Genomic DNA, 234,981 nt, shown 5'->3' on the forward strand with positions numbered 1-234,981 from the left:
AGAAAGTTGTTAATTGCCTGGTTCCATTTGCTAGCCATTCTTTGGAGTGATCTAAAACGGGAGGTGTGCTTGTGCACAGTCACAGGGGTTTTCTGCTAACACATTGGGAAGGTTCCCAGGTAAACTGGGCCAAGGATAAATGAGCAGGAGCAAGTGAATTTTGCACTTCTAAGCTCAACTTTTTCCAAGGTCACAGAATCATAAACTTCACTAGGGGAATGAAGTTTAACCGTAGCTTTCACAAAATGGTTTGGGTATATATAGACTTGGCCACAGGACTTGAGCTGATTCCTTATTTTTGAACAGAACCAGCTAGGTGTTGAAGTATTCCCATTTTAGGGATCAATTTTAGCCTCAGCTTTTCTTTTGGCAAAGGAAATTCACATCTCTTTACTGCTGTGTGTGCACAAGGTGCTGTTATGTCAACTTTAGACATAACTTGTAGCCCATTCTCTGAAAGCATTTGATTCCAAACAACCATTTAAGAATATGAAGCCAGTTCTAATACAGTTGGGGAGCCTGGGTGACTCAGTCAGTTGAGCCTCTGACTTCAGCTCAGGTCATGATTTCACAGTTCATGAGCTGGAGCCCTGCATCAGGCTCTGTGCTGACAGCTTAGAGCCTGGAGCCTGCTTTGAGTTCTGTGTCTCCCTCCCTCTCTGTCCCCTCCCCTGCTCAGTCTGTCTCTCTCAAAAATAAACATTAACAAAAATAATAAAGAATATGAAGACAGTTTTCAAAAATGCCAATACTTGTCTTCGTGTTTCTAGATAAACAAACCAAGCAACTGACAACGGAAAAGATGGTTCCTAATCTAATACAAACCATCACCAAGCTTATCTTGCTGAGTGGTAGAGAGCCCACTGGATGCCAGGATTCAGGAGATCTGGGTTAGGAGACACACCTCTCTTATTAACTCCAGCAGGTGAAGTGCTCCAACCCAGTTTCTACTTCTGTAAAATGAGAGTGCTAGGCCACCTCAAGGGTTTCCTTCCAGCTTCAGTATTCTGTGGAGACTGAACTGAATTTATAGGTCAGAAAAGTCTTGCAGCATAAAATATTTTTCCCTTTTCTGACTCTCTCATTTACCAACATCTGTGGCAAGGATTCCCGAAAGGATCTCTCCAAAGAGGGAGCAGGGAACTTTTTAAAGGGTTGGGGCTTTTTTCAGTTAATCTATTAATTAAATGCTTGGGACTCAGTGGGCATGGGTTAAAGTAAATCATGAGGAAAAAGTCTGAGGATGGTTACTTCCCTATCCATGCCTATACTTCAAGCTGGCTTTGTCTTCATCAAGTAGACAGTTGGGAGACTACATAGAGTACGTTGAAGGCAAGTATTTTCTATTTTCTTCCCTCATGTTATTTCTCTCCAATTACCTAAAGTTTTGTTTTGGTTTTTCCCCCCCTACATCGCAGAGGATTGCTACTGGTAGCAATCTTGTTCTTGAATCTCTGAATATGTTGTAAGCAAAGCTGAAAAGGTGTTAATTATGTTTAATCTTGGTTCCCAGAATGGGTGAGTTGAATTACCAAGTTCCTTCCACTTAAATGGCTCTTCTCAAACTCTACCATAGGCCCAGGTACAGGGACCAAAGAGCTGAGTCCTGGGCGGCACTGTAGTCATGAGGGTTCTAACCCTACATGCTAACTGCCTCATAAAAATTACCCCCGATGAATCTCAAGTGGGTTTTACAAAATCGCTCCAAAACAGAAGTCATAGGAACCAATATGGAAGGTAGTAGCAACTGAGGATAAAATGGAAATCAAAAATCTACTGAACTAGGATTTGAATATTCTCAAGTTTTTTAAAAAGTTATTTTTCTGCCTCACTCATTACATTACGTATTAACTGCACATACATCAAACAGCCAGTGTGTGCTAGAGTCAGGATGTGAACCTAGTTCCAAATGATCACCAAACCTTTCATTTCTTCCAAGAACACCGACTCCAGAGTTGAAGGATTTGGGTAAAAGTCTGCCACTTCCAGCTATATGACCTTGGGCAACTTATAACTTCTCCTGCCCTTGATTGTAAAATGAGAATAAAATCTTCACTGGCTTATTATATGTGCAAGTGTAAGTATAAATCAAAAACACTAGACGGGTGGTTCTAACCTTATTCAGATAGTGAAATAACTGAAAACTATGGTGCTTCTCAGAATCCTATGAAGTATTTGATATATTAAACCTGAGATATATTTTAACCGACATCCAATATGGTACACTATATTCTACTCTAAAGAAGTAGAATACAAAGTTTAAAAGAATAGGAAATTTCTGCCAAAGCAGGGCTAGTCCCATACCCTTAGCTTACCAAGCCAGCTTACCAAGGTGTGGGCAGGTCTCCCCACTTCAGGACAGGGACGGGCCATGGAGGCCATGGGCCTTGCAGAGGTCAAGCCACTCCAGGGGACAGGAGATGAGGGAGCTCCGTCTCTCCTCTTGGACCCTCAGCAGGGGGAGCAGGCTGCTCCTATGTCATAAAGAAAATGTGATTCTTACACAAGGCTCACCTCTCAAATGAGTATGCCCTGCAGTGTTCACAGACCACCACCATGAGGGTGTCATCATGCTGTGGTGGTGGGAGGCTATGCCGGTGGGAGCCCTCAAACTGCTAATGCAGAAAAGGAAAGGAAAGGGGAGGAAATTAAAAGCTAGCACAGAACAGATACCTTGGCCTGGTAAGCTACAGCTCTGCTGGACTGAGTTTTCTCTCCCCTCCCATGGCCCCCCACAACACACAATGCACACACACTTTCTCATCCACTGGGGGCTGACCCTTTTCGGCCTCAGAAGCCTTCTCCGCCTTCCCCACCAGGCAAGCACAGGCTGTTGGCAGAGGAGGGCACCTGGGATCTGGTGACAGAGAGGAACCCAGTTGGCCGTGCTGGGCTCACTTAAAGGTACTGCAGACGTTTGGCCAGTGTGTCTTTCTCAGGGGTTTGATCACAAAGGATGGACTCTTCCCACTTGGAGGATGAAGGGACAGCACACTTTCTGGTCACTGGATCCTCTCCCTTTCCCCAGGCAGCTTATCCAGCCTTACCCACACAGTGAGCCCTCCCTACCCTCAAGGAAAACAGCAGGGTCTCCGCCTTTCTACCCAAGAGTAGGGGTGCCAACAGGTGCCCCCAGGAACTGGGCCAAGAGGGGCTTTCACTGAAGGTGCAGACCTGCAGGCTGTATGGCCAGTCAGCCAGGGCAGTTCTGTCCCCTTCCCACCTTACATGGATTCCAATCAGGAAAAATGTGCTAACACATGGGTAGCCTAGGCGGTGGTAACATACCTCACACGTCCTCTTGCAGCAAGTGTCTGTGTATGTTGTGGTTTTTTCCTATTTGATATGTTCTCAAATGTTTATATTTCAGTAAACTTCTACATTTTCATTCACACACAAAAAAATGAAAAAAAACTTTAAGCCTTATATAATTTCAGTGATAATGGTCTAACATTAGCACACTATTAGTCTGTGGAACAGAGCTCAAAAAACAATGTGCTATATATTATCGGGCTGTCTCTACCGCTATACAAATGTGCATCAGGCTTTATTGATATTTGTCATCAAGTGAGATTTTAAATACAACTTGGAATTAACTCAGTGGACTGGCCTTTTTTTTTTTCATTGTATTTTTCATTGTATCATATGTTTAATTTTTAATTGCATACCCAATGTGAGGCTCAAACTCACAACCCCAAGATCCAGAGTCAGATGCCTCACAGACTGAGCCAGGCAGGCGCCCCTTGGCAAAGCCTTTTATATACTCAGTCCCCATTACCCCAAGATCAATTATTACAATGGAAAGGCAGGACTAGTACAGCCTGCTGAGAACCAACTTCAGTGAAGCTAACTCTGAAATACCATTTGCATTAATTTGAACCAAAGGTAAGCTGCTAACAAAAAACCAATAATGTGGCTTAAACAGTGAACACGTTTATTCCTCTTTCACCCAACAGTTCAGTACTCCATGTGGTCATGTAGGGATCCAAGTTCCTTCCATCTTGTGGCTCTGCAGCAAATCAAGGCTGAGTTGCTATTGCTACTACTTTGGGAAGGAATAGAGAGAGACTACAAAGGAGCACATCCACTGTCCTAAGGGTCCCAGCCCAGAAGAAGAGGTACTTCCACTCAAATTCCATAGGAATGGACTCAGTCACTTGATTACACCTAACTGCAAGGGGGAACACAGCAAATAAAATCCTAATTAGCAGTCATGTGACTCAATTTCAACTCCATTACATGAAAAGGGGGAGAAAAGATTCTGCTAACTGCCTTAGTTACTATTACTAGTCTTCCTTCCTCCTCCCACTTCCCCACCTTTTTCACTGAATTGAACATCAGTGCTCTCAAGAGAAAATGCAGGAAGGAGACGGTAAACGTACTATGCATAACCACAAACCCTCATCTGGCAAGCAGAGTGTGCCAACCTGAGCATTATAGCTGTCAAGCCACCTGGGTGGCTGGATGCCCTCGACACTGAATACAGTCTCCAAAGTTGTCACCAAAGAATTGTCAGAGCCTTCTTTGGAGTTTAGGGTCCCTTGCAGGAAACTCTGAAATGAAGCTGAAACCACTATACAATGTCTGGGGTGCAAGCAGAATCCTTTCTGAAGGGGAGCTGGCCTGCCCTTTCTTCGAGGTGTTCTGGATCTATAAACTGGCTCAGAGTTGGTAAGCGGCTGAGAGGCTGTGGGAAATTAGTGTTTTGGGCAAGAATAAATACAAAGGTAATATCTTCAAAGAGAGTATTTTCAAATGTCATTCTTGAATGAGTAGAAGAAAAAGGATAAAGCTAAAAACATTCAAAATCATTCTGTTAACCAATCTTTTCCTAAATTTGTCCCCTAACATCTTTCCCAACCGGCTTCAGTCATACAGGCTTCCATCTTTCCCTGTACCATTCTCCTCTTCCTAGACTTCTATTACTTCCCCTTTTCTGCCTGAATAAGTCCTATTTCTCCAAGACCTATGGTCAAATGTCACTTCTTTTGTGAAGTGTCAAGGAATACAACTACAACATTCCAAACTGTGCTAGGAACCAGGTCCCAAAGACACGGTTCCTCCAGAGGTTCCATAAAAAGGTTAAGATTTTAATCCTACAATTCCCTGAAACGCAGATTCATAATTACACAATTACTGAGCACTTCTGTGTGTTCAATCTTATCTCATTTAACTGCTTGCTCAGATATCAACACTCCTTAAGTCACCAAAGTTAATAATTTCTCAATTCTTCCATCCTGCTGCTGAGTGGGTGAACTGAACATTGAGTAATCTTGCAGTAGGGAGTAATAAAAATCTACATTTCAGGAAAATAAGCCTGTTAAAGAGGAAAAAAAAAAGACAATCCAATTATTTAAACCTGGTTGCTTTATTTTGCACTTTTAAAATTCACAAAAAGCTTCACACTATCTGCTTTCTCCCTGTTGATCATCAAGGCTTTATGGTAAGACAATGAAAGTTTTATCATATCAGCGCGGCATACTCAAAAACAATGGATACTTTACAAACAAATTAATCAAGAACATTTTGTAAAATACACACTCTCGTACACATCTGAATTCAACTATCCTAAAACTGGACTTTAAAAAGCTGTCAAAAACAAACAATTAACACTGACAAGCCTACCAGAATAACGTTGATGGCAAGCTATAAAGAGCTTTAAATGTTGAATATAATTTGGGGAAAGGAGAGAAGAAGAAATTATCTGTTGAACCTACAATTAAATGCATCTGTAAGCAAAACCTCTAGCTTAATGAATTTCTAGTTTTATGAATTTCAACAGAATGAACAACTCATTTGCCTTGATGGTAGTTTCTTAACTTTTATTTTTAAACATGAAACATCTTGACTAAAGAAATTGAATCCTGGACTTAGAATATTTAAGGAAAAGAAAAACATGGGGGTAGGGGAGAACCAAGATCAGTACTTTCTTAGTCTTTTCTTTCTAAAGTGGGTAACAAAATCACTGTTCGTAATTAGGAAAGAATACCAGAGGTGATATGTAGGGTTTAGTTTTAGCTTATGTACATCTAAATGGCAAAAGTAAGAGTTCAAGGCAGTCTCATATAGGAAATTTAAGAAAAATAATTATGTTCAATTAGTTTTTACATTTGTGGAATGAGACAATACATATTTTGAGGCACCCATATAGGATCCACCAAAATTATTTGTACTGCTGATTCCACTTTTAATGTAATTTTTATCTACTCTGGGGTAGCTCTTTAGATAATATCAATATAAGCCACTAAAGATAATGCCAGAATTCAAGTGAGAAGAGAATGGAAATGGAAAGAGGGATGGGAGGATAATGAAACTGGGTAGTAATAACAAGCATGATTTTTAAGGTTTCCTAATGCCACAGAAATACATATTTTGGCTAAATGCCACTGGGCAGCTGGAAGTGATCAGGAAATGAGTGGAATATCCTAATGGTCCCAGTTAGATTTTTAAGTAACCCGTGATTTGGATGGCTCACTCATGGAGAAATGTTTACATAGACTGTTTGGTGAGGGGTAGTTGTGCTGGGCTTACTGCCTACTCTGCTTTGTTTCTTTAAAGAACACTTTTGAGGGCTAACGATCCCTAAAAAGGGCAACACAACAAAGATCTTGTTACAACTACAAACAGATATAAATAAAGGCATAATGTGATTAACAAAGGAATCTGTAAATGGTTTGATCGTGGATATGGTATCAATGACCTTTTCTTGAGATGGGAAATATGGGCCTGGGAAAAAAATGAAATTCCACTACTTCATCATATTCGAAATTTTTCTATTTCAATGATAAGTATTTATTTATTTATTTAGAGCAGCAGGCAAAAGTTTATTAGAGTATAAAATCAGAAAGTAAAAATAGTATGAAAGCTCTCTTTACAGAGGGGACATTGGAAAGTGAATGCCTCTCAATTAGAAGTTTTTAAAGAAATCTCAACTTGAAAATAGCTCTCATCTTTCATCTCAAATTGCCCCTTCTCTTAGTTTTACATATGATATTGTTTAAGACTCAGACATCTGTGAGACTGGTCAGGAGTTTCAGGATTATTTTAATAGAAGACATTGAGTTGATTTACTTGGAAAACAGGATTTTACTATGAAGTCTTTTTAAGATTTAAGTGCTCTATTTTATCATAATGGGAATTAATCTTAAAGCAAATATTCTGTAAAATACTGGAGTATTCAGTTTATTTGGACAGTATACTTGAACATATTAAAAGTTACAAAGCCTAAAACAAGCAAGCAACAAGTCAATAAAATCACAACTCAGAATTCTAACATTTTCACATGGTATCACTGACTATGAAATGCAAAAAGACTATTAATGTTTAAGTGGAATGATCTCTAACCTATAAATTACACTATGTGACCAAAACAAATGATCGCATACCGAAGACTACAGAACATGAGCTGTTCTCCAACACTGCTTTTTCAAAGCTTGAAAAATTAACTGACCCATCATTTTAGGGGGATAAAAGGTAAGTATGGATTAGGAGGCTCTACATGTGGATTTAAAAAATTCTAATTAAAATATCTTAAACTATTTTAGATGTTTATTTGATATCGGAAATGTGGTCGACTATCATAAAGTATTTCTCTTCATCACAAAAATTCTATATATTAAGGATTTACACAATCCAAAAAAAAAAAAAAAAATCTAGAAACATTTTTTTGCCTGAGCAATTTTCTAAAAAGGCTCTCCAAAATCTTGACTAGAGGTGTCATACTCTGCAATGAAATGTTTGAGTTCCTCAACACACCTCTCACCTATTTCATGTAAATTCTGTCTTAATGCAAACTGTATAGACTTTTCTAATGAAGGATCTTTTTCAATCAGCATTTTCACAACCATCCCGAAAGTTTCACAGTCTTGTCGGTAAACCTAGAAAGGTGAAAATACATTGTGGTTAGCTAAAAGTAAAAATAATTAGCCCAACATTGAGCTAATGCAGTTTGCAGAATTACGATGCTAAATTCATAAAGGGAGACACAATATAATTGAACCTTCCTCACCCTTGAGTAGTTACTACTGTCAGATGCTATGTAAACTTCTGAGATTTGCAGATAATGAGTAGAAAAACATTGATATACCATGTCACTGACTATAGAAGTTAGGCATGGCATTTGTCAGCATCAGGCAGTACACTAAAAGGACATCAAAGAACAAAGGCTTGCTAGGTAAGGCACATTCATGGCTTCACTCATTTGCTTGTTTGGAAGAAAAAAGTTTCTGAGCCCTAACTTTGGATTATTTGTTTGAATCATGACCAGATGACAAATTCAACAACAAACAACAAACAAACAAAAAGACGAAACAACAAACAAAAAACAAAAGACAAAAAGTATCTATTTGAAAAAACTTTTCAGGGTGCCAGGGTGGCTCAGTTGGTTAAACGTCCAACTTCAGCTCAGGTCATGATCTCACTGGTGGTAAGTTGGAGCTCCACACTGGCCTCTCTGGGGAAGCACAAAGCCCACTTTGGATCCTCTGTCCCCCGCCCACGCCCTCTCTGCCCCTCCCCCATTCTCTCTCTCTCTCTCTCTCTCTCTCTCTCTCTCAAAATAAACTTTAAAAAAAGTAAAAAAACAAAAACAAAAACAAAAAGACCTTTGCAAGTTCTATTTAACCACAAAGTCACCAAGGCAGAGTTAAGATCAAAACAATGTTAAACACACAAGTTCATGCATGTGTATACATGTGTATGTATATATAAACACACACATATATATATATATATATATATATATACACATGTGTATACATGCATATAAATTTTCTACCTCAATATGTATTTTTTACTTCAGTATGTACATATAATCCTTTTCAGTGACAATGAGATATTTTTCCTTGTCCAAAAATTGCTAAGTATTCTCCCCAGTAAATATCATTTCCTTAATTTGTAGTCACAAAATGCAATTTAGATTTCTTTGCTATTTTCCATACTATGTAATTCATGTATTTAAAGAAAAATTATAATTAAGTATCCATGAAAACTAAGTGAAATACAAATTATCTGATTTAAAAGAACTGTTACATGAATTTTAATTTTTCTAAATTTAACAAAAACAATCAATATATCATGTTTATTCTCTGCAAAAGAATTTTTTTTTCATTTTGAAAAACTTTAGAAAGAAGTGATTTGAGACATTTGGCTTATGAGTTTTTATTCCTCCAATGATCACTACTAGTTGTTGTGGTAGTTGCTGTTATTATATTTTAAATGTCTGAAATATTTTTCCCCTTAAAAATAGCTATTTAAAGAAGAATATTTAATTCTGACTTAGTGCTAGGTTGCTGAATTATACTAAATTCATTTCCTTGCTCTTAAAACCATTCCACAAGCCCCAAGGAAATTAAAAGAATAAGTTCTTCAATGAACACAGAACAGCCCCCCCAACACGCATGTTTTTCTAAATAGTGATGAAATATACTCATAGTAGCCATTAAATTTAATTCAGCTATCTAAACAACCATTTATTCCAGTTTATCCTAAGGTTTATGTGGCCCGGAATTGATATTACTACTCTAACAAACCAACTGAGAGAACAGTACACCATTCACATGATACTATATGTGATGGCAAGGCAATAGAGCACTCTGGCTGGTTTAACAAACACATAGTACCGAAGTCAAGCCAATGCAGTCCCCATGGGGGAAAGTCAGAACCATGATGTTTCAGTCTTAGTGGAGGTAAATTCCTTACCAAACCAGTCAGCCCACATAATAACAGCATTCTAACATCAACCACAGGCCTCAGCAGACCACTTTGTGGGTGGCCTAAATTTTACAGGCTTCTTTATAACAGATGTAGTAGATGAGGATAATGTTACACTGTGAATTAACCTGCAGATTCTTTAATGTAAATCCATTTTACCTAAACTGTAACTCTTCGTTTAGTATATTTACTGAACATAAATATGCTACACATTTGCATATCAAAGATAAAAACACATTAAAATGTGTTTATGCATTTATTTAAACTGTAAACTACTGTCACTCTGGAGACAAGATAATACAAGCATTTAAAGACTATTTTCTTTTTTAATTGTAAGTCCTTTTTGAATTATTCATTGAAACAGGCAAATTTTTGTATGTTAGCTGACGAGAACAACCAGAACTGCCCAAAGCAACATAATTCTCTATGAAAGGGGAAATTTTCTAAAAGACTGTTTAAAATGTACTGGTTGGACATTGGACAGGAAATAATTAGTTTTTTGTTAAAGGAAGAGCCTCACCCTCCAACATTTTATAAATAAAATTCACAACTGTCAGAAACCTATTTCCGAAATCTGTTCCACAGTAAACTCAATCCCGAACAGGAAGGGTGTAGTTATCTGTAGGAGAGTTTGTTTGCTTATGGTCCCTAGCTGGAAATGCATTAATAATCTTCAAATCTGATATCTACAGGCCACACAGGAAGATTTTTTTGTTGTTGCTTTTTCCCCTGATTGAACCTCATTGAAATGGGAAGCAGGTTAAAGTATGGGTGGGGTTTACATAAACTACATAGAAATGCAGTTAAATTTGCCAGGGTGATGAAAACACTACCCAAATGCGGTTTCTCACAGTAGTTTATTATAGTGGCCTGTGATAATAGTTAAATTCTTACAACATATTCCTAGGAGTAAAGGAATATGACAAAATAAAACTATCAAGGCTTTTTACTATTAACTACGCTGTCCAGTGACTGGAAGAATAGTATCTAGCAGGTTTGTTCTATCTGTAATTGCTCATAATGACATAAAACTCCCTAAAATGTATTATCATTTAGTCCTTACCTTTGTGTCCACAAAGAGAGAAACCAAAAATTAAGTCAATATAAATTGTTAGGAGAATTTTCATTTCAGACAACCCATCTTTATCATTTGCATTCAAGTTCTCTAAGAGCACTTTGGTGGAATGGTAAAAATTACAGAGTTGTGCTATCTAACACAGTAGCCACTAGCCAGCCACAGGAGGATATTTTTGCAGATAGGATTATGTTACAACTTTTGGATAGGGAGATTATCCTGGATTAATCAGGTGTGCAAAATGTAATCACTTGGAGTCCTTTAAAAAGGAATGAAGAAGAATCAGAGAAAGAGAGGAAATGTTACCACATAAACAAAGGTTGAGTGATGCATTTTAAAGATGGGAGAAGGAGCTATCAGTCCAGGAATGCAAGCAGCCTCTAGCAACTTACTGGTCTTTACCAGCAAAGAAATAGAGTCTCCCCTAGAGACTCCAGAGGAAGTGCAGCCCTGCAGATACCTTGATTGGCTCCTGGTGAAACCCATTTTATACATTACACATTCTTCTCAAGCTTACATGAAACATTCACCAGGACAGACCAGATTCTGGGCCATAAAACATACCTTAACAGATTTTAAAGAACAGAAATCATACCAAGTATGCTTTTAGATCACAATAAAATTAAATTAGAAATCAACAGAAAGTAGCTAGAAAATCCCCAAACATCTGGAGATTAAACAACATACTTCTAAAATCACATGGATCAAAGAAGTCTCAAGAGAAATTATAACATATTTTGAACTCAATGAAAATACAACATATCAAAATTTGTGAGATGCAGCAAAAACAGTACTTGGAAATTTATAGCATTAAATACATTTAGAAAAGATGAAAGATACAAAAGTAATAATCTAAGCTAGGAAACTAAAAAAAAGAAGAGGGAATTAAGCAAAGAGAATAAAAATTCCAAATTCTGTTCTAGCAGAAATCCATGAAGGTGAAAACAATAAAATAGAAAATTGAATGAAACCAAAAGCTGGTTCTTGGAAAAAATCAAATTGATAAATCTCCAGTCAGGCTAACCAAGAAAAAAAGAAAAGACAAAACTTATTAATATCAAAATTGAAACATGAGTCATCACTACAGATTGATCTCCTGGACGTTAAAAGGATAATCAAGGAATATTATGAATAACTCTATGCCCACTAATTTGTTAACTTAGATGAAATGGACCAATCTCTTGAAAGACACAGTCTACCAAAACTCAAACAAGGAGATACAGATAATTCAAACAAGCTTACATCTATAAAAAAATTTAATTAGCAATTAACCTTACAAAACAGAAAGCACTAGGATGAGATGGTTTCACTGGTGAATTCTACTAAACACTTACGGAAGAAATGATACCAATTCTCTACCAACCAAAACCAGACAAAGACATTACAACAAAGGAGAATTACAAACCAGTCTCTCAAGAACATAGATACAAAGGAAAAAAAAAAATCCTTAATACGATATTAGCAAATCCAAGAATATATAAAAATAATTATGCACCACAACCAAATGAAATTTATTACAGGCATGTAAGACTTGTTCAACATCTGAAAGTGAATTAATGCAATCCATCACATCAATAAACTAGAAAAGAAAAATCACAGGATCAGAATACATGCAGAAAAGGCATTTGACAAAATCCATTGCAAACTCATTTGTGACAAAAACTGTTTGCACATTAAAAAAAATAAATATCTATAAAACTTAATACAGAAAATCTTCAAAACCCTAAAGCTAACATTACAAAGTGAAAAAGTGAATGCTTTCTTTAATAAGGAACAAGACAAGGATGTCCCCTTTTATCATTCCTATTCAACATTGTACTGGAAATCCTAGTTAATGTAATAAGACAAGAAAAGGAAATGAAAAGTATACCAAGAGAAAGAGAAAACTGCATTCACAGATGATATGATTGTCTATAAGGTCCCCAAACTGACGAAAAACCTATTGGAACTACTAAGTGCTTATAGCAAGGTCACGAGATTCAAAGTTTACATACAAAAGTCTACTGCTTTCCTATATACCAGCAATGAACTATTAAAATTTGCAATTAAAAACAGCACATGCAAACACATGTACACAAAGTATAAATTTAACAAAATATGTACAAGATCTATATGAGGAAAACTACAAAACACTGATTAAATAAAAACAAAAAAGATATAAACAGATATATTCTAAGATCATGGATTGGAAGACTCAATATTGTTATGATATCAGCACTTCCCAGCTTGATCTGTAAATTGAACACAGTCGCTGTAGAAATCCCAGCAAGTAATTTTGAGGATAATGACAAACTGACTCTAAAGTTTATATGGAAAAGCAAAAGACCCAGAACAGTTAACACAGTGTGGATGAAAAATAACAAAGTCAGAGGACTGACACTTAGTATAAAGTCACAGTGATCAAGACGACTTTAAGTCTTACTATAAAATCATAGTAATCTCAACTGTAAGGCATTATCAAAAGAAGACAAATAGATCAATGGTAGAGAATAGAAAGCCTGAAATAGACTCATACACATATAACTAACTAATCTTTCACAAAGGAGCAAAGGCAATTCAATGGAGAAAGGACAGTCTTAAATAGTGTTGAAACAAATGGGTAATCTAGATATAAATCTTAGATATTCCAAAAAAATTAACTCAAAATGGATCATAGAGCTAAATGTAAAATGCAAAACTATTAATACTTCAGCTAGATAACAAGAAAAAAATCTAGATGACACCAAAAGCATGTTCCAAGAAAAAAAATCGTTACACTGGATTTCATTAAAATTAAAAACTTCTGCTCTGTGAAAGACACTATTAAGAGAATGAACAAACTACAGACTGGGAGAAAATCTTTGCAAAACAAATATCTAACAGAGTACTGGTATCCAAAATACACAAAGAACTCTTAAAACTCAAAAATAAGAAAACAAACAACTTGATTTAAAAATGGTCAAGGGGACATCAAGGGATGGTTCAATTGGCTGAGTGTCTAACTCTTGGTTTTGGCTCAGGTCATGATCCCAGCGTCATGGGATCAAGCCCCACGTAGGGCTCCATGCTCAGTGTGGAGCCTGCTTGAGATTCTCCCTCCCTCCCTCTGCCTCTCTCCCCCACTTGTGCGTGCTCTCTCTCTCTCTCTCTCTCTCTCAAATAAAAAATAAACAAATAGATTAATTAATTTAAAAAATAGAAACGGGCAAAAGATCTGAACAGACATGTCACCAAACAAGACATCTGGATGGAAAAGAGGCGTATGAAAGGATGTTCAATATCATATGTCATTAGTATACTGAAAATTAAAACAATGAGATGAGATACCATTACACATTTATCAGAATGGTTACAATCCATAACACTGATGACCCCAACTTCTGGTAAGAATGTTAAGGAACAGAAACTCTCATTAATTGCTGGTGGGAATGCAAAATGATACAGGCTACTCTGGTAGACAGTTTAGTGGTTTCCTACATAGCTAAACTTAAAATCCAAGCATATGATCCAGCAATGGTGCTCCTAGTTACACCCCAATGAACTGGAGACTGTGTCCATGCAGAAACCTGTATACAAATGTTTACACCAGCTTATGCATAACTGCCCCAAACTGGAAGCATCCAAGATGTCCTTCAGTAGATGAATGGATAAACTGCGAGTCGTTCATACACCAGAATAAATTTTGGTGATAAAAAGAAATGAGCTATAAAGCCACAAAAAAGAGGAACCTTAAATGGTTATTGTTAAGTGAAAGAAGTCAGTCTAAAAGGCTACCCAATGCTTGATTCCTACCACATGACATTTTGGAAACTGGCAAAACTATATGAACAGTATAAAGATCAATGGTTGGTAGAAGGGGAAGCAGTAGGAGGATAAATAGGTGTACATAGCATCTTTAGGGTGGTGAAACTATTCTGTGTAGTGTATATAAAATCATATATTTTTCATTTGTCAAAATTCAAAGAACTATATGACACAAGAGTGATCCCTAAAGCAAACTATGGACTGTAGTTAATAATTATGTATTGGTACAGTTGTGATTGGTGAACCAGTATCACAGAAATGCAAAATGCTAATGAGAAGGGAAGCTCAACGAGGGAGTAAATGGGAGCTTTCTTACAATTTTTATGTATACCTAAAACTGCTATAACAAATAAAGTCTATTAAAATAACAAATAAAGTCTATTAAATTTTTTTTTAATCACACAAATGAAAAAAAAGGGGGAAAGTCACCTCGTCCAGTCTCAGTTTCAGGACCTACAGACCTGAGTATACAGTTATAATGATTAAATGAAATAATAAAAAGCACTCAGAATAGTGTGCCTACTATATGGGAAGCATTTATGTTAGATATAGAGATGCTGGTGATGAAAGAGAAGAAACATCTGTTCTGTCTAGAGAAGGGAGTATTAGAAAATGGAACTGATTCTTTGAACATGAGATGTTCACTCGAGGAAAACCAGAAAGAGGAAAAGGAAACATCATTTTGGGGAAATTCAATGGGCTTGGCATAGCTAGAGTGGTGAGTGTATTCACTCTCAAAGTAGATCATGAAGAGCTTTTTTTCCCAAAAGTTTAGACCTCAACCTACAAATTGGCAAAGAGCAAATGGGGAAAGAGCTACAAGGAGGAATTGGATCCTTTGGATGTATCAGGGAGAGACAATGGCTATCAACATCAAGGGCTTGTGAGAGCCTAGACAATGAATGTCATGTGATATGCTAAAGAAAGGTGACATTACAGGCTTTACAGTAATTAAGAAGCAATACAGATATAATAATGTGAAGAAAGATAAGTGGAAGGTTTAAAACTTTTACTTATTTCAAGAGAGAGGGTATTGGGAAGGGGAGATAAGCTCAATATCTAGTATGTAATTGAGGCACTTGTCAAGAAGTGGAGTCTGGACTTCAGGAGAAAAAAACAGAGGAGGAAAAAAGGGAGGGATGGAGAAAGACAGGAAAGGAAAGACTAAGGGTGGGGGGAGGAGAGATCTTTAGCACTAATGCCAGCTAAGACCATGGGAGTTCCTTGAAATAAGGAGTAAGTTCTTTCTAGCTCCAATGTCTGATAGAAAGTAGATAATTCAGTGGGGTGCCTCAGTGACTCAGTAGTTGGTTGAAGTGTCTGATTGGCTCAGGTCATGATCTCACAGTTTGTGGTATTAAGCCCTGCGTCGGGCTCTGTGCTGACAGCTCAGAGCCTGGAGCCTGCTTCACATTCTGTGTCTCCTTCTCTCTCTGCCTCTTCCTCGCTTATGCTCTCTCAAAAATGAACAGATGTTAAAAAAAAATTTTTTTTAAAGTAGATATTCAGTACATGTTGAATAAATAGCTAAAGTCTGCTCTGAGAGCAAAAGACAGCTAGAGTAGACATCTAAAAGCACCGATATTAGGGTGCCTGGGTGACTCAGGTGATTAGGCGGCCAACTCTTGGTTTCAGCTTGCAGTTCATGACTTTGAGCCCCACATCAGGCTCTGTGCGGACAGTGAGGAGCCTGTTTGGGATTCTCTCTTTCTCCCTCTCTCTCTGCCCCTCGTATGCTCGTGCTCTCTCTCTCAAAATAAATCAACTTAGAAAAAATTAAAAGCACCAATATCAGCCAAAGGAGAGACAATACGGAAGACTAAACACGAGAAGAGAGTGAAAGCACAGGTGCCGAGAAAAACATTTGTAAAAGAAGGACGTAATCAATCAAATGTCAGAGAAAAATCAAAGCAGCTGACAACACAGACTGATTAGACTGGGAAACTAAGGGGCTGGCTGGTTAGCTGCAAGAGCAGTTTACTGGCATGGTGGAGATTAGAGAGCTGTGCTGTCCAATACAGCAGCCACTAGCCATATCTATTTATAGTTTAATAAGATAAAAAATTTCAGTTCCTCAGTTCCTAGTCCTATTTCAAATGCTGATGGCTACCATACTGGACAGTGTGAATATAAAAAATTTCCCTCAACACAGAAAACTGTACTAAGTGTTACTGTACCTCTGTGTTAATACAGAGGATTGAGAAATGGAAAAAAAAAAAAAAAGGTAAAGATGTAGTGGTAAGTGCTGACCTGGTAAATTAAACAATATATATTTGTAATATAAAAAATTTCCCTCAACACAGAAAACTGTACTAAGTGTTACTGTACCTCTGTGTTAATACAGAGGATTGAGAAATGGAAAAAAAAAAAAAAAAAGGTAAAGATGTAGTGGTAAGTGCTGACCTGGTAAATTAAACAATATATATTTGTAATTACTTCTACCATTATAGTGTACACAAAAGCTTACCACTTTTAAGGAGCACTGTGAAATATAATAATTAGGATGTGTAAAATGTTCTACAATCTTTTGATGAAATGTGTATAAAAATGTGAGTTAAAAAAAGAAACTCCAATTGAGGCTTAACATAAGAGGAAACATTCATAATGTCTAATGTGTTGATGAGGTCAGGAAAAAATAACAGCATACTGATGTTAAATACTGAAGACAAATTTAAACCCTTTAATTTGGGTCTATAGTAATGTAGAAGGTGTCAAAACTATTGTAATCTATGTTGCTGCTTGTGCTATATTAATAGAAAAAGTATCTTTGAGACTTCCTCCTCAAAGTTGCAGCCCCAGTGGCTCTTAAAAGCACAGCTCCTGAAAAGAACACTGGTGGTTGCTAAGAAATGCATTATGAACACATGGATTAGATCTCAACTGCCTGCATTCAATACGTAGGTACAATTGTTACAACCAAATAAAAGTAACTCCAAAATTAATGATAAACTGGAAGAATGCTACAAACTCTTAGCAACCATTGTTTGTAAAATTCTCATCCATAAATACAGATTTATAAATGTATAGGATTCAAAGATTAATACTTAATTTTTTTTTACCATTTCTAGCTTATTAATTCTTTCAATCATAATACACTAAATAGACAAAAATAAATGAAGTAATTCCACAGTCTACACAATCTTTAACAATGCCAAAATCAGATCTCAAAGAGATTAGATATAGGAACTAGAAAAATCTCAAATTAATAACAAACGGAAAAAGTTGCAAAGGAAGTATGTGAAGCATGATGCCATTTATACATGTTTTAAAAAGTTTTAATTTAGGTATATACACATATATACTAAAAACAGAAACACATACACAAGAATGACAACTCTAAGAAGGAAAGGAGTCAGCAGGGATCTGAGACAGGCTTTATATCTGTAATATCTTATTTCTTTAAAAAGAGAAAAAAGCCACAAACAATGAACTCTACTTAATGACATGTTGCTGAAGTATATAGGAAATAAAGTGCACTAAGATTTGCAACATACTTTGACATGTATCAAAAAATAAGATGAATCACTGGATGAATACAGGAATGGATAGTGACAAAGCAAATAAAAAATGTTAATTATAGAATGTAAGTGATGAATGTACATGTGTGCACTTTATAGTTGCTAATATTTAAAAATTGTTCATAATAAAATGTTAAAGGGGAAAGAAATCTAAAGCAAAGTAGGCCCAATAGTGGGCATAAGGTTCTGATCATCTCAGCTTATAAATGAAGATAAATCTGTTTTGCTTGGACCCTGGATAATGACAGATATTAATGAATCTGTAAATGCAGATATAAATTTGAACAACAGATAACTGTGCCTGCCAGCCAACTAGAAATCACCTACTATGTGCAAGGCACTAGATGTGGTCACTAATATAACACACCCTGCTCAAAGACATTAAATTCTAGTAAAAAAGAGTAATACATTTACAACAATCATAAGATAAGGCAAAATACAGTGAGTGTCACAAAGAAATACAAAGCATAATAATTCCAAAGGAAAGATCATAACAAGCAGAGAAAGAGGAAGGATTAAAAGCACTGAGACAGTGTTGGCTATTGCAGGCAACCTGGAAGCTTGGAAATAAAACTGCATAGTAAGGGCGCCTGGGTGGCTCAGTCGGTTGAGTGTCCAACTCTTCATTTTGGCTTGGGTCATGATCTCACCATTTCATGAGTTCAAGTCATGGTTTGAGAGATCTAAGAGGAGCAACCTCCATTCATCCAGTTACCCTCTGACAGGAGAGATCTGTCAGTAGGAGCAACGAAGCTAAGTTACTTCCAAAACCCCCTTGACTTCCTCCCAGTTGATCTTCGGCAAAGGAGGCTGGATAGAATCCAATATTAAGGTTGCTTTAACTTGTGAAGATGCAGAAAAATGACTCAGAACCTAAAAGTTTTAACAGTTACCAAGACCAATCTTTAAGTCCTCAGAGAGGGATTGCTATGTAGGAAAAATTCTAGGAGAATGGGAAGGAACCACTTCTATGACTAGAAGTGGTTATGGGTTACAATTTTAAAGGGTTTTCTGTTTAATAGCATTTAAAAATTCCTGGCATATGACTCTGGAAAACAGTATGGAAATTCCTCAAAAAATTAAAAATAGAACTACCCTATGACCCAGCAATTGCACTATTAGGTATTTATCCAAGGGATACAGGTATGCTGTTTCGAAGGGACACATGCACCCCAATGTTTATCAGCACTATCAACAATAGCCAAAGTATGGAAAGAGCCCAAATGTCCATCGATGGATAAAGAAGATGTGCGGTGGGTGTGTGTGCTGAAGAGAATCCAATATTAAGGGTGTGTGTGTACACACACACACACACACACACACACACACACACACACACACACAATGGAGTATTACTTGGCAATCAAAAAGTATGAAATTTTGCCATTTGCAACTACGTGGATGGAACTAGAGGGTATTATGCTAAGCGAAATTAGAGAAAGACAAATGTCATATGAATTCACTCATATGAGGTATTTATAGAAGATGGCGGCGTAGGAGGACGCTGGGCTCACCGCGCATCCTGCTGATCACTTAGATTCCACCTACACCGGCCTAAATAACCCAGAAAACCGCCAGAGGATTAGCAGAACGGAGTCTCTGGAGCCAAGTGCAGACGAGAGGCCCACGGAAGAGGGTAGGAAGGGCGGCGAGGCGGTGCGCGCTCCACGGACTGGCGGGAGGGAGGCGGGGTGGAGGGGCTGCTCGCCGCCAAGCAGAGCCCCCAAGTCTGGCTGGCAAAAGCGGAGGGGCCTGACGGACTGTGTTCCGACAGCAAGCGCAACTTAGCGTCTGGGAGGTCCTAAGTTAACAGCTCTGCTCAGAAAGCGGGAAGGCTGGAGGACAAAGGGAGGGAGAGCTGCTGAGCCCCCGGACGACAGAGCTCAGTTTGGTGGGGAACAAAGGCGCTCGCCGGAGCCATCTCCCCTGCCCATCCCCCAGCCAAAATCCCAAAGGGAACCAGTTCCTGCCAGGGAACTTGCTCCCTCCGCGCAAACACCCAACTCTGTGCTTCTGCGGAGCCAAACCTCCGGCAGCGGATCTGACTCCCTCCCGCTGCCACAGGGCCCCTCCTGAAGTGGATCACCTAAGGAGAAGCTAGCTAAGCCTGCCCCTCCTGCCGCCGTGCACCTTGCCTACTCACCCCAGCTAATACACCAGATCCCCAGCACCACAAGCCTGGCAGTGTGCAAGTAGCCCAGATGGGCCACGCCACCCCACAGTGAATCCCGCCCCTAGGAGAGGGGAAGAGAAGGCACACACCAGTCTGACTGTGGCCCCAGCAGTGTGCTGGGGGCAGACATCAGGACTGACTGCGGCCCCGCCCACCAACTCCAGTTATACACCACAGCACAGGGGAAGTGCCCTGCAGGTCCGCACCACGCCAGGGACTATCCAAAATGACCAAACGGAAGAATTCCCCTCAGAAGAATCTCCAAGAAATAACAACAGCTAATGAACTGATCAAAAAGGATTTAAATAATATAACAGAAAGTGAATTTAGAATAATAGTCATAAAATTAATCGCTGGGCTTGAAAACAGTATAGCTGACAGCAGAGAATCTCTTGCTACAGAGATCAAGGGACTAAGGAACAGTCACGAGGAGCTGAAAAGCGCTTTAAACGAAATGCAAAACAAAATGGAAACGACGACAGCTCGGATTGAAGAGGCAGAGGAGAGAATAGGTGAACTAGAGGATAAAGTTATGGAAAAAGAGGAAGCTAAGAGAAAGAGAGATAAAAAAATCCAGGAGTATGAGGGGAAAATTAGAGAACTAAGTGATACACTAAAAAGAAATAATATACGCATAATTGGTATCCCAGAGGAGGAAGAGAAAGGGAAAGGTACTGAAGGGGTACTTGAAGAAATTATAGCTGAGAACTTCCCTGAACTGCGGAAGGAAAAAGGCATTGAAATCCAAGAGGCACAGAGAACTCCCTTCAGACGTAACTTGAATCGATCTTCTGCACGACATATCATAGTGAAACTGGCAAAATACAAGGATAAAGAGAAAATTCTGAAAGCAGCAAGGGATAAATGTGCCCTCACATATAAAGGGACACCTATAAGACTCGTGACTGATCTCTCTTTTGAAACTTGGCAGGCCAGAAAGAATTGGCACGAGATTTTCAGTGTGCTAAACAGGAAAAATATGCAGCCGAGAATCCTTTATCCAGCAAGTCTGTCATTTAGAATCGAAGGAGAGATAAAGGTCTTCCCAAACAAACAAAAACTGAAGGAATTTGTCACCACTAAACCAGCCCTACGAGAGATCCTAAGGGGGATCCTGTGAGACAAAGTACCAGAGACATCACTACAAGCATAAAACATACAGACATCACAATGACTCTAAACCTGTATCTTTCTATAATAACACTGAATGTAAATGGATTAAATGCGCCAACCAAAAGACATAGGGTATCAGAATGGATAAAAAAACAAGACCCATCTATTTGCTGTCTACAAGAGACTCATTTTAGACCTGAGGACACCTTTAGATTGAGAGTGAGGGGATGGAGAACTATTTATCATGCTACTGGAAGCCAAAAGAAAGCTGGACTAGCCATACTTATATCAGACAAACTAGACTTTAAATTAAAGGCTGTAACAAGAGATGAAGAAGGACATTATATAATAATTACAGGGTCTATCCATCAGGAAGAGCTAACAATTATAAATGTCTATGTGCCGAATACCGGAGCCCCCAAATATATAAAACAATTACTCATAAACATAAGCAACCTTATTGATAAGAATGTGGTAATTGTAGGGGACTTTAACACCCCACTTACAGAAATGGATAGATCATCTAGACACAGGATCAATAGAGAAACAAGGGCCCTGAATGAGATGTTGGATCAGATGGACATGACAGATACATTTAGAACTCTGCATCCCAAAGCAACAGAATATACTTTCTTCTCGAGTGCACATGGAACATTCTCCAAGATAGATCATACACTGGGTCACAAAACAGCCCTTCATAAGTTTACAAGAATTGAAATTATACCATGCATACTTTCAGACCACAATGCTATGAAGTTTGAAATCAACCACAGGAAAAAGTCTGGAAAACCTCCAAAAGCATGGAGGTTAAAGAACACCCTACTAACGAATGAGTGGGTCAACCAGGCAATTAGAGAAGAAATTTAAAAATATATGGAAACAAACGAAAATGAAAATACAACAATCCAAACGCTTTGGGACGCAGCGAAGGCAGTCCTGAGAGGAAAATACATCGCAATCCAGGCCTATCTCAAGAAACAAGAAAAATCCCAAATACAAAATCTAACAGCACACCTAAAGGAAATAGAAGCAGAACAGCAAAGGCAGCCTAAACCCAGCAGAAGAAGAGAAATAATAAAGATCAGAGCAGAAATAAACAATATAGAATCTAAAAAAACTGTAGAGCAGATCAAAGAAACCAAGAGTTGGTTGTTTGAAAAAATAAACAAAATTGACAAACCTCTAGCCAGGCTTCTCAAAAAGAAAAGGGAGATGACCCATATAGATAAAATCATGAATGAAAATGGGATTATTACAACCAATCCCTCAGAGATACAAACAATTATCAGGGAATACTATGAAAAATTATATGCCAACAAATTGGACAACCTGGAAGAAACGGACAAATTCCTAAACACCCACACACTTCCAGAACTCAAACTGGAGGAAATAGAAAGCTTGAACAGACCCATAACCAGTGAAGAAATTGAACCGGTTATCAAAAATCTCCCAACAAATAAGAGTCCAGGACCAGATGGCTTCCCAGGGAAGTTCTACCAGACGTTTAAAGCAGAGATAATACCTATCCTTCTCAAGCTATTCCAAGAAATAGAAAGGGAAGGAAACTTCCAGACTCATTCTATGAAGCCAGTATTACTTTGATTCCCAAACCAGACAGAGACCCAGTAAAAAAAGAGAACTACAGGCCAATATCCCTGAAGAATATGGATGCAAAAATTCTCAATAAGATACTAGCAAATCGAATTCAACGGCATATAAAAAGAATTATTCACCATGATCAAGTGGGATTCATTCCTGGGATGCAGGGCTGGTTCAACATTCGCAAATCAATCAACGTGATACATCACATTAACAAAAAAAAAAGAGAAGAACCATATGATCCTGTCAATCGATGCAGAAAAGGCCTTTGACAAAATCCAGCACCCTTTCTTAATAAAAACCCTTGAGAAAGTCGGGATAGAAGGAACATACTTAAACATCATAAAAGCCATTTATGAAAAGCCCACAGCTAACATCATCCTCAACGGGGAAAAACTGAGAGCTTTTTCCCTGAGATCAGGAACACGACAGGGATGCCCACTCTCACCGCTGCTGTTTAACATAGTGCTGGAAGTTCTAGCATCAGCAATCAGACAACAAAAGGAAATCAAAGGCATCAAAATTGGCAAAGATGAAGTCAAGCTTTCGCTTTTTGCAGATGACATGATATTATACATGGAAAATCCGATAGACTCCACCAAAAGTCTGCTACAACTGATACATGAATTCAGCAAAGTTGCAGGATACAAAATCAATGTATAGAAATCAGCTGCATTCTTATACACTAACAATGAAGCAACGGAAAGACAAATAAAGAAACTGATCCCATTCATAATTGCACCAAGAAGCATAAAATACCTAGGAATAAATCCAACCAAAGATGTAAAAGATCTGTATGCTGAAAACTATAGAAAGCTTATGAAGGAAATTGAAGAAGATATAAAGAAATGGAAAGACATTCCCTGCTCATGGATTGGAAGAATAAATATTGTCAAAATGTCAATACTACCCAAAGCTATCTACACATTCAATGCAATCCCAATCAAAATTGCACCAGCATTCTTCTCGAAACTAGAACAAGCAATCCTAAAATTCATATGGAACCACAAAAGGCCCCGAATAGCCAAAGTAATTTTGAAGAAGAAGACCAAAGCAGGAGGCATCACAATCCCAGACTTTAGCCTCTACTACAAAGCTGTCATCATCAAGACAGCATGGTATTGGCACAAAAACAGACACATAGACCAATGGAATGGAATAGAAACCCCAGAACTAGACCCACAAACGTATGGCCAACTCATCTTTGACAAAGCAGGAAAGAACATCCAATGGAAAAAAAACAGTCTCTTTAACAAATGGTGCTGGGAGAACTGGACAGCAACATGCAGAAGGTTGAAACTAGACCACTTTCTCACACCATTCACAAAAATAAACTCAAAATGGATAAAGGACATGAATGTGAGACAGGAAACCATCAAAACCTTAGAGGAGAAAGCAGGAAAAGACCTCTCTGACCTCAGCCTTAGCAATCTCTTACTCGACACATCCCCAAAGGCAAGGGAATTAAAAGCAAAAGTGAATTACTGGGACCTTATGAAGATAAAAAGCTTCTGCACAGCAAAGGAAACAACCAACAAAACTAAAAGGCAACCAACGGAATGGGAAAAGATATTTGCAAATGACTTATCGGACAAAGGGCTAGTATCCAAAATCTATAAAGAGCTCACCAAACTCCACACCCGAAAAACAAATAACCCAGTGAAGAAATGGGCAGAAAACATGAAAAGACATTTCTCTAAAGAAGACATCCGGATGGCCAATAGGCACATGAAAAGATGTTCAATGTCGCTCCTCATCAGGGAAATACAAATCAAAACCACACTCAGATATCACCTCACGCCAGTCAGAGTGGCCAAAATGAACAAATCAGGAGACTACAGATGCTGGAGAGGATGTGGAGAAACGGGAACCCTCTTGCACTGTTGGTGGAAATGCAAATTGGTGCAGCCGCTCTGGAAAGCAGTGTGGAGGTTCCTCAGAAAATTAAAAATAGACCTACCCTATGACCCAGCAATAGCACTGCTAGGAATTTATCCAAGGGATACAGGAGTGCTGATGCATAGGGGCACTTGTACCCCAATGTTTATAGCAGCACTCTCAACAATAGCCAAATTATGGAAAGAGCCTAAATGTCCATCAACTGATGAATGGATAAAGAAATTGTGGTTTATATACACAATGGAATACTACGTGGCAATGAGAAAGAATGAAATATGACCTTTTGTAGCAACGTGGATGGAACTGGAGAGTGTGATGCTAAGTGAAATAAGCCATACAGAGAAAGACAGATACCATATGGTTTCACTCTTATGTGGATCCTAAGAAACTTAACAGAAACCCATGGGGGAAGGGAAGGAAAAAAAAAAAAAAAAAAAAGAGATTAGAGTGGGAGAGAGCCAAAACATAAGAGACTGTTAAAAACTGAGAACAAACTGAGGGTTGATGGGGGGTGGGAGCGAGGGGAGGGTGGGTGATGAGTATTGAGGAGGGCACCTGTTGGGATGAGCACTGGGTGTTGTATGGAAACCAATTTGACAATAAATTTCATATATTAAAAAAAAATGAATTCACTCATATGAGGGCTTTAAGAGACAAAACAGATGAACATAAGGAAAGGGAAACAAAAATAAAAACAGGGAGGGAGACAAAACAGAAGAGACTCATAAATATGGAGAACAAACTGAGGGTTACTGGAGGGCTTGTGGGAGGGGGGGATGGGCTAAATGGGTAAGGGGCACTAAGGAATCTACTTGTGAAATCATTGCTGCACTATATGCTAACTAACTTGGATGTAAATTTAAAAAATAAATAAATAAAATAAATAAAACAGAATCTATATTTAAGTAAATATTTCTATTAGCTTCAAATATAGTTAAAAGAAAAATTCCTGGCATATGAGAAACACTTAAGTCATTGGCAACATTTTCATAAGGCTTTTACATTATTTTATGTATCAGGAATCCTCACAAATAACTCTGGTATAACTACCCCATTTTATAAAAATACAGAAGCAGAGAGACTAAAGGGAGTTAGCTGTAAAAAGTATGATACTCACAGTCTGGGTTTCTAATTTACCCTTTACCATACTGCTGCTATAATCCAACAGAATTATTTAAATCCAAAATAAAATAAAGCCATGACTGAGACAAATCTTTGGCAAAGAGAAATTAATTTGTTAGGTTTTGAAGAATGGTGTAAAGAAAGTGGCCTGGAGGAGTTTGGAAGGTAGGTTACTATTATGAGACAATGTGACATCATTTGTATGTATGTGCTTCATGTCTATACTTTATCATTCCCTTAGTAAAATCTGAAACTTGGGACTATTTTCCCATACAGTTTAAGGGATGCAATTAAGATAAACTGACAAATGAACAGGTAAGAGGTGCCTGGATGGCTCAGTTGGTTGAGTGTGCAATTCTTGATTTTGGCTCATGATCCCAGGGTCACAGGATCAAGTCCCATGTCAGGCTCTGTGTGGAGCACTGGGCACAGAGCCTGTTGAGATTCTCTACCCCCACCCCCCTGGCCCTCTCCCCCACTCTTGTGTGCTCTGTAAAAAAAAGAAAAGAAAAGAAAAGAAAAGAAAAGAAAAGAAAAGAGAAAAGAAAAGGAAGCAGAAAAGAAAGAAAAGGAAAGGAAAGGAAACAGAAAAGAAAAGAAAAGAAAAGAAAAGAAAAGAAAAGAAAAGAAAAGAAAAGAAAAGAAAAGAAAAGAAAAGAAAAGAAAAGAAAAAGAAAGTCTTAAAAAAAAATAAACAGGTAAGATCAGCTATCTTCCTCAGGCTGAGGAAAGAACTACTGTTCTGTAAGGTACTTATGCTGTGGTTGAAAAAGTGGTTTATGGTTGAAAAGGGACATGCCTGAAGTATTCTGCAGGGGAAGCTAGATCTTTTTTTTTTTTTTCTCCCCAAGCCATTTAGTGAACCAGGTACACTGTTTCTATCATTCCATGTCTTTCATCATTAATATTCTATACTGAAAAGTTGATTTTAGGGGAAATCAGTTTTCCTACTATGAAATTTCTTCATGTCTCACACTGAAAAATTAAGTGATGGTTTCAGCACACGTGTTACTGTGCTTTTTTCCTTTTCTCTGTTTTCTGTAATATTAGGTTGGAAAATTTTTCACTTTTCTTCCAGTTATCACAGTGTTATGAATTTTCAGCTCAAGATAAAGAAGTCCTTGCTAATGCAATAGTTTTGGGAGAATTTTTAAATGTTTGCCATAGTATCTTTTTTAGTGAAGATGATGGGAGTGGGGGTTGTTAAGAGGTCACCGAACAAAAGGTGCCAGTCAAGGGGCAGGAAACACAACGGTGGGCAAGTCTACATGTACTCCATGGATAGGCAGCCTCTGTAGTTTCTGCTCAGCTGTCCCTTCCTACCTTCACTCGCATGCTAAGAGACTATAACTCTGACAGCTATAGTTAATTGAACAAGAGGTATTTATAAAAGATAGAATTTAAGGGGTGTTGATGATAAAGATGAATCCCAGGGTTTACTACATTATGAATCAGGTTTGTGGTGATGATATTGACAAGGAATATAGGAAGACGGATGTTGGTAAAGGTAGAGAGGAAGACACAGGGGGGAAAGAAAGGAAATTAAAAAGGAAGAGAAACTGCTCGATGGTCTTCCCTTTCCAGGCTCTAGCCCTCATTTCTGCCTTTGCCCCATGAGAAATTCTTGTAAACTTTCAATACTTTCCCTTTACTTGCTAAGGTAGTGAGTGGGTTTTGTTACTTGTAATCAAAGGGAACTTTCTCAAGATACTGAGCATAATAGCTTGCTACCTGGAACAGATATACCTGGCCTTCTGGACTGGCGGGGGGTGGGGGTGGGGCGCCAATCTGGGTGCTGCAAAGACCTGGGCAATTACACCTGCACTGCAGTATATGAGCTCATCAGCAGTGCTTAATACTGGCAGGAATGCCAAGGTGATGGTATAAATCTATTTTCTCTTCAATGCAATTGGAAATCTATCAAAGGTGCTTCATAAGCTTTAGCCGATGTAAAGATACGCTACACTTTTCCATGGTAAGAACTAAATAACTACTAACCCTTGGAGTTTCCACTAAAAATATAGCTCTTTTTACTTCTACTGAAAAAAAAAAAATGTATCTGCTTTCAGCTCATCATATGCAAGTGTAAGAAATAGAATATTATCGATCTACTTAATCATATGTCTACAAAAGAGAGGCTTTTCAATTACATAATATATAATGCCATTATGAATGCTCTTAAATTGTGTTTTTTCTTTGCAGAAGAAAGGAATTATTCATAACTAACACATATAGCACAGCCTCATTTTAAAGAGGAACTACAGTATCAGGTATATTATAAGTAGGTTGAAATTAATATTTAAAATAATTATTTTACTTTTATCTTTGAAGGCATTATATACAGTGGAAAAAGTCCATAAACCCCATAACATGTGAATGACAATACATATTTTCAAGGTCTATCTGCATCTTCTAGTCTATATTTTTAATACTAAAATTTAGAGTAATATTGGCATATTATTTAAAATTCATCTTGATCTATCCACCTGACATTACAAATAAAGCTACTGATGACTTCTCAGAGAATACTGAAGTTCCTCTCAAGAATCAGAGACATACTTATGACAAAACTGTACACATGGGGCACCTTAGTGACTCAGTCGGTTGAGCGTCTGACTTCGGCTCAGGTCATGATCTCATGGATTGTGAGTTCGATCCTCATGTCGGGTTCTGTGCTGACCGCTCAGAGCCTGGAGCCTGCTTCGGATTCTGTGTCTTCCTCTCTCTCTGCCCCTCCCCTGCTCATGCTCTCTTTCTCTCTCTCTCTCTCTCAAGAATAAACATCAAAAAAAAAAAAAAAAAAAACTGTACACAGAAATGAACAGCCCGTGCTAGATCATGATGTTGTCATTGTTACATCACCTAGTTACACTGCTACTTCCATTTTATGCTCAAGATGGTGTTATTAAATTTTGGTAAATAAAGATGTAAATAAATCTGGTTCCCAATAAGGCTTTCTGAAGATAGATGAGAGAGAGAGAGAGAGAGAGAGAGAGAGAGAGAGAGAGTTTTAGGTAAGCTGGTATTACCGAATACAACTAAATATTTCTATTTATTTGAAATTCTGAGGGTAAAAATTATAATACTATAACTATAAAATTCTACTGGAATCCTAATAAACTTCACCATACATATTTTAATATGTAGTATATTTATTAAAATTTTTTTAAATGTGAGTTATTATTTTAAAAGTCTATGCTTTTAAGTTACAATTTTTTTTGGCTGGCAAAATGGCTAAGACTAGAATATATTTTAGGTAAGAATAACAGGGAAAACCAGAAATGAAATCTTTGTTTGGATTAGCAGCACTGAACATTGGATTGGTTCAGATAAAATAAGGGTCAAAAGGCTGACCACCTTACTACAAGAGTCAAAAGAAACAATAGACTGTGGTATCCCCTTTAACCTTACTTCGTGCAAGATTACCATGTGCACATGTAGATACAACATAGACAGAAATTTTTCATATAAACACATCCTGGAAAAATGCACTGAACCATTATGTATCTCCTCATGCATATTTTTAGTGTTCTGTATCAATAAAAGTATAAATATAAAAATGTGTCTTCACTCTGTCAGAGTTCAGTGTGCTTCATGTTATAGCATTTAAAATCCAGAAATTAATATTTATAGTTAAGACTTATTTCCTGAGAACACACTAAATCATTTGTAAAAATTAATTGCTAAATTATTCTACTTTTAATATTTTTTTCTTGTTTAAATTTTAGAGAGATAAAGAGAGCGTGTGAGCCAGGGAGAAGTGCAGAGGAGAGCGAGAGGGAATCTTAACCATGCTCCACATTCACTGCGGAGCCCAATGCAGGGCTAGATCCCACAACCCTGGGATCATGACCTGAGCCAAAATCAAGAGCTGGACGCTCAACTGACAGAGCCATCCAGGGGACCCTAAATTATTCTACTTTTAAAAGCGACTGTTTAAGGGCCTCTGGGTGGCTCAGTCAGTTAAATGTCTGACTTTGGCTCAGGTTATGATCTCCCAGTTCATGAGTTTAAGCCCCGCATCAGGCTGTGCTGACAGTATGGAGCCTGCTTGGGATCCTGTCTCCCTCTCTCTCTGCCCCTTCCCCGCTCACTCGCTCTCTCTCAAAAATAAACATTTAAAAAATAAAAGGGACCGTTTAACATGTTTTCAGAGATACCACAGTGCTGAAATCTGACTCTTTTGTGCACCTGCTTATTTCTCGGTTTTATTTTTATAGTCACAATATTAGCATGGACTGAACCAACACAATCCTGTTATAACGCCACAGAAATTCTAATTGTTTTGCTTTTAGTCTTCTTATTCTAAATGTTCCTACTCAGAGACACCATTATCCTAAAGATGGAACCCTTCTCAGAATACTGTTCCTCTGGCTCTGAAGATCTGGCCCAGTAACATTCTTCGGTAAAGTCTTAGCTACTAAATCTTCTCCTCACTCACCAAAATACCATCCACTGTACCTTTTTCAGTATTTTACCTGCCTTCCTACGCCATCTGCATTCCCTTGGTTGCTTTTCTAACTTAATTTCTTCAAAATTTTAAGACCTCTTTCACAAATTTTTTCCAGAAAAATATTTCCAGATTTCTCTAAATATTTAAGAAATGTAGGTTTCTTTCTGTACTTACTACCTCCCCCATTACAGTGAGGGAAAACAGAATTTATTTTGCTTCCTTTGTAACTGTCTTCCATTAAATATAAGATTGGAAACAAAACAGATCATTATTATCTCTGATTTTTAAAAGCTTAAAATCTTATACTCTGCCCTTGGCTCAAACTTTATTTTGGCCATCCTTTCCAAGTGATCCTATTATGCACATTTTTTGAGATTAGTAAATGAATCTGTTCACAAGGGCTGTCAATAAAGATTGCTCCTTGATCAAGTAAAGATCATAATTAAATTTTTAATTGATATAGCATTAAAACAAAGGTAAAAACATAATCAAGTTCAGGGAGTGTCTGGGTGGCTCAGGCAGTTAGTGTCCAACTTCAGCTCAGGTCATGATCTCACAGTTGGTGAGTTTCCAGCTCCATGTCAGCCTCTGTGCTGACAGTGCAGAGCCTGATGGGGATTCTCTCTCTCTCTCTGTGCCCTTCCCCTACTTGTGCATGCTCGCTGTCTCTCAAAATAAAATGTTCTGAAATCAAGTAGGGAAGAAAGTTTACATTATAAAGTCATTTTAAAATAATGAAAAGCCTAAAAGAAGATCTTGAAAGATAACATAATGACTTCTAAATATACACAGAGTCACCTCAACTTTTAAAGTATTTAAAATGAAAAGGTCTTGGCTCAGGATTGTTTTTTGACCAGTAAGACTTCCTTGTATAAGGATGTTTTTGCTGTAGGTTGTATACAGTGATTGCCAATCCAATACACAGACCATATTTTGGTTTAAATACCTAATTCCTATCACACGAATTGACAGCATTCTATTACTTTGGGAGTCCCAATTCTAGCCAAATCATCTAAAATTTGGTCTAAAGCTATTTTTCTCCGACTTGACAATCATACTGTTAAGAAGAGAACAAAATTTAATTAGAAATACCCTGCTTCACTGTACATTTACACAGTTTTCACTACTAAAACTAAACACCAAAGGAGAAAAGACGTTTTTTAAAAAGACTTATACAGGGGCACCTGGGTGGCTCAGTTAAGTGTCTGACTTCAGCTCTGGTCATGACCTCAGGGTTCCTGAGTTTGAGCCCCACATCATGCTCTCTGCTGTCAGTGCAGAGCAGGCTTCAGATCCTCTGTCCCTCTCTCGGCTCCTCCCCTGCTCATTCGTTCTCTCTCTCAAAAATAAACATTTAAAAAGACTATCATAGACAAGTTTCAAAATGCCTAAGAACATATATGTTTTGTTTTATGCAGAAAACAAAACCAAACACTTACATACACACATAAAACAAATCCAAAACCTAAAACAAAACTTGTCCAGAAATGGTATCATTCAGGGTGACGCACTTATTTAAGAAGTCAAAGAGATTGCATATTACGAAAATAAAGCAATAATTAAAATGTGAACATATTACATGTAAAACAAAAGTTTCCAGTTCTGCCTGTCTCCATTGTGTAGGTGTGACAGGAAAGCTCTAAAATTTTTCCTTAAACACTGAATCATCTCCAGTGGGTCAAGCCAATGTTTATCCCATATAGCTCAATAGTGTAGCAGTTGCATTCTCTCTTTTCCTTTTAATGGCACTTAAGTTATTTCAGGTTTAGAGACAAAATCAGCCACATTAAATTAGAACGAAAACATAACTTTAAAAGTCAAATTTTGACTGTAACATATTTCCCATATTTCTGTTAATACACACACACACACACACACACACACCCTTCTCCTCACATACTGAATACTCTCAACTATCCATATGGAAATCAGATTAAACTATGTTTTCTTAGCCTTTCTGTCATCATATGTGGATAATTACACAGTGAAAACTTCAAACTCAAATCCTCAGCACAGTAAGAATCAACTTATGACCATGAGGAATGAGCCATTCATATCCACAACTATGCCTAAACGGAAAGAAGAAAATGTAAAAAATTACTGTAGGTATAATTTCTTATCATTTTCTTTCTACAAAAGAAGTAATTTCTCATTCATACTGAACAACATAGATGTAATTTAAATACAATCAATCCTCAAAACGAAACACAAAAAATCAGCATTCAGCCCTTTAAAAAAATCCCCATAGATGCAACTCCAAAGAAAGGTAGGCTCAAAAGCATTTTAAATGTCCAATTTTATTTTGTCTTATTTTTTAAAATATAATGTATGGAAGGATTAAAATCAGTAATGAGGTGGGAAAAGTATATGGTAGAGTGATGGAGATCACAGATTTTATGTTCATGGAGCGCCTAGGTTTGCCTTGTTGAGTGACCCTAGGCACTTAATTCTGTAAGCTCCAGTTGCCTTATTTGTAATGTGGGGATTGTAATAGTAACTTAGTTCACAGGGCTTTTGTGAGAATCAAGTGACAGATCAAACAAAGTACTTAATACTGAGAAACCATTCACTCAACAATCATTTGAGAACCTAGTATGTGTAGGCTTTGCACAAGTGGCGAACAAAAACATATACAGTTCCTATCTTTAAGAAGCTTTCTTCTTGGCAGGAAAGACATATAATAAAATGAAAACACATAAACATGTATAATTGTGGTGTTATAAAGAAAACAAAGTAGGTTCAGTGATGGAGGAACTACTTTGGTCACGTGGATATAGAAATGTTTTCATGAAGGGACATTTAAGCAGAGCCCTGAAAAATGAGAAGAGGCCAGTGAGATCATTCCAGGAAGAAGTAACACCATCAACAAAGGCCACCAAGAAGAGAAGAAAGTGTGTTCTATCGAGAGGTCAATGTGACTGCAGCCCTTATGAAATAAATTTGGAGGGAGAGGTAGTAGACAGAACTAGCAGATCTCTAGAACCAAGGTAAAGACTTTGGATTTTTATTCTAAATATAATAGAAGCTGCTGGAGTATTTCAAGCGGAGAATCAATTATATTTAACAGGTTTGGAAGTTAGGAAATAACCACAGAAACATTCAATTTGGCTTGGAAGATGGAGAGTGAAAGTATTCTGGAGCACAGCAACTCAACTTTGTTTAAAAATACTATTGTTTGTTCTTTTTGGTTGGAAAATTCTAAAATTTATTAGCCATTTCCTGCCTTAGTTAAAAAAAAATCTCAAAAACATTAAAACCCAGAGTGTTTTATCTCCCCTTTTAAAAATGCATCATGATCGAGGCGGCTGGGTGGCGCAGTCGGTTAAGCGTCCGACTTCAGCCAGGTCACGATCTCGCGGTCCGTGAGTTCGAGCCCCGCGTCAGGCTCTAGGCTGATGGCTCGGAGCCTGGAGCCTGTTTCCGATTCTGTGTCTCCCTCTCTCTCTGCCCCTCCCCCGTTCATGCTCTGTCTCTCTCTGTCCCAAAAATAAATAAAACCGTTGAAAAAAAAAAATTAAAAAAAAAAAAATGCATCATGATCAACAGTTATGCTGAGTTACAGATGTAATTTTAATTTTTATTACTTGCCTCCTTAATTGTGAAGTGCACAATATGTAGCTGCTCAAAAACCTGGGTAACAGAACTGGTCAAATTTCTTGGTATATAAACAGTTGAATTACAGACAAAGAGACCAAGTCTGTGTCATTTTTGTTTGTTTTCAATAATATCACTTTTACCATCTTACTGGTGAGTGTGTGGTTTTTTTTTTTTTGTTTTTTTTTTTTTTTTTAATTTAGCAACATTAAAGGTGTTCTTTCTTGGTCAACTGTGGATGAACAATCTGGTGTGCCTTTTCTACTCTTACTCAAAGGATGCTGTGAATTGTTGGAGAAAGTCCAAAACTGCAATTATTTGATCTACTCCTGAATCTCTCTTGTTGACTTCCATATCAACATACACCATATGAGGTATCTAAGTCCTTTCCAAGCCTAATTCAGGAACTCCAACTGCTGATAGGACCCTCCCCTCCCTATCCCATTTCCCCTCACTCTTAGCAAAACTGCCTCTCCTCAACTTATCTCCTTTGCACCTTAAAAATGGCTGCCACTTATTCTCCTTTGCCCTAGTCACAGAAAAAGGTTTCTCTAAAATTTCAAAGTCAGTCCCTCTGTCTATGCTATTGATGGTCACACCTGCTTCATCCATTATTCCATCCATGTGTTCTATCTTCAGTCTCTCTCATATTACCCTTACCCTTTCACAAGTGTTCAAAAGTTAAAAAAAAAAAAAAAGTGAGTTTTATTCATTCACCCGCCACACAAGTCTCATGCACTTGTTCTCCATTTCTGACTCTACCAATCTAATCCAGGCTCTCATATCTCACCTGAAGAACAGCCAAAAATTTCTGTACAACCAGTACAACCAGTATTTTTATAATATCCTGATCCTGATTCTCACATATTTGAAATTCATCCATAAACTGTACTTCCAATCAACAGAATTCAAACTATTTTCTTTTGGCATTTAAATTTGTCAACAACCTGGCTCCAATTCAGCTATCCTCAGAAAACTATCCTGGGTTTGCCATCTACCACCTTTCTTCTACCAAAACCTTTCTGTAAAATACAGTCTATAATCAGACCCTTTCCCACACTACCTTAATTGCTCATCTCCTACTGTGTGCTTTTAACTTGTGGGGTCTGCAGTAACTCTGAGTGTTTACTATCAGAACTGAACTACCGTTGAGGAGCCTGGGTGACTCAGTTGGCTAAGCACCAGACTATTGATTTCAGCTCAGGTCATGATCTCCTGGTTCATGAGTTCAAGCCCCACATCGGGCTCTGCCCTGACAAGATTCTGCTTGGGATTCTCTGTCTCCCTTTCTCTCTGCCCCTCCCCTGCTCATGCTCCTCTCTCTCTCTCTCAAAATAAACATTTAAAAAAGGGGGGAGGGCGCCTGGGTGGCTCAGTCCGTTAAGCGTCCAACTTTAGCTCAGGTCATGATCTCACGGTTCGTGGGTTTGAGCCCCATGTCAGGCTCTGTGCTGACAGCTCAGAGCCTGGAGCCTGCTTTGGATTCTGTGTCTCCCTCTCTCTCTGCCCCTCCCCAACCAGCAGTCTGTCTCTGTCTCTCAAAAAATAAAATAAAACGATAAAAAAATTAAAATAAAAAAAAGAACTGAACTACAGTACACCAGTGGTGTTGAAACAGTCTTTCCTTCCTGATTTGCATCCCTTATAATAAAACTGTAATTGTAAGTATAGCACTTTTCTGAGTTCTATCAGTTGTTCTAGCATATTATCAGAACTAAAGGGGTCATGAGAAACCCAAAACTTGTAGCCAGTCAGTCAGAAATGCAGGTGGCCTGGGGAACCCCAAAGTGCAGCTGGCTTCTGAAGCAAGGGCAGTCAGTACTGTTGGGAACCATACCCTTTTAACTTGTGGGGTCTGCACTAATTCTGGGTGGTTAGTGACAGAACTGAATTGCAGTACACCAGAATGCTTCTTTCCAAAGCTTTTCTATCAAATCAAAGTTTCTGAGCCTATTATTCAAGACTATTCAAGATCCTTCTAATGTACCACAGTAAATACAATTCTGTCGATATCAACTCTACAAAGTCATACCAATAAATGCTGTGGCTTAAGAGTAGGATGGAGAAAAGAAGGGTATGGCAGAAGAGATTAAAAACACCTGTATAAGATACAGTTTTACTACAACTAAACTACTCGTAATTGTTGATTATTCCTTATAGTTCCCTATTTTCCATCTTATGTCATTCACCTCTGTCTAGAATCTTTTACCTCCTATCTCTACCTATGAGACTCCTACCTGAATTTTAAGAAGTCAAGCAAGTGTCACTTCCAAAATTAAGCCTCTTTGGTTCTCCTAACTGAAACTTATTATTATTTTTTAAAATCTCAGTTTCAAGGCAAATAAGCATAACAGAAAGCAGCAAGTAAGGAAGAGTCACATTTCTACCATTTCTGGTATAAGCTTGAACAAGTCACTTAAGCTTTTTAAACAGGTAAAATGAAGATAGGAAGAACAACATACTATTTCCCTAAAAAACTTTCCTGCCTCAAAAAACTTAGAAACACATTCTTTTAAAAGCACAGCTAAGCTCTTAAAGTAACTAAGAGTAATTGTCAGCAATTGTAAAAGAAGAAGAAACAAGAAACCAGAGTGATAAGCTAATATCATGGGCTAAGACTACCCCAAAGAGCTAGGAACTCAGAGCCTGGTCAGAAATGAGACACATGATCTCTGGCCCAATCGAAACAAAGTTGGATCTCAGTCCTCTGCATAAAGCTAGGATCTTTGTGACAGGATGAACTAGAAAAACAAACAAACAAACAAAAACCACCAATCAGTAAAAGAAAAAGACAGGAAAACTTCTCTTCCTTGATCTAGCATCTTGTGGCAAGGAGATGCAGAATATTCATAAACTTAGGTCTACCTTCATGTGCATCTGAAGTTCTAAATATGAACTCACAACTCTAAAATACAAACTATATGAGGAAACATGTTACCATGAGCAAGAGTCCGCAGAAACAGCAGATGGATTAAAGTTCTGAGACTTCAGGTATTAAAATTACAGAAAATAAGATGTGAAAGAAATAAGAATGAATGAAAACATGAACAATAAACAGTCTAATTCTAGGCAGATTTCCAAAGGAAACTAAATTTAACTTCTGGGAATGGAAAATATAACTAAAATTAAGAACTCAACGAATGGGTTAAACAGCAAATTATAGAAAACTGATGACTTAGAGAGTCCTGAACAAAAGACCTACAATTTCAGATGAAAAATAAAAAATAAAAAAAATAAAAGTAGAAAGTTTAAGAGAGATGAAAGATCGGATGAAAAAATCTACCTACATCCAACTGGAGTATAAAAACAGAATAGAGGATACCCAAAATCCAAAGAGATAACTTTAAAATTTTTTAGCTCTAATGAAAAACGAAAATTCTCAGATACAGGAAACATAAATTATATTAACCAGAATAAATTTTAAAACAATCCATACCATAACATATTATAGTAAAACTACACATCAAAAAGTAAATTTTAAAATAAAAATAATCTCTTCTCCTTACCCCTTCACGTACTGTTTTAAAGATCCAATTTTTTACATCAATAATATTTTGTATAATCTTCTCAATATATATTTTAACCATATGCAGTAAACTTATGACAAATCATCTCAATCCGGTGGATTCTGAAAAGTATTAACATCTGACTGTGTTTCTGCAACTAAATGAATAAAGATGATTTTCCTTCTTCCTTTACTTCCTCCCAATTCCCTGAAGGGAAAGATTCTTAAAACATATATTCTAGGGGCGCCTGGGTGGCGCAGTCGGTTAAGCATCCGACTTCAGCCAGGTCACGATCTCGCGGTCCGTGAGTTCGAGCCCCGCGTCGGGCTCTGGGCTGATGGCTCAGAGCCTGGAGCCTGTTTCCAATTCTGTGTCTCCCTCTCTCTCTGCCCCTCCCCCGTTCATGCTCTGTCTCTCTCTGTCCCAAAAAATAAATAAATGTTGAAAAAAAAATTAAAAAAAAAAAAAAAACACCATATATTCTATTATTTACCTTCAAGCTAAAATAGCAGAGCTAAACTACATGGGACTCAGGGTGCTTTAAGGACTCCTTCTAATTCTGTTCATTCAACATTTACTGTGAGCCTACTGTAGGCAAAGAACTCCAGATGATACACAGATGATTAGGCAAATTTCTTTTCAGCCTATAAAAGGTAACTAGTATTGTAGTTGAACATATGCTAGCTATGAGTAGGAGGAAAAGATGTTAACTTTTGGCTGTGCAACTTTCCTGGGCAAACAACTTGGCTGTGCAATTGATGAAGTCAGTGAATAAAAATAATTTCTTTGTATATATAAAACAAAGTCGTGAAAAGTAAACATGCTGCAAACAAACTACCCTCCCTTAACACCAGGCTTCCACTAAAAAGTCCATTTATTTTTTTATTCCTTTGCTTTACATGAGGCCATGATCTATTTTCACAATCAAGATCAAGAATGTACTATGTTAGAAACATGGAATGGAAAAATATTTTTAGATAAGAGAAAGCCTATACTGCTTTTCTTACTCCATTTTACTGCATTTACTTTTCCTATACTGCATTTCTTTAAGCTTGGTCCCAAGGGTACCACGAATTTTTACTAAAATAGCTTATGATTAAATATTTAAATAGAATAAATGAGTATTACTTAAAATCTTTAATTACAAAATCTTTATTAAGACCTGATTTGATCTGTAACTTTTAGATAACAGATATAAAAAAGGATAGAGAAATGCATGTAGTACAACAGTTGCTGAAATAAGCATATGAGATTTTTCTTCTTGGTTCTCCTCAGTGTCAATAAAGGATGCTAATAATAGAATAAAATTTCAGGGCAGAACAATGCAAACCATAATTAGAAATCAATGCAATATAAACCATCAAAGCTTCTGGGAAAGAATTATAATTGAATACTTCTCAAAAGAATTATGATACTTCTCAAAAGAATCATGTATATGTATGTGTGTGTGTGTGTGTGTGCGCGCGCGCGCGCGCGCACCAATGTATGTATGTATATATGTAAGTATTCCTAAATAAGCCGATGAGGCTGGTAAAAATAATCTTCGGGCGCCTGGGTGGCGCAGTCGGTTAAGCGTCCGACTTCAGCCAGGTCACGATCTCGCGGTCCGGGAGTTCGAGTCCCGCGTCGGGCTCTGGGCTGATGGCTCAGAGCCTGGAGCCTGTTTCCGATTCTGTGTCTCCCTCTCTCTCTGCCCCTCCCCCGTTCATGCTCTGTCTCTCTCTGTGCCAAAAATAAATAAACGTTGAAAAAAAAATTAAAAAAAAACTAATCTTCAAAGTCAAAAATATCCTAAAGATAGAAATAAGTACCATAATTTGACATAGTCTATGTATAGCAGAAGACAATGGAGTGCATATGTTTAGGAAAAGGTTCTGGAAATTTTTGATACAAAGAAGTGGCTTAATGGGGGAAAGGTATACTAGTATATTTGCTGAGAAGGAATTTTTATAACTTTGTAAACTGATTCACATACCATAAATGAGCATTTCAAAGTTACCCTAAAATACTTACCATCAATCTAACATGGGGATTATATGGATAAAATAATAAATAAGAGGCAAAAGCCTTACCCCAAATATAAGATCTGTATTTATATGTTTTAAAGGCTTTTTCCCAAGCAAAATAATCTTCAAAAGATATATGGACAAAAATCAAGTCCTACTAGCCTAGCACTAACATAAATACTACCACCCTAGGTAAATGGAGATGACAAGATAACATCATAGTATTACCATCCTACTCATCTCAGTTATTCAGTATCTACTTTTATTTACCTTTCACTTCTAGTAAGAGAGAATCACTAGATGCAACTCACATGAAGAGTCATTTTTTTCCTTCTTGGTTTTAATGACATTAATTATACATTAATTATAATTCTATAAATATAAATTATAGAATTATAATTTTAATCCATTCACAAATGGATTGAATTTGGAATCCATTCACAAATGCACATATTATAATTTAAAATACAAGAATTACCAAAGAAACAGATTATTTTCAGTGTAAACTATAAATTACGTGGTTCAAGTTTGGGCCCAATTTTCCTTTTTTTTTTTTTTTTTAAGTTTATTTTGTGAGAGAGAGCGAACGCATGAGAGGGAGTAAGCATGGGAGGGGCAGAGAGAGATGGGGAGAGAGAGGGAGAGAGAATCCCAAGCAGGCTCTGTACTGTCAGTATGGAGCCCGATGCAGGGCTCACCAACTGTAAGATCATGACCTGAGACGAAACCAAGAGTCAGATGCTTAACGGAGTAAGCCACCCAGGTACCCTGGGGTCTTAGTTTTCTAAGTTGGGGTTCCAGGCTAACCTACAAAAACCTTGTAAGCACGTAAGCACACATGAAGACTTAATACTTTTCATCAACCATGAAAAACAGTACAAAACAGTAACAGCAGCAATTTTGATTATGGACAATGTCCTAGCCAACTTAAATACATATTCCCATTTAATTCTTTAAAAAAAAAAAAACATTTTTTAAAATTTTCTTTTTTTTTGAACGTTTATTTATTTTTGGGAAAGAGAGAGACAGAGCATGAACGGGGGTGGGGCAGAGAGAGAGGGAGACACAGAATCGGAAACAGGCTCCAGGGTCTGAGCCATCAGCCCAGAGCCTGACGCGGGGCTCAAACTCACGGACCGCGAGATCATGACCTGGCTGAAGTCGGACGCTTAACCGACTGCACCACCCAGGCGCCCCCCCAAAAAAAAAACATTTTTTAAATGTTTATTTATTTTTGAGAGATAGAGCAAGCAGGATAGGGGCAGAGAGACAGGGAGACAGAGGATCTGAAGTGGGTTCTGTGCTGACAGCAAGGAGCCCAATGTGGGGCTTGAACTCACTAACTGTGATATCATGACCTGAGCTGAAGTCAGATGCTCAACCGAGCCACCCAGGCGCCCCGTAACTCTAACAGTATTATGAAGTGGATAATAGCACCATTCCCCTTACAGCAGTGAGCAAAGCAAGGCCCAGCAAAGTGAAATGACTTTCCCAAAGATACATAGTTAAGTGGCTGAACTGGAATTCAAGCCAAATCCCCTAATTCCAAAATTCCTACCATATTTATTCTAATTACTAAAATAATGCAGCAGTATTGTAGCAATTCTACATAAATCCTTCTATAAAATTCCATAGTGATGACACACTAGAATCTATTCAGTCATCGTTCTTGGGTAGAAGAAAATGATCCTTGATGGAAGGTGGAGACATAAGCAGCAATGAAAATTTTAAAAAGGGGAAATATTAAATAAACCTAAATTAATATTAACTGCCAAGAATACTGTTATTATCTTGTGGAGTTTTAAATATATATGGAAGTAAAACACACCAGTCATATATCAATCAAGAGGAAAGTTCAATAGAGTTAAAATGCTCTAAAGTGCCTACATTGATCATCAAGCAGTTCATAAAAGTACTAGTGGATTAGACTTCCCTAAGTCAGGAATGCATGGTGTAAAGCAATATATAACTAACAAGAAAGTGTTGTATATGGAAATGAATGATAATTTTCTAAATCCCAAAGAAGGAAACAAGGAGAGAAAAAGGACTATGGAATAGGAAGAATAAATATAGATATATCAGTAACTACATTAAATATAAATGGACCGGATGATCGAAGTAAAGCCTTATTTTATCAAAATGTATGAAACAACAAACTCAACTATATGCTGCTTACAACAAAATACCTTACTTAAATACAAGAATATAGAACAGCTAAAAGAAAGGTGACAAAAAAAGTATCATGGAAAAACTAACTTAGATAAATATGAGGCAGTATTAGAGATTAAAAGAACTACTTACTTCAGAAAGATATAAAATAATTGTAAATTCATATGCACTTTACATCACAGCCTCAATATATAAAAGGAATAAAAACATTTAAAAGAGATTCACGAAACCACGAACATTTGAAAGTTTTAATAGAACTTTTTCAGAAATATAAGACAAGCAAACAAATCAATAAGGATATGGAGAATTTAATACAATAAATTTTACTTAATTGTTATACTAATAAAATAATGACCTCAACAAATACAAAATACATCTTCAAGTATATAGAATACTTTGAAAAACTGACTATGTGTTGGCCTACAATGTAAGTCTCAACAAATTTCACAGGACTCAAATCCTAAAGAGTATGTTTTCTACTACAGGGGTTTTGAATTAGAAAAAAAAAAAAAAAATTTTTTTTAACTATGAAATCCCCTATGTTTGAAAACTTCAAAATATTCTATGTAGCTCTAAGATGAAATCCCCCCCCACCAAATATTCTAAACTGAATGACAATAAAAATAACATCAACATTTGGAAGATTCAACTAAAGCCCTATAGAGTAGGAACTTATGGGTTAAAAGCTACAAATCAATCAGTACCTAGCTCGAGTTTTTTTCAAAAAAGTAGAAGGAAAGAAAATAATAAAGGCAGAATTCAATGAAATATAAAATACAAAATAAGAAAGAAATTAATAAAGCCAAAAGTTGGTTCTTTGGAAAAGACCACCAGTAAGACTGCTAACTTTAGGTAATACTGATCATGGGAGATATGGTAGCCAACTCCCAAGAAAGCCCACAGTGATTCCCATCTCCTGGTATTTTCATCTTCGTGTAATACCTTCCCCTATTGAGTGTTGGCTGGGCTTAGTAACAACTTCTAATGAATAGATCAAGGTAGAAGTACCAGGCAGTATGTGATTTGAAGAATAGACCAAAAAAGGCAGCAAAGCATCATTCCTTTTCTCTGACTCTTGGGTCTCTAGTGCTAGGAAGGTAACATCTTGTAGAGGTCCACATGGTAAGGAACTGAAACTCGTACCAACAGCCACATGAGTGAGCTTGGAAATAAATCTTCCAACTCCAGTCACGTCTTCATTGACTACTACAGTCTTCTGATAGCCCTCATTATCAGCTGGACAGCAACTTGAGAGATCCTGAGCCAGGATCCCAACAGGCTTTGTTTATTTATTGTATCTGAGAACTTGAGAAAGTGATTCTAAGATTCCTACAGAAGTTCACAGCTCCAAGTACAGGTACTCTTGAAAAAGAACAGGGTAGGATGACTTGTTTTACTGGATAAAAAGACTTATTATAGGGGCGCCTGGGTGGCGCAGTCGGTTAAGCGTCTGACTTCAGCCAGGTCACGATCTCGCGGTCCGTGAGTTCGAGCCCCGCGTCGGGCTCTGGGCTGATGGCTCAGAGCCTGGAGCCTGTTTCCGATTCTGTGTCTCCCTCTCTCTCTGCCCCTCCCCCGTTCATGCTCTGTCTCTGTCCCAAAAATAAATAAACGTTGAAAAAAAAAAAGACTTATTATAAAGCTATGATAACAAAGACAGTGTGATATTACTGTAAAGATCAAGAGACCAATGACATAGAGTCCAGAAAGATTCACATATATATGGACACTTGATTACACAGGTGACAATGAAGAACAGTAAGGATTGGTCTTGTAAAAATGAACTGAGAGTATCAACTGACTTTAACTTGTGCTGGTATCAGTAAATAAATGTATAAAAATGACAAGCTTATTTTAGTATACAATACCTGAGTTAAACAACAGTTAAGAGAAGACAGATGTTATAGGAGGGATCATCTTTTAAAAATGAAAAATGACAGGTGAAGGAAAACTATGAGAGCAATTTGTTTCAGAAATGGGGAGGGAGAGCAGGGAATTCTAAAGAGAGGGAAATATTAACCTTTTTATGGCAATTCCTATATCTAGAAAAACAGATTAGAACCAGTGAAATAAAAAAAAAAAAAACAAGCCAAATAGTGGAGCCCCTGGGTGGCTCAGTCGCGTAAGTGTCCAACTCTTGATTTTGGCTCAGGTCATGATCACACTGTCCCTGGGTTTGAGCCCTGCATCTGTCAGCACAGAGCCTGCTTGGGATTCTCTCTCTGTCCCCATATCCCCTGCTCAGAATAAACTTAAAAAAATAAATAAATAAAATAAATAAATAAATAAATAAATAAATAAATAAATAGGAAAAAGAAAAAAAGAAAAAGACATAAGGTCTAAGAGCCCAAATCCCAGCAATGATGAAAAAACAGTCTCTAATCTTAGAGTTAAACTTATATAGATTTGCTATAAATTATTCCTAAGAAATAATTTGAAAGTAGTCAATATTCCAAAGCTACAGAGAAACAGGCAATGTACTTCTTAACACTACCATAACCATTGTACAGTGATTTTCAATATACAAGGGGCTTCAACATACAGTGCTGTTGGTTCTGTGGGAGAACATGTAATTAATCCCATTTAACAAATAAGGAAGAGGGCTCTGAGAAGTTAAAACACAAAGTGGAAACATCCAGTACTTACTATGCTATAATACTTACAAACGTCCTTAATAAGTACTCAGAGACTAAATAAAATTGTCAACTTACAAAAGAGGAAGTGAAAGCAAGACTAAAAAGTCTAGACTACATTAAAAATAAGAAAATTTGGAACCACTAGAGAAAAATCCTTACCTAATACTTGTTGATAGTGGAGGAGGAGGAGAGGTGAGAGAATGAAGCTTGTGCTCACACTTATGTCATGGGGAACACCTATATTGGAACTACTTTATAACTGGGTACTTTTTTTTTTTTTTTTTAATTTTTTTTTCAACGTTTTTTATTTATTTTTGGGACAGAGAGAGGCAGAGCATGAACGGGGAGGGGCAGAGAGAGAGGGAGACACAGAATCGGAAACAGGCTCCAGGCTCCGAGCCATCAGCCCAGAGCCTGATGCGGGGCTCGAACTCACGGACAGCGAGATCGTGACCTGGCTGAAGTCGGACGCTTAACCGACTGCGCCACCCAGGCGCCCCATAACTGGGTACTTTTTAAGTGATGACATTCCCAGGGACAAGGACCAAGATGGCCTCATCTCTTTTGATACTTGTAACACACTAAATATGGTTCTTACAAAGCTTGGTATCTGTACTGCCCAAATTTTATATTTTTTTATGAAAATAATATCTTAACAGAGTTAACAATCTTCATATTTACAGGTTTATATCAGGTATAAAATAACGAAATTACTTTTTTTTTTTAATGTTTATTCATTTTTGAGAGACAGTGAAAGCCAGAACATGAAGGGGGGAGGGGTGGAGAGAGAAAGAGACACAGAATCCGAAGCAGGCTCCAGGCTCTGAGCTGTCAGCGCAGAGCCCAACACAGGGCTTGAACTCACGACCGCAAGATCATGACCTGAGCCAAAGTCAGACGCTCAACCAACTGAGCCACCCAGTTGCCCCACTAACTTACTTTTAAATGTAAAAGCTGATATGCTTGGTTTTAACATTTCAACTATGATACAAATCACCTTAACAGATAACTTTTAGATGAAACTCTTAAAATACTTATAAAAATAAACACTTATACTTTAGCAAAAAGTTTCTGTAGTAAGAGTATGACCATATTTTGACAAGTAATTTTCAAAAACCTTGAAATTTGGCCAAAATAAAGGATTTATCTTTAATGTATTTGAGACTAAGAAATTTTTCAAGGGTAAATCTTATGTGAGTGTATTTTACTAAATCTATATATGTAAAGTCTGAACAAGTGGTTGGTAATAATGGATTGTTAAATACAGTAGGGTAGACTTGATGTCTAGACAAGATAGTGGTGAGAGCTGCACTTTTAAGAAGTTCGTTACTTGCTCTGATAAAAAGGGAAAACAAAGAATGTTTCTATTATGTAAGGTTAGCATGAAATGCTTAGATCATGCATATACAACAATAGAGCTGCCACTGCTTTGAAAACAATTTCATTTTAATCCACTATGTGTTAAAAGCGGATTTTTACCATGTCCCTAACTCTAGTTAACATTTCAGGAAGATGGCACATTTGATTAATCTTCTACCCATTTTACTTTAAAACTAAAACCAAAATATCCTTTATATACTGAGAGAGAAGGAACAAGAGCTAGTGATAGTGCTGAGAATCACCAGGCTGTATAGACAGTGACTGAAACTAGACACTGTGTAAAAAAAAAAAAAAAAAAAAAAAAAAAAAAAAAAAAAAAGAGCCACAGATTGAACACTGATTAAATGTGACATCTTATTTACTGAAGAAAACATTTTCTGCACAATTCATTAGCTCAATAAACAGTAATTACTAACTGATGCATAGCAATGGTGTATCTGGGTTAAAAAAAAAAAAACATTTTAATATAAGAGGCTAAAAAAAACCAAAATACCTAAAAATTTTATATTTAATCTGAAATTAGCTACACATAACAGTGAATACAGAAGCAGTAATACTTAACTTTGAGTTTTTAATGATTTAGATTAAGAAGGGACCTAAGGTTATCTAGTATAACTTCTTTATTTTGAGGAAAAAGTGAAGAAAAGCTAGTAGTAAGCAGTCCATATGGTCACAAAAAAAGGTTAACACATAGAATTCAAATTAAAGTAAAAATTATGTATTAAGTAGATTGATCTAGATTTACAGTAAAACCTTATTAACCTATAAGCCTAATGACCTAGAGGGGAAACAAAATGATTTCTGAATTAGTTTGATGTTTTTTAACCAAATGGAGTAAGGAAATGACATCTACAATTAAACTATAAATTATCAGATATATAATCTACCCATCTTTCAACAGAGATACTTATTTCAAGGTAGAAATATCAGCATTTTCATAAAACAACATCAGGATAGTGTTAGGATAGATAGCTTTCCGAAACAAAGAGGTTTGAAAAATGAATTTGCCTTCATGGCACTTAAAAATTTTTTTTAGTTATTATTCACCAAATAAGACAAAAGAAGAAACAGACTTTTCCCCCTACAAATTATAATTTTCTGTGATTTAAGAAATACCATAAATGATGCATTTAAAGAATACTTTTAAGCACATCACTACAACTATATTGGTTTAGATTCTATAAATTGCATCTACAAATAATTTTTTAAGTTTACTTATTTATTTTGAGAGAGAAAGCACATGAGTGGGAGGAGCAGAGAGGGAAAGAGAATCCCAAGCAAGCTCTACTAATACATTTTTTTTCTAATTTGTTTAATCTTTATTTTTGAGACAGAGAGAGAGAAAGAGAGAGAGAGAGAGAGAGCGCGAGCGAGCAGGGGACGAACAAAGAGAGAGGGAGACACAGAATCCAAAGCAGGCTCCAGGCTCTGAGCTGTCAGCACAGAGCCCAATGTGGGGCTCGAACTCACAAACTGTGAGATCATGACCTGAGTTGAAGCTGGACACTTAATCGACTGAACCACCCAGGCGTCCCTCTACTAATAAGATTTTTAAGACAGGTTAACAATGATTGGTATAAGCAAGAAATGAAGCTCTCTGTAATCTCATGTATTCCAGTCATTCTTGGCCTGCTGTGAGAATCATGAGAAGGGTTTTGAAACATACAGATTTCATAACACAGGGACTCAGGAATTTATTAACAGACACTGTGGTGATCTCTTATGCAGACATTAAAACCTACACAGCACTTCACAAGACACAAACCCAAGCATTTGATACCCATCACTAAACTAACTCCTCTCCAAAACTGCTCATTTTAAATGTAATACTCGTATATTTTAAAAATACATACACACTTTATTTTTTTTTTTAAACATTTATTTATTTTTGAGACAGAGAGAGACAGAGCATGAACAGGGGAGGGTCACAGAGAGAAGGAGACACAGAATCTGAAACAGGCTCCAGGCTCTGAGCTGTCAGCACAGAGCCCAACGTGGGGCTCGAACTCACAGACCGTAAGATCATGACCTGAGCCGAAGTCGGACGCTTAACCGACCAAGCCACCTAGGCCCCTACATACACACTTTAAAAAAGGTAGAGAAATCAGAGGAACTGTACTTTAAAACATGGTTCACAAGTGATTATAAATATCTACTAATAGGGGACTAGTTATAAACACTGATACAGAATGGATATACTAAACAGGGTGCATGGTAAACTACCACTTGTACTTAAAGGAATAATATGGACACAAGTACAAATTTTTATTTCTACTCATCAGGATCAACTATGATCCAGATACATGTGTGTATATACATACACAGTATGTGTGCATACGTGGTATGCACACACAAATACTACATATAAACTGCGTATACACATACGTATGTATGTTACATAGTGTCATCTATATGCTGGGGAAAGAAACTGGGTAGCTAAGAATTATGAAGAAGGAAACTTCTTTCTCACTGCATAATCTCTTGTATTCTTTGAAATTTATGCTTGTATATGTTACTACTTGAAGTATAGCCTTGATGGGCTGAAGGGTATTTACCATAAATCAAATCAAATTACATGATTTTGAGCTTTTAGTTCCTAACTAAATCCTTATTACTATCAGTGTATCAACTGTTCTGAAAAAAAAAACTTTCATAAATATTTGTCACAGGTGATATTTACACTGTTTTAACTGTCAAAATTCATCCAACCGAATATTTAGGATCTATGCATTTTATTGCATGTTAATTATACCTCAATTAAAAAATACATAAAACTTTAGTTTATATAAAATTAAGGTGGTTATAGTTCTCAACCTTTTAGCACATTAGAAAACTATAGAAGAACTTAAGAAAAAATAATCACCTCCTTCTAATTCCTTGTTACTCCAAATATGGTCCACAGACTAGAACAATCAGCATCACCAAGCAGCACGTTAGAAATTCCAATCTCAAGCCCGATCCCAGATTCACAGTCAGAAAATGTGCTTTAACAAGATCCCCAAATGATTTCTGTGCATGTTAAAGCTTGAGAAACTCTGATAACCTAATTACCAAAATATTTATGGTAGAAATCCAAGAAGCTCTACTTTTAAGGAGCCCCCCAGATGTACAACAAAGGTAGAGAGTCACAATATAAGTACTGTGTTTGAGGGTTAAGAGATGGAAAGTTCTTTCTTCAAGACTGTTAGTTTGCATAGCAAAAAGTCCTAATAAACAGCAGTTACTCACTACCTTTAGTAGTTGTTTAATTAGCAAACTGCTTTTCTGTTACTTATGTCTGTCTGTAGGAGGATTTTAGCCACTGTGACATTCATAGTTGTATGATCTACTAGGCAGAACATGCATATGCATATTATATATACACACATTATGTTATATATACTACATACATGTATATGTTATACACACATATTTATATAGATCCACTCAGATTATCTGATTCCATCTGAAGAAAGAAGATAGAAGACTCTAATCCAGATCTTGCCACTAGAGAATTACAAAGAGATTTTTAAATATAATTATTTATTTTGCCAGACCTCCAAAAAACAGAGGATCTGATCTCACGGATAGGCTATGTCTAAGCACAATTTTAACAAATCATGAGGGACAAATCTTCAACATGAAAAGGTTCCAAACAGTTAAAGTAAATATTACCTTATCCCCGGGGGTACAATAGAGGGAAGAAGGGCTATGTAATAATACAGATTTCAATTTGTGAGGTTTGTTCAAAGTGCCAATTTTTTAAAAGATTCCTCACTGATAAAATAGCAAGTAGTGGGATGCACTTAATTTCAAATCAAATAAGTCAGTAATAGGTATGTGAGGACTTGTGAGATATGACAGTTAAGGGGTTAATGACAAATACCTGAGTCAGATTATGAATCACCCATACTTTTGTAGGTTGTCTATCTAGGAATTACTTATAATGGCAGGGGAAATTTTGAAATCTCTCTAAGCTAAGAAGCTAGGAACCTCAAAAAAATACTCTGGTAAGTCAATGTAAAAGTGGCCCAAATTGGGTAAGAATGGGTAAATCTAGGGAAATGAGGGTAAAAAGAAAAAAAAAATACCATAGGATCCAAAACATAAGGAGGCTAAATGTGCTGTGGCAACAAAATGAATCATCTCCATTAAAGGATACTGAAGTACAAGGGGGAAGATTCAAATGATCTCTATCTAGCAACACAATATTCAGAGATGCAACCTGATGTCTTCTGGCTCAAGGATTTTAGACTGTGGTTCTCTGTGCATATTTGACTATTAATGTGGGGAGCTTTATCAAAAAGCACCAACATTTCCAACCCTATTAAAATTCTTTAATGTCCAGGATGAGATGGCAATAATGTGGCAAAGAACATGAATATGCTCCCTCACTGAAATGATTCACATACATCTACCTCCATATATATATATGCCCTTAAACATCAAATAGCCACTTTGTAGGCACTTCGAATTAAACCAAATTTTGGCCTAGAGATTAAGTTTATTTTATATTGCAATATAGCCACAAGTTAATGATTTCCTTGGGGTTGAAGCACTGAAGAATCTAATACAGAAACGCTAAAAAAAGTGTTTGTGGTAATTTATCTTTACAAGATATCTAAACATACTGCACTTGATATAACAGACAGAAAAAGCAGCTTGGGCATTATACCAATATTTACATTTCTATATTATTCCAAGCCTGAATTGTTGTCCTCATCTATGTGGGCTTTTTTGGATTATTATTTATTTTGTAAAATCATGAAATATTTCAAGCATGTGGAAAAATATAAAGAATAACTACTGGACAGCTGTGTAACTACTAGCTGGCTTTCTCAAGGCTTTGCATTATTCCTATTCATTTGGCGTTTAATCCCTAAAACTAAAATGTGCAGAAGTTGAAAATGAAGAAAACAAGGGGGAAAAAATCCCCTTAAAACTACTTTTTCTTTAAAAAAAAATTTTTTTTTAACATTTATTTATTATTGAGAGACAGAGAGAGACAGAGCATGAGCATGGGAGGGGCAGAGAGAGGAGGAGACACAGAATACAAAGTAGGCTCTAGGCTCTGAGCTGTCAGCACACAGCCCGAAGCGGGGCTCGAACTCACAAACTGCGAGATCACGACCAGAGTCGAAGTTGGACGCTTAAACGACTGAGCCACCCAGGTGCCCCTTAAAACTACTTTTTCATTTTTAAAAATCACTATAACTTTTAGACACAAATTTATAAAATAGTTATATATGATTATTTACTAGCTTTCTGACATTTTTGGAGTTTTTAAGGTTTGATTTTCTTGCCAATATATGTAAACCAAAGTGCTCTATTAAGAACAGAGTTTAGTAACATTATTAAGTACAATAATTTATTTTTAACATATAAAATTATTTATATTTAACATTATTAATTTTTCTGTTTTATAATACTTCTAATAACTATCTTTACTTCTCTAGTCATATCAGAATACAGTAATGTTCTTTTAGATTTTTTAGGTCATCTGTTTTGCTATTAAAATCTCAATATTCTTTAAGTGTGTACTGTTAAACTAGGCTGTTTATCTGACTGGTAGCTCATCTTTTCAAGATCAAATAAATCAACTATGAATAATAAGAGACAGGAGAAATATTAATAAATGACAACCCCAAATCCTCCTACCCTGCTACTTCAAATTCTTCTACCAATTATATTTTTAAGAGAAACTCTCCTTTAAATAACTGCTGTTTAACTACTAGGAATTTATCCAAAGGATACAGGAGTGCTGATTCATAAGGGCACTCGTACCCCAATGTTTATAGCAGCACTATCAACAACAGCCAAATTATGGAAAGAGCCTAAAATGTCCATCAGCTGATGAATGGATAAAGAAGATGTGGTTTATGTACACAATGGGATACTACTTGGTATATAAGAATGAAATCGTGCCATTTGCAGCAACGTGGATGGAACTGGAAGGTATTATGCTGAGTGAAATAAGTCAGAGAAAGACATATCATATGTGTCCACTCATATGTGGAACTTGAGAAACTTAACAGAAGGCCATGGGAAAAGGGAAGGGGTAAAAATAGTTACCAACAGACAGAGAGGGAGGCAAACCATAAGAGACTCTTAAATACAGAGAACAAACTGGGGGTGGATGGGAGTGGGGAAAATGGGTGATGGGCATTGAGGAGGGCACTTGTTGGGATGAGCACTGGGTGTTGTATGTAAGCGATAAACTATGGGAATCTACCCCAAAAACCAAGAGCATGCTCTATACACTGTATGTTAGCCAATTTGACAATAAATTATATTAAAATAAATAAATAAACAAACATTAAAAGAATAACTGCTGTTTAGGTGGAAAAGAAAAATAGTATAAATCATTCATTCAATAAACATTTATCAAGCACTTATTACAAAGTGCTGGGCCTAGGCATCGTATTAGGTGATCAGGTTAAGATGCAGTCTCTGACTTAAAGTGACTCAGGGGCTATTCAAGGAAGGGTCACTTCTAGGTTTATGACTCTTATCCACCATCCAGAGAACAAATATTTCTTTTGAGCCCACTACATGCCAATCATTGTATTAGGTAATGGAGATAAGGGATAGTCACTGCTCTCATGAAGCTTCCATTTAGGAGGGAGACAAACAAATAAAAACATATGTCAAGTAGTAAAAAAATAACCCAAAAACTACAAAGAAAACTAAGAGTAAAAGGACAAAAGGACAGTAATTCTACATAGGATAATGATATTTATATCCATGTTGAAGATACATCTGATGAGCAAACCTTTTATGCTCTCAATTAACTGGTATCTTGTAAGGCACCACTTTCATATCACCAAATTAAACACAATTTTTCTCAGTCTCCATTTTCCTTCTATTCTTCCAAGCATCTGACACTGACACCAAGCATGCTGACCACCTCCAGTTTAAAACTCTACTGGCTTACATGAAACATCCTGTATTTATTAGATTTTTATCCTTTGCCATTGGGGTAGCATCAATATGAGCTGTACAATCACAACCAGGATTTACTTAAGATGTTCTCCTATCCAACCAAGGCAAATAGATTTTAACTGATGTGAAAGTGGAAAGTACCCTGAGAAAAGATTTAACTTTATTCTTAATTCCCAATAGGTTTCAGAAGACTATATAACAATATGACATTTACTCAAAGCACTGGAGAGTAACATCAAAAACACTTGTACACACTGAGTAATGTAGAGAATTGTGAAATCACTATATTATATACCTGAAACTAATATAGCACTATATGTTAATTACACTGGGGAAAAAAATACTTATACAACATGTTACATGTTATAAAACCCTTTCAAATTTTATTTACTTCATTTAATCCTCTAAAGTTATAATACACCATGAGGCAGGTAATATTTCCATGTGAAAACATTTTAAATTTTGCTATGTATAATGAGCACATGTGAAGAGGACTGAAGAGAAAATAGTTTTAAATCTTAATAGGTAAGACAAAGCCTCTAAACTTATTCCAATCCATAATTATATTTCACACTATATTAAGATATAGCTAGAAGGTTCTGACCTATAATTCCCTAAGCAATCTATTTAATCTATTAAAAACAAGATTCTAACTTTTCAGAATGATATCATTAAAATTAAATCTATATACTTATCCTTTACTTTTTCTTTACTATTTGAAAAATGCTTAGAGTGTAATGAAAAACATAAACATCTGTAATGCCAATATTCTTAAAACAACATCTGCTAACATTTTGGTATATTTAACATTTCTTTCAGCCCATTCCTGTTAATTTTAATAGTTTAATTGCTTCATACTACCACGAATACTGATATTCCTTAAAAAAGAAGTTTGCTTTTTACTTAAAAAATAAAAAAGTAAACAAGAATAGGGGACCAAACTGATCAGTATTACTGTGAAATCAAATTAAGCAATTTTGATATTTTTTTAATTTCAGAATCACAAGTGAAAAAAATCTAAATGACATATTTATTCAATAAATATTTACTATAATTACCATGTGCAAAATGACAGGAACAAAGGATTATATACTTAAAGAAGACTGAATTCTCACCTGTTCAATCTCTTTGGTTTTTGATGCTATTGCTTTAGAGCGACTGGTTAGCTGACTGTCTTCAAATAATTCCATGCCATCTGTTGCATTTGACTCAGGTTCTTCTGGCTGGTCAATAAACAGTGGTGCTGTGGATCCTGCCTTTGAAAAAAATTAGAAAACCTTAATTACATACAGCATTTCACATGACTGTTTATAGGCCTTAACTGGCACATTATACCAAGAGAAAGTGCTACATTCAATCAGTTTTAAGAAGACACTTTCAATTTCACTCTGCATAATATGTGAGGAGGACCAAAGAGGAAATGATTGCTACTTTTTAAATTTTAGAGAAGACAAAGATTCCAGGCTTATTCCATTCCAAAATTATATTTCACATTAGATTAAAATACAGCTAGAAAGTTTTGTCCTGTAGCTTACTCCTTAAGCAATCTATTTAAGAAACAGTGAAGAGAAAAAGTCTAATTGGAAGTGAGAGGTATGTGCACACATAAACATATTAAAAAAGAACATGGAAAAGGGTTCTACTTTCAGAAGTTAAAAATACCTTGCTCCTGTAGCAAAAAAAAAAAAAAAAAAAAAAATTATCGAAATCACTGAAAAGAAAATCCCCCAAATAATAATCACTATTTTATAGCAACAATTCATTAAGTACACAATCCCACAAAAAGTCCATAGCTGACTACTGTACTTTCCAAAAACACTTTTGTGACAAAGAAAAAACTGAAAAAAAAAGGGGAAAACAATTATTTAACTACATTCGTTTATTCAAAAATTTACTGTGTGACACGTAAAGCAGCATTATCTACAATAGCCAATTACAAGTAGCCCAAATGTCCATCAAGAGATGAATGGGTAAAGAAGAGGTGGGGTATGTATACAATGGAATATTACTCAGCCATAAAAAAGAGTGCAATCTTGCCATTTGCAACTACATGGATGGAGCTAGAGAGTATTATGCTAAGTGAAATAAGTCAGAAAAAGACAGACAAATACCATGTGATTTCACTCATGTGGAATTTGAAAAACAAAAATGTGCAAAGGGGAAGAAAAAAAAGAGACACCAAGAAACAGACTCTTAACTATACAGAACAAACTGATAGTTACCAGAGAGAAGGTAGGTAGGGGACTAGGTTAAACAGGTGATGGGGATTAAGGAGAGCACTTGTGATGAGTACTGGCCATTATATGGAAGTCTTGAGTCACTATATTGTACACCTGAAACTAATATTACACTGTATGTTAACCAACTGGAATTTTAACAAGAACTTAAAAAAAAAATGTTACTGTGTGACAGAGAAAGGAATATGGCAGCACAGTAGGAAGACCCTATGCTAGCCACAAATTCAGCTAGATAATTATAATCCTAAATACTCCAGAAATCAACCTTAAGATTGGCAGAACAAACTCCACAACTAAAGGTAGAGGAGAGGCCATAATGAAGGAAGTAGGAAGTGCAGAGAGATGGCTTGGGAGAGAAAAGAAGGATGGTGGCTGCTGTGGTAGTGAGGAAGCTATGGTTGCAGAGAAGGGTGACAGACTAACACACAGGGGAGTGCCTGGGAGAAATGAATCCCATAGCAATTGGCTTAGAAAATGAGAGGGGATGAATTTTTTGAGTTCTTGTAACCAGGCTAAAGCCTGGAGTTCTAAAGGTCAGCGAGCTTGACCTTGGGGAAAGCCGTGAGGCATTGGGACTGCTTTTAGAGAGAAGGCAGGGGAAACAGTCCTCAAACATACAGAGGGTAAACAGTGATCTGAAGAGCACCTGGGGCACACAGTGGGTAGGTTATTCCCTCATCTTGGAGTGTGTCCCAGAGAGGCAGCATTCATGAAGAGAACACTCCAGGAAAAAAGGGACAGGCAACCACCTTTTCTCTCCCCAGTCCCTCAGTATAAGCATAGAACCACCTATGAGATCCAGCGCAATGACAATACTGCCTACTTAATTTGCTTACACCAAGGCCTGTTCCTGCACCCCACTGTACTCTGGTAGAACTGCCTTTCCTAGTCACACTTACCTCAGTTCCAGCATGGCAGGCGCCCTTGCCAGAAGACCAGCCCAAACCCCTGCCCACATCCTGTCTCCTGATCCGGGAGTTTTGCAGAGCCTCAGTTCCAGTGCTGGTGGCAACAGGTCTCACATCTAGTTAAAACATGCTACATTCACACCAGGGACTAAACACTACCCACAACAGGCAAAGAGAGTCTCTGCAGATGACTGTCCTAAAGGATAAAAAGGCCAGGAAAAAACAGCAGAGCACATATGAAGCAAACGCTGGAGATAATACTGGAAGAGCCAGACCAGGAGCACAGTGGACACTACACACCAGGGCACTCACTACAAGACCTCTTCTTCACAAGACCATTACCTTCAAGAACAGGAAACATAATAGCAAATTTCCTAACACAGAGAAACAGGCACAGAAACTTAGACAAAATGAGAAGACAGAGGAATCTGTCCCAAATAAAACAAGAGGACAAGGCCATAGTTGGAGAGCTAAGCAAAAGAGAAGCAACATGTCTGATGGACTATTTAAAGCAATGATCATAAGGTTACTCACTGGACTTGAGAAAAGAGTGGAAGACATGGGGTGAGACCTTTAACAGAGAAATAAAAAAGAAACAATCAGAGATGAAAGGTGCAATAAGCAAGATAGGATATACGCTTGATGCAATGAATAGCAGACCGGAAGAATCAGAGGAATGAATTAATGAGCTAGAAGACAGAGTAATGGAAAGTTAGCAAGATGAACAAAAGACAGAAAGAAGAATTAGGCAATACGAGAACAGACTTAGGGAACTCAGTGACTCCATCAAAGTAAAAACATTCACATTAGAAGAATTCCAAAGAAGAGAGAGAAAGAGAGGTAGAAATTTTATTTGAAGAGATAATAGCTAGATACTTTCTTAATCTGGAAAAGGAATAGATATTTAGATCCAGGAGGCACAAACAACCCCCAACAAAATCAACAAAAGCAGATCCACACCAAGACATATTACAATAAAAATCACAAAATGTACCAAAAAGAAAAAATTTTAAAAGCAGCAATACAAAAGAAGATGGTTACACACAATGGAAACCCCATAAGCCTACCAGCGGATTTTTCAGCAGAAACTTTCCAAGCCAGAAGGGAGGGGTACAATACATACAAAATGTTGAGTGGGAAAAATCTAGAGCCAAGAATACTCTATCCAGCAAGACTATCATTCAAAATAGGAGGAGATAAAGAGTTTCCTGGACAAAAAGTGAAAAAGTTCATGACCACTAAATCAGTCCTGCATGAAATATTAAAGGGCCTCTGAGTGGAAAGGAAGACCAAAAGTGACACTATGAAGGAAGGAAACACAAAAGCAGTAAAAATGACTATTTTTGTAAATATCAGTCAAGGAACTCACAATATAAAAGGATGTAAAATAGGACAACATATCCAAATGTGAGGAAGAGTGAAGAATGAGTTCAAACTTAACCGCTGAGTTAACACAGACTGCTATATGCAGAATGTTATAAACAAACCTAATGATAACCACAAATCAAAAAGTACTAATATATATGCAAAGAATAAAGAAAAATGCAAAAATATCACTAAAGAAAACAAGCAAACCATGAGAAAGACAAGACAGGATCAGAGAAAATCTTCAGAAACAACCACAAAAGAGGTAATAAAATAGCAACACGTATAAATCAATAATTACTTTGAATATAAATGGAATGTAAATCAAAAGACACAGAGTAACAGAATGGCTAAGAAAACAAGACCCACCTATATGCTGCTTACAAGATACTCATTTTAGACCTAAATACACCTGCAGGTTGAAAGTGATGGGATGGAGAAACACTTATCATGCAAACAGAGGTCAAAAGAAAGCCAGAATAGCAATATTTATATCTGACCAAATAGACTATATTTTTATTTTAATTTCATTTGTTTTAAGTTTACTTATTTATTTTGAGGGAGACAGAGACATCACGAGTAGGGGAGGGGCAGAGAGAGAGAGAGAGGAAGAGAGAGAAAATCCCAAGCAGGCTCCGAGCTGGAGCACAAAGCCTGATGCAGGACTTGAATATATGAAGCCGTGAGATCATGACCTGAGCCAAAACCAAGAGTCAGACACTTAACCGAATGGGCCACCCAGGCACCCCTATTTATTTTTATTTGAGAGAGAGAGAGAGAGAGAGAGAATGAATGAACGAATGTGAGTGGGAGAGAGGGGCAGAGGAAGGGAAAGACTTTTAGCAGTCTCCACACTTAGCATGGAGTGCAATGTAGGGTTCAATCCCACAACCCTGGGATCATGAACTAAGCCAAAATTAAGGTCAGATGTTCAACTGACTGAGCCACCCAGGAGCCCCAGACAAAGAGACTTTAAAACAAAGACTTTAAGAAGAGACAAAGAAGGATGCTATATAACTATAAAGGGGACAATCCAACAAGATGTAACAACTGCAAATATTTATGCCTCCAACATGGAAGCACCCAAATATACGAAACAGTTAACAGCAAACATAAAGGAACTAATAGATAATAACACCATAAATGTAAGGGACTTTAAAACCCGCTTACATCAAAAGACAGGTCATCTGAACAGAAAATCAACAAGGAAACAATGGTTTTGGGCAACACACTGGATCAGATGGATTTATTCAGAACATTACATCCTAAAAATACAGAATACACATTCTTTTCAAGTACACTTGGAACATTCTGTAGAACAGATTATATAATAGGCCATAAAAGAAGCCTCAACAAACTCAGAAAGATAAAATTATACCACACATCTATTTTGACCACAGTGCTATAAAATTAGAATCAACCACAAGAAAAACTCTGGAAAGAACACAAACTACATGGAGGTTAAAGAACATGCTACGGAACAATGAATGGGCCAACCTGGAAATAAATAAAAAAGTACACGGAAATACACAATGGTTCAAAAGCTTTGAGATGCAGCAAGAGTGATTGTAAGAGGGAAGTTTACAGCAATACAGGCCTACCTAAGGAAGCCAAAATAATCTCAAATAAACAACTTAAACCTAAAGAAACTACTAAAAGAACAACAACAACAAAAACTAAAACCAGCAGAATGAAAGAAATAATAGATTTGAGCAGAAATAAATGACACAGAAACTAAAAAAAACAACAGAACCTAGATCAATGAATCCAGGAACTATTCCTTTGGGAGAAAAAAAAAATAATCAATGAAACTGATAAACTTCTAGCCAAACTTATCACAGAATAGTATGAAAAAAAGTATATGCCAACAACCAAGATGAAATGGATAAATTCATAGAAACATATAACCTACCAAAACTGAAAGAAAATTTGAAAGACCAATTACCAGCAAAAAAAGTGATTCCATAAACAAAAACTCCCAACAAACAGAAGTCCAGGACCAAATGACTTCACAAGTGAATTTTACCAAATATTTAAAGAAGAGTTAATACCTGTTTTTCTCAAACTATTCCAAAAAATATAAGAGGAAGGAAAACTTCAAAATTCATTCCATGAAGCAAGCATTACCCAGAAATCAAAACCAGATAAAGATACCACAAAAAAAGAAAACTACTGGCCAATATCTCTGATGAATGTAGATGCAAAAATCCTCAACAAAATAGTAGCAAACCAAATCCAAGAATACATTTAAAAGATCATTCACCATAATCAAGTGCGATTTATTCCCCTTGTACATCACAGGAGTGGTTCGATATTTGCAAATCAATCAACGTGATACATAACATCAATAGGCACAGAAAAGGCATTTGACAAAGTACAACATCCATTCATGATAAAAAGCCTCCACCAAGTAGGTTTAGAGGGAAAATACCACAATGAGATAAAGGCCAGATATGAAAAACTCACAGCTGACATTATCCTCAATGGGGAAAAACAGAGCTTTTCTCCTAAGGTCAGGAACAAGGCAAGGATGTCAATTCTCACAACTTTTATTCATCATAGCACTGGAAGTTCTAGCCACAGCAATCAGACAACAAAAAGAAATAAAAGGCATCCAAATTGGTAGGGGAGAAGTAAAACTTTTCATAATTTGTAGGTGATATGATACTATACATAGAAAACCTCAAAGACTCTACCAAAAAACTACTAAAACTGATAAATGAATTCAGTAAGGTTGCAGGATACAAAATCAATGTACAGAAATCCACTGCATTTCCATTTACGTAATAATGAAGCAGCACAACGAAACCAGAACAATTCCATTTGCAATTATACCAAAAATAATAAAATACCTGAGAATAAATTTAACCAAAAAATGAAAGACCTGTACTAAAATATAAGACACTGATGAACAAAATTAAAGACACAAAAATATGGAAAGACATTTTATGCTAATGGATTGGAGGAACAAGTATTGTTAAAATATCTATACTACTGAAAGCAATCTACAGATTTAATGCAATCCCTAGCAAAATAACAACAGCATTTTCCACAGAACTAGAACAAACAATCCTAAAATTTTTATGGAACCACAAAAAAGAAAAGAAAAGAAAAGAAAAGAAAAGAAAAGAAAAGAAAAGAAAAGAAAAGAAAAGAAAAGAAAAGATCCAAATAGCCAAAGCACTCTTAAAATTTTAAGAAAAACAAAGCTGGAGGTATCTCAATTCCAGATTTCAAGTTGTATTACTGTAATCAAAATAGTATGGTACTGTTACAAAAACAGACGTATAGATCAATGGAACAGAAAACCTAGAAAAATAAATATGATCAATTAATCTTCAACAAAGCAGGAAAGAATATCCAATGGGAAAAAGACAGTCTCTTCAACAAATGGTGGTAGGGAAAGTAGACAGTGACATGCAAGAGAATGAAACTGAACTCTTTCTTAAACCATACACAAAAATAACTTCAAAATGCAAAAATAAACTACTGGGAATATATCAAAATAAAAAGCTTCTACACAGCAAAGGAAACAATCAACAAAACAAAAAGGCAGGGGCACCTGGATGGCTCAGTCAGTGAAGTGTCCATCCTTGGCTTGAGTTAAGATTTCACGGTTCGTGGGTTCCAGCCCTGTGTCGGGCTCTGTGCTGACAGCTCAGAGCCTGGAACCTGCTTCAGATTCTGTGTCTCTCCCTTTCTCTGTCCCTCCCCCGCTCGCTCGCTCTCTCTCTCTCAAAACTAAACATTAAAAAAAAAATTAAAAAAAAAACTAAAAGGCAAACTACTGAATGGGAGAATATATTTGCAAATAACATATCTGATAAAGGGTTACTATCCAAAATACATAAAGAATTGATATAACTCAACACATTATAAAAACAAATAATCCAATTAAAAATGGGCAGAAGGCAGGAACAGATGTTTCTCCAAGGAAGACATCCAGATGGCCAACAGACACATGGAAAGATCTTCAACATCATTAATTATAAAGAAAATGCAAATCAAAACTACAATGCAGTATCATCTTACCCCTGTCAGAATGGCTAAAATCAACGACACAAGAAACAACAGGTGTTGGCAGGGATGTGGAGCAAAAGGAACACTCATCTACTATTGGAATACAAACTGGTACAGCCACTGTGGAAAACAGTATGGAGGTATGCACTACTCGGTATTTACAAAAGTGCTAATTCAAAGGGATACATGTACCCCTATGTTTATAGTAGCATTATTTACAATAGCTAAGATATGGAAGCAGCCCAAGCGTCCATGTACTGATGAATGGATATAGAAGATGGGGTACATATGTGCAATGGAGTATTATTCAGCCATAAAGAAGAATGAAATCTTGCCATATGCAACAACATGGATGGAGCTAGACAGTATAATGCTAAATTAAGGAAGTCAGAGAAAAACAAATACCGTATTATTTCACTCATATGTAGAATTTAAGAAACAAAACAAATGGGCAAAGGGGGAAAAAAGGGAAAAAGAGACAGAAAGAAAGAAAAAGAAAGAAAGAAAGAAAGAAAGAAAGAAAGAAAGAAAGAAAGAAAGAAAGAAACAGACTGTTAACTATAGAGAACAAACAAACTGATGGTTACCGGAGGGAAGGTGGGTGGGGGGGATGGGTTAAATAGGTGATGGGGATTAAGGAGCGCACTTGTCATGATAAACACCAAGTGATGTATGAAAATGTTGAATCACTATATTGTACACCTGCAAGTAAAATAACACTGTAAGTTAACTAACTGGAATTAAAATAAAAATTTTTTTAGAAAATTAAAAAAAAAAATTTACTGTATGACAAATACCAAACACTGTTCCAGGAACAGTGGATACATCAATGAACACAACAGAGCAAAGTTCTTGCCTCCATGTAACTTGCAGTAAGCAATGACTTAGAGTAAACTGTAAAGTTTGAGCTCATATACTCTACTGCCGCATATGTTAAGTAGGTGGGAAATGAGAGGGAAAAAAAGAAATAGAACTTATTTCAAAAACTGAATTTTAAAAAATTAAGTAGTGGCAAAAAGCAGTAGGTTTAGTGAAGTCACAAGATATATACTAATGAGTGGTAATTTTCACTAGGAAAAGCACATCAACTCCTAGTGTATTGGGAGTGTATACTGCCACAACTTCTTTACATAGTAATCTGGCAGCATGTATTGCAATTTAGTACATGCGCCTTTCACCCAGCAACTTCACCTCTAGAAACTTATCTACAGATACAGACATGAGCAACAGATACTAACATATGGCTGCCACTGATAGCAAATGACTGAAAACAACCTGCATGTCCATCATTAGGACAAATAAATTATCCAGTATGTAGAACTATGGGATATTAAGAAATCATCTAAAAGAATAACAGCCTATAATTGTTGTATCATGTACTCTAATTTTTCTCCTGGAACATTCTGGAGGTCGTTCATTTCCTATCAATATACTGCCAACTGTGTAAAAAAAGAGAGAGAGGAAGTATGTGTATATGTACGTTTATGCATATATATATGTACATATATACACACACATACACACACAAATGATCTCTGGAAGGATGCTATCTATGGGGGAAAAATGTAAAAAAAAAAAAGGGGGGGGCGGGTGGTGGTTGGCTCAATAGGAATAACTTAGAAGTAAGGAGTAGGATGGAAGGGAGATGCTACACATTTTTGTGACATTTGAATTTCTGACATGGACATGTATAATCTACTTTTTTTAAAACCTGGTTTTCACAAGTCTAAGTTATATATTTTAAGAGATTTCAACTGAAAATATACCAATCACTTAAGGAAGAAAGCAGTGAAAATCAGGGAGATGCCACAATAGAAAGCATCAGAAATCTGTCTCCTAACATAAACAACAAATGCACTGGAAAACGTTGTCTGATGTAACTATTCTGGAACTCTGGATTCTCCTGAAGGTTTGCAACTTCCAGAGGAATACATGGAAAACTGAGGTTAATTTCAGTTCTTGCCACAATAGCAGCTATCTATCACAACCCTCAGCCACTTGGCGGGTAGGTACCTGAGGTTGGGCAAAAAGGACCCCATTTTCCAAACATCAGGAATCTGTGCTCTGATCACTGATTGGGGCTTGTGATCACAAAGGAGTAAACAGCCATTGCGCATATCTCCTACTATTGTTTCAAACCCCTCCTATTATGGCTGAAGTGACTCCCGTGAATTAAGCTGCCGGTACCCTTTTTCCTTTATTTTTCACTTCTTCACCTTTTGAAAGTTAGATGTTAATATTAGGACATTAAAAAAAAACCCTGCTTATATGGGGCAAGTTAAAAAGTGACTGTACATTCTAAGACTCAGAAAGGACCTTAAACTGACACCTAGACTCATCCTCAGCACACAGACACCACACAACAATAGAAAGGGGTGTGGGGAGAATATCTGATTTCTGGAATTATCGGTTATTAGATTCAAATGCCTACTGTTCAAAAAATCACAAGGCATACAAAGAAAGAAGAAAGTAAGTCCCATTTGAAGGAAAAAATAAATCAATAGAAACTGTCTCTGAAACAGACCTAACAATAGGTCTACCAGAAAATAAATTTTAAACTATGGTCTCAGGAAGCCTGGCTGGCTTAGTTGATAAAACATGCAACTCTTTTTTTTTTTTTTTTAAGTTTATTTATTTATTTTTAGAGACAGAGACAGAGGGAGAAGGGGAGGGGCAGAGAGGGGGAGGGAGAGAATCTCAAACAGGCTCCACACTGTCAGCACATAGCCTGATTCCGGGCTTGAATCCACAAACCATGAAACCATGACCTGAGCCAAAACCAGCTTAACTGACTGAGCCACCCAGGCACCCCAAGCATGCAACTCTTGATCTCAGGGCTGTAGGTTCAATCCCCATGTTGGGTGTAGAGATTACTTAAAAATAAAATCTAAAAAAACACAACACAACAAAACTACTGTCTCCAATTGCTCAAAGAACTAAAGAATGTTGTGAAGAAAGCCAAGAAAATGTGTGAACAAAACAGAAATACCAAAGAAGAGACAGAAAACCTAAAAAGACACCTAAAAGAAATCACAAAGCTATAAAGTACAATAGCTGAAATGAAAATTTTTTTACAGGGATTCAAAGGCAGATTTGAGTAGGCAGAAGAATCAGTGAACTTGCAATGGAAATTATGGAGTCTGAGAAACAAAATGAAAGAAGATTAAAGAAAGGCGAACAGAGCCTAAGGAATCTGTTGGGACACCACCAAGTGGACCAAAATATGCACTATGGGAGTCCTAGAAGAGGAAAGTAGCAGAAAATATTTGAATAAATAATGGTTAAAAACTTCAAATCTGATGGACGACTTAAATATAAACATCCAAAGAAGCTTAACAAAACCTAAGTTAGGTGAACTCAAGACTCACACCAAAATACATCATAATCAGATTTTCAAAAGACAAAGAAAAGAGAGACTCTTGAAAGCAGTGAAAAGCAAACTCATCATATACAAGAAAAAAATCATTTTCTCATACATGGAAGGTAAAAAAAAAAATAGATTTCTCATCAGAAACTTTGAAGGCAATATTACAGTAGGCCCATATTCAAAGTACAGTTGATCCTGAACAACATGGTGATTGGAGGGCTAACCCAGTCAAAAATCCTTTTATCCTTTTATAACTTTTGACTCTCCAAAATCAACTAATAGCCTCTTGTTAATCAGATGCCTTAATAACACAAACTGTCAATTAGCACATATTTTGTAAGTTATATGTATTATATACTGTATTCTTATAATACCTAATTCTTATAACAACTTTTTTTTTTGTATTTCTATGCTATACGGTTTGTCTGTGAGCCTTTTCAAATTGATGCAAATCTCCTGGGGCACCTGAGTTGCTCAGTCAATTGAGCATCTGACTCTTCATTTCAACTCTGGTCATGCTCTCATGGTTTATGAGTTTGAGCCCTGCAATGGGCTCTGTGCCAACAGCACAGGGCCTGCTTGGGATTCTCTGTCTCCCTCTCTCTCTGCCTCTCCCCCTCTCTCTCTTGCTCTCTCTCAAAAATAAGTAAAAATAGACATTTAAATTGTTACAAATCTCCAAAGTGTCTTCCAACACACTTATTGAAAAATATCCACATATAAGTGGACCTGTGCAGTTCAAAGCCATGTTGTTCAAGAATCAACTGTAATAAAAGAAAAACTGTCAACTGAGATTCCTATATCCAATAAAACTATCCTTGAAAAAAGGGTAAGAAATCAAGCCATTTTCAGATTAACAAAAGTTCAGGGAGTTTATGACTAAATCTGCCCTGCAAGAAATGCTCGAGGGGATCCTCCAAGGTGAAATGAATGTACACTAGGCAGTAATTTGAAGTCTTTCAGAGAAATAAAGATCTCAATAAAGATAAATACCTGGACAATTATAAAAACTAATATTACTGTACCAATGTGCAATTGTTTTTTTTTTATTTGTTTTCTACACATGATTTAAGAGACTAATACATTTAAAGGACACTATTGGTGTAAAAGCTAGTACTACTATAACCTTGGTTTATAACTCCAAATCTTGTTTTCCAGATAACTTAAGAGACTACTGCATTTAAAACAATTATTAGTATTAGTTCACGTTTTGGGGATGCAATGAATCAAGATGTAATTTTGTGATATCAACAGCCAAAAGGCATGGAGATGGAGCTGGAAAGGAACAGAATTTTTGTATGTTACTGAACCTAAGCTGATATAAATACAAATTAGTATTATAACTTTAGGATGCAAATGTAATCTTCATGGTAATCATAAAGAAAATAGGTACAGGATATACACAATGGGCACCTGGGTGGCTCAGCCAGTTAAGCATCTGACTCTTGATTTCGGCTCAGGTCATCTCACAATCATGAGAACAAGTCCTGCATCAGGATCTGTGCTGAGTATGGAGCCTGCTTTAGATTCTCTCTCTCCCTCTCAACCTAACTTTACAACTTAAGGAACTAGAAAAACAGAAAAATCATAACTAAACCCAAAGATACCAGAAGGAAAGAAATATTGAAGGAAATAAATATTACATATTTTTAAAAGAATATATACAAAAGGAAATTAAGAAGGAACTTAAAAATTTCACTGCCTACCAAAGAACAAAACAAAACTCAATTAAAAACAAAAGAAACCAGAATGCAGGAAATGAGGGACAAAAAAGCTACAGGGCATACAGAAAACAAATAGCTCAATGACAGAAGTTGAGTCCCTTCTTCTCAGTAATTATTTAATGGATTAAACCTTCCAATCAAAGGGCAGAGGTTGGCAGAGTAGATAAAAACACATGATCCAACTACATAATGTCTATTTACTTTAGACTCAAAGACAGAAACATGTTGAAAGCAAAAGGATACAAAAAGATAGCCCATACAAATAATAACTGTAAGAAAGTAGGTGTGGCTATACTAATATCAGACAAAACAGACTTTATGTCAAAAAAAGGTTACAAGAGACAAGAGTATATTAATAAAAGGTCCAATACAGCAAGAAGATATAACAACTATAAACATCTATGGACCTAAGAATAGACCATCAAAATATATGAAGCAAAAAACTGAAAGAAATGGAGAAATAAAAGTTATACAGTAATAATTGGAGACTTCAATACCCTTGTCACAGTAATGGACAGAAAAACCAGATATAAGGTAGTGAAACAGAGGACTTAAATAAAACAATATACAAAGTAGATCTAACAGACATACAAGAAACACTCTACCCAACAACAGAATACATTCTTCTCAGGCGCAGGAGACATTTGCCAGGATAGACTATGTGTTAGGCTACATACTAAATATCAATAGATTTAAAAAGTAAACTGGAAAATGCACAAAATTTTGGAAATTTAAGAACACACCTTTAAACAATAGACCAAAGAAGAAATTATATTGAAAGCAGGAAATGCTTAAGAAACAAATGAAAATACCATGTACAAAAACTTATGAGAAGTAGCAAAGCAGTGCTAAGGGAGAAATTAATGTCTATAAACACTTATATTAAACAAGAATGAATTCAAATCAACAACCTAACTTTACAACTTAAGGAACTAGAAAAACAGAAAAATCAGAACTAAACCAAAAGATACCAGAAGGAAAGAAATATTAAAGATTAGAGCAGAGATAAATGAAGTAGATAGAAAACAAAAGAAAAAAAAAAAAAGAAACCAAAAGTTGGTTCTTCAAAAAGATCAACAAAATTGAAAAACCTTTAGTTAGATGGACTAAGAGAAGACTCCAATTACTAAAATCAGAAATAAAAGTGGGAACATTACTACCAATCTTACAGAAATAAAAAGAATTATTAAGAGAGTACTATGAACAAGTGCATGCTGACAAAAAGGATAACCTAGGTAAAATGGAAAAATTCCTAGAAACACAAAACCTACCAAAACTAAATCAAGAAGAAATATAAAACCTAAACAGACTTGTAACTTGTAGGGAAACTGAATCAGTAATCAAAATCCTCCCAACAAAGAAAAGCCATGGACCCTTATGGCTTCACCGGTAAGTTCTACTAAACATATAAAGAACGAATACCAAGCTGGGCGCCTGGGTAGCTCAGTCAGTTAAGCTTCTGACTTTGGCTCAGGTCATGATCTCGAGGTTTGTGGGTTTGAGCCCTGGGTCAGGCCCTGTGCTGACAGCTTAGAGCCTGAAGCCTGCTTCAGATTCTGTCTCCCGTACTCTCTCTACCCCTCTCCCACTCACAATATGTCTCTCGCTGTCTCTCAAAATTAAATGTTAAAAAAATAGTAATAATAAATTAATAAAGAACTAATACCAAGCCTTTAAAAACTCTTCCAAAACTGAAGAGGAAGGAATTCTTCCTAACTCATTCTATGAGGACATTACCCTGATACAAAGCCAGACAAAGACACTACAACAACAAACAGTCCAATATCCCTTAGGAACACTGATGCAAAAATATCTCAACAAGACACTAGCACAAGGAATTCAGTAGCATAAATTCAGCAGCATATTAAAAGGATTATATACATCATTACCAAGTGGCATTTATGCCTGAAATGCAAGGGATGATTTAACATAGGAAAACTAATGAGTGTAATACTCCACATCATCAGAATAAAGGGAAAAAGCTACGTGATCATCTCAATTGATACAGAAAAAGTATCTGACAAAATTTAACACCTTTTCATGATGAAACACTCAACAAACTAGGAATAGAAGTAAACCATCTCAAAATAATAAAAGTCATATATGAAAAAACTACAGCGAACATCACACTTGATACTGAAAGGCTAAAAGATTTTTCTTTAAAATCATGAACAAAGCAAGGATGCTTGCTTTCATCACTTCTATGCAAAACAGTACTGGGAGTTTTAGCCAGAACAGTTAGGGGAGGGGGAGGTGGTAGGAAAGGAGAAGAAAGGAAAGGTACGCAAATTAGAAAGGAATAAGTAAAATTATCTGTTTGCAGATATGACCTTATATGTAGAAAACCCTAAAGATTATGCACACACACCCTGATAAATGAATTCAGCAAAGTAGCAAGGTACAAACTCAGCACACAAAAATTGTGTTTCTATAGATGAACAATGGAATTATCTGAAAAGGAAATTACAAAACAATTCCATTTACAATAGTATCAAACAGAATAAAATACTTAGGAACTGGGGTGCCTGGGTGGCTCAGTCAGTTAAGCATCCAACTTTTGATTTTGGCTCAGGTCATGATCTCATGGTTTGTGAGTTCAAGCCCTGCATTCTCCTTCTCCCTCCCTCTCTCTGCCCCTCCCCTGCTCTCTCTCTCAAAAAACTAAAATAAAATAAAATAAAACAAACAAACAAACAAAAACAACTTAAGAATTAACCAAGGAGATGAAAAACTTGTATAATGAAAACAACAAAAACACTGCTGAAAGAAGACATAAATAAATGGAAACACATCCCACATTCACACAATGAAAGACAGTATTGTTAAAATGTCAATACCATCCAAAGCAATGTACAGATTCAAGGCAATCCCTACCAAAATCCCAATGGGATTTTCTGCAGAAATTAAAACAAAACAAAACAAAAAAACCCAACTCTACAAAAATTTGTAAGGAATCTCATGGGACTCTAGATAAGCAAAATAAACCTTGAAAAAAAAAAAAGAGCAAAAGCAGAAGACCTATACTTCCTATTTCAAAACTTACTACCAAGGTCCATTAATCAAATCAGTGTAATACTGGCATACAGACAGATATATATAGAACAGAGAGTCCAGAAATAAGTCTTCTTACATACGTCAAATGATTTTTAACAAAGATACCAAGACCATTCAATGGGAAAAATACAGTCTTTTCAACAAGTGAAACTGGGAATACTGGATATCCACATGCAAAAGAATGAAGCTGGATCCTTACCTAACACCATCTACAAAAATTAACTCACAATGGATCAAGGACCTAAATGTAGGACCGAAAACAATAAAACTCTTAGAAGAAAACATAGGACAAAAGCTTCATGACTTTAGCTTTGCCAATGATTTCTTCTACATGACACCAAAGGCACAGGTAACCAAACAGAGAGAGAGAGAGAGAGAGAGAAAGAAAGAGAAAAAACTTGGACTTATTGAAAAATGTAAAATTTTGCTTATTAAATAACACTATCAACAGAGTAAAAAAGTTACCCACAGAATGGGAGAAATATCTGTAAATCATGTATCTGATAAGGGGGATTAATATCTAGAATTTATAGAGAACTTCTAAAACTCAACAACAATGAAACAAATAACTAAAAAATGAACAATGAACTTGAATTTACATTTATTCTAAGGAGATATATGAATGGCCACTAAGTACAAGAAAAATGCTCAACATCACTAATCATTAGGGAAATGTAAATCAAAACTACAATGAGATACCACCTCATATCCATTAGGGTGACTACTAGCAAAAAACAAACAAACAGACAAAAAAACCCCAGAAAACTACAACTGATAGTGAGGATGTAGATAAATTGGAACCCTTGTGCACTGTTGGTGGGAATGTAAAATGGTATAGTCACTGTGGAAAACAATATGGCATTCCTCAAAAATTAAAAATACAATTACCGTATGATACAGCAATTCCACTTCTGAATACCTATCCAAAATAACTAAAAGCAGGGTCTTGAAGATAGGTGTACACCCATGCTCATAGCAGCATTATTCACAAAGCTAAAATGTAGAAACAACCCACGTTATCTATTGACAGATAAATGGATAAGCAAAATGTGGTACATATACACAATGGAATATTGTTCAGCCTTAATAAGGAAAGAAATTCTGTAATATGCTATAACACGAATGACCCTTGAAGACATTATGCTAAATGAAATAGCCAATCACAAAAGACAAATACTGTATGAACCACTTCTATGAGATACTTAGAGTAGTCAAAATCTTAATGACAGAAAACATAATGGTGGTTGCCAGGGGTTGGGAGAATAAACCGATAAATTGCTTTAGGGAGTTATCATTTAATGGGTATAGTTTTACTTTTACAAGGTGAAAAGAGTTAGGAGGATGAACGGTGGATGGCTATACAATAATACTAATGTATTTAATACCACTGAGCTATACCCTTGTTAAGAATGGTTAAGATGATAAATTTTTATGTATTTAAGATAGAAATCCCAGTATCAGTATCAGGTTTCTAACACCAAGTTAACAATAAGATTTGAATGATGTTAAGGAAATTGGATTACTTATACAACCAGTGTTCTGACTAAAACCCAAGATCAAAATCTGCCACTAGATTCCATTTTAGTTAAGTTAATGCAAAAAAAACAAAACAAAACAAAAAAACCTGTTGAAGTTTAAAACACACTGAAGATAGAAATTTCAGGCTTTATCATAATTCTAGGCCTACACACAAAAAAATAAATTGATGAGCATAGAAAGCACATCAGAGCAGACAGACGTTTTTAGAAAACAAGAAGAAAAAATAAATTGACACTAAAAGGGCTTATTAACAAATTATATATAATTATATATGTATTTTTCAAGGTACTGTAGAGGGAAAACAAGACAAGTGCTTGAGATACATTCAGTGTATATTTAACAAGTACAAACAATATTTTTAATTAGGGCAATAGTGACCTTTAATAAGGGCATCCATGACCACAAAAGCAGCATAAATTTTAAAACAGGAAGGGAAAGAAAGACCTTGATTCTTATCTCAAACACTACTGATTCCACTGAATTAATATGAATTTGAAAGAGGGCTATTAAAGATAGGTATTCTACAATGGAGAAAGTAAGCAGATACTGAAGTAGAAAATGACACTTTACATGTGGAAAAACATAAATCATATTTTCACATTTAAGTAAGAAAAATGTCAAAATTTTCTTCTATAGGAAGAAGCAACTGTTCTACTGGGACATTCTAAGAGCCCCAAGTAATTTGCTTTTCATTCTGATAGCCAAAAGCTAAACTCCGATGGCCATTTGTTTGAGGATCGTAAATTATGTCTCTACAAAACTTGACTGTAAGCTCCTAGACAGCTAGGATGGTGTCTCTAATGCAGTGTTTGACATAAGTAGATGCAGAATGAATACTTAGCAAATTTAAATAAGCTATGAGAAAGCCAGTATGGTATTATTTTCTGAAAATATGTAACTTAAAATACTAATCCTAAAATATGTACTGTGAAAAATTTCATAGTCAAGTCTGCTAAATTATGGGAATTTTATTATCCATCTTCCTTTCACAGACCACCGATGAGCATATTAACATATTAAAATCCCTGAAAAGTGTTGCAATATCAAAGTCACCTTTTTTTTTTTTTTAAAGTTTATTTATTTTGAGAGAGAGTGAAAGAGTGCAAGAGAGGGAGGGGGAGAGTGAGAGAGGGAGGGGGAGAGTGAGAGAGGGACAGAGAGAATCCCAAGCAGGCTCTGCACCTACAGTGCTGAGTCTGACTTAGGGCTCAAACCCAAGGGCCTCAAAGCCAAGAACCGTGAGATCATGACCTAGGCCAAAATCAAGAGTCAGATGTTTAACTGACTGAACCACCCAGACACCCCTAACATACCTCTTTCAAATCTAGCATTTCCCAAACATACTGGCTAATAGAATATTTTCTTCCCCTCAGATCATTAAGACTCTTTAGAATTACTATTCTATCAAATACTTCAGGAAATCTCTATTAGAGCCCAAAAGGTAAAAGTATAAAGCTGAACAGCAGATTGAATTACAACATTCCTGAGTGGTTAAGCATATCACTGAATGTATCTTCAATTTCACTGAACTTTTGGTAAATTACATGGTCTCCCAAATTGTTTAAAACTATATTCACAGCAGCAAGAGAAGATAAACTGGAAAGCTAAATATTTAATCTGTCCTTAGTCATAAAAATAAATCTACACAATGTTTCTGAAGTACATGGACCATTACTTAATAAGTAACATGAAGGAGCACCTGGGTGGCTTAGTCAGTAGAGTGAGGGGCTCTTGATCTCAGCTTTTGAGTTAGAGCCCCATATTGGGTGTAGAAATTACTTAAAAAAAAATAAAATCTTAAAAAAAAACCAAATTTTATAAAAATACTGCCACAACTACATTTAAACACACACACACACACACACACACACACACACACACACACACACACACACAGTACTATGCCAATGTCTTTCTTCGCATCAAAGCCTTTTTTCCTTATAGTTTATTCTACCTAATCAGATATGAGTTTACAAAATTAAAGTCAAAATTCTATTTCTTAGGGCACCTGGGTGTCTCAGTCGGTTAAGTATCTGACTTAAGCTCAGATCATAATCTCATGGTTCACAGATTTGAGCCCCATGTCTGCAATGACAGTGCAAAGCCTGCTTGGAATTCTCTCTCTCTCTCTCTCTCTCTCTCTCTCTCTCTCTCTGCACTTCCCCACTCATGCTTTCTCTCTCTCTCTCAAAATAAATGAACTTAAAAACTTTTTTTTAATTACTTAAAAAAAAATTCTATTTCTCAAAAAGCACAGATCACTGAAATGAGTAACTATTTAACAACTGCCTGAGAACAGAGGTTACTTACTATCTGAGCAAAACTTTAATAAGATATGGTGGGATCAAGTTCTTTTGTTTAATGACTTTTTTCAAGTAGGCTTCACACCCAGTGTGGAGCCAATGTGGGGCTTGAACTCAGGATCCTGTGATCAAGACCTGAGATCAAGAGTCCAACATTCAACAAACTGAGTCACCCAGGTGTCCTATGGGATTAAGTTTTTAAATAAAAGAACAACAGTACCATAAAAATTTCCCAGCTGCTTTATTTCCAGTATAAGAAAGTATCACTATAACTTGAAAAACATTTTAGACAGAGCTATAAATTGATGCTGCTGCTCAAGTCAACATTAATGATGGGAGCACCTGGGTGGCTCAGTCAGTTAAGCGTCTGACTTTGGCTCACGTCATGATCTCATGGTCAGTGAGTTCGAGCCCTGCACTGGGCTCTATGCTGACAGCTCAGAGCCTAGAGCCTACTTTAGATTCTATGTCTCCTTCTCTCTCTGCCCCTTCCTTACTCACGCTCTGTCTCTCAAAAATGAATAAACGCTAAAAGAAAAAAATTTTTTAAAAGACATTAATGATGTACACCATGTAACAAACATAATAAAGAGATCTCAACCCTACTCTCACTCACCTTGCCTTTGGTCCAACAAAAGACTGTGACTGACCTATGACTCCACTTACAGGGAGCTCTTGATTACTTATTAGCTACTTATTAATTAGCTCTTTATTACTTGTTAGCTTCTTATTAATGCAAAATCTAGCAAATTCGGTTCATATTTTAAGAGAAAAAATAAGGAGGTTAAAAAGACCCAATGTGACTGACTATTCAGTCAAGATACATTCAAACAATGATGAAAGAACAGAGTATTTAAAACCTAGGGCAGGTTGACAGTGAGGACTATTTATTATTTTTTTTTAATTAAGAGACATAAAAAATGATGAGGGGGAAAGGGTGCCTGGGTGGCTCAGTCAGTTGAGCTTCCAACTCTTTTTTTTTTTTTTTTAAATTTTTTTTTTCAACATTTATTTATTTTTGGGACAGAGAGAGACAGAGCATGAACGGGGGAGGGGCAGAGAGAGAGGGAGACACAGAATCGGAAACAGGCTCCAGGCTCTGAGCCATCAGCCCAGAGCCCGACACGGGGCTCGAACTCACAGACCGCGAGATCGTGACCTGGCTGAAGTCGGACGCTTAACCGACTGCGCCACCCAGGCGCCCCGAGCTTCCAACTCTTAATTTCAGTTCAGGCCATGGTCCCAGGGTCAGGGGACCCAGCCCTGCATCAGGCTCCGTGCTGAGCACAGACCCTGCTTGGGATTCTCTCTCTCTCCCAAACAAGCCCAACCCTCTCCTCCTCTCCTCTGCTGGTGCTCTTTCTCTCTCTCTCTCTTAAAAAAAAAAAAAAAAAAAAAAGTGATGGGGGTGATGAATATATCTTAATAAAGCTTTGCTAATTGAAGGGTATTAAACAAACAAGAAAACAGAATTTTTGGAAGTTTTAAAATCCTGAGAAAAATTACCAGTTCTCTAAAATAGCAATTTTGAGTATATAGATTAATATAAAACCCACTATTGCACTATTGTAATTATTAAAGAATATAAACAAAATGGCCCTGTTAAATTACTTTATTGTTCATGCTTTAAAATTGTGCTGAAAAGGTGCCAAAAAGGAACAGCTAGATCATGTTGATACATATTTACTCAAGAATACGTATAGGAGTGCCTGGATGGCTCAGTTGGGTACGTGTCTGACTCTTGATTTTGGCTCAAGTTGTGATCTCACGGTCCTGAGATAGAGCCAGATGTCAGGCTCTGAGCTGGGCATGGAACCTGCTTATGATTCTCTCTCTCCCTCTGCCTCTGCCTCTCCCCTGCACACTCTCATGCATGCATTCTCTCACTCAAAAAAAAAAAAAAAAAAAAAAAGACACATAAATATCTACTTTAATAGGTACAATAACAAGGAAACCTTGACCTACTTAAGAACAATTGATATCTAAATGACAAATCAGCATTTTAAAAATGAAAGGCTTTATTTGTGTAAGCACTGATAGAGTCTATACTGGTTTGTACTTTCTATGAGCAGTGTACATTATTACTCTGGAAACAATGTTTGTAGGTATACAAAGATTTATGTAGGTATATGAGTTTTATATCAAATTCCATTGCTTGATCCATTTTATCAAAGAACTTTCTAATAAGGGTATCTTAAAATTTATTGAAAAGCCAGAAATTTTCAAATCTATGTAATTGGTCATGGTACAGAGATTTTTATATTTTCTGCATATCATGCCAAAATAATCTTAGACCAACATTTGAATTGAAAAGCTTAATTTTGCCAATGAAACATCTACATTTCCCTATTAGAGAGGTTACAAGTTATACAGAGAAGTTTGAGTTCATTTTCAAATATTTTAATGCAAAGATTCATGAATAGTATTCTTTGGACCCAAAAATGCTCTCATCTTTTGGTACTCAAAACTCACCAAAGGTCATAGGTAACCCAACAATGAATAATTCCATTTCTTGAGATATTTATGAGATAATTTGCAGAGAAATAGCATGTAATATAAATACAGTCCAAGATCTAAGGTCTAAACAGATTTTTGCTCTGAATTCACTGGTTATGACTAGTGGCTTAGCATGATTTCGAGAGATACTTTTAACAAAATAAATAAATAAATAAATAAAAATAAAAGAAGCTTATATATAATGCATTCTCCTTATATTCCATATTTATACTATTTTCTCACTTCTAAACTACCAGAGAAATTCAGGTATAGTACAATTACTGAACACAGAGTCATTCATAATCATACTATTACTGTGTGGTACACGTTAATAATTCATGAGTATGTTTTCCCCATATGTGTTTTGCAGAACTAGAACAAACCAAATATTTCCCACCCATAATTTAAAATCCAGACAAAACTCTTTATGTGAAACCTAAAGGGGACATTATGCCTTACCTCATACTCAGAAATTTCAGGTAAGTTACTCTCATCTGCCTTTTCCAGCTTTTCAGCAGCCCACTTGCTTGCAGCCTCAGCAAGTTCCTTTTCGGTTAGCCGACTGGGTTTGTCTAACACCTAATAAAAACAGAAGCACAGTTCTATTACAATCCTCAAAAGCATTTAAACTTCAAATAAAATACATCAAGAAGTACATCCCACTTAACTTATAATTATGTAAGCCTCCAAATGTATATAGAGAACAAGTACATCTTTTATTTGCTTTTTCAAAAATATTCAACATAGAATTTCTCTAAGTAGCAATTCCTTTTGGACATACGGAATAGACCTGACTTCTAATTTCATTTACATAGAGCTTTAAAAATTCATTTTAAAGAACAAAAAAAATTAATATACTAATAGTATTTGAAATATACAGGACATCATACTGATTTAAATTTTGTATCTTTATTATATTCAATGAAATAAATAATGCCAAAATGTCATCAAGGTGAATTCCTAATTAATGCAGTAGAAAAGTCAGACATGCTATTTTCATAATTTATAATAATTTACATAAATCATACTCTTTACACAAAATTTATACACTTAAATTTCATTTTTTGATATTTCCACTGCTTCCCTTCTTCAACCATATACAATATTAAACAATGTATGGAATTTAGAGTTACAGGATTTGAATGCCAGCTTCATCACTTGCTAGATAAATGATTTTATATGCATAATTAATGACACTGCAAAGCCTTGGTTTCCACATTTACAAAACAGGTATAATTAATATTCAGTTTTACAAAGTAGTTGTGAGAATCAAGAGAAGTAACAGACCTGAGAGTACCTATCACTAGTGCTTCGTACTTCAGTTTTTTCTTTGTTTGTTTCCATATTCACTGTTACAAATCAGTTATAGTAAAACATTTGAAGAAGATCAATCAGTTCATGAGGTCAATATAAAAATGAAGAAAATAAATCGTTTTTTTCTGGATCACCTGATTCCCACAATACTGTTTACAGGCCTATGCTACAGACTAAGATATAAAAATTCTAAGCTAAAGGGGCACCTGGGTGGCTCAGTGGGTTAAGCATCCGACTCTTCAACTTTTTTCATCACTGTTTTACAGTTTTCAGTGTAAAGGTATTTCACCTCCTTGGCTAAATTTATTCCTAAGTACTTTATTATTTTTGATGCTACTGTAAATGGGACTATTTTCTTTCTTTTTTTTTTTTTAACATTTATTTATTTTTAATAGACAGAAAGAGACAGAGGATAAGCAGGGGAGGAGCAGAAAGAGAGGGAGACACAGAATCTGAGGTAGGCTCCAGGCTCTGAGCTGTCAGCACAGAGCCCTACGTGGGGCTCAAACTCACGAATCGCGAGATCATGACCTAGGCCAAACTCGGGCGCTTAACTGACTGAGCCACCCAGGTGCTCTGGGAATATTTTCTTATCTTCTCTTTTTTATAGTTTATAACTGGTGTATAGAAATGCAACTTTTGCATATTGATTTTGTATCCTGCAACTTTACCGAATTTATGTATTAGTTCTAACAGCTTTTTGGTGGAGTCTTTAAGAGTTTTCCATATATAATGTCACCTGCAAAACAAAAAAAGTCTTACTTCTCCCTTCCCAATTTGGATGTTTTTTAATATCTTTTTCTTACCTAACTGTTATGGGTAGGATTTCCAGTCATATGTTGATTAGAAGTGGCAATAGTGGGCCAATTGTCTTGTTCTTGATCTCAAGGAAAAGCTTTCAGCTTTTCACCACAGAGTATGATGTTCGCTCTGGCTTGCGATATCAGGCCTTTATTATGTTGAGGTTCTATTCCTCTATACCCAGTTTGTTCAGAGGTTTTATCATGAATGGATGTTGAATTTTGTCAAATGCTATTTTTTTGCATTTATTGAGATGATCATATATTTTATACTGCATTTTGCTGATGCAATATATCACACTGCTTGATTTGTGGGTAATTCATCATCCTTGTATCCCTGGAATAAATCCCATATGATCATGGTGTATGCTACTTTTAATGTGCTGTTGAATTTGGTTTGGCAGTATTTTGGTTGAAGATTTCCACATGTACATTCTCAGAGATACTGGCCTATAATTTTCTTTTCTCGTACTGTTCTTGTCTGGTTTTGGTAGAAAGGTAATGCTGGCCTCAAAATGAGCCTAGAAGTATTACCTCCTCTTCTATTTTTTAGAAGAGTTTGGGAAGGATTAGTATTCTTGAAATGTTTCAAAGAACCAGTGAAATAATTTGAGAAAATTATTTAACTTCTGAGCCTTTTCTATAAAATGGATCTAACTACTTATACCATGGGATTTCTGTATGCATACAAAAAATATATATTAAAATATAACTAGAATCAAGTAGTTATACAATAAATGTTAGGTCTCTGCCTTACTCATGTCTCCCAAAATAAAAGCACAGTCCCATCAAATATGCCCTATGTGAATATTCATCCCCATCTTGTTATGGTCAATATGCGCAATGGCTGAAGTACCAATTTTAGCATAATCTGTGGAAAAAAAGTCTTTGAGAAAACTGCTCATTTATTTTGATAGCTACCTTCAAGTTGTGGTTACTTAAGATTCAAATATTTAAATGCAGCAAATTATCCTCATTAGGTTTGACAGTAAAGAATAAAAGCACCTGTACCAGACAGTCCATCTCGTTTACTTTGTAATTCCTCTTTAAACTGATTTTTAAAATATAACAAACCTTTGATGAAGGAACTGCTGAAGAACTTGAGGGTGAAGTGTCTCTTGATGTTTTTAAAGACTGAACAGGTCTCTCTTTACCTGTTTAAGAAAACATAAAATGCAATTTTCTAGCTCATTTGTTTTCAATTAGAGTGACTTTGTAATTGAATAAATGAGAGGGGGTGTCATAAATTCATTTTAGTAGTGAAGTCTTCATTACATTATTAAGTTAAATCTGTTAATACCTAAGTCCACCTATCTCTTCCAGGGCTGTGCACCATAAGAAATTTCAAATAACCTAGAACCAATGGACATCATATTTGGCAATTCAGGCCATATCAAGGCCAGTTAGCCAACACAGAACCACTGAGAAGACCTCCAGAATGGCAAAAGACTAAAACTCATAAATGCTTCCTCCTCCAAGTTCCTAAAAGCTAACTTTTATCACAATAAAAATTCAAGAGTAGTTATTATATAAATACCACAAAGAGAACTAGCTAATTAAATGACAGCTCAAAGCAAGGGGTATGTAGGGAAATATAGCAGATATTTCCTGAAATGTTTAGTTTAAAAAATGAAAACTAGAAAAATTATAATATGGAGCACCAATCCAATGCCTGGTATGAATGAGTACCCAAATATTTGTTAAGTGGTTAAAAATAAATCTGTGTGAGATAATCATTACCCTTTATCTTCAGTCACTATAGACACTAATGTAGTGCTATATATATATATCATCATTTTTATAGAAACTGAAGCCAGAAACTAGATTTAAACAATATTACTTTAGTCAGTTCAACAACACAGAAAATTGTTTTAGTTAAATATAATCATAAAAATAATGATGAGCTGTTACTGATACAAAAACATTTCATTAAACTATTTGTATGTGTCAAATATAATATAAATTTTCTGCTCTACATTGCTAAGAAAACTGACAAAATTAAACTGCAGAGAAAAGGAGAAGGTGCCACTAAGTTTGGAGTGACATGGAAGCTGGTCAAGATTAGACAGTGGGTTAGGGCCAAGAAAGCAGTCAAGAGCAAAAGCAAAGACAAAACGACCTTGAAACTGAGGCAAAGCCAGCTTCAGTCACAAAGCCTCTTAAGCTCTTCCTGCCATGGTCAAGATTGCTAAGTAAGAGCCTAAAGGCTCAAGGGCAATAGTGAATAACATCTCTTTCCAATGTCCTACAGACCTGGAAAGCCTTTCACTGCAGGCACTTCTCTCACCTCCCCAGGGACATCTGGTAATTTTTTACTGTCACCAGTGGTAGAGTGCCATTGGCACACAGTAAGTAGAGGCTGGGGAGGTTGCCAGAACACCCTACAAATGCACAAAACAACATCTCCCAACAAAGAATTATCCAGCCTCAAATGTCAACAGTGCCAAGGATGAGAATGCCTGCTCTAGGCACAGTATTCTACCTCTGAGACTCCAACAGTCTTATAAAAGACATTAATCCTAGAATCTTTTAACTTGTGATGTTAAGAGGCTTTCACAATAAAATCATTTCAAAAATTCTTGTAGACCTTAAAAACCAAAAAATACCAACCATTCCTACATCCCAAAATGATTAAGAACACGGTTTATTTAGTCATTTTCTACTGTATTTCCATTGCATATGGCAAATTCCACATCATATTGTGACAGTGTCGGTCTATTCCACTGCACCAAAAGCTCCAAGTATCATAGCTTATTTCTGAATAGCCAGGGCCTACCTCGTTCAAGTCCTTTAAGAAAACAGTAAGTCAAAAATTAGGTGAAAAGATAAATTATTTTTCTACCCTTAGGATACAGTGACCTCCCCATTCTATTAAGATAAGCAATTCCTTGAAAGAAGTTGAGGGCTTGACCAATCAGCAAAGCAAACTATGCTAACTAAAGGCGTATTTACAGGCTCTCAATTCTGACACAAAGCTAGACATGGAACAAGCAGCTGTTAATCTCTTACTCAGCAAAATCTGACAAACACGAAATCAGCACTGCAGGTATGTCAATTACAGTACCAAATGTAGTCTTAGGATCCTCCCAGATTATAGCTGCATTAAGGGCTAATTTAAGCAGATTTCAACGAATTTCAGTGTGCAGAAGCAAAGAATATTGAAGGGTAGAGCAAGTGGTAGATCATATCTCCACATCTACTCATATATACCTGTTGCATGAAGGGCAGGGACAGGCAAGAAGCAAAGAATAAAGAAAAAGGATGCTACAACAGAAAGAACACAGAAAAGGTAAAAAGAAATTCTCTGATCCTCCTGTTATCAGGTCCTATGTGTCAATGGTTTGTTTATTCTACAGATCTCCATCTCCTTTGAGGTGGTACTCCTGACCAGGAATGGCTAGCCCAGACAACCAACTCACATATTCCCTCCATATCCTACCACCTATATCTATTACTATTAAATTCTGGGGGCACCTGGGTGGCTCAGTTAAGTGTCCGACTTTAGCTCAGGTCATGATCTCATAGTTTGTGAGAACCCCATGTCGGGCTCTGTGCTCACAGCTCAGCGCCTGGTGAGCTCAGAGCCTAGAACCTGCTTCAGATTCTGTTTCTCCCTCTCTCTCTGTCCCTCCCCTGCTCACGTCTATGTGGGGTGTGTGTGTGTGTGTGTGTGTGTGTGTGTGTGTGTCTCAAAAATAAATAAACATTAAAAAACATTTTAATTCTGGTTCCAACTAAAGACTAATGGAGCAGTTATACACTTTTCCCATTTCTGTAACCTCTTTCAATTCAAGTCCCCCACCCCTTCACAATCCCAAATCAAAATCTAGCTCAAAACTCACCTCTTTCTGGATTTCCTTCATTCTGCCGTTTGTAGGAGGCACCAGCACGGATGGACTCTAGGGAAAGGTGGGCAAGGAGGAATTAACACCAGCACCTCTGTGCCCAGGAGGGACAAGAGAAGAACCCAGAAGTAGGAGTGATGAGAACAGGAACTTCTGAGTATTTGCTGGTGACCCTAAACCCTTTCTTTTCTACCCTGCCTTCAAATTGGGCTGCCTGAGCAACAGCCACTGAAGAGTAAGAACAAACAGGAGAAAATTTCTGTTTTTAAGATCAGAAGCTAACTGGGTATAATAACAAAGTGTTAAGATTAGGCTAACCAAGGATAGCATGAGCAGAAAAGAATGAGAAAAGGGTTATATGATAAGACACCTAAAGCTGAAGACAAGGATCAGGTCTTACTCATCACTGTAAGCACCTATTCTAATCATCATAAAGTTGGCAAAGGATTGGTTAAAAATGACACACACACACACACACGCGCGCGCGCACACACACACACACACACACACACACACACACACTCAAGAGAGAAAGATGAATCACCACTAGGAATTAAAAAGAATACTGGCAAAGTTTTCATGGTGTATCATATCAGTTACCTGGGCTTACAGTAACTATCTGCAAAGGTCATTCTGACTTACTGTCAAAAGTAGCCCATTACTAAATCTTGCTACTTCTTTTCATACAAAATTTCTCATATATGGATTTTCTTTATAAACAAATCCACAACTACTGTCTTGCTAGAACCCCTAACTGCCCTATATTTACAATCTTGTAAATATTTTGTTAGCTTCCTTACCCACACATCGCTTAGTGATGCAGACATAATTAAGTTTAAATAGCATAAATATGCTAATAAGAGCTCCCAGGTATCTTTCCAATAAGATGCAAACTCCTTAACATTACAAAATTTTCTAGTACAGATCTCAAATCGCCACTTTAATTTTTTTCTGAGAATTGTTTTGGTACAGTTAGCACTTTGCATTAAAAAAATATTTTAAGGGGCTGCCTGGATGGCCCAGTCAGCTGAGTGTCAAGACTCTTGATTTCAGCTCAGGTCATGATCTCAGTTTGTGAGTACAAGCCACGCACTTGCGCTCTGCACTGACAGTGTCGAGCCTGCCTGGGATTCTCTCTCCCTCTTTTTGCCCTGCACACGTGTGGTCTCTCATTCTCTCTCAAAATAAATAAACTTCAAAAATATATTTTAAGAAATATGCCAACATTTGCCGTCCTACTTCTGCAAGAATGTTGTTAAAAGATGCAATATCCTCTCCCTGTGTTAACTGATCTGTCATCAGGACAATTTTTGTTCCTCCTCAGCAGGTGATCTGTTGGTTTTTTTTTTCTAAAGTACACTGTGAACACTATTACTGAACAGTTCTTTGTTTTAGCTAAATCCTTATTCAACTACAACTGTTCAGCACCTTCACAGTGGCATTTACTCTGACTTTTATTGTCACATGTTTCTCCTATAGAATATTCTTCACCAATTTACTGAATCCTTTTTTGTTATGTGTTTATTTTATTAACTTGCTTCAAATTCTTTGTAGATCAAGAGATGAGAACACTGACAATTTACAAGACGTGTGTGGAGTCTAGGGATGGCTCATATTAGCTGATAATCGTGGTTTGTCCACATCTCTTCCAAACTCCAAGTTCAGTGACTCCTCATCGGTAGCCTGAGATGGTAGTATTCACTCCATGGCAAGTACCACAAATCACGTGCTGTTCCCCTGGAGAGTCAGTCTATCAACACACTACAGCTGCTGTGTTTATTGATTTATTGATTTTGATACCAAATTTCAGAGACACTGTAGTAATCACATTTAACTACAGATTCCTATCCATAAAAAAAAGCTTGGGCTGTTTAATAATAGCCTAACAGACCAATAAAATCACCCAGCTGAACCCAGCTCAAACTGCAGATTCATAAATAAGTGCTTGTATTAACCCACTAAGTTTTACACAGTTTTGTTTTTTAACACAAGAGATAATGGAAAAAACCCTATTGTGCTCACACTCTTCATCTTAAGAGTTTTCAATGATCTGTTTATATTAAAACTAAAGTGTTCTCCTCTTGTATTCTATTATAGTATTTTAATGATTTAAAAACAAGTTTTTCTTGAGTCACCTGGTGGACTCAGTAGAGCATAGGACTCTTCATCTTGGGGTTGTGGGTTTGAGCCCCAAATTGGGCACAGATTACTTAAAAAAAAAAACAAAAAACAAAAAACAAATAAGGGCACCTGGTGGCTCAGTAGGTTAAGCAACCAACTTAGGCTCAGGTTATGTTATCGCAGTTCGTGAATTCCAGCCCTGCGTCAGGCCCTGTATTGATGGCTGGAGCCTGGAGCTTGCTTTGGATTCCGTGTCTCCCTGTCTGCCCCTCCCCTGCTCGCTCGCTCTCTCTCTCTCTCTCTCTCTCTCAAAAGTAAACATTAAAAATGAATAAATAAATTTCAAAAAACTAAAAAATAAAACAAGTTTTTCTTAATATATTGCCATTTGGTTTTCATGCCTTTGTACTTCATTGTTTGTCCTCCTACATATTACTAACTACATATTTCTCTTTCTTCTCTGTTGGTTATTATTTCCTAAATGTGAGTATTCCTCCTAACTTCATTTTTGCTTGCTACTCTTACATGGCTCCAACCAACACTATGAATACAAATGTCTCTTAAATCCACTTCTTTCACTCATACCTTTATACTTCTAACTAATAGGATGCTACTCCTCAGCTATTTAGCCTTTACTTCAAATTTACCTCACAGGTGATCTTACTAAGCAGACCCTAACTCCCTGCTTGAGAGCAGGGCAAAAAGATTCAACACTTTTGCTGTAACATGCTAAATAAAGTGAACTCCAAATTAGGATAGAAGAAAGAAACTAGAAAGGACAATTCTGAAGGTGACAATATGAAAGTCGAAATCCAAGTCAATGCACTGGTAAGTAAAAGAATAAATGAGGAGGAAGAAGATGAAGAGGAACATTGTTTCCACAGATGAGGTAAAAAGTTCTTCCCACTGAGAAGCAACTTAATGTTTCAACAAACATTTAAAAGCATTATAAGATTTAACAATATTTGGTGACTCTTTGAATAGAATAGCTGATATGAACATCAACAATATCTGATGACTCCTTGAACAAAATAAAACTTCAGACATGTACCTTCTTCTGGAAAGTGATGATGAAAAGAACTAGACTCCTCCAAGCCTACCAACTATTATTAATTATTGATAACCCATGTAAGAACAAAGGACACTGCTAGGAAAAAATATTAAAATCATCATTAGAGAGGATAAAGTTAGGGACCATGTCTTAAAACCTTTTAATTCTTGGTACGATGCCTAACATACAGGAGGAAAACAGGTACTTCTGCATGAAAGTCTTATCAGTAAACAAACTTCACAGAACAGGTAGGACATTCACATCTCCTTTGGCAGCTGAAGCTGTGAAAGAGAAATGAAGATATGAACAAATGAAGATGTGGTGGCTACACAGATACTAAGGAAAGGATTTATTTTCTGGATCATGGATAACGACATGAAAATTTGGGGCTCTTGGTTGGGAAGAACATGATTTCCCAGAGACCCTATTGGTCAAGAAGGTATGAAAGAGAAAATGGAAAGGACACAAGAGAAATGGTCTTGTGATACAGACACCAAATAAAAATGACAGAAAAAAAGAAACTAGATAAAGGGGTAGAGAAAGCTTATGCCACCTCTGCTTCCCCAAAACAATCATCTCTAAGAGGTTAGAGATGTAACAAGTAAAGGTAGATTAACTATGAATATTTGGAAGTGAACTTCTGAACAGAGCTCTCCTTTTAATACATCAGCTAAAACCACATGGGCTTGCTTTTAAAAATATAAATAAAACATTATACTAACTGTACATATTCTGAATATATGCTGACAAAATGTATTAAGTCCCTAAACAGAGATGTTATAAATGCCTACAGATATGGAAACATCATTAATTGATTACTGTTTTTAGAATCTCAATCATTGTGATGCCAGAAAAGTTATACCTGTATTCCTAGGATTCACCCAGGAAACTCATAGCCAAAGCTCTCGTGAGTAATCAACAGATTCTCAATCAAGAACAATATATTGTACAATCAAATTTAACACCACAATAATACATTGGATCAAAGTCCAAGATCTTCTAAGAAAATACTAAAGTATAGTTCAGGATCTCCTAATATGATACAACACTCATCCGAATAATCCTTCTCCACTTCCTTCCTTCTACCAACTTCTACTCACTCTTCAGACATTACCTAAAATGTCTATTCCTATGGAATGTCTGGTTTGTCCCCCTCACCAGATTGTAAACTCAGAGAGCAAAGACTGGATCCCTCTTGCTTGGCAAACCATTTATGTGAAATATATCGTTGATGAATACAAGACTGTATGAGTACTGAACACAAATACAGTCACCTTCAAACCAAAAAATGCTATGATACTCAGCTGCCAAGAGAATGGGTTTGTCCTCCCTATTACCTAAAATATACATGCTCTGATTTCTATTACCATCACCACTCTAAACCTGCACCAAAGAAGCCTTCTTTTTAAATGTAGAATTAAACCTTTAAATTTATTGGCATTTCGGTAATAATCCAAAGAGTCATGTCGACTTCCAAATATATTCACAGCCAAAGGTCTTAAGACATGTCTCTTTTCCCATTACACTGAAGTTTAATAATGGAGTCTACCTTCCAAATACACTCTTCTCAAAATAGTATTTTTAATTCTTGTACATTTTCAGTCATCTTAGAAGATGTAAATCTTGTACGTTTTCAGTCATGCTTAGAAGTAAGCACAGAAGTCTTAGAAGAAGACATCTAAGTCATCTTAGAAGCAAATGCCTGCAAAAAGGATTAAACACTGATGAATGACAGTCTTTAAAATGATATTCTAGGGGCACCTGGCTGGCTCAGTCGGTTAGGTGTCTGACTCTTGATTTCGGCTCAGGTCATGACCTCACGATTTGTGTGTTTGAGCCCTGCGTCGGGCTCTGTGCTGATAGTGCTGAGACTGCATGGGATTTTCTCTCTCACTCTCTGTCTGCCCCTCCCCTGCTTGTGTGCGCACATCTCTCTCTCTCAAAATAAATAAATTTTAATTAAAATAAAATAAAAAATACAATAAAATACAATACAATAAAATAAAATAAAATAAATCTATTCTTAATAACAGCTGCTGATCTCAAGAAAATAAAGGGATACTGGGCCCAAAGTCAGAGCTACAGAAAAAAGATATATCCCAACAAAAATAATAAGCTTGCAAATCTTCCACAGTAATGGAATTTTAAAAATTTTACCAAAATGTCAAACAGCCTAATTAATGTATAAGCATCAGTGGTAAATCTGAATAATCCATAGGCAAAGGTTTAGGACAAATTAACAAAGATGTAGTTTCTATGTATTTAAATAATCATCCCTAGGGGCGCCTGGGTGGCGCAGTCGGTTAAGCGTCCGACTTCAGCCAGGTCACGATCTCGCGGTCTGTGAGTTCGAGCCCCGCGTCGGGCTCTGGGCTGATGGCTCAGAGCCTGGAGCCTGTTTCCGATTCTGTGTCTCCCTCTCTCTCTGCCCCTCCCCCGTTCATGCTCTGTCTCTCTCTGTCCCAAAAATAATAAATAAACGTTAAAAATAAATAAATAAATAAATAAATAAATAAATAAATAATCATCCCTAGAGCCACAATGGATTTACAAAGCAAAACAAGGTAATTTTTATGTCCCTTTTTGGGATAGAGGAAATTCATTCTAACTTAAGAGTTTCAAGAAAGCACCTGATAAAGTCTTCCATGAAATCCTCAAGAGAAAAGGAAGATAAGAGGATCACAACTAGTTAAAAATAATGCAGAAAAATGGTTGAAGTCCACAGACAGAGGTCTCTAGAGGTTTCTAAATTTGGCTATCTGCCAGTCAACATAATTATTAATGACTAATAAAAAACCCAAAGCATATTTCCTTTGTCGATGAAACTGCTATTTTTATCTGCTGCAAATATACAGAATCACTGAGATTTTAAGATCCCTATAGAAGAAAATAATAAGCTAAAGTTAATGATATGAAATTTAGCATTCCTAGATTTCTTTTAATGTATAAACTACATGAAAAAAAAAGTACAGGCTGGAGGGCATTTTGTTAAATAGTAATATATGTGAAGATGGCTTAGGTTTCAATTGCCTACAGTCTCAATAAGGGCCAGTAATACAGTCCAGTTGACAAAGTAAAAGTTCACTTCTGGCATCACAACTTAAAAGGAACAGAAAGAAAATTAGGAAAGCAAAGTTCTGAAAACATGTCAAATAAAAGCTGAAGGAACTAAATATACTTGAACCTGTGGGGGAAAAAAAAAACCAAGAAGATTATGATCGTATTCTTCAGATACATGAAATGTTACAACATAAAAAAAGAAGAAACATTTTTATGGCTCTAAGACAAATAACTAGTATTGCATAGAGGTTACAAGACAAGCTTTAATTGTATCATAAAAAATGAACTATACAAAGATGGAAGTACTGGACTGTGATATAGTAAATTTATCACAGGAAGTATTTTAACAAAGAACGAGGACAGGAAACTGTCCTGAGTGATTTCTGGTATCACCTATTAATGTTAAATAATTATCCTCAACAAAAGAGTAAGATAGGAAAATAATGAGATTCAACTGAGAAAGAGGAGGAAAAAAGGAAATAAATATCTGAGAGTTGACAAATGGGGAAATATTTGGTTGGATTAAAAGGAATAAAAATAATAAACTTCAAATAAAAATATACAGGATACATATACAACAATTTTAACTGGAATAGCATCATAATGAACAAAGGGAAAGGCAATGAGGTTAACTAGGACAACCTACACTTAGCATATAAATATGGACAACAAAAACGAACAAAAAATAATATTATAGTAACAGGTATGAACAGGTAAACCCAATTAAGTTATAGGCAGAAAATTCTTATATATAAAGCACAGAATGAAAATAACATTTTGATTTAGGAGGATAATTACTCTACAAAGCAGTGCAAGGTTTACAGGTTTAACTCAAAAGGCTATAGAAGAAATTTAATCAAATACATATGTAGACATGTATATGTGAGTGTAAGCACAAAATGGGAAATAAGTAGTTAAGATAAAAAAGTAGTGAAAACCACTCTGTGACTTATAATTAATCATATAAGAGATACACTAAATGCACAGAAGAATCAGGAAGAATTAGTCTTTAAATGGTTACCATGGCCAAACTACTAGTGATTATTAAATTAAAATTACTCTGAAAAGTATGAACAAAAAGCAAAAAATTAAACTTAGCAAAATGACGGCATTAGGAAAGTAAGAAAATTGTTTTTACCTGTTATTTGTAGAAACATTTAAAATTTTTGCCCAAATTTTAACTTACATTAAAAAACTAAATTAACACATTGTTGTTAATTAACCCAATTTAAACGATAATTTAAGGACCCTGTTTCGCAGTCCTTTTTTGAAGAACAGCAAGGTGCCATCACTATCTGTGACATTTAGATTCAAAGCAAGAATTGGTATCAGAAGTGTGTAACATAACAGTTACTTTTTCTATTTAATGTTTAAAATAAGTTCTCCATTAACTTTTTGCAAGATGATTTTATGTAACTATTCTGAAAACTATTTACATGAAAGGAGTATAGAAAAACATTTCAATAGCTCAGCCCAAAGTGTTACAACCCAAGTAACTTGTAAAGAGAGTTTTCCCAGAACAAACATTTTTCTTGATTAAAGAACTTAACTTTTGAAGCTAAATGACTTAATAATATAAACATGAAGGCATACCAAAGTCATATGTTCTATTTCACTCAATTTGCACCATATTTTAGTTTCCCAGCTTTCTCTGTTATCTATTCATCACTCCAGATAGTAAAACAATTTGACCACAAAGGATGGGGAAAAGTATACGGAGACCCTAAGACAGGAGTATCACATGTGGCTTCCCTACAATTTCATCTCAAGATTTTAAAGTTTTGGCTACCAACTACCAGGCGGAAAGCTGACATAAAATTCCTCCCTAAAAATATGTTTTAGAGGAGAATTGGAAAAAGACAAATTCACTAATAATTAGGTTCACTACAAGCTGTCAAGAATCTTAAGCTTCCATTTTACTCATGTTTTGTTCAAAAGCCTTCATAATCAGTTTCCAAAGATACTTTCCTCCTCTTAATCATTATATTTGTATTTAAGTCAGACACATCAAAAAAAAATACATCTTCTCAGAAGGTGTCTGGCTAATATTTACATCTGTGCATATGAGTGTACTTTAGAACTCAGACGTTATTTATCCTCTTGAAAGGGGAGAGGGTGGGAAAGAGGGAAGTAAAACAAAGGAGAAAATACCAAACTCTAGAGCCTGAACTCCACAGAAAAGCTTTCAGTTACCTGGAACTATATGTTTATTTTAAGCAAGTGGGCATATGTAAGTTACAATGTTTGTTATAAATCCTTCAAATGACATTCTTACCTCCTGTATGACCATTCATATACATGTATCCAAAAATATTTTTTTTTTGGAAGCCCCACTCTACTTAGCTCTGAAATCAGTAAAAAATTGATAAATTTTCGTTAAATAAAGGAATCCAGCAACAGCTACAATGGAGACAATCTAATGATTTGAAGTAACCTTCTCTCAGTCCGAACATGTAGGAAGCAAATGCTGTTAAACTAAAACTCTTATACTTTGGAAGAACATTTAATAGGAAGGAAGTTAAAAAGTAAAGAAAAAGAGAGGTGCCTGGGTGGCTCAGTAGGTTGAGCATCCAACTCTTGATTTCAGCTCAGGTCATTATCTCACAGTTTGTGGGTTTGAGCCCCACATCAGGCTCCATGCTGATAGTAGGGAGCCTGCTTGGGATTATCTCTCTCTCTCCCTTCCCTGCTCATTCTCTCTCTCTCAAAAAATAAATAAGTGAAACTTAAAAAAAAAGGTAAAGAAAAAGAAATATCCTTGACTTTTCTGGTGTCTGTATCTTGGCTTGTAATTCTCCCCACCTAGAAGATACTTTTACTTGTAGAAATCTGAAATAAAAGATGAGCCCAAATGTCGTTTCCTCCATGATGTGTTCTTCTAACCCCCAGAGTGAGAATCTCTCTCACCTTGACCTGCTCATGCCAGGTTAACTCATTTATGACATATCAATTCTTATATCAAAGTTATATTTTAGGGGTGTCTGGGTGGCTCAGTTGGTTATGTTCAACTCTTGATTTTGGCTCAGGTCATGATCTCACAGTTTGTGGGTTTGAGCCCTGCGTTGGCCTCCACATTGACAGTACACAGCTTCTTGGGATTCTCTTTCTCCCTTTCTCTCTGCCCCACCCCCCACTCATGCACTCTCTGTCTCTCAAAGAAATAAAAAATTAAAAAAAAATTATCTTGTATCTGTTATATTTACATATTGATAAAATTGTTGTTAGTTAAGGGGAAAATACCTAAATATATTCCAGTCCCTGGTGACGGGGATATCCTTCTATCTAACACAGTGCCTTGCATTTAGCAGGCAGGAGGAAGTGTTTGTAAATGAGCTCAATTGCAGGCAGTGGAGTCCAGAAAGATAAAACAGATTATCTAAAAAAGTTGCTTCATTTATTTATTCCAATACATACTGAGCAACTCAGCCAGAATGCCATGCTATGATTGCACAGAATGCCATGCATGTCTAGGTACTCCAAATAAAACAAACAAACAAACAAACAAATTGGAGGTTGGAAAAAAAAAAAAATGAACCTAAGGTAGGATTTAGCTCTAGCATCTATAAATAAGGCTACACCTTGTATTTAGGGGAAACCACTGAGATTTTTCATGAAAAATATACTAATCAGATATATAGAGACAGATATCTTCTACTGACAGAAGACTGAAGAGAATGGACTAATACAGGAACTAGCAGAAAATATAAGAGTGTGTAACTTTCCAACATGATTACAAACACACATCTTCTGTGTTGAAGAATTAGAAGTAAAATGTCAATGTGGACCACAACTTGAAACGGTTCCAAAAAAATCTGTGTGGTATTTATTATACTATTCTTTCAACTTTTCTAGAAGTTTCAAAATTTTCAAAATAAAAGGCTAAAAAAATTTCTCTCTTAGCAATACCTATAAGGCAATCTGAATCAATACTTCCTCATTAGTGGAGATTGTAAAAGAAGTCTTAAAAATACATACTTCTATGTTGAGATTGATGCAAAGAGTACGTTTTGCTTCTTTCTGGAGAGTAGCTTCTACTACTGACGCTGGAGCCAGACCTGCTGTGTGGAGAATCCTTTCGACCTACAGGCGATTCTCTGAAAAAAGGAGGGTCTCTTTTATGAGGAGATCGGTCTCTTGCATAATGGGAAGGGTAGAAACTTTTTCTTCTAAAGCCGTCTCTCACGTCCCTTTGGGGAAAGAAAAAGTGAATTATATCCTGTAAGTTATATATACACAATACAAATGGCAAAAGCTCTGATTACAAGCTGCTCTTTACTGTAATCTTGGTTCCCCACGCCCCCCCCTTTTTTTAATCACCACTGAACTTCTAATGTCAGTCCACAAAATGAAATTTTATTGGTGAAATGTGATTTAGAATGCTACGTTTCTTCAGTTTGGGGTAGAACCAAGTAGTTAAGGGCAAAAGTTACTTTAATCTAAGCAAACACATTTTAAACTGTGAAAAACACAGTCCTATAGTCTCTACTTCCGTTTGCCATTAGCAATATTCCACAGAGCTACCACATTCTCAGTGACATCTAGAGAATGCCAAAGATTTCCCAAGTGAGACATTTAATGGACTATGATCCTCTGCTATAGTCTATACTACTGGTTTTTTAATTGCTATGATTTTGCTTCCCTCGTGCCAGTTGGCAATGTCTACAGACATTTTTGTTGTCACAGCTGGAGAGGAGGGGTTGCCACTTGTGAGTAGGGACCAGAGATGCTCTAAAATCCTACAATGCCCAGGACAGGTCTCGTATGTACACATACACACACACAACAACAACAACAAACTATCTGACCCATGACGTTAGTAATACCAAGGTTGAGAAACCCTGGTATATACCTATTAAGTCCTTGTTCTCTTGAGCTTGCATCCTTAGTGTACAGATTGTTGCTTACCTCTAAACACCAGCTTTTAATAACTCACCTCTACTTTTACAAATTGAATTTCCTTATTAAGCAATATAATCAATTCAAAGCAGAAATTAAGTCTGAGTTCTAAAACTTTAGAAAACAAAACCAACTTTAAAATATCAAAGCAAATCAAAATTACTAAAACTATCAAGACCTGGGCCTCTATTTAAACGAACACCCGGAGTCAAACAGGTTTTAATTGAAGATTTAGCAAGTATACTTCCATATGAAAATTAAGGAACACTGCATTTCAGACAGAAGAATGCTGAGAGATAAACCACTGGCCTGTAATTTCAAATGCTCAGAAAATAATTTCAGGGGGTGCCTGGGTGGCTCAGTCAGTTAAGTGTCCAACTTTTTATTTCAGCTCAGGTCATGATCTTACGGGTTTTGAGATCAAGCCCCACATCACTGTCATTGTGGAGCCTTCTTGGTATTATCTCTCTCTCCTCTCTCTGCTCTTCCCCCTGCTTGTACACACACTCTCTCTCTCACTCTCTCTCTCTCAAAATAAATAAACATACACTTAAAAAAACGAAAATAATTTCAGTATATTGGTCAGCAGTCCCTAATATTTAAGTTGTCATTGGCAGATTAATACCCAATACATATTGTCCTTACAGGTACAATTAAGTTTCCTGGACCAAAGTAGAAAATAACTAAAACTCATTCATGATAAATGAACTGACAAAATACTACTGCCAAAATAAAGAATTCAAGAAATTCTAATACGTTCAAGTTGAGTTACCAAAACAACAGGAGCCATAGCAACATCACTGAGAACCAAGTGACTACATATGCATTACACACATCTTAGGAACTGTACTAGGTGCTGGGGACCCAATGGTGAACCAAATGCATGGAGTCCCTCCCTCATCATGGAACTCTCAGGCTAGAAGGAGAGGCTGATATTAAACAAATAAACATAGGGGGCAGGGCACCTGTGTGGCTCAGTTGCTAAGCACTGATCTCAGTGTTGTGAGTTCAAGCCCCATGCTGGGCGTGAAGCCTACTTAAAAAAATAAACAAATAGGAGTGACTGGGTTGCTCAGTTGGTTAAGCATCTGACTTCAGCTCAGGCATAATCTCGTGGTTCCTGATTTTGAGCCTGGTGTCAGGCTCTGTGCTGACAGCTTAGAGCCTAGAGCCTAATTCGGATTCTGTGTCTCCCTCTCTCTCTGCCCGTCCCCTGCTCACGCTCTGTCTTCGCTCTCAAAAAAATAAATAAAAACATTTTTAAAAATTTAAAAATAAATAAATAAAACATGTGAATGCAGTCAAGAGTATAGGCAGGGAGACTAATTAGGAGCTTACTCAGGCAGACAAAAGACAGTGGTAGCTTAGATAAGGTCAGAACAGGGGACTACTTTAACACAAACAAGAATGTATCTTTGTAGACTCAATAGAACATGGTGAATGTCTGACTAATGAGAATAAGAGATGGGGGTTGCCAAGATGATTCCCAGAATCCTGGCATGATGGATTACTGAAATGAAAAAAACAGATTTGAGAAACTGGGGTGGGGTAGGAGATCCACATTTAGCCTTGAATATTTTAAGCTTGAGATGCTCATGTAACATCTTAGTAAGCAGTTGCCTACCAATGACATACCAATGTCGAGATTAGAAGAACCTTTTTGGCTATAACTATAAATTTTTCTATAAATAGATTATTATGTAATTTTTTCTATTTAAAGCCTTGGGTAGGACCTAGAATCTAGGACTAGATTAAGGGAACACTTAGGACTAGGAAATTACTACATTGGGAGAGAAATGGGCTATCTGAGAATGAAAGAGAATAGCCACAGAAACATGAGGGAAACTGGTAAGTTACTAAGGAAGCCAAGGAAAGCCTACTCCAAGGAGGAGAAAAAAGGTTTCCTACACTGAAATTAGAGTTCTTATTGATAACTTATCTAGGGTGTGAAGATACAGGCTCATATGCAGAGGAAAGAGTGCCTACTTTTCTCCAGCAGGAGGCAGGGTAAGGGAGTAGGCAAAAGGCTGAACTACAGTTTCCTAATCCTGACACCAGATGGCGGTAAAATCACAACAGCATAGTTCAGAACCACCAGCGTGGCCTGGGGTGACTGAATATCCTTGGGGTAAGTACATGTTAGATTTTTAATATCTCAGAGCAAAGTCTCACCTCCCCTTCACATCAAGCCCTCATATTTCCCATCATATTTAGCAAAAACCTCACAACAGGCATTATCTACTGTAAGTATCCTCTTTGACAAAGTGATAATGCTAGCCAAGTCCTTTATTCATGTTATTTTGTATGTATATACATTTTTTCATATTTCTATCTCTTTTATCTCTATATCCCAGTATATGTAAAGCACTATGGGGAATTACCCTGGTTCTAAAGAAGCTTAGTATGTTATGGGGGGTGGGGGATGGGGACTAAATGTTCCAGAACTGGTATTGTAATTCAGAAGAGAAATGTGTATTACATGGAAAACTCATCTGGAGGATCTTTAAGGAAAGATGAACACTGCTGAACAGATATATAATCAAGCCACAGGTGTAATAGCTATATTTAAAAAGAGAAACAGGTAAAACTAATTTTAGCAATATTTTTATTTAAGCCAGTATATCTAAAATATTATTAACATATATTCAAGATTTTAAAACTTAGTGAGACATTTTACATTCTCTTTTTCATCTAACATCTTGAAAATCCAGTACATATTATATACTAACAGATTAGATTATCTCAGTCAGAACTAGCCATATTGCAACTGGGACATTTGGCTACTGGCTGCCATACTAGATAGCACAGATTTAGATGGTAGGGAAAGTATTCCACACTTCAAGAAAAAGAGAAGGATTAAAGGGTATTATTGTGAATGAAAATAGAAGTAATCAGAAAAGCAAAAACGAAAAGTATTGACTACAAAGCAAAGGAACAGAAATTTTAAAGGGTAAAGGAGAATTAATATAAAGTACTGCATAGACTGGCAGAGATCTCTACATTTAAGACCTTGGAGTCACGTGACCAGTGAATGGGTTGTCCAATAAAACTTTGGAAACCAAAGCAGATTTTAAGAAATAAGTATTTTCATAAATGGCTTTTAGGATGTTTAAGTACGTTCTTTCTATCCCAACTGTCTCAAGGGTTTTTATTCACAAAGGATGCTGAATTTTGTCAAATGCTTTTTCTGCATCAATTGACAGGATCATATGGTTCTTATCTTTTATTAATGTAATGTATCACATTCATTGATTTGCAAATATTGAACCAGCCCTGCAGCCCAGGAATGAATCGCACATGATCATGGTGAATAATTCTTTTCATATGCTGTTGAATTTGATTTGCTAGTATCTTGTTGAGAATTTTTGCATCCATATTCATCAGGGATATTGGCCTGTAGTTCTTTTTTGCTGGGTCTCTGTCTGTTTTGGGAATCAAAGTGTAATGTTGGCTCACAGAATGAGTCTGGAAGTTCTCCTTCCCCCCCCCTTTTTTTTTTTTTGAAAAAACTATAGAAAGCTTATGAAGGAAATTGAAGAAGATACAAAGAAATGGAAAAACATTCCGTGCTTATGGATCGGAAGAATAAATATTGTTAAAATGTCAATACTACCCAAAGCAATCTATGCATTCAATGCAATCCCAATCAAAATTGCACCAGCATTCTTCTCAAAGCTAGGACAAGCAATCCTAAAATTTGTATGGAACCACAAAAGACCCCGAATAGCCAACGTAATTTTGAAGAAGAAAACCAAAGCGGGAGGCATCACAATCTCAGACTTTAGCCTCTACTACAAAGCTGTAATCATCAAGACAGCATGGTATTGGCACAAAAACAGACACATAGACCAATGGAATAGAATACAGACTCCAGAATTGGACCCACAAATGTATGGCCAACTAATCTTGACAAAGCAAGAAAGAATATCCAATGGAAAAAAGACAGTGTCTTTAACAAATGGTGCTGGGAGAACTGGACAGCAACATGCAGAAGAATGAAACTAGACCACTTTCTTACACCATTCACAAAAATAAAATCAAAATGGATAAAGGACCTGAATGTGAGGCAGGAAACCATCAAAGCCCTAGAGGAGAAAGCAGGAAAAAAAACTCTCTGACCCCAGCCGCAGCAATTTCTTACTTGACACATCTCTAAAGGCAAGGGAATTAAAAGCAAAAATGAAATATTGGGACCTCATCAAGATAAAAAGCTTCTGCACTGCAAAGGAAACAATCAACAAAACTAAAAAGCAACAGATGGAATGGGAAAAGATATTTGCAAATGACATATCGGATAAAGGGCTAGTATCCAAAATCTATAAAGAACTCACCAAACTCCACACCCGAAAAACAAATAATCCAGTGAAGAAATGGGCAGAAGACACGAATAGACACTTTTCTAAAGAAGACATCCAGATGGCCAACAGGCACATGAAAAGATGCTCAACATCATTCCTCATCAGGGAAATACAAATCAAAACCACACTCAGATACCACTTTATGCCAGTCAGAGTGGCAAAAATGAACAAATCAGGGGACTATAGATGCTGGCGAGGATGTGGAGAAATGGGAACCCTCCTGCACTGCTGGTGGGAATGCAAACTGGTGCAGCTGCTCTGGAAACAGTGTGGAGGTTCCTCAAAAAATTAAAAATAGATCTACCCTATGACCTAGCAATAGCACTACTGGGAATTTATCCGAAGGATACAGAAGTGCTGATGCATAGGGGCACTTATACCCCAATGTTTTTAGCAGCACTTTCAACAGTAGCCAAATTATGGAAAGAGCCTAAACGTCCATCGAACTGACGAATGGATAAAGAAGATGTGGTTTATATATACAATGGAATACTACTTGGCAATGAGAAAGAATGAAATCTGGCCATTTGTAGCAACGTGGATGGAACTGGAGAGTGTTATGCTAAGTGAAATAAGTCAGGCAGAGAAAGACAGATACCATATATTTTCATTCATATGTGGATTCTGAGAAACTCAAGAGAGGACCAGGGGGGAGGGGGAGGGGGAAAAATAGTTACAAACAGAGAGGGAGGGAGGCAAACCACAAGAGACTCTTAAATACAGAGAACAAACTGAGGATGGATGGGGAGCAGGGTGGGGAAGAGGAAAAAATGGATGACGGGCATTGAGGAGGGCACTTGTTGGGATGAGCACTGGATGTTGTATGGAAACCAATTTGACAATACATTTCGTAAGAAAAAAATCAATATAAAAAAAAGAAGAAAAGAAATCAAGATATATATACTAAAGGAGTTAAGCCATTAGTTTTCTTCCAAAAGTTTGGCAGAGGAAGGAAGAGAGAAATGGAACAATATTTTGAGGGAAAGGGATTATTTGATCATATCTGGAGGGTGAAGGAAAAGGTCAATTTACTGTAGGAGAAACTTTTAAACTAAGATGCAAAATATTAACTGATAAAGAGCCAAAAATCAACAGGAGAAAATGAGACAAAGGAACAAGGTAAAAGAGAATGGCACTGAAGGAAAAAAGAACATGAAAAAGGTAAAGAGAAAAATGTTCATTTCAAGAAGAGAAAACATGAGAAATCCCTCTTTAGAAGGCCTTTACCTGAGTAAAGTAATCATAGAAATCATCAATAGAAAGTAAAGAAATCAAGAATGTGAATGGAAACTTGAGGCAGAGTAGAAGAGGGCGGGGTAAGTATGATTTAGAGCAGTGTTCCTGAAAATGCAGGTTCAAAGACATGGCTCAGTATTACCTAGGAAAGTGACAGAAATGCAAATTCAGGGGCATCAAACCACACCTAACGAATCAGAATCTCTGAGGGCATGACCCAGTATACTTGGGCTTTACCAAGGCTCCGCAGCTGATCCTGATGCACATAAAACTGATAAAGACTGAATTACAGAACTTCACTAACATATATAAGCACGTTACTCCTAAGTCGAAAGCAGAAATTCAGAGCTCATGATAAAGGCAGAACAAGTCCCAGTGATGACTGTAGCATCTGACCATACCTGTGGATACCTAAAGAGTTGAAAAACAAAAGAAAGAACTGCTATTAAAATTATCATCAAATCAGGAAGGAGAGGGACAGAGAAGACTGTGAGCCAGAAATTATAATCATCAAGGAGGAAAAAATGGGGTCCTGGAAATTACCAAAGAGTACAAAGGTGGGAAGAATGTGGAATAAATGGGGACATTCCAAGATGACACTGGAACAGTGGCTTGTCGGAGGTAATAAGAAGTATGCAAGAACTCAACTCATGAATCAAGGAATTAGGAGGCAAGTGGGTTGTGAGAGAAGTTAGGTTCTGGTTATAGCAAAGGGATGGAAAGAATGATAGAAAATATATCCACTCTATTTTGAAATGAAAAGACAAAGTCTTTGCCCCAAGCTTATATTCTAATGGAGAAAACAGCCTATAAATATAAAACATTTCTGAGTGACTCATAATATAAAGTGGATGCGAGGCAGGCTCTTTTAGTTAATATGGTCAGGGAGGACCATTCTGAGAAGGTGGTATGTGAGCAGAGATATAATAAAAGAAATGGAACTTCACAAAGAACAAGTTGTGAAGAGATGTGATTTATGTTTATAGTGATTAGACTAACTGCTCTGTAAAAGCATCATATGTTGATGTGAAGGGCATAATGATGAGTCAGAGGGTTTTCTGAGAGTTTACAGAATTATAACCCTGCACCAAAGTTTCAAATACTAGCCTTATCTACAGGGATTTACAGAAGCATCACCTAGTAGAGAAAGGGGGTTAAGACCTATTAAAGCCTTCGTGAACTAGCCGTCCAAGTACTGAAAGACCCTTCTAAAGTCATTATTATCTTTATGACATTAAGCAAGTTACTTAACTCTTTATGCCTTAATTTCCTCATCTATAAAAGTAGGGATAATATTACCTACCTCACAGAGTTGTTACAAGGAGTAAATGAGATAACATATGTAAAGTGCTTAGAAAAGAGCCTGATACATAGCACGCAACAGATATTAGCCATTTCTTTTTTTTTTAATGTTTATCTTCAGAGAGAGAGAGAGAGAGAGAGAGAGACACAGCATGCAGTCGGGAGGGGCAATGGGGAGGGGGGCATAGACAGAGGATCCAAAGCAGGCTCCTACACTGACAGCAGTAAGCCTGATGAGGGGATGAGGGGATTGAACTCACGAGGTGTGTGATCATGACCTGAGCAGAACTCAGACGCTCAACCAACCGAGCTACCCATGCACCCCAGATGTTAGCTATTTCTGACAGTATTACCCTACTATGATTTCCATCAAATCAATAAAGGTTTGCAACAAAAAAATAGCTAAATGTCAACCAGTATAACTGCTTGATAGCTTTATCCTTCAGAAAAACAAAACTATGGAATCTTCCATATTAGGAGTTTAAAACCTACTCATAATAATAAAACCTCTGGAACAACACTTCAACTTGATTTCCCAAGGAATTTCCTTTACCGAGGATGAACTGTAGATAATTCAATGTCAAGAACTTCAGTTATGGAATTCAGAGAGTACACACAGATGAAGCACATACAAAATAAAAAGTAGGCAAAAAGACCACTCACTAAACTGGGGGGTGGGGGGGGGGGGTCAACAAAAATTTGCTGTAAAGAGCCAAAGACTTTGTGGGCAATATGGTCTCCATCCACAACTCTTCAACATTCTACTGTAGCACAGCAATAGCCATAAACAATATGTAAACAAACATGTCTGGCTGTGTTCCAATAAAATTTACCAGAAAAGACAGTTGGTCGGATTTGGCCCATGGGCTGTAGTTTGCTGATCCCTGACCTCAACAATTACATACCTCCTGACTGTTTTCAAACAAAGAATAAAGAGGTTATTTACAGCTTCATATTCCTCACAGAATACAAAGAAATGTATTGGGATATTTTTTTTGACCCCAGCCCTTGCCAGTATCTTAAAATTTTGCACTTTAGAAGTTATATTTTGGAAAGCAATTACACCATGATAGAAGAATATGTTTTAGCTGACTTACACCTTCTTTTTTACCAGAGACCTGACTTCATAATAAAAAGCCCTTCTCAAAATATGTTCCAAAAAATACTAACCCACGAGATGTTGGTGTTTTTGATCTCACCACAAAATCCAAAGAGGGGTTCTATGGGTAAATAACTTTGGGAAAAACTAAGTTTAATAAAATTAAACATATTTATTTACAGTGGTACTTCTCAGAACATACCATACAGGCAGATACAGATTCAAAAGTTAGTTCATCTGCTTATACATGGCCTTTTGCCTTTAATTTACTTAAACCTCTCTGAGCTTCATTTTCCTTACTTCTCTGAACACAGCAACTTTGCAATGAATGGTATCTATTATTATAGTTTTAGGTTTTCGTTGTTTTGTTGCAGTGATCTCATTTTTAACCTTCCCCAAACACATGGATCCTCAAGTTTTAAAACATTTTACCTTAACTCTGAGACAATTTAGGGAGAAGAACAATTGATTCCCTTCTTGTAACACATATCATGATAAATTCAGGCTGGTTAAAAAGCTAAATGTTTGCAAGGAAGGGACAGAAGAGAAAGACCTCTCATGAGAAAAAATACTAATTATAAGTCTATAGGAAACAAATCATTCTGTATCAAAATAGCAGGTTTTAAATTACATGCTAAAAAGGGCTCTAAAGCTGGGGCACCTGGGTGGCTCAGTTGGTTAAGCATCCGACTTCGGCTCAGGTCATGATTTCAAGGTTCATGGGTTCAAGCCCTGTGTCGGGCTCTGTGCTGACAGCTCAGAGCCTGGAACCTTCTTGATTCCATATCTCCCTCTCTCATCCCCTCCCCCACTTGTGCTCTGTCTCTCTCAAAAAAATAAACATTTATTTATTTATTTATAATTAATGTTTATTTTTTGAGACAGAGAGAGAGAGAGACAGAGCATGAATGGGGGAGGGTCAGAGAGAGGGAGACACAGAATCCGAAGCAGGCTCCAGGCTCCGAGCTGTCAGCACAGAGCCCGACATGGGGCTCAAACTCATGGACCGTGAGATCATGATCTGAGCAGAAGTTGGATACTTAACCCACTGAGCCACCCAGGCACCCCATCAAAAAAAAAAAACAAAAAAAAACATTAAAAAAAAATGTTTAAAAGGGGGCTCTAAAGTTAAAAATTATGATTAGGTTTAAAGCAAATTTCCAATGAAGAGGGAAAATCCCAACACCAATGGCAAAGTCTTAAATATTAATGTTTCAGAATTTAATGCATGCTGATAAAACCACTCAATAAGATGGACATACCAATAAAAATGGAAGACAATTCAATGGAAAACAAACAAAAACAGGTATCACATCACTAAGTAAGTATTTAAGATAACCTGTTAAATTTTCCTAATCAAACAGGCAGATGATCCCATTCAGCAGTGAAAATAAGGGTAAACAGACACATAAGCTTCCTCATGAATAATTAACAATTTGGGTTGGGCTGGAAATTGCTAGGATTCAATGGCCCTAAAAACAGAAAACATTACTCTAACAAAAAAAACTTCACATTAAAGGAACTCTCACAGATACCTCATGACAATGAAAATGCAAAGGATAAAATGTTGGAAACTGATCCAAACTAAGAATGAAGTATGATAATTCACCAAGGCATAGAAAAGACACTTGCTCCATATGTTAAGTTACACAAGAATTGTTCAATGTTAAGCTTTTACAAATAAATAAAACTCTTTAACTGTCAATGTTTCCAATGTTTTAAATTACAGTGTACTAAGTGAATATTAGCTTACCACTTTTTTCATTTCTCTAAGCCATCTCTCATTGACAGGAGAGGTTAATTTAACATTTTGTCAAATTTTAAGTCACAACAATGGTAATTTTTCCCATTTACTATTAAGATTGATTTAAGTCAGCAAGAAAGAATATCCAGTGGAATTAAGACAGTCTTTTCAGCAAGTGGTGCTGGAAAAAGTGGACAGCAACATGCAGAAAAATGAACCTGGACCACTTTCTTATACCATACACAAAAATTAACTCAAAATGGATCAAAGACCTAAACGTAAGACAAGAAGTCATTCAAAATCCTCAAGGAGAAAGCAGGCAAACACCTCTTTGACCTCAGCTGCAGCAACTTCTTACTCAACATGTCTCCAAAGGCAAGGGAAACAAAAGCAAAAATGAACTACTGGGACCTCATCAAAAGAAAACACTTCTAAACGGCAAAGGAAACAATCAGCAAAACTAAAAGACAACTGATGGAATGGGAGAAGATATTTGCAAATGACCTATCAGATAAAGGGTTATTATCCAAAATCTATAAAGAACTTATCAAACTCAACACCCAATAAACAAATAATCCAGTGGAAAAAAATGGGCAAAAGACATGAATAGACATTTTTCCAAAGAAGACATCCAGATGGCTAACAGACACATGAAAAACTGCTCAACATCACTCATCATCGGGGAAATACAAGTCAAAACCACAATGAGATACCACCTCACACTGGTTAGAGTGGCTAACATTAACAACTCAGGCAACAACAGATGTTGGGAAGGATATAGAGAAAGAGGATCTCTTTTGCACTGCCAGTGGGAATGCAAACTAGTGCAGCCACTCTGGAAAACAGTACACAGATTCCTCAAAAAGTTAATAGAACTGCCCTACAACCCAGCAATTGCAATACTAGGTATTTAAGCAAAGGATACAGGTGTGCTATTTAGACGGGGCACATGCACCCCTATGTTTATAGCAGTGCTATCGACAATAGCTAAAGAATAGAAAGAGCCCAAATGTCCATGGATGGATGAATAAATGGATAAAGAAGATGTGATGTGTATATATATATATATATGTGTGTGTGTATATATATATACACACACACACACACACACACCTGTATGTGTATATACACATATGTATACGTATATATATATATGTGTATACACACACACACACACACACACACACACACACAATGGAGTATTACTCAGCAATCAAAAAGAATGAAATCTTGCCATTTGCAACAACATAGATGGAACTAGAGTGTATTATGCTAAGCCAAATTAGCCATATGACTTCATTCATACATGGAATTTAAGATATAAACAGATGTACATAAGGGAAGGGAAGCAAAAATATAAAAACAGGGAGGGAAACAAAACATAAGAAACTCTTAAACACAGAGATCAAACTGAGGGTTGCTGGAGGGGCTTGGGGTGGGGCGATGGCCTAAATGGGCGAGGGGCATTAAGGAGGACTCTTGCTGGGATAAGCATAGGCTGTTATATGCAGGGGATAAATCACTGTATTCTACTCCTGAAATCATTATTGCATTATATGCTTTAACTAACTTAGATGTAAGTTAAAATAATAATAATAAATAAATGGAATCATACAGTAAAAAAAGAAAAAGAAAAAGAAAAAAGATTGCTTTAAGTTGGAATGATGACTCCCTTTGGAGAGGAAGAAGAAATTTGAGTAGGGGCATGAGAAAGCTTCTGAACGCAAGTAATATTCTATTTCTTAACCTGGATTGTGGTTACAGTTATAGTAACTCAGAGAGCTGTACACCCTAATCTGTGTATTTCGTATTTGTTATATGCTCTAATGAGTGTTTATGAAAATGTGATAAAAATATACCTTATCATTTAACATGATGTGAGAGGAATTTTTAAGAATATAAACAGAACTTTTACCTTTAAGAACAGAAATTTAAATTTTTTTTTTTTTTTTTTTTTTTTTAGAGAATGAGAGTATGCAAGTGGGACAAAAGGGAAGAGGGAGAGAGAATCTTAAGCAGGCTCCACTCTCAGCACAGAGCCCAACACAGGGACCATGACCTCAGCCAAAATGAAGAGTCAAACGCTCAACCAACTCAGAGCCATCCAGGTGCCCCAAGAAAAGAATTTTCATTTTTACTATTTAAGGAAAAACAAATTGTAAGACCACTTACTGTCTGAAAATCATTAATACATTTTAGGGGCGCCTGGGTGGCTCCGTCAGTTAAGCATCTGACTTCGGCTCAGGTCATGATCTCACAGTTTGTGGGTTTGGTCCCCAAATCAGGCTCTGTGCTGACAGCTTGGAGCCTGGAGCCTCCTTCAGATTCTGTGTCTCCCTCTCTCTCTGCCCCTCCCCTGCTCACACACACACACACACACACACACACTCTCTCTCTCTCTCTCTCAAAAATAAATAAACATTAAAAAAAAATTTAAATCAGGGGCGCCTAGGTGGCTCAGTCAGTTGGGCATCAGACTTCGGCTCAGGTCATGATCTCACGGTTCATGGGTTCGAGCCCCGCGTTGGGCTCTGTGCTGACAGCTAGGAGCCTGGAGCCTGCTTTGGATTCTGTGTCTCCCTCTCTCTCTGTCCCTCCCCCGCTCGCACTCTGCCTCTCTCTCTCAAAAATAAATAAACATTAAAAAAAAAAAAAGATTTAAATCATTAATACATTTTAATGGTTTGTTGTGATCACTGTGGCATTCATCCACCAACATGGTGTCAGGTCATCTGCCCAGTGGACCACTGAGAAATCAGTGCAACATAAATTGGATGCTCCACCTCAGGATATTCTCTCTGCAACTTATATTATGCTGTTATTTAGTTTTGTTCTTATTTACTTTTCCTTTATTCAGAAAAATGTTACCTTAACACTGCAATTCTTAACATTTTTTCTAAATATCATGATTCTCTTTACCCAACCTACAGAAGTCAGTGAACAGATTCAAAGACAATCTTTTACAAATAAAACATTAAAAAAATAACCCTTTATAACAAAAGGTTAAATTTAAAGATTTTTTTTAACTTTATTTATTTATGAGGGGGGGATGTAAGCAGGGGAAGATGGGGAGAGGGTGGGGGAGGGAGAGGGAGAGAGAATCCCAAACAGGCTTAATACTCAAATTCACAAAATGTGAGATCATGACTTGAGCTGAGATCAGATGCTTTAACCAACCGAGTCACCCAGGCGCCTCTAAATTTAAAGATTTTTTTTTTCTTCTCAGTGTTTCCCAAATCTTGGTGCCTGCTACTAAATGCTTTCAAATGACTAATGAATAAACTAACAAAAAAATAATTATAAATTTAAAAAATTTAAGCATTCTGTTGCCCTTGGTCTAACAGCTTATATTTCTGTGCACTCACTCAGGGTTTTAATTCTGTATCATATATTTAATAGACATTTTCTACTATAAAATTTTTGGCATACCATTGAAAAATATTTCCATTTCTCAGAGTTCAAAGCAAAGATATCATTACTTCAAGATGCACATTAATTTTTGCTACTTCAACAAAACACTACTGCCACATTCAAAAAAATACTTCTATATCCAAAAATTTGGAATTGGGTAATTCTAACTGGAATGCTAAAGAAAATCCAGGAACACTGGAGTTTTTTGTTTTTTTTTTCTTTAAGCAAACTGCTGAGAATCATAAGAGAGCTAACAATAAAGAACTTTGATATCAATATGCAAGACAAATAGGAAGCTAAGAGATCTGGACCTGTCTTTTTTGAACTACTTTTCTCTTTACAGATCTGCCAATTTCAGAGGCAGCAGCTCTGAAAAATAATTTTGATGGCTTCACAGGATTAGGATATAAAAACAGTCCAGATCTTACAAAGGAAAAAGGGTTGAAAGCTCAAAGGGCTACACAATAACAGCAGGGTGAGCTGGAAATAAACTAGCCTGGCTTCATATGACCTAAATTCTGTAAGGTGACCCTGGACAGCTAATGACTCAAACCCTCGACATACTTAGCGGTTTCTGTTTTCCTGGCCATTAGTTAAGATTTGTTAAAATTACTTCAAATGTAAAAATCCCATTTTTAACATGAAAATCTATGTATTTAAAGTTACAGAAGTAAAATGAATTTAAGCTAGAAATTCTTAAAATATAGTCCTGTTTCCTGAAGAACAATATATGTATACAATTGTCACAAAGTTCTCAGAATACAAAACATGAATCTCTAGGTTATTATACGTTAACCCAAAAAAATTAAAAGGGAAAGACTGGTTGATAGAAATACCACAACTTTATTCACACGTTTTTTCTTTAACCACATGTTAGTCCCAACACTCATGATTAGCTATAAAATTCAATCAACATCAGCCAGTAAAATTTTTTTTGTGCAAGTGTCATCCTGATTTTAAGAAAGAATTTTGGTTTTTGTTTTCACAATGGCCCTAAAGCCTACTGAACAGAGTAATGGGATACTGGAAACTTGGGCACATTTTTAATGCCAATTCCATTACACAATCACAGGGTAAAAACTTTGCACTGCAAATATGATGAAGTTCCATTTACCATACAAAGAAAACTTTACCGGGGCACGTGGGTGGCTCAGTCAGTTAAACTTCTGACTTCGGCCCGGGTCACAATCTTGCGGTTCATGGGTTCAAGCCCCGCATCGTACTCTGTGCCCACAGCTCAGAGACTGGAGCCTGCTTTGGATTCTGTGTCTCCCCCTCTCTCTCTGTCTGCCCCTCCCCTGGTTGCGTTCTGTCTCTCCCTCTTAAAAATAAATAAACGTTAAAAACTGTTTAAGAAAAAAAAAAGAAAACTTTACCTCAAAACTTCAAAATCATATATGGAGTTTCTAGCCATGTTGAAAATGAGGACATCAAACACATAATGGATTCAATACAGTAAATTGCAAGGGAAATCAAAAGAATCTTTACAAATATAACAGTACAACTGAAATGCTTACTATGAAGCCTCAAAGGGGGGGGAAAAAGCCCACATATTTAACAGATTTTTTTTTTTTTTTTTTTTTTTGAGAGAGAACATGTATGCGTGCAAGCAGGGGAGGAATAGAGGGACAGGGAGAGGTAATCTTAAGCCCAATGCAGGGATCAGTCTCATAAACCATGAGATCATGACCTGAGCTGAAATCGAGAGTCAGCTGCTAAACAGACTAAGCCACCCAGGCACCCCCGATTTTTAAAAAATTTTGTTTAATGTTCACTTATTTATTTTTGAGAGAGAGAAAGAGAGAGAGAGAGAGAGAGAGAGAGAGAGAGAGAGAGAGAGAGACAGAGACAGAATATGAAGCAGGATCCAGGCTCCATGCTGTCAGTACATAGCCTGACATGGGGATCAAACCCACAATCTCACGAATCCCATGAGATCATGACCTGAGCCAAAGTGAGAAACTTAACCCACTGAGCCACCAGGCGCCCCGTGATTTTTTTATTATCAAAAAAGTACATAACTTGAGAGTTAAGATAGTGTCTTCGACTGTATCACTAACATTTCAGTCATAATTCTAGGCATGTACAGAAGGAAAAGTCACCAAGAGAGTGGAAGATGGGAAGAACTAATGGCCTACAAAGAACTGTTTCTCAAAATGTGTTCCTGGGACCACCTACATTATAAATACTTTGGATTCTGGCTTCAAATGTAGATTTATGAAGCTCATGATTCTCCCCTTACAAATATACACCCCCGAGGTAATTCTAGCCCCTCACACCAGTCAAACCAGACAAGTTGTGATGGACCCCTCAGTTTCCATGGGTATATTTACTGGTTAAGAGTAAAATTCAGTAAAGTAGGGGGGAGAGAAAAAAGGGGGGGAATGAAGGCAGTTTACTTCTTATTCAGGACCTACCAAATACAACATGTACAATTATTCCACACAAAATATTGGCTACTTCATTTCTAGTCAACAGGAACTTTAAAAAGAATTAAGATTTTAAGAATCATTTTGAGAAAGAGGCTTGGTAACTTATACTGCAAACAAAAATAAGTGCAGACCTCAGATGTCTTCTCTTAAATGTGGAAACAAGAGTACCAGGGGCCTTGTGACTTCCCACACTACCCTTTATTGTATGTACCCCCAAATCAAACAATCTTGCAGCAGAGTTGAGAAGTTTGGTGGCCCAAGTCCAGAGCTCTTTCCACAAAACCACATCTTTATGTCAAAAGCATTCTAGGTATGAGATATGGACTGAGAGATCTCCCAGTTAGAATCTAGGCCTTAGGTATCTGTGTTATTCACAGCTGATCACATTTGATCTCTAACACCTACAATGGTGCTGACTATTATAGAGGTTAAGATATGCCTACACTGCTATAACATAAATACTGAAAAATGTAATCTCGAGTCATTACACAAAAGGAGTTCATCTGTCACAAAACAGTCTAGGGCCAGCATTCCAGAGTGAGAGATTCTGCTCCAGACAATCATCTAAGACCCCAGGCTTGACCCCTCTATTTCAACCTATGGCTTCCAAGATCACACGACTGCTGTCATTCCATTCTAGGGCCCACCCCACAAAATGTGGAAAGGTAAATGTGTGTGGAAGAGTTCTACTTATACCCATTAGAACTGGAGATAAATTAGCCACATGGCCACAACTATCAGGAAGGAAGATTGGGTAATGTAGTCCACCTATGTGCCTAAGATCTGTGGAGAAGTAGTCGAAGTCTTTCCAAGAATGATGTCTCATTTCAATGAAAGTGTGGGATTCCCAAATGAAGATGTGTCTAATAGATGGACGTAGAAATGTAGATCTCAGAAAAGAAGCCAAGGCTACAGATACAGATTTATCTATCAGCAGCAGCAGACAGTATAGGTTAGTGTTTCTCAAACTTCAGTCTCCAGACCTACTGTATCACAATCATCCAGGGGGCTAGAGACTCAGATTCCAAGTCTCCACTTACTGAATCAGAATCTCTTAAGACAAAGCCTGGATATTTTTGTTTAAAAAAAATTTTTTTTTGAACGTTTATTTATTTTTGACAGAGAGAGAGAGAGAGACAGAGACAGAGACAGAGCATGAGTGGGGAGAGGCAGAGAGGGAGACACAGAATCCAAAGCAGGCTCCAGGCTCTGAGCTGTCAGCACAGAGCCCGACACGGGGCTCGAACTCACAGACTGCGAGATCATGACCAGAACCGAAGTCGGACGCCCAACCGACTTAGCCACCCAGGCGCCCTGCACATTTTCATTTTTAATGAGCTTCTCTGTGATTCTTATGAATCTTATGAACACAAGTTTTAAAAACATAAGCAAAGGAAATAACTGCTGCTGAGGACAAAGATAGATGAAGTTACCATAAATGAGAGAAGGTGCCGGGAAGTCATTGTTAACATTATCCTACAGTTTGGGGACTGCTGTCACTCCACCATAAACCACCGTATTAGACAAACTGCTATTACATGCTCTTCAAATCATAGTCTCAGATTGTTGCCTTACTTAAGAGATTGCAAACTCTGGTTTTACTTAGTTGTAAACACCGAAAACTCAAGAGACTTAACGTTTAAAAATCTGATTTCTGACTTCTTTTGAAGCAGGTCACGGTGTGCTTATATTCCCAAACAGCAAAGATCAGCTTTGCTCCAATCTGACCCCCCGCATTTGTTTACATTCCCTGAATGGCCTCTGTAGATACACGAGTTATTTCCACTAACAGACAGGGGCATTACTACCACAGATAAACAAATATGTTAACTGCTTTCCTCTAAGTATTACAAGTATTTTATGCTCAATAACTGTATTTGTATATACATAAATAACAAAATACAGTAATCTGAGTTGATCTTGTAAATGCTTTTACATCCTCAGCCTCTTCATAAACCAATCCCTCCAACTTCTTTAAGTGAAACCCGGTATTTGAACACAAATACCTCCTGTAAAACTCTTGAGTACTAAGTACACACTGATGACTGACTCAAGGTCCTGAGGTATATGAGACAGGATTATATTCTAAATCCTGCATCTTCCAAGAAAAGGGGGAAAGAGCCCAACAAACTACCTAAGTTTGTGCTATCCCATGACTGCCCACATTACCAACCTGCTGATAACTTTCCCACATTTCCTAAACCCAATGACACAGTCTACACTGTAACATATCCTACGCACATCATGGGTGACTTTCAAAATTCATGTGGATCATCTGTGCAATGTTGTAGTAACTCTCTGACTACCTCCTACCTCCTCACAATATCTTAGCCACATGCTTGAATTCTAACCCTTGCCACTTACTACCCACAAGTGCTCTTCATCAGAATCCAATACTGCATTCTTATCCTTCAGTTTTGCCACTGCTACAACAATTCCACCTCATGGATACCAGTAAGTGTCCTATATTTTCTAGCAATTCACGAACCCCATCCTAGCCTCACTTACTGCCTTTTCAGCCTCAAATGTAGTATTTGATCCATGATGAATACCAACAACTTTCCGTCCTGGCAATTCTGATACATCGTCTTAGCCAACCCCAAACCTGAATTAATTCCAAAATATGTGATTTCTTCACTAGTATAGTTGATTGTCACAAGGTCTAAAGATTGGACCCTCTATGGATACATGATCTCTAACTTCCACTGTGCCTTCAATTCCACTAGTAATATTTTTAGGTATCATTACTGAGCTCAATCTTCCATTCACATCAGCAACTATTCTATACCCTGATAATTCTCCCAAAGTACTCTAATCTAGCACCAAAACTTCCCCTCTTAGTTACCTAACTTTCCTAAAAAATACAGGGGTCTTCACATATGAACCACCTCAGCTGCCAGTCCAAATCCCTTCTTCCCCAATTTGCCTTCATCTGCCCCATCCCTAATTTCATCCTTTCTTTCCCAGGATATGATTTTGCCCCCTGCTGAAAGTTAGTCCTTCAATAAATGCAGTTCATCCTGGCCCTCATACATCTTGCTTCGCCAGTTTTCCCTTTTCTGCCTTGTACCTTCAACCTTTCTCTTTTCCCTTCAACCTATAAATATGCTCAAGTCACTGATCACCTTTTAAAAAAGTTTTAGGTGATCTTCCTTTAGCCAGTGTCCTTTTCCACCTTCACCTCACGGATACCTGTAAGTCCCCTGCATTTTGAACATATGTCATTCCCTACTTTCCATCTAAGTATTTTTTGAAAACTTATCCACCCAGTTTCAATCTACCCCCTCACATCTCATTCATCCTGACACAGATAAAACCAAGAGATATTTTAATCTTTATGTTACTAGAGTACTCAGTTGCATCAGACATTGATGACCCCAAACGTGGTTTAAAAATTTTTATTTTCCATCACTTACATAAAAGCCGAGGGTTCTGACCTCGGTTCACTGCTCTTGTCTAACTACATCCTCTCCTTGGACAATCTCAATTTTGAATGTAGCTCCTCCCTTGAAACCATTCCTTCTATATGCCAATCTCAGGTAATGGTATTATTTTACACAAAGTAAACAAAAACCCGGATACTTCCCTTGTCTTTATTCCCACATCCAACAACCACATCTTGCTGATTTTTCACTTCCTGAGCATTTATCAAATTTAACCCTTTTTCTCCAATCCCCTCTCTACTTCACGTATTCATTCCTTGTTCCATCTCCAGTGCCACCTTTAAAAAGTCATCCTCTAGAGTAAAAAACAAAACATTCCAATTGGGTTACCTTAGCCTGTATACCAAGTTAAAATTTTCCAAGAGCTCCCCACTGTGAATAGAATAAAGCTCTATTTTTAAAACTGCTTATTCAGACTTTTTAGCTATAATTTAAAATTCACAATTTCCTAGGTCACATATAAGCATCCATTAATACCTCTACACATCCTGCTTTATACTGCTTGCTTATGCCTCTCCTTCTGCAGGAACATGTTTCCCATTACTCTTCTTCTGGTTAACTCTAATTTTCCTTCAAGTTTTGTTCATATTATCTGCTCCTACAGGAAATCTTTAATAAAACCCCAGAACAAGGTAAATGCTTCTTTATTTGTCTTCCGACAGCATTTTATGCAACTTCAGAATATATCATACTAGGCTATCTTCTTGCGCATCTATCTCACTCACTAGACTGGAAGCTAGTGATATAAGCAGTGGCCTATACAAAGTAAACATGTAAGCATTTATACCACTAAACTAATAAATCAAAATGTTTGATAGTATTTTTCTCTGTTAAAATTGTGTATTACCTAAGAAGACAGACTATAATAAAATTACAAATTAAGTATGTTTCAAAAAAATTAATAGGTATAAAAATATTGAACTATTTAATCAAAATGTTCCTATGTGAGGGCTCCTGGGTGGCTGAGTCGGTTAAGCATCAGACTTCAGCTCAGGTCATGACCTCGTGGTTTATGAGTTCAAACCCCACATCAGGCTCTGTACTGACAGCTCAGAGACTGGAGCCTGCTTCGGATTCTGTGTTTCCCTCTCTCTCTGCCCCTCCCCAGCTTGCATTCTCTCTCTCTCTCAAAAAATAAACATTAAAATTTTTTTCATATGTGAATACAGAAAAAAAAAAAACCTTCAGCATTTAAAAATAAAGTATGCTGGACACTTGGTGACACTCTTGTTGTAGCTGGGGTTTTTTTTGTTGTTGTTGTTGTTATTTTAGAGAGAGAGAGAGAGAATGCACAAGCAGGGGCAAGGGGCAGAGGAACAGAATCCTAAGCAGGTTCCACGCTCAGCGTGAAGCCCGACACAAGGCTCAATTCCATGACCACAGGGTCATGACCTAAGCAGAAATCAAGAATCAGACTCAATAAACTGAGCCACCCAGCTGCCCCTCTTGTTCCATATTTCCAAATACTATTTAATACTTTACATCAGTTCCATCCTCAAGTTTATTCTAAGACCTCATAACTACAGGGGGAAAATTACTGTTAAAACCTACCTCATTCAGTCTAAATTAATAACCCTTGGTAAAGTAGGACATGTTCCTTGAATATAAAATGAAATGGATTCTAATCTATTCTGAATTTTGCCTACAAGTGTGTTTTGAACAAAGAGATAATAAAAACACTGTCTATATAGAACCATGATGAATAGGTGATAACACACTTAAAATGTGGACAAATTATCAGGTAAGTGGCTCTATTAAATAAGAAAGTGGTAACTTCCAGAGTGAGGGTGGGGGTGTGGGAGAATGATAGAAAACAATACATTCCCTTTTCCTTTATTAGCTGTTATTTAATCCAGTTGCTTCCAATGATCCCACACTTATTTGACATGAAACCCTAATATATATACGTTGGATTTATAAAGTACATAATGTCCTACAACATGAAACACATAAAACAGAAAGTGAAAAAGATTCATTATAAACCGAAAGTTCCACAACCAGCGATAGACCTATGGAAGATGGTGCAAGCAACGTGGCCCAGCAGCAGCCAGTGATGGCAACCTGCAAAAGTAAAGTGGTGGAGAGAGCAAGAAGGAAGACCCAAGGGACCAGAAGACTAACTACATACAAAAATGTGAGCAAAAATATTGAGGACACTGGTTTTAAGTCTGGGATCAGATTTTACCCTACTTACAAGCTAGTACGTTAGACTGTTAGTATTTTATGGATATTGGTAGAAGACACAAGACTCCTGGGACAAACAACTTTTTTCTCAGCACAGCAAGCAACACAGCACTGGCTTGTTTGCACCAGCTCCCCGTGGTACCAAGTCCCACAGGAGTGATGTTATATAAGCCAAGATCAATACTACACACAGGGTGGGTTTGGTTCAGAACTAGGGAACACTGAACTTGGGGAAGCCACTATTTTTACACCAGGCAAAAAGCAAGCCTGCTCTTTGACAAGAGGAAGGCATTACCTTATCTTTCAAGACTGCTCACTACAAATTCATGGGTAAAAGGTGGTCAGGGCCTTGCATTCTTGGCTTATCTTCATTAAAATTAAAACGTTGAACATTGAAGAATATTACCAAAAGAATAGAATACTGCAAACCATATATCTGATAAAGATTTCAGTAGCAGAATATGTAAAGAACTCTTCTAAACCTCAAAAACAAAAAGACAACCTAATTGTAAAATGGACCCAAAAATGAGTAGATAATTCTTCAAAGAAAATATACAAATGACCAATAAGCACAGAAAATGGTGCTCATCATGAACCAATAGGGAAATGCAAATCAAAACCATAAGATACCACTTCACACTTACCAAGATGGCAACAATAATAACAACAAAATGATAAGGATAATATGTCAATTATACCTCAAAAAAAAAATTCATGTAAAGCCTCTGGAAACAAAAACAATTAAAAGGATGTGAACAACATGCTGATTATACCTCAAAAAAAAAAAAAAAAAAAAGCCTCCAGAAAAGCCTATGTTATAAAACACACCCATATTAACATGATTTATCTAACTACAGTAAATGACTTGCCATAAATGAAAAACTGCCTGAGAGTCAGGTAGACGGCATAATGTAATTTACACCTATCTCATGAAATAAGTAAATTAATGGTGGAAAAGAGCAAAGGAAATGTTGAAATTGTTAATATGTACAGGGCTCCACTGAAAATCTTCATAAAATCTTTTAAAAGAAAATACAGGAAATATTTATTTAAATGAAAAGAGACATTGCATGCACTGAATTTCAAAAGCAGCATTCATTTTCATATACACACATACTAGATTTACCTAAAACTAGATCATGTTCCTTTTTTTTTTAAAGGTCTTAACGAATATAAGTTTCAACAAGATTTCATTGAGCTGTAGTTCAGCACTGAGTTTCCAAGGGAAACCTTCTAGGGAAGACCCCCACCGCAATTATTCACCCAAGCATAATCCCAAACTCTCTATCTCCCTTCCTTTCATCTCAGGTGTTGTTTTTTTTTAATGTTTATTTATTTTTGAGAGACAGAGAGAGACAGAACACAAGCAGGAGCGGGGCAGAGAGAGAGGGAGACACAGATTTCAAAGCAAGCCTCAAACCCATGAACTATGAGATCATGACCTGAGTTGGAGCCAGACGCTTAACCAACTGAGCCACCCAGGCACCCCTCACCTCAGGTTTTAAAGAAGAAACATACAAAAGCTGTGCCACACCAACCCTCCAACTCCTCTCTGCTGCCTCTTACCTTTTCTCTATGTATTCAATGCCAGCTGATGTCACACCTGAAATAGAATCATCCCCCCTGCCTATAAAACTTTCTTCAAGGAACAAGAAACCAAAGCCCGATTCAAAGATCACTTTTATGCCACCAATTCCTCCAAATTTCTCTCTAGACCTGACCTCTATGCAATTTTATTCCCACTCGCTGTCTGCCAGACTCCAGCAACTCAGATGTCCACTAGTACCTGTGCTTCAGCCAGAATGGCCTCATCAGTTGCATACCATGCACTTGCTTATCATGTGCCAGCCACTTAAATAGTCTGCCTTCAGCTCTATCCATCTCTTCCCACAGAAATGCTAACCCGCCTTCAGGATTCAACACAAATGATCTCTCCTCCTCAGTCTGTCCTCATCATCCTACTTAGCATCATTCTTCTGAATTCCTTCAGTGTCATTACTTACCACAGAAAGTACAACCCACCCCACTCTCCTCTACATTAGTTATTTCAGAGTATTTCTTCCTTCCCTTTTCTAACCACAAAGAACATAACCTCCTTCTACTAGCTTTTACTCACTTTAATTCTCACAACACCATGTAATAGTTTAAAAAATACACAATGAATAAATGAATCAATCATTTCATTACATAGATAGTACCTGTGAATATTTTAGGCGATAACTTGCTATGGCTATATCATATTTACAAAATAACTAGAACCTGAAAGAACTGTAATCCAGGTTTCAATTTTTAAAAAAAACTTAACAGAGGGGTGCCTGGGTGGCTCAGTCAGTTGACTGACTTCGGCTCAGGTCATGATCTCACAGTTTGTGAGTTCGAGCCCTGCATCGGGCTCTGTGCAGACAGCTTGGAGCCTGGAGCTTGTTTCAGATTCTGTGTCTCCCTTGCTCTCTGCTCCTCCCCGCCTCACGCTCTGTCTCTCTCTCAAAAATAAATAAATATTAAAAAAAATTTTTAAACACTTAACAGAATGCCCTTGCATACACACACACACACACACACAATAAAAGGAATATAAAAAGTGGCGGTGAGTACGTGAAGAAACTGGGACCCTCATACACTGGTAGGAATGTAAAATGTTACAGCCACTACAGAAATCAGTTTGGTCGTTCCTCAAAAAGCTAAACAGACAAGTACCATATGACCCAGCAATTCCACTCTTAGGTACGAGCCCAAAAGAATCTAAGACAGAGACTCAAAACAGATACTTATGTGTCGATGTTCACTGCAGCATTATTTACAAGAGCCAAGTGGTAGAAACAACCCAAGTATCCTACAGAAGATGAATCAATAAAATATGGTAAATACATAACATGGAATATTATTCATCAATAAAAAGGAACAAAGTTTTGACATGTTACACCACGGATGAACCTTGAAAACATCATGCTAGGGGTGCCTGGGTGACTCAGTTGGTTGGACATTCAACTCGTGATTTCGGCTCAGGTCACGATCTCATGGTTTGTGGATTTGAGCCCCATGTCAGACTCTGTGCTGACAGTACAGAGCCTGCTTGGGATTCTCTCCCTCCCTCTCTCTCACCCCTATCCCACTCAGGCACTCTCTCTTGCTCTCAAAATAAATAAACACTTAAAAATCACTTTAAAAAAATCATGCTAAGTGATAGAAGCCAAACATAAAAGGACAAATACTGTATGATTCCACTTACATGAAATACCTAGGATAGAAAAATTCTTAAAGACAAAAAGTTGAATGTGGTTGACATGGTCTATGGTTAAGGAGGCACAAGGAATTATTGTTTGACAGTTAAATAATTTTTGTTTGGGATGATAAAAAAAAGTTTTGAAAATAGTGGTGCTGGTTATCCAACATTGTGAATGTAATTAATGCCAGTGAGTTGTATACTTAAAAACTGTGAAAAAGGCATATTTTATATCATACATATGCCACTACAACAAAGTATTTTTTGAAAAAAACACAGAAGCTACCTTGAAGGGATTCTCACTGACCAACTCTAGGCATCAAAATAATGATAGGAACAGATTGTAACACACTGAGTAAAAAAGGAATCCATGAGTCCATACTGATATAAACAAAGTTTTATTTGTTTTTTCTTAAAGGTGATGGAGAGAAAGCTCTTTCTCACAATTGATACCAGGTAACAGCATGCATAATAAATATAGAAAGAACAATCTATTACAAAATCACCATTAAAAACCATTATATTAATAATTCAGCCAGGACACCTGGGTGGCTTAGTCAGTTAAGCGTCCGGCTCTTGGTTTTGGCTCAGGTCATGATCTCATAGTTCATGAGTTTGAGCCCCACATGGGACTCTGCACTGATGGCTCCAAGCCTGCTTGGGATTCTCTGTCTCCCTCTCTCTCTCTGCCCCTCCTGCATTCATTCTGTCTCTCTCTCTCCCCTTCCCCCTCTCAAAATAAATAAATAACCTTAAAAATAATAATAATTCAGGCTACTACTAGCGGGTGAAAATGGGATGAAGAATGGTATACTCATATAGTTTCAAACTATTTCTGTTCCCACAGAACACTAATTTCAGGGGAGGAGGCTAACTTCACAGTGAAGAAATTTTGCAGACCCCATCTTAAGTGATGAAAGTCAACAATACCAAAAAGGGGATGAAATGACAACCTATGCAACCAAACAGGATGCAATAAAAAGAATACAGCATCACTTCAGGGACTGCCCTGACAAAAATGCATAATTTAAATCTAATCGTGTACATTAGACAAACCTAAATTTGAAAACATTCTAAAAAATGTCCACCCTATATTCATCTTGCCCATAACAATGAGCCATAAAAATCAAGGAAAAGACTGAGGAACTGTTCCAGATTAAAGAAGTCTACAAAAATATGACCTTTAAATTCAGAATAGATCTTTTTGCTAAAAAACACATTATTGGGGCATTGTGGGAGACATTACTGGGGGTCTCTGGTGGAAGATTATAGCAGTTTTTTAAATTATTCTTGCAACTTTTCTATAAATTTAAAAACGGTTTCAAATAAAATGTTCTAAATATCCTAATATTTTCTTTCCACAATACAAAGAATTATCACGTACACCCAACAAAACACTAAATTAAAATATTTTCCTAAATACTCAGAACCATATCCTCTTACAACCACCCTCTGCATGGTTTACAATGCAGCTATTTTCCCCCTAGAACAAAGTTATTTCCTATTCACAAAGTCTTTAAGCTTGGAACTCTTCAATGAGGCCACCTAATTAAGGGAACAATGTACAGACAGAATGATGCTAGCCTGTAAAAGCAGTAGCTTCTGTGATAACGTAATACCTGAAATGTTACTGAAGACACCCAGACAGCAAGTGAAGGTGAAAGAAAATGTGGAAGAAGCCATCTATACAACACTAACCTGTTTTATTTTTCTTCATAAGAATTAGGTTTTGTTTTTTTATCTGTTTACTATCTACAATTCATATTAAAATGTAGGCCAATAAGAGAACCTTTTTATCCACGGAGCTAAAAGGATACCTGACATATACCAGTCTCCCAATAAATATTTATCAAATGAATGAATATACCATATACAATGAACTCTATACCAAAAAATTTCAAACAACAGAGTATAAGTGCAGGCAACACTCTCTGATCACAGAATGAATAGAATATACTGTGTCAGAATCAGTAAAAAAAAAAAAAAAAAAAAAAAAAAAAAAAATTGCCATCTATCAGACTCTATGGGACACAGTTACAGCAATTCTTAAAAGAAACTCCAAAATTCTGATGAATCACTAAATTCTATTCTTGAAATCATTATTATACTGTATGTTAACTAACTTGGATTTAAATTAAAGAAAGAAAAGAGCAATTAGGAATCACAACAAGAAAAGAAATTCCAAAATGCTACTTATATTATACTTATAAGTAAGAAAAACAAACTGAGTAACCAAATTAAAATGTTAGATTTTTTCAAAAATAGATACATAAGTGTCTATGAAAATGTAAAATATATCTGCCCTATGACCCAGAAATTCCACTGTTGACAGTCTATCACATAGAAAGCAAAGTACTATTTCACAATGACATTATATACTCAGATTTATTACGACAAAACTTTGTACTGGAAACAAAGTGAATATTCATCAACAGATGAACAACTAATTATTTGGTATGTCCACAAGATGGAATAGAACTCAGCCATTAAAAAGATTCAAATAAAAGTTAAACCAAATAACCTGGAGGGATTTCCACAAGCCACTGAATGAGAAACACAACTTAGAGAAGAGTATGTATAATATGATCTCATTAACAACAAATACCCCAAATGTTTGTGAATATAGAGAAAAATACAGAACATACACCAAACTGTTAACATGACTGTGGGAAACGAGGAGTCCCATATATGATATCCTATTTCATTTATGTAAAATTATATACACATGCAGGAAAATAATAAAGTGCTAAAAAAGACAAGAAGGGAAAATAAAGATAGAAACATACCATTATTTTAAAAACTGAACACAATGTAACTAAAAATCAACCTGAGAACTGTTTCTTTAGAGTGAATATAAGCCATGAGCTAATCTAATCAAAAGAGTTTTTCTTACACTTTTGCTTTTCATATTTAGGACTTCATTACACCAGATATTTTGACACACCAGGTTTTCAATTTCACTTTTTCTCCCCCAAATGATGGCAGCTTGACCCAGCACTGCATTCCTTCCCCATTTGATTTGAAGTGCCACTGTTGCTATATCCCAAATTCCTAGATATACTCTAGGTTTGTTTCTAGACTCCCTATTCTATTTCACAGCTTACAATACTACAGGTTGAGAAGTTATTTTAGTATATTGAGTCTTCACATCTTTTTCAAGGCTATTTTTGCCATTTGGCCCTTTACTCCATGGTAATTTTAGAAACAACTTGCCAACTTCCATGGGAAAAAAATCTAGAATTTGGAATGGAACCAAACTAAAGGAACACCTGAATTTGAGAACTGGTATGTTCGTGATACAGTCTCTTCCCAACCACGGATGTCACACACATGTTGTGCCCTTTTTTTTTAACGTTTATTTATTTTTTGAGACAGCATGAGCAGGGGAGGCGTGGGAAGGTGCGGGGGCAGGCAGAGAATCCCAAGTAGGATCCTTGGTGTGTGTCCTTCAGAAATGACGTGCCATTTCAACTACATAGGTCTCACACAATTTTGTTAGATTTACTCCTATCACTCCTTATAGTTTTTACGCCACAGCAAATATTTTTAAATTACATTTTCTAACTTATGCTAACAGCTATTAAACTAAACTTTGCTAATTTCCTAATAGTTCTAATAGTGATGGACTCTCTTGGATTTTCTACATAGATAATTTATCATCTGTAAAAAGTTTTCATTCTAACCCTTATAATTTTTATATATTTTTCTTGTCTAACTGTAGAGGCTGAGGCCTCCATTACCATGATAAATAGAAGCAGTGATAACAGGCATCTTTGCTTCATTCTCATTTTAAAGCAAATGCTTCTAACTTTATCATTCAGTACAAATCCCCATTTATTAGATAAAGGAAATTCTCTTCCACTCGTAGGTAAAAGTCTTTATTATTACTGTGTTAAGTTTAACACAGTAATTAAATTTTATTAAAGTATCAAGACACCTGGGTGGCTCAGTCGGTTAAGTCATCTGACTCTTGCTTTCCACTCAGGTCATGATCTCATGGTTCACGGGATCAAGCCCTGAGTGAGGTTCCACACTGACCTGACCTGACCTGAGCATGGAGCCTGCTTGGGATTGATTCATTCTCTCTCTCTCTCTCTCTCTCTCTCTCTCTCTCTCTCTCTCTCTCAAAATAAACTTAAAAAAAAAAAAAAAGTATTTTTCAGCATCTATTTTCTCTATTATTTCTTTTAAGAGAGGCAGTCCGCCATGGGTTCAGACCATCCCTGCACATCCCTACCGTGTACTCCAAATTGCAAGACCTAACCATCTGCTGACACTGAACAGTTTCTATAACTGGTCATACAATGAAATACGTCAAGGTGACCACAGCATAACCACCGCGAGACTACTCACTCTCAGTGAAAGAAGGCTGGCTTGCTTGCTTCCTGTTTACTACAAAAAAGTAGCAAGCTCTTGACACTGTGTTCCTCAGCTGCAGTGCATCCCATTTTATGCACAACCACCATCTCTGCCCACCACATCACTCTATGGGACTTGACGGCAGGGAACCAGCACTACCATGCCAATGCCCCTGATGACTGCTGGGCCGTGAGCAAGAAACCGCCTTGCTCTAATCCACTGAATCCTGTTGTCTACTTCTGGCACCTAGAGTCATAGCAGTTGATGCCTTTCCATTCTCCATAGGTTATTCTCTGACAGTTCACAAGAAATCTTTAAAAAGCTCCTTTTAGAACTTCTACTACTTCCTTTGTGAAGTTATTAAAAACAACAACAAAAAAACTTGACTGAATCTGTCCATCTTTTTTTTTCTAACTATTCTATCAGATGTCTCTATAATTAACCAAGGCTAACAACAACTGAGGTCCTTCCAAAATGTGTCTTTCCAATAGAAATTTACTTATCAAAATAAAGCAACTAAGAAAATGCCTTATAGTAAAAGAAATTCTGGGGGCACCTGGGTGGCTGAGTCAATTAAGTGTCTGACTTGTGAATTTGGCTCAGGTCATGATCTCATAGTTCATGGAATCAAGCCCTGCATTGGGTTCTATGCTGACAGTACAGAGCCTGCCTGGGATTCTCTCTCCCTCTCTCTCTGCCCCTCCCCTGTTCATGCTCTCTCTCTCTCAAAAATAAATATTTAAAAATAAATAAATAAGAATAAAGGAAACTTTGTAATGACTCAAATATTCTAGACGGAAAAAAAAAAAGCCTTAACTTTCTAATTAAGTAAACAGATACCTTATAATCCACATCACACACTAGAGATAATTTAATAATTTTATAAGAATATACCAATAGTTCAGGGGCGCCTGGGTGGCGCAGTCGGTTAAGCGTCTGACTTCAGCCAGGTCACGATCTCGCGGTGCGTGAGTTCGAGCCCCGCGTCAGGCTCTGGGCTGATGGCTCAGAGCCTGGAGCCTGTTTCGATTCTGTGTCTCCCTCTCTCTCTGCCCCTCCCCCGTTCATGCTCTGTCTCTCTCTGTCCCAAAAATAAATAAACGTTGAAAAAAAAAAAAATTAAAAAAAAAATAAAAAAAAAAAAGAATATACCAATAGTTCAAACACTATTTTTTGTTATCAATTACAAAATGCAAATAGATACAGAATGTTAGCTATTAGTGCTATTATATTAATCACAAAAATATAATGTTTGTTGCTTTCAAAATTCTGAATCCTAATTAAAAATATTACATCTATAAGCAGTGAGGTTTGATTTCAACCTCAGACGTCTCAGTGAATCAAGTATTGGAGTGGTTACGGTACTATGTTTATCTTTTTACCTGTATTCAGGCTGTCGGCTTGCGGAATGATCATCTCTTGTCCACCTGTAGCCAGATTCATCCTGTAAAATAAAAGAGCTCCTTAGACATTTGTTTATATTATTTAGGTCAAGTAGGATACATCTAACAGTACTACTGGAAACGAGTCTCTAAGACCAAAATAAAATGAGGACAAAAACACCTCTCTAAATCTGAGCTTCAAAGGCATGAAGAAGAAAAAAAAGATACAGCAAGTCACCCATATCAACAAGTGACTTAGCGGACTGACAACCTGTGGAACCATTTATCTGCATGAAAACGCTTACGGTACTTCTTTGGTAGGTCTAACAGCCTTATTGCCAAAAACATACACCAACATCACAACAGCTAAGGACTGCTATAAGAACAAAGGCTCAATTTAAATTTAATCAAGCACACAGGTCTCTATTTTCGTTCTGTCAAGTTCACCAAGTTTCAAATTCAAAACCAGGAAACATTTGTTACTTTCCCACTTGTTCAAATTTTCTTTTCTCATCTTGACTCCCATTAAAATCCATAATTTGGAAACAATATAATAGGAAACCATCACCTACTGATAAGTTAAATTAGAGCAACATGTGGCACTAAGTTTAAGATTAATCAAAACAAGCATTTTGTCCTCTAAAACTGATACATTTGAAAGGTACGTTACACACACACACACACACACACAGTAATCCACGCCCAATTACTTTAAAATTATATGTAGTACAATATAATGTGAATTATTTATAATCAGAAATACTTATTCAGCTAAAATAAATACTATTTTCATCTTCCTCTTTAGTATCATATACTGTACTCTTACATAAGAGTTATGTATTCATCATTTTTCTTCTCAATAGTAAATACAAAGAAACAAAAAACAATATACAAAAAGATAAAGAAAATCCAACAGCTCTAATAAGATACTGGATAAAGTTAGTTTATATAACTGAACTCAAGATAACTTAGTATCACGAGAGTTCTAAGGATCTCAAGTGGGGTTATTTTTGTTTGAAGAGAATTTAAAGAGAAAATGTTGCACAAAGTATGAATGAACACAATTTGTAATAAAAAACTATTGTTGAGGCACTATTATGCTACAAGGTTTTAGGGGAAAAAATCATATTCATGAGGGTTCAAATACAAATTGGTCTAATGAATCCAAAATTCCCTATTTATATTAAATGGCCACATTTAGTTTTCACAAGAGGGATAACAATCTTATGCAAGGCCAAATTTTTTTCTTCCTCAGACTACCTGGAAGAATAACTCCAAAGGCAAAGTCCAGTATTTCTAGGATAGAGACAATGCATAATGTTTACTTTTCGACACCAAATTCGTCTTCCTAAAGGAACAGCACAACATTTAAAAATTGAAAAAAACACGAATCAATTCTATGAGAAAGAAGCTGTGCACTCCCAACTTTAAAACTACAGGAAAACACTGAATAATCTCATTACTACTTTAGAATTGTTAAGAGTCACCATGATGGAGTAATCAGAGAACTGGACTTCCATACATATATACACACAATCCTGGGTAAATGACTTTAAGGGTGAAGTATGGAAAGTAATTCCAACAGCCAATGTGAGGTCAAATTTTAATATAAACGTTTGAATATGTACTGTAAATTACAATGGCATACAGTAGGCAAAGGGAAAAAAGAGAAAATGTAGAAAAACAGTCTGGCAGAGGAGTGAGGTAAACACACAAGCCAAGTCAAAGGAACTACATCAAGGAATAGTTGCAGTCAAGTTCAATGACAGATTGTTTCAACATTTAATACACATACTTCTAGAGTATTAAAGATTATCAGAAGAAACAAAATACAATAATAACAATGGTAATAACAGCTAACATTTAAAAAGTGCTTATTATATATAGGACAGTGTTGTGAGAGCTTTCTAATTTGAGTAAGTAGACTTTAATAAGTACAACAAAAATGAGACTAAAGTTCAACAACCTTAATCCAACCTCACCCACAGCGTATCATGAATGAAAATAAAGTAATTATAAGTGAGTACCTCCAGTAAGAGATGGTAACCACCTGCTCATCACTTTTTTGAGTACCAAGGCAATACATAGATTACCTTTATCTGCTTCTGCAAATTCTTTCCAATTTAGGGGATAAAAACACAGGTTAGTTGGAATTAATGTCATTTAGATAGAGCTATCCAGAATGGCTTACCCACTTTATCCCAAGATTCTCCACTACCAGTTCCCATTTGACAGCTCTAGCAGGGAAGTCAACAGAGCATCAAGCAGGAAGTGTTTATTCACCTGCCTTCATGGCCAATCACATAAATTTCAAAAATTACATGATTTTTAAACTTATAAAATATAACAATTAGTACACGGGGGAAATTTACATACTCCTCTGTGAGGTGGACCACTTCTTCGATCATGAGAAAAACTGCGGCCCTCGTCATATTCTCGGTAATCAACATGACTGTAATATCTATTGTAGTTTCCTTCACCAGGTCTGTCTAGCAGTGGTGGTTTCTTTGGCACAATATTAACTACTCTATGGTAGCCATCCTAAAACAGACAAAAAGAAATATATAAAAATCACTAACTTCTCTATTTGGTTTTGGAAAGGTTTTTTAAAAGCACAGGAGTTCTTATCCTTAATCAAATAGAGTAAATGTATAAACAAACAAAAATGCATTAATGAAATAACATGAATATAACTAATAGTAATGTTTTCACATGGATTAAAGGAAATAAAATTGTTCAATGAAGCCAGGTGCTTAAAATAACAAGTAGCAATACTAAAAATCAATCATAAAAGAAAAAATACATATTATTATTTTAATAAAAAATAAACTATGGAAAGAATGTTACATAGCTCTAATCCTAATTCCCTAAGAATTTTAAAAACAAAACCATTTAAGATAGCACACACCTTTAGTCTAATTAATGTGTTTGAAGTATACTATTCAGAAAAAATACAAAATCTTTACACTTAAGCAACAGCAAACAGAGACAGAATATTGAGCTAGAATCATCAAGAGGAAACACTGCTATTTCTCCAGAAGCGCTGGAGAGAAAACAGCCTTTGACTTCACAGTCTAGAAGCAAAATAAAACCCAATATAAAATTTGAACTCATTTTCAAAATAGTAAGTTGTTAATGTTTTAAAGTTTCAGCAATTAGGGGCACCTGGGTGGCTCAGTCAAACACTGGACTCTTGGTTTTGGCTCAGGTCATGATCTCCCAGTTTGTGAGTTCAAGCCCTGAGTCAGGCTCACGCTCCGTGTTGGTGGTGCAGAGCCAGCTTGGGATTCTCTATCTCACTCTGTCGCTCCCATGTGCTCGCTTGCTCTCTCTCTCTCTCAAAATAAATAAACTTTAAAATAAAATAAAGTTTGAGCAACTAAGTGGATTGGGGGGGGGGGCTGGGAAATTGAACAGAGGGAGAAGAGCACCTATGTTAGGTTAGCAGTTGCTGTGAAACAACTGAACAAAATGGTTATCAACAAGTAAGGACTAGAGAGTTACACGACATGTATTTATAAATAATCTCGCCTTGAACATTCATGGTATGTCTTCTACCAATATCAGAGTAAATATATGTGAAAGAAATTAGAAAGCAATCAAAGTATAAGCCATGATCAATTTAAATTAACTGACTGGACAAAATAAAAACATGAAGCCCAAAATAAAGCCCAACATTCAGGGCATTACTATACCATCTTTATGTCCAGTTTCATCGTCAATACAATAGATTAATACTATTACCTACCTCAAGGAGCTGTTGTGAAGACTGAGCAAAAAACATTGTAAAAAATTTAGTACAATGTGTAGGACACACTATGTACTCAAAAATATTTGTTGTTTTGATTACCTTTTTAATGTCCATGTGAAACACAATTCCTCAAAGTGTCTATTCACTTACATAACTTCTTAGAATTAATAACTGCAACTATTCAATCATTAAATTACTGTGTCTTATTCAAATTTCCCAGTGGGTAGGAAATTTGTTAATGTGCTGAGAAAAAATAAAATTAATAGTTCATATCTATTTAAGAACTAAAATGATCTAATTTTTTCCCATGGGGCTATAAGTGGTTTCTTTCTTTAGTATGTTAAATATTACATTAAAACATATATTTTAGGGGCGCCTGGGTGGCTCAATCGGTTAAGCAGCTGACTTCAGCTCAGGTCATGATTTCGCGGTCCGTGACTTCGAGCCCCGCGTCGGGCTCTGTGCTGACAGCTCAGAGCCTGGAGCCTGTTTCAGATTCTGTGTCTCCCTCTCTCTGACCCTCCCCCATTCATGCTCGGTCTCTCTCTGTCTCAAAACTAAATAAACGTTAAAAAAATTTTTTTTAATTAAAAAAAAAAAATTTATAGTTTACATAATATATAATAGATAAATGAACCCACAGGCTCTTATAAAAATTACCTTTCAAAGAGGTTTCAATTAAATCTAAGCAAACATTGAGCTTCTAAACAAATTCAACATTAAGCCAAAATCAGCAACATAATTTATAGCATTCTCTAAATTAAAATTTGTTATTCATAAAATTAGAATCACTGATTTCTACAATTCCAAGAAACCATACAATTCCATTCTATAACGTCCTTGTATATATTTATTTGGAGGGATGGTGGCCTAAGTATGCATGTCTAAACACTTGCATGAATAGAGAGCTTATTACTTTACATGCAACCTTTTCCTCTATTCAAAGTTATTTTAGGATTGTAAAATGCATATGGTAAAACTTGAATCATATTTAGTCATAGATTTAATAAACTGTTTTTTCCAAATAAAAATAAAATCATTCCAAAGTTGTTAATCAGCAACAGAAAAACAAAAACAAAAAAACTCCTAATGACAGCTCTGTATCTAGCAATGAAGATTAAACTCTTTATGTTATGAGATTGTTCAAATATAAGTACATTATTACCATCTCACCTCTATAATAGGCATCTATTCCTAAGGAAAATTCTATATTTATATGAAAAGTTTTAAGGAAATAAAGATGACTGGAGCAATCTGATGAAGCCAAGACTGTATTTTCAGAAAGTCCCTATCTTATCTAGGAATACCATGCAAGGATTTTTCTAACAAAATTCATGATGAGAAGCAAAGATTTCAGAATTTTTCAAAAGCTTTTTTTAATACAAAAGTTCAAACAGTATTTTATATTACATGCAATGCTGGACATGATTGGAAATACCATCAGAGTTTGAAATTCTCCTACAAACTTACATGGAGCTATAAACATGTAATTTTCCTTTTTAATGTTTATTTATTGAAAGAGCAAAAGAGAGAGAGAGAGAGAGAGAGAGAGGAGGAGGGGAGGAGCAGACAGAAAGGGAGAGAGAATCCCAAGAAGCTCGAAACCACAAACCATAAGATCATGACCTGAGCTGAAACTAAGAGTCAGAAGCTTAACCAACTGAGCCACCCAGGCGCCCCGTAATTTCCCTTTCTAGATGCTAACAGAAATACACAAGGCTTCAGGTACTGATACAGTTGGAGTCTTCATTTTAGAAATATCTTGGAAAATAATGGCACCATTATATACAAACCAGAAATAAAAACTGTAACTTCTAAAGACTACCTTAAAAGATTAAGGATAATAGAATCATTTTCAATTAATTTAAAAACAAACCCAATGGAATCAAAATATTTCTATTATTTAAAATGCAGATATTTCGGGGGCACCTTGGGTGGCTAAGTCAGTTAAGCATCTGGCTCTGGATTTCAGCTCAGGTCACGATCTCACAGTTCATAAGATCGAGCCCTGGGTGGGGCTCTGGGCTGAAAATTCCGAGTCTGCTTGGGATTCTGTCTCTCCTCTCTCACTGCCCCTCTCCCCACTTGCGTGCACTTGCTCCTTCTCTCTCTCTCTCTCAAAATACATAAAACATTTCAAAAAATAAAATGCAGGTATTTCAAATCTTGAGTTTGGACATATAATCTGAATTTACCTCAATGAAATCAATTTTCGTTGCTTCAGTTCATTATAAAAATTTGTACAGTGCCCCATTAAAAAGATCAGACCATATCAATTCAATTGTTGCTTATTTATACCATGTACCAATTTTCTATGGCTGTTACTAAAATTTCCAAAAATATGTGTAAAATTCTTTCAGATTTGCCCCTCCAAAATTAGTGTTAATGTTATGATCAGTCAGACCAAAATTAAAAAGTATACGTAACTCATTAAAAAAAAATTTTAAGCCTATTTTACTCAATCATGATCTATTCTCACAGGACGTAGAAAGCAACAACTTGCATATACATACTTTTTTGAGAAGTTATAGGTCTATGAAATTTACACATTCACATAGGTCCCTATGTAGGGGGTAAAACGATTCCAACCATTAGGGCTTCTGAGTTTCTGAAACAAGGATTGTTCACAGTTTTGCTTTTGCTAATGAAAATTTGAGCAGGTTAAGATACTTATCAAATTAGTTTTGCAATTTTTAAGTCTGAAATGGTGATTGTGTTTTGTTATGAAATAAGCAATTATTTCTTAATTTGCTATAAATTCCAATTTAATAGAACTATCTCTTATGACTAACACTTTCATTTCAGTAAGTAAAAGCACCAAGTTTTGTTTCATTCAATATTTAATGTCAAATTTCCCACACTAATGTTTAGTCTCTTTACTAACTGGGGGCAAATCATGAGGATTAGCATGTTTCTTTAAAAAGTTTTCCAACGTCAGGGGTGCCTGAGTGGCTCAGATGGTTAAGCCTCGGACTTCAGCTCAGGTCATGATCTCAAGGTTCCTGAGTTCGAGCCCTGCCTCAGGAGCTATACTGACAGCTCAGAGCCTGGAACCTGCTTCTGATTCTGTGTCTCCCTCTCTCTCTGCCCCTCCCCCACTCACACACTGTCCCTCTATCTCTCTCTGAAAAATAAATAAACATTAAAAACGTTTCCAATGTGATTACAATACTTGGCACAAAGTCTAACAAAAAACATTTAAAGGAAAAAATTTAATAGACAAGCAACTCCTCTTAAGCATCTTTATCATTTGGAGACACACACTAAACTATTTATTTACATTTGAAATAGGGTATCTTGGATTTACTTCAAAATAATCTGGGAGAAAAGAAACTGGGGAAGGCACAGACAAAACAAGATGGACCAAAAGCTGGTAACTGCCACTTTGGATGATTTGTCCATGGGGAGTTCATTTTGTTATTTTGTCTACTTTTATATCTGTGATATATGTCCTTATAAGAAAGTAAAAAGCAACTAAAACACACAAAACTACCAGCAAACTAAGCATGACAGCATGTAAATAATTCATGCCATTACTGCCTAAAACAATCAACTTAGTATGAATGCAAGCTTCATGGGCACAGACACCTTGGTCTTAATTCACTGCTCTATTCCCAGCACCTGGAACAGCACTTGGCACATAGTAAGCACTACGTACCTGATACACGTTCTACTGTGTTGTATCAATTTTATGTTACTTCTGGCATCACATGTTTTTTTACTAGAAAAGTACCACACAAACCACACATACCTAAAAAATTCTACTACACAGGCTGGTGGACTTCTTTCAAAAGCTTGAGATTCCCTCACTCTGATCCCTCATATTTTTGTGACATGCATTTCAGTAACTATTCATTTAATTCGCTCACTGAATTTTCAAAGAAATATTGGTGTTTTTGCATTTCAATAGCTTTGGGGAATAATGGGTCAGATATCTGAAATTGGAACTGCCCCAGAAAATAAGGACACAGTGTTACAGAATGTAGCCAAGAACTGATCCTTCCTCTCTGGAAATAATAACAAAAAGAAAGTTCTTGCAATTCTGTCAGACAAAAAAGGAAAACACCTTAGGGCATACACAAAGGAACGTTACTAAATCGAAACTCAGCAAATGAACACTTAAGATTTTACGTTTCACATGTGTAATTTTCACATTTAGAAAAAGTTGAAAAAAATATTGCACTTTAATGATATGAATATCCATGTAGTTAATGAAAAGCATACATACTGTTGGCCAGTTTACTCTGAAATATTTCAAAAAAATTAGATGGATTAAATAGACGGATAAAGGACAGATAGATGGATAAATATACAATAAAGCATGTTTTCATCAAATGTTAATAGTTGAATATTAGTGAGTAAATGAGAGTAATGAGAAAAAAAGAAATACAGTAAACTTGCTTTTCTATTAGAGAAAAGAATCCAAATATACAAAATAAAAGACATTACTTTCCTTTTTCCCAGCCACTAATGATAGGGAGTTCCCACTTTTTAAAGGATTAACCAGTTTTATATTTAGAAAAAAATAATAATCTGCCTTTTCAAAACTTAAGTTTTTACGGAAGTATGACATACATACAAAATGTGTACAAATCATAAGTGTACTTCTGGATAAATTTTCACAAGGTAATCACACTGTGTAACTACCACCTGTTTCAAAAAACTAAACACACTTAGTACAGCAAAAGCCTTCCTGTGCTTTGTCCCAGTCACTACTTCCCTCTCCCAAAAGTAACCACTTTATTGGTGAATTCTGCCTATTCTAAAACTATGTAACAGGAAATACAGGATATATACTCTTATATTTAGCTTCTTTCTTTCAGTAGGATGTTTGTGAGGTTCCTACATGTTGCTGCTTTTGCAATGGTCCATTCAGGTCCATTCATTCTCACTGCTGTGTAACCTACACAATTAATTTATCTATTCCATTGTTAGACATCAGATTGTGGCCAATTTGAGCTTTTATGAACAATGCTGCTTGTGAACATTCTTGTACAAATCAGTGATATAGCAATATGATCTTTAAAATAACATAAGATGATCTCTGCTTTGTAAGCAAATATTTTTAAGCTTTAAATAAGTTATATTATTAGCTCCAAAGTCAGGAATTATAATTTTACTAACTTATATTTCTGTTCTAGTGTAATTTATCAAACGCTTTTCTAGCCTAAGGATTTAGCAGGTCCTTGAAATCATATATGAATATAAAATTACTTTTTCACCCAAATGCAGCAACAAAAAACCAAATAATAGCAATTACCTATAGCTTCATCACTTAACAGAAATCACAGATATTTTCATATCATGTCATAGCTGTTGCAGATACCTCAAAATCTATTTATTCTCATTATTTTGAAAATATAGTAATGAAACTTCACCTAGCTCTTAATATTTATTGACCTAAAGTACATCTTACTACATCATAAATTTGCTTTTTAATAGTTGAGAAATATTCAAATATACATGTAAATATTGAAATATTCAAATATATTCAAATAGAAGTCCTTTAATTCTGTGTATTTCATTTTACAGTTTTAAAAACGCTACTCTAGGGGCGCCTGGGTGGCGCAGTCGGTTAAGCGTCCGACTTCAGCCAGGTCACGATCTCGCGGTCCGTGAGTTCGAGCCCCGCGTCAGGCTCTGGGCTGATGGCTCGGAGCCTGGAGCCTGTTTCCGATTCTGTGTCTCCCTCTCTCTCTGCCCCTCCCCCGTTCATGCTCTGTCTCTCTCTGTCCCAAAACTAAATAAATGTTGAAAAAAAAAATTAAAAAAAAAACAAAAAAAAAAAACGCTACTCTAGGGGTGCCTGGGTGGCTCAGTCGGTTAAGCGTCCGACTTCGTCTCAGGTCATGATCTCACGGTCCGTGAGTTCGAGCCCCGCATCGGGCTCTGTGCTGACAGCTCAGAGCCTGGAGCCTGTTTCAGATTCTGTGTCTCCCTCTCTCTCTGCCCCTCCCCCGTTCATGCTCTGTCTCTCTCTGTCTCAAAAACAAATAAATGTTAAAAAACAAAAAACAAACAAAAAAAAAAATGCTACTCTAAAAAAGGGATCCATAGGCTTCCCCAGACTGTTAAACGGATCCATGGCACCAAAAAGTTTAAGAAACTGTGATTTAACTAAAATGTAGGTGTAACATAGAAGGCAAAGGGATAATTTCCAAGAGCCATCAAAGGCACATAAAATGAAGGGAAGGGAAGGCTTTAAATTTCTAACCAAAATAAGATCAAGTTCACCAATAAAAGTATATGAGTCTTGAGGAAGGAGATGTGGGAATACAGAAGAATTTATAAACTAGGAGAGATTGGGGGAATATAGGGACCAATCTAATGGAATTAAGATTTTTTTTTTCAAAAAAGGAAAGGAATGAGGCTATTAAAAGGTCTGGGCAGTTTCTGTGCCCTCAGGAGAAAGGCAATCTAGGTTTCTCCCCCTCTAGGAGGAACCAAGTAGCCAGAGAATTTAGGAAAGTCAGATTTACCTTTAGGCACTTAGAGACAGTTGAGTGAGTACCTCTAGTCTGATTTCAAATGCACTTGTGGTATAAAACATATCTGCTTCCTGCTGATGAAGATATTTTATAAAGAAGTCTGTTTCACATTTATACACATAAATTATATAAAAATGAAAATGTTTGAATTTGTTTACTTTTACTACGATATCCTCATCCATTGAGAACTTCCATAACCTATCATTTTTACCTCAACTCCTGTCATCATCAGCAACTTCAGTGTTCACCTACAATCTGCATTTCTTAACTCTGCATAAGAGTCACCTGATGAACCTTTACACAACACTGACGTTCAGATCCTACCTGCAAGATTAGGGCTTAATTATCTGGATGGGCCCAGTATTTATGTCACCCAGCTCTTTGGGTGACTTCAATGTATGGTGAATACTGAGAGCCTCTAATCGAAATCACTGATCCAAAATCTAGCCTCCAAGTTTTTCTGATCTCAACTCCAATAACCTTCACCCACCCTCTATTCCCACCACCATCCACTGAACTTTAATTATCCAGAACTGTCCTTTCTTGGCAACTCCACACTCCAAATACCAATTGTCTATCTTTCTGTCATTCTCTGGTGTTCAACCTCACTGAGCTTTTCCTGTCCCTCAACCCCTCACTTCTTTCAATCCACTATCCCTCTCACAGCCTTAGTTCCTTTCTGAAATAGCCCATTACACATATTACCTCAATAATTCTGAGTCAGAACCTTCATTATTTTCATCTTTCTGAGCCTACCACTCATTGTGCAATCTTAAATCAATACAACAACCTGCTTTCTCCACTCCTAAACTGGGCTACTTAGGTAATAAAGTGCACATTCCTGTAGACTGGCGCCCCCATAATTTACGGTGCACAAGCTCACTGCTCCATCATCAAGTCTTTTTAAACACCTCTGGTGAAGAGATACCAACAATGGCTATTCCAAATTCAATGTGGCCTCAAGTCTCCCTCTACCTTATCCTAGGAGAAAACAAAGGCTATTAGGCATGAACTTTCTCAAATCCATGATCACACAATGACCTAACTAGAGATCCAAAGCACCCTTCTTATTGATCTTAGGACACTGATAAATGGATTATTCCCATCTTAAAACTCACTGCTCTCCCACTTGGTTTAAACCAGGACTGGTTTAAAGGAATCCCCCTGCCTGGCAATAGCCTACAGCCTCCTGGCAGGTCCCTCTGCCTCCAGTCTTTAAGCCAACTTCCACTGCAGTGTGTTCTATAACACAGCAAGCATATATAATGCAGAATGGTGTAATAAACATTTTATATCACAACTTTTTCCATGTATGATCACAAATATTTCCCACTATTGTCTGAAATTACATTTTTCTCAGCTTAGTTAACATACAGTGTAATCTTGGCTTCAGGCATAGAACCCAGTGATTCATCATTTACATATAACACCCAGTGCTCATCCCAAAAAGTGCCCTCTCCTTAATGCGCATCATCCATTTTCCCCACCGCCATCAATCCTCAGTTTGTTCTCTGTATTTAAGAGTCTCTTATAGTTTGCCTCTCTCTCTGTTTTTATCTTACTTTTCCTTCCCTTCCCTTATTATCATCTGCTAATTTTCTCAAATTCCACATAGGAGTGAAATCATGTGATATCTTTATCTGACTTATTTTGCTTAGCATAATACCCTCCAGTTCCATCCACATTGGTGGCAAATGGGAAGATTTCATTCTTTTTCATCACCAGAGTAATATTCCATTGTATATATATACCACATCTTTATCCATTCATCAGTTGATGGACATTTGCACTCTTTCCAGAATTTGACTATTGTTGATAGCATGGCTATAAACGCTGGGGTGCATGCGACCCTTTGAATCAGCACTCCTACACCCTTTGGATAAATTCTTAGTAGTGCAATTGCTGGTCGTAGGGTAATTCTATTTTTAATTTTTTGAGGAACCTCCACTGTTTTCCAGAGCAGCTGCACCAGTTTGCATTCCCACCAACAGTGCAAGAGGGCTCCCCTTTATCCACAACCTCACCAACACCCGTTGTTGCCTGAGTTGTTAATTTTAGCCACTCTGACTGGTGTGAGGTGGTATCTCATTGTGGTTTTGACATGTATTTCCCTGATGATGAGCGAAAGGATGTTGAGCATCCTTTCATCCATCTGTTAGCCATCTAGATGTCTTCTTTGGAAAAGTGTCTATTCATGTCTTCTGCCCATTTCTTCACTGGATTATTTGTTTTTCGGGTGTTGAGTTTGGTAAGTTCTTTATAGATTTTTTATATTAGCCCTTTATCTGCTATGTCCTTTCCAAATATCTTCTCCCATTCCATCAGTTGCCTTTTAGTTTTGTTGATTTCCTTTGCTATGCAGAAGCTTTTTATCTTGATGAGATCCCAACATTTTTGCTTTTCTTTCCCTTTCCTTCAGAGATTCTGTATATAAACCTCTGCCTACACTTTACGTCTCCTAAAACATTCCATTGAGTTCTATAAATGTTGTATCGTTCAACACTCAGAATTGTTTTGAAGATTAAGAAGTTTATATATAAAACTAGCAAGAACTAGTTACATGTAATTATAGTAAGTTACCATTTAAAAGTCATCCCCTCTCTTGGGGCTCCTGGGTGGCATTTCAGCTCAGGTCATGATCATGAATTCAAGTCCCGCACGGTCAGTGCAGAGCCTGCTTGGGATTCTATCTCTCCCCTTCTCCCGCTGTCCCTCCCCCATTCGTGCACATGTTCTCTCTCATGCAAAATAAACTAAAAAAAAATAAAATAAAAAAAAAAATAATCCCCTCTCTAAATGAACCTGATTTTATCATTTGGAGTCATGTGTTACATGAAGGAAAAAAAAAAAGTAATTCCTCAAAATTGAAAACAAACTAAAACATATCCATCCATATATCCAGTTGGTGACGTAATCACACAGAAAATTCTTTTAAGTATCCTTGAAATACAAATTCCTAGTGGGATATATCCTTGAAAAGGTAGGGGTCCTAAGAATTTTTTTTTCTAAAGTCATCCCTTTTCCCATCCCTGCATTAGTCTCACATGTTTATCTCTATTACTTGTTTGTTTTTCTAGGTAAACTATAAGGTAATTTTATCAAGTTGAAAAGAATTTAACTATAAATAAACCTGGAGGGGTGTCTGGTTGGCTCAGTAGGTTGAGCATCTGACTTCAGCTTAGGTCATGATCTCACAATTCCTGAGTTTGAGCCCTGCATCAGGCTCAGCACAGAGTAGCCTGTTTTGGATCCTTTGTCTTCCTCTCTCAGTCCCTCCCCGGCTCACGTTAGCGTGCTTTCTCAAAAATAAACAAACATTAAAAAAAAAAAAAAAAAAAAAAAAAAACCTGCAAAGAAAGGACACACAGTAATAATTAAGTCAACCCATTCTGAAATATGGTAGGCCTCTTCACCTTGTCAATCTTTTATCTTTTTTTTTCTTCTTTTGGTTGTCAAATGATCCTTTGTTGAAATATTTTTCTTTGTAGTTCTTAACTAGCTGGCATTCCACTGTACCACTATTGATATCATCTATGATGTCATGAGTCTGCCAGCCATCAGCACTGCAGCCCACAGATTGGCCAGTTCCCAGGATCTCTTTAATGGTCCCAGAGAGTTCTCTGGCTAAAGATGGGTGCTGCATCTGTCAGGCAATGTCGACAATCTCATCAAAAGTGGTATTTCCACCGTGCTTAATGTTTTTCTGCTTCTGTCTCTTGGTGATTCCTTGACAGCTTTGATAATTAGGACAGAGGCAGAAGATACCAATTCAATTTGGGCCTTTCTGCTCTGAATGGTCAGTTTCACTGTAATCCTCAGACCCTTCTAATCACGGGTTACCGTGGTGATGTCATCACCAACCTTTACTGGAGACAGACGCAGGGGGCTGATCTTGGGGACCAGGGCAGACATGGTACCAACTTCCCCACTGGTGCACCTCAGGTATACACTTTGATCACTTTGGGACTGGAATCTCAAACTTTGGCAGCATGGTGGAGGCAACTGGGGTCAGGATGAACCCAGATTTAGGACAACTGCACCTTCACCTCCTCCAAGCCAAAAGCCAAAGAGCCCATCTTTCATCATTTTAGATCAACCCCCACCTACGTTATAATTGAGGCCAAATGACAATGCTGAATGTGACATTACCAATCTGAATAGGTTGTAAGATTTACTTCAAATATAGAAGTAAAAAAACAACATATAAACAAATATTTGTTCCCTATGATAGTGTATAATGGATCCATAATATATCTACATACCATCACCACAACCCAAATCCCCTGATGCTTAGAATGTGTCTGTGCAAAAGTTTAAGACTGACAGCTTCTTGACCTTCTACAAACATTCCTTTGGGTCTCTGCAGAGGATTTTGGGGAAAGAGTACATATATTCATTCAATAAACGCTGAGCTCCTACTATGTGCCAGGTACTAGATGGTGCTGGGAATACAATAATAAGCAAAATAGCAAGCTCCTTGAGAAAAGGTCTCATTAAAACTTCCCAATTCCCAGAGCAACAAAGAGACAAACAGTAGGACAGTACACCAGAAGCTGCCTGCCTGCCGCTGAGCTGCCCCTACTTTTTAATTTCACTTTTTAATGTTTCCAATTCGCAAACATTTTTAGGAATAAAGAAAAATAGGTGACAGCTAATAGTAGGAGCAGATGCTCAAATACTCCTTCATTAACTGATGGTCTACCTTTATAAAACCTCCATTTTCTTTACAAATTCAATTCAATATAAAAACTTACCATTTTAGAAATTTATTTCCATATTTAGAAATCTACATAAATGAAATATTGCCTTTTATTTTCAAACTTTTAACTTTTAAAAGATAAACTTAATGTGTCTATATTTCAACCTAAACTGGTAAATTTTTGGCACTTAAAGATTTTGTTAGGAGGCCAAGCTTTGGTGTACAAAATTCACTTCCATACTAGGTTGCGAATTATTCTACATCATTAGCAACTTACACTGGGGTGACTTCGAGGAGGTACTCGTTCTCTTGGAAGTCTTTCATAGTCATATCGTCCCTCAGACCACATTTCATCTCTTCTGTAAGCCACTAAACAAAAAGGAACCAAAGAATTACAGTTTTTATGTTTTTAGGAAGTAGTAGAGAAGATTTAAAGAAACAAGTAGTTATTTTCCAACCAGTATTTTCCAGAGATACTTAATGAAAACAATATAAGTGACCAAAGGAAAAAAAGAATGATTAAGGCAATTCTCCCTCCAAATAATTTTGAAATGTTCTTTTAAAAAAAAATATAATAGAAAGCTCCACCTTCCATTTTGAAGGCTATTTAAAGCTTCAAAGAGCTGTTCCCATCAACTATAGTAAAAAGATCCCTAAGACCCCAAATATTTCTTCATTCTCATAGTAAAAATTAGAAAAGATTCATTCTCCTGAATAACTTAAAACTCTGATCAGCAAGCAATGCTACTCCTATTTCTTGGTGGATGGTTTCTATAACACTAAGTTTTTTGTTTTTCTACAGTCTTGGAGCTTATCTCCTCTATATGTTCAATGAAATGGTTAACCAAAAAAAGTGTTAAAAACTTTAAGTGTTAAATCCTATAAAAACACACTCAACAAACCCCAAAATAGAGCACTCTCAATTTTGCTTTTAATACCGTAGATTTATTTTAATGCAAAGACACTCTCATAAAATTTGAAATTAAAAGTTCTATCAACATTTTTCACATTTAGGGTGCAGAGAGAGGCTTCCTACTTTGAGAGCTTATATGTTCTGGGTGGAGGGCTAATGCAGGAAGAAGATGAGAAAAGGGTGCAGGAAATAGCTTGAAGGTCATTTCTATGAAATCGCAATACAATAGATCAGTGGTTGGCAAACTTCTTTGTAAAGGATCAGACTAATATTTTCAGCCTTGCAGGTCACAGGTCTGTCATAACTACTCAATTCTACTGTTATAATATGAAAGCAGCCATAGACAATACATATAAATGTAGCAGTGTGGTCATGTTCCAAAAAATTTTTTATTTACAAAAACAGGCAGGCAGCCCACAGGCAGCAGCTCAATAACCACCAGAGTCGATGAGAAATGGTTAACAGGGCAGAACCAGGAGAAAATGAAGCAGGTTCTGACCCAAGAACTATGAACCACCTGATATGTAGAAGGATGATCACGAGCAAGAACTGAAAATGGGACTGGTACTAACTCAGGGCCTTTTAGTACATACAAAATAGAGCAACAAGTCCAGCTCTAGTCCGCAGAGTTGTGAAGAAGGAAAATTTCTCAGAGAAGATACATGTCAAAAGATTTTTGGTGGCTCTTTATGACGTAGTAACCCTAAAGGGGAAAAAAGAGATGACATCCCATCTTGGCAATACAGAATTCTATGGTCTAAGAAAAAAACAAAGCCTAAAAGATGAGGGCAGTATTTTTTGACACTATCCATAGTACAAACAATCTTAATTTTCTCTGTAAAAACAAACCTACAATATTTTCTAATACAAATAGGCCCAATAAAATGAACTAATGCCAATATGCCTAGAAAAATCTTAAGTCGCAAATTAGCTCTAACATTAATCAACCTGAATTCCAGGTCCATAATCAGATGTCATTAAGAATGTTATTTCAAAGTAACCAATATTTTAGGTACAAGACCTGATGGAAGCTTGGAAGTTGAAATAAAAAGAAAAGAAATTGTCAAAATTACTCCACCTATCCCACTTTTACTGAATCCATCATTTATCCTACTTGAGAGACAGTACAGAGAAAAGCAGCAACCAAATGAAACCAAATCACAGAAAAAAAAATGAACACAAAAGAAAAATGCACAAATGATATGAAGTCAGTTCACAAAAGAGTAAATACAATGACTCAATCTTTTGAAAAGATGCTCAACTTTCTTCAAAATAAGAAAAATGAAAACGAAAACTATAATGGAATACTAATTTTCACCCAAAGCTCTGCAAAAATCAAACTCCTTTGACTAGAGTAAGAAAAGCAACACTCTCCTATATTAACAAAACAAGTATACTTTGGTACAGACTGGGAAAAAAACTGGCAATTAATATTAAATATTAAATGCACATATGCTTTGACCTGGTAATTCAACTTTTATGTATACTTCCATAGGTGAACAGCAAAGACTGAAACCAACCTAAAATGATGGTCAGGAGGGTACAGAATAAATAAAATGTTGTACATTCATACAAAGGATCATTATGCAAGCCATTTCAAAGAAAAGTCACCCCACATATAATATAGAAAGAATGCCGAGATACACTGGTAAGTAAGAAACAACAAAGGGTAGATTAATATGTTGAATATGCTGCCACTCTGGGAAAATATAAAGACAGGGTATGAATATATATGCACGTGCACAGAATACTTCTGGGAGTATAAGCAAGAAAAGGAACAGTGCCTGCCACTGGGGAGAACTGGGTGGCTGAGTATAGGAAGGTGAATATTTTCAATGCATGTTTTATATACATCCTATGACCCATAACAAAAATAAAGAACTATATTTAAAGGTCTTGGAAATCGTTTAATAAGCATCTCAGTCGAAGGCACATGTGACTCTAGATCTCAGGATTTTGAGTTCAAGCCCTATGTGGGGCTTTTTTTATTTAAAAACATAAGCATAACGTGTAAAGTGATGGCAAAAACTATGAATATAAATTAATGAACTTAAGGAAAACAAGTAAAAGTAAGATTCTGTAATTAATGAAACAAAAATAAATTACAAGAGTTCTAAAGAAATGCTATACAGATTCTTAACTAGATATAACACTACGATATTAAAATTACTGGCTTCCCACAAAAAATGTAAGAATAACTACTATACTACTTACTTGAGTCCTTTCAGGAATCAAATATAAAGTTTTCAACAATCTCCTGTAGGAGGGGGGGAAAAATACAGACATAAGGATTTGTGTCTGTATAAATCAACCAATGGAGAAAAATAATTAACCCTTCATTATTTGTATAAATAAAACCCTAAGAACAAAAAGGTATGACCATTAGTAAGCCGAACTCCCTTCAAACACATTTTTAAAAATAGAAGAGATTATTTTGACCACAAGAGGCCACCCAAGTTTCATAAGAATAACCCAATTATATTAAAAGAATTCTCCTAATTTTGCCAGTTCAGAGCTGGGCAGGACAGTTTTCTTACCCTTATCTTTGAAAGAACTGCTTGAGATTTTTAAGGCAATTTTCATCTAGAATATTAAGAATGCTGGCTTTAAAATATCTCACCTATTTAAAAAAAATCTAGTATCCTTAATCTGGAAATCCCTACAGTTTTATATTGGCAATAAATAGTCCCATGTTCAAAAATCATCCCAAAATCAAGGCAAGAATCATCAACTCATCAAAAAATACTGTATCTACTAGATAAAAATTTGATAAAGAACTTTTTGTTTAGATTTGAGGACAGTTGACACCCAACATTACATTAGTTTCAGGTGTACAACATGGTAATTACACATTATGCTATGCTCACAAATGTAGCTACCATCTGTCACCATATATCACTATTACAATGTCATTGACTATATTCTCTATGCTGTGCTTTTTTACTCCTGTGACTTCATTCCAGAACTTGCACCCTGTAATCTCCCATGATGGAGAACTTTTAACACTTTCCCCCAAAAGAAATAAAGTGCACTGAGCAAGTTTAGGTAAAATGAAGACAGTAACAACAAATTAATAATGTGCATATCATGATGGAAATTGCAAATCTATGAACCAGTCTTATCTTCAAAAAAAAAAAAAAAAAAAAAAAAAGGGGGGGCGCCTGGGTGGCGCAGTCGGTTAGGCGTCCGACTTCAGCCAGGTCACGATCTCGCGGTCCGTGAGTTCGAGCCCCGCGTCAGGCTCTGGGCTGATGGCTCGGAGCCTGGAGCCTGTTTCCGATTCTGTGTCTCCCTCTCTCTCTGCCCTTCCCCCGTTCATGCTCTGTCTCTCTCTGTCCCAAAAATAAACAAACGTTGAAAAAAAAAAAAAATTAAAAAAAAAAAAAAGTGGGGAATCTAAGTCTACTCAAGCCTGTAGCTCTATCTACCACTTTACCAGAAACTCAAAGGATAGGAGTGGCTCTACTGGAAAGATTAGGCCCATTTAATTGCTACATAGAAATTCTGTGCTCACTAGCCACATGCAAAAATAAAGTTCTTTTTACAGTCTTAAATTTAGAGGTCACTCCTGATCTAGTTCCTTTTTCTGCCTGGAAGTCTACAAGACAAATAATAGAATTTTATTGTTATTACCTCAAAAGATTTCTACTTTAATTAATCAATCTACAATTTACAGAAGCTTAAAAAAAAGTAGCAAAGAAAGTCAAATTGGAAACAAAGCAGCAAGTACAAGGCAAAATTAAAAATATAATAAGAATTCAAAATAGAATGCCTAGAATATACACCATCAAGAGACAAGAGACCAATTAAATGTATTTGTGAAAGAGTTAAATATGAACAAAATGAATCAAAGCTAAAATCTGGAGATGACTCAACAAGTGGAAGCAGAAAAAAGCCAAAATAAATGTACATTTTCTGATAGAAACTTACCATTTAATGAGTATGTTGTTTTAGTTTGGGAAGATGAAAGTGTTGGATGGGAGTGATGGTTGCAACAATGTGAATGTACTTATTAATACCCATGAATTGTATATTTAATGGTTAGAATGGTAAATTCTATGTGTATTTTAACACAGTAAAAGACAAAAACAAAAACATGAATTTATCTGGCAAACTCCCAGATGAATTTGCTGAATATAACTACCACTTCTGTAGGGTTTCAATCTGTATATTAAACTTAATTTCTACTAGAAACAAACAGCAACAATGAAACAGCTACTCATTGCACTAACGTTACTACAATTTCAATTCCTACAGTTAATCCTAAAACAGTTTTGCATATTTAACTCCGTGTTTGATGATGCCCCAGTGGAGTATTCATCTTACAGGGAGCTATGGAAATCAGTTAAATGTAAAAACGTTTAGTAAATAAATAAATTCTCTTTACTTTAAAAAGTTGAGGGGCACCTGGGTGGCTCAGTCGGTTGAGTGTCTGACTCTTGATTTCGGCTCAGGTCATGATCTCATGGTTTGTGAGATAGAGCCCCGCCTTGGGCTCTGCGCTGACAGAGTGGAAGCCTGCTTGGGATTCTCACGCGCACGCACTCTCTCTCTCTCAAAATAAATAAATATAAACATTTAAAAAATAATAAATAAAAATAAAAGAAAGATCTTAATTTAAAATTTCAATTACTATACACAATTGAATAATTCTATAAAAGGAAATTAGTTTCCTTTACAAAAAATAATAAATTGCTTAAATGTCTATAATACAATGATTAAATATAAACATTAGACTATACTCTTCTGTAACAATTATTTCATTTTTTAAAGCTATCTCTTACTGGTGAGTATGCTAAATATTGACCTCTTTACAGAATATACAGGTATCTAGTTCTTAGATGTACTCTTAGTATACCTATTAATGTTTTTACAAAATAGCACTATCAGAATACAATGCTTTATTATCTAAATTACCATCTATTTTCAGAATAAAGAATATAAAAATAGTAGAACACTACAAAATGGTAAGACTAAATACAGCTTGGTGGAGTAAAATAATTATCATCCACCAGTATTTAACACTTCAAAAATTCAAACAGCACTGGTGAAGCCCATGTCAAATTATAAAACATCCCCTATTCTTAAGAAATCTATATAATTAGGCAAACAGGAGTATAAATAGAATATTCCATATGCAACCTTGTACTGTTAGTAAAACAAAACAGAAGACACAGTTTGAGGATTACATACAAAAGAAATAATATTAGGCAGTAAAGAAGATAGGTCATAAACTGAATCTTGAATTAGACAACAGAGAAGGGAAAAGGTAATCTTTTCAACAACCTTCTGATTAGCAGCATATGTTATTTATGACATTATCCAGATTTAGGAAATTGACCCATTCCACAACTAGAAGCCAATCATCTAAATTTAAACAAAGATGCTCTCATTGAAGTGATCATATTACTTACCGTGTAATCACTTCACTAATCTCCCATTAGTGGAGTCTCAGAAGTACTCCAGTAAAGTTCTCTGATCCAAAAGGATATGAAAACTGAAGAAGAGAACTGAAAAATGGAAGGACCCTCTATATCACAATAAGGCAGAGAACAGAATTAGAATTCAGTATGGAGAACATAAGCTTCATCTAGAAGTTTGCTAAGAACTAGTTCTAAATTATAAAAATTGCATTCTCTTATGCCATATTCATTAGAGAGTATGTTTAATATACCATCATGGTATATTTAATCCAGAAAAGAAATAAACCTTTCTCAGAACACTCCACTAAGCCAACCATTATTATTATGTTAACTTCAGTTGAGGGGTAAGAGGATAGGGAAGATGGGAATTTGGTCATAGTAGCCTAGAAACTGAGAAAACACAAAGTCACAGGCAATAATCCTTGTGTCAAACCATTCACACTTTGAATCCACAGTTAGATCTATTTTCCACCTTATCCAAACTGGTTATGGTAGCAGTAATTTTTCAACTTATCCAAACTGGTTCTAGTAGCAGCTTAAACTATAGAATAACTGTGCACACTGCTCTTTTTGGCCCTAAACACATTTACAATAAAAAAAAACAAAAAAAACAAAAAAACAAAAAAAAAACCTCAGAATAAAAAAAAATAGCTTTCCCTCCTCTCTAAACCCATTCCTTTCACTCTTTATTTTCATTAATAACTACTTTAATAGCAAACCATGGTTAGTGAATAGAAAAGCCCCATATGAACTCATACTCTAGATGAGCATTAGACCTTTGCACAGGCAATTGCAACCCCCACTCCCACCCCAACCTAGAATGCTTTTCTCCAGGTATCTGGTTAACTTCCTCATCCCTCAATATTCACCTTCTTAATGTCACCTGTCTACCAGATCGCCCTAAATCATTGCACTAGTTATCTAAGATATTATGTAAATTATTTTTGATGCATATTATTGGTCCCTTGCTACTAAGAATATGAACTGTATGAAAGCAGGGATCTCTATGTTATTCAATGATTAATATTAAGCACCTAGAACAATTTGCACAATGTGTTCAGTGTTCATGGAGTCAATTTATTAATGCTGGTAATACGGCCCCTCTAGATAAATGATTTCACTTCCATCCTGACTCCATTCAAGCAGATGTCTCACAGACATCTGCAATTCAACATGCCAATAGTTCACACTTCTCAGAAACCTGCTTCATCTCCTGTCTTCCCCATTTTAGTCAATGACACCACCAGGTACCCAACAGCCCAAATCAGAAACCCGAATCACACAAGACCCAGAACTTTTCATATTTAACTATTCATTAAATCCAATTATTTCTTTCACCTCAATATATAAATATCAGATGCTCCTAGTCTAGCCATTGGACTCCCCAGTAGGAAAACACTGGTCTCCCTGCTTCTTCCTCACTCTAGAAATTGTAGCCAGAATGCTCACCCTGGTAAGACATCTGATTTAAAAATCTCTCAGTGGGTCCCCACCAGGGTTGAATGAGGATTCAACCCTAACCTTAAAAAAAGGCTTATCTGTGACCTTGCTTCGGCCTTTCTAGCTTCACCCCCACCATTTCCCCAATAGTCTCCAGAACCTCCAGACTTATCAAACTTGTTTTTGTTCTGTAAGTGTGCCACTATTTCTCGCCACCACAGTTTGGCATGCTTTTCCTCTGCCTAGATCTTAGCTGCCTTCACCCTCTACTCTTCCTTCAGGATGCACTTAAATGTCAGGTTCTCTTATATTCTCCAGAAAGAACAATGTTGTTCTTTCTTTGGGCCTCTTGAAGTATCTTGCTATGACAGTACTATATAGCATCATATGCAATTTACTTTTCTTCCACTCCTTCCTCTCAAACTCAACACTACTGCAAAGGCAATGACCGTGTGCCTCTCTTACTCCTGTTGTTTAGCAGGGTAAAGGTGTTTATTAAATACTGGCTGAATAAACAGACATATTATTCATATGACCTCCACATGAGCCATTCTGGGGAACCTGAATACTGATTTATACCTTTTAATTACAGGCTCCCCCTGCTCTCTCAAGTTCAATTTATGCCACTTTGCTTTTGCCAAGACCTACATTAGTACCTGTTTACACTAACCAAAAGAAATCAAAAGAAGATTTTTGCTTTTACAAAACATTAATTACCTCTTTCTTTAATGCCATTCAGCTTACGAAATGCTTCGGGGAGTGGGGCAAACACGTATTCAGAAAACTTCCAACGAGCACTGTAAGATTATGGTTCCTGGGCACCTGGATGGCTCAGTCATTGGAATATGGGACTCTTAATCTCAGGGTTGTGAGTTTAGGCCCCATGTCGGGTATAGAGATTACTTTTAAAAAAGTAAAATCTTAAAAAAAGGTTATGATTATGGCTCCTACCACAATTCTCATGACACTAATGCCACTTCATTCTTGAGAAAAAGGTATCAATGAGAATCCTTTAGTTCTAGCACCTAAAGCAGTGCTTACCACTGGCTGCACATAACAATCATCTAAAGAGCTGTAAAAATACCAATCTTTAGGCCCCGTCCTCTGAAATCCCTATATAATTGGCCTGGGATGGAACACTTCCACTTTTCAAAAATTTTAAACTACTCTCATCTCAAGATGAGATACACTGACCTTAAAGCAAGGTAAACATTTTCCATACACCCTAAATTGAAACAAGAAGCTCTTAAGGACTGCCTTGAGTCTAAAAATTAGATAATACTATTTTTATTGAAAAATGTTTAAGGGGCACCTGGGTTGCTCAGTTGGTTAAGCATCCGACCTCACCTCAGGTCATGATCTTGCGGTCCGTGAGTTCGAGCCCCGCTTCGGGCTCTGGGCTGATGGCTCAGAGCCTGGAGCCTGCTTCCGATTCTGTGTCTCCCTCTCTCTCTGTCCCTCCCCCATTCATGCTCTGTCTCTCTCTGTCTCAAAAATAAATAAACGTTAAAAAATTAAAAAAAAAAAAAAAAGAAAAATGTTTAAAATTCCAGAACTAAATTAAAAATGTCTTTTTGAACATATTGAAGGTCTGTGGGAAAAAAAAAAAACTAACACGAATGCCAGTTAACATGGTCAAAATAGAGCAAAATATCTACTAAAATTAATCACTGTTCAATGGTCATGGAGAGAGAAGCATAGGAAAGTTAGTTAAAGTCAAGAGTGTCGCCTGGGTGGCTCAGTCGGTTAAGCGATGGACTCTTGATCTTGGCTCAGGTCATGACCTCACGTATAGTGAGTTCGAGCCCACACTGGGCTCTGCACTGACAGCATGGATCCTGCCTGGAATTCTCTTTTCTCTCTCTGCCCCTTTCTCCCCCACCCTTCTCCCTCTCAAAATAAATAAACAAATATGGAAAAAAAATTTTTAAAAAGCCAAGAAAAGTTAAAGTCTTGAGAGATTGCTCAAATGTGGATGTATGATGGTAGAATCTGAAAGAAGGTAAAGGAATTATTATGGAAGATGTGCCTGAGAAAGATGGAACTGACCAAAGCAGATCTGCATTGTAAAGGAATGGGAAAAAAGCCTGCACAGGAATAACAGGCTTTCATTTTCTTCCCTTTAGTAGATATTATCTCTCCTATCCCACATAAAGCACAGAGGCTCTGAAAAGCTCAAATCACAGAGCCAAAGCCTGGAATCAGTCAAGTATGCATAACTTTTTTTTTTTATGCTTATTTATTTTTTAAGAGCAAGAGAAACAGAACATGAGAAGGGGAAGGGCAGAGAGAGAGACAGAGAATCCAAAGAAGGCTCCAAGCTCTGAGCTGTCAGCACAGAGCCCGATGCGGGGCTCGAACTCCTGAAACGTAAGATCATGACCTGAGCCAAAGTCGGACGCCCAACCAACTGAGCCACCCAGGCACCCCATGTATGCATAACTTTAAATCCCAAGCCCCTTCCATCATATCGCATTGCTTCACAAAGGTAACAGGCAAAGACAGAACAAATTCAAGGGCATTAAATGCTCAGAGGAAAAAGCTAGAGAAGTTCACTGTAGGCTTTTAAGTCTAGAAATAAGTTGCAAGAAAAATGTCATTCCAGAAGACTGACCTGGCAGTATACAAAATAGATTAAAGAAGAAAGAGACTAAAGGTAAGGAGACCACTGATTGCTTCAGAATAACCATATAACTTAAAGTGCTGCATTACTAGTTTCACAATTTACTTTTCAGTGCTTTAAGGATACCTCTTATGTAAGCCCCACTGCAATGTATTAAATGCTTAGGAAATTCCTGATTGTTCAGTGTAAATGATCAAGTAACTGAAATTATACAAGTAGACAAAAATACCAGATGTTTGCCTATCTATGCTTACAAATCTAAATCTTACTGCACTTCAGTCTTAACTGATCAGCCTCCTTCCAGTCTTTCACCCTCTATTTCACCTTTAAAAAGGGATATTCAGTTAACTTTGCTGATACATCATCCACACTTGAAGTTTCCCTGATCGAGAATCCAGATTTTTCACATTAACTAACTGTAACAAATCCAAACTCCTATGCCCTTCATATGATCCTTCTATCCTCTCACCTAAACTCTAGTTCTCTCCAAAAAGATCATTCATGCCAGCTTCCTCACTGTGCCACAAAGTAACACACACCAGCCTGGAGCTGTTTGACATATTTTCCAAACTACAATACCTCTTTCCATTCTCTCATTCAACTTCAAACCAACCATGAAGACTCAGCTCAAAATCTAGTATTCTCCTCAAAGCCCATTTCTATACCATACCAACACTAAAGCAGATTCCAAACTGGTGACTGGAAGGCCACATGACACATGTCTGACCCAGGTTTGTTTGTTTTTTTCTATAAAACTTTATTCCATTGACAACACTTAACTGGCAGAGATCACTTTTAAAAACCATGTTTCCAACTGTTATTGAAACAACTACTTGCTCTGGCAACACTGGGATCATGTTCACACAGCCACTATCAGCTGAAGCTAAATAGCAGCCGACCCCTTTCCAAAGCTTCTTCCATTTTAAAGTCAAAGGACATGTCAACTGCTTGACTTCTGAGACTACCTGCAGCAACTGAAATCAAAGAAATACCTGGGGGCACCTGAGTGGCTCAGTCAATTAAGCATCTGACTTCGGCTCAGGTCCCCAAGTGTGGCTCTGTGCTGACAGCTCAGAGTCTGGAGCCTGCTTCAGATTCTGTGTCTCCCTCTCTCTGTGTCCCTCCCCTACTCATGCTGACTGTCTCTCTCTCTCAAAAATAAATAAACATTTAAAAAGAAAAGAAAAGAAAAGAAAAGAAAAGAAAAAGAGAAGGAAGGAAGGAAGGAAGGAAGGAAGGAAGGAAGGAAGGAAGGAAGGAAGGAAGGAAGGAAGGAAAGACCTGCCTATTAGGCACCAGTTACAAAAATTAACAAGACAAATAACAGTCCCTCCTCCACAGCCTAGCTTAGTAGAGAAGGCAAAGAGAGAAGCAATTAAATATGATACATGTGTCCAGTGCTATGAGGAGGAAAGTTGAGGGCACTTAGCACATGGCAAGGGTACCGAAGTCTCTCGGTGGTGGGGGGGCGCCATTTACAAAATACTCCTCAGAGAAAATCAAAGGAAAACTGAAAACTTTAGCAGGTGTAGGAATTATCCACAAAGAGGTAGAAGAAAGGTCAGAGAAATCAAATGCTGCAGAGAGAAAAGAACCTCTACAAAAACCCTGGGGGCAGGAAAAATATTCTGAGGAAGTGAAATTGGTTCTGTATGGCAAGAGCCATCACTTAACCTTAAATGCAGGTGTTAGAAAAAGGGCTCAACTGAAAGGGCTGAAGGCAAAAGCCAAGTGTTAGTAATGGTCAGGAGATAAAAGAATTTCCATAAAGAGGTTGACAACGTAAGAGTTTGTTAGGCAGGGAATTAGAAGTTTCAGTGGGCTCAGCTGTTGTGTTGAGGGGCAAAATGTGTAAGAAAAGGAGGGAGAAGCAGTGATAGCCTAAAACAAGGGAGAGGAAGTACAAAGCAGCATGGGAATGAGGGTGTAGCATAGAAGACCAAAGGGGCTTACATCTTGGGCGGTAACCAAGAATAACGGGGATGTGAAACATGGTAGTTTTGGCTGGCCACAAGTTTGCCAAGAGAATTAGTCCCAGCGGTCCCCTGGCGGACATGGAGGCATTCGGGCCTCTCAAAATTCAGCTGCGCCCTGGATGCACTCCCTTCTTTCTAGAAGACATAGACTTCAATCTGGATTGATTGTGCAGACTCCAGGAGAGGCTCTAGATTCCAGGCTGCTGGCACGCAGACTCCCAGGTAATGGTTACAGGCCTGGTCTGTGTGTGCTGGTGGGCAGAAGTATAAACTACCTCGCATTAGTTTCTGATTTTTCTGTAGGAATGATGGGCCTGTTTACCTCCTCTCAAGAGAAAAAGCAGTGCGAGCCCATTACAGATTTACAGGACGAAAAAAGGCGCCAAGAAGTCCAACATCTGTCCATATCAACACTCAAGATGAGTCATTCTGTGAATTCAAGTTGACCTTGTCTCCCAACTAGACTGAGATATCCGCCAGAAAAAGGCCTGTTTTACACTTTTTTTTGTAGCTCTCAAAGTGCCTAAGACTGAACTGGGTACATCGAACACATTCTATAAATTTATCGACTTCCTAACTCATCTTGAGTCACTTAAGTTACATAGTTCAGTCCTCTTTCTGCATAATAAGGAGCTAAAGAGAAGCAAACCTGTGCCTCAGACTCAACAGTTTCCTTTATTCCAAACTCCACTGCGTGTCCACAGCCTTAACCGAAAGGGCACGATTCAAATGCAACGGGAGTCTCCAAGTCCCGCCACAGAAAACACCCGCCCGCCTGCTCTCCTTGGGCGTAACGGCCCGCGCGCTCGGCCCCGTACACCTCAGAAAGGTAAAAGGCGCTCACCGACTCTGGGCTACCGGGAGACCCCTTAAATGTAGTCGTCCGCTCGTCGCCGCTCGCCTAAGCAGGCACTTCCGGCGCGCTCAAGGACGTAAGCAAGAGCGCCCGCCTCTAGGCCCGCCTCCGGTGCTTGGGTCTAGCTACCGCCAGGAAGAGGCGTTGCTGTCGCTGCTTTCCTACTTTTCGGCGCTTGACCCCTCCCAGGACCCGGGATGCCCAGGCCCCAGCGGGGGACGAGGAAGAGTCGGGGTTGAGCCCAGCTGAGTGGAGGGCTCGCGGTCTAGTCTTTCCGGCCCGCCCCACCTCAAGGTAAACGACTCTTCAGCTGCGGGCTTTCTCCCAGTGAGCCCCTACCCGGACCCGGCCGCCCAAACGATCTACCCCTCTCCCCCGCCATCCTTTATTATTCCGGGCCATTTATCATTGCCCGCCCTTCGCAGTTCTCACCAGAATGGCTAACGTATATTTTCAAACGGGAAACTTTGAAGATGTTGAGTTCCTGAAGTTGTCTAATAAATTCCCCAAAAACATCTCAAGCAGCATCTAGCAGTTCTCCCACTAATCCGCGAATTCGCATGCCTTACAGTCAATATTTTGCCGTTTGTGATGTCCCCTACCCCCCTCTCAAGTACACATCACACAGGCTTTTTAAATCGAAATTTTGAACCTGGTTGAGTACGATATAATTTTCACAGATAATCTGTTTTGTAAAATATGCAATGAAAATTAATGACAAATTATATTTGTAAACTAAGGTACATATACAGGTCAGTATCTTTCAAGGTACTGAAACTTATTCATGTAGTAAAATGTATCAATTATTTAGCAATAATATACAAAATTAATGATTTGAAAGAACTTTACACCATCAGAATATGAGGCTAACATTTTCTCTTAACACCACTTTAGAGAAAAATATTAAAACAACCAAAAAGGTACCGAAATCCAAAGCATTAGTGAAAATGAGTGGCTAAGGTTCCTTCAGAACTACCAAGTTCTTATGTGGTGGGCAAGGTATGAAACCTTATGGAAAAGCACTTTCTTGCTCTTAGCCTGAGAGAAGGTTAAGTTCAGCCTCGGTTTTTTATTCATCTGTTAAATTCATTCTTCCTTCACACCATAATCCAGCACTGGAATGGTTAGTGTAAAGCCTTTACTTAAAAGAAAGACCAGAAAACTCTTTTGAGTGGTGTCTGGGGAGAAGAAATTCCTTAATTCATCCAGCTAGAGTCATTGCTTCTAATCCTAAAAAGTGAGGAAGGTGTATTAAATCTAGCATAATTACATCATTGATTGTCCATATTGGTTTTGGTTGGAATGAAGAATACCTGGTTTAGATTGCTTCTGTGGTTTGTTTTCCTTTTTAGAAATGAGTGGTGGATTGGCCCCAAGTAAAAGCACGGTGTATGTATCCAACTTGCCCTTTTCCCTGACCAACAATGACTTATACCGGGTAAGTAACTTTTAGTACAACTATCTACTGAATTCTCTGTCTGAGGTACAAATGTAGCTTAAGCAAACAGTTCTCTTTGGCAAAATTCTTACTACATTACAATGTACTTAAGTCATGAATAGCAAAGACCTCTGTTGCAAACATGAGTAAGTAAAAAAAATTGACATTTATATAATTTCCAAGGAAAGTTTGTAGTGAGAATAACAAGTTCGTTATAAACACAGAAGACACAGATAGCATAATGAAGTGGGAGCAACTTATGATAGGCTGATTTTTCCTGATTGCTAATTGGAGTTTTTGAGATTGGTGGAATAGAGGTTTTGGATGAAAGGGCTGATAAAAGCAAACAGACCCCTTTACTAAACCTCAAATTCTGAAAGGGTATTTAAATTTATATATATGGTTGAAATTTAACAGTTTAATAAATGTTATTTTCAATTCAGGATAGGGGTGATTGAGGGAGGAAAATCCAACATCTTCTTTCTCCTCTCCACCTTACAGAGAACAAAATTTCCTGCTGTCCCTGTCCTGCAGATGAGTAGTTGAGAGGAAATGGAAGGAATAACATGAATCCTTTCTTCCAAGTGTGCCCTCTACTCTGCTTCTTTGGGTGGATGTTAAATACAGAGATGCTGCATAGGTGATACATAGTATTTGATTAGTTACTTAATTGAGATAGCTTTCGTCTCAAAGAACAGAGGAGAAAATGAACTCCAGCTTCTTTTGCGTCAAAATAGAGATGTGTCTGTATTTATTGAAAACTTAACCTATGCTGAGCGCTCTTAGTACCAAGAACACAGCAATGAACAAAAAGATGAAAATCTATCTTGGGACTCATAACATAGCAAGATAAAAAAAAAAAAAAAAAAAGATGTGAAATATAAAAAAGTCAAATGATATTATCATTTGGATACTAAATTAATGCTGTTAGGTGCTGAGGAGTAAAAGGAGGCCAGGGGTGACTGAGTGGCTCAGTTGATTAAGCGTCCGACCTTGGCTCAGGTCATGATCTCACAGTTTGTGAGTTCAAGCCCCGCATCAGGCTCTGTGCTGACAGCTCAGAGCCTGGAGCCTGCCTTGGATTCTGTCTGTCTGTCTCTCTCTCTCTCTCTCTAAATAAACATTTGAAAAAAATAAAAGGTTATTAAATGTTAGGTCGGGAATGGAGGTAAAATTTTACAGGGACAGTCTAAAGCCATTATTGAGAAGGTGACTTTTGAATAAAAACCTAAAGAAAGTAAAAAACAGCTGTGTGGATGTCTAGGGGAAAAGCATTTCTGGCACAAAGTAAATCAAGTGGAGAGAAGAGGAAGGGCAATCAGAGGGAGGTAAGACCGTGCAGGGGTGCCTTGTAGGGCCTACATACATCATGGTAAGGACTCTGAGTGAAATGAGAAGCCATTAGAAAGTGTTATACAGAAAACTGTATTGGTCTTCAAAATTCAGTGTTGCTAACACTGCAGTCCAGTTATACTACATTCCAGGATTACACAACTTAATGATAAAACTCAATTTATTGATTGTGTAGACATCAATGTATTCTGAAAGGCTTTTCTAAGACATAATAAATAGGAACTATTAGTATATAGGTAATGGCTGAAACAGAAATAGATAAGATTGCTTAGGGTGAAAATGCAGAAGTAAAAGGAAAGATAGGGCCCAGGTATAAAGAACTACCAACGAAAGGATGGGCGGAAAAACAGACTGATGGGAATGGATTTTTCATTACAGAAGCTTTCTGTTTTATGTTTTGTTTTCTAAGCAGTCTAAGGATCTGTCTTCTGAAATAGTGATTGCTTAATGGGGTAGGCTAGGAATAATGATATCCCACAGCGCTGATATTTACAGCACATGGTTTCTCTAGGGCTGTGGTGGGGTTGATAGTTGCCATGGATATGCCACAGAGACACAGCAGCTGTGCAGTGTGCGCCTTCAGTGTTCCACACATAAAGAGTGGGGTTGTTTCTCTATCTCCCTGGGCCTGCTTTATAGAATAAAGACTAAAAGTTTTCGCAAGCTTTAACAAAGAATGTGGTCAATTTATACAACCTGAAAATTTAATGTTTCTTATGATTTTAAATTAACTTGTAAATTATTTTGTGGTCTTTTGTTTCAGATATTTTCCAAATATGGCAAAGTTGTAAAGTAAGTATTCACATCAGATTTTGAAACTTCATTTAAAAGTTTATCTGGGGCGCCTGGGTGGCGCAGTCGGTTAAGCGTCCGACTTCAGCCAGGTCACGATCTCGCGGTCCGTGAGTTCGAGCCCCGCGTCGGGCTCTGGGCTGATGGCTCAGAGCCTGGAGCCTGTTTCCGATTCTGTGTCTCCCTCTCTCTCTGCCCCTCCCCCGTTCATGCTCTGTCTCTCTCTGTCCCAAAAATAAATAAAAACATTGAAGAAAAAAAAATTATTTAAAAAAAAGTTTATCTGAATTTACTTTTCCATTTTTTTAAGATTTATTATTTTTCATTAAAAAAGATATTTGATACAGTAAAGAAAAATACTGCTATTAACATTTTAATGTATAATTTGGTCATTTTTCTGAATATATAAACATGTATAGATAATTTTTTAAAGACTCAATTCTATATGTGCAATTTTGTTGTCTTTTTAAATTTTTTTTTATGTTTATTTTTGACTAGGAGAGAGAGTGCAAGTGGGGGACGGGAGGGGAGGCAGACAGGGAGACACAGAATCTGAAGCGGGCTCCAGGCTCTGAGCTGTCAGCACAGCACCTGATGCAGGGCTCGAACCCCTGAACCATGAGATCATGACCTGAGCCAAAGTCGGACACTTAACTGACTGAGCCACCCAGGTGCCCTGTTGTTTTTCTTTAAACATGACATTATACTATAAACATGAGGTGAAAGATACACCCTCATATTTAAGGATTTCTTGGTGTTGCTTTATATATCATAATTTATTTAAACAACATAATTTCTTACCATATTACTAAGAATTAAAACTGATTCTTTCATACAATAGAAGACATAAAGGCTCTGATTAAGTACATATTTTGGTTACTAAAAGGTATGTTATCAAGTATACCAAGTATTTCGATGCTTATGACATGCAAAGTGCTTATGAGACTGATAAATAGAAAATGTATTCTCTGCTTTCATAGAAAGATTAGAGATCCAGCTGGAAAGATTGCAAAAATGGTAGAGATGATAATATCAGTTGGGGCTGAAAGTTACAGAAGGACCATAGGAACTTCTCATATTTAATTCACTATTTTATTTTTTTAAGTTTATTTTGAGAGAGCATGAGCAGTGGGGGCAGAGAGAGAGTGGGTGCATACGCACGCACAAGTGAGGAAGGGGCAAAGAGAAAGGGGGAGAGAGAATCCTAAGCAGCCTCCAGGTTGTCAGTACAGAGCCCGACACAGGGCTGCAACTCTCAAACCGAGATCATGACCTGAATCGAAATCCAGAGTTGGATGCTTAACTGACTGAGCCACCCAGGCACCCCTAATTCACTATTTTAAATCAATCGTGCAACTATATTATGGGGCAAAGAAGTGAAAGCAAGATATTATCATTCTGACTATCTTAAAACCAGCATATATTTGGTATAAATTTAAAATTGTATTTAAAAATCCCAAGAATTTAGAGCATATTTATCTTGGCCAGTCATTTTTTTTCTAGCTTTGGATAAATGGATGCTAAACAGTTGGAAGTTCATTTGCATCCTGAAGTTAACTTCTTTTAAACTTGCTCTTTTACTAACAAAATCATCAAAAATGCTTCTGGGTAAATTTTGGGTCTTCAGAGTTTTGAAAAATCATTATCAGTCAAAGCACTAATAATGATATTTAACAATGAGCACATAAATATGCTAGGCATCGTTCTAATCTTCTTACATATATTAACTCATTAAATTCTCACAACTACCTTTTAAGGTAAATACTATTATTATCCTAATAATATAAATAACAAAACTGAAGAACACAGTAAACCTAAAATCATATTGCCAGTTAGTGGTGCAGACAGGATTTGAAATCTAACAGTTTTATTTCAGAGCCTACTCCTTTAACCATATTGTTACCTCTCCTTGGTTTTTCTCATCTGTCAGAATCTCTGAATGAATTTCCATACAAATATATAATTATGAACCATGAGAGTTGTATGAAGTCAAAGACAGAGTTATAAGCACCTATAACAGAGAAGACCTGATCTAATCTGGATAGTCAGGGTAGGTTTACCTGGGTCCATATCCTTTGAATTGAAACTACAGGCTGAGTAAAAGGTGGGCAAAAAGAATGGGAAGAACATTTTAGGTAGAGGGAATGGCTTGTGCAAAGGCCTTGGGGCAAGAGAAAAATGAGATCCAGAAACAAAAGGCCAGGGGCACCTGGGTGGCTCAGTCAGTTGAGCATCTGACTTCAACTCAGGTCATGATCTCTGGATTTGTAGGTTTGAGCCCCATGTCAGGCTGTCTGCTCTCAGCACAGAACCCGCTTTGGATCCTCTGTACCCCTCTTTCTCTGCCCCTCCCCCTCTGGTGTGCGCATGTGTGCGTGCGTGCGCTTGTGCTCTCTCTCTCAAAAATAAACATTTTAAAAAAAGGAAACAGAAGGCCAATATGACTAGAGATGAGTAAACAAGAGGGAGAGAGCACAAGATGAGTCTAGAATGGAAACAGGCTCCTAATCTTTCTCTTTGGCCATGTTGAATACCAGGAATTCACTGGTAAACAATTTTAAATGGGAGAGTGACATAATTTGAATTTTTAGAAGCTTATTCTGGCTTCAGTGTAGAAATTAGAATGGAGGGAAACAAGAGCATATGCTGGGAGATCAGTCAAAAAAGCTATAATCATAGCTCAGGAGAGAGAGATGGACTAAGGTGGTGTAGGTGGAAAAGTAGAGGCTGGTCAGATTTGAGAGATCATTAGGATGTAAAATGGGTAATACTTAGTGATGTATTTACTTTGTATGTAAGGGTTAGGTGAGTGAGAAGGAGGTGTTATGACAACCCTGAGGTTTCCCAGAATAATATCTGCTTCATATTATGACCTTAAATGAGTACATCTCATGCTAGAAACGTGGGAATCATCCTAGATTTGTGCTTTTGAATCTTTGGTGTAATACTTATTTTCTGTTACCGTAGAAGATATCTCTTTCAAAATAGTGTATTATAATTGGTTTATAGGTCTCTCTACCTCTAGACTCTAAGCTTTTTTTCTGAAAGTAAAAACCTTGTTCTATGGCCTTTAATTATCAATGCTTATAGTGCTTAGGCTTGAGGCTAATGGAGTGACTGGCTAACCACATGAATAAACAAATAGATGCACTTTTTGAAAAACCAGTTTCCTATTTTTTTCATGTGAATAAGAAGCTATGTTTATTTTAATTATTAAATTTTTATGTTACTGAATAATGTCTATACACTGAAAATTCAACTAATTGAAAACATAAAAACTAAAACATTCTGTTACATTAATCCAGATGCATTACATCCATCTATAGCAAGCACTGAAATATTTTCTTTAAAAAATATTTTAATTTTAATTTTTAATAGGCTTTATATTTTAGAGTAGTTTTAGGTTCACAGAAAAAAATGAGTGGAAAGTACTGAGATTTCCTATATTCTCCATACCTCCATATACAGACTCCCTCCTTCACTCTCAAAGTCTCACACTAGAGTGATGAATTTGTTACAATCGATGAACTACGTTTCCACATTTTTATCATTCAGTGTACAGTTTACGTTAGTGGCCACTCTTGGTGGCGTATGTTCTGTGGGTTTGGACAAATGTATAAGTACTAGCATCTACCATTATAGTATCATCCAGAGTAGTTTCACTGTCTTAAAAGCCATGTGTGCTCTGCCTATTCATTCATCTCTTCCCTACACCTGGCAACCACTGATCTTTTTAATGTCCACAGTTTTGCTTTTTCCAGAATATCAGAGTTGGAATCATATAGTATATAGCCTTCTCATATTGCCTTCTTTCACTTAGTAACATGCATTTAAGGTTTCTCCATTTGTTTTTATGGCTTGATAGCTCATTTTTTTTTGGGAACTGAATAATATTCCTATTTCATTGTCCAGATACACTACAGTTTATTTATCCATTCATTAACTGAGAGACATCTTGGTTGCTCTCAAGTTTTGGCAATTATGACTAAAGCTGCTATGAACATCTGTGTGCAGGTTTTTGTGTGGACCTAAGTGTTCAAATTGGGTAAAGACCAAGTAGCATAACTGCCGGATAATGTGATATGATTATGTTTCACCAAATTATCTTCCAAGGTGGCTATGCCATTTTGCCTTCCAACCAGCAAGGAATAAGAGTTCCTGTTGCTCCCCATCTTGGTAGCATGTTGTCAGTGTTCTGGATTTTGGCTAGTCTAATAAAGTTTAGTGGTGTGTCATTGTTTTAATTTATAATTCCCTAATGACATATGATGCTAAACTTCTTTTCATATACTTATTTGCCATCTGTATATATTCTCTGATGAAGTTCAACCCTTTAGGCTATTTTTTAATTGGGTGGTTTTTCTCGTTGAATTTTTTTTTAATTTAATTTTTTATTTTTTTTAAATTTACATCCAAAATAGTTAGCATATAGTGCAACAATGATTTCAGGAGTAGATTCCTTAATGCCCCTTACTCATTTAGCCCATCCCCCCTCCCACACCCCCTTCAGTAACCCTCAGTTTGTTCTCCATATTTATGAGTCTTCTGTTTTGTCCCCCTCCCTGTTTTTATATTATTCTTGTTTCCCTTCCCTTATGTTCATCTGTTTTGTCTCTCAAAGTCCTCATATGAGTGAAGTCATATGATTTTTGTCTTCCTGTGACTGACTCATTTCACTTAGCATAATACCCTCCAGTTCCATCCACATGGTTGCAAATGGCAAGATTTCATTCTTTTTGATTGCCAAGTAATACTCCATTGTATATATATACCACATCTTCTTTATCCATTCATCCATCGATGGACATTTGGGCTCTTTCCATACTTTGGCTATTGTTTAAATTTTTTTTTTAAACGTTTTTATTTATTTTTGGGACAGAGAGAGACAGAGCATGAACAGGGGAGGGGCAGAGAGAGAGGGAGACACAGAATCGGAAACAGGCTCCAGGCTCCGAGCCATCAGCCCAGAGCCTGACGCGGGGCTCGAACTCACGGACCACGAGATCGTGACCTGGCTGAAGTCGGACGCTTAACCGACTTCGCCACCCAGGAGCCCTGGCTATTGTTGATAGTGCTGCTATCAACATGGGGGTGCATGTGTCCCTTCAAAACAGCACATCTGTATCCCTTGGATAAATGCCTAGTAGTGCAATTGCTGGGTCATAGGGTAGTTCTATTTTTGGTTTTTTGAGGAACCTCCATACTGTTTTCCAGAGTGGCTACACCGGCTTGCATTCCCAACCAGTTTCCTATTTGTATCTATATTTTTGTTTTTACATACTGAGCTAGCTTAATAGAGGTTACAGAGACAATCTTCAAGGAGTTTATATTAAAATAGGTCTGATGAAGCATGATTTATACATAGATTTCAGTAGAGACTAGCAGAAAGGAGGAGAAATTATTTCCAGGTAAAGAGATTGGAGAACTGACAAGTTCTGAACTCTGAAGAATGAGTAAATGTTTAATGGACAAAGATTGAGAGTTGAAAGGAGATAGAAGCCATGTGAATAAAGGCACCAATTTGGAATAGTACAGGCCATGCTCCATAAACATCAAGTAGTTTTTTGTGGCTAGACCTCATAGTTTGTGAGTGAGAAATAGTGAAAGATGAGGGAAGTGGGAGCCAAATCATAATGGATATTGATTACAGGACCAAGACATACACAAATTGAAGAAACAAAGATTTTTGAGCAAAAGAATGACATGATTTTATTTAGTCCTTCAATAAAAACTCTCAGTAGCATATGAGAGCATTAACATCGAGGGAACTAGTAAGAATACACTATTGAAACAGCAGTGCCATTGTGGACAAAGCTGTGGGAATGAAAAAAGGGACAGATGAGAGACATCATTAACTGAGGATGACTTTGAAAACGAACACTTCTGAAACTGTACTTTAGGAAAAATGATTAACGACTTTAGTTGACCTTCACAAACATGCAGATTCCAAAAAGTTAAAGATTTTCATATTTCTTTCAAAATTAGTTAAAAAGGTTCCAGATATCCTCAGTTAACTGTGGTAACTCTAAACAAGCTTTGTCAAGTGTTTGGCTTTTCTTCTTTCCTTCTAAGCCTAATGAATAACAGATGCACTCTTCTTAGAAACTAAACCGTTTTGCCCATTTTTCCCTAAATTATTTCAACTTATGTTCCCTTTTGGAATGAATAAAAGTACCCCTTTTTCTTAATATAGTGGCATCTTTTTCCAATTTCATTCCAGTTGCTATATAAGTACCTAAACCCAAATTGAAATAGAATAAATTTAAATATGTGAAATGTAATATTAAATAAAATGTCTATTTATTTGGGTCCTCCTGTCTGTTCTGTTAATTGACGTTTTAGAAAATTATTAAGCTTTGTCTGGAACCCTTTTTTTTTTTAACTATTTGGAAATAATCACAAATGTATTAAAAAGTTACAAAAATAGTACAAAGAACATCCAAATATCCTTTACCCAGATTCACCTGTTAACATTTTGCCCCATTTACTTTATAATTGGTCCTCTCTCTCATGTAAGTGTGTATGTATGCATATTTATGTATATATATACATGTGTATATGTATCTGTATAGATATACAGTTTGTTTTTGTGAGTTATTTGAGGGTAAGTTACAAACATCATCACCCTTTACTCCTAAATACTTTAGTATGTATTTCCTAAAAAATAGGGTTATAATATCATGTAATCACAGTATGGTTACCAAATGCATAAATGTACACTGATAAAATACTTTTATTGAATCAATTATCCATGTTCCAGTTTTGTCAGTTGACCTAATAATGTCCCACATAGAATTTTTCTCCTATAGTACAGTCAAGAATTAGGGGTTAATTTTAACTGTCCTATCTTTCTGGCCCCCTTAATTTGGAACATTTATAAAGAATAGAGTTCTCTCTCATCTTGCTTTCCCTCTCATTTTGTGTTTTCCTGATGCTGCCTCATGATTACATTGGAGTTCTATGTACTCTTGGCTGGTAACTGTCTAGGTGTTGTTGTATTCTGGAGTTTCAGTCGGGATCCATACAGTGTGCGTGTCCCTCATTAGTGATAATTTTGATCACCTAGTCAAGGTGTAATTTCTCCACTGTATAATTACTTTTTTCCCCTTTGCAACTGATAAGCAGTTTGTGAAAAACATTGTTAACATAATGTAAATATCTTGTTCCACATAAAAATTTCATTTAAATTGAGTATTTGTTCATCAACAAATCATCTTCTTGCCTGATCCAGTCTTTACTATGATTGTGGTGATCTTCCAAATCTAGCACTTCTTTTGACATTCTGCTGTAAGCGAAAACCCTCCCTTCTCCCCCATTTATTTATTTAATATGGACTTATAAATTACTTTTTTCTGTGGCTTATTAATAAGTACTTAATATTATTTTGGTACTCAAATTGTCCTAGATTTGGCCAGTCTGAGCTCCTTTAAGCTGGTTTCTGTATTCCTGTGCCATGCCCATCATTTCTTTTAATTTTTTTTTTTAATGTTTATTTTTGAGAGAGACAGAGCATGAGCAGGGAATGGGCAGAGAGAGAGGGAGACACAGAATCTGAAGCAGGCTCCAGGTTCTGAACTGTCAGCACAGAGCCAGACTCAGGGCTTGAACTCATGAACTGTGAGATCATGACCTGAGCCAAACTCAGTGCTCAACCAACTGAGCCACCCAGGTGCCCCTCTTTTTTTTTTTTTTTTTTAAGTACTTCCTTTCCAGCATAACAAGATGTTCCATGTTCATCTTGTTCCTACCCTATCCCAGCCTTGGAATCAGCTGTTTCTCCAGAGAGCCCTATTGAACATTGATTTTTTTTTTTTTTTAATTTTTTTTTTCAACGTTTATTTATTTTTGGGACAGAGAGAGACAGAGCATGAACGGGGAAGGGGCAGAGAGAGAGGGAGACACAGAATCGGAAACAGGCTCCAGGCTCTGAGCCATCAGCCCAGAGCCCGACGCAGGGCTCGAACTCACGGACCACGAGATCATGACCTGGCTGAAGTCGGACGCCAACCGACTGCGCCACCCAGGCGCCCCTGAACATTGATTTTTAAACTATATTTAATGATATATAATGAGCAAGGGGGCAGCTGGGTGGCTCAATCAGTTAAGCATCCGACTTCAGGTCAGGCGATGAACTCTCAGTTCGTGGGTTCGAGCCTCACGTCAGGTTCTGTGCTGACGGCTCAGGGCCTGGAGCCTGCTTCAGATTCTGTGTCTCCCTCTTCTCTCTGCCCCTCCCTGACTTGTGCTCTGTCTCTCTCTCTCAAAAATAAACATTAAAAAATTTTTTTTTTAAAAACGAAGAAAAAAATGAGCAAGGGTCCCAAGGACTAGGGATGTGTAAAGGGTCAGGAGAAAGAACAGTCTCTGCTCTTATCATCATCCCTATCACTTAGGTACCTTGGATGGTACAGCTAGGAACTACAGAACTGGAGATTCTTAAAGGTGATGGGGATTAAGGAGTGCACTTGCTGTGATGAGCACTGGGTGTTACATGGAAGTGTTGAATCACTACATTGTACACCTGAAATCTAATATTACACTCTATGTTAAATAACTGGAATTTAAATAAAAAACTTTTTAAAAAAGAAAATATAGTTAGATTCTAAAACCTACGAAAAATAATTTAAGTAAATCAATTTACTTTTGCATAAAAGAGAACACCTCAATTTTTGTTTTTTCCTTTGGAGGGAATTAGTGGAAAAAAGGGATTATGCTTACTCTTCAAGATTCTGTTCTCTCTATAATCTCTTTACTTCATTCTCCAATCTCTGATTAATTTTTGACTTTTCAGGTACTTCTTAGATGTGTTCACTTTTGTTAAATCACTGTCACGTTTTCTCATTTCCATTCTTCTTGATATCCCGTAACTTGAAGAAATAGTTGATTTATCAACCATATATAATTTCTCTTTGTAAATGCTTTACTAACCCTTTTTTGAATACTTCGATGTTCCAAGTGTCCATTAATATTTTTATTTATTGCTGCCTCATTTAAAAAAAATTTTTTTTAATGCTTATTTATTTTTGAGAGAGACAGAGCACAAGCAGGACAGGGGTAGAGAAAGAGGGAGACAGAATCCAAAGCAGGCTCCAGGCTCTGATAGGCTCTCCAGGCTCTATCAACACAAAGCCCAACACGAGGCTCGAACCCACGAAACGTGAGATCGTGACCTGAGCTGAAGTCAGTTGCCCAACTGACTGAGCCACCCAGGTGCTCCAGCTGCCTCATTATTTTTAACTGGCTATTTGTTTATGCTTTAAGGGTTACTATAATGAAAGATAAAGATACCAGGAAGAGCAAAGGAGTTGCATTTATTTTATTTTTGGATAAAGACTCTGCACAAAACTGTACCAGGGCAATAAACAACAAACAGGTAAGCCATTCATTCCCAGCAAGATTTTTAATCCAAAAGTCTTTGTGTTTATCCAGACCAAAAATGTGGGGTTACAGTGGATGGTCAAGTCATGGATATCAATAGATTCTGAGGGTATTTATTTAACTTCTAGAAAAGAGGTCAGACTATATTCGGTTCCATAAATACTGGCAGAATCTAAGGAATAAGAATCTATTCTACAGGATGTTATTTGTCACACCGGAGTAGGCAATTGCTAAAGTAATCTAAAATGGAATTGAAGGTTTAAGGAAATGGAATCAAATAACTAGTTTTAGGTTTCAATGAAACACATCCTTCTGCATTTACGTTTTTCTCTGGTTTAGTTATTTGGTAGAGTGATAAAAGCAAGCATTGCTATCGACAATGGAAGAGCAGCTGAGTTCATCCGAAGACGAAACTACTTTGATAAATCTAAGTGTTATGAATGTGGGGTGAGTATACCTAAAACTTAATATAATTTCCCATGGTTTATTTTAAGGTATTTTTCACATCAGTGTTTTATTTGTGCTCTCTAAAACTTCTGGCTTACTAAAACCAGGTTATGAAAGTTGTCTTACTTTGGGACTATCAACTCGTGTAAGAAAACTCCATTAAAATGTAGTATGTAAAGATAACCTGAGTTGGGTAATATAGAGTGGTATTTTCTCCAGTTTCTAAATCTTTAAAAACTGTTAAATTAAGAAGTGCTAGACTAGTTACTTACTTTGTCTTGAAAAATTTTTGTGACCCATAAATTTGTATAATAATAGGATACTGTTTGTGTCTATAATAGTTTGCCAATGTTTAAGCATCACTGTTCAGTATAAACACTATCATATGACCAACCTATCCTGAATGAGATACTGTATTTTAAAACTTGGGAGTTTTTTTTTCTACTTAGTACTGCGGATGCTTGTAACTGAACTATCACCAAGTTTTCTTGCCTAGTTCTTATAGTTTGTCATTACCCCTTTAAACTTTTGGTGAGTAGGAAAAATATAATGACAAGGCCCATAATAATGATGGTACCACAAGAATATCAGTCTAGGGCTTGTTGTCAGTTTCCCAAATGCCTATATAAAATATTTTTAAAAGAGTCCGGAGGTATTAATGGGGAAATGGGGAGAGGTTTACTGAGAGCCATTTTCCTGGCTACAAAATCACATGGAAGATACAAAGAAATAGGTTGGGGTCCTTTCCTTCACTGCCACACTCAACACCTTGTTCCCTAAAGATATATATAAACAGACGGATGGGCGGTATATCCTGTCAATTCCTGTGATTCTAACACCTCTTAAGTTAATGTTTTAAAAAATTGTGTTCCAGATCCTGAGTTTTGTTAAGAAAGAAAGGAAGGGAAGGGTAGTTATGGTTAGATAGATTCGTCAGAAATCCTGGATGAATCTGTTAATCTTTTTGGTTTGTGGATGCATAAATTTGTTATATTATACTTTGTACATTTTTATACTTCTTAAATTTCCCCCTTCCCCAAATCTGTATACATTTATTTAGCCTGGTTTTCCCTTAAGTTACTTCTCTCTGAAACTGTTCTTATATATGGAGTATGTTGACATTATTCCAAAAACAGTTTGGAAAATGCTTGTCTAAGTGCATTCACTTAGCAGTTCATTAACCGTAACATCTCTTGCATTCAGCCATATCCCAAGATATATAAAGTACACAGTCTATTTAATGCTTTCTAAAATGTACTTGAAAAGCATGATTATTTTTCTCTTCTATTGTTCTAATCCTGGCTCAGTCTCTCCCCACACCCTTACTCTTACATATCACTTCTTCAGTGAATTTAGTGAGCTAATGTTCAGATTATAGTTCATTGTGTTATGTTTTACAGCTCAACCATGTTATACCTCATTATAATAGTATGGCTAGTCTAGCCACAAATGTAATTGTAATTTGTCTACTAGCCACGTTAAAAAAAGAAACAGGCAAAAATTAATATCTTTTTATATCATAACCCAGTATATATCCAAAATATTATCATTTCAATATGTATTTAATATTTTCAAAAATTAAGGTATTTTATATTCCTTTTTCTTCAAAATCCAATATGTATTTTACCCTTACAGTGTATATCAATTCAGACAAGTTCTAAGTAGCCACAGAGAATCACAGTTAATGACTAACAACAATTGGACAGTGCAGGTATAATCCAGATATGAAAGGAGCAAAGTGAAATTAATGGGAAAAAAGAAAATAAAAATAAACATTCAAATTAAAAAAAAATTTTTTAAATGGGAAAGTGAGGAAGACTTTAAATTTTCCATTTGTTTTTAAACCAGTGGATTTCAATTCAATGTCGTCTCCTCCATAAAGTCTGCCTTGGTAATTCCAAATCAGAAATCTCTTCCTCTCTTAAGTTTCCACAGCACTCCATCCACTAGAAAGTAAATCACCCTGTACTGCAGCTGAGATAACTGGGTAAATAGCAGAAATAAGATTCTGATGCTTTCATAGCAGTTGATTTTTTTTTTTTTTATTATTCCAAGTACAGAGGATGTCACATTATAAGTGCAGGTAAATATATGAACTATCAGTCTATGGTCTTCAAATTATGAGTAACAGGTAATTTTGAAGAGCATTTCATTGTAGGTACACGTGGGTATGGTTGATCATAAAAAATGGCCTCAGTACTCATTCCTCCAATTAAGAGTCAGGGTCTATGTCCATGTTCCTTGAATATGGATTTATGAATTGTTTTGAACAATAAAATGTAGCTAAAAAATAAAAAATAAATAAACCAGTGGTAAGCAACGTATTGGAAGTTAATAGGAAAGTTTTGTCCTATTTTATCAAATAATAAGTTAAAATTTTTACATTAAAATAGATGGTCCATTTAAACTTTGAATTGTTTTATACCCTGAATCTTGAGACTTAAAATGTTTGAAGAGGGGCACGTGGGTGGCTCAGTTGGTTGGGCGTCCGACTTCAGCTCAGGTCATGATCTCGCAGCTCATGAGTTCAAGCCCCATGTCCAGCTCTGTGCTAACAAGCTCAGAGCCTAGAGCCTGCTTCCAATTCTGTCTTTCTCTCTCTCTGCCCCTCCTCTGCTCAAACCGTCTCTCTCTGTCTCAAAAAATTAATAAATGTCAAAAAATTTTTTAAAAAATAAAATGAAATGTTTGAAGGAAGAATACTTCTTTTGTTCTTAGTAAAACTACTAAAATATTCTTTTATTGTTAAGGTAGTTTATTGGTGGTTATAACATCATAATCTCTTTCTTTTAAATATTAAAGTAGTGGGTTGTATTATTTCTTAATATATACTCCTAGTGTGACAGTATTCCTTTTTAAGTTCCAAAGCCTTCAGTCATAGGGTACCAGGCAAGTTTCCATTAATAACATACAAATACAGCTCTTTTCTTTTCCTTTTTAACGTGAAACAAAAGGAAAGTGGACATTTAAGTTATGCCTGTCCTAAAAATATGCTTGGAGAACGTGAACCTCCAAAGAAGAAAGAGAAAAAGAAAAAAAAGAAAATTCCTGAACCAGAAGAAGAAATGTATGTATATCTACTCTTACTAAATATGTTACTGTATTTTTTTCTGTCTTTTTACTATTGGTTGAGCACATTCTGATTTTTTTGTTTTTAATAATTTAGTGAAGAAGTAGAAGAGAGTGAAGATGAAGGGGAAGATCCTGCCCTTGACAGCCTTAGTCAGGCCATAGCTTTCCAGGTACTAAACCGTTCTTTTAAAAATGCTATTGCTGCCTTGGGTTCATGGTCTTATATTTCTTGCTTGCTTTATTGATCATTTCATGGCAACCTTCATCTCTCCCCTTTACCTCTTAACTTTAAGAGACAGGCTGTTTCTCTCAGGTCTTTAGGACGGTGTGATAGAAAAATTCCCATTGGGTCTTTCTAGATTTTAAGGGCCCCACAACATTTTTAAATTATTATTATTATTTTAAATGTTTATTTATTTATTTATTTTGAGAGAGAAAGCATGAGCAGGGGAGGAGCAGAGAGAGAGAGAATCCCAATCAGGTTCTACACTGTCAGCATGGAGCCTGACGCAGGGCTTAATCTCAAACCATGAGATCATGACTTGAGCCAAAATCAACAGTCAGTCGCTTAGCAGACTGAGCTACCCAGGCACCGCAGACCCTACAACATTTTCAGTATCTTATTATAATTTCATTATGGAATTGAGCAGAACTATTTGATTAAAGTGAGTTTAGCTGAATGGAGAAGATTTTATTAAATCAAAGATAGGTTTTAAATGAAGCTTCACTTAACAAACCAGAAACACAGTTTTGACCATTAAAGGTCCTAATACAAGTATATGAAACTTGATAAGGCCATATAATCTTCTAATATCTATAAAGTTATTTTGTTTTAATGTCTGTAGTTAATAAATTACAAACACATGCATTAATTTATTTTTCCTTTTAGTTAAATGATGTCATATTTTATATAACATTTCCACCTCAAGCAAGGATGGAAAGTAGGCTTCATTTAATGTCCCTGTTAGTAGAAATTGCTTAGAATAATTTTGAGTAACAAAGTGAATCTGGGACATAACTTGGGCAGGTGGGATATTCTGATGAAGTAGAATGTCTGCATGAGCTGGAAGGTGGGGAGTATTGGCATTTATGGTGTGTTTTTGCCATGTTTTGAAATAATGCACTGTAAATAAACATTCCTGGTTTGGTTTTTTTTGTTTTCTGAATCACATTCCAGCAAGCCAAAATTGAAGAAGAACAAAAAAAATGGAAACCGAGTTCAGGGGGTCCCTCAACATCAGATGATTCAAGACGCCCAAGGATAAAGAAAAGCACATATTTCAGTGATGAAGAAGAACTGAGTGATTAAAATTATATTTATTATGTAAATATCATTAAATTTTTTTAAAAAATCTTGAGTTCAGTTGGGGACTAAAGATTACTTTTAGAATTTGAACATAAAGAACACTTAGTACCAAATAATTTTTTACTATAAAATAGTTCATAGGAAACTGAAAATAATTTTAAAGTATCATGTTTCTATCTTGCCTTAGAGTAATAAAAATAAAGATTTGGTAGTAACTGTTAATCTTGAAAACAGTTCATTTGAATAAAAAAGAGATCATAATACTATCACAGTATTGCTATTGTCCTCTCAAGAAAAAAGAGAGGAGGTATTAAAAAGATGTGTTTGAGAAGCTCATTATAAAAGTTTATTCATGTCTGATTGCTTTACATGAAGACTTGAAATAAATTTCATCTTTAAGACAAAAACTTCGTAACTACTGGAAAATGCTGACTGATTTATGGTTATTAAATGTTAATAAAATTTTCAAGGGGCGCCTGGGTGGCGCAGTCGGTTAAGCGTCCGACTTCAGCCAGGTCACGATCTCGCGGTCCGGGAGTTCGAGCCCCGCGTCAGGCTCTGGGCTGATGGCTCGGAGCCTGGAGCCTGTTTCCGATTCTGTGTCTCCCTCTCTCTCTGCCCCTCCCCTGTTCATGCTCTGTCTCTCTCTGTCTCAAAAATAAATAAACGTTGAAAAAAAAATTAAAAAAAAAAAAAAATAAAATAAAATTTTCAAGAGAATTTTGTTTTTAAACGTAGGTGTTTTGCTATCCTATTTCTTTTAGCTTTATCCCAACCTGGATACATCGTAATTATCCATAAAGTATAAAGTAGCTTTAAAAGGCTTATAACCAAACACCAGTAATTTGTCTGACACACCTTTCGACCAAATTCCATTCATTCCCCAGAAGCAACTAACTTTTTTAGCTGTTTCTTCTCATATGTACATGCATATTGCTATATAAAATACATATATTTCTGCCACTTAATTCATAAAGGAGTAAAGGAGGATTTTTCAGTCTCCTATACTACATCTGCCCTCCTCCATCTTCCCAATATGGCTATGTTAAAATTTCTGGTTAAATCCACAGTTATTGTGTTTATTTTATGACCATGTAAATACTTCTGAGTCAATGAGTGTGCTGAGATTAATTTTTGTAGAATTAATAATTGCCTCATTTTTTCATTATATATCTTTTTATTTATGACTAAATCTTCCTATATCTTCTGCAGATTATTAAATGGAAATGGGATTATAGAGCCTTTGATTTACACTTTGTGTATTTCTGTATTGATGGAATGCTTTTTAAAAGAACATCCATTTAGGAGCACCTGAGTGGCTCAGTCAGTTAAGCATCCGACATCAGCTCAGGTCATGCTCTTGCAATTCATGGGTTCGAGCCCTGCGTTGAGCTCCTTGCTGACAGCTCAGAGCCTGGAGCCTGCTTTGGAGTCTGTGTCTCCCTCTCTCTGTGCCCCTTCCCTTCTCACGCTCTGTATCTCTCTCAAAACTAAATATACATTTAAAAAAAATTTTTTTAACACCCAGTTATTAGTTTTAACTACTAAAAACAATAAAAATATTTCCCCTTTGAAAACTATAAAGCCAATGAAAGTGTTAACCACTCACTAGCAAAGAATCTTCTAGATTTCAATGAGGAAACCAGACTAAATAATTGAGTGGTGGACTCTACTTTTTGTTCCACCCATTAATTCATTAAATTTAAAAGAAAAGAGGGGACAAAGTTTGCAACAAAATACAGGTAAGTTTTTATATGAATACCTTCCAACAGAATAGAAAATGAGCTAGTGAATATGTAGAAAATAAGAACTAAATGAAAAATACCCTTTATCGTTAGTTATTTTTACAACCAGTAGAACATTTTTTATCTAATTAAAAAAAAATCAGTGGTGATGAAGATGACTTCAGAGTACTTGTAGTACTGTAAACTGGCTAGTTGCTGAAGGGTAATTTAACAATAAGTGTTAAATATGCTCTATTGTTTAAACCAGAAATTATATTCTGTTTTATCCTCGGGTTCTAGTCAGAAGTACAGGTATATATGTGCAAAGCTATATGTTATTTACAACTCAGAACATAATTAAATGCCAACAAAAAATAATCAAAACATGATATATCATCCAAAATGATAGATTCTTAGGAAGCATTAAAGTGCTTCAGAGAATTCCTAATGGTATGGAAGAATTCTGGATATAATGTCAGTTGCAAAATATCTGTTATGTATAGAGATACGTATATGCATGTGGATGGAAAAAGTTTACTACTAAAGTAGAAATGCATAATATAGTTTCTTGCCATTTGCAACAACGTGGAAGGAACTAGAGTATATTATGCTACTCAAAATAAGTCAGAGAAAGACAAATACATGATTCCACTCATGTGGAATTTGAGAAATTTAACGGATGAACATCGGGGAAGGAAAGGAAAATACAAGATAAAAACAGGGAGGCAAACCATAAAAGACTCTTAAATACAGAGAATAAACCAAGGGTTGATGGGATGGTTAAATGGGTGATGGGCATTAAGGAGGGCACTTGGGTTGAGCGCTGGGTGTTAAGATGTAAGTGATGAATCACTTGGTTCTACTCCTGAAGCCAAGACTACACTGTATTTTAACTGGAGAATAAAGTTTATATATATATACATATATATATATATATATATAGTTTCTTTTGACAGAGATACGTAGGTTCTCATGGCCATGTTGGCTGATGGCCTTGGGCCATTTACTTAACCTGAGTTACTTGAAAAAAAGGTACAAACAACATGGAAGGACAAGTGTATGATTTTACTTACATGATGAATACCTGGAACAGTCAAATTCATATAGACAGAAAGTAGACTAGAGGTTACCAGGGACTGGGAGAGAAAGGGGGAAGGGAGTGTTAGCGTTGGGTAGAGTTTCTGTTAGAGATGATGAAAAAGTTTTGGGTATAGATCGTGGCAGTGTTATACAATGTGAATATGCTTTAGTGTCCTGATTGTATGCTTAAAAATTGTTAAAATGCTAAATTTTATCTTACGTATATTTTACCACACAAATGTATAAACATAACTGGTTGAAAATTTTGTGTAAAGAGCAGTTAGGCCCCCAAGACCCTCCCTGTGGATCACCCCTTATTCATGGCAAGCCATGGCATCTGCATTATCCTTTCCCTGCTTATGTCCAAAACACTATCAGATAGGCTCATTCACCTCAGAGGATTGAGGGGTCCTTCCCAGGAGAAAAGATATATAGACACTGGATATTTGGGGCCCGAAAGAAAAAGTTCTAAAGTCCCACAAGTTAATATGCCCAAGGCGGTGGTGGTGATAGATGCTTCTGATCAGCTTTTTAGTGTTTCACATTCAAATATGAATAGATAATCATCAACAAACGTTTGAGGAAATCCTCCAGCACAATACAGATCCAAATGAATAGGCCAAAAAAAGTGGGGAGCTTAGAGGAGCTGAAGCATTCTGATTTTAAAAATTTATCTGGCCCCATGGGTTTCAGAGAAAGGGGCTATGGACCTGTAATAAACTTGGTGATTTCCAATATGAGAGCATTTGCCAATCAGAAAATGCCCATCTTAATAGATATGTCTTTCCTTCAGCAATCATTTATAAACTCAATTGCTTTTTTTTTTTTAATTAATTTTATTTTTGAGAGAGTGCATGAGCATGGGAGGGGCACAGAAAGAGAGAGAGAGAGAGAGAGAGAGAGAGAAAATCCCAAGCAGACTCCATGCTGTGAGCTCAGAGCCTGATGCGGAGATCAAACCCATGATCCTAGGATCATGACTTGAGCTGAAATCAAGAGTTGGACACTCAACTAAGCCACCCAGGTGCCCCTCAGTTGCTTTTTTGACTAGATGTCAATTTTAAAACTGCCAATTAATAATTTTCAGATTATCACAAAAATAGGTTATGGCCAATAATAGAATCCATATAGGTCCCATATAATTAAATGTTAATTCATCTCCTTATTTTATTTTTAAATTTTTTTTTTAACGTTTATTTATTTTTGAGACAGAGAGAGACAGAGCATGAACGGGGGAGGGTCAGAGAGAAAGGGAGACACAGAATCAGAAGCAGGCTCCAGGTTCTGAGCCATCAGCTCAGAGCCCGATGCGGGGCTCAACCTCACGGACCGCGAGATCGTGACCTGAGCCTAAGTCGGACGCTCAACCGACGGAGCCACCCAGGCGCCCCTCATCTCCTTATTTTATAAGTGTGTGTATATGTAGTACACAATAGTATCATGAAATATATAGGCATTAAAATGTTTAAATAGTAAAACTTTGGCTACCATATCTAGAGAAGTACTTGAAAACTTTATATAGAAGAATATACCATAGGATGGTGCCTGGCTGGCTCAGTCAGTAGAGTGCAACTCTTGATCTCGGGGGCGTGAAGTCAAGCATTCAAGCCTTACATTGGGCATAGAGATTACTTAAAAAAAAATTTTTTTTTTTTAAGAGAGCACTTGTGAGCAGGAGAGAGGGGCAGGAGAGAATGAGAGAGAATTTTAAGCAGCTCCACAGTGTGGAGTCCAATTCAGGGCTTGATCCACGAACCTAGGATCATGACCTGAGCTGAAATCAAGAGTTGGAGGCTCAACAAACTGAGCCACCCAGGTGTCCCCCAAAATAATTTTTTTAAAAGAAGAATATGTCAGATCAGTAAAGCATAACTTTAAAATCAGAGGAAGGGTCATTGGGTCACATAACTGAAATATGCAGCTTAAGAAATGGATGAAAGGGTTAAAAATGTAATTAGAAAAAGGGGTGCCTGGGTGGCTCAGCCAGTTAAGCATGCGATTTCAGCTCAGGTCATGATCTCACAGTTCATGAATTCAAGTCCTGCATTGGGCTCTGTGCTGACAGCTCAGAGCCTGGAGCCTGTTTTGTATTCTGTGTCTCCCTCTCTCTCTCTGTTCCTCCCCCACTCATGTTCTGTGTCTCAAGAATAAATAAATGTTAAAAAAAATTTTAATGTAATTAGAAATCTATTTGTCTCTTACCACTGCTCTCCTCTGCACTACATTTTCCAACAAGCTTTCTTTATGTTACAGCAAAGATGACCACCAGTATCTCTAAAGCTAGGAATCCTGATAATGAGAACCTTCTTCCCCAACATTTCCAGCAAAAGTCCCAGAAAAAACCTGTAATTGGCCAGACCTGAATCACAGTCCTGATTCCTGAAGATGAGAAGTCAGGCCCACTCAACCCACACAGACTGAGGGTATTCCTATGCAATGTGGTATCTATTTTCAGTTTGGAACCAATGTGGAAACTACTTATTCTGTCAAAAGAACTTAAAAGAATATTGAATACTGAAGAAGCTAAGCAGAACACACAGAGGAAATAGAAGTGCAGCAAGAAACAAAAAGAAGCCATTTCCCAAAATAAGCAATTTTAACAGACCATGCAGAACATAATCGAAAGAGGGTAAAGCCTCTTTGGAAAGCAGATTGATAACCACTGTTACTCAGAGTAACAAAATAAGTAATTATAGTCAGAGATTGAACCCTAAGTCTACAGAACGCATTGAGCCACTGTCAATTATTTTTAAAAATTCCTTTTATAAGATTCAAATTTTAAGAATCCATACTTATTCTAGATAGAACAGATTATTAATTTCAGTTAAAATGTGGTACCTAGAATAAGTAGACCAGAAGGAAACAGTTTTTAAAGAAGGTAGTCTTAGATTTCTTTCCAGAAGCATTGCATTTTTCATTAGCACATCTTTCCAGATCCGTGGCTTTATGTGAAACACATAACCTTTTATAAGAAAACGGTATTGTTTGGTTAAAGGCTTTCTGAGTATATTCCAGACAAGTTAAAACAAGCTTTTAGCAAATTATCTGAAAGACAATTTTTATCATATACTTAGCACTATGTATTTAGGCATTGTCCTAAAAACTCTACAAATATAAACTAATTCCTAATTGCCTTTAGGTAGGCATTATTTTCATTATTATATAGATAATAGAATTTGGACACAGAGAGGTGAGGTAATATACCCAAAGTCATGCAGTCAATAAGCACAACAAGGATTTAAATCCAGGTAAACTGGCTCTGGAATCTATACACTAAACTACTATGCTATGATGCTTCCTTTAATAAGTACTAAAACTATATTACTCCCTTATCAATTAGGAGAAGGTGGATTAAATTTATACAATCATAAATATCTACATATCTGACACTGGAGCACCTATCTACATAAAGCAAAAATTACCTTTGCAATAGCTGCCCTGTGAGCTTGACCATTCTTTGTCCTGACTGCTTTAGGATATGCTCCCTTGTCTATTCCAAGATTTTACTTAAATGTCACCTTGTGATCCGTGTCATTTATCATCTTCTAATAACCTATATAATTTACTTATTTATCTTATCTCGCCTACTAGAATGTAAACTCCTGAGATCATGGATTTGTTTTGCTCGTTGCCGAATCCCCAAAGCCTAGGACAGGGCCAGATGTGTTTATCAAGTAGGAATGAAATAAACTCTCCTTAATTAAATGAATGAAAAATTACCAGTAGTGGAAGCATAAATAAGATAGCTTAAAAACACGAACTTTGGAACCAAATTGCTTTGGTTTACCATCTGGTTGTGTGACTTTAGTCAAATTACATACCAGAACTGAACCTCAGGTTTTTAATCTGTAAAAATGAGAGAACTGATAATTATCCAACTCCTAGGATTACTGCAAGGATTAATTATGTAATCCATGTAGCAAGCTACAATATACCTGGCACATACTAAATTCTCAGTAACTATTAGCTAATTTAGAAGTAGTATAATAAGTCAGGTAAAGTTGTAAATAGGACTTTGTGGGCACATGGAAATTTTTCAATAATAAATGAAATTTAGAAATGCATAGACATGCCTTTTGTTTTGGGATAGGATCTAAGAAGCTATTGATACTAACCCTCAGTGCATTATATAATGACACTTTATTATTATTTATTATTTATTATATATTATATATTGACACTTCTAGCCCTTCTGGCTTGCCCTTTGTAGCCAATCAAGTTGGTTTCTTGCCTACATTCACTTCCCCTTATGGTTTCAATACCTGAGCTATTGATAGTATTGAAGTATTTTTCCTTTGTGAAAAAATTTACTAAATTAATTTACTAAAAACTGTCCAAAAAAAATCTTTTTCAACATTTACACAAACTTTAGACAACTATGATCTCCAGGGAAAAGTAGCCCAATCCCTCGCTCTTGGAGGCAGATCGCAACTGGGCTGAGCCAACCATAAAAATCTCATTCTTCTTGCCAGTAATTGGTTGAAAATGGACATATGATACAATTCTACTTAAGTGAAGGAAGTGTGTTGGAAAGTTCATTGCACAGTGGTGATTTTTCTTATTTTTCTAAGTGCTGTTTCTCTGGATTGATGAAACTATATTATGAACTTGGATGGTACCATCCATTAGTTGAAGTTGATAGTCAATTTTACAGTCATTAAACATTCAGCTCACTAAATACATCTGCCTCCTAGGCATATAGTAGGATTGCAATCCCTGCCCCACTTGTGAATGGGTGGGGAAAATGACCAGTACTCATCAGTGACTTGTGAGCAGAAATGATGTGTGTTATTTCTGAATCAGAGCATTTAATTGTTGGAGCAAGATACTCTAAAGTTCCCTTTTTACTTCTGGCATAGTATTAGCAATGTTCAAGATGTTGCCCTGAGTCCTTAAGTAACTACAATGAAGAAAGCCTCACAGCTATCTTGGATATATCTATTTTCAACATAGCAAACAGAAAGATCTGAGTCCCATATGCACTGTTCTCTGAGCCTCAGTGTCCCTATTTAGAAAAGAGATAATAAATACATAACTTTTTAGTTTCATAGAGAGACAAAGAAATAAAGAACAAAGAGTCTAACACATAGTTGACACTCTATAAATTATAGCAATTATTAAAATGTTATAATTTTGCTACGTACCACAATATATACTTATTGCTATAAGAATAACATCACAGCTCTTTAAGTTTATCATGAATATTAAAATGAAATTTCTCTATTTGTGTGAGGAAATACATCTAAACCTGTCATTTAAATTTTTATCAGGATGATCATGAGCAAAATGAAATTAGTATTGGTAAGAATGTGGAGAAATAAGAAAAACCCTCATACACTGCTGATGAGAATGTAAAATGATTCAGTCACTTTGAAAAACCGTCTGACAGTTCATCAAACAATTAAACATAGAGTTACCATGTGACATAGCACTTCCACTCCTAAATATATATATACCCAAAAGAAATCAAAACATATGTGCACAAAAATGTGTACATTGGTGCATATCGCAGCATTATTTATAATAGCCAAATGTGCATCAGTGGATGAATACATAAACAAAATGTATACTCATAAAGTGGAATACTATTCATGCATAAAAAGAAAGGAAGTACTGACACATGCTACAATATGAATGAACCTGGAAGCATTATGCTAAGTTGAAAAAAAGCCAGCCACAAAAGACTGCTATGATATGATTACACTCACATTGAAGTCGAGTATAGGGAAATCTATAGAAGCAGAAAGTAGATAAGTGGTTGTTTACAGCTAGGGTGGGAAAGGAAAAGATATGAGAGATGATAGCTCTCATAATGGGTACAGGGTTTCTTTTTGAGGTGACAAAAAATGTTCTAAAATTGACTGTGATAATGATTGCACATATTTCTGAATATACAACAAACCAATGAATTGCATACAAGAATGGGTGAATTTTATGTCATGTGAATCATTCCTCAATAAATTTGTTAAAAAATATTAAAGGAGTTTCTTCGGGCTGAAAGGAAATACAAGATTGTATCCTGAATCCATATAAACTAATAAAGAACATGACTAAAGTTATTATGTAGGTAATAATTTTAAAAAACAGTATAAATCTTTCTGTTTTCATCTCAAATGATTTAAAAACAAATGCATGAAACAATTATTATAAAACTGTGTTGTTGAATTTATAACATATTAGTATGTAATATATATGACAATAATAGCACAAAGGAAGGTGGAGAAAATGGAACTATACTGGAAAAGGGAAATGACATAGATGGTAACTCAAATCTACAGGAAGAAATAAAGTACCAGAAATGGTAAATTTTCAATTAAAAAAAGATCCTGTAAATATATTTTTTTCCTTTCTTCTTTTAACTTTATTAAAAAACATACCATTGGATAACGCAATAATTATAACACTGTACGCTGGATTTACAATATAGAGATATACTATCTATGACAATAATAGCACAAATATCAGAGCAAAGATACTATACTGGAACTAAGTGAGCACTAATCTGAAATTGGTTGTGATAAATTAAGATGCATATTGTAATCTCTAAATCAACCACTAAAAATATGTTTTTTTATAAAAAGCAAAAAATCACCAAAGGGATTAAAATGATACACTAGCAAAGACCCACTTTACATAAACAAAGGCAATAAAGGAAGAACAGAGGAACCAAAAAATACATAAGTATTACAGAAAACAAATAGCAAATTGGCAGATATAAATCCAACCAAATTGATAATAATATGAAATGTGAATGGATTAAACACTCCAATCAAAATTCAGAGATTGTCAGATTGGATAAAAAACAAGATCCAACTCAATACTGTCTACAAGAGACAAACTTTAAATTCAAAGACACGAATAGATTGAAAGTAAAAAAATGAAAAAAAGATATACAACTGGTAACCAAAAGAGAGTGAAAGTGACTATACTAATACTAGATAAAATGGACTTTGAGATAAAAATTACTAGACACAAAGAGGGACATTTTATAATGATAAAAGGGTCAACTTGTCAGAATGATAAAACAATTGTAAACATACATATACCTAACAGCACAGCCCATAATACATAAAGCAAAATCGGACAGAATTGAAGGAAGCAATAGACAATTCAACAATAATATTGGATACTTCAGTAACTCTCAAAAATGATAGTACAACTAGACAAAATAATCAGCGAGGATATAGAAGAATCAATGCTATCATCCAAGTTGACCTCACTGATGTCAACAGAATACCCCATACAAAATTAGCAGAATATACAATTTTTACAAGTGCACATGCATCATTCTCCCAGATAAACAGAATGTTAGGCCATAAAACAAGTTTCCATGAATTTAAAAGGTTAGAAATCATGCAAAGTACATTCTTCAACCATAATGGTATTAATTTAGAAATCAACAACAGAAGGAAACGAGAAATCCACAAAAATTTGGAAATTAATACACATCTACATAACCCATGGATCAAAGAAGAAATCAAGGAAATTGAAAAAAAATTGACTTGAAGTATAATAAGAAAGCATTTCAAGATATAAGGGATGTAGGGGTGCTTAGGTGGCTCAGTCAGTTATGCATCTGACTTTTGATTTCAGCTCAGGTAACAATCTCAGGGTTTGTGAGTTGGAGCCCTGCATTGGGCTCCATGCTGACATTGCAGAGCCTGCTTGGGAGTCTCAGTCTCTCTCTCTCTGTCTCTCTCTGCCCCTCTTGTACACGTGCTTTCTCTCAAAATAAATAAACTTTTAAAAAATGATGGAATGTGGCTAAATCAGTGCTTAGAGGCAACTATTTACAAATTTAAATACAATATTAGAAAATATGAAAGGTGTCAAATCAACAACCTATGCTTCCATTCAAGAAACCAGAGAAATAAGAGAAAACTACACCCAAAGAAAGCAGAGAAAAATAAAGAATAAACAACAAAATGGAAACAAATGAAATCGAAAACAGAGTGGAAAAAAATCATGAAATCATACTTTGGTTCTTTGAAAAAATTAACAAAATGGAGAAACCTTTACACATACCAAACTATCAAAACCAGGAATGAAAGAGGGGACATCTCTACTGACCTTACAGAAGCTAAAAGGATTGTTGGGGAACACTGTGAACGACTTTATGCCAACGAATTAGACAAATTTGATGAAATAGACAAATTCCTTAAAAGAGTTACCAAAACTACTCAAGAAGAAATAAAAAATATGAATAGGTATTCATTTTCTATTGCTGCTATAACAATACCTCAAATTTAATAGCTTAAAAACACAAATTTATTATTTTACAGTTCTGTAGAAGTTCAACACTGCTATACGCTTCACTAGACTAAAACCAAGACAGTACTGCGTTCCTGTCTGAAGGCTCTAGGGGGCAATATGTTTGATTTTTCCAGCTTCTAGAGGACACCTGCATTCCTCAGCTCATGGGCACCATTCTTCATCTTCAAAGTAAGTAATGGCAGGTCAAGTGCTTTACACATCAAATTATTCTGACCTCTTTTTCTTCCTCTTTCACTTTTAAGAATACTTGTGATTGCACTGGGCTCAGCTGGATAATCCAGAATATTCTCTCCATCTCAAATTCCTCAACTTAATCACATTTGAAAAATCTCTTTTGCCATGTAAAGTAATATACTCATACGTGCAGGGGATTAGGACGTTGATATCTTTGGGGGGGGGGGCATCATTCTGCCTCCTACATCCTATAACAAGAAATTGAATTTGTATTTTAAAATCTTTCCATAAAGAAAATTCCAGGCCCATCTGGCTTCACTAGTGAATTCTTTCAAATATTTAAGGAAAAAATAATACCAATCCTATGTAAACTCTTCTAGAAAATGGAGGATACAATACTTCTACATTCATTATATAAGGCCAGTATTAATATCAAAGCCAAACAAAGACATCACAAGAAAGCTACAGACCAATATCCTTTATGAATATAGACACAAAAATCCTCAACAAAATACTAGCAAACAAAATCCAGTAATATAAAAAAGATTTTATACTGGACTTCCAGGGAAGATGGCAGAGTAGGAAGACCCTAAACTTACTTCATCCAATGGATATACCTAGATAACACTCACATCATTGTAAATAACCCCCCCAAAATGATCCAAAGACTGGCAGAACAGACTATCCACAGCTAAATGTAGAAAAAAATGGCCACACTAGAAAAGAAGGGAAGGGTGGAGAAATGGTTGGGAACCAAACTGATCCAGGAGACTCTATCTGGGAGAGAGGGACACAGCAGGAGCAGAGAAGGGAGAGGAGCACACTCACCAGGCGCTCCAGGCAAATCCCCATAACATTTGGCTTTGAAAACCAGAGGAACTTAACTTTGGGAGTTCTTAAAATCAGTGGGGCTTAACACCTGGAATTTTAAAATCAGTCCTTGGCTCTGGGAGAGTCGGAGGGCAAAAGGAAACTGAGTCCCTGCCCTTAAAGATACAGTATAACCAACAACCCCACTGAGATACTGCATAGAAGCAACAGCTTGAAAGACACCTGGGGTATATGGGAAGATTTATTTGCTGATCTCAGAACGTGTGCTGAGAGGGCAGGGCTCTTTAGAAGACTTCTTCAAAAACAAAAGAGCTGGTGGGCACCACTTCCCTCCCCCATCACCCAATTTAGAAACACAAACACCTGTGGGAAGCAATGTAAATGCTCTTTAACCAGCTTGCTAACAACGCCCACACCATTGCCAATCTGCTCTTCAGGAGTCCATCCAAAGCAGCTCCAGATCCTCCCCAGCAGCAGACTAAAGCACATCTTGCTAACATCACACACCTCACCCCCATACTCTGTGGACTTGCTCCATCCAACAGCAAGAGCGGCACCTGCAAGCAACCTGTACTAAGGTCACCACTCCAAAGTGGCTCCTGCCCTGGGGAGAGGGGAACATAACCACACACATCAGCCTGACTTCAGCCCCAGTAGCGGGCTGGAGGTAGGCAGCTGGTCTGACTGCAGGTCCCACTCACCAACAAAAGCATCTCAGGGGACAACACAGGGAGAGCACCCTGCAATTCAGTGTGATAACTCTGGACACAGGGACCAAACTGTGCCCCTAACAGGCAAAGAAAGCCATTCCAGACAACTGGACCGATGGCAAATGCTGCTCAGCCACAATAGTAGGGCATATGCAACACACATAGGAGACACCCCTGAAATGCCAGGTCCTGGTGAACAAGGGACAGTGCACTGCAGAGCACTACAGGACCCCTTCTTCATAACACCACTACTTTCAAAAGCAGGAGATATAGGGGTGCCTGGGTGGCTCAGTCTGTTGAGCGTCTGACTTCGGCTCAGGTCATGATCTTGCGGTGTGGGAGTTCGAGCCCCGCGTAGGGCTCTGTGCTGACAGCCCAGAGCCTGGAACCTGCTTCGGATTCTGTGTCTCCCTCTCTCTCTGCCCTTCCCCTGCTCGTGCTCTGTCTCCCTCTGTCTCAAAATAAATAAAAATATTTTTTAAAAAAAGCAGGAGATATAACTGACTTTTTAACACAGAGAAACAGACACTGAGAGTTAGACAAAATGAGGAGACTGGAGAATAAACCCCTAATGAAAGAACAGCAATAGAGTTAAATGAAATGGATATAAGTAATATGCCTGAAAGAGAATTTAAAGTAATGGTCATTAAAATAGTCACTGGACATGAGAAAAGAGTGGAGGATCCCAGTGAGATCCTCAACAAAGAGAGAGAAAACATTTTTTAAAAATCAGAGGTAAAGAACTCAATAGCTGAAATTAAAAATACACTAGAGGGGGGCACCTGGCTGGCTTAGTCAATAGAGCATGTGACTCTTGATCTTGAAGTTGTGAGTTTGAGCTCCATTGTTGGCTGTAAAGATTATTTAAAATTAAATCTTTAAGGGGTGCCTGAGTGGCTCAGTCAGTTGAGCGTCCAACCATTGATTTCAGCTTGGGTCATGATCCCAGGGTCATGGAATTGGTCCCCACATCGGGGTCCCTGCTGGGTGAGGAGCCTGCTTGAGATTCTTTCTTTCTGCTCTCTCCCCTGCTTCCTCTCTCTCTCTAAATAATAATAATAATAATAATAATAATAATAATAATAATTATAATTATAATAAATAACATCTTTAAAAAGTACACTAAAAGGAATAAATAAATAAAACTAGAAAAAACAGAAGAATGGATCAGTGACCTGGAGGACAGAGTAAGGGAAAGCAATCAAGCTGAATGGGAGAAAGAAAACAGAATAATAAAAAATGAGAACAGATTAAGGGAACTCAGCAACACCATTAAGTGTAATAACACTCTCATTATAGGGATCCCAGAAGGAGAAGAGAGAGAAAAAGGGGAAGAAAATTTTGAAGAAATAATAGCTGAAAAATTCTGAAATCTTGGGAAGGAAACAGAAATCCAGATATAAGAGGCACAAAATCAACAAAATCAGACCAGCAAAATCAGAGATCAACAAAATCAACCCAAGGAGATCCATACCAAGACATATAGTAATTAAAATGGCAATAAGTAGTGATAGAGAAAATTTTTATTTTTTAATTCATTTTATTTTTTATTTTTTGTTTTTTTTTTTATTGATTTCAGGAGAATTTAGTGTTTCATCACTTACATATAACACTCAGTGCTCATCACAAGTGCCCTTCTTAATGCCCATCACCCATTTAGCCCACCCCCCACCCACCTACCCTCCAGCAACCTTCAATTTGTACTCTATAGTTAAGAGTCTCTTATAGTTTGTCTTCCTCTCTGTTTTTTACTTATTTTTCCTTCCCTTTCCTATGTTCATCTGGTTTCTTTATTAAATTCCACATATGAGTGAAATCAAATGGTATTTGTCTTTCTGACTGACATGTCACTTAGCATACTATATATACTCTAGTTCCATCCACATAGTTGCAAATGGCAAGATTTTACTCTTTTTGATGACTAATATTCCATCGTGTGTGTGTGTGTGTGTGTGTGTGTGTGTGTGCGCGCGCGCATGCGCGCGCACCACATCTTCTTTATCCCTTCATCAGTCAATGAACACTTGGGCTCTTTCCATAGTTTGACTATTGTTGATAATGCTGCTATAAACAATGGGATGCATGTGCCCCTCTGAATTAGTATTTTTGTATCCTTTGGATACTTAGTAGCGCAATTGCTGGTTCTTAGGGTAGTTCTATTTTTAACTTTTTAGGTACCTCCATACTGTTTTCCAGAGTGGCTGCCCCAGTTTACATTCCCACCAGCAGTGTAAGAGGGTTCCCTTTTCTCCACATCCTTGCCTACATCTGTTGTTTCCTGCGTTGTTAAGTTTAGCCATTCTGACAGGAGTGAGGAGATACCTCATTGTGGTTTTGAATTGTATTTCCCTGATGATGAGTGATGTTGAGCATTTTTTCATGTGTCTGTTAGCCATTTGAAGACATGTCTATTCATGTCCTCTACTCATTTCTTAATTGGATTATTTATTTTTGGGAGTGTTTAGTTTGATAAGTTCTTTATAGATTTTAAAAGCAGAAAGAGAAAAGAAAAGATTTGCATACAGAGGAAGCCCCATAAGGCTATGAGCTGATTTTTCAGCAAAAACTTTGTGGGCTAGAAGTCAGTGGCATGATATATTCAAAGTGTGAAAGAAAAGAACCCTGCAACCAAGAATATGCTATCCAGTAAGTCTATCATTCAAAATAGAAGGACAAGATAAAGAATTACCCAGATTGGGGGGGGGGGGGGGGGGCTGGATGGCTCAGTCAGTTGATATCTGACTCTTGATTTTGGCTCAAGTCATGATCCCAGTGTTGTGGGATTAAGCCTTGCATTTGGCTCTATACTGAGCCTGAAGTCTGCTTAAGATTCTCTCTTTCTCTCCCTCTGCCCCTCTCCTCCACTTGCATGCTCTATCTCTTAAAAAAAAAGTTTCCCAGACAAATGAAAGTTGAGGGAATTCATCACCACTAAATCAGCCTCACAAGAAATGATAAAGAGAATTCTTTGAGTGCAAAGGAAAAACCCACAAATAGGGAGTAAGAAAAGTAAGAAGCACAAAAGCAGTAAAATCAGATATATCTAAAAATTCAAGGGATTCATAAAATAAGACTATAGAGTAGGACATCATACACCTAAATATGGGAGGAGAAGAGTAAAAATTTAGTTCTTTTACAATGGGTTCAAACTTAAGTGATCATCAACTTAATATAGACTGCTGTATGTGTAAGGCCATATGTATAAACTTAATCATAACCACAAATCAAACACTGGTAGGAGATACACAGAAAATAAAGAGCAAAGACTCCAAATATACCCTAAAGAAAGCTAGCAAACTGAGAGAAGGGAGCAAAGGAAGAAAGTAACAGAGAAGAACTTCAAAAACAACTGTAAATCAGGTAATAAAATGGCAATAAGCACATACCTGTCAATAATTATTCTGAATGTAAATGGACTAAATGTTCCATTGAAAAGACATAGGGTGACAGAATGGATAAAAAGCAAGACCTATCTATATGCTGCCTACAAGAAACTCATTTCACTTTTTAAATTAATTTTTAAATTTATTTATTGTTTAATTTATATCCAGGTAAGTTAGCATATGGTGCAACGATGATTTCAGGAATAGACTCCTAAATGCCCCTTAGACCATCCCCCTCCCACAACCCCTCCAGCAACCCTCTGTTTGTTCTCTATATTTAAGAGTCTTTTATGTTTTGTCCCCCTCCCTGTTTTTATATTATTTTTGCTTCCTTTCCCTTATGTTCATCTGGTTTGTATCTTAAATTCCTCGTAGGAGTGAAGTCATATGATATTTGTCTTTCTCTGACTAATTTTGCTTAGCATAATACCCGCCAGTTCCATCCATGCAGTTGCAAATCAAGAGACTCATTTCAGACCCAAAAACATATACAGATTGAAAGTGAGGGGATTTGGGGCGCCTGGGTGGCGCAGTCGGTTAAGCGTCCGACTTCAACCAGGTCACGATCTCGCGGTCCGTGAGTTCGAGCCCCGCGTCGGGCTCTGGGCTGATGGCTCAGAGCCTGGAGCCTGTTTCCGATTCTGTGTCTCCCTCTCTCTGCCCCTCGCCCGTTCATGCTCTGTCTCTCTCTGTCCCAAAAATAAATAAACGTTGAAAAAAAAAAAAAAAAAAAAAGAAAGTGAGGGGATTTTACCATGCAAATGTAAGTGAAAACAAAGCCAGGGTAGCAATACTTACACTGGAAAAAATAGAATATAAAACAAATACTGTAACAAGAGACAAAGAAGGATACTGCATAATCCTAAAAGTAACATTCCAACAAGAAGATATAACAATTGTAAATATTTATGCACCCAACACAAATGCACCAAAACATATAAAGTAGCTATTAACCAACATAAAGGAGGTAATAGAGAGTAATACAATAATAGTAGGGGACTTCAATAACCCACCTACATGACAGATGATCCAAACAGAAAATCAATAAGGAAACAGTGGATTTGAATGACACATTAGACCAGATGGACCTAACAGATGTATTCAGAACATTCTATCTTAAAACAGAGGAATATATATTCTTTTCAAGTGCCCATGGAACATTCTCCATAATGGATCACATATTAGGCCACAAAACAAGTCTCAAAAAATTCAAAAAGACCGAAGTCATACCATGCATCTTTTCCAACCACAACTCTATGAAACTAGAAATCAACCACAAGAGAAAATCTGGAAGAACACAAAAAGGTTAAATAACATGCTATGAAACAAAGAATGGCTCAACCAGGAAATCAATGAGGAAATAAAAAAATACATGGAAACAAATGAAAATAAAAACACAATGGTCCAAAATATCTGGGATGCAGCAAAAACTGTTTTAAGAGGGTAGTTTATAGCAATACAGATTTACCTCAAGAAGCAAGGAAAATCTCAAATAGCCAACTTAACCTTACACTTAAAGGAGCTAGAAAAAGAACAAACAAAAGTCCAAACCAGGAGAAGAAAGGAAATAACAGAGATCAGAGCAGAAAGCAACAAAATAGAAACTAAAAAATAATACAAGAGATCAATGAAACCAGGAGCTGGTTCTTTGAAAAGATCAACAAAACTGATAAACCTTTAGCCAGCCTGATAAGAGAGAGAAAGAAGAGAGAGAGAGAGAGAGAGAGAGAGAGAGGACTCAAATAAACAAAACCAAAAATGAAAGAGGAGAAATAATAACCAAAACCACAGAAATACAAAACATTATAAGACAATATTATGAAAAATTATATGATGACAAATTGGACAACGTAAAGGAAATGGATAAATTCCTAGAAACATAACCTTCTAAAACTGAATCAGGGAGAATTAGAAAATTTGAGCAGACTGATTACCAGTAATGAAATTAAATTTAAAAACTCTCAACAAACAAAAGTCCAGGACAAGATGGCTTCACAGGTGAACTCTACGAAACATTTAAAGAGCGGTTAATACCTATTCTTCTCAAACTATTACAAAAAGTAGAAAAGGAAGGAAAGCTTCCAAATTAATTCTGTGAGGGGGAGGGGCCAACATGGAGGAGAAGTAGGGGGATCCGAAGTTCCCTCCTCTCAAACAGTGTTGAAGCTTAAAAGACTTTGAAATCCAAGAGTCCAGAAGGCAAGGAGACAGTCACTTCCAGGGATCCACTGGGACGAAATGACAGGCTATAGGTGTGTGATTGCTAACTGGGAGAGATAAAACGAAAGGAGGGGAGGGATGCCCTTCTGCGAAGAGACAAAGGGAAGAGAGAGAGAGGCTGCAGAGGCATAGGACAAGAGGCTGGGGTGTCTGGACAAGAGAAAAACCATGGACTGGATGGAGAAAGATCCAAACTCTAACTGAGGGGCTTTCTCTGGACTGGGGCCTGCTGCCCAGATCATGCACCTGGGGAGGAGGGAAGCCAGCCCCCGGCTTGGTGGCTAGGTCAGTGGCATAGTCCACAGAAGGAGAAAGTGATCCCCTCGCTGGAGTGCTGTGGGACAGAACAAAGCCTGCCTGTGTCCACCAGCCAGAGACTATATATCAGGAGGTGTGGCGCTGCATTCCCCCAGTACTGGGGCACGTGGAGTGGGAGTTTGAATCCCAGCCAAGCGCCAGGGCACGGGAAACACCAGAACAGGACAAACCACTTCATTTGCACCCATGGCACAGTGAGGATGGCTTGACCAGAGTGGTCTGGGACACCTGGTCCATGGAGGAGAAACTTGGGTGTCACCATTTTCTCCCCACCACCAACAAGGTGGGGCTTCGGGGATGGACAGCTGGGCCCACAGTGGAGGTGGGACCAGCCTACACCAAACCATGCCCCTCCACACCTGGCAACTGCATATCTACAGGAGCTAGATTGATACTGAGGAACCAGACAGCCCCTCCCCCAGACCAAAGCTGTTGCATTGCCTGGTTTAATTCTTGGACAATTCTTATTATATAGATATATTCTTCCTTCCTTTTCTCCTTATCTCTTTCCCCCTCTAATCTGGTTACTCTGGTTGTTGGTTTGTTTAAGCAGACATATTTAATCCATTCTCTTGATATATGTTCCACACCACTTTCTTTATTGTCCTTTCTCTCTCTCTCTCTCTCTGGATTAAGCCAAATAGTTTCTCTGTATGGTCAATGTTATTTTCTTTTCTTTTCCCCCACCTCCTTCTTTATTTTCCTTTCTTTCTCTCTGGATAAAGCTGTATAGTTTCTCTGTCTGGTCAATTTTTATTTTTTCTTTTTCTCCACCTTATCATTTCTCTCTTTGTATAGTATAAGGCCTCTTCCATTAGCACCGCCTCCACCCTGTTGTTTACTTGTAGCTAGTGTTTCTGTTTTTTTGTTTTGGGGTATTTTTTGTTTCTGTGTTTCCATGTTTTTGTTTTCTGTTTATTTTTTGTTTGTTCATTTATTTTCCTTTACAGGGCTACTTCAATAAACAAATCAAAGCACACTGAGTGGAGGCTTCAAAACATCACTATGAGTAAGGAGATAAAGTAAGGAGAGAGCAAGTAACATTCTCCAAAAAACACCTCCTGAAGGGCCAGGTCCTGGACAGTTTATGACCCCTCTTTACTATAGTAGTGCTCACAGGTACAGGGCACATAACAAGATTTAAGAACACATAAGAGACAGAATACTAGCCAAAATGATGAAACAGAAGAATTCTCCTCAAAAGAAATTCCAGGAAGAAATGACAGCTAAAGAATTGATCAAACCAGATATAAACAATATAACTGAACAAGAATTTAGAATAACAGTCATAAGATTAATTGCTGGACTTGGAAAAAGCATAGAAGACACAGAGAATATATTGCTGCAGAGATCAAGGAACTAAAAAATAGTCATGATGAATTAAAAAATGTAAATGAGGTGCAAAATAAACTAGAAGCGGTGACAGTGAGAATTTAAGAGGCAGAGGGGAGAACAGGTGAAATAGAAGATAAAATTGTGGGAAAAGATGAAGCTGAGAAAAAGAGAGATAAAAAAAATTCTGGATCACGACAGGAGAATTAGAGAACTAAGTGATTCAATGAAGCGGAACAATATCCATGTCATAGGAGTTGAAGAAGAGAGAGAGAAAGGGGCTGAAGGTGTACTTGAACAAACCATAGCTGAGAAGTTCCCCAATCTGTGGAAGGAAACAGACATTTAAAAACAAGAGGCACAGAGAACTCTCTTCAGACATAACTTGAATTGATCTTCTGCACAACATATATATTGAAAGTGGCAAAATACAAAGATAACGAGAGAATTCTGAAAGCACCTAAGGATAAACAGGCCATAACCTACAAGAGCAGACTAGTAGCAGACCTATCTATTGACACTTGGTAGGCCAGAAAGGAGTGGCAGGAAGTTTTCAATGTGATGAATAGGAAAAAATATGCAACCAAGAATCCTTTATCCAGGAAACCTGTCATTCAGAATAGAAGGAGAGGTAAAGGTTTTCCCAAACAGTAAAAACTGAAGGAATTCATCACCACTAAACCAGCCCTACAAGAAATCCTAAGGGGGACTCTGTGAGTGTTGCAAAGATGACAAAGGACCAGAGACATCATTCAAGCATTAAACCTACAGATAACACAATGACTCTAAACCCATATCTTTCAATAATAACACTGAATGTAAAAGGACTAAATGCTCCAATAAAAAGATATAGGGTATCAGAATGGATAAAAAAACAAGACACATCTATTTGCTGTCTACAAACGACATATTTTAGACCTGAGAACACCTTCAGATTGAAAATGAGGGGATGGAGAAACTTCTATCATGCTAGTGGAAGTCAAAAGAAAGTTGGAGTAGCCATACTTTTATCAGACAAACTAGATTGTAAACTAAATACTGTAACGAGACTAAGAAGGGCATTATATCATAATTACGGGGTCTATCCATCAAAAAGAGCTAACAATTATAAATGTTTAAGCACTAAATTCAATAGCACCCAAATATATAAAACAATTAATCACAAACGTAAGCAATCTTATTGGTAAGAATGTGGTAATTGCAGGGGACTTTAATACTCCACTACAACAATGGACAGATCATCTAGACAGAAAATGAATAAAGAAGCAAAGGCCCAGAATGATACACTGGACCAGATGGACTTGACAGATATATTTAGAACTTTTCATCCTAAAGCAGCAGAATATACATTCCTCTCGAGTGCACATGGAACATTCTCCAGTATAGATCACATACTGGGTCACAAAACAGCCCTCAATAAATACAAAAGAACTGAGATCATACTGTGCACACTTTTAGATCACAATGCTATGAAACTTAATTAAAATCAACCACAGGAAAAAGTTTGGAAAACCTTCAAATGCATGGAGGTTAAAGAATATCCTACTAAAGAATGAATGGGTCAACCAGGCAATTAAAGAAGAAATTTAAAAATATATGGAAACAAATGAAAATGAAAACACAACAATCCAAACCCTTTGGGATGCAGCAAAGGCAGTCCTAAGAGGACAATACATTGCAATCTCGGCCTATCTCAAGAAATAAGAAAAATCCCAAATACAAAATCTAACAGCACACCTAAAGGAACTAGAAGCAGAACAGCAAAGAAACCCCAAAGCCAGCAGGAGAAGAGAAATAATAAAGACCAGAGCAGAAATAAACAATATAGAATCAAAAAGAAAAAAACAACAGTAGAACAGATCAATGAAACTAAAAGTTGGTTTTTGGAAAAAATATTTTGTTTTGAAAAAACAAAATGATAAACCTCTAGCCAGACTTCTCAAAAAGAAAAGAGGACCCAAATAGATAAAGTCACGAATGAAAATGGACTTATCACAACAAATCCCTCAGAAATACATCTTGGAAATTATCAGAGAATACTATGAAAAATTATAGGCCAACACACTGGACAACCTGGGGGAAATGGACAAATTCGTACACACCCACACACTACCAAAACTCAAATGGGAAGAAATAGAAAACTTGAACAGACCCATAACGAGTGAAGAAATTGAATCAGTTATCAAAAATATCCCAACAAATAAGAGTCCTGGACAAGATGGCTTCCCAGGGGAATTCTACCACACATTTAAAGCAGAGTTAATACCTGTCTTTCTCAAGCTGTTCCAAAAAATAAAAATGGAAGGAAAACTTCCAGACTCATTCTATGAAGCCAGCATTACCTTGATTTCTAAGCCACACAGAGACCCCACAAAAAAGGAGAATTACAGGCCAATATCCCTGATGAACATGGATGTAAAAATTCTCAACAAGATACCAGCAAATCAAATTCAACAACATATAAAAAGAATTACTCACCATGTTCAACTGGGACTCATTCCTGGGCTTCAGGGCTGGTTCAATATTCACAAATCAATCAGTGTGATACATCACATTAATAAAAGAAAGAATAAGAACCATATGATCCTGTCAATCGATGCAGAAAGAACATTTGACAAAATATAGCATTCTTTCTTAATAAAAACCTTCAAGAGTCAGGATAGAAGGAACATACTTAAACATCATAAAAGCCATTTACAAAAAGCCCACAGCTAATATCATCCTCAATGGGGAAAAACTGAGAGCTTTCCCCCTGAGATGAGAAACATGACAGGGATGTCCACTCTCACCACTGTTGTTTAACACAGTGTTGGAAGTCCTAGCATCAGCAATTCGACAACAAAATGAAATAAAAGGCATCAAAGTTGGCAAAGAAGTCAAACTTTCACTTTTTGCAGACGACATGATGTTCTACAAGAAAAACTCAAAAGACTCCACCAAAAGACTCCTAGAACTGATACATGTATTCAGCAAAGTTGCAGGGTACAGAATCAATGGACAGAAATATGTTGCATTTTTATACACCAATAATGAAGCAACAGGAAGAGAAATCAAGAAACTTATCCCATTTACAATTGTACCAAGAACCATAAAATACCTAGGAATAAACCTAACCAAAGATGTAAAAAAAGACCTGTATGCTGAAAACTACAGAAACCTTATGAAGGAAATTGAAGAAGATACAAAGAAATGGAAAAACTTCCATGCCCATGTACTGGAAGAATAAATATCGTTAAAATGTCAATATTACCCAAAGCAATCTACACATTCAATGCAATCCCAATCAAAATTGCACTGGCATTCTTCTCAAAGCTAGAACAAACAATCCAGAAAAGACCACAAAAGACCATGAATAGACAAAGTAATATTGAAAAAAGAAAACCAAAGCAGGAGGCATCACAATCCCAGACTTTAGCCTCTACTACAAAGCTGTAATCATCAACACAGTATAGGATTGGCACAAAAACAGACACATAAACCAATGGAATAGAATAGAGACTCTAGAACTGGACCCACATGGCCAACTAATCTTTGACAACACAGGAAAGAGCATCCAATGGAAAAAAGACAGTCTCTTTAGCAAATGGTTCAAGGAGAACTGGACAGCAACATGTAGAAGAAGGAAACTAGTCCACTTCCTTACACCATACAGAAAAATAAATTCAAAATGGATGAAAGACCTAAATGTGGGACAGGAAACCATCAAAACCCTAGAGAAGAAAGCAGGCAACAACCTCTTTGACCTCAGCCTCAGCAATTTCTTACCTGACACATCTCCAAAGGCAAGGGAGTTAAAAGCAGAAATGAACTATTGGGACCTCATTAAGATAAAAAGGTTCTACACTGCAAAGGAAACAATCAACAAAACTAAAAGGCAACAGATGGAATGGGAAAAGATATTTGCAAATGACATATTGGATGAAAGGCTAGTATCCAAAATCTATAAAGAACTTACCAAACTCAACACCTGAATAACAAATAAGCCAGTGAAGAAATGAGCAGAAGACATGAATAGACGCTTTTCATAAGACATCCAGATGGCCAACAGACACATGAAAAGATGCTCAATGTCACTCATTATCAGAGAAATACAAATCAAAACCACACTAAGATACTGCTTCACATCACTCAGAGTGACTAAAGTGAACAAATCAGGAGACTATAGATGCTGGAGAGGATGTGGAGAAATGGGAACCCTTTTGCACTGTTGGTGGGAATGCAAACTGGTGCAGCTGCTCTGGAAAACAGTGTGGAGGTTGCTCAAAAAATTACAAATAGGGGCACCTGGGTGGCTCAGTCAGTTGAGCATCCGACTTCAGCTCAGTTCATGATCTCACAGCTTGAGGTCAAGCCCCATGACAGTTCTGAGCTGTCAGCACAGAGCCTGGAGCCTGCTTTGGATTCTGTGCCTTCCCCTCTCTCTGCCCCAACCCACTCGCATTCTGTCTCTGTCTCTTTCAAATATAAATAAACATCAAAAAAATTAAAAAAAAATTAAAAATAGAACTACCCCATGACCCAGCAATAACACTACTAGGAATTTACCCAATGGATTCAGGAGTGCTGATGCATAGGGCATGTGTACCCCAATGTTTATATCAGAGCTTTCATCAATAGCCAAATTGTGGAAAGAGCCTAAATGTCCATCAACTGATGAGTGGATAAAGAAGATGTGGTTTATATATACAATGGAATACTACTTGGCAATGAAAAAGAATGAAATCATGCCATTTGCAACAATGTGGATGGACCTGGATGGTATTATACTGAGTGAAATAAGTCAGTCAGAGAAGGACAGATATAATATATTTTCACTCATATGTTGATCTTGAGAAACTTAACAGAAGACCGTGGGGGAAGGGAAGGGGGAAAAAATAGTTACAAACAGAGAGGGAGGAAGGCAAACCACAAGAGACTCTTAAATACAGAAAACAAACTGAGGGTGGATGGGGGGTTGGGAAGAGGGAAAAATGAGTGATGGGCATTGAGGAGGGCACTTGTTGGGTGAGCAATGGGTGTTGTTGTATGTAAGCCAATTTGACAATAAATTATATTCATAACAAAAAGAAACCAAATTAAATCTATCCGACCAGAATTACCTTGATACCAAAACCAGATAAAGACACTACAAAAAAAGAAATGTAGGCCAATATCTCTGATGAACATAGATGCAAAAATTTTCAACAAAATATTAGCAAACTGAATCCAACAATACATTAAAAAAAAACATTCACCATGATCAAGTGGGATTTATTTCTGGGTTGCTAGCATGGTTCAATATTCACAAATCAATCAATATGATACATCACATCAACAAGAGAAAGGATAAAAACCAATAGATCATTTCCATAGATGCAAAAAAAGCATTTGACAAAGCACAACATCCATTCGCAATAAAAATCCTCAACAAAGTAGGTTGAGAGGTAACATACTTCAACATAATAGAGGTAATATAGGAAAAAACCACAGCTAATATCACACTCAATGGTGAAAAACTGAAAGCTTTTCCCCTAGGATCAGGTTCAAGGCAAGGATGTCCACTCTCACCACTTTTATTCAAAATAGTACTAGAATTCCCAGCCATAGCAGTCAGACAAGAAAAAGAAATAAAAGACATCCAAATGGGTAAGGAAGAAGTAAAACGTTCACTATTTGCAGATGACATGATAGTATATGTAGAAAACTCTATAGACTCCACCAAAAAACTACTAGAACTGATAAATGAATTTAGTAAGGTCACAGATTACAAAACCAATATACAGAAATCTGTTACATTTCTATACACTAACAATGAATTAGCAGAAAGAGAAATTAATGAACTCTTATTTACAATTGCACCAAAAATTATAAAATACCTAGGAATAAACAAAACAAATAGGAGAAAGACCTGTACTCTTGAAAACTATAAAACACTAATGAAAGAAATTGAAGACAAGACAAAGAAATGGAACTATATCCCATGCTCCTACTTAGAAAAACAAGTATTAAAATGTCCATACTACCCAAAGAAATTCTACAGATTCAGTGCAATCCCTATCAAAATACAAACACCATTTCTCACAGAACTATAACAAATAATTCCAAAATTTGTATGGACCACAAAAGACCCCAAATAGCTAAAGAAATCTGAAAAAGAAGAACAAAACTGGAGGTATTACAATCCCATATTTCAAGGTATATACAAAGTGGTAGTAATCAAAACAGCATGGTAATGGCATAAAAGCAGATGCATAGATCAATAGAAGAGAATTGAGATCCCATAAATAATCCCACAATTATAATGCCAATTAATCTACAACAGAGGAGGCAAGAATATGCAATGGGAAAAAGTCTTTTGGAAAAATATTGTTAGGAAAACTGCACAGCTACATGCAAAAGAATAAAATTAGACCACTTTCTTACATCATACATAAAAATAAATTCAAAATTGATTAGAGACCTAAATGTGAGGCCTGAAACCATAAAAATACTAGAAGAGAGCATAGGTAGTAATTTCTGTGACATTGGCCATAGCATCACTTTTCTAGATATGACTCCTGTGGAAAGGGAAACAAAAGCAAAAATAAATTATTGGGACTACATCAAAATAAAATGCTTCTGCACAGCAATGGTAATAATCAACAAAACAAAAAGACAACCTAGTGAAAAGGAGAAGACATTTTCAAATGATATACCCAATAAGGAGTTAGTGTCCAAAATATATAAAGAACTTATATAACTCAACACCAAAAAAAATAAATAATGCAATTTAAAAATGAGCAGAAGACATGAACAGACATTTTTCCAAAGAAGACATCCAGATGGCCCACAGATACATGAAAAGATGCTCAACATCACTCATCATCAGGGAAATGCAAATGAAAACTACAATGAGAATGTTAGAATTGCTAAAATCAAGAAGACAAGAAAGAACAAATGGTGAGGATGTAGCGAAAAAGGAACCCTCTTCCAGGGTTGGTGGGAATGTAAACTGGTGCAGCCAGTGTAGAAAACAGTATGGAGGTTCCTTGAAAAATTAAAAAGAGAACTACTATATGGTCCCTTAAATCTACTACTGGGTATTTTCCCAAGGAATACAAAGATACTAATTCAGAAAGATATATGTACCTCTATGTTTATTGAAGCATTACTTACAATAGTTAAATTATGGAAGCAACTATGTGTCCATCCATAGATGAAAGAAGATAGAAAATGTGGCACATATACACAAAGGAATATTATTCAGCCATAAAAAAGAATATAATCTTGCCATTTGCAACAACATGCATGGGTGTTGGGGATATAATTTCTTTAATGTTTATTTATTTTTGAGAGTGTGAGCAGGGAGGTGCAAAGAGAGAGGGAGACAGAGAATCCCAAGCAGGCTCCATGCTGTCAGCACAGAGCCTGTGTTATCAGCACAGCACATAGCACCACAGAGCTGTCACATAGCTCGAACTCATGAACTGTGAGATAATGACCTGAGCCGAAATCAGGAATAGGACGCTTATCCAACTGAGCCACCTAGGTACTCCTAAGGGTATAATGTCAACTGAATTAAGTCAGTCAGAGTAAGATACTTATCATATGATTTCACCCATATATGGAATTTAAGAAACAAAAGAAATGAACAAAGGAAAAAAAACCAGACAACTCAAAAAACTGGACTCTTAGGGGCACCTGCGTGGCTCACTCCATTAAGCGTCTGACTTCAGCTCAGGTCATGATCTCGCAGTTTGTGGGTTCAAGCCCTACACTGGGCTGTATGCTGTCAGCACAGAGCCTGCTTTGGATCCTCTGTCCCCCTCTCTGCCCCTCTCCTGCTCACACACGCACTCTCTCTCAAAAATAAATAAACATTAAAAAATAATTTTAAAAACTGGACACTTAAATATACAGAACACACTGCTGGTTACCAGAGGGGTGGTAGGTGGGGATGAATGGAACAGGTGAAGGGGATTAAAAGTACACTTATCATGATGAGCACAATGTATAGAATTGTTGGATCACTATATTGTACACCTGAAACTAACACAACACTGTATTAATCATACTGGAATTAAAAAAAATTTTTTTACACCATTACCAAATGTGATTTATTCCAGTGTACAAGAATGGTTAACACACAAAAATTCATTAATATATCATTTTACTAGAATAAAGAGCAAAAGTTACATAATAATCTTAATGCATACATAAAAACATTTATTTTAACAATATTCAGTACTCATCCATGATAAAAACTCTCAGCAAACTTGGAATAAAAGGTAACTTCCTTAATCTGATTCACATACAGTAAACATTATACTTAATGGTGAAATACTGAAACTTTTACCTTTAATACTGGGAATAAGGCAAAGATCTTTGCTTTTACCTCTTCAACATCATACTAGATATTCTAGCCAGTGCAACCTGGCAAGAAAAAGAAATAAAACGCCTCGAAATTGGAAAGAAGAAGTAAAATTATTTTCAGTTGTAGAGAACATGATCATATATATAGAAATCCTAAGAAATTCACAAAAAGTTATTAAAACTAATAAACGAGTTCAGCAAAATCACAGGATTCACAGACAAAAATCAACTGCATTCCTTTAGCAAGAAACAATATGAAAATGAAAATAAGAAAACAATTCTATTCATAATATCACCAGAAAGAACAAAATGTTTAGGAATAAACTGAACAAAAGAAGTGCAAGATTTTGTACATTGAAAAATACAAACATTGCAGAGAGAAACTTGAAAAGATATAAATAAGTGGGAAGACAATTGCATATTCATACATTCATAGATTTGATATTATTAAGATGGCACGGCTTCCTAAATTGATGATAAATTCAATGTCATCCCTATCAATATTCTAGCAGGCTTATCTATGAAATAAATCCTAAATGTGTATGAAAATATAAAGAACCTAGAATAGCCAATACAACCTTGAAAAGAAGAATAAAGGACTTATGCCACCTGATTTCAAAAATTTATATAAATCTAGAATAATTAAGAAAGTATGGTTCTGGTGTAAGGATAGGCATAGAGAAAACTGAACAGAATTTTGACTGTAGAAGTAAATTATTCCAATTACGGTCAATTGATTTTTGACAAAGGTCCCATGGCACTCAAATAAGGGAAAGGACAGTCTTCTCTACAAATGATGCAGCGACAGTTGGATGTCCACAAACCAAATGATTGATTTAGATCCTTAACTGACTCCCTACAAGTTACAGGAGCTTAGTGAACACTTTTCAGTCTCTGTTGAACCCCCAGAAGGGCCAAGTAAAGACCAAGTAAAAACCAAGTTCCTGGAAAATAATGTCCTAGGACAAAACCTAAATAGATTCACACTAAACAAACCTATAATCAAGACTCAAGGACATAAGGCTGATTCTCCAGTAATATAACTGGCTGCTAGAACAAAGCTCAACATTCTTCAGAGGAGGAATCAGAGTTCAGAGTTTCCACAACTTAGCATCCATCAGCTCAGTATATAATTAAAAATTACTAGACACATGATGTAACAGATTAAATTGCCTATACCATCTTTTTTTCTACTGAATTGAACTCAAAGAGCAAAGGGTAAGCAAAACTGCTAATGCTAATCACTAGCCCTTTAGTTCTTTCTCACCAAAAAGAAACCAATATTGATTTTTGGATGTTGAAGGTAGAAAAGCAAAACACTCAAGAATAAACTCCTTAAACAAGCTGTTTGAATAAAAAGTATTATTCAGATTTCATAGAGTCTTTTGTTGTTTGGCTCTGGATGCACTTACCAAAATGGATCCTAACACGATTTTTACTTTTTTTTTTAACTGGAAAGAATAGGAAACTGTGTTTAATAACCTTGTATAAAATTATTATAAATAATAGTATTTTCAGGGGCACCTGGCTGGCTCAGTTGGTGGAGCATGTAACTCTTGATCACAGGGTTGTGAGATCAAGCCCCACGTTGGGCATGGAGCTTACATTAAAAAAAATAATAAAAATAAAAATAAAGGGGTATCTGGGTGGCTTAGCCAGTTAAGCATCTGACTTCAGCTCAGCTCATGATCTCAAGCTTCACGTCAGGCTCTGTGCTGACAGCTCATAGCCTGGAGCCTGCTTTGGATTCTGTGTCTCCCTCGCTCTCTGTTCATCCCCCCGCTCATGCCCTCCCTCTCTCTCTTTCTCTCTTTCTCAAAAATAAATAAACATTAAAAAAATAATAATTAAAAAATGGTATCTTCAAGAAGCTGTCAAAGCATAACTGTTACCTATTAATGATGCCTTGAATTCAGTAAACTCAAAAAAGTTCTAAATTAACATAAGACTATTAGGATGACCGTAGAGTTTTCTAAAAGTAAAATTTAAATAGTCTTTCCATGGTTAGGTCATGCTGATGTTCTGGGTGGGAGTGGAATACCATTATTATATCAGTGGGGCTGTGTATAACCCAGAAAATCTATTCTGTCTCATTTGAAGTCATTAATTTGACATAATATGAATAAAACTATATTATCACTTTTTTCTATATGATCATTGTACTAAGAACTAAATATAAACACCTCCCACCACCACTCTGGTCACCGTCTCTTTAGTTACATTACTCACATTTAACATGATATGATACCACCTCAAATAGTATCAATTAGTTAAACTAAAGCAGCCTAATCAGCTTGCTACATAACCCAACCTCTCTCTCATTACCCAAGAAAGAAATGGAAAATACCACGCTAAATGCTGTTCATAGTGCCAAATAATTCAGGGTGCATAGGCAGAAGTGTGATCAGGGAACATAGAGGAGTAACATCACAATTCTTTATTCAATTGGAGTTATAAGAAGAAGTCTGCATTCAAAGTTCCCACCAAAGAAAAGATACAGTCAGAAGCAGAGTATTAACTTCACAGGCAAAAGCTGGGGCCAAGTGCAAAGAAACAGTTCATACCCAGACAGGAAACTTCTCTGGATCTAAAGGAGAGATGAGGTCATAGACAGTAGTGTAAACCTGCACTAACACATCTGCCCACTGCTCTCTCAGTGACATAATAGATTAAACAGATGAGTCCCAACAAGTGTGAATTACTTCTTGCAACAGAGTAAGTTTCAGGAAGTTGAAGTTGCCGCTGATATGTATGTTATGTTAAAAGAAGAGAGCATTCTTCAGAATGAAATTTTTTCAATGTTTACTTATTTTTGAGAAAGACAGAGACAGAGCACATGCGGGGGAGGTGCAGAGAGAGAGGGAGACACAGAATCCAAAGCAGTCTCCAGGCTCTGAGCTGTTAGCACAGAGCCTAACACAGGGCTTGAACTCACAAACTGCAAGATCATGACCTGAGGGGGAGCCTAAGTTGGATACTTAACTGACTGAGCCACCCAGGCAACCCAAGACAGAATCCTTTTTTAAAAAAAATTTACCTCTAAATCTCTTTATCTCTAATAAATACTGAAAATAAGAATGCAAAGTTTTCTTTAATTTTTATTTATTTACTTTTTAAGTTTATTTATTTTGAGAGAGAGAGAGAGAGGGAGAGCCCATGTGCGCAAGCAGGGGAGGGGCAGAGAGAGAGAGAGAGAGAGAGAATCCCAAGCAGCTCTGCACTGTTAGTATGGAGCCTGTTGAGAGACTGAAACTCACAAACCATGAGATCATGACTTGAGCTGAAATCAAGAGTCATAGATGCTTAACTGACTGAGGCACCCAGGCCCCTCCAAAGGTTTCTTTTATTTTTTTTAAATTTTTTAATGTTTATTTATTTTTGAGAGAGAGAGAGAGACAGAGTGCAAGCAGGTGAGGGGCAGAGAGAGAGGGAGACAGATACTGAAGCAGGCTTCAGGCTCTGATCTGTCAGCACAGAGCCCAATGCGGGGCTTGAACCCACAAACCATGAGATCATGACCTGAGCCGAAGTCGAACGCTCAACTGACTGAGCCACCCAGGTGCCCTAAAGGTTTTTTTTAAATTATAGTTTTCTAGGGGTGCCTGGGTGGCTCAGTCGGTTAAGCGTCTGACTTCAGCTCAGGTCATGATCTCGCGGTTCGTGAGTTCGAGCCCTGTGTCGGGCTCTGTGCTGACCACTCAGAGCCTGGAGCCTGTTTCAGATTCTGTGTCTCCCTCTCTCTCTGACCCTCCCCTGTTCATGCTCTGTCTCTCTCTGTCTCAAAAATAAAATAAACGTTAAAAAAATTTAAAAAAATTATAGTTTTTTATATGTAAAAACTACCCAAGGTGACTACAAGGTGACACGGAAACACACACACACACACACACACACACACACACACACACACACACACACAGAATTGCCATATGACCCAGCATTTCTGAGTCCCATTAGGGCCTCCTATATGCAGAACCTACAGGGAGCCAGCTGCTAAAAGACATGAGGGTTTTCAGGGTCCCAGAACCAGCATAACAGAACAGATTTCAAACTCAAAGACAACAGCTTAACAACCAACATCCTTTCTAATTCTTATACCTTTTATTGTTTTTTTCTTGCCTTACTGCCCTAGCTAGAGCCTCCACTACAACTCTGATAGAGGTGGTGACAGCAGACATTATTGTCACATTCCTGACATCAAAAGGAAAGCTTTCACAACTTTGTTAAGTATGATACATTCTGTCACTTTGGGGAATAATCTGCCAAATTCCCTTTTAGTCCTAGTTTTCTACGATCTGTTAAATTTTTCCAACTAATGGTTATTAAATTATATCAGATGCTATTTTCTTGCTTTATTGAAAACGTCCTATATTTTTTCTTTATTTTGGTGATGGTGTGAATTACATTGCATTCCTTGAATAAATCCCACTTGGTCATGGTGTATGTTTGTGTACCCTCAAAATTCATATGTTAAAGTCCTTACGTCCAGCATGGCTTATCTGGAGATGGAGCTCTCAGGAAATAATTTAGGTTAACTGAGGTCATAAGGGAGGGGCCCTGATCACATAGAATTCGTGCCTGTATAAGAAAAGACACCAGAGAGCTCATGCTCTTTCTCTCTGGGCAATCAGAAGAAAGGCCATAGGAGGACAATATGGCTGTCTACAAGCCAGGAGAGCTTTGACAGAAACTGAATCCTGATGGAACCTTGATCTTGGACTTTCCAGCCTCCAAAATTGTGAGAAAATAAGTTTCTGTTGTGTAAACCACCCAGTCTGTGGAGTTTTGTGATGGCAGCCTGAGCAGACTAACATGAAGTATGTGATATTTATGTACTGATGTATTTGGTTTGAGAATATTTTGTTTAGAATTTTTTCATCTATATTCGGAGGGTTTTTTATTTCTCCTAACATCCTTTTTAGTTTCATTTCTCATCATCTCCTTGTAGAGTTTTGGATTTAAGGTTATGTTGGCCTCATATGCACAAATTTTTTTAATTGTCATTATTTCTTAGATGTTGCATGAAAGTACATAGTGAAGCCATGTGTGCTTGAAGGTGTTTTTGTGGTAATTTGTTTAATGGTTCTAAGACTATTTTGATTCTCTAGTTTTCCTGTATCATAAAAAACAAGTTGTATTTCTCTAGGAATTTCAGATTTTTTTCTAAAATTGGCATAAGGTTGTTCATAATAACCTCTATTAACTTTTTAAATAGCTTGCAACAAATGGTTATGTGTGCCTTCTCCCCTTTTTTATTTATCAATCCAATTTTAGCTTTGTTGATCTTTTCAACTGTATATTTGTTTATGTTATTAATTGCTACCCTTGCCTTTAGTATTTCCTACTTTGATCTTATGGAGTTTATTTTGTTGTATTTTTTCTAACTTCCTGAAATTAATGCTTAGATAATTGATATTCAATGTTTCTCATTTCTTTATAATACATTTTTAGCCTGGAAATTAACCTCTAAGCACTAATTAGCTGTACCACACAAATTTTAATAAGCTGTATTTTTATTATCATTCAGTTCAAAATCTTCTCTAATATCCACTCTGATTTCATCTTTGAGCCATGAGTTATTTGGTAATGTATTTATAAATTTCCAAATGTTTATTTTCTTTTACAAAAATATTTTAGCTTGATTTCATTTTGATCAGAAAACATATAATTTCAACCTTTGAAATGTGTTTAGACTCTACTGCACAACAAATAGTCAGCTTTTACAAATTTTTTTTAATCCTTGAAAAATCTGTATTCTGCAGTTGCTGTATGCCATAATAATCAAGTTTGTTAATTATTTTGTTCAAATCTATAACCTGATATTTTTTCTTCTTATTCAATCAATTACTGACACAGGAATGTTAAAATCTGTCACTATGATTATGGATTTATCTATTTATTCCTGTAGTTCTATCCATATTTTCTTTTTCTTCCCCTGAAGCTATTATTAATCACCACAGAAATTTAGAATTTTTTTAAACCTTCCTGTGAATTAAATCTTTTATGATTATGAAGTCCTCTTCTTTATCTCTGGTAATTATTTTTGTCTTAATACCTTTATCAGCTTTTCTTTGGCCATTTTGTAGTATATATTTTTCCATATTTTTACTTTCAATCTTTCTGTTCCCTTATATTTTAGCTATGCCTCTTGTATGAAAAATTTGTTCATTTTTTCATTGAATCTGAAACATATTTTTTAATTAGACCATTTAGTACCTGTATCAGTCTAGGTCCACTTAAGAGAGAGAAAACACATGGTAATTTGTAGGGAAAATGTAATACAAATTATGTTATTACCTATAGTAATGGGTAATGAGGGATCAGCTAGTAAAAAGCAAAGCAAATTATAATGAATATAGCATGTATAAGTAATAACCACTACTTTACAGATGGGATCGAGTGTTAAAGGAAAAGTACACCTCCCACCCTCACCACCTCAGGGCTGAGAGATCATAGCCATGGCTTGCTGGATGACAGAGAATTCTCTGTGATGCCACATGGTTGGAACTTTCTGGAGATCTGCCCTCTGGAACTTACCAGAAATCTTCACTTTGGGGTGCTGGGGAAAGCTGTTCATGGCTGGAACCTCACATGAGGCACTCTGCTACAAAGCCCCCCAGGGAGTGGAAAGTTGCTGGCTGCTGGCTGCTGCAGGCCACCGTGCACTGCAGGAAACTCGCTCTGGAGAAAGGGCAAATGCCTGAGGCTGAGAAGCCATATGTTCTGCAGGAGCTGGGTGCTGGGAAGCTGCCCATGCTGCAGGAGCCTGAAGAGTCAACACAGTGGAACCAGGAAGTAAGAAAGTTTTTCCTGGGACGTCTCCTAGCGCCCTCTATGACAAAGCTTCAGGTCCATCTGGCAAAGGAAAAAAAAATTTAAAGGCCCAGAACCATTTTCACAGAGCAAAAACAAGGGTGAATTTGAAGCTAAGGCAATAAATCAATGAACAGCAAACAGTCCATTTGTATTTTAATATCTGAGTTTAAATCTACCAGCTTATAATGTGCTTATATTTGTCCCATTTGTTTTAGGTTCCTCTTTGTTCTCTTTCTTGCTTTTTTTTTTTTTTTTTGGTTATTTTTATTCTTCTATTTCCCTCCTCTTTTAGTTTGGAAAATATGCATTATTTTGCTACTGTTTTAGAGCTTATTCTCTGATTAAAAATAATTATTTTACTTAAAAAATTTTTAACAGCTTTGAGATAATTTACATGCAATAAAATTCATTAACTTCAAGTGTACAATTAAATTACTTTTTAATAATTTTGTAGAGTTGTGAAACTATCAACACAGTTTAATTTTAGGACATTTCAATCATCAAAAAATAAGTGCTTTAAAAAAATTTTTTTGTTTATTTTTCAGAGAGACGGAGACAGAATGCGAGTGGCTTAGGGGCAGAGAGAGAGGAAGACACAGAATCCAAAGTAGGCTCCAGGCTCCGAGCTGTCAGCACAGAGCCCGGTGCGGGGCTCGAACCCACGAGCTGTGAGATCATGACCTGAGCTGAAGTCGGACCCTCAACCAACTGAGCCACCCAGGCGCCCCACCAAAAAATAAGTCTTATGGCCAATCTGCAGTTACTCCCTTTCCTGTACCTAGTTTCAAGCAACAACTGATCTGCTTTCTCTATGTATAATTTTGTCTTTTCTAGAAATTTCATATAAATGGATCATACAGAATGTGGCTTCTTGTATCTGGCTTCTTTCACTTATAATGTTTTTGAGGTTCATCCTTATTGTAACAAATATTAGTACCTCATTCTTTTTTATTCAAAATAGTAGTCAATTTTGTGTATGAACTACATTTAGTTTTATCTATTTACCAGATGATGGACATTTGAATTATTTCCACTTTTTCACTTACTATGAAAAATGCTTCTATGACCATTTGTGTACAAGTCTTTACATTGACATATATTTCAGTTTTGGTGGTAAATACCTAAGAAAAGAATTGCTCGGTTATAGGGTAAATCTATATTTAACATTTTAAGAAACTGTCAAACTGTTTTCCAAAGTGGCTGCACCATTTTACATTCCTGTTAGTAATGTATTAGGGTTCCGGTTTTTATACATCCTCACCAACAATGGTTATTCTCATTTTTATTATAGCCATTTTTGTGACTGTGAAGTGTTAATACATTATGATTTTAATTTGCATTTTCCTAATAAATGAGATCAAGCATCTTTTCTGTACTTATTAGCCATTCACGTGTCTTTTTTTGTTGAAATGTCTATTCAAATCTTTTCTCCATTATTTGCCTTTTAATTGAGTTGTTATGGGTACAAGTCCCTTATTGAATATGTGATTTGAAATTTTTTCCAGGGCACCTGGGTGGCTCATTTAGTTAAGCATCTGACTTTGGCTCAGGTCATGATCTCACAGTTTGTGGGTTTAAACCTCGCATCAGGCTCTGTGCTGACAGCTCAGAGCTTACAGCCTGCTTTGGATTCTGTGTCTCCCTCTCTCTCTGCCCTTTCCTCTCTCTCTCTCTCTCTCTCTCTCAAAAATAAATAAACATTAAACATTAAAAAATTTTTCCATTCTCTGGCTTGTCTTTTCACTTCCTTACTATGTCTTTTAAAGGGCAAAAATTTTTAATTTTGGTGAAGTCCAATTTATCATTTTTTTTATCACTTATGCTTTTGATGTCCTAAGAAATCTTTGCCTAACCTAAGACCCTGAGGATATACTTCAATGTTTTCTCTTTTTTTTAAGATTTTATTTTTTATTTTATTTTTTTAAGTTTATTTTTGAGGGAGAGAGAGAGAGCACCAGTGCAGGAGGAGCAGAGAGAGAGAGAGGGAGACACAGAATCTGAAGCAGGCTTCAGGCTCTGATCTGTCAGCAGAGAATGCTGGGGCTCAAACCCACAAACTGTGAGATCCTGACCTGAGCTGAAGTCAAACACTCAACCAACTGAGCCACTCAGATGCCCCTTTAAGATTTTAAGTAATCTCCACACCCAACGTGGGGCTCAAACTCACAATCCCAAGAACAAGAGTCACATACTCTACCGACTGAGCCAGCCAGGTGGCTGTACTCCATGTTTTCTTTTAGGATTTTCATAGTTCTAGCTCTTACATTTATGTTTATGACCCATTTTGAGTTTGTTTTTGTGTATGGTATGAGGCAAGAGTCTAAATTAGTCATTCTGTATGTGAATATCCAATTGTTCCAACACTATTTGTTTAAAAAAATCCTTTCCCTCATTGAATTGCCTTGTCACCTTTGTTGAAAATCAAATTACAATGAATATAAGGGTTTATATCTGTTTTATATCAGAACTCCAAATACATTCATGACTTGCCAAATTCTAATGATAATTAGTACTTTACTTTCTCTCCAGAGTACCTTAATTCTATTTAACTTCCTCTATTGATTTATATGCTAGCATTATCATGTGTTTCAATTTCTATAGATTTTGAACCCCTCAAAAATTATTTTTATTATTTTATATAATCCATGTTGATGTTTATCATTTTTGTGTTCTTCATTCCTTCTTGCATCTGGAAACTTCCATCTAGGACCATTTTCTTTTTTTTTGCCTAGAGAATACCCTTTAGTATTTCCTTTAATGTGAGTCTGCTGGTGATGGATTATGTTAATTTTTGTTTGAGTGAAATATTTCTGAAGAATATTTTCACTAGACATTGAATTTTAGGTTGATAGTTGTTTTCTTTGAGCTTGTTCAAAAAACGACCCTGTTATCTTCCGGTTTCTGTTGTCTTTTTAAAGTATCTTTTATTATCCTTAGCTTTTATATTCTGGATATTTGCTCTGCCAGCACTCTCTTCCAGATCACTGTTGTTGCTGCCTTTCTTTTAATGTTTATTTATTTATTGTGAGAGGGTGGAAGGGGCAGAGAGAGGGATGGGAGACGGAATCCCAAGCAGGGTCCACACTGTCAGTATGTGCCCGATGCAGGGCTCTATCTCATGAACCATGAGATCATGAGCCAAAATCAAGAGTCAGACATTTAACTGACTGAACCCCTCAGGCACCCCCAGATCACTGTTTTTTAAACTTTGTCAAAATTTCTGTGAAATCCATGTACTGATAAGGATTTCTATTTGTCTTAAGAATAGAAATGATTTCTATTTTTTTTAAAGTTGTAGTTTATTAAGGACAGCCACAAATTCTTTGTCATACTTCCCATTGAGAAATGGAGTCTAATTCCTCTCTCTGAATCTGAGATAACTTTGATGATTTTCTTGGCCAATAGAATGCATTGGAAATGATGTGGGATTTTCAAGGCTATATCATAAGAAGTTTTGTAGCTTCCACTTGGGCCTTTTGAAATGATTGTTCTGGGGATACTTAACACTCAAGATGCTCCCATTGGGATCCCAGCCATCATGCTGTAAAAAATCAAGCCACATGGAGAATGTGTAGGCACTTACCGAAAGTTCTAGCTAAACTCCCAGCAGACAACCAGCATCAACTTGTTTGCTGTTTTTTTTTTTTTTAATGGTTATTTTTGAAAGACATAGAGAGAGGGAGAGAGACAGAGTGTGAGTGGGGGACAGGCAGAGAGAGAGGGAAACATAGAATCAGAAGCAGGTTCCAGGCTCTGAGCTATCAGCACAGAGCCTGACATGGGGATCAAACTCACAAACCATGAGATCATGACCTGAGCTGAAGTCAGATGTTTAACCGACTGAGCCACATAGGCCCCCCAGTCTGCTGCTTTTCATACAAGTGAATTGTCTTGGATATCCAACCCACTTAAGTCTTCCAAGAATTGTAACCCCAAAGAAAATTCCACTGTTTACAGCAGACAAGGGAACAGATTAGGATCAGCACTAGATCAGACTCAGTGCTTCTCTTCCACCTCTCTTCTCCATGCCATCCCTCTCCCACCTTTTTCTTATTAATCCCCAGAATTTTTGGAAATTCCATTTTTCTACTTTTCCCACCACTCTTTGATTCTTCTCTCTTGGACATAAAAGCATCCATTTTAGAGGCCTCTGATTTGCTCAATTGGTGGAACATGTGACTCTTGATCTTGGGGTCATAGGTTCAAGCCCCATGTGGGTGTGGAGCCTACTTAAAAAAATAAAATAAAATAAATAAAAGTGATTGACCTATTTTTACAAAAGAATTTAGACTACAAAGAGGAGATGAAAAATGGAGCTGAATTATATTAAAATAGTTGGAATTTATTGTGAGAAAATAATGTGCATAAAATGTACAGAAGATTGAAAATCATTGTTTTATTTATTTATTTTTTTTTTTTTAATTTTTTTTTCAACGTTTTTATTTATTTTTGGGACAGAGAGAGACAGAGCATGAACGGGGGAGGGGCAGAGAGAGAGGGAGACACAGAATCGGAAACAGGCTCCAGGCTCTGAGCCATCAGCCCAGAGCCCGACGCGGGGCTCGAACTCCCGGACCGCGAGATCGTGACCTGGCTGAAGTCGGACTCTTAACCGACTGCGCCACCTAGGCGCCCCCATTGTTTTATTTTTTAAGACCAAATTTTATGACATTATCCTACAGGGTTAATGAGTAATCACTCAAAATTTATACAAATCTAGAAACACAATTATGCCAGTTATATTGCTATAGTGTGTTGGAAATAACTTGCCTTATTAAGCACAAATATATAAAAATCCTGGTGTTGGTGAAAAAAACTAATGCTGTTTTTAGTGTAACACTATATTTGTTGTTCAGAAAAACATTATTTGACCAATAGCGTAAACGATGTAATAAATAAGATGTTGTTTTAGGACAAGATATAATTTTCAGTGGAAATGATCTGACACAAGTATACAAATCTAGGTATTAACAAGCTGTGTTATAATGGGGTTTTATCATACTAATAATCTACAGTGGAAGGTTTTCTAGGGAGCCTCTGAATTTGGGGGAAAAGTTTTAAATTTTTTTTTTAATGTTTATTTATTTTTGGGAGAGAGACCGAGTGCGAGCAGGAGGGGGGCAGAGAGAGAGGGAGACACAGAATCCGAAACAGGCTCCAGGCTCTGAGCTGTCAGCACAGAGCCCGACGCGGGGCTCGAACCCACAAACTGTGAGATCATGACCCGAGCCGAAGTCGGACGCTTAACCGACTGAGCCACCCAGGTGCCCCTGGGGGAAAAGTTTTAAACAATAAAATGTATGATGGTAATAAACCCTACTTTATGTATTATGTGTAACATTTTAAGGTAGCTTTGTTTCCTATGCTTGATAGGCAGTGATTTTGGGGTATATTACTGAAGTTCACTAAATGTTAATTGTGCAGTGGGTATTTTTTAGAATTTTTTATTGATTAGGAAATTTACAATATTTTATCCAAATTATAGGCAGATAAATTCTAAAACAATACGCTCTTTATTTATTCTTATATAATTACATATTAAGCCATCATTTCCTCTGTGCAGCTACTGTTACTGATAACATATAACTTATACTGAATGCATATCATGTGCCAAGTACTAGTCTAAGCACTCTAAATGTATTTTCTAATTTAATCCTCCCAATAACTGAAGAAGGTATGCCCATTTTACAGATGAAGAGAAGTTAAGCAATCTACATGTTTTATGGCTATAATATTAGAAGATGCTTAAATTTATGCATAGTCTAAATGATACATCTTAAATTATATGAGTTAGAGTGGGCTTTATTTTTACTTTTTGAACTTATCTTTTTTATCTTTATCTTTTCTACTCTTTTTTTCTAATACCTTTTTTTAATGACTATTAAGGGCACTACAGTTACCTTTAGTAGAATTCCAGATGGTATTATCTAAAGGTTATGATAACATTAAAGATCAAAGATTAAATTGGATTATTGTAAAAGCTTAGCCAACCACAAATACCATGCAAATGAAAAAAATAACAAATTACCCTGATACAATCTTACCGGACTCGTTTTTTAAAACTTACATTTTTATCTCCATAGTACATGTCAGGAATTCTGAGGTTGGACCTGCATGTTTTATCTCTGCAGTATCAAGTGATGATCTCAACATGAGCTCTTCCGACATTCTGCAGTGGTTGTAACACTACCAAACACTACAACTGCTTTTTAAAATCTTTACTCACAAAGATATCTGTAATTCTATGTTCTATGTTTTCTAAATAATAGTTTGGCCTTCAAAATTTCAAGTCTCTTTTTATATAGAACTTCTCCTTTTAAACAGGAAAATAAACGAACACATTTTCTTGTATTCCTTCACTCAGTTCTCATCTGATAAACCCAAATATGTAGCTTTTGATAATGTATGCCCTCTCCACTATATTGCTTGAAATTAAAGAATCAGATTGCAGAAACACATATATATCAAATTATGAACTGCGCCTGTGTCTAAAATACCCTTTGGAAACAATCTTTACTAAAATAGGCTAGGGAGATGATGATTCATGCCATAATTTTATCTTCTGAATCTATAACAAATCTCTTTTGGCTAAATTCCCAGCCAAATTCTAAATATGATTTAAATCTAGATGGAACATAGCTGTCAGATTCTGTACTCATTTTAAGTTTCTTAGATCTATCCCAAAGTACTGTATTTGACCACTTGTAGCCACCAAATTACAGACAATACCAAAAACAAAAATGACTCTTAAAAAAAAAACAACAAACTTAAGATTTTAAGTTCTAAGTGGTCAGTCACTTTTGCTACAGTTCTGGGCGATGTAATTATTATATCAAGCACTATTTAATTTTTACTTTTTAATTCAGTTTTCTGTATCTCTATATCTAGCATAGAGGATGAAGAAATGAAGAAAATGTAGCTAAGGTTTGAGGGCCTGCTATGCGCCACGTACATGACAAACCTTATTGCCAATCATCTTCACAATCCTGGAAGATAGTTATTGCCCACAGGCAAAGATAGTACTCTCTTTTTTTCCTTCCTTCATCCTGTGACTCAGTCCACAAGGGGGAATTTCTATGGTTTGGTTTAGTTTGGTTTAAGGAACACTGTGGTGACCATGGCTAGTGGCTTGGTGTGCGGCCTCAATCAAATGCCCAGCTCTGCTCTGGTAGGTATCATTTTTATATCGCTGGAATGGCAAATTCCAAGGCTAAGTTGTGACTGAGGAGATGAGGTAAGAAGGGGAGAAAATACTGGCCATTTGGCTTGCCTTGGCCATTGGTTTTTATGGACTCTAGCCACAAAAATTTACTATTCTTTTGGTTATGTTAGGGTTTGAAGCCAAAAATCTAGCTAACGATGATGTATAACTTTGTCTTATTTTGCCCCTATTATACAGATATCTCCCTCAACACTATTACAGAAAGAAGAATAACAGGTCCAACACCAAATTCAGGTATCTCTGGCCAAATACCATCCAGCACAACCTTGATACTAATACTTTACTATAATTTTAACATGTTATACTAGTAAATGTCTATGCTATATGCTAGGCTCTGTTCCAAATGATTTAATCTTCACAACAAACACACTGCCTCTGAAATAAAATAATCAATTAGGGTTGAAAATTCTATATTCTGAATATTTGCAGTAATGAAAGAGTTAAAATATTTCAAATGGCAATTTGTACAGGTGCAAGACTCCTTGGTGATTGTATAAACAGTTTTGCCTCTTAGCTGAGACTCAGTCTGAAAATTATAAAATTATAAAAATCACTTAGATTGGGGTGCCTAGGTGGCTCAGTCAGTTCAGTGTCTGACTCTTGATTTTCACTCAGTTCATGATCTCAGGGGTTGTGAGATTGAGCCCCACATCAGGCTCCACAATGGGCATGGAACCTGCTTGGGATTCTCTCTCTGCTTCTCTCTCTCTTCCCCTCCCCCACTCACAGGCGTGCACACTCACTCTGCTAAAAAAAAAAAAAAAAAGTCACTTAGATTAACATGTGGTGTTAATGACTCAAGGTAAAAATAGTGACTTTTTCTTTCTTAGATTTCTATCAATTAATGAGGCTCTAATTCTGTGTCCATTTAGGGGAAAAATAATCCCAAATTATTTCTAAAAGGTAAATGAAGAACTTTCTCCCACAGATACTCGGCATTCATGTTATAAACGCAAAGGATGGGAATTGAGTGAAACAAATGTTACTTTCTATTCATCCCACCCACAAGATTCTTACTTATAGGTCATAATTCGAGGCTGTCAGCCAGCTTCAACTAAATGCATACAAATAAAATCATTTTATTTTTTTTTTTTAAATTTTTTTTTCAACGTTTATTTATTTTTGGGACAGAGAGAGACAGAGCATGAACGGGGGAGGGGCAGAGAGAGAGGGAGACACAGAATCGGAAACAGGCTCCAGGCTCTGAGCCATCAGCCCAGAGCCCGACGCGGGGCTCGAACTCACGGACCGCGAGATCGTGACCTGGCTGAAGTCGGACGCTTAACCGACTGCGCCACCCAGGCGCCCCGAAATAAAATCATTTTAGAAGATGGGAGCTCATAGGGTCTGATAAGCCAATATACGCTCTCCATATTTTGTGTTGCATGATGGATCAAAGTCTCTACACACTGTTAAGGAAGAGCTGAAACAAAAGCAGCCAAAACTTTAAACCAGATACAGAGGAGGACACAAGCAGTTCAAGGAGACCTAGTAAAATAAAGTAAAATCAGAATCAGATATTGTTCAAGGACAGAAACTGAGTTGCTCAAACGACAAAATAAATACTAGTAGAGATAAACAGAAATAGCAGAGACCTAAAAGATACTTAGGATTTAGATCTGCTTGGGCTAAAAGAACCAAATCAAAGAAGAGTGGGGGAAAAGTCTCTGTGGAATCCAGAAAAGATTTGCTGTGAGACCCTATTTTGGAACACAAAGCCTTATAGATGTTCCCCCATTGGCTTTGAAGAGACAGTGCTCTGAATCTGGCATTTGACAGATGCTAAGGTCATACTTCCATGGGTCACGTAGTTTGGTTTTGTTCCCTAAATATTAATGTCACCCTCTGTCTCTAAAGTGCCTGAAAAAGGCACTGAGCCTGAAAGCATGAGAATGGATGTAAATCTATCTCTGCTAATAAGAAACAAGTCAGGGCATATGACCCACCAGCATTAACTCAGCACAGCCTTATTTGTATCATGTTACTAAGAACAGGAATTGGCCTATTTTAAAGGTTCTGCCAATTGGCTCCTTCTAAATGTGGAAAAACATTTATCACCATTCTTGGGATCATTGGGATTATTGGCTCTGACTTCAGATAAGCAGGATAAACAAACAGTTCAAATGGAAGCTTCTTCTATTACATTCCTCCACACCAGGCTCTCACAGCTAATTCTAATTGAGAACTCCTAATGGATTATCCATATTTGCTTATTCACTTTTTCATGTGTCTGTATCTTCACATATACCTGTTCGAATGAACAACTCTTAAGAGTATTGTCATTTAAGATGTCTCCTAATGACTAAATATTTGCCCTATTTTGGCAATGTCCATCAGTTCATTTCTAGATAGCACTCTCCAGTGGATTTAATTTTTGCTTTTGTTGTGGGCAAGAGGTCAAATAGTTTATGACAGGCCCTTTCTAAAAGCATCGGTGATGTATTTATTTAAATAATATCCACCTCCCAAATAAAATAAATAAATAATATTCCCACTTAAATTACCTTATATGAGGATGTGAGAGATAAAGTTTGGGTAGTGGATAGGCTGATTTCACGTGATCTCTCCATTAAAAATTATGACATAGAAAATGAAAAACACTAAGATTTTTCTAGACTTCTCTTTTATGGTTATATACATCACACTACCTATCATTCTATGCTTGAGATTACAGTGAGTGAAAAAGTAGGATAAGAAAGGAGTGGGGGTAAAGTGCAAGAAATTAGAGTAATAAGAGAGCCACTTATAATTTGTTCAGATTTAAGGACTGGATTATTGATTTTCATAGACTAATTCCCCTATATGGAAAATATATACAGAGCTTACATCTAAGTTTTTAATTTTTTAAATTGCTATATACATAATGCTATCTCATTTGTCCAAAAAACATCCATCCAACAAACTCTCATGTCTGTAAAAAAAACCAAAGGATAAAAACACTGAGATAAACCAGAGGAGAAACTTTTACGCTAATGCTTATGAACTCTACCCAGAAGACAGCCCTTTGGTTTTCAGTTCTGTTTTCCCTGCCTATGGCAGCACAGGAGCAACAGATTAGAAAGGAAGACAAGGCAGTAACAAGCACAATGATAGCATAACAGCTGGACAATGAGAGAAGTAACAGAAAAAAATATGAAAGCAGACTGAAGACTAAAAAATTTAGGCATCTGAGTACATGTATTATACAGACAAGCAAACCTACAATCTGAATAAAGGAGTATCTTTTACATGATATGAAGGAATTTAGAAAATCAGAAGTCATTAAAGACATTTAAGTGATAGAATAACACAATCAGATTTAAATTTTTGTTTTAATTGGCTAGACATATTTTGCAAGAACCCTACTATCTGGGCAAGTGCTAGGGTCACAGAGGTCAACAACTATCCTCCCTTCCCTGTACTCATGGGATTTACAATGTCTAGAAGGAGTCAAAGGTGCTGGGTCAGGCAGAGGACTGGATAGAAGACAAAAGATGTTAAGGAGATGAAACAACAAAACTTCGATGTGGAATGTGCCTGTAGTAGTTGCCAAGAACGAAGATTCTAAGATGAATCCTGATTTCCTACATGGGCAGTTGGATAGATAGTGATGATGAAAAGCAAGAGGAAAAATATATTGTGGGGGAAAAATGGTTCACTTCACTTCTGAAATGTTTATGGGACAGCCAGATGTCAGAAATTCTTCTGGCAATCTCTACCAAAATAACACCAGTATTCTTCACAGAGCTAGAACAAACAATCATAAAATTTGTACAGAACCAGAAAAGACCCCAAATAGCCAAAGCAATCTTGAAAAAGAACCAAAGCTGGAGGCATCACAATCCCAGACTTCAACCTATATTACAAAGCTGTAATCATCAAGACAGTATGGTACTGACACAAAAACAGATACACTCAGATCAATGTAACAGAATAGAGAACCCAGAAATGGACCCACAAATGTGTGGCCAACTAATCCTTGACAAAGCAGGAAAGAATATCCAATGGAATGAAGACAGTCTCTTCAGCAAGTGGTTCTGGGAAAACTGGACAGCGACATGCAGAAAAATGAACCTGAACCACTTTCTTATACCATACACAAAAATAAACTCAAAAATAAGACCTAAACATAAGACAGGAAGCCATCAAAATCCTTCAGGAGAAAGCAGGCAAAAGCCTCTTCGACCTTGGCCACAGCAAGTTCTTACTCAACACGTCTCCGGAGGCAAGGGAATCAAAAACAAAAAAAGAACTATTGGGACCTCATCAAAATAAAAAGCTTCTGCACAGCGAAGGAAACAATCAGCAAAACTCAAAGACAACCAACAGAATGGGAAGATATTTGCAAATGACCTATCAGATAAAGGGTTAGTACCCAAAATCTATAAAGAGCTTATCAAACTCAACACCCAAAAAACAAATAATCCAGTGAAGAAATGGGCAAAAGACATGAAAGACACTTCTCCAAGGAAGACATCCAGTTGGCCAACCGACAGATGAGAAAATGCTCAACATCACTCATCAGGGAAACACAAATCAAAACCACCATGATATCACCTCACACCTGTCAGAATGGCTAACATTAACAACTCAGGCAACAACAGATATTGGCGAGGATGCAGAGAAAGAGGATCTGTTTTGCACTGCTGGTGAAGATGCAAACTGGTGCAGCCACTCTGGAAAACAGTATGGAGGTTCCTCAAAAAACTAAAAATAGGGGCGCCTGGGTGGCGCAGTCGGTTAAGCGTCCGACTTCAACCAGGTCACGATCTCACGGTCCGTGAGTTCGAGCCCCGCGTCGGGCTCTGGGCTGATGGCTCAGAGCCTGGAGCCTGTTTCCAATTCTGTGTCTCCCTCTCTCTCTGCCCCTCGCCCGTTCATGCTCTGTCTCTCTCTGTCCCAAAAATAAATAAACGTTGAAAAAAAAAAAAAAGGAAAAAAACAAAACAAAACTAAAAATAGAATTACCCTACAACCCACCAATTGTACTACTAGGTATTTATCCAAGGGATACAGATGTGCTGTTTCGAAGGGACACATGCACCCCAATGTTTATGGCAGCACTATCAACAATAGCCAAAGTATGGAAAGAGCCCAAATGTCCATCGATGGATGAATGGATAAAGAAGATGTGGTATACACACACACACACACACACACACACACACACACACATTGGAGCATTACTCAGCGATCAAAAAGAATGAAATCTTGCCATTTGAAACTACGTGGATGGAACTGGAGGGTATTATGCTAAACGAAATTAGTCAGAGAAAGACAAGTATCATATGACTTCACTCATATGAGGACTTTAAGATACAAAACAGGTGAACATAAGGGAAGGGAAGCAAAAATAATATAAAACAGGGAGGGGGGACAAAACATGAGACTCTTAAATATGGAGACCAAACAGAGGGTTACTGGAGGGGTTGTGGGTAGGGGTGATGGGCTAAATAGGTAAGGAATCTACTCCTAAAATCATTGTTGTACTATATGCTAACACGGATATAAATTAAAAATAAATAAATAAATAAATAAATAAATAAATAAATAAATAAATAAAGGAAAAAATGAAAAAAAAAGGAAATACTTCTGCAGTTGGAAAGAAAATTCATTTTGGGGCGCCTGGGTGGCGCAGTCGGTTAAGCGTCCGACTTCAGCCAGGTCACGATCTCACGGTCCGTGAGTTCGAGCCCCGCGTCAGGCTCTGGGCTGATGGCTCAGAGCCTGGAGCCTGTTTCTGATTCTGTGTCTCCCTCTCTCTCTGCCCCTCCCCCGTTCATGCTCTGTCTCTCTCTGTCCCAAAAATAAATAAAAAAAGTTGAAAAAAAAAAAAAGAAAGAAAATTCATTTTTTTATATTTTATTTTAGAGAAAGAGAGAGGGCGGGAGGGAGCGGAGCGGGGGAGGGGCAGAGAGAGGGAGACACAGAATCTGAAACAGGCTCCAGGCCCTGAGCTGTCAGCACAGAACCTGATACGGGGCTCAAATTCACAAACCGTGAGATTATGACCTGAGCCAAAGTTGGACGCTCAACCAACTGAGCCACCCAGGCGCCCCAGAAAGAAAATTCTTTGACATTACCATTGTTATGGTTAATTTTATGGGTCAAATTGACTGGACTAAGGAATATTTAATTGCTAGTAAAACATTATTCTGGGTGTATCTGTTAAGAAGTTTCTGGAAGAGATTAGCCTTTGAATGAGTAGACTGAGTAAAATGATCCTCCCTCACCAATACAGGAAGGTATAATCCATCAATGACCTAATAAGACAAAAAGGTGGAGGAAGGGCAAATTCTCTGTCTTCTTGAGCTCAGATATCTATATTTTCCTGCCCTCAGACATGGAAGCTCCTAATTCTTAGGCCTTTGGACTTGCACCAGCAGCCTCCCTGGTTCCCAGGCCTTCAGACTGGAACTAAATTATATGTCCAACTTTCCTGGTTCTATAGCTTGCAGAAGGCTATCATATGGTGGCATATCTCAGCCTTCATAATTGTGAGAGCCAACTCCCATTACAAATCTCCTCATATATATGTCTCCTATTGGTTCTGTTTCTCTGGAGAACCTGACTAATATAATCAGGCATATGTGATGACTGAAGGTATGAAAATTAATAAAGAGAAACCTTGTTTAAAGTAGAGTCCAAGGCAGAAAACTAGCCCAAATGATGAAATAGAAGAATTAAAATGTCAATACTACCCAAAGCAATCTACACATTCAGTGCAGTCCCTATCAAAATTGCACAGGCATTCTTCTCAAAGCCAGAACAAACAATCCAAACACTTACATGCAACCACAAAAGACCCCGAATAGTCAAAGTAATATTGAAAAAGAAAACCAAAGTGGGAGGCATCACAATCCAAGACTTTAGCCTCTACTACAAAGCTGTAATCATCAGGACAGGATGGTACTGGCACAAAAACAGACACATAAACCAATGGAATAGAATAGAGAGCCCAGAATTGGACCCACAAATGTATGGCCAACTAATCTTTGACAAAGCAGGAAAGAGTATCCAATGGAAAAAAGACAGTCTCTTTAGCAAACGGTCCTAGGAGAACTGAACAGCAAAATGCAGAAGAAGGAAAAAGGTCAGGAAAGGTGAGTACTGAGTAGTGATTTCTGCATTTGACAATTAGGGCATCTTTAGTGAGTTAAAGGATTTCTTCAGTATTACTCAGCAACCTGTATCTAGAACTGTACAAGACAGATTATCAGGGTCAGTGCAAGGATGAGGTACAACAGCAAGTTGCATCCTGAAAATAGAATGGGGCGCCTGGATGGCTCAGTCAGTTCAGTGTCTGACTCTTGATTTTGGCGCGGGTCATGATCTCACTCTTCATGAGTTCAAGCCCCACATCTGGCTTTACCCTGACAGTGTGCAGCCTGCTTGGGGTTGTCTCTTTCCCTCTCTCTCGGCCCCTCCCCCTGCTCACGCTCTCTTGCTCTCTCTCTCTGAAAATAAATAAACTGTATTAAAAAAATTTAAAATCCCAACCATCTAACACAATGACTGTCAAATACTAGCGGCTTAATAAATAAGCACTTAATTCTTTGTAGTGTTTGTATCTTGTATTTGCTTCCCATAGAAGTTTGAAAACAGTGTTATGATAAATTCTAGATAAAGCCATAAAATGGATTATTAAAGGAATTACTAACTTTTTAAAAATCTGGTGCAAAGATGTTTCCAGAGCTAAAAAAAATGGAATTTCAAATTTTCCTTTTGCAAATAAATAAAATATTTAAATCCATATTCTGAATATATGTCCAGCATTAGAATTTTACAAAGCAAATAATGATGCTGTGAACATGATGTACCATCGTTTTATTACTAATGTTAAGTACAAGGAGATGTTAGAAATTATTTGTTGAAATATATTTTCTCTCAGTGGGTTCTTTCTGACTCTCCCTACTAGCTACACTATTGTCCATTAATATCTAAAATTCAATTTGTTTCTTAAATATTTCTCATAAATCTGGCAATAACCTATAAAAAGCAATGTTAAATAAGTAAATCATTCTTTTAAGACTTTAGCTCAATAGTATGGTGGTTCCTCAAAAAAAAAAAAAATTAAACACAGAATTACCACTCAGCAAGTCCATTTCTAGAATATATCCAAAATAACTGAAAGGAGGAACTCAGACAGATATTTGTACATAGTTACAGCAGCATTATTCACAATAGCCAAATGGTGGAAGCAATCCAAGTGTCTATCAATGGATGAATGGATTAAAAAATGTGGTGTATACATACAATGGAACATGATTCAGTCTTTAAAGGAAGGAAATTCTGACACATGCTACAATATGAATGAACCTTGAAGACATTATGGTAAGTGAAATAAGCCAATCACAAAAAGGCGAATACTTTATGGTTCTTATTGAATGAACCTATAGTAGTCAAATTCATAGAGACAAAAAGTGTAGTGTTAGCTGCTAGAGGCGAGGGAGCAAAGGGAATGGGAAGTCATTAAATAATAATTTAAATAATAGCTTCCATTTGAGAACATGAAAAAAGTTTTGGAGATGAATGGTAGTAATGATTGCACAACAATGTGAATGTAGTTAATGCCACTAAACTGTACACTTAAAATGATTAAAATGGTAAATGGCAAATTTTGTTATGAATATTTTACCACAATTAATCAATAAATCAATTGATCAATCAATAATCAATTGATTGATCAATTAATCAATCAATTAATCATCAATTAGTAAATAAGACTTTAGCTCATGTAAAGATCTAAATAGTTACAAAATTGGGGCGCCTGGGTGGCGCAGTTGGTTAAGCGTCCGACTTCAGCCAGGTCACGATCTCGCGGTCCGTGAGTTTGAGCCCCGCGTCAGGCTCTGGGCTGATGGCTCGGAGCCTGGAGCCTGTTTCCAATTCTGTGTCTCCCTCTCTCTCTGCCCCTCCCCCGTTCATGCTCTGTCTCTCTCTGTCCCCAAAATAAATAAACGTTGAAAAAAAAAATTTAAAAAAAAAAAAAACATTCTAAATAGTTACAAAATCAAATAAGAATCATTAGCCTTTAAAATAATAAAAATGGCCAAAGCTTTGTGTTACTAAAACCTCGTATCAAAGAATAATATATCATGACTTAAAATCACCTGGAAACAACTCAACTGATACAGAAAGAACTTCATTTTAAATATCTGTATTAGGTTAGCCAAGATAAGACAATGTCATGTTATATTTAGTAGAAGTAAAGGATTTGTTACAGAAATTTAGAAGCAGATAGTTGCATCCAAAAATAATCACAAATGTTAAGATGTCAATTTTTACCAAGTTGATCAATAGATTCACTCCAATTCCAATCATAATCCCAGCAGAATTTCTTGTAGATACCAACAAACTGACTCTAGAATTTATATGTAAAGGCAGAGGAACTAGGATAGCCAAAACAATTTTGAAAAAGAAGCTGGAAGATTCACAATATCTGATATCAAGACTTACAACAGGGACACCAGGTGGCTCAGTTGCTTAAGCATCTGATTCTTGATCTTGGCTTGGGCCAAGATCTCACAGTTTGTGAGTTCAAGCCCCACATAGGGCTCTGCATGAATGGCAGAGCCTGCTTGGGATTCCATCTCTCTTGGTCTCTGACCCTCCCCTGCTTGTATGTGCACTCTCTCTCTCTCTCTTTATCTCTCAAAATAAATAAATAAAACTTAAAAAAAAAAGACACCATAAATCTACAATAATCATGACAATGTGGTATTGGCAAAAGTATAGACATATAGATCAACAGAACATGATCCACAGTCGAGAATTAAACCCTCAAAAATATGGTCAATTGATTTTTGACAATGATACAAAAGCAAAACGGGGCGCCTGGGTGGCTCCGTTGGTTAAGCGTCCAACTTCAGCTCAGGTCACGATCTCGCGGTCCATGAGTTCGAGCCCCGTGTCGGGCTCTGGGTTGATGGCTCAGAGCCTGGAGCCTGCTTCCGATTCTGTGTCTCCCTCTCTCTCTCTGACCCTCCCCCGTTCATACTCTGTCTCTCTCTGTCTCAAAAATAAATAAACATTAAAAAAAAAAATCAAAAGCAATTCAATGGAGAAAGGTTAGTCTTTTCAAAAAATTATGCTGGAACCACTGGGTCATGCAAAACATAAACTTAATTAATACCTGACGCTTTATCTAACAATTTGCTCAAAATGGATCACAGACTTAAATATAAAACTTCAAAATATTAAAAGAATGCATAGGAGGAAATCTTTGAGACACTGAGGCAATGAGATATGACCTCAAAATCATAGTCCTTAAAAGAAAAATTGATACATTGGACTTTATCAAATTAATTTTGTTTCCTTATTGAAAAACCTCAAAGAAAATGAAATAAGAAACAACAAACCAGGAGAAAATATTTGTAAATTATATGTGATAAAGAAATTGTAAACAGAACACAAATAGAATTCAATAATTAGATACAATGGAATATTCAGCCATAAAAAGGAATGAGAGTTTTGATCTATGGTACAACATGAATGGACTTTCAAACATTACAAATTATGCTTATAATTATTTATATTTATAACAAATAAATTACACTTATGGAAAAAGGCTCATATAAAAAGACAAATATTGTATGATTCCATTTACATGAGGCACCTACAAAAGAATAATTAACAGAGATAGAAAGTAGCATAGAAGTTACTACAAATTAGGGGAGGAAGGGGAAAGAGAGTGTTAGTATCTAATTGGTAGAGTTTTTGATGGGAATGATGAAGGTTTGGGTGTAGGTAGTAATGATGATTACACAGCATTGTACATGTATTTAATACCAATGAATTGCATACTTATAAATGGTTAAAAGTTAAATATTATATGACATGTTTACTACAATTTTTAAAACCTTAGTAATAAGAAAACAACCAAATTTTTTATTTTTAATTATTTATTTTTTAGTTTTTTAATGTTTATTTATTTTTGAGAGAGAGAGAGAGAGAGACAGTGTGAGCCGGGGAGAGGCAGAGAGAAGGACACAGAATCTGAAGCAGGCTCCAGGCTCTGAACTGTCAGCACAGAGCTCAGCGTGGGGCTCGAACTCATAAACCGTGAGATCATGACCTGAGCTGAAGTTGGATGCTGAATGCACTGAGCCACCCAGGTGCCCCAACCAAATTTTTTTAAATGAGCAAAAGTTTTTAACAGACTTCAGCAAAGAAGATACACAGTCAAGAGGTACAAACTTCTAGTTATAAAATAAGTAAGTCATGGGGATGCATCGTACAGCGTGGTGACTATAGTCAACAATATTGTATTGCATATGTGGAAGTTGTAAGAGTAAATCTTAAAAGTTCTCATCATAAAAAAATAAGTGTAATTTTTTACGGTAATGGATGGTAACTAGACCGTGGTGATCATTTTGCACTGTATACAAATACCGAATCATTATGTTGTTCACCTGTAACTAACATAATGTTATATATTAATTATACTGAAATTAAAAATGCATTTTTTGGGCACCTGGGTGGCTTAGTCATTTAAGTGACCACCTCTTGATTTCAGCTCAGGTCATGATCTTACAGTTGTGAGACTGAGTCCTGAGTCCAGCTCCGTGCTGGGTGTGGAGACTGCTTAGGATCTCTCTTTGTCCCTCGGCCCCTCCAATCTCTCTCTCTCTCAAATAAAACACATTTTTGAAATTAAAAAAAAAAAAAAGATTTACAAATGGGTTAATAAGCTCATGAAAAAACTGTCATAAAGGAAATGCAAATTGAAACCACAAAGAGATGCTGCTATATACACACAAGGATGGCTATACTAAAAAAAGACTGACAAGGCACTTGGTGGCTCAGTTGGTTAAGCATCCAACTCTGGATTTTGGCTCAGGTCATGATCTCACAGTTTGTGAGTTCAAGCCCCACATCTAGCTCTGAGCTGACATTGCGGAGCCTGCTTGGGATTCTCTCTCTCTCTGCCTCTCCCCTGCATGTGCTTGCTCTCTCTCTCTTTCAAAATAAATAAATAAAGTTAAAATAAAAAGACCAACATTACTTAATGCTGATGAGTATTTGGAGCACCTAGACTCTCATATACACCTGGTGGAAATGCAAAATGAGACAGCAACTTTAGAAAGAAGTTTGTCAGTTTCTTACAATATTATTATTATTATTATTATTATTATTATTATTATTATTATTATTATTTGAGACACACAGAGACAGCACAAGTCGGGTAGGGGCAGAAAGAGGGAGAGAAAGAATCCCAAGCAGGCTCCTTACTGCCAGTGCAGAGCCTGACTGGGGCTCAAACCCACAAACTGTGAGATCGTGACCTGAGCCAAAAACCAAGGGTCAGACACTTAACCTACTGAGCCACCCAGGCATCCCAGTTTCTTCCAAATGGTTTTCAATGTTTTTAAATTTATTTTGAGACAGTGTGATTGTGAATGGGGGAGGGGTAGAGAGAGTTAGAGAGAGAATCCCAAACAGGCTCTGCACTGTCTATGAATTCCATGAACTGTGAGATTATGACCTCATGACCTGAGCTGAAATCAAGAGTCAGATGCTTAAACAACTGAGCCTCCTAGGTGCCCAGTTTCTTACAAATTTAAACAAAATACTATTGACTCAACAATCTGAGTCCTAAGTATTTACCCAAGAGAAATTAACACTTACATTCACATAAAACCCTGCATGCAAATATTGACAGCAGTTCTATCCATTATCATCGAAACTTGGAAATAACTATTAAGTGCTTACACTGGGGAATGGATAATCAAACTGAAATATTATATACACACACATATATATATGGAGTTTTATTCTATATACATATATATATATATGGAATTCTATTCAGGAACAAATGTACCTCATTGATAACAGCACTTATGACTCTCAAACACATTATCCTAAGTGAAAGAAGACAGACTCAAAAGCCTACATCCATCCATCCATAAATGATTCCATTTATATGATATTTTGCGAAAGGTAACCCTATGGGTAGAGAACAGATCAATAGTTGCCAGAGGTTAGAGGTTGCAGTGTTGACTGCAAAGGGGCTGCATGAGCCAAGTTTTGGGGTTATGGAACAGTTCTACATCTTTTTATTTTAATTTTTTAATGTTTTTATTTATTTTTGAGAGAGATAGACAGAGCATGAGCAGGGGAAGGGCAGAGAGAGAGGGAGATACAGAATCTGAAGCAGGCTCCAGGCTCTGAGTTGTCAGCACAGAGCCTGAAGCAGGGCTCGAACTCATGAACCGTGAGATCATGACCTGATCCGAAGTTGGATGCTTAACTGACTGAGTCATCCAGGTGCCCCTTATTTTTTTTTAATATTTATTTATTTTTGAGAGAGAGATAGAGTGTGAATGGGAAAGGGGCAGAGAGAGAGGGAGACACAAAATCTGAAGCAGGCTCCAGGCTCTGAGCTGTCAGCACAGAGCCTGATGCAGGACTGGAACTCATGGACTGAGAGATCATGACTTGAGCCGAAGTGGGAAGCTTAACCAACTGAGCCACCTGGACTGTTCTACACCTTGACTGTTGGGGTAGTTATGTGACTCTATGCATTAATCAAAACATAGAAGAATGAGTTTAACTGCATTAAATTGATATATAAAATTTAAAAAAAATTACATATACGATCATGAAAAGTCTAGTTAATAATACTCCTGGAGATCCATTGAGGTGATCAGTGAAACAATGAATATATGATCAAGAAACATATTAAAAGAACATATCCAGATGGATGCCACAGAGCATACGGAGAGATGTCCTAATGTGGTAAACATGCCAGGCATGATAATGAGGTTTTGCGCTACTTTGCACCAAAACTCATCCTTCAAATATGCGTTGGTAAATGGATCACTATATTACTACAAAGATAAACCCAAACCATATTTTAAAGAATACTATAGAATTAACCACTACCTGTTATACCAAGAACCATACTAATGGATGAAGAAATTTTTCCAACAGATTAGTCATTCCACTATCTGATAAAAATAAAAAGGCAGTGGGAAAAAAATGCCTTGCTATTAAAAATATCATAGAAATTGATCTGGAGGCAGGAGGGGAGTAAAAAAGAATGCGCCTCTGGCAGAGGAGCTGAAAGCAAATGTGGAAACTCAAAACCATCAAAGTAAAGCTGCCTATCCTCCTAGCAACTGGTATGACTTCATATACGTGAAATCTTTCTTGGACATCTTATCATGTAGAAATGCTTTGATGTTGGTTTGGAATCAAGGACTTCTATATGCTTGCTAAATAATCAGAGGGTTCCATCTCTATGACTTGTTATAAAGTTCTTCTGTTAAAAGAAGTTACAACTAGACTGATTTTACACATGATCATATCTTGCATTTGTAAGATGTACTAACTGTGTGAAGAACTTTTACAAATCTTTATTTCTTCATTTAAAGCTAAAAATTTACTCATGGATTTGTAAGGATTTGGGAAATTTTCAAACCTATAAAATTCTGTTATTTCAAAGTAGTTCAGGAGTTGTAGAGTGGTTTAGTAAGAAAAATATATATTGTTATAAACATTCCAATTTATTTTTGTCTTTTTTTCTCCATAATAACAAGAAATTACAGGATTTGTAGAGACCCGCAGTTTAGGCAGCTGCCACCAACAGTGAATGGTATTTGAACTATGGACTTGATTGAAATAGCAACGAAGATTCCCTCAGACCACACCACACCCAAATGCCATCAATCATGTGGGTAGAATGCTACAGTTTCAGAATTTTACATGGGGAAGGGACATGAGAGATTTCTGAGTACAATCCTTTGATTGTGCAAGTGAGAACATTGAGAACCAGAGAAGCTGAGTGGTAATTTGATAAATATTTAGACACAAAAAGTACTTAGGTAAAAAATAGTTCCAGAGTGGGAGAACCAGAGCCAATTCAAAATATGTTACAGCCTTCAGCTGATTCTATTCCTCTCTCCTTGTTGTTTGAATCTACAATATAAACTATTAGCTATAAAAGACTAGTTGCCTTGAAGGCATGGAAAATCTTGGACAGGAGGCATCCTGGTTGTTGGCCTGACAACCCCCCATATGAGTATTCAGTGGGTTAGAGGAGGATGGGCTACCTAAAAATTCCACTAAGCTGTTAGGGCTTTCCAGCTTCACTGGCATTCAGGGTAAGCAAGGGCTGCTGGTAAAAGCATATATTTGTAAAGACCTTACTGAAACCAGCCCCAGTACCTTATGTGTATCAACCCACAATAATTCTATGAGGCAAGTATTATTATTTCTCATTCTATAGGTGAGGAAACTGAAGTATGAGAAGGTGAAATAACTTGTCCATGGTTAATGGAGGTAATAAGCTATAAAATTGATATTAGAAACTATGAGTCTGGCTCTCGACATTGTGTTGAGCAAACTCAGAAAAACAGTTAGGTCTTTGATAATACTTATAAGTGCTATGCATCGTTTCTAAGGGCTTTACATATATTGTTTGGCTTCATAATAATGCCATAAGTACATATATCATTACTAGCCTCATTTCATAGATGTGAAAACTGAGGCACAGGTTAAGTAATTTGGCCAAGATTACACAGCTAGTAAGTTTCAGAGCCAGAATTTGAATCCAGGCATTCTGGTTATAGATAATGCACTTAACCGTTGGTTAAGCAAATAATTTTTTTATGCTTGTTGCCAAAATTTATTCATATTAAAACTCAAATATATATTTAATCTGAGAAATTTCAAGTAGTATATAACATGTAAAATATGTTCCTTAAGAGTTACTTAAGTATACTACTGATATAAAATGTGCATGCTTGTAGAACATACTAATGAAATGTATTATTTAAATCGCAATGTGTTTACTGCAAGAAATCCCTGTAGGAATTCCTAGAGATTTATTTATATTACTACAAAAAGTGATGTTAGTTCAATCAGTTTTTTATGAAGATATATATGATAACAGATTGGAAATTTCTCCTTAAACATCTGTCTCCAAGATTGTATCGCAGGAAAATAGTATTTTCACCACTGAGAAATTTGACATTGCAGCTGTGTTTATGCTGTTGGCAGAAAGACTTTGGGTACTTAGAAATTTTTCAAATACGTTGTAGTAGGTTTTTCTGGGTCAAACGTATTAATATAAAAATGTTTAAAATATACTTGACTTTATTAGAGGTTCTAAGTGTAGCTACAGTATTTATATTTTGTACTGCAAGCTTATAAAATTAACATATGATTGAGCATGAAATCTTTATAACTGTGGAGTTTATTAACATGTACCTTTTTACAATAAATATAATACCCTTTACTTACTTGGCTATAGAATATGAATATAGAGTTGCTTTCTTGTATTCCCCTAATATCTAAAGATACAGATTTGTAAGGGCACTCAATAGAGCTAGTGATGCAAAATGACTGTAAAGAGCACAGAGTTTTTCATTTTGGGACTCTGATTTCCAGGAGTATCAATCTTATAATTTTGACTTTATAATTTTGATAATCCAACCATACTATATTGAATATTCTCATATGTTGTGCAAGTTTTTCCACAGAAATCCAATAAGCTCTATAAGGTTAAATATAACAATCTTATCCCTAGGGTATGTGTTAAAAACTTAAAATGGCACAGATAAGAAACTAGTAGAAATAAAATGGAATTAAAAGAAAATACAGAGATAAAAGTGATATGAAAAAGAAGTACAGAAAACCTAAGGAGAAGAAAATAAGTGTGTCAGATAGAAAACCCAAAGAGGAGGGGCAGCTGGCTGGCTCAGTGAGTAGAGAGTGTGACTCTTGATCTCGGGGTCGTAGGTTTGAGCTCCACAATGGCATAGAGATTGCTTAAAAATAAAAAAAAAATCTTTAAAAATTTTTTGAAAAAAAAACTCAAAGAGGAAAACTTGGAAAAGATTAATTCAAAGAGCAATATCTGTAGAAAACAAAAGAAGGAAAAGATAAGGAAAAAAACAGGGGAAAGTGATGGAAAAATGAACATAAACAATGAAAATAATAAAAGCCAAAATAGAATATTGAGGAAGGCCAGCAGATCAGAGAACATATTTTTAACAAAAGATATTTGATAAGAAAATGAAATTATCTGTGAGAATATTTAATACTCAATTATACCTATATTAACTCTATTGTATAGTACACAGATATTCTTTACACAGAATGGAGATCACAGTGCAGACCCCTAGGTCTTGGGAGCAAATCCACGCCCTCTTCTACAGATAATTACTCTCCTTTTGAGAAACAATTCCTGCCTTGATATTTAAGCCTTGGACAGATACTGAATGCCTAACCATGGAATGTCAAGGGACAATATTAACTGAGCTTCCTTTTATGAAATGAGTGCAATCTGGACCACCAGGTCATAAGGTTGAGTGTGCATGGCAGCAATCTATCATCAGGTAGAAATGGTATATAAGATACTGGATTAGAGCATAATTGGAAGACACAAGTAATTTCATGATGTTTCCTTCAACAGTGACCTTTCCTCTCTTTCAATCCACATCTATGGCCTTATAAGAAATTTCTTATAACTGTTTGATGGAGGATGAAAAATCCAGGACTGGTTTACAAATGGTTCTGCATTATATATTGGTACCAACAAGAGGTGGATGGTTGTATCATTATAATCTCAATGAGAGGTGGCCCTGAAGGGGCATCAGTAGAGGATAATTCTCTTAACAAGTATAATTTAGAGCAATACATCTGTTTATCTACCTCGTCTGGGCTGAAACTTGATCCAAAGTATGGATTTGCAGTGATTCATGGGTTCAATGGTCAGGGACTTGGAAGGGACAAGATTGGAAGATTGATACAAGATGGTCTGGGGAAAGAGATATGTGGATGGCCTTCTCAGAATGGGCTAGAGTGTGAGGATCTCTGTGTTCTATGAAAATACTCACTAAATGGCATCATCTGAAGGGGAGGTTTTTAATAATCAGGTGGACAAAATGATGTCTCTTGATGCCCACCAACCAGCTACCCTAGTGTTTTCTTAATGGACCCATGTTCAAAATGGCCATGTTGTCTGGAATGGAGGCTCAACATGGTCTCAGTAATATCATTCTCTCACCAAGGATAATTTTGTAGCCTGCTACACGGCTATTGCTAAGTGCCTAACTAGCTAATAGCACAGACCAACACTGGCATTCTTCCTTGAAGGAACAAGCCAGCCACCTGGTGGTAGGTTGATCATATTGGACCACTTCCCCCATGGAAAGAGACATAGATGTTTTCATTGGGATAGACACGTTATTTTGGATATGGACTTGCTTTCTCTGTCTATAATGCTTTTTCTTGCACCATTATAAGTGGACTCATAAAATGCCTTATCCATTTTCATTATATTCTGTACAACATTGGTTCTGTTAAGGAATTTACTTCACAGCAAACAAAGTGCAGTAATGGACTCATGCTCATGAAATTCACTGGTCACTGAAGCATCTGACCTAATAGAACAGTGGAAAGGCTTACTCAAGATTCAGACGGTTTAGAGACCATACCTTGAAAAATGTGCTATCTTACAAGGTAAGTAAACGCTTTAAATCAGAGAATGATATGTGATACTGTCTTTTCCATAGCCAGAATACAGGAATCAAGAGATGGAGTTAGGAGTGGCTTTGTTCACTATGATACCTAAAAAAGTGCTTGCAGAACTTTTGCTTTCCATCCCTGCAACATCAAACTCTGCTGATCTAGAGCTCTTGACGCCCAGGGCAGCAATGCTTCCACGAGGGCCACAATAATGGTTCTTCTATTGAATTAGAAGATGAAACTTCCACTTGGACATTTAATGTTCCTCATGCTACTGAACCATGAAATAAGTAAGAGAGTTGCTTTATTGGATGAGAAGATTGATTATGATTACAAAGGAAAAACTGGGTTGATTAACTGATCAACTGTTGAAACATAGTACTCAACCCAGGATACTCCTGAGATCACCTCTTAGTACTTCAATGTCCAGTAATAAAGTTACTGGAAATTTCAGCAACCAAACCAAGGCAGTATCACTGAGCATTCAGGAATGAAGGTTTGGGTCACCTCACCAGGTAAAGAATTTAGATTGGCTAAGTGCCTACGGAAAAAGGAAACATAGAATGTAGAATGGTTAATGGATAAAAGTTGTGAATACTATGGCGCCATGCCCAGTTACAGAAATGAGGATTGTAGCAACTATATACACATTGTTTACTGCTTGCTACGTGTGCTTGCATGTGTGAATATATATTTGTAAATATGAACTATTTTCTTCTTTCTCTTTCACCTTATATTACTTAATACAAGTTTTGTTGGAGATTAACTTTAAAATTTAGTGTTTAAGTAACAGAAATTCAGGTAAGGCTGTGACTAAATTTAAAGAGTAACTAAAATAGCATAGATATAGATGATGGTATTGATGCCCAGAAATGAGCACCATGACTGTTGGGGTACTGTGTCTCCTCATTCTTAGGGAAGGGTGAGAATGTCTTTGTACACAGAATAGTTGCATCTAGGGGGCAGAGAGCTATCTTGTTATTGTATAGATGCTCAAACATTTGTAGGAGCATTTGTGTGGATACTGAGTTGTCAGAGCAGTCAGTGTGGCAGTTATTTGGTCACTTGGTGTGTGCTTGTATGAAATATTCCTTTGTGTGTGTATATGTGTATGTATGCATATGTGTGTGTGTGTGTGTGTGTGTGTGTGTGTGTGTGTGTATCCCATCTTCTTTATCCATTCATATGTCAGTGGATATTTAGGTTGTTGCTAACATCTTGGCTATCGTAAATAATGCTGCAATGAACATGGGGGTGCAAATGTCTTTATGAGTTAGAATTTTCATTCTTTTCAGATAAATATCCAGGAATTGCTGGATTATGTGGTAGTTCTATTTTTAATGTAAATTTTTTTCACATTTATTTATTTTCAAGAGACAGAGAGACAGAGTGTGAGTGAGAGACAGAGAGAGAGAGGGAGCCACAGAACCCAAAGCAGGTTCCAGGCCCTGAGCTGTCAGCGCAGCGCGGTTCGAACCCACCAACAGTGAGATCATGACCTGAGCTGAGGTCAGACGCTTAACTGACTGAGCCACCCAGGTGACACCTATTTTTAATTTTTTGAAGAACCTTGATACGGTTTTCCATAGTGGCTGCACCAATTTACATTCCCACTGTCAGTACACAGGGTTCCCTTTTCTACATATTCTCACCAGGATTTACTTCTTGCCTTTTTTTAAATTAATTTATTTTTTAATTTACATCCAAGTTCGTTAGCATATAGTGCAACAATGATTTTAGGAGTAGATTCCTTAATGCCCCTTACGCATTTAGCCCATTCCTCCCCACCACAACCCCTCCAGCAACCCTTTGTTCTCTATATTTAAGAGTCTCTTATGTTTTGTCCTCTTTCCTGTTTTTATATTATTTTTGCTTCCCTTCTCTTACGTTCATCTGTTTTGTATTTTATATTCCACGAGTGAAGCCATATGATACTTGTCTTTCTCTAATTTCGTTTAGCATAATACCCTCCAGTTCCACCAACATAGTTGCAAATGGCAAAATTTCATTCTTTTTTTTCACTGAGTAATGCCTCATTGTATATATATACCATATCTTCTTTATCCATTCATCCATCGATGGACATTTGGGCTCTTTCCATACTTTGGCTATTGTTGACAGTGCTGCTATAAACACTGGGGTGCATGTGTCCCTTTGAAACAGCATACCTGTATCCCTTGGATAAATACCTAGTATTATAATTGCTGGGTTGTAGGGTAATACTATTTTTAATTTTTTGAGGAACCTCCATACTGTTTTCCAGAGTGGCTGCACCAGTTTGCATTCCCACCAGCAGTACAAAACAGATCCTCTTTCTCTGCATCCTTGCCAACATCTGTTGTTGCCTGCATTGTTAATGTTAGCCATTCTGACAGGTGTGAGGTGGTATCTCATGGCGGTTTTGATTTGTATTTCCCTGATGATGAGTGACGTTGAGCATTTTCTCATGTGTCGGTTGGCCATCTGGATGTCTTCTTTGGAGAAGTGTCTTTCATGTCTTTTGCCCATTTCTTCACTGGATTATTTGTTTTCTGGGTGTTGAGTTTAAGTTCTCTATAGATTTTGGATACTAACCCTTTATCTGATAGGTCATTTGCAAGTATCTTCTCCCATTCTGTTGGTTGCCTTTGAGTTTTGCTGATTGTTTCCTTCGCTGTGCAGAAGCTTTTTATTTTGATGAGGTCCCAATAGTTCATTTTTGCTTTTGCTTCCCTTGCCTCTGGAGACATGTTGAATAAGAAGTTGCTGCAGCCAAACTCAAACAGGTTTTTGCCTGCTTCCTCCTCGAGGATTTTGATGGCTTCCTGTCTTATGTTTAGGTCTTTCATCCATTTTGAGTTTACTTTTGTGTTTGGTGTAAGAAAGTGGCCCAGGTTCATTTTTCTGCATGTTGCTGTCCAGTTTTCCCAGCACCATTTGCTGAAGAGACTGTCTTCATTCCATTGTATATTCTTTCCTGCTTTGTCAAAGAATAGTTGGCCACACATTTGTGGGTCCATTTCTGGGTTCTCTATTCTGTTACATTGATCTGAGTGTATCTGTTTTTGTGCCAGTACCATACTGTCAATGATTACAGCTTTGTAATATAGGTTGAAGTCTGGGATTGTGATGCCTCCAGCTTTGGTTCTTTTTCAAGATTGCTTTGGCTATTTGGGGTCTTTTCTGGTTCCGTACAAATTTTAGGATTGTTTGTTCTAGTTCTGTGAGGAATGCTGGTGTTATGTTGATAGGGATCGCTCTTGTCTTTTTGATAATAGCTATTCTAACAGGTGTGGGTGATAGCTCACTGTGGTTCTGATCTGCATGTCCATGATGATTAGTAATGTTGAGCATCTTTTTATGTATCTTTTGGCTAGCTGCATGTATTCTTTGGAAAAATGTCTATTCACATCCTCAAGATAGTTTCTAATGACTGCTTAAAATTCAATTCTTTGGTAAGATCATAATTTATGTAACTATTCCTCTTCTTATAGGCATTCAGGTTATTTTCAATATTTGTTAAAATAACTGCAATGACTGTTTTCATGTAAAAGCTTTTTATGCATTTCAGGGTGTATCTTTAGGATATATTCCCCAATGTGGAACTGCTGTGTTAAAAAGTGTGGATGTTTTCTGAAAGCTATAAAACACTGATGAAGGAAATTCAAGATGATGAAAGGAAATGGAAAGACAATCCATGTTCATGGGTTAGAAGAATAAATAAATGCATCTATACTGTTAAATTGTTAAATGTCTATACTACCCAAAGCAATCTACAGATGCTACAGGTTTAATGCAATCCCTATCAAAATACCAACAACATTTTTCATAGAAGTAGAACAAACAATCCTAAAATTTACATGGAAACACAAGCGACCTCAAATAGCTAAAGCAATCTCAAAGAAGAAAAACAAAATTGGAGGCATCACAATTACAGATTTAAAGTTACATTATAAAGCAGTAGTAACTAAAACAGTATGGTACTGGCATAAAAATAGACACACACAGATCAACAGATCAGAAAACCCAGAAATAAACCCAATTATATGGTCAATTAATCTTTGACAAAGTAGGAATCATTATACAATAGGAAAAAGACAGTCTTTTCAACAAATGGTATCGGGAACACTAGACAGCCACACGCAAAAGAATGAAACTGGAGTTTCCTTTCACCATACACAACTCAAAATGGATTTAGAAACTAAGTGTGGGTCTGCAACCATAAAAATCTTTATAGAGAGCATAGGCAGTAATCTGTGTAACATCAACCATAGCAACATTTTTCTAAATAGGATCCCAGAGGAAAGGGAAATTAAAGCAAAAATAAGCTATTGAGCAAAAATAAACCACATCAAAATAAAAACTTTCTGCATAGTAAACAACCAAAAAAATTAAAAAGCAACCTACTGAATGGCAGAAGATATTTGCAAATCACCTATACAAAAAGGGTCAGTATCCAAATACATAAAGAACTGATACAACTCAACACCAAAAAATAAGTAATACAATTTAAAACTGAGTATGAACAGACATTTCCCCAAAGAAGACATTCAGATGGCCAACAGACACATGAAAAGATGCCTAACATCTCTTATCATTAGGGAAATGCAAATCAAAACTACAATGCGATATCATCCCATATATGTCAGAGTGGTTAAAATAAAAAACACAGACAACAAGTGTTGGCGAGGATGTGGAGAAAAAGGAACCCTCATGCACTTTTGGTGGGAATGTAAACTGGTGCAGCCACCATGGAAAACAATACGAAGGTTCCTCAAAAAGTTAAAAATAGAACTACCCTATAATCCACAAATCACACTACTGAGTCTTTACTCCCAAAATACAAAAAACACTAATTCAAAGGGATATATGCCCCCCTATGTGTATTGCAGCCAAACTATGGAAGCTGCCCAAGTGTCCATCGACAGATGAATGGATAAAAAAGAGGTGATACACATACACACACACACACACACACACACACACACAATGGAATATTATTCAGCCATAAAAAGAATGAAATCTTGCCATTTGTAACAGCATGAATGGAGCTAGAGCATATAATGCTAAGTGAAATAAGCCAGTCAGAGAAAGACAAATACCATATGATTTCAGTCATATGTGGAATTTAAGAAACAAAACAAATGAGCAAAGAAAAAAAAAAGAGAGAGAAACCAAAAAACAAACTCTGAACTGTAGAGAGCAAACTGATGATTACTGGAGGAGACATGAGTGAGGAGGG

At 36.7% G+C, this 234,981-nt stretch overlaps 2 protein-coding genes across 13 annotated transcripts; one reads left to right on the plus strand and one right to left on the minus strand.

The window, feature by feature from the left end:
- Nucleotides 1–5,349: 5,349 nt before the first annotated feature.
- On the minus strand, nucleotides 5,350–151,191 carry PPHLN1 (periphilin 1). 10 transcript variants are annotated; one of them, XM_086713632.1, is made up of 14 exons: nucleotides 151,089–151,103; nucleotides 144,193–144,292; nucleotides 143,170–143,334; nucleotides 140,997–141,039; nucleotides 138,147–138,238; nucleotides 125,308–125,472; nucleotides 122,932–122,993; nucleotides 91,838–92,049; nucleotides 81,628–81,684; nucleotides 78,860–78,939; nucleotides 76,131–76,250; nucleotides 53,774–53,914; nucleotides 29,405–29,524; nucleotides 5,350–7,877 (listed from the first exon to the last, which is right to left on the minus strand). In XM_086713632.1, coding segments are annotated over exons 4-14 (1,245 nt in total). In that variant the 5' UTR covers nucleotides 140,998–141,039; nucleotides 143,170–143,334; nucleotides 144,193–144,292; nucleotides 151,089–151,103; the 3' UTR covers nucleotides 5,350–7,682. The 10 variants fall into 10 exon arrangements, with proteins under 10 accessions (XP_086569758.1, XP_086569752.1, XP_086569754.1 ...); XM_086713626.1 differs by lacking the exons at nucleotides 29,405–29,524; nucleotides 151,089–151,103 and having other exon boundaries at nucleotides 143,170–143,336; nucleotides 144,197–144,298; XM_086713628.1 differs by lacking the exons at nucleotides 29,405–29,524; nucleotides 151,089–151,103 and having other exon boundaries at nucleotides 143,190–143,334.
- Nucleotides 151,192–151,209: 18 nt separating this feature from the next.
- On the plus strand, nucleotides 151,210–169,356 carry ZCRB1 (zinc finger CCHC-type and RNA binding motif containing 1). Of its 3 annotated transcripts, none has more exons than XM_025930307.2 (8): nucleotides 151,210–151,394; nucleotides 152,453–152,538; nucleotides 154,655–154,683; nucleotides 163,945–164,056; nucleotides 164,401–164,508; nucleotides 167,463–167,575; nucleotides 167,675–167,750; nucleotides 168,758–169,356. In XM_025930307.2, the coding sequence occupies exons 2-8, from the start codon at nucleotides 152,455–152,457 to the stop codon at nucleotides 168,887–168,889; spliced, it is 654 nt and encodes a 217-aa protein (XP_025786092.1). In that variant the 5' UTR covers nucleotides 151,210–151,394; nucleotides 152,453–152,454; the 3' UTR covers nucleotides 168,890–169,356. The 3 variants fall into 3 exon arrangements, with proteins under 3 accessions (XP_025786092.1, XP_086569759.1, XP_086569760.1); XM_086713633.1 differs by lacking the exon at nucleotides 151,210–151,394 and adding an exon at nucleotides 155,525–155,569; XM_086713634.1 differs by lacking the exons at nucleotides 151,210–151,394; nucleotides 152,453–152,538 and adding an exon at nucleotides 156,614–156,733 and having other exon boundaries at nucleotides 154,664–154,683.
- Nucleotides 169,357–234,981: the final 65,625 nt, after the last annotated feature.

This window comes from Puma concolor, chromosome B4 (assembly GCF_028749965.1).
Source record: "Puma concolor isolate L17-30 chromosome B4, mPumCon1.1.hap2, whole genome shotgun sequence".
Classification (NCBI taxonomy): Eukaryota; Metazoa; Chordata; class Mammalia; order Carnivora; family Felidae; genus Puma; species Puma concolor.

Coding starts and splice junctions, on each gene's coding strand:
- PPHLN1 (XM_086713632.1), bottom strand. Junction 29,525..53,773: donor AAACCAAAGAGATTGAACAG/GTGAGAATTCAG, acceptor TTATTGATACAG/AACACTAAAAATATGCATGA. Junction 7,878..29,404: donor ACATGGTAATCTTGCACGAA/GTAAGGTTAAAG, acceptor TCACCTTTCTAG/GTTTACCGACAAGACTGTGA.
- ZCRB1 (XM_025930307.2), top strand. CDS start 152,455: ATGAGTGGTGGATTGGCCCCAAGTAAAAGCACGGTGTATGTATCCAAC. Junction 164,509..167,462: donor CTAAGTGTTATGAATGTGGG/GTGAGTATACCT, acceptor GTGAAACAAAAG/GAAAGTGGACATTTAAGTTA. Junction 167,576..167,674: donor CCTGAACCAGAAGAAGAAAT/GTATGTATATCT, acceptor TTAATAATTTAG/TGAAGAAGTAGAAGAGAGTG.